Source organism: Heptranchias perlo, chromosome 38 (assembly GCF_035084215.1).
Source record: "Heptranchias perlo isolate sHepPer1 chromosome 38, sHepPer1.hap1, whole genome shotgun sequence".
Taxonomy (NCBI): domain Eukaryota; kingdom Metazoa; phylum Chordata; class Chondrichthyes; order Hexanchiformes; family Hexanchidae; genus Heptranchias; species Heptranchias perlo.
Window position 1 is genome coordinate 16,450,912 of NC_090362.1, and position 270,662 is coordinate 16,721,573.

At 43.1% G+C, this 270,662-nt stretch overlaps 7 protein-coding genes across 16 annotated transcripts; 2 read left to right on the forward strand and 5 right to left on the reverse strand.

Annotated features, from left to right (window-relative positions):
• Nucleotides 1-488: 488 nt before the first annotated feature.
• Nucleotides 489-62,780, forward strand: LOC137304816 (sorbitol dehydrogenase-like). 5 transcript variants are annotated; one of them, XM_067973547.1, is made up of 10 exons: nucleotides 489-557; nucleotides 41,882-41,915; nucleotides 43,255-43,324; nucleotides 45,154-45,318; nucleotides 46,658-46,817; nucleotides 49,485-49,603; nucleotides 49,782-49,847; nucleotides 53,781-53,956; nucleotides 55,187-55,308; nucleotides 62,464-62,780. In XM_067973547.1, exons 4-10 carry the CDS (start codon nucleotides 45,168-45,170, stop codon nucleotides 62,618-62,620), a joined length of 951 nt encoding a protein of 316 aa, XP_067829648.1. In that variant the 5' UTR covers nucleotides 489-557; nucleotides 41,882-41,915; nucleotides 43,255-43,324; nucleotides 45,154-45,167; the 3' UTR covers nucleotides 62,621-62,780. The 5 variants fall into 5 exon arrangements, with proteins under 5 accessions (XP_067829648.1, XP_067829646.1, XP_067829647.1 ...); XM_067973545.1 differs by lacking the exon at nucleotides 43,255-43,324; XM_067973546.1 differs by lacking the exons at nucleotides 489-557; nucleotides 43,255-43,324 and adding an exon at nucleotides 29,010-29,126.
• Nucleotides 62,781-64,320: 1,540 nt separating this feature from the next.
• Nucleotides 64,321-116,152, reverse strand: duox (dual oxidase). The gene is made up of 34 exons (XM_067973543.1): nucleotides 116,122-116,152; nucleotides 113,117-113,259; nucleotides 112,723-112,806; nucleotides 110,986-111,150; nucleotides 108,889-109,076; nucleotides 107,924-108,125; nucleotides 106,839-107,005; nucleotides 105,153-105,213; nucleotides 104,941-105,037; nucleotides 103,912-104,002; nucleotides 103,145-103,247; nucleotides 102,361-102,530; nucleotides 101,505-101,677; nucleotides 99,502-99,620; nucleotides 98,140-98,277; nucleotides 95,656-95,775; nucleotides 93,536-93,729; nucleotides 92,619-92,804; nucleotides 91,624-91,849; nucleotides 90,487-90,580; nucleotides 88,479-88,654; nucleotides 87,217-87,289; nucleotides 84,686-84,754; nucleotides 83,528-83,706; nucleotides 81,625-81,855; nucleotides 78,630-78,729; nucleotides 76,835-76,884; nucleotides 75,968-76,095; nucleotides 74,469-74,622; nucleotides 73,276-73,508; nucleotides 70,641-70,799; nucleotides 70,324-70,479; nucleotides 69,120-69,248; nucleotides 64,321-67,093 (listed from the first exon to the last, which is right to left on the reverse strand). Exons 2-34 carry the CDS (start codon nucleotides 113,184-113,186, stop codon nucleotides 66,971-66,973), a joined length of 4,608 nt encoding a protein of 1,535 aa, XP_067829644.1. The 5' UTR covers nucleotides 113,187-113,259; nucleotides 116,122-116,152; the 3' UTR covers nucleotides 64,321-66,970.
• On the forward strand, nucleotides 115,843-129,436 carry duox2 (dual oxidase 2). Of its 2 annotated transcripts, none has more exons than XM_067973550.1 (9): nucleotides 115,843-115,928; nucleotides 117,140-117,318; nucleotides 117,822-117,879; nucleotides 119,290-119,424; nucleotides 120,616-120,829; nucleotides 123,207-123,421; nucleotides 125,446-125,615; nucleotides 126,984-127,057; nucleotides 128,090-129,436. In XM_067973550.1, the coding sequence occupies exons 2-8, from the start codon at nucleotides 117,172-117,174 to the stop codon at nucleotides 127,029-127,031; spliced, it is 987 nt and encodes a 328-aa protein (XP_067829651.1). In that variant the 5' UTR covers nucleotides 115,843-115,928; nucleotides 117,140-117,171; the 3' UTR covers nucleotides 127,032-127,057; nucleotides 128,090-129,436. The 2 variants fall into 2 exon arrangements, with proteins under 2 accessions (XP_067829651.1, XP_067829650.1); XM_067973549.1 differs by lacking the exon at nucleotides 115,843-115,928 and adding an exon at nucleotides 116,410-116,502.
• Nucleotides 129,437-138,071: 8,635 nt separating this feature from the next.
• LOC137304640 (sorbitol dehydrogenase-like) lies at nucleotides 138,072-162,464 on the reverse strand. The gene is made up of 9 exons (XM_067973283.1): nucleotides 162,411-162,464; nucleotides 160,598-160,631; nucleotides 156,599-156,763; nucleotides 155,167-155,326; nucleotides 154,241-154,359; nucleotides 152,036-152,101; nucleotides 145,544-145,722; nucleotides 144,513-144,634; nucleotides 138,072-138,312 (listed from the first exon to the last, which is right to left on the reverse strand). The coding sequence occupies exons 1-9, from the start codon at nucleotides 162,462-162,464 to the stop codon at nucleotides 138,072-138,074; spliced, it is 1,140 nt and encodes a 379-aa protein (XP_067829384.1).
• A 14,193-nt stretch (nucleotides 162,465-176,657) lies between these two features.
• LOC137304641 (sorbitol dehydrogenase-like) lies at nucleotides 176,658-197,081 on the reverse strand. 3 transcript variants are annotated; one of them, XM_067973285.1, is made up of 12 exons: nucleotides 196,950-197,081; nucleotides 195,399-195,481; nucleotides 195,217-195,288; nucleotides 191,261-191,294; nucleotides 190,224-190,388; nucleotides 188,893-189,052; nucleotides 187,182-187,300; nucleotides 185,721-185,786; nucleotides 183,710-183,885; nucleotides 182,560-182,681; nucleotides 177,756-177,924; nucleotides 176,658-176,819 (listed from the first exon to the last, which is right to left on the reverse strand). In XM_067973285.1, the coding sequence occupies exons 3-11, from the start codon at nucleotides 195,271-195,273 to the stop codon at nucleotides 177,759-177,761; spliced, it is 1,065 nt and encodes a 354-aa protein (XP_067829386.1). In that variant the 5' UTR covers nucleotides 195,274-195,288; nucleotides 195,399-195,481; nucleotides 196,950-197,081; the 3' UTR covers nucleotides 176,658-176,819; nucleotides 177,756-177,758. The 3 variants fall into 3 exon arrangements, with proteins under 3 accessions (XP_067829386.1, XP_067829385.1, XP_067829387.1); XM_067973284.1 differs by lacking the exons at nucleotides 195,399-195,481; nucleotides 196,950-197,081 and having other exon boundaries at nucleotides 195,217-195,351; XM_067973286.1 differs by lacking the exons at nucleotides 176,658-176,819; nucleotides 195,399-195,481; nucleotides 196,950-197,081 and adding an exon at nucleotides 177,462-177,476 and having other exon boundaries at nucleotides 195,217-195,352.
• Nucleotides 197,082-200,196: 3,115 nt separating this feature from the next.
• LOC137304819 (sorbitol dehydrogenase-like) lies at nucleotides 200,197-222,340 on the reverse strand. 3 transcript variants are annotated; one of them, XM_067973553.1, is made up of 11 exons: nucleotides 222,256-222,340; nucleotides 220,355-220,480; nucleotides 216,440-216,626; nucleotides 213,666-213,699; nucleotides 211,612-211,776; nucleotides 210,455-210,614; nucleotides 207,624-207,742; nucleotides 207,064-207,129; nucleotides 205,314-205,495; nucleotides 202,617-202,738; nucleotides 200,197-201,001 (listed from the first exon to the last, which is right to left on the reverse strand). In XM_067973553.1, the coding sequence occupies exons 3-11, from the start codon at nucleotides 216,494-216,496 to the stop codon at nucleotides 200,836-200,838; spliced, it is 1,071 nt and encodes a 356-aa protein (XP_067829654.1). In that variant the 5' UTR covers nucleotides 216,497-216,626; nucleotides 220,355-220,480; nucleotides 222,256-222,340; the 3' UTR covers nucleotides 200,197-200,835. The 3 variants fall into 3 exon arrangements, with proteins under 3 accessions (XP_067829654.1, XP_067829652.1, XP_067829653.1); XM_067973551.1 differs by having other exon boundaries at nucleotides 216,440-216,629; XM_067973552.1 differs by lacking the exon at nucleotides 222,256-222,340 and adding an exon at nucleotides 221,552-221,570 and having other exon boundaries at nucleotides 216,440-216,629.
• Nucleotides 222,341-226,537: 4,197 nt separating this feature from the next.
• Nucleotides 226,538-244,303, reverse strand: LOC137304643 (sorbitol dehydrogenase-like). Its single transcript, XM_067973287.1, has 9 exons — nucleotides 244,112-244,303; nucleotides 240,556-240,589; nucleotides 238,050-238,214; nucleotides 236,797-236,956; nucleotides 234,178-234,296; nucleotides 233,147-233,212; nucleotides 231,103-231,281; nucleotides 228,909-229,030; nucleotides 226,538-226,907 (listed from the first exon to the last, which is right to left on the reverse strand). The coding sequence occupies exons 1-9, from the start codon at nucleotides 244,166-244,168 to the stop codon at nucleotides 226,637-226,639; spliced, it is 1,173 nt and encodes a 390-aa protein (XP_067829388.1). The 5' UTR covers nucleotides 244,169-244,303; the 3' UTR covers nucleotides 226,538-226,636.
• Between the last annotated feature and the right edge of the window lie 26,359 nt (nucleotides 244,304-270,662).

The following is a 270,662-nucleotide window of genomic DNA, read 5'->3' on the forward strand; positions in this document are numbered from 1 at the left end:
ATAACTTTGGCTTATGGCAGGATTTAGATTGCGTAACAACCTAACTATCTTTGAATGGCTCCATCAATAGTCCTGACTCAGAGACACAGAATAGCATTGTTTCAAAGCTGGCCTAAAAGACAAAGGGCCAATCACAACCGTTTAATGAAAAGACACAGTGGGGGGATATATAAAATAACACTCCTGTAGTTCCTATCAAGTTCCAAAACACAGAGACTTTGTCTGTTTAAGAAAGGTTAACAGTTCACCAAAAGTATAATGACTGAAAATGATCTATGGACTCTGCGTTCAAAACTGACTGTATAGTACAATGTAACCAAGAGAAATCAATCTTAATAAAGTTGCTGCACTTGGTACTAAAGATCATTAATGTACTAACTGTATATTTCCGGCTTTTATTCATGAAATTGTTAATGTACTCGGCTGAAATGCTTAGCTTGAAACTTAATTCAACTGTTCAACTTTCAGACCAGAGCTGATGACGGAGAACTGTTTAATGAAACGCTGACCTTATGTGAATACACTATGTGCATCAGAACTACTGGAGCAGAACAAAGGTCAGATGTAAAGATCTCACCTGATTGATATCCCTGATCCCTGCGTCTCCTCTGTGCCCCTCACTAAAATAATTTATTAATGACCAGGGTATTGGAAATTTAAATATGTATCTCTTAAACTGAGAGCTGGCAAACAGATGTTAAAAACAAACCCCACAAGATGCTGATATTTAAATTGGGTGATTTGACCCCCATCTTGGGTACCTCGCCAAACATAACATCTAGATTCTGTCACTATTAGATTAAAACGATCTGGCTTTTAAAACTCCATATGTACTGTGACAGAAAGAAGCCAATGCTGTGATAAAAATATTTCATTTATCTTACAATCTCATTTGCAGGGCAGCACCTTTCACAGTGTGGCACTCCCTCAGTGCTGCATTGGCGTGCCTAGATTGTGTGCTCAAGTCCCGACATTGTATGTTCTCGTCAACTTGTCAGTAACCTTATTTGCCTCAAACTGATCTCAGAAAATGGAAATCACAAAGTTATTCCAGAAGCAAATTGGTTCCAAAACACAGAGACTTTGTCCGTTTAAGAAAGTGCACAATAACAAATGGGTTGAACTGTTGTTACAAAGCTGAGACAAAATTGCTCACTCTGATAACATAAACCACAGGAAACAAAGCTTATCTGCAGACAAGAGTTGTGTTACTGCTCCAACTGTACAGTGTCTGTCCTGGACCAGGCAAGGAGGACCAGGCAGGTTGTGCAAGACTCCCCTCAGGGCATCTCACTCTCTAACCAGTATTCAGTTCTGAAGCCCTCCCCCCTGCACCATCTCTCCAGCCACGCATCCATCTGCTCTATCCTCCTATTTCTATACTCGCTAGCGCGTGGCACCGGGAGTAATTCGGAGATTACTACCTTTGAGGTCCTGCTTGTTAATCTCTTTCCTAACTCCTTAAACTCTGCCTGCAGGACCTCATCAGTTCTGAATACTGGTGGGGGGAGAAGGTCCCTCTGTGGAATGCAGCCAGAGCCAAGATCATAGCACCGTGGGTGGCTCAGCTATACAGGGGAGGGGGGTGAGGAGAAAGGTTAGGAGAGCAATAATGATAGGAGATTCCATAGCTAAGGGAGTAGAAAGGCGTTTCTGCGGCCGCAGACGTGATCCCAGGATGGTATGTTGCCTCCCTGGTGCTAGGGTCAAGGATGTCACTGAGCGGCTGCAGTACATTCTGGAGGGAGAGGGTGAACAGCCAGAGGTCGTGGTCCATATTTGTACCAACGACATAGGTAGGAAGAGGGATGAGGTCCTGCAGGCAGAGTTTAAGGAGTTAGGAAAGAGATTAACAAGCAGGACCTCAAAGGTAGTAATCTCCGAATTACTCCCGGTGCCACGCGCTAGCGAGTATAGAAATAGGAGGATAGAGCAGATGAATGCGTGGCTGGAGAGATGGTGCAGGGGGGAGGGCTTCAGATTCCTGGGGCATTGGGACCAGTTCTGGGGGAGGCGGGACCTGTACTGGCCGGACGGGTTGCACCTCAACGGAGCTGGGACCAATGTTCTCGCGGGGAGTTTCGATAGTACTGTGGGAGGGGCTGGGGTTAAACTAATTTGGCAGGGGGATGTAGCATCGGAAAGGGGAAACAAGGGGCACAAAGGATCAGGAGAGAAGGATAACCCTAGAGTAAGAAATAGTAAGGTATTAGGTGGGGTCAGACCAAGAGAGAGTACAAGGAAGTCTAAGGTGGGTTTGCGGTACATGTGTGTGAATGCACGAAGCATAGTAAAAAAGGTTGGTGAGCTGCAGGCGCAAATAGCCACATGGGAATACAATGTTGTGGTGATAACGGAGACCTGGCTCAAAAAAGGGCAGAATTGGGTACTAAATATTCCTGGATACAAGGTGTTCAGGAAAGATAGGGAAGGAAAGAAGGTGGGGGCTGGGGGGGCGGGTGGCAGTATTGATTAAGGAGAATATTGCAGTGCTGGAGAGAGAGGACAAATGTAAGGAATCTTACAGCACCAGGTTATAGTCCAACAGTTTTATTTGAAAATCACAAGCTTTCGGAGATTATCTCCTTCGTCAGGTGAGTGAGTGAATGAGAGGTTCTCAAATCGCATATCTTATATTAGGCTGGGACACCATCACACCAATCAAAGGTGTCGTTGGTGTTCAGACAGGTTAGCCACGGAAAACAGTAGGTCCCAGTATACTGAGTACACAATGGGTCAAATTACACAGACAAAGAAAGAAAGAGACCCGAAAGGCAGAGCGAGAGAGAGAGAGAATATCCAATTGTATTACAACTGGACATTCTCTCTCTCTCTCTCTCTCTCTCTCTGCCTTTCGGGTCTCTTTCTTTCTTTGTCTGTGTGATTTGACCCATTGTGTACTCAGTATACTGGGACCTACTGTTTTCCGTGGCTAACCTGTCTGAACACCAACGACACCTTTGATTGGTGTGATGGTGTCCCAGCCTAATATAAGATATGCGATTTGAGAACCTCTCATTCACTCACTCACCTGACGAAGGAGATAATCTCCGAAAGCTTGTGATTTTCAAATAAAACTGTTGGACTATAACCTGGTGTTGTAAGATTCCTTACATATGTCCACCCCAGTCCATCACTGGCATCTCCACATCACGGAGAGAAAGGATGTCCTGGAGGGGTCAAGGACAGAATCTATTTGGTTAGAGTTAAGGAACAATAGAGTTGCCATTTCACTACTGGGTGTATTCTATAGGCCACCAGCTAGTGGGAAGGATATAGAGGAGCAAATTTGCAGGAAAATTACAGAGAGGTGCAAAAGTCATAGAGTCGTGATAATGGGGAATTTCAACTATTCTAAAATAGGCTGGGATAACAATAATATAAAGGGCAAAGAAGGGGAGGAATTTTTAAAATGTGTTCAGGATAACTTTCTCGACCAGTACGTTTCCGGCCCAACGAGGAAGGAGGCATCGCTGGACTTGGTTCTAGAGAATGAGACGGGCCAAGTGGAGCAAGTGTCAGTGGGGGAACATTTTGGGAGCAGCGATCATAGTATCATAAGGTTTAGAATAGCTATGGAAAAGGACTCTGACCACTCTAAAGTAAAAATACTCAATTGGATGAGGGCCAATTTCAGTGGGATGAGAACCGATGAGGCCTGGGTAAATTGGAATCAAAGATTGGCAGGCAAAACTATAATTGAACGGTGGGTGGTCTTTAAAGAGGAGATGATTCGGGTACAGAGAAGGTACATTCCAAAGAGGGAGAAAGGTACGGCAATTAAAGCCAGAGCTCCCTGGATGACAAAGGAGATAGAGAGTAAGATGAAGTGGAAAAAAGTGGCATATGTCAGGTGTCAGGTTGATAACACAAATGCCAACCAAAGAGAATATAGGAAGTTCAGCGGGGCAAAGAGAGAGTATGAGAATAGACTAGCGGACAACATAAAAGGGAATCCAAAAGTCTTCTTCAGACATGTTAACAGTAAACGGTTAGTAAGAGGAGGGGTGGGGGCCGATTAGGGACCATAATGGAGACCTACTCATGGAGGCGGTGGGCATGGCCAAGGTACTAAATGAGCACTTTGCATCGGTCTTTACCAAGGAAGAAGATGCTGCCAGAGTCTCAGTAAAGGAAGATATAGTTAAGATATTGGATGGGCTAAAAATTGAGAAAGAAGAGGTACTAGAAAGGCTAGCTGTACTTAAAATAGATAAGTCACCTGGTCTGGATGGGATGCATCCTAGGTTGCTGAGGGAAGTAAGGGTGGAAATTGCGGAGGTACTGGCCATAATCTTCCAGTCATCCTGAGATACAGGGGTGGTGCCAGAGGACTGGAGAATTGCAAATGTTCAAAAAAGGGTGTAAGGATAAACCCAGCAACTACAGGCCAGTCAGTTTAACCTCAGTGGTGGGGAAACTTTTGGAAACGATAATCCGGGACAGAATTAACAGTCACTTGGACGAGTGTGGATTGATTAGGGAAAGCCAGCACAGATTTGTTAAAGGCAAATCGTGCTTAACCAATTTGATAGAGTTTTTTGATGAAGTAACAGAGAAGATATACAAGGGCAATGCAGTTGATGTGGTGTATATGGATTTTCAAAAAGTGTTTGATGAAGTGCCACATGGTAGGCTTGCTATCAAGATTGCAGCCCATGGAATAAAGGGAGCAACAGCAACATGGATACAAAATTGGCTAAGTAACAGGAAGCAGAGAGTAGTGGTGAATGGTTGTTTATCGGACTGGAGGGAGGTGAACGGAAGTGTTTCCCAGGGGTCGGTACTAGAACCGCTGCTTTTCTTGATATATATTGGACGTGGGTGTACAGGGCACAATTTGCAGATGACACAAAACTTGGAAGTGTAGTGAACAGTGAGGAGGATAGTGATAGACTTCAAGAGGATATAGACAGGTTGGTGAAATGGATGGACACGTGGCAGATGAAATTTAACACAGATACATTTTGGTAGGAAGAACGAGGAGAGGCAATATAAACTAGAGGGCACAGTTCTAAAAGGGGTACAGGAACAGAGAGATCTGGGGGTATATGTGCACAAATTGTTGAAAGTGGCAGGGCAGGTTGAGAAAGTGGTTCAAAAAGCATATGGGATCCTGGGCTTTATAAATAGAGGGCATAGGGTACAAAAGCAAGGAAGTTATGATGAACCTTTATAAAACACTGGTTCGGCCACAACTGGGGTATTGTGTCCAATTCTGGGCACCGCACCTTAGGAAGGATGGGAAGGCCTTAGAGAGGGTGCAGAAAATATTTACTAGAATGGCTCCAGGGATGAAGGACTTCAGTAACATGAATAAACTGGAGAAGCTGGGGTTTTTCTCTTTAGAGCAGAGAAGGTTGAGAGGAGATATGATAGAGGTGTTCAAAATCATGAGGGGTCTAGACAGAGTGGATAGAGAGAAACTGTTCCCAATGGCGGAAGGGTCAAGAACCAGAGGACACAGAGTTGAGGTAATTGGTAAAAAAAAACAAAGGCGACATGAGGAAAAACTTTTTTATTCAGCAAGTGGTTATGATCTGGCATGCACTGCCTGAGGGGGTGGTGGAGGCAGATTCAATCGGCTTTCGAAAGGGAACTGGGATAAGTCCTTGAAAGGAAAAAAAATTGCAGGGCTACGGGACTAGCTGCATTGTTCTTGCATAGACTCGATGGGCCAAATGGCCTCCTTCTGTACCCTTTCTATGATAAATATTGGCCAGGAAGCACTCCCCTGCTCTTTTTCAAGCTAGTATCATGGGATCTTTTCCACCCACCTGAGAGGGCAGACAGGGCCTCAGTTAACATCTCATCCACAAGACAGCGCAGCACTCCCTCAGTACTGCACTGAAGTGTCAGCCTAGATTATGTGCTCAAGTTTCTGGAGTGGGACTTGAACCCACAACCTTCTGACTCAGAGGCAAGTGTGCTACCCACTGAGCCACGGCTGACACGAAGTAAAGATAGAAATAAAATTGAAGTAAAGCTGCAGAAAGTTATTTTGTCTTTTCTTAGAATGTCCTATAGTTCTTTTGCCATTTATTTTAAATCTATGACCTCTAGTTTCCGATCCACTTGCCAGAGAAAACAGTTAACTCCCTATTTGCTCTATCAAAACCTCTCATTATTTTGAATACTTCTATCAGGTCTCCCCTTAACCTTCTCTGCTCTAAGGAGAACAACCCCAACTTCTCCAATCTCTCTACATAACTAAAGTCCCTCATCCCTGCTATCACCCTAGTAAACCTCCTCTGTACCCTCTCCAAGGCCTTGACATCCTTGCTAAAATGTGGTGTTCAGAATTGTAAACAATATCCCAGCTGAGGCCTAACCAATGATTTGTAAAAGTTTAGCATTACTTCCTTTTTTTTGTATTAAATGCCAATTATCCTGTACGCTTTCTTAACCGCCTTATCAACTTGCCCTGCCACCTTCAAAGATTTGTGAATATGCACTCCTAGGTCCTTCTGCCTCTTGTACCCCCCTCAAAATAGTACCTCCCAAATTGTTCCTCTCAAAATGCATCACTTCACACTTATTTGCATTAAATTGCACCTGCCATGTGTCTGCCCATTTCACCAGTCTGTCTATGTCTCCTGAAGTCTGCTACTATCCTCACTATTTACGTGATATATCATTGCTCTAATTATTTTAAAATAATGTGCAGATTGTATTAGTTCGGGCAATAAACTTTTAGCTGCTACAGAGAGCTTGGAATAAACGGAGTCAGATTGGAATCATTGGGCTGACTGCAATTCCCGTGGCCGTTTTGTTGATTGGTTGTGAAATTACTGTGACTAATTGTGACATTGACTAATAGAGTGTGGCACAAGATTGTGCAAATTCTAAATTAAGAAAAATTCCAAGCACAGTTAGGTAATAACAGGTTATAAACACTCAGATTAGACAGTTTGTTAATGTTAAAAAAGAATCCAGAGAGGAAGGTTACACGCATCAGTAGAGTATGATTTGCAATAAAATGTAGATTTCCATTCCCTAGTTTTTCTCTCTGTTAACCATGAGAGTGGTTTACCAGTTACCGCTGCTAACAGCATTTTCCCTCCAGTTCTAAATAAGAAAGAAATTCTTTATATAGCGCCTTTCATGACTCAGGATGTCCCAAATTGCTTCACAGACAATTAATTACTTTTGAAGTGTAGGCACTGTTGTAATTTAGGAAACACGGCAGCCACTTTGTGCACAGCAAGGTCCCACAAACAGTAATGAGATAACTGATCAGAAAATTTAGTGATGAATGGCTGAGGCATAAATATTGGCCAGGACACCGGGAGGGACTCCCCACCTTGCTGGCATCGCCACGGCCCTCAGGTAAATCCCGGGGGTTGGAGCGGGCTCGGGGGGTATGGTGAGGGCGATCGTGACGAGGGAGAACTCTGGCTCTTCCTGGCTCCACAGGAAGGGCTTTGTTTTTCAATTAATAAGGACATAAGAAATAGGAGCCGGAGCAGGCCATACGGCCCCTCGAGCCTGCTCCGCCATTCAATAAGATCATGGCTGATCTTCAACCTCAACTCCACTTTCCCACCTGATCCCCATATCCCTTGATTCCCTTAGTGTACAAATATTCATCGATCTCAGTCTTGAATATACTCAACAACTGGGCATCCACAGCCCTCTGGGATAGAGAATTCCAAAGATTCACAACCCTCTGAGTGAAGAAATTTTTTCTCAACTCTGTCCTAAATGTCTGACCCCTTGAGACTATGACCTCTAGTTCTAGACTCTCCAGCCAGGGGAAACAGCTGCTCAGCATCTACGCGGTCAAGCCCTTTAAGAATTTTATACGTTTCAACTGGATAAGTACTTGAAGGGAAAAAGTTTGCAGGGCTACGGGGAAAGGACGGTGAAGTGAGATTAGCTGGATTGCTCTTGCAGAGAGCTGGCATGAGCTCGACAGGCCGAATGGCCTCCTTCTGTGCTGTAACCATCCTAAAATGCTGGCCTTGCCAGCAACACCACATCCCAAGAATGAAGTATAAACAAACATGGCCACAGTTTGTCTAAACGGCAGTGAATCAGTGCCTAACCATTTTACCCAGTGTACTTGTTAGCCAAGCTACAGTTACTCACAATACCTTATAGCAACTACATGGGCAACGTATGCATGCCATAAAGGGTTTCCTCCAATCTGACTACCTTACAATCCTTCGAATGCCTGTCCATTCTCGTAAGGAGGCAGCAACGGGTGCCTCGATGGGCCCTTCGGAGGATGTCAAGGGAGGCCCAGAGGGAAGTTTATCTAAGAGGGAGTCAAGCCCGGTGACAGGAGAGTAGGAAGGTCGAGGAGTGCTGAAGGGTTGGGCTAGGGATTTGGAGCGGCAGAGTACCCGGGAGGGGAGAAATGAAAGGATGACAGGAGAGAAGGGTCCAGGAGGGGTAAAGAGAAAAGGGGAAATAGAAGCAATGGGCTCGAGTCTGGAGCAGCCGCCAAAACACGCACGCAAATGGACAGAGGGAAACTCAAGTTACGTAGGTGTGGTTACAGAGCAAGATTGGGATAGAAATGTCCCTGTAATAAACAGGGAATAGAGAGGAGACAATAGGAGGGAGTCCATGGTTAAAGTCAGGGGTCCCATGGTGGGATAAAGTTGTTGTAGATTGAGTGGGGTCAGCTTGGAGCATCGACGAACTGATGTCCAGGTTTGGAGACAGGCGCGGAGGGCCAAATGAGTCCAGAAGCTATTTGAAGCGTAGAGTATTGGAGGACGCATTGCAGGAGGTATTCCCATGGGAATGAGGAGCCAGGGGGTGTGCAGAATCGATCACAGGGCAGAAAAACAGTGGCAAAGCTGGAGGTCGCTGTAAGATCCAGAAGCGATGGAGAAAAGGACTACGGCCCCAGCGGAGTGAATTTCTGTCCAGGAACAACACTGAAGCAAAATAAAGCTGAGAAACCAGAAGGACAGTCATAAGCTCAGCAGGTAACAGCAGCGGTGGGGGATGGGCTGCAGGCTAGACAAAGTTGCCTTCTATGTTGTCAAAGCCTCGTTTACAGCATTGATAAGGTCAAAGAAGTGAGGTTCAAAATCACTTATTCAAATTACCTGACAATTTACTGTTTTTAGCATTAAATTAATATGTTGCTGCGCTATTTACGTTATTGGATAATCCAATGCTTTGCTGGCTGGCAACCCTCGTCCATCCTCCGCAATCTTCAGCTCATCCAAAAGTCTGCTGCCTCCATCCTATTCCACACCAAGTCCCGCTCAGCATCACCCCGGTCCTCGCTGACCTACAATAGCCCCCACTGCCGCAAAGCCTCCAATTTAAAATTCTCATCCTTGTGTTTAAATGTCTTCATGGCCTCGAACCTCCTTGTTTCTGGAGGGAGGTTACAGAGATAGGGAGGAGGCGAGGCCATGGAGGGATTTGAACACAAGGATGAGAATTTTAAAATCGAGACTTTGCCGGACTGGGAGCCAATATAGGTCAGAGAGCACGGGGGTGATGGGTGAACGGGAGTTGGTGTGAGTTAGGATACAGGCAGCAGAGTTTTGCATGAGCTCAAGTTTATGGACTTTACATTTTAAAAAAGAAAATAGACAATTACATTAAGAATGCAATTTGGATAAATCTCTCAGAACTTTTCTGATGGCTGTTGGATCTTTGACAAGTGGCAAATACGTGCAGTCTGCGGGGGGGTGGGGGGAGAGGGAGGGGGCTGGGGAACAGCCCGAGAGTGGCAGTGCTTAGTTAAATGATGTGTCATTTCTGTTTACTTTAACACAGACTCTTTGACCTGGCACCTGAAGTCATTAGCCTAAATTTCCCAGTCAGTTTTGCCTGAAAACTGGACATTAAATTGGGCAAAATCGTTTGAAAATTGGAGTACAGATGATCTGGTCATTTCACAGAATCATGGAAAGTTACGGCACAGAAGGAGGCCATTCAGCCATTTATCTCATTGCTGTTTGTGGGATCTTGCTGTCCCCAAATTGGCTGCTGTGTTTCCTAAGTTACAACAGTGACTACACTTCAAAAGTACTTCATTGGCTGTAAAGTGCTTTGCGACCTTCTGAGGATGTGAAAGGCGCTATAGAAATGCAAGTCCTTTCTTTCCTTCTTTCTTTCTTCTGGTGTCCTGCCAACATTCCATCCCTCAGGTATCCACTTCTTGAGAATATTGAAGGGACGAAAAAAATTGTTCTTTTAGCTTCAGATTAGAATTAATCTACTTTCCTATTTTTATTTCAGATTTCCGGCAGTGACATTTTTTTCCCTCTCTTTATCAGCACTCCATATAAGTTGTTATTTACCCTTCCAACAGAAACGTACCATTTCAGACCTCAAGAAGGACTGACAGTGCAAGACTCCAGCTGAAATCTTGCAGGAGGGTTGTACACGTGCCACTCCTGGACACCTAAACCAGCAGAGTCGGATAGTGCTGTCTAGCCGGCCAGGATTAAACTTTGCCATTGCAGAAAGCTGCCAGTTAAGATCCAGGATGAACATAGATGATAGTCTGTAGGATGGCCGCTCCAAGAAGTCTTAATATCAGTGTGTAGACTGAAATAAATTAAATTTTGATACCTCCCATCAGATTGGAGATTTTGTAATTTTTTGCAGTTCCCCAACATGCTAGATTTTACCAGTGTGTGTTTAACTAATGGTGATTACCTAAATCCAGCAGCTTTCTGAAATCTCAATATCAAAGGAATGCAGTGTACACTGTAAGGATCGACTAATTGTAAGCGCATTCTTCCTCATTCTTTTAAGGCCATAGCTACAGGTACAATAGCATGACTGTTTCATGGAATCATAGAATCATAGAAGTTTACAACATGGAAACAGGCCCTTCGGCCCAACATGTCCATGTCGCCCAGTTTATACCACTAAGCTAGTACCAATTGCCTGCACTTGGCCCATATCCCTCTATACCCATCTTACCCATGTAACTATCCAAATGCTTTTTAAAAGACAAAATTGTACCCGCCTCTACTACTGCCTCTGGCAGCTCGTTCCAGACACTCACCACCCTTTGAGTGAAAAAATTGCCCCTCTGGACCCTTTTTTATCTCTCCCCTCTCACCTTAAATCTATGCCCCCTCGTTATAGACTCCCCTACCTTTGGGAAAAGATTTTGACTATCTACCTTATCTATGCCCCTCATTATTTTATTGACTTCTATAAGATCACCCCTAAACCTCCTACTCTCCAGGGAAAAAAGTCTCAGTCTATCCAACCTCTCCCTATAAGTCAAACCATCAAGTCCCGGTAGCATCCTAGTAAATCTTTTCTGCACTTTTTCTAGTTTAATAATATCCTTTCGATAATAGGGTGACCAGAACTGTACACAGTATTCCAAGTGTGGCCTTACTAATGTTTGATGCATAACTCTGGCGGAATTCACACGGTAACAATTTAAAACTTGCAGTGGAACATAGGAACAGGAGTTGGCAATTCAGCCTGTTCCACCATTCAATTATATCATGGCTGATCTGTATCTTAACTCCATCTACAGGCCTTGGTTCCGTATTCTTTGTAATTGTATCTTTACCTCGCTGTCAAACCAATCCTGGAATTTGAAGCCAGGCATTACTACCCTGAAAATAAGCTTAATGCTTAGACTCCCAGTTTCATGACAATGAGTTGGCAGATGTGAGCTCACCACCCATGGGGTGGATTACATTGAACATAAATATAACAAAGGTCATATGCAGTGTATCTTTTGGAATGTTTTATGGTACCAGCAACCAGATATTTTACTGCCTCAGTTATTAATCAATAACTAAATCGATTGAAAGGGAACAGATCCATCATTAGCTGAGACTTTGTAGTAACTATATTTTAAGTTAGTCTATAAATGGGCAACAAAGATAAAAATGTTTGTATCTCTCTTGCAGCAGTTGACGTGACGCTCATGAAGAGTATATATATATATATATATATATATATATATATTTTCAACTTTATTTCTGATTTGCAAACTGAGGTTGGTTACACGCATAAAGCAAATATTTTTCTTTCTAATGCCATGGATCTATATATCAGTTATTGATCATGGATCTATAAATCTACAATTGACCAGTCTATCAAAATTTAACATGGCCACATCCATGAATCTGAAAGTGCAAGTTCACTGCTCTGAATTTCCAGCTTTCCAGAGCAGGATTAATGCCCTTGCGTTATTACTTCTCTATTTAATTAGCTCTCATTGCACTTGAGAGGTGCCAAATGAGTATTTTTGCAGGGATATCCTTGATTGACTAGGTGTCTGCCAGCAGGGCTAACAGAATCCTGTACAACTAATTCACCAAGTGGAAAACTGAAATAATTGGCATTTCTGTTCATTGCTGTTAAAATAAAGAAAAAGATGGTGAGAGTAACCTTTTAGGCTTCGAAGAGTGAAAAACCCAAAGAAGTTATTTTACATGGTTCCTCCCTCGGCTATAAGTGATGTGTGCAATGTCAGATCTTACTGTGAGGGATCCACTAGATGTGAAGAGTAGGAGCATAGAACCAGAGCAATTGGAAGTAATTTATGGCTGAGCCTGTTGCTCGCTATTGCTAAGTGTGATTCTGGTGTCTTAAGCTCCACAGTTAAAAGAAGGACTTCTCCTGCCCGATAAGAGATGTTTCAAAATAATTTTGAGAGGCCCCAGCATGCAGAGTAATATTCTCCATTAATTCTTTGTCAATTCAATGAGATTATATCATCTCCTTTACTAAATTCTATAGAATTTCTGGATGCTTGATCTAACATCTGTCAAGTGCCCTTTCACACCTGTGTTTATATCATAGAAATTTACGGCACAGAAGGAGGCCATTCAGCCCATCGTGTCTGTGCCAGCCGAAAAAGCGCTATCCAGCCTAATCCCACTTTCCAGCTTTTGGTCCGTAGCCCTGTAGGTGCGGCACATCCAAGTTCACATCCAAGTGTGCTTTAAATGTGATGAGGGTTTCTGCCTCTATCACCCTCTCAGGCAGTGAGTTCCAGACCCCCACCACCCTCTGGGTGAAAATATTTCTCCTCAGCTCCCCTCTAATCCTTCTTCCAATCACTTTAAATCTATGCCCCCTGGTCATTGACCTCTCTGCTAAGGGAAATAGGTCCTTCCTATCCACTCTATCTAGGCACCTCATAATTTAATACACCTCAATTAAATCTCCCCTCAGCCTCCTCTGTTCCAAAGAAAACAACCCCAGTCTACCCAATCTTTCCTCATAGTAAAATTGTTCAGTCCTGGCAACATGCTCATAAATCTCCTCTGCACTCTCTCTCTAGTGCAATCACATCTTTCCTATAATGTGGTGACCAGAACTGTATGCAATACTCTAGCTGTAGCCTAACTAGTGTTTTATATAGTTCAAGCATAACCTCCCTGCTCTTATATTCTAAGCCACGGCTAATAAAGGAAAGTATCCTGTATGCCTTCTTTACCACCTTATCTACCTGTCCTGCTACCTTCAGGGATCTGTGGACATGCACTCCAAGGTCCCTCTGTTCCTCTACACTTCTCGGTATCTCCCATTTATTATGTACTCCCTTGCTTTGTTTGCCCTCCCCAAATGCATTACCTCACACTTCTCCGGATTAAATTCCATCTGCTATTTTTCTGCCCACCTGACCAGTCCGTTGACATCTTCCTGCAGACTACAGCTTCCTTCCTCACTATCCAATTTTTGTATCATCTGCAAACTTCTTAATCATGCCCCCTACATTTAAGTATAAATCGTTAATATATACCACAAAAAGCAAAGGAACTAGTACTGAGCCTGTGGAACCCCAATGGAAACAGCCTTCCAGTCACAAAAAAACCCGTCGACCATTACCCTTTGCTTCCTGCCACTGAGCCAATTTTGGATCCAACTAGCCACTTTTCCTTGGATCCCATGGGCTTTTACTTTTCTGATCAGTCTGCCATATGGAACCTTCTCAAAAGCCTTGATTAACCCGTGCCTTTCTAAATGACAATTTATGCTGTCCCTCAGAATCAATTCCAATAATATGCCCACCACCGAGGTTAGACTAACTGGCCTATCCTGGCATGGATTAATCAAGTACAGTCAGCATGGATTTGTCAAGGGAAGGTCGTGTCTGACTAACTTGATTGAATTTTTTGAGGAGGTAACAAGGAGGGTTGATGAGGGTAGTGCATTTGATGTAGTCTACATGGTCTCTCTTTGTCCTTTTATCTTGTAATTTGCTTGTGAATTATCTATTGATCATTGATCAAAGGCCATTGAACATAATGTTCTGCCAAAGGCTCAAGGATCATACACCTTACTTCCTTAATCCTTTCTTCCTTAATCTCCCCCAGATCGAAAATATCCAATTCGTACCACAGCTAATCTAGTCATCCATTCAATCTACTCAGAAACATCAAAAATTGATATTTTATACTCAAGTTAAGGGGAAGCTAGATAAACACATGAGGGAGAAAGGAATAGAAGGATATGCTGATAGGGTTAGATGAAGTAGGAGGGGAGGAGGCTTGTGTGGAGCATAAACACCAGCATAGACCATTTGGGCTGAATGGCCTGTTTCTGTGTGGTAAATTCTATGTGACAAACAAGAAACAAGATTTTGCAATGTATGGTCCAGGAAGTGCATTCTTCAACATTATGGCAAGACATATCTTGTAAAATCTTATTTGTGAAACCCTTATAACATTAATCGTTTAGCGTTTCCAAAGTGTGTGGTAATATTCATTTTGATGGTGAAATCTCTTTTTATTATAAGCAGGCATTATACACATTTACATTCTTGTGTTTTCCTGCCTGAACGGCACTGACCCATTTAAAATAAATAACTAGCAAGTGTAGGTTCTGTGCTATATATCAGTAGATTGATAAGGCAGCTTTACAGTACCGTGCAACAACTGGTATAAGTCAACAAGAAATGAGGGCATAACAAATTCAGCAACAGAGAGAGAAATACTCCCATTATTGGTATTTTTGTTGGAGGTTTTTTTTTTGCAATTAATACTCCGACAGGTGCTCTTTGTCAGCTGCTTGACAGGTCATTGCATAATTTTGAATGGAAAATATGCTAAATGGGCTAGAAATATGTGCACTCATTCACTGTTTAGATCTGCTCATGTTTCTCCTCTTCCTCTGCTGGCTTTTATTACCAGGCAACCATTCGCCCTGTGGTACCTCAATGAAGTGACCATTCTCACATCGAGTTACATCAAGTCTGCAGCACAGAAACAGGCCATTCAGCCCAACTGATCTTTGCTGGCGTTTATGCTCCACACGAGCCTCGTGTGTTTATCTAGCTTCCCCTTAAATGCATCTATGCTATTTGCCTCACCTACTCCTTTTTATAGCAAGTTCCACATTCTTACCACTTCCTGGGTAAAGAAGTTTCTCTTGAATTCCCTATTGAATTTATAAGTGTCTATCTTATATTTATGACCTCTAGTTTCATCTTCTCTATGTCTACCCTATCAAACCTTTACATTTTCTTAAAGACCTCTGTCAGGTCACTCTCAGCCTTCTCTTTTCTAAAGAAAAGAGCCCCTGCCTGTTCAGCCTTTCCTGATAATCATATCTTCGATGTAAGTCTAGGCAATGAGGCTGAGAGATTCCACCTTCAATGTTCCTGGGTGTGTGCAATTTCCCAATGTGCACACCGCGTGGCCCCTGCAGCACTAAAGCAAAACAACCTAGGCCTGAGGGTCATTAGGCTATCAAATGTGGTGTGGGTGGCGAGGGGGTGGGAGGGTGATCAGTGCAGCTGAGACCAATCCTTACCTCATCTGACATCCACACATTGTCAACGTTATCTTGGCTCGCATATGAATAGTGGCCATGGGGTTAAGAGGGAGCATGGTGGAAGGGTCTTGAAGTTTTTGAAAGCAGATTTTGAAGGGGGAGTTCCAGAGGGTACAAGGGAGGTGCTCCTGATATTGGAGCAGAGTGAGCAGAGGAGGACAATTGGGCTGGTATTGGGTGGACCAGAGGGGCTGTGACAGGAGGAGGTCACAGAGGTAGGGAGGGGCAATGCCATGACGAGATTTGAAGTTGAGGAAGAGATTCTTAGTTGGTTCCGTAGGAAGCAGGATGAGTGGGGGGAGGGGGGAGCAAATTGCCAATAAAGATTCACAGAGAGGAAGGAAGTCCCTAGCAGCATCAGTGCGTTAAGGACCGTCTTTCGCTCATCATTAGCCTATAACGTGCACCCCCCAGAGCCCTGCCCCCTGTCTCTATGGGGAAGTGGGCCTGGAACCACAGCGTCACACCTTGCCTGTTTCCCACCTGTCGCTTTCAAAGTCACATTTTGCTGAGAGTTTCACTTCAAAAGACTGGATCACTAACAGCAATGTGAGCAATGAAGCAATAACCCAGCGGAGATTTACCAGAAAGGGAAACTACATTCCTTTACGAGGAGGCACAGAATTTCCCAATCCCGGAGTTTCTATTCTGATAATAGCTCCTTTATATGAGAGTTCACTCCCTCACTTGACATCTTCATCAAAACAAACCCTGGAGGTTAATTGTCAGCTACTGATATTGTTTATTCAGGCAAGGAACAAGTGAACAGTGGAGACCAGTATCACCAGATTTCTGTCCAAACCGTGCAGAGCTTAATCTGCCTTCCAATTGCCCTAAAGCGCCTTTGCATATTCTGTGCAACATCCATTTAACTTGCAAATTGAAGGCAACTGCATTTAAATTAGATTCTGCATGATTCTCTCGTGGGAAATGCACTATGCTCAGCCCGTCTACACGAAAGAGGCAAAAACCCCACCAGTCATGTCTGCCTTTTAAAGAAAAACCTTGCCTTTAAACAATGCCTTTCATGACCTCAGGATGTCCCAAAGCGCTTTACAGCCAATGAAATACTTTTGAAGTGCAGTTACTGTTGTAATGTAGGAAATGTGGCAGCCAATTTGAGCATAGCAAGATCCCACAAACAGTACTGTGATAATAACCAGATAATCTGCTTTAGTGATGTTGGTTGAGGGATAAATATTGGCCAGGAACCTCCAAGAAAATGTCAAAAAGAACTTAATTACCTATTATACACAATGCATTAACTCCAAACACTTATTTTCAGACAAGTAAGAATTTATTACCAAGAAGCTTGTATACAAGGGAAGTCCACCTCAATCAAAGGTTGAGGCTACGACTTCGAAAGACAAAGGATTTAGCTTTCTTTTTATACACTTAATTCAGTAATGTTAGTCTATCATTGAATATAGGCGTACATGTACAATCTCATTGGTTCAAGTGTTTTAGTCAATCAAAAATAGGGACCCAACCCCCAGGCCCCCATCCCCCTCGGTGGCCTCTCACAGGATCTGGGAAAGGTACATTGCTCTAGCAACACAGCTCCCTTATCAGTGGAGACTGTCTTGGTCTCAAGGTTATGAGGTCATTAATTTCTGTTAGTTAGACAGTTATCTCATAAGCAAAGACAATAGCCCTTCTGTGTGTCTTTGCTGGGAAAGTGTACACTCCAAGCTTCTCATTAAATTCAGCTGGTTAGCTAACATGGTCAACTTATTCCATCATGCTTTGCTTCTATAATGGTTCAATATTTCTACATTAATATGGTCAGCTTTATGGTTTAGTGTATTAGAAAGTCAATTTAGTAAGGCAAAGCTTATAGTTTTCCACACTGCCTATTTTCTCCCGTGTTTCTCCAGAGCACCCGTTCCACATTCCAATGTTATCTTTACCTTGATTGATTAACCCCACTGTGTCAAGTTAAAAGACGGTGCTGCACTGTTAGAGGTGCCGTCTTTCACGTGAGACGTTTACCGAAGCCCCTCAGGTGGACGTAAAAGATCCCATGGCACTATTTCGAACAAGACTTGAGCCATGGGGTAACAGGTTGAGAGGGAACCCTGTAGCATGCTTACTTTGCCCATCTGCATTCAGTGGGGAAATGCTGGGCAGTCTTACATTAGCAGATTTTCTGAAGTTGGCAAACTTCTTTGTTTGAGTCCAGCTCCTCTGAATGTGGCACACCAGGTTGACACTTTATGCTGTGTTCTCTAATGCAGTCTGGACAGCTACCCTGTGGGGAGGGTAACCTTTCTTTGGCCCGTTTCTGAAGGAGTGCCACCATCATTTAGTGGTGGCATCCTTTGTTGGCACTGCACCATTGTCTCCCAGTGATTTATTGCCTGTGATCCACTTGCTGTGTTCGATGCTCCTGCTGCCAATGAAACGAGCTGCCCTTTTCGCGGCGGGTGCAGACCCCTTTAAGAGCTGCGACTGAGGCCGGTTTACGACCGGTCGGGAAGTCGGTAAGCGGCTTGCAAGTAAGGCTGCGGGGCCGTTAAAAGCAGCTGAGATTGCCCGCTGGCGCTCACGGATGCGCATAGCGCTCGCTCTGCCCCGTTCCTGCCCAGGGGGTAAAACTTGAAGCCGTTGTACACGTGTAATCAACCCCTGGGTTCTGCACATGTCTCGGAGTCGCAGAACAGCTTTCAATTAAAGGGTGCATCCGGGCAGTATAGCTCCATTCCAAATGCAGGTGCCAGTGTTCAACTAGCACTTTAGCACAACTGAAGTCCTGACCTCGAAGACAGAAAGAAATCGTTATTTCGAGTCCAGACATTTCTGTTGGTAATAATAGTGGATGAATGCCCAACTGGTTTAGGCGACATTCCAAAGACTTTAAACCATTTAAAATAGACAAACAAATGACATTTGAGTTCATCCACTAATATTGCTAACTTGTTGCTAAGCTTAAAAAAGACTTACATTTATACTGCGCCTTTCACAACCTCGTGACGTCACAAAGAGCTTTACGACCGGTGAAGTACTTATAATGTGTAGTCATTGTTGTAATGTAGGAAACACGACCATCGATTTGCGCACAGCGAAGTCCCACAAACAGCAATGTGATAGTGACCAGATAATCTGTTTTTGTTTAGGTGTTAGTTAGGGGATAAATGTTGACCAGGACACCGGGGAGAACTCCCCTGCTCCTCTTCGAAATAGTACCATGGGATCTTTTACGTCCACCTGAGAGGGCAGGCGGGCCCTCGGTTTAACGTCTCATCCGACAGACGGCACCTGCGACAGTGCAGCACTCCCTCAGTACTGGAGTGGCGGCCTACATTGGTATCTAAACTTTTGGTGTTGTACGGCCTAGTATCAGTATTGGTGTAATTTTATTCCCATTGCTAAGTACAGGTCCCCGATGATTCCCCCTGACCTGGAAATATTTTGTATGATTGACAGCTGCATGTAGTATGGCTGTTTTCTCTAGTTTGTTACCGACTGAACTTAACAACAAATGCTGGAGCATAGCTGAGACTCCCCCGATTGTTCCTTAGCTAGACTAAGGAGCTGCATGGCATGAAATTAAGGTTTTCTCTCGCTGTCGTAAGAGCCACAAGGAATGTGAATGTGTTGTCTGACATCTGTTCATGCACATGGGCAATATTTATTCATTAATTTATTTATACATACATACTCATTCTCTTGATATGGGCGTTGCTAGCAGGGTCAACATTTGTTGCCCATCTCCAGTCACCACCGCCTTGAGATGGTGGTGATGAGCCGCCTTCTTGAACCGCTGCAGTCTGTGCGGTGAAGGTGCTCCCACGGTGCCGGTAGGCCGGGAGATCCAGGATTTTGACCCAGCGACGATGAAGGAACGGCCGATATACGTCCATGTCAGGACGATGTGTAACTTGGAGGTGATGGTGTTCCCATGCACCTGCTGCCCTTGAATATCTAAGAAGTGAAGGTCACAGCTTTGGGAGGTGCTGTCGAAGATGCCTTGGTGTGTTGCTACATTAGAAAATATGCATTTATATTACCTTTTATAGAGCAATAAATTCATTTGAGGAAACTAAATGATATGCGTGACGGGAAAAATATACATAAGCACCAGCTAGACACGCTACAATGATCAATGCTCCTTTGAGCTTTTCTCTGTTGCCCCTCCCAAACTTCAAACAGATTGTCTTACAAGCTTTTCTTTTTTTGGAGAAGGTCAATCCAACAGTCCCGAGTGTCAGAAGAGTACGTGCCGACTGCCGCAGAAGGTGTGCTGAAACTGGGAGATTAGGCCGTGCTTCAGATTCCGCCGTGTCACCAACTCAGCACGGTTCTATTTTTTAGCGAGCTGAAGTGCTTATGCCTATTTCATGGGCAAGCCTCACTATTGGCTCCAAATTTGATGCAAAAATATTCAAATGTTAGTAATAGTGGAATTTACAGCAGATTTGCTCTTTTTTCCCTTTCAACGCCCATTTGGAATTGGAGCTAGTTGATGAAGGAACTCTTAAATGGTGTTTATTTTTTTAGGGATGTTTCAGTACCTTTCCAGCGCACTATTTTTGTTAGCTACTTTTTTTCCATATTTCTGAATCATTTATTCATTTATTTCCCAAATTTTATTTTCCTTGGGGGCTTTTCTTTTAACATCCTGAAGATAATTTTTGTTATTAAAAATGCCACAAGTATCCTATATTGTTTTTTTTTTGGGTTGAGGTGGTACAAGATGAAAGAAGGAATATTGTGGAGATCGGCAAGATCTAGATCAAATCGGCAGGACTTGGCACATTTGCCCTGCCCGTGTCCCAGGATGACCACTTGGCATGGTCCAGGTCAGCATGGCAGAGCTTTGCCATCTGCTACATAGGGATGGCACTGCCATTGGGTGGCAAAGTTGATACGTTCAGTTGTTCTGCTCTTGTCTCATTGTTGGCTATTTTAACAACTTGCATTTATATAGTGCCTTTAACATAGTAAAACCTCCCAAGGCATTTTACAGGAGAATTATCAGACAGAAATTTGATGCCGAGCCACATAAAGCTTGATCAAAGAGGAAGGTTTTAAGGAGCGACTTAAAGGATGAGAGAAAGAGGGAATTCCAGAGCTTAGGGCCCAGGCAGCTGAAGGCACGGCCGCCAATGGTGCAGCGAAGGAAATCGGGGATGCGCAAGAGGCCAGAATTGGAGGAGCGCAGAGATCTCGGAGGGTTGTAGGGCTGGAGGAGGTCACAGAGATAGGGAAGGGGCGAGGCCATGGAGGGATTTGAACACACGGATGAGAATTTTAAAATCGAGGCATTGCCGGTATTACTGCAACATCAGGCAATGTGCTGCACTCAAATGGACCAAACGGTTGACTGTTATGTTGGTCAGCATGGTCTCATGACACGGCTGCTCAACGTCACAACACTGTCACAATACCCAAGATACAGGGGGCGGGGGGGTCACTGATATCTCTTTTGGGGCTCTTTTCTCTAGAGAAGAGAAGAGAAGTTTGAGGGGTGACCAGCGAACCCACTTGAAGAAGAAAAGGACGAGGATCTGCTGTTTCACTAAATGTTGCCGAATGGCTTTGGTTGCCTGCTGTTCATTGAAGTAGCAAGCATTTTGAGCTTGACAACTATTAACACCTGTGACGTATTTGTATATTTGTTATATTTAATGTAAGATGTTTGATCATTCCAAAGCCTGAGGTCTTTAAGATAATGAAAGGGTTTGATAGGGTAGACATAGAGAAATGTTTCCACTTGTGGGGGAGTCCAAAACTAGAGGTCACAAATATAAAATAGTCACTAATAAATCCAATAAGGAAATCAGGAGAAACTTCTTTACCCCAAGAGTGGTAAGAATGTGGAACACGCTACCACAAGGAGTAGTTGAGGCAAATAGCACAGATGCATATAAGGGGAAGCTAGATAAGCACATGAGGGAGAAAGGAATAGAAGGGTATGCTGATAGGGTGAGATGAAGTCGGGAGGGAGGAGGCTCGTGTGGAGCACAAACGCCGGCATAGACCAGTTGGGACGAATGGCCTGTTTCTGTGCTGTAGTTTCGATGTAACTCAATGTGACTGTCACGTGCTACGTGAATGTCTATCCTAGGTGTCAGAAGGTAACGGTTCGTGTTGCAATGGTTTGATGTGTGGAACTCCATGGAAGATGCTCATACGGCAACACCTTAAATTGCACTTTGCACCTTGATGGTTTTCCTTGCTGAGGAACGGGTATGGATCAGATGCGATGAAAGAAACTTGTGCATGTGCGAGATCTTTGAGCGGGGCGGTTGAACGGGTTGTGCCCTGTGCCCATCTACCCGATGTGGAGATGCCGGTGATGGACTGGGGTGGACAAATGTAAGGAATCTTACAACACCAGGTTATAGTCCAACGGTTTTATTTGAAAATCACAAGCTTTCGGAGCTTACCTCCTTCGTCAGGTGAGTGAGTGAAGATTTCTAAAATCTCATAGCATATATTAGCCTGGGAGACGATCATAGCAATCAAAGGTGTCGTTGGTGTTCAGACAGGTTAGCCATGGAAAACATTACATCCCAGTATACTGAATACACAATGGGTCAGATTACAAAGCCAGAGAGAGAAAGAGACCCGAAAGGCAGAGAGAGAGAGAATGTCCAGTTGTATTAAAAACAGATAACTTTTTTTTCCGCTGGTGGGGTTACGTGTAGCGTGACATGAACCCAAGATCCCGGTTGAGGCCGTCCTCATGGGTGCGGAACTTGGCTATCAATTTCTGCTCAACGATTTTGCGTTGTCCATCTACCTGGTGCACAGTACTGTCGGTTAGCCTCACTTTGCCAGACTCATTAAAGTGTCTCAACTTCTTCTGCATCTGTTGCTGGTTCACGAAGGCATTGTAGACAGGGTTCAAGGGTAGCTGTTACCTCCTCTTAGGAATGGGGAAGGGTTTCCTTGGAATATCAGATAGGACAGCCCCTCCTTGCATGCATCTCAAGGCAACAGAATATCCACTTTGCCAGCCGTGAAAGAGATGGAGGCAGCTTGCCTCTGCCATTTGCCCACAGATTTCATTCCTTTTGAACTCTGTGTTCTCTGGATGTGAATCTGGCAAAAACATCTTGCCCTGAGGCGGGGACTACGCAACTAAGTGCTCCCTTTCCAACAAAGCTGAGCATTTTCAATCATTCAATTGTGTTCTGTGAAGCATGTCCGCAGGGAGATTTTAACACAACTTGAGAATAAAACCCTAGTGGCAGCAATACTTAATCTTTTTTTCCCTGAGATTGAGTGTCCCATTTGTTGTTGACTTACACATTTTGCTCAATGGGCTGGGTGCCCTGCTTTCTGACTAATACGAGGATGAACCTGTAGTAGTATGTTTCAAGTTATAAAATCCAGGTGAGAGTCCAAAGCCGGGTAGTGCACGACATGGCCAGGTTTGAAAAGAGTAGGAGTAGAATGCCAATCGAGAATTAGCATTGTGTCCGAAATCAGGATTGTGTTAGTGACATTGAGTAGCTGACACTCCAGGGGCCGAGGAGAGGCAATTCGGGTGGGGGTGGGGAGGGTATAAATTTGTGGCAGAATGTGGGTCCAATGAGTTACCGCCCCATTTGCCCTACAAAGGATATCCTGGTGCTTTCCCTCCACCTCCTCACATCCCAGCAACAGTTTGGGGGGGGGCCGCGTCTGCGAGGTGTTTCCCAGCCTATCCCGGGGGATTTCCGTCCAGCTCGCCTCCCCCCCCCCTCCCCCGCCCCCGCCCCGTTAGGCCCAGCGGGATCACATGCCTATCGAGAGCGGGAGTGGATTTGCGTGCGGGCCTCCCACTGGGCCCTGAAGAAGTTAAGGGACAAAGATGGGTTGCCTTCTGAGTGCTGCACCTGCGGAAAATGGAGTTTTATTGTCCGAGTCCGATCTTCGGCCCCATAAGGACATCAGGCTCCAAACTTTGGATCAACAAGGTACCTGAGGCATGGCACGCCAGGGTTGCCAACCCTCCAGGTTTGTCCTGGAGTCTCCAGGAATTGAAGATTAATCTGCAGGACACTGCTGTGAGCAAAACCCAGGACAAACATCATAGGGGCAATAAATAAATTTGTAGGGTTTTTTTTCATTTTCTTTAAATACTTTTGTTTATCAGTTGTTAAAATGTAGGAAATAGAGGGGAAGAAAGGCCGTCTTAGTGACAGTCAAGAGCCATCCAGTTGGTTAACAAAGAGTCTGTTTCACTTTCCAATTAGAGTGGGAAGGCGTGCCTGTGAGGATTGATTGACATGTCAGGTGGCCAATGACAGGAACGTGGGGGCGGGAGGCCATATGATGAAATCTCCAGGAATACTGCCAACCAGAGTTGGTAACCCAGTTGGGCCTGCCCTGAGTATCTAAACCACCCCATCCCCATGATTTGGAACCAGGTCAGCAGCAGGGCAAAGCGGCAGGAGAAGGTCCCACCCCGCTACAGTCCTGCCTCCTTAAAAGGGGTCTGCCGAATCTCAGGGCCTCAATGTCTATGCTCTAAGTGGCCACCTGGTTGAGATACCAGAGGGCAAAGGGCCTATGAAAGTAGACACCAGAAAAGAGGCAACATCTTGGTGTTGTTCTCCTTAGAGCAGAGAAGGTTAAGGTGTTCAAAATCATGAAGGGTTATGATAGATTGAATAAGGAGAAACTGTTTCCAGTGGCAAAAGGTTTGGTAACCAAAGGACACAGATTTAAGATGATCGACAAAAGAGCCAGAGGCGACACGAGGAAACGTTTGTTTACGCAGCGAGTTATGATCTGAAATGCACTGCCTGAAAAGGCAGTGGAAGCAGATTCAATAGTAACGTTCAAAGGGGAATTGGATAAATACTTGAAGGGAAAAAAATTACAGGGCTATGGGGAAAGAGCGGGGGAATGGGGCTAATTGGATAGCTCTTTCAAAGAGCCAGCACAGGCATGACGGGCCGAATGGCCTCCATCTATGCTGTACCTACTATGATATTCAGTAGAGGAGGAAGGGAAGTAGGGAAAAGTTAAAGAGACACTCCATACCCTTGCAAAAGGAGTAAAGTTTCCCAACTAACATTGTCTGCAATAAGTTTACAAATACTACAGTTTAGCCAACAACCTGACAACTAAATATAAATTTGAAGCATTTCTGATCTCGTCCCTTGTTTCACACATAGGGGCGGAGGAGATGCAAGGGTACATTGGTGCTCACTTGGGACTATCTCATTGCTGCCCCTGGATTTGTAACAGATATGATAAGCTCTCTGTTGCATCTGTCAGACTAACTAGGTCATCTGTTAGCGACTGAGGAGTGAACGGGGCCATGAACTAACGTTTCACTTTAGCACACTTGGCTTGATTCCAAAGCAAAGGTATGTCAGTTGGTTAAATGGGCCATAAAAGTTTACGAAGCAATTTAAGTCTTACAATGAGCCACACCATAGGAATTTAACCAAAATACACGAGGAGGGCCATCTGAGTCATCCTTTCAGAAAGACCTACAGTTCCCCCTCATCATTGCATCTAATTGTTTCTTAAGTAATTCCAGGGTTTTTTTTTGCCTCTACTACACTCCACTAAGAAGTCCATTCCATGCATTAGACACTCTTCCAGACCAGCCCTGATTTGTCCTTTTACTGGTTTGAACCTGTGTACCCTTACCTCATGGTCCTCATTTTCTGCATCTGCCTTTTCCACAGTGTTTACTGCCTACTCTCAAGTTGTTCCTGAGAACTCAGTTCTCTGATGGTAGGAATCAGCCTCATGGCTCTTGTCTGAACTATTTCCGTGGGATTTGAATGCCTTGGTGACCAGAAGTGGACACAGTGCTCATGGTGTGCGGCCTGATCAGAGCATTCTATAACTTACCTACAATAAGAAATAAAAACTTGCTTTTAATTAGCACCTTTCATGACCTCGGGACGTCCCAAAGCGCATTATAGCCAATGAATTACTTTTGAAGTGTAGACACTGTTGTAATGTAGGAAACGCGACAGCCAAATTGGGCACAGCAAGATCCCACAAACAGCAATGTGATAATGACCAGATCATCTGTTTTAGTGATGTTGGTCGAGGAATAAATATTGGCCAGGACACCGGGGAGAACTCCTCTGCTCTTCTTCCAAATAGTGCCATTGGATTTTTTTATGTCCACCTCAGAGGGCAGACAGGGCCTCTGTTTAATGTCTCATCTGAAAGACAGCACCTCCGACAGAGCAGCACTCCCTCAGTACTGCAGTGGAGTGTCAGCCTAGATTTTGTGCTCAGTAATTCCTGACGTTTTCACCTTTAGCCATTTTGTTTGTTATCATTTACTAAAGCAAGCACCAGTAGACCCCCCCACATCCATTGCATTGATCACGGATAATCTGGGACCCGGCGTGCAGTTTCTCATGTATATTGTGTTCTTGCTGCAGCCTAAAGGTAACAGATTTGTTTAGTGCTGTTAAACAATAAATGCACTGAAGCAATCTATATCACATGACGGACCCCAGGTAAACATGTCACAAACATCCCGGAAAGATATAAGGCTGGATTTTCCTGGTCCTGCACCTGGGGGGGATCGGATTGCCTGGGTGCAGCGAATACCAGAGAATCAGGTGGGAAGGTATGCATGTCCATAAGGGAACAAGCTCCATTGTTCTGTACATTCATTTAAATGCACAGAAAATCAGGTAGAGTCACTTACGAGCAGCAATCCCCTACCTGTTTTTTCTGCATTCACTCTGCCCAGGTAATCCAATACGTCCACAAAAATCTGCCCCTAGGCCATCCGAATGTGATATACTGTTCACTTTGCACGTTGTAAAGCTAGCTTAAGATGCAAGTAACTTTGTTTGTTGGGTAAGGGATAAATATTGGCCAGGACACTGGGGAGAACTCCCCTGCTCCTCTTCAAATAGTGCTGTGGGATCTTTTATGTCCACCTGAGAGGGCAGACAGGACCTCGGTTTAGCACCTCATCCGTAAGACGGCACCTACCGACAGTGCAGCGCTCCCTCAGTACTGGCACTGGAGTGTCAGCCTAGATTATGGGCTCATGTCTCTGGAGTCAGGACTTGAACCCACAACCTTCTGACTCAGAGGGGAGAGTGCTACCCACAGAGCCATGCCTGGTACTCTGTGCCAGCAAAACTGGCACACTCATGTAAGAAAAACTTCCCGCAGGCACTTCTCCAGTTAAGTGATTCCTTTTATGGGTAGGTTTAGTCATTTACTTTTCAGAATCATCTAACTGTTATGCATTTCTTATGTTTTAATTGTTATTTATAGCTACTTGTAATGAGGGGTGATAATCTTGTATCATTTAAAAATTGCACAAGATCCTGGAGTGGTTGAGTTGTGCCAGATGTGGAAGTGATACACACAGACCAGCACAATCCTCACGTTTGATCCCTGAATTAGGTGGGTAGAAATAGGAATAGGTATAAATGCAAGAATAGAAAACCAAAAAGGTTTAAAAAAACCTCACCAAACCTACAATAGACCTCGAGCTAGAGAGGAGAAGAAAATCAGCCAGGTTTCCTTTTCCTGAATCAAAATGCTGGAAATTTGAAATAAAAACAGAAAATGCCGGAGAAGCTCAGCAAGTGAGGGCAGCATCTGTGGAGAGAGAAACAGAGTTAACGTTTCAGGTCGGTGACCTTACGTCAGAACTGATGTGACTCAGTGGGTAGCACTCTCCCCTCTGAGTCAGAAGGTTGTGGGTTCAAGCCCTGACTCCAGAGATGTGAGCCCATAATCTAGGCTGAAACGTTAACTCTGTTTCTTTCTCCGCAGATGCTTGCTGAGTATCTCCAGCACTCTCTGTTCTTATTTCCTTTTCCTGAATGCTGGCTGTGGTCAGGCTCGGCCTTGGCCCGTCCTAGAACTTGGCGACGCTCACAACTGAGTAATGGATATGTGGGCGAGTTATCATTAGATGTCAAGTGGGAACATATTGAAGAAGGAGCTCACACCTTCAAGGAAGGAGTGAAAAGGCAGAAAATTGGCAGAGAAACGTTGGCCAGGAAAGATGAAAGAAAACCACATAGTTGGCTGACACTCACTGGGTTGACCGCACCCTAAAGGGAGCGTAGCACAGATTCACTAGAATGATACTGGGGCTGAAAGGGTTACATTAATAGGACAAGTTGCATAGACTAGGCTTGTATTCCTTGTGTATAGAATATTAAGGGGAGAACTAATTGAGTTGTTTAATATGATTAAAGGATTTGATAGGGTAGATAGGGAGAAACTATTTCCTCTGGTGGGAGAATCCAGAACAAGGGGACATAACTTTAAAATTAGAGCTAGGCCGTTCAGGGGTGATGTCAGGAAGCACTTCTTCACACAAAGGGGAGTGGAAATCTGGAATTCTCTTCCCCCAAAATGCTGTTGGGGCTGGGGGTCAATTGAAAATTTCAAAACTGAGATTGACAGATTTTTGTTAGTTAAGGGTATTAAGGGTTACGGAACCAAGGCGGATAGATGGAGTTAAGCTACAGATCAGCCATAATCTAATTCAATGGCGGAGCAGGCTCGAGGGGCTGAATGGCCTCCTCCTGTTCCTTTGTCACAGGCCATGGGGCACTGGATAGGTACCTCGAGAGAAATCAGCACCTTCCAAACTGGAGGGGAAAAATATAAAATCTTTCCATCACCAGGAAGCAACAATTGCCTCGCCTTCATGCAGTATATTCTGGGGAGGATTATATTACTGTAGCTAACTGATACTTCAAGTTTACAAAATATCATACATTAGCCTATCTCTCATACCGCTCAATCCCCCTTTACGAACCTGCAAAATTGACAGGCAGGAAAAGACCAGCTGGTTGATCAAGCCTACCCCGCCCCATGATGGCTGGAGCATCCTGACTAAACACTTCTTCCCTACCCCCACCCCCCCTTCATAGCCATGTAATCTCCTGGGAGAGGCAAAAAAAAAAGCTGTCAAATATTGAATTTGCCAGCACTCTCCACTTCTGCTGCTGAGCAGTGTTTGTTTTAGCAAAGCTTGTTTTTCTCCTTTCAAATATTTATTCACTGTTCTCCGACTGATTTCGCCCCTTCCACAACCCAGGGTTACTGAAGCCAATTGTAGTCCCTGATTGACACCAGCTAATGCAGCGCGGACCAGGGTCAAATCTGGATCTGCTGCTGTAATTTTTTTTTATTGTATTCCACTCATGTCTGTGTCGTGCCTCTTCTTTTCCAGTAGATGATGTAATCGTGCCAGCACGATTGCAGCTTAATACTTTCCAAATCTGGGTAAACATTGACCTACACAGCACGTAAAAAGTTAGGCAACACTGAGTTGTTTTCATCTATCAACAATCCCAGGCCTCCCACACTTACTTTAAGTTCCTCACTCGCATTAGATTTTTGGTTCCCTACTATTTCCGATTATTACAGCCGTACTTCCAAATTTACATCGGCGCAAAGTGGTTTTGGCTGCTCATCTCCAGGTAAAGTCACGGTGCAACTCGGGTATAAAAAGCCCCAGTGGGTCTGGTGAAGCCAAGCGAAGTGAGAATCCCCCCAAGGCAGTAATCATTGACAGTCAGCCAATGTAACTGGGTTCTTACGGCGTGAAAAACCTGCCTTCAGTTATTCGGGAAAAATAAATGCGCGCTGTGAAATATCCCTGAAGAATTCCACTATTAACTCTTTGGCTGTGGTTTTGCTGCACCTAATAGCCTGACTCTGGTATCTGACATCTGCAATTGAGTCTGACCAGTGTCCTGTCTATAGTGACAACTCACTTGCACCCAGCACTATTCTTCTCTGAGCAAGTTTTTAATATTAACAGAACATGGATAGGAAGGCCTCTTCTCTCACAAGTTTTCAGAGCTTCCTTATGCGGCCCGACAGACTGCCTGGGTGTTTTGAAACGCAGGCTGGAGTTTCCACTGCAGATGGTGTGAAACTCAAGCAGTGGCCTCTTGGAGAGATTCTCACACTGATTGGCTTCACCAAGGGTTTTAAAAGAGGTGGCTGCAGAGATAGTGGATGCATTTGTTTTGATCTTCCAGAATTCCCTAGATTCTAAAACGGTCCCCATGGATTGGAAGGTAGCAAATGTAACCCCGCTATTCAAGAAGGAGGGAGAGGGAAAACAGGGAACTATAGGCCAGTTAGGCTGACATCAGTTGTCGGGAAAATGCTAGAATCTATTATTCAGGACGTTGTAACAGGGCACTTAGAAAATCATAATATGATTCGGCGGAGTCAATACGGTTTTATGAAAGAAAAATTGTGTTTGACAAATCTATTAGAGTTTTTTGAGGGTGTAACTAGCAGGGTAGATAAGGGGGAACCAGTGGGTATAGTATACATGGATTTTCAAAAGGCATTCGATAAAGTGCCACACAAAAGGTTGTTACATAAGATTGGTGCTCATGGGATTGGTTGAGGACAGAAAACAGAGAGTAGGAATAAATGAGTCATTTTCAGGTCGGCAGGCTGTAACTAGTGGAGTGCTGCAAGGATCAGTGCTTGGGCCTCAGCTATTTACAATCTATATCAATAACTTACATGAGGGGACCTAGTGTAATATATCCAAGTTTGCTGACGCTACAAAGCTAGGTAGGAAAGTAAGTTGTGAGGAGGATGCAAAGAAGCTGCAAAGGAATATCGACCAGTTAAGTGATTGGGCAAGAAGGTGGCAGATGGAGTATAATGTGGGGAAATGTGAAATTATCCACTTTGGTAGGAAGAATAGAAAAGCAGAATATTTTTTAAAAGGTGAGAGACTAGTAAATGTTGGTATTCAGAGGGATTCGGGTGTCCTTGTACACGAATCACAGCAATTAGGAAAGCAAATGGTATGTTAGCCTTTATTGCAAGGGGGTTAGAGTATATAAGAGTAAGGAAGTTTTGCTGCAATTATATAGGGCTTTGGTGAGACCACACCTGGAGTACTGTGTACAGTTTTAGTCTCCTTATCTAAGGAAGGATATACTTGCCTTAGGTTCACTAGATTGATTCCTGGGATGAGGGGGTTGACCTTTCGGAGAGATTGAGTAGAATGGGCCTATGTTCTCTGGAGTTTAGAAGAATGAGAGGTGATCTCATTGAAACATATAAAATTCTTAGAGGGCTTGACAGGGTAGATGCTGAGAGGCTTTTTTCCCTGGCTGGAGAGTCTAGAACTAGGGGTCATAGTCTCAGGATAAGGAATCGGCCATTAAGGACCAAGATGAGGAAAGATTTCTTCACTCAGAGGGTTGTGAATCTTTGGAATTCTCTACTGTGGATGCTTAGTTGTTGGGTATATTCAAAACTGAGATCGATTCTAAGGGAATCAAGGGATATAGGGATAGTGGGGGAAAGTGGAGTTGAGGTAGAAAGTCAGCCATGATCTGATTGAATGGCAGAACAGGCTCGAGGGGCCGTATGGCCTGCTCCTGCTCCTATTTCTTATGTTCTTTTGTGATCCAATAAGGAATTCAGGAGAAACTTCTTTACCCAAAGAGTGGTCAGAATGTGGAACTCGCTACCACAAGGAGTACTTGAGGTGAATAGCATAGAAGCATTTAAGGGGAAGCTAGATAAGTACATGAGGGAGAAAGGAATAGGAGGATATGCTGATTGGGTTAGATGAAGCGGGGTTGGAGGAGGCTCGTGTGTAGCATAAACACTGGCATAGACCAGTTGGGCCGAATGGCCTGTTTCTGTGCTGTAGAGTCTATGTAATTCTATGTACAGTTAGACTGGAAGGAAAGTCATGCATTTATATAATACCTTCCTACATTGGTACAGTGACTACACTTCAAAATAGCACTTCATTGGCTGTAACAATCTTTGGGACGTCCTGAGGTTGTGAAAGGCGCTATGTAAATGCAAGTCTTTATTGAAAAAGGCGTGGGCTTTACTGAGGGACCCTTTGCGCCCGTCTCCCCTTCATCTTGTGCCTGGTTTCCATGTGACGACTGCTGCCTGTGGCGTGATTGAAATCAGGAGCTCGCTGTAGAGTCAATTACAGGTACAGACCCATTCCCCCTCACTCCACGTTGCAGAGTATTGTAATATTTCTGAGCAACCTTCCACAAGTCCTCAGTGAGCAACTTGGGGTTCTGGTGATCCCAAATCAGCCAACTTTTGGGAATAGAATTGGGAATATGACAGAGCATTGATCGAATGAAGCAGACTGTATTTGTCCATGGTAGACTTTGTTCAACAGGGGGGAGGGGAGGATGGGGGAAAATGCAACTCAGCTTTACATCAATAGAGAGATAAAAAAAACAGGTCTTTGAACTCATCCAGGATTGAACTTTAAAAGATGCCACTGATCACTCCCCGGCTGAGAGACTAGAGATGGCTGAGCAAGAGAACTTGGCGGTGGTGGTCTGCTCTCCTGGAGATCTACGACTGGTAATCAGTTATCTCGTTTGCTTCAATCTATACCTAGGTGGTCAGATTATGGGAATTATTTTTGTTAACCAGAGGTATTAAGGGCATGACGTTAGATCACAGATCAGTCATGATCTCACTGAATGGCAGAACAGGCTCTAGGAGCTAAACGGCCTCCTCCTGCTTCTACGTCCCTGCACAAGCTGCACTGCGAGGGAAAAGTGTTACTAAAACATACACAAATCCCTATCGGCGCACTTGCTGTTTCAAAGTGTACGGGCAAATGGATAAGCTGGACTCAGTTTGGAATCATGCTTAATTAGTCCCTTCATTCTGTTTTTGTAATGATGGGGACTTTTCCACACTTCACCTTGTTGACAGTGTGAAAAGAAAGCATTTGCATTTGTATAATGGGCTAGACATTCGATGCTGCCCAAAGCCGGGCACGCACCGCACCCGCCTGTTAACATTGTTCCACAAAACACGTATTATTCGTGGTGCCTGCTCATTATCGTGACTCAAGTGTAAAGCCAGTGCTACCCACACTATTCATTGGCTGTTTGGGGGCTGCCGGATATCGGGCGTCAGAAGGCTCCTGAGCTTCCACAGAGGACTCTCCAGACAGCAGTGGAGGGTGGACTCGAGCGGCTCTGGGTCCAGAGGGCCCGGCTGCAGACTGCATCCATCTCACCATGGGACTGGGACAGTCAGGCCCAGTTGGCTGTGTGGCAATGAAAAGGGTACTGGCGGAGTGCTGGCGGGAGAGCAGGCAATGCTGTCGTCCTGAGAGAGGACAGTGGGTACCTCTCCCACGGAGCCTTAGCGAGAACTGAATGCAGGAGTGGTGTGACGCTCCCACCCAGGGCCAAGGTAGCAGCAGTATGAAGCTGCCGTGGAAGCTGGCAGCAGAGGCTCCATCACGGTGGGCCCCACCGCCATGTTCATGGAGCTGATCACTTGCTCCACGTTGGACAGAACGCTCTCCCTGGGCTGCGTGAAGCCCCGGCACAAGTGGGAGCTGGACCCCCTCCATGCTCTCGGCCATTGTACGCAAGCTCGCTGGCAGGCTACCCAGTGCACCCAGCATTTCCTGGTGTATGCTCATCTGCCTTCTTCGGTAGTCTGTATCCCTCGAAGCCCTCCGCAGCACAGCTAGTATGTGAGCTGGCCCCTGTGTTGTCCTATCTCCCTGCCCTAGCTCCTGCATATCTGTGGCCGGTGATTCACCAGGTGTAGATACTTCCTCTAAACTACCCTCATAAGTACATATGGTGCCAGTAACCAAGCTGGCGCTTGCTGGGGTCACATCGAGTGACGCTGCACCTTCAGTTAGGCTGCCCTCCTCTTCCTGAAATGATGTAAGGAGTCTTACAACACCAGGTTATAGTCCAATAGCTTTATTTAAAATCACAAGCTTTCGGAGGCTTCCTCCTTCGTCACCTGACGAAGGAGATAATCTCCGAAAGCTTGTGATTTTAAATAAAGCTGTTGGACTATAACCTGGTGTTGTAAGACTCCTTACATTTGTCCACCCCAGTCCATCACCGGCATCTCCACATCATTCCTGAAATGACACAGGGGCCTCCAACGTTTTCAGCACCTGAAGTGACAGAGAGGAGGCTTCGAGGAGTTCCTGACATTTACCTGAGGAAGGAGGAAGCCTCCGAAAGCTTGTAAATTTCAAATAAAATCGTTGGACTATAACTTGGTGTTGTAAAATTGTTTACAATTGACAGAGAGGGACAAGGGTCAGCTTTTAGTGGGCAATAAGAGCAAAGAGGGATGAGTAGCTGCTGTTAGTCAGGCAGAGTGTGTGGCGGGTGAGAATGAAGTAAGGGAGAAAGAGGGTGAGGTGTGAAGAGACCCTCCAGCTTTGGCACTTGCCATGGCCATGACTCTCCCCCTGCCCGTGCTGGCCAGCAAGTCTCCCTCGAGTCTCGGCCTCCTCCGGTCACCTATTGTATGCTACCTTCTCCTGCAAGAAAGAAGAACGTGTGTTAGTGACAGCCTTCTAAGCTGTGTTGAGAATGTGCCTGTCATGGTCGAACAGCACTAATGTTGTGTGGAAGATGTGAGGTGTGGGGCAGTGAGGGTTGCAATAATGGGTGAGAGTCGGACGTGCAGTGTGCGTGGGATGTGCCCTGTGCACACGCCGCCCAGTACCGTCCGAAAGAGGCAATGGCGGTCCTGCGTACATCGTCGCACCCCAATTTGCCTATGAGAAGGGTCTATCGCTTGACTCCGGCGGGCGCTCAGCGGTAGGCATCGGGGAACAATAGAGACGGCCACACCATTGGCGGGAACGGAGCATTAAGTCATTCCGCCATCCCATTTTCCCTCAAGCGGGAGGCCTCAAAACCTCTCCCTCGAGACTGTGTTTCCAAGTGATCTTTAACTGGAGCAGTTTTAGCAGTAAAGATATCTGTAAGGCTCAACGAGCATGATTAGGGATGTGGTGATGCCTTCATCTACAGATTAAGTCACCGTGTAATGTAAGGAGGCCATCGCCTTTGTAAACCTTTGGGGTCAATTTGAGGTCATGACAAAAACCGCTACGAAAAGCCAACTTCTAAAGACTAGCCGAAGGGCTTTGAGTTCATTATTCCTCTGAGTTTCTGGTGTGTGCAGGTATTTTTTGGGTTTGTTTGCAGTGTCACTCCCACAGGGCTGCCTTTAATACACATGACAATCAGCTTTAATCTGCCAGGTGAAAGAAGCAATGGTGTTAAGAGTTGAAGGAAGATTACGTTGCTAAGAGGTAGTGCAGGGTGTTTGTATTCTCAACAACTATGACTTGGAATGGTGGTTGAATTGAAAGTTTACCCCCACATGGTGTGGTGCCTGGGGTAGAATTTCTGCAGCGGTTCCCCAATGTCCCACCATAACTTTGGCGGACGACGACGGCAACAACAACAACAACAACTTGCATTTATATAGCGCCTTTAACAGAGTAAAACATCCCAAGGCGCTTCACAGAAGCGTTATCAAACACAATTTGACACCAAGCCATATAAGGAGATATTAGGACTGGTGACCAAAAGCTTGGTCAAAGAGTAGGTTTTAAAGTAAAGGAGAGAGGGGCAGAGAGGCGGAGAGGTTTAGGGAGGGAATTCCAGAGCTTAGGTCCTTAGGCAGATGAAGGCACGGCCGCCAATGGTGGAGCGATGAAAATCGGGGATGCGCAAGAGGCGCAGAATTGGAGGAGCGCAGAGATCTCGGAGGGTTGTAGGGCTGGAGGAAGTCACAGAGATGGGGAGGGGCGAGACCGTGGAGGGATTTGAAAACAAGGATTTGATTAGCAACAGGAAGCCACAATTTAGGGGTTTTTACAAGGTGCTATAAACTGTACTCATTTGGTGGTCTGTGCTCCATTACATAACACCGTATTCGATAGGCTACAATTCTGGGATGGTGTGTCCAAAGTCCAGTCGTGGCTCAGTGGGTAGCCTTTGAGTCTGAAGGTTGTGGGCTTAAGTCCCACTCCGAAGACTTGAGCATATAATCCAGGCTGACACTTCAGTGCAGTACTGAGGGAGTGCTGCACTGTCGGAGATGCCGTCTTTCGGATGAGACGTTAAACTGAGGCTCTATCAGCCCTCTCAGGTGGACGTAAAAGATCCTGTGGCACTATCCCGAAGAAGAGCAGGGGAGTTCTTCAGGTGTTCTGGCCAATATTTATCCCTCAACCAACATCATTAAAAACAGGTTATCTGGTCACTATTTCATTGCTGTTTGTGGGACCTTGCTGTGCGCAAATTGGCTGTCGTGTTCTCCAAGTTACAACAGTGACTACACTTCAAAAGTACTTCATTAGTTGTAAAGCACTTTGGGACATTCTGAGGTTGTGAAAGACGCTAGTTAAATGCAAATCTTCCTTTTTTTCTTTTACTGGAGCCAGATTTGGTCCAGCATTTCAGTGACAACTGTGACTGTCACTCTCGAAACATAGAAACATAGAAAATAGGAGCAGGAGTAGGCCATTCGGCCCTTTGAGCCTGCTCCACCATTCAATATGATCATGGCTGATCCTCTATCTCAATTCCATATTGCTGCTCCCTCCCCATATCTACATACGAACATACAAAACTGACAGGCAGAAAAGGACCAGCTGGTCCATCAAGCCTGCCCCACACCATGATGGCTGGACCATCATGACTAAACACTTCCTCCCTCCTTCCCCCAAGCCCCCCTCGCAGCCATGTAATCTCCTGGGAGAGGCAAAAAAAAACAGAGAGAAAACCCAGAGCCAATAAGGGAAAAACTACTCTGAAAAATTTCTCTCCTCTCCCCTCAGGCATTCGAAACCAGTCCAAGAGATCACATGGACCGAGTGTTGTCTGTAAAGTCACTTCCCTTCACCACTGGCGCACTGTGGCTGCAGTGTGTACCATCCACAGGATGCACTGCAGCAACTCGCCAAGGCTTCTTCGACAGCACCTCCCAAACCTGTGACCTCTACCACCTAGAAGGACAAGAGCAGCAGGTACATGGGAACAACACCACCTGCACATTCCCCTCCAAGTCACACACCATCCCGACTTGGAAATATGTCACCGTTCCTTCACCGTCACTGGGTCAAAATCCTGGAACTCCCTTCCGAACAGCACTGTGGGAGAACCGTCACCACACGGACTGCAGCGGTTCAAGAAGGTGGCTCACCACCACCTTCTCAAGGGCAATTAGGGATGGGCAATAAATGCTGGCCTCGCCAGCGACGCCCACATCCCATGAACGAATAAATTTTAAAAAATAAAAGATGCGATCTCTGCCCCAGTCAAGAACCTGTCCAGTTCCCTCTTGAAGGCGAGCAGAGAGTCAGCACCCACCATACCAGCCGGCAATGTATTCCCGCGGCGAATCCACATTCCTACAGGTCTTTGAGAAAGGTGAAACACACCTCGTTTCTGGGGCATCACAGGTTTAAAATCCTGGCTGATGATGGATATTCTGCAAACCATGTCAGATCCTCACTGCGATCTACCACGGCATCCAAGATGCTGAAACTAAGCCCCTGATACTTGAGTGGTCCCAGTGCACGAGGTGAAAATGTGTAATCTATCTGTCTCAATGCTACATGTTACGCCAACATCACAATCCAGAGAGCAGGAGCCCTGATGTTTGTGAAGATAGGGGACATGTACTGTCTGGAGAGGAGGAATTTCACCAGCCTGTACTTGGAGGCGATGCACCAGGCAGTGACAGGGACACCAGGGAGGATTTGATATCAGAACAATTTACTTTGAAACTTAAATCCCCATAAAAGGAGGAAAATTGCAAAATATCTAAAGGTTGAAAAACAACAGATGCACCTTCCGTATTGGGCATCAGATCCAAAAAAAAGCTGCACCCTCACATCAGCCTAAACATCCAAACCAGCTCAAAAAGCAGCCAGGATTACATCAGCGAAACTGCCTTAAATCTTATCAGCTTACATAACAGGCAAGCACGTTTGATTAGTAATAAGCAAATCTGTGTTTATTTGATCATAAAATGTCATGGAAAACATCACCTGGTATAGAACAATGTATCAGAAAAATGAATCCAGAGTTTGGCTGTGATGAGCCATCTTACGTAAACCAGCTCAAAGGAATAAAGGTTCAACCACAGTTTGGCCATCAGTAGGTTGGCCGTACGGCATTGGTGAAGTACACTTCCTAAAGTTGTTTTATATGCCTTTTAATGAGCAATTACTTTGTTATATATCCCTGAGGTCACTTTGCAGAATCAATGGTGGCTACACCAATGTCAAGAGTGACCATATGGGTACGGTAGTGTATCGATTATCGTACTGGACTAGCAACCCGGATGTTGTGAGTTCATAATCTTATCAAAACAACTTGTCAACTTTTGACCGTGAAAGCTGCTGGACGGCCATTAAAACCCAACTGGTTCACTCGTGCCCTTCAGGGAAGGGAAACTCAGTCTGGGTTACACGTGACTCCAGTCCCACACTATGCGGTTGACTCCCAATGCCCTCTGAAGTGGTCTAGCAAGGCACTCAGTTGCACAAAAATGACCATAAAAGCCTAGCACCATCATCTGGACAATTAAGGATGACCCACACCCTGAGAAACAGGAGTTTTTCTCGCTTATATTGAACTATTGCTATATTTATCTGAATACCTCTCTGGTGACTGAAAAGAACCTGGTACAACCATGTTTTTACAACCATGCAGGCATTTATATCCTTGCTAATGAGCTTTCTTTTTGGAAATTGATGCAATAGAAGATAGAGCATACCATGATATGGCAGAGAGTAATTGATTTTTTTCAGAGCGGTTTAAACTCATCCCCTTCTCCAATGTGAACCACAGACACTAAGATGGGTTTTCAACCTGCCCCAGAAAACTTGCTTACAAATAGTATTGACTTACAAATAGGTGTAGCCTAACCTTCTCTCCGCTCTCTTCCAACTTGTTCCCATTTTCCTTCCATTCCCCTCCCCCTCAGCTTTAAGACTCTCTCTCCACCCAATATTCATGCAATTTGTCCAGGCAACAGTAATTCCTCATCTTCTATGCCTCAGTGCATAAGTGTTGTAGTTGGATTTTAATCGTTGATTATCTCGGTAATTAAAGTAGCAGTTTCAAATATATGGCACATTAATGTCACATTCATTGCCTTCAGTGTAAACATTGAGTTAGCTGCAGTTTGGTCGTGGACCAGTTTACTTAGTGACCTAGGGAAAATCAACCATGTCACTGGGAGCTTCCAGATGAATTCAACCTTGTCTGGCAATATGTTTCTTTTTGTTTAAACAAATTACTTGGTGATTTTTAAAGGAGTGGTAGGATTATAGAAACAGCCCTCGAGCCTGTTTTGCCATTCAATTAGATCATGGCTGATCTGTATCTTAACTCCATTTACTCACCTTGGTTCCGTAATCCTTAATACCCGTGCCTGACAAAAATCTGTCAATCTCAGTTTTGAAATTTTCAATTGACCCCCAGCCCCAACAGCTTTTTGAGGGAGAGAGTTCCAGATTTCCACTCCCCTTTGTGTGAAGAAGTGCTTCCTGACATCACCCCTGAATGGCCTAGCTCTAATTTTAAGGTTATGCCCCCTTGTTCTGGACTCCCCCCACCAGAGGAAATAGTTTCTCCCCATCTACCCTATCAATCCTTTAATCATCTTAAACACCTCAATTAGATCACCCCTTAATCTTTTGCACACGAGGGAATACAAGCCGAGTCTATGCAACCTACTCCTCATAATTTAACCCTTTTAGCCCCGGAATCAGTCTGGTGAATCTGTGCTGCACCCCCTCCAAGGCCGATATATCTTTCCAGAACTGAACAATGTGCTCTAAACGGGGTATCGGTAAGCAGAAATGTGCAGGAACCAGAAAGATCACTGAGATCCACAGGTCAGTCCCAAATTCCAAAATATACTACACTGTATTTGAGGGGGTAATTTTTCAGGGCCTCCACCGCCAGATTGAGGCCTTGCTAGTCGGGAACATGAGAGCTAGGGCTGTCGCAACAGAGTCGGTTCTGCACCCTGAGCTTCCATCGAACGAGGCACTTCACCAGAATCCCTCTTCTCATGTCTCTCAATCACCTCTTTCATCAAGAAAATCATCAGCTTCCATTTGAATTTGCCCTCTTTGACCCTGCTTCAATTATCTCCCTGGGCAGTTTGTTCCATACATTCACCACCCTCTATATGAAACAGATAAATCTAAACTGTTCACCTTCTCTCTACTGAGCTCCAATATATGCTGCCTGTTTGCAGAGTTTCTGATTATGGCAAGCAATTGATTACGGTTCGGTTTATCTTTTGACCTCAAAATGTTGAAAGCTTAAGATAGATGACATAGAATTACATAGAATTTACAGCTCAGAAACAGGCCATTCGGCCCAACTGGTTTGTGCCAGTGTTTATGCTCCACACGAAGCCTCCTCCCACCATACTTTATCTAACCCTATCTGCATATCATTCCAGTTCTTTCTCCCTCATGTATTTATCTAGCTTCCCCTTAAATGTATCTTTGCTATTCACCTCAACCACTCCATGTGGTAGCAAATTCCACATTCTCACCACTCTTTGGATAAAGAAGTTTCTCCTGAATTCCTTATTGTATTTATTAGTGACTATCTTATATCTATGTCCTCTAGTTTTGGACTCTCCCACAAGTGGAAACATCATCTCTACGTCTACCCTATCATAATTTTAAAGACTGCTATTAGGTCAGCCCTCAGACTTCTCTTTTCATCCTTGTTCAATCTTTCATATTGCTTTGCTTTACTTTTTCTATTTAAAATGAGAGTATGTTGAATGCTGATTTAAATAAAAATATGAAAACGGTTCGCCCATGGTGCCCAAAGGCAAACTTCTGATTGAAACTAGCCTGTCGGGAGAGGTAATAAGTAGGGAACAAGTTGTCTCTCACAAGGAGGAAAACAAATTCAGTGGGGGTGATTTTGACTTTGGGCAGCTGCCCGTTCTGGCCATCCTAGGAGGAATATATTGATTTTTCAGTATGGGACTTCCCTGAAGTGCCCATTCCAATCAGGCACTGAGTGTATGGGGTACCAATCAAGTGCTCCAGCTACAGTATGGGAAGGACCCAAAATATGCATTAAAGTCAGGGCCATAGTGAGTCAGACGCTGGCTCTGAGCACTACGGACGCTTAAAGGTGTTAGGCGAACAGGGAGCTGAACAGGCCTCCGGCTTCAACACCCCATAATTTCAAGAGCTGGCACCCAGTGTACATCGGTGCTACAGAAAGACTTGTATTTATATAGTGCCTTTCACGACGTCCCAAAGTGCTTTACAGCCATTAAGTGTAGTCACTGTTGTAATGTAGGAAATGCGACTGCCAATTTGTGCACAGCAATGTGATAATGACCAGATAATCTGTTTTTGTGATGTTGGTTGAGTTATAAATATTGACCGGGGAGAACTCCCTTGCTCTTCTTCAAAATAATGCCACGGGATCTTTTAAGTCCATCTGAGAGAGCAGTCAAAGCCTCGGTTTAACGTCTCATCCAAAAGACGGCACCTCCAACAGTGCAGCACTCCCGCTGGAGTGTCAGCCAAGATTATGTGCTCAAGTCTCGGGCGTGAGGCTTGAACCCACGACCTTCTGACTCGGGAGGTAAGAGGGCCACCCACTGAGCCACGGCTGACACCGAGACCAAGTGTCACATTGTCTGCCCTTTGGTTTGTTTGGAGGCGGCTCTGATCCCAATGCCGAAGTGTCTGAACAGAGATACTACAACATCGTAGCAAGGAGGATGGATCTCCTCCATTGAATATGCAGTTTAACAGGCCTGTTAAAGGAGGATGTCCCTGTAATCTTTTGTTTGTAGTTCCATTTTATTTGTAAAAAGCGCCTGTTCACGATCTCAGGACTTTCCAAAGCGCTTTACAGCCAATGAAGTACTTTTGAAGTGTAGTCACTGTTATAATGTAGGAAACGCGACAGCCAAATTGCGCACAGCAAGATCCCACAAACAGCAATGTGATCTGTTTCTCAGTGATTTTAGTTGAGGGATATTGGCCGGGACACCGGGTCAATTCCCCTGCTCTTCTTCAAAATAGTGCCATGGGATCTTTTAGTCCACCTGAGAGGGCAGATTGGACCTCAGTTTAATGTCTTACCTGAAAAGCGACATACTCCGACAGTGCAGCACTCCTTCAGTACTGCACTGGAGTGTCAGCCTAGATTTTGTGCTCAAGTCTCTAGAGTGGGACTTGAACCCACAATCATTTTAACTCCGAGGCGAGAGTGCTGCCCACTGAGCCACAGCCGACACCTTTGTAGTTACAGTAGTCGTGGTAGAATTACGATGTCTGTGATTTCTGGCACAACGATGAATGATCAGGCCATTCACAAGTACATTTCCGATCCTCTCTACACAGGAAAAACGTTCAATCCCTGAACCAGGCCCTAATGGTAAGTCTTTTTGTTCTTTCCTACCTGAGGTCCTCCTAAGTTTTTTATTGTGTTACTTAATTATTTCTGAATTTCACCATCGATTAATGCATTAATCTTTAGGTAGCAAAATAATTCAGGATTTAAAGAATCAATCCCTTTATTAGTCTTCACAATGTACACAACTATCATAAATAAAAATGATATGTGTAATTCATAATTCGTTATTTCATGGAATTGTACAGCACAGAAGGCAGCCTTTCGGCCCATCGTGCCTGTGCTGGCTCTTCGAAAGAGCCATGCAATTAGTCCCACTCCGCTGCCCTTTGGCCACAGCCTTGCAATTTATTTCCCCTTCAAGTATTTATCCAATTCCCTTTTGAAAGTTATTATTGAATCTGCTTCCACCGCCCTTTCAGGCAGCGCATTCCAGATCACAACAACTCGCTGCGTAAAAAAAAAAATTCTCCTCATCTCCCCTCTGGTTCTTTTGCCAATTACGTTAAATCTGTGTCTCCTGGTTACCGACCCTCCTGCCAGTGGAAACAGTTTCTCCCTATTTACTCCATCAAAACCTTTCATAGTTTAAAAGTAAAACAGTGATGTGGTTAGTTGGAGTGAAATAGCTTTGTTAACAATGAACACTGGGGATTTGTAGCAGTGTTTGAAATTCTCTCTGTCAATATTTGAAGAATGGAGTACAGAGCTATAACACTCCTGTTACTGTAACACAAACTAAGGTATTATTTCCTGAAACTAGGGCTAGAGATTTGGAGCATTGTACCGGTGATTGGTATATGTAAATATTGACAAGTGTGGAAACCTCAGTTTAAAAAATTACTTGCAGGTGATGAATCCTCCCACAAGTCATTTACCAATTCCATTCAGGCAGAGAAAAGGCCATTGTTCTCTTTAAGAGCATACGAACAATGATGTTCAGAAAAACATTTGCCTGAGGAAGGAGAAAATCTCCGAAAGCTTGTGAATTTAAAATAAAATTGCTGGACTATAACTTGGTGTTGTAAAATTGTTTACAATTGTCAACCCCAGTCCATCACCGGCATCTCCACATCTCCACTTCAGGAAAAGGTCCTCTAGTCCATCCAGCCTGTCTCACACAATTGTGATACCTTGTGTGTGACAATATATACTCTCCCTACCCCACCCAAAAGCCATGTGAGGGCACTAATTTGCTGATTTAACTACGCAGGACAAACCCATCGTTGCAGGGCCAGCCCTGGTAGAATTTGATGGGCAGGTTGCAGGACTTGCAACTTTGTCCAAAAAAAAGTCTGTCATTCCTTCAACATTCAGAGCTGGGTTGTGTGCTCTCTCTCTCTCTCTCTCTCTCACTCTCCAGGAAATCCAGGAAAGGTTTCTGAGGTTTGGAACTCTGTTGTTTAAGAGACATATCTGGAAAGTATAGACAAGTAAGTTTACCATTGGTTACAGTGTAAATCGTCTAAATGATTTTGAGAGACCCCAGTGGGGGCACACTTGGGGAAATATAACTTGTTAAAGCCAGGCCATTGGAATGGACAGAATAAATGTGCTCAAGAGGCAGTTGGATACGATACTGGAATGAGAAGGGACTGAGGGATATGGTGAGAATCATATCAAGATGTCAGCGTGGGATCAAGAAATGTTCAACTAATCTACTGGCGTTTCCTACAGATATTACTGACGTAGTGGACAAGGTTAATGCAGTATCCAAGGGTTGATTTTTCATCGTTTTAATATAGTTTAATTACTTGGACAGTGTTCTTTTTGCCTCTCCCAGAGATTACGTGGCTCTGGGTGGGTGGGCAGTGTATGTATTGTGTGTGGGACAGGCTGAATGGACCAGTAGATCTTCTCCTGTCCATTGTTTTTGTAAGTTCATGTACAAAAACAATGATTACACAGAAAATTACTCAAGATTGTGCTTATACCAAAATAGGAGGCAGATCAGATAGTAAGAAACAATATAACTAAATACAAAGGGGCTTGGACTTTTTAGGTAACTGGGCCAGTCAGTGGCAGATGAAGTTCAATATGGATGAATGGATAGTAATTAGCATGGAGCAAGGAACCAAAAGAAGGACCATGTGTTAAAAGGAACAATAAAATACAGTGTACCGATTAGAAAAGATACCAAGAAGTTCTTGTGGATTAATTTATGAATCCACTGCTTGATTGCAATTTTTAAAAATGGCTAATCAGGTTGCTTTAGCCAAGAGAGAGAGACAAATGAAAGCAAGTTATATTGTTGATGTAGAAGACATCAATTAGACTCCATCTGGAGTGCTGTTCCTGATCACATAGGAACGATATTGCCCTTGAGAGGTACAGAGGCAAGCAATGGAGATGGTGCCAAATATCAAGGATAGCGCATAAGTAATAAATAACATTTTATTTATAAGATAAACTTATCTTATAAATAAGATTATCTTATAAACCAAACTTAAGTTTTTACAATTATGAACAGAATTGACAAAGCTGATCCAGGTAAATTATTCGCCAAGGTGAAGGGTTCAAATATCAGGAGATACAGATTAAAAAATGAGGCATTTAGGAATGAGAAGAGACATCACAATGGGGAATACACATCTGAAATTCTGCGTTCCTCCAATTCTAGCCTCTTGTGCATCCCCGATTTCCTTCGCTCCACCATTGGCGGCCATGCCTTCAGCTGTCTAGGCCCCAAGCTCTGGAATTCCGTCCCTGAACCTCTCTACTTCTCTCTCCTCTTTTAAGACGCTCCTTAAAGCTACCTCTTTAACCAAGCTTATGGTCACCTGTCCTAATATCCCCTTATGTGGCTCGGTGTCAAATTGTACTTGATAACGCTCCTGTGAAGCGACTTGGGATGTTTTACTATGTTAAAGGCACTTGCTATATAAATGCAAATTGCTGTTTTTGTCGTGATAAACTCCCTGGAAAAGTCATTGAAATGGATTTATGAGACAACTAAATGTGTTTCCAGAGAGAAAGAGAGAGAGAGAGAGAAGGGCATGAGGGATATGGTGGAAGGTGGAAAGTGACAGGCTTGTTAGGCCTAATCGCCCTTTCTTATTATATATTTATGTTTTAACTGATTTGCAGACAGTTTCTCATCAGCTTGTAAAGTAATCTGTGATGACAGAAGTAGCACCAGATAAATCGATTATCGGATGCTAATATTCCTCAACATTAAGGTATCACACTAAGTAAAAAGAAACATTAGTTCCAAAAAGTTTGTTTGCAAGTCCCTAATTTTCCTTCTGTGCTGTACTTTCAGAGGTTCTGCTGCAGATGAACGCTGTGGGGATCTGCGGCTCAGATGTCCACTACTGGCAACATGGAAAATTAGGAGACTTTCTTATGAAAAAACCAATGGTGCTTGGGCACGAAGGCTCGGGGACTGTGGTTAAAGTGGGATCAGGTGTGCAACACCTCAAAGCAGGTCAGTGCACCTGAAACTGTGACAGAAATTCCAAGAGCTTTCTTAACCTTTAGCTGTAAGTGCAAATAACTGTGGTCCATGTCCAAATCTATAATTTTCTTATAAAGTATGAGGGGGGGGAGTGGGGGTGGGGGCGGTGGGAATGAATTTGATGATCATTAACTTACACCGAAGTTACTGTGAGTTTTGATGGAGTAGATACAGAGTAGCTCTTTCCTCTGGTGGGGGAGTCCAGAACAAGAGGGCCACAATTGTAAAATTAGAGCTTGGCCATTCAGGAGTGAAATCAGGAAGCACTTTTCCACACAAAGGGTGGTGGAAACCTGGAACTACTAACATACGATCATAAGAAATAGGAGCAGGAGTAGGCCATACGGCCCCTCGAGCCTGCTCCGCCATTCAATACAATTATGGCTGATCTTTTGTTTTTCTTCATTCATGGGATGTGGGCATCGCTGGCAAGGCCAGCATTTATTGCCCATCCCGAATTGCCCTTGAGAAGGTGGTGGTGAGCCACCTTCTTGAATGGCTGCAGTCCGTGTGGTGAAGGTTCTCCCACAGTGCTGTTAGGTAGGGAGTTCCAGGAAGGAACGGCGATATATTTCCAAGTGTGTGACTTGGAGGGGAGCGTGCAGGTGGTGTTGTTCCCATGTGCCTGCTGCCCTTGTCCTTCTAGGTGGTAGAGGTCGCGGGTTTGGGAGGTGCTGTCGAAGAAGCCTTGGTGAGTTGCTGCAGTGCATCCTGTGGATGGTACACACTGCAGCCACAGTGCGCCGGTGGTGAAGGGAGTGAATGTTTAGGGTGGTGGATGGGGTGCCAATCAAGCGGGCTGCTTTGTCCTGGATGGTGTCGAGCTTCTTGAGTGTTGTTGGAGTTTCATTTATCCAGGCAAGTGGCGAGTATTCCATCACACTCCTGACTTGTGCCTTGTAGATGGTGGAAAGGCTTTGGGGAGTCAGGAGGTGAGTCACTCGCCCCAGAATACCCAGCCTCTGACCTGCTCTTGTAGCCACAGTATTTACGTGGCTGGTCCAGTTAAGTTTCTGGTCAATGGTGATCCCCAGGATGTTGTAGGTGGGGGATGCGGTGATGGTAATGCCGTTGAAGGTCAAGGGGAGGCAGTCTTCTACCTCAACTCCACTTTCCTCTCTTCCCCCAAAAGGCTGTGGATGCTGGGGGTCAGTTGGAGCTTTCAAGACAGATTTTTATCAGTTAAGGGTATCAAGGGATACGGAGCATGTGACCCACCTGCAGGGTAGGTACTTGCCACCCACAGTGATCACACTTACACCAGTGCCCTCATTAAAGAATTGTACACTGACTATTTTCTTTCTTACAGGTGACAGAGTTGCCATCGAGCCTGCTTACCCCCTACAGAACGATGACTTCTGTAAATCTGGACGTTACAACCTATCTCCAAAAATGTTCTGCTGTGCTACTCCTCCCTACGATGGGCACCTGTGCCGATACTATGCCCACAACGCCAGCTACTGTTTCAAGTGAGTTCTGTGGGGCACCAGTTTTAATGATGCCAGATCACTGTCATCTGTTGGAAAGTTTCTTTTTCTTTTTTTTTATTCATTCATGGGATGTGGGCGTCGCTGGCGAGGCCGGCATTTATTGCCCATCTCTAATTGCCCTTGAGAAGGTGGTGGTGAGCCGCCTTCTTGAACCGCTGCAGTTCGTGTGGTGACGGTTCTCCCACTGTGCTGTTAGGAAGGGAGTTCCAGGATTTTGGGCGGTCATAAAATGGAGTCTTACATGAGTTCACTAATAGTACAGCAATGAACTCTTCATTCTCTCTAAAGCCGAAGTCTACCCAAGACTTGAATACTGGTCCGTGTCTGAGGTGCTACTTTAACCACTCTAACTTGTGATGAATTTTTGTTGGTTGACTTACTGAGTGAGGCCACCCATTGGGTATTATCCATCTTGACCCATGAGGCAGTGCATCTTCTCCTGGCTGAGTATAGATTGGAGGTTTCCATGTTGTTCTTTATTTCTGTTTCAATAGCTTTCATTGTGGTCTGAGTACATTACATTCAGGGTTCACAACTTGACCATTTCTGTCTTTCAAGGCACTGTTGCAAGATCATGACACTTATAGCAACCAAGTCTATCTGAAAGCTTTAATGATAAAAGTCCTTTTGAGTTTTTGGGAAAAGCACCTCTAAGGCCAAACAAATTGGTCACTATATTCCTCGATCAATGGTTAAGAACTCCCATTAGAATCAGGGAAGAAGACAACTTTGGAAAGTACCCTGTTATTCCTTATTGCACAGGCATAATCATTTTACTCCTATAAACCCAATAATCCACATTTGTGAAAATGATGATTGTCATGTGGGACAATTTAATGTTGTGAATTTACAGTAAAGGTATGCTTTAAAGTTCTACCAGGAACTGCCTAGCTAAAAACAGAGAACATCTCAGCTGGCAGTGAGCTCCAGGTGTTTTGTTCACTCGTGCCAAAGTCATAATGAGAAAGTTGAAAGAATTGTGGTAACTTATTGTCACTGGTGAGATATCCTAAACCTTCCTCGAAGTGTTTAAGACAGAACTGGTTACATTCCACATGGCAGTAACCTAAATATCTGTTGGTGTTCCAGCTTAAACAGCTCTTTGTGAGATTCTGTGAGTCACCCACACTTAAACTAAATGGAATGCAACTGTACTATTGGCAAATTTATAACGCTATTGCCAGTAATTGAAGGGTGAAATGTAATGACAGAGAGTTTCTGCGAAGCATCCATTTTATATATTAAATGACATGGAATGTACAGCACAGAAATAGGCCATTCGGCCCAACTGGTCTATGCCGGTGTTTATGCTCCACACAAGCCACCTCCCTACCTCATTTAACTCTATCACCAGATCCTTCTATTCCTTTCTCCCTCATGTGTTTATCTAGCTTCCCCTTAAATGCATCTAAGCTATTCGCCTCAACTACTTCTTGTGGCAGCTTTTCAACCACTCTTTGGGTAAAGAAGCTTCTCCTGAATTCGTTATTGTGTTTATTAGTGACTATCTTATATTTATGAGCCCTAGTTTTGCCCATGAAAGGGCTGACTAGTTCCTGGCAGAGTCTTGGGAGGTCTTTTGCCATTTTTATTTTGCCATTTTTATGGGCGAATGAAGGCAAGGAGAAATGAGCTGGAATGCAAAATCTTCTGCGTAGATGTGGAATTTTTGTGCACAGGTCAGTCTTTGTGGGTTTTTTCCATGATACATTTTTCCTGGCTTCACCTTCCCGCTGACACTAAATAGGACAGTGTGATAGTTAAATGACCTTCTTGCTTTCAGGTAAATGTAAAGAATTTCCAACTCAGCCAATAGTGTCGGTTTCAAATGAAGAAGCCACTTTTATTAGGCACTGTTTAAATAGTATTTTGCTTTTGTTTCTAAAGTCGGCATATTACCTGGAATTTCAGACTGTGTAGTTTGGGCCTGAGTGCTCAACTGGCATTGTTTCTACTCCTCTGGGGTTTAAATCAGGTGCTCGTTGAATTCATACTGCACTGTTTCTATGCCAGGCCACAGCTTGTGCTCTGTTATAACCTCTATACTGACACCCACCTCACCTTCTGCATTGCAGCCTAGCCCATTAATGGGCCAGAGAACGCTATGAAATAATCACTAAGGTAATCGCACTTTAACAAGGTGTGAACCGCTGATTGAAACTGCTTGAAGACCTGACTTTGGTTGAAAACTTATATAGAATTATATAGAAAGTTACAGCACGGAAACAGGCCATTTGGCCTAACCAATCCGTGTTGGTGTTTACCCTCTACACAAGCAGTAGCCCTAATCCCTTGTTCCCATATCCCTTTCTTTCAATCACCTATCTAACCGATTCTTAAATGTTGACATGGTCTCTACTTCAATCACTAACTCCAACAGTACATTTCACAGCCTCAACCAAACTTAATGGGTAAGTACAGGGTAAGTACTTATTGAACTGCCCAAAACAGTCGGCGGGTTTAATACGTTATAAGCAGCGCCTTGAAATCCACTCCTATGGTAATGGCAAATGGTTGGCACTATTTGCCCGATATAGGTGGCTGCCCCTGGTAAGTGCGGAAGGTGTAAGTGGTGGGGACTCTACTGACATTTACTTATATAGGGAAAACGTTATGTTTGTGATTAAAATTGATCCTTTGTTTCAGGCTTCCTGAGTGTGTGAACTCTGAAGAAGGTGCATTCATTGAGCCTCTTTCTGTTGCGATTCATGCATGTCGCAGAGGGCGAGTGAAACTGGGCAGCAAAATCCTGATCTTTGGAGCAGGTGAGCAGCCCAATGATCTAGATCAGTTGCTACTGACATCATCAGCCACGAGATAGGTTTTATGATAATGAGTTATCCTGCACCGAATGTGTTAAGTTACTCTTAGTTAGCGCACAAACAACGTAACTCTGTTTTCTACCTGCCACATCATAACTGACATCCTTACTTATTTATTAAGGGCCAATTGGACTTCTGAATCTGTTGGTTGCGAAGGCAATGGGGGCAGCCCAGGTTGTGATTTGTGGTAAGCCTCAGTTTTTTTCTCTCTCTTGGTTTCCCTGCCAATACTTTGCAGTTGAAAGTTTCTCGGTCCCATTGTTTTACTCAGTCTGATCCTAGAAAAGGAACCTTCTTGGCCTTACTCCCGGTCATCGACTCGTTCCTCCTTGACGAAGAAAGTGACGAGCTCCTAATTTTAGAACAAAGACTCTTTAAAAAGGAGCAGGTTATTTATCACAACGAGGAGTTGGGAGTGGAAGCCTGGCCCACTCCTGGTGGGTCACAGAGCAAACACTCCAACTCCATCCACCTGTTGACTCTCTGGTCTTTACTTAAACCTGATTTCTACTCATTTCAAAACTTCAAACCTTTGATTGTCTGCTGGAGTTGTGAGGGGACCAAGTTATCTGCCTGTGCGTTCCTGGGTCGCAATTCCTGCAGGGAGAGCTTTATTTCAACCTGCACATTAACCGTTGGCGATATTCCTATGATAGTCCTTGGTCCACTGTCTTGAGGCGGGTGTTATGTCAAACAGCCAAACATCTCAGTTAGACAAAGAAATGCTATAGATAATGAGTCTGTCATTCAACCCTTAGCATTGCCTACAGTCATTGTCTCAAAACGAATCACTGATAATATGATAGTACGGCATAAAAATAGCTCTTCATTGCAGCAATCGCCCATATCACTTTGACTTTGTGGACCTGCATTTCCTCCGTATTTGCCCCCAAGAAAGGCGTAACTGGGGTGCAAATCAGTCATGCGGCCCAGAAGATCACAGAATTTTGGGTGTAAGTGAGTGACGCACGCAAGTACAACACACCCAAATTTCCCCGCAGCTTTAGGCCTGACTATCCATCCCTGAACGCACCTCTGCCAATAATAAGGGCCGCGCCCCCAAGTTACAGAGCCTCATAAAATGAATTTCTTGCAAGTGCGTTTGTGCAGAGGCTCTCTTCAAATTACCACCTGATTTTTTAGGTGCAGCAGGAAACAAAGTCATTTTTCCGATGTTCTATTGCAATTATTGGAGCATTGTAAAACAAATTTATCCTCACTGAGACCGACGATGTATTTTCTGTTTCTTTTAATGCATTTTTACGGCATAAGTCACTTTAAAAATTGAAAAGCTTCCCTGATTGCAGGTTCTTAAACATGTCGTGTCTGATGTGCATGAAAGATGGTTGATTGAGTTGAATCTTTAATTTTCATACTAAAAGAAGGATTATAATGGTGTCAGTTTTCCACTTCCCTTAGGCCCCGATTGTTTACATTGATTTACGCCCATTTTATGTTTGGACGTATTCTTAATGAGATTCGCTTGAAATTTGAGTGTAACTGGACATCGGCAGAATGAGTGGAGGAATGGGCACAGTTTCAGGTCTAACTTCCAAGCCTTAGTGTTTTGGCTCTTAAAGCCAGGACCTTAGCCTCTAAAAATAAAAAGTGGACATACTCCTGCATCTCTGACAGCCTCTACCTCATTCCCCCCCCCCAACCTTTGTCTCTCGCTGTGCACCTCCCTCACACTGTTTTTCTCTCTCTCTGCCTCTCTGTCCTCTTTCTTTCTCTGTTTCTCTCGATCTTTGTTCCTCTCTCTCTCTCTCTCTCTCTCTCCCCTCTTTGTCTCACTCTCTCCTCTTTCTCTCCCTTCTTCTCTTTCTCTGCCTCTCTGATTCTCTCTCTTGCACACATTCTCTCTCTTCCGTGTCACTGAATTAGCCAATTCAGAATGGAATGCTCCAACTGACCTTTAAAGAAAATGACGGTCCCAGGCACCACGATCAAAATACCTTTAATGTAGCAAAACGCTCCAAAGTGTGCCAACAGCCCGCGGGCTAGGGAGTAGAGATGTACAGACACTGAGCAGGAGTTAGGCAAAGTATTAGGTATAATGCCAAAGGCATTGCAGTGACAGATTTCCTACCTCAACACAAAGCAATAACATTGATTTATTGCAATCTAAGTATCTAATACCGGTTATACAGAGAATTTATTGTCCCAGGTTTGTACCAATGCAAAATTAAGACTGTAGGGGCAATTTTCCAATATGTGCACTCGGTTGGACCAGGCTTCAATCAGAACCTGTGACCTTCACCACTTAGAAGGACAAGGGCAACAGGCGCATGGAGAGAACCTCCATCTCCAAGTTCCTCTCCGAGTCACACGCCATCCCGACTTGGACATATATCGTCGTTCCTTCATCGTCGCTGGGTCAAAACCCTGGAACTCCCAACCTAACAGCACTGTGGAAGCATCTCCACCACATGGACTTCAGCGGTTCAAGAAGAAGGCCCACCACCACCTTCTCAAAGGCAACTAGAGATAGACACATCCAGTGATGCCCACATCCCCAGAATTAATTTTAAAAAAGAATCTCTTCCTTTATATTCTTTTATAAGTTTATACTACCACTTTTACCACTGCTTACCTCCATTGGTCTCACCTTTACTTACGAGCTTTATACTCCATTGGTCTCCATTTTGTGTACTGTTTACTTTTTTTTCTAATTTCCAGCTTTAAAAAAAACATGTTGGTTTGCTTCAAAAAATCAGTGTCACACTGTTCCTTGCATTTTGTTTCAGGTAGGAGGGGGCAAGAAGTGTCCCTTGTGGGAGTGCAAACAGGCAAGGTTCAATAATGGAGATGAGAGGGGCAGATAGACAGTTTGGAGTTCCTGCTTGGGAACCAAGGAGTATTAATGCAGAACTTTGCCTCAGCAGGTTAAACAGATGGGGCAGAGAGAGCCCATGATAGGGTCAGTTGTATTTAGTGCGCAGAAGCTAATGGACTTCATTCCGAAATTCACAAGCCTCGAGCAAAGCTAAAGATCAGAAATAAAAAAAATTCCCACAGAATAGTGATCATGTACAACAGACTACCAGGGAAGAGAGTATTATCGGCGTCAATGGAAACCTTTCAAAGGGAGTTGGGTTGAGATCTGTTGAGAAGGGGACCTGAGGGTTTGTAGGTTTCATGACACTACGTGGGTGGTTGAAGAAGGAACTTGGGGTTTAAATTCTGATTGCGGGTGCATGTGGGGAGTGCATTTAATGAAAGCGCATGCCCCCAGCATGTAATGTTCCGTCCATTAATTTTAATGGATGGAAAATCATGGGGTTTGCAATTTTTACCCTTTAATATTTCTGAAAGTAGGGGATCAATGGATGATGGAGGCAGATCATGCAAGCTTCCTAGATGGAGTGAAAAGGCCTTTTCTTGAATTTCTTATGCAAAAACATTGTATTGTAATGTTATGATACATCAGAGTGTCACTGAACAAACAATTTTGGGTAGATCTTGACTCTGTGCAATAGTGTGAAATGGGTGATAGCAAGTTGGCAGCCTGGTTTACATCTCTTCCCGATATTTATTTCCATTGATGTCAAGATCTGCCTCTACGAGCAGACGAAAAGACAAGACCAGCTCGTCCATCGAGCCTGTCCCAGACAGTCAAGTTGCAATTAAGCATCGCAATCCCAAATGTTCCCACCCACTATCAGCCACGTAATCTCCTGGAAGAGGCAAAAAAAAAAAACCACTGTAAATTCAGGGGAAAAGAATTCTGCGAAATTCCTCTCCAACACCCCCCTTCCAAAGGTGATCAAAAACGAGTTCCAGGAGACTGCAGTAACCATGAGGTGTGACCTCCAATATCTCACCTACCGTTTGTACACAGTGATATCAGCTACAGAGAGCAACTGGTCCAGCTCCCTTTTGAAAACTCACAGTGAATCCACACTGATTGCGCAAGATGATAACTTCTTCCAGAGGTCGATGACCCTCAGCGAAAGGCGAAAACCTCCTGACATCTGACCTCGTCCTGCGCTTAATTTACCAACTCGCCTTCGATTAAGCATCTGTGATAAAGTACGGCCATTTTCATTTCCTATTAATCCAGGTGAAATGTCGGGAGTTTTGTTGTATCGGTGAAATGGAGATGGATTTGTTTTCTTAGATTTATCAAGCGAACGACTGGAGAAGGCGAAGGAGGTGGGGGCTGATTTTACCATAACCGTAGGGAAGGGGACACCCCAGGACCTGGCCCAGAAAGTGGAGGAAGCTCTTGGGTCAATGCCAGATACGACCATCGAATGCACCGGGGCAGAATTCTGTGTCCAGGCTGGCGTCTATGTAAGTACTGAATTACATAGAATTTACAACACAGACACAGGCCGTTCGGCCCAACTGGTCTATGCCGGTGTTTATGCTCCACAAGAGCCTCCTCCCACCCCACTTCATCTAACCCTATCAACGTAACCTTCTATTCCTTTCTCCCTCATCTACTTACCGAATTTCCATTAAGCTGCACAGTCGAGATCTCTGTGAAGAGTTTTACCATCAGTTACCTCCTGTGTTTCTTGACAAAGAAATGAGGCCAAGCTAAAGATCGGAACTTGTAAGCCACCAGAACATAATCCTGATATGAATGTGACTTGTTGCGGACAATGAATTACAATATTTCCACAGCTTAGTGAAGTATTGATGTCAACTTACAATGGTATCAACACATCGATGGATGACATAATAATGTCAAAGGAAGAGATTAAAGAGCATTTACAGATGCTCCTTACTTCATTAAGTGTCAATGTTACATTAAGTTTGAGTGTGTAATATAGACATTTGTGCGGATTTTCAGTTTGCCGCCTGGGCGTAAACCTAGCATTGGGAATCGGCCCGTTATAGAAACCCGCCCAATTTTATTATCCATTCCCTTCACAATCAGTCTCTGATAATCTATCAATTAGCCAAAAAGTTTAAAGTAGACTACTCCATCCACAGCACTGGATGATGGTGCTCTGCTAGCTGGAGCTGATGTAGCCTGGAGTTAGCATTACCAGGGGTGGTCCATGAGGTTGTGCCTGCTTCTGGGTAGGCTATACATTGGTGGCCCAGAGGAGCCTTTATCACCTTTCATTCCCCACACATGGACGTTGGTTTTAAACCCTAATAATATTGTTTATTTTAATTCGATCTTGGATTATAAAGAATCCTGAAACAAGTTCAAAATATGAACTTTATTAACCCTGGTTGACTATTCCCTTTTCCTTAGGCCAAGTACGGTGATGTCAATTATAGCTGTTGGCTGAGACCAGTCAATCCAGCATGGACTGGGGATAAAAACTGGGGCCTTCTTGGCTATACAAGTCAGTGCCACTCCACCTGGTCCATTTACCAATGACCCATTAGTTTAGCTCAGCATATCTTATTTTTGTTAGGACATTTTGGCGATAATGGTTCACTGTCAATATTTTTGAGGCGTTTCATCTCTCTGAAATTCCATGTCCTTACGAAACGTAGTTTAGGATTGAGCTGCACTGCTGATCCCTGCCTCTTACCTCATGTATGTGATATTTTTCTTAGTCTACTCACTCCGGAGGGACTGTGCTTCTGGTTGGCCACGGACCAGCTTTGGTGACCGTCCCTTTACTAAACGCAGCAATCCGTGAGGTGGATATACGGGGGATGTTCAGATACTGTAACACGTAAGTACTGACACTTTCTTGGTTCCAACAATAAATTTACTTCTTTAATCTCGGCATTTACGTAGATTACATAGAGTGTACAGCACAGAAACAGGCCATTCGGCCCAACAGGTCAATGCCGGTGTTTATACTCCACACGAGCCTCCTCCCACTCATGTTCATCTAACCTCATCAACATATCCTCTATTCCTAGCTCCCTCATGTGTTTATCTACCCCCATTTGAATGGTCTGTTGTACCACGGTGCTGTGGTCAGTTTGCTCATCCTCTCTGCAGTCTTTGATCTCATCCATACAGGTAGCAAGCGCCTCATACCCATTGGATAAGGTCAAAGGCCGAGGTTGCTCCATCACTGCATTCTGGGGTCCCCATACCTGCCTGACTCGCAGTCACATCCTCCTGTCCCTGACCACTGACCAAATCAAAACCACTATCTAACCTAAGGGGTGTGACTGCCTCCTGGATCAAAGTGTCCAGGTAACTCTCCCCCTCCCTGATGCATTGCATTGTCTGCAGCTCGAACTCCAGCTCAACAACTCTGAGCCGAAGTTCCTGGAGCTGCCTTGGATCTCGCTGGTTTTCACCATCTCCCACATGCTGCAGTTACGACACACCACCTGCCCTGCCATCCCTATCTAACCTTGTTTTATATATTTAATTAATCAAAGCTTTTATGCAATTAATTGACTTGGTTTACTTTTAGATTTTTTTAAAAACTAAATTATCTATCTACTTTAAACTGGTCTCCTCGCTCTTTTTATCTAGTTTTTAGGCTTTTTAACTAACACTAACAGACTAAACACTAAAAACACTAACCACCACTAAAGACTCTAACCGCTAAACACAATAACCACTAAAATAACGCTTACCAATAAACTAAACACTGACTGACCCTCAGCGCTCCTCTGTGACCTCACTTTATGCCCTTACCTTGATTTTTTTGATTTCACCTCTCGGGTCCGCTCTCTCCGCGCCTTTTATTGATCCTATAGAAACATAGAAAATAGGAGCAAGAGTAGGCCATTCGGCCCTTCAGGCCTGCTCCGCCATTCAAAATGATCATGGCTGATCGTCTAACTCAGTGCCATGTTCCCACTTTTTCCCCATATCCCTTGATCCCTTTAGCATTAAGAAATATATCTATCTCCTTCTTGAATACATCTAATGACTTGACCTCCACTGCCTTCTGTGGTAGAGAATTCCACAGGTTCACCACCCTCTGAGTGAAGACATTTCTCCTCATCTCGGTTCTAAATGGCATACCCCGTATCCTGAGACTGTGACCCCTGGTTCTGGACTCCCCAGCCATCGGGAACATCTAGTCTGTCTAGTCCTGTTAGAATTTTATATGTTTCGATGAGAATTGAATATTTTATATGTTTCGATGAGGATTGAATATTTAATCCTTTTCTGCAAACAAACCCTTTAGGCTTTATTTATTTAAAGCGTCTTGAAAATGTGAGCAGTATTTAATCTCTCCTACCATCTTGTCTTGTCCACAGTGATGGGACACTATTGTGTCGCTGGATCACTAAGAATGATGAGTTTCAGGGACAAGTCAATGTCATTTTTATTCATATTTTCTATCTTTATTTTTCTTCCTTTCCTAATGCTTAGCACAACAGAAAGCCCTTGGGGTAAATTTTAACCCCACGAACAGGTGGGAAGATAAAAATTGTAAAAATGTAAAACCCGCCTCCAATCCACCCACTTCCGGTTTTAGCGAAGGCTGCGGGCCTCCATTTTGACAGGCTTTTTATTTTTTAACCCCTGGGGGGCCGGGATTCCCGGGCCTTCTGCTTCACGTCACATAAGAGGAGGCAGGAAGGGCTGGATCAGCAGGTAAGTGCATTTATTGCACTGCTTGTGGGCCAGGAGGAGCAGGAGTGTTTCCTCCAGGCCCAACAAGCTCACCTTCAGTGATCCTTCACGAGCAATTGACCGACCCCCTCCCCCACGATCTCCGCCCCACCCACGATCTCCGCCCCACCCACGATCTCCATCCCCCCTCCATGAGCTCTGCCCCCCATGATCGATCTCCACCCCGTACCTACGATCTCCGACCTCCCCCATGATCTACAACCCCCCCTACGATCTCCGATTTCCCCCCCCACGATCTCCGATCCCCCCCACGATCTCCGCCTCCCCCCAACGTTCTGCAACCCCCATGAATGAGCCCCTGATGATCCCTCCAAGGACCACCGACCCCGATGACGCCCCCCGATGACCGACTCCCCAATGACTAACCCCCACAATGACCCCGACCTCTGCGATGACCCTCGACCCCCAACTGACCCCCCCCCCCCCCCCGATTACCAACCCCTCCCCAATGACTAACCTCCCCCCCACCTCCCCCCTGATATAAGACTTACATGCCGGCATCCGCTCCCTGGCTGTTCTCCTGTCCGACTGACAGCCAGCCTGTCAAAATCTTAAGGACATCCGGGAAACCTGTACTTCCGAGTTTCCTGTCAGGAATTCCCCCCCCTTTCTTTCGGCTCCCCGTTAATCCCTCCATTACAACAGTGACTACACTTCAAAAATTGGCTGTAAAGCACTTAGGGATGTCCTGAGGTCATGAAAGGCGCTATATAAATGCAAGTCTTTCTTTTAAATAAAATGCCTTATCACATCAGTGTTATTAGAGATGCACCAAGGGAATGCTGTGGATATTTGGGTTTAAAGGACCAAAGATCTTCTCCTGTCTGAAGCTGTTACTATGTTACTGTAGACGTCCCAAGTGCTTTACAACCAATGGACTACTTTTGAAGTGCAGCCAATCTGCACACAGCAAGGGCCCGCAAGTAGTAAATGAATGAATAACCTGCTAATCTGTTCTTTGTGATGTGGCTCGAAGGGGAAATGTTGTCCATTTGAACAGAATATCTTGGGGAGCACGCCTGCAATTTCCTAATATGCACTCGTGGTTTTTTTTTGACAAACCAATCTTTAATATTACAGGAACAAAGTTACCCAACTGTCAGAAGTCACTTTATTGCTGTAATAATACCCCTGAAACCAAATTGTAAAATTATATTTTAAATGAAAATCAAAAATGTAAAATACCACTTCTGCTTCCCGGGAGATCTGATGGATCGCCCGAGTACTTTTTAAAGCTGGATTCGCAGTCTTGTTTTGGATACGGTGTCAAGTCCACAGGGAGAGGAACATCTCCCAAAGGACATCTCTCGCCCCCAAAAAGCTGCTGATCCTGGGGGGTCAATTGAAAATGTCAAAACTGAGATTGATAGATTTTTGTTGGGCAAGGGTATTAAGGGTGACAGAACCAAGGCGGGTAGATGGAGTTAAGATACAGATCAGCCATGATCTGATCGAATGGTGGAACAGGCTCGAGGGGCTGAATGGACTCCTCCTGTTCCTATCGGAAGCTTTGGGGGGGAAGGGTATTCCCAACTGGTCTGTGCCGGCGTTTATGCTCTACATGAGCCTCCTCCCACCCCTCTTCATCTCACCCTATCAGCATATCCTTCTATTCCTTTGTCCCTCATGTGTTTATCTAGCTTCCCCATAAATGCATCTATGCTATTCGCCTCAACTACTCCTTGTGGTAGCGAGTTCCACATTCTTACCACTCTGGGTAGAGAAGTTTCTCCTGAATTCCTTATTGGATTTATGAGTGACTATCTTATATTTATGGCCCCTAGTTTTGGTCTCCCCCCCTACAAATGGAAACATCTTCTCTACGTCTACCCTATCAAACCCCTTGATAATTTTAAAGACTGCTATTAGGTTACCCCGTCAGCCTTCGCTTTTCTAGAGAAAAGAGCCCCAGTCTGTTCAGCCCTTCCTGATAAGTTATAACCTCTCAGTTCTGGTATCATTCTTGTGAAAGATAGGAGCAGAGCACTTAGGCGGGGCAGAATATTTTATTCTATCAAGTCTTGATTCTGCAATATAAGTACCATTAGAAACAAATCCCAAAATGAGGCCCAATCTATTTATCTGCCTTAAGCTTTAATACTCCCCAACATGTGATATCAACAAAATACACAAGAAATAATGATTTAATGGAAATAACCCAATGAATTAATATGCCTTATTTAATCACTTGCCTCTCAGTAATTATTTCCATGCATAACAATGTTCTTATTTTATCAATAAATCTCTGAGACTCTTGTAAATCCAAGAATCATCACTTCATGACACTGAGACAAGAACTTATCCTTGGGACAGTGCCATCTGATTTTCCAAAGAACAGACTGCAGGAATTTCTATAAAATAATCTTGTTGAGTAATGTGACATTTGGAGCCTGTGTTATGACCACATTCCTATCTGTTGTTGCTGCCCTTCCTGTGTAATCTCCTCGTAAATTAAGTACATTGAGCCGTGAGAAATCAGTGAACACAGAAAGTTCAAAAATATTTGTAGTGTGGGTCAAAATGGACAGGATAGTGTGTGCATGAATAGGGGTGTGTGGGGAGTAGGGAAGATTCTACAAAGTCTTTCCTTAAATTATAATAGAACTTCCATTGCCTGCCATAATGGATCATCAGTGGACAGTGGAAATTATGGATAACGAAAGTCCCCCCTATAATTAGTCTCATACAGAGAGTTTCTAACTTCTGATTGCTCCAGTCAGGTTATCCAGTCAGATGTTGGCTGTGACTCAGTGGGTCACCTGAAAGCTCATGAGTTGGTTAATAAGAGATGCTACGCGATTCAGTATAGTGTACTAAATATGCGTCCTTATTTTAGTAAACACCCGGTGATCAAAGACTACCCCCATATTCTGCAGTCAGTCACATCAACCAACCATTATTCATCCACAGTCGGGTCAGTACTGGACCAACGTGAGAAATGAGAGGATCGTTTTGACTTTGAGCGATAATGTAAGACTGACGATATCAGATCTGCTGCCCATTTTCCAAATTTTCTTGGATGATCCAGTATAGCCCGTTTTACACTATCACCCAAGGTCAAAATTACCCCAGTGGTTTCTTTCTTGGCCCATGTGTTAAAATCTGATGCTTCCCCTGCTTGGCCTCATGGATGCAGATAAATAGAGCACTGGGAGGCAGAGAGGTGTATCCAACACCTTGTGCGTTGAGAATTCCCTGGATGGTGATTTGCGGATTCACCCATCCTGAGTGGGTCAAAGAGGGAATATTGGAGGGGAACATGTGCTGGCAACCTTCTGGCAACCAGTCATAGTGTGGTAAAGATCTGTAGTTAGATTGCCTAGTTAACAAGGAATGTTTGTGCCATCACATGGCTATAAAGGAGAGGAAATAATAGATTAAGAACTGTTTTATTTTAAGAAAAAAATATTTCTGTGCTAAATCCATCCATCTGTTTTCATTTATTTCGAGTCTTTTCAAGGTATCGTAGGAAGTGTTTTTCGTTTCAATAGACCTTTTAAGAAAACTCCTGCAAGGTGGCGTCTACCTTTACGGTGCCATTTCTGTATTTAGGGTTTATTGAAGTCTGAGTAAAGCTGCAGCAACACTTATTGGTGTCGATTCAGTCTTGAGCAAGAAGGTGAAAGAGTTTGGGAAAACAAATGAGAAATAAGGACGTGGATTGTGTGAGGCAGGTTTTGGATTTCAGGAAGTATGAGGAACACTTAAGCCCATTTTTGCGTGAGTTCGGGCATCAGTTGTAAACAATATGGTTTTTAAATGAGTATGTTGTAACTAATCCAGGGCATTGTTCAACATTACTTTCTTTAAACTTCCTTCTTCCTGCTGGTATATTTGTTCAGTTGGTATAAATAAACTGGGGAAATTATGCATGTATAGTGTCCATAATCGATTTGATAGATTACTTATTTTAAAAGCCTTATCATGTGCCACATGTTTGAAAGGAATTACGTTGATAACTTTTGTTAAAATATTAAATCAAATAACCAAACTTGATGATATTACTCTGTGTAAATTTACCAAGGTCAATGGTATGAATGGAATATTGAAAAGTACATCAAGTGCTTCAAGGAAGCTTAATTAAAAAAATTACATTTTCTTCTTTGCAATATTGCTCGCAGACCTCTGCCCTCTTGAGTAATTCAAAAAGATGAAAACTAAAGCAATCCTCAGTGATTTTCCCATTCTTGTTGCTGCTCTGTTTCTGTTCATGCTTGTCCCACATTTTGATCACCAAATCCCCCAAGTAGTGTGGCTGAGCTAGGGAACTCGTTACACCAGGAATTCGAGAATTGGGCATCATATTGACACTTGTTGCCGATGTCATGAATCAGTACTTCACACACGAGCAGAGGCCAAATTATCACGGCCATGCTTGTGCAGGAGCCATGTGACAAAGTGACTTTCTGTGCCATCTAAAGGGCTTTTTAACATGACAGAGGGGTGAAATTGGTCTGTGCCAGTATCGCAGAAATGGGCAAAAGCAAATCGGCAGCCCGTTTTACACAGCTTCCCATTTTCTTTTCCGTTGACTTCAATCGGACGCTGTAAAACGGGCGATCAATTCGCGATCACGCGTTCCCATCCTAGGTGTTAGGTGTTCTGTTCGTGCAGCTTTACAAAAATGAGGGCATGATGAAGAGTGGTGGAGTGTCAGGAGGACGCAGCAAAAAAAAAAGGATAATTTTTGACAAGGCTCCGTGAGAAAAATTGATACAATTATTGGCCGGGAATTTCCTCGGAGTTGCTCCTGTTCCGCAGATGTAACTGTGGTGCAAGTGCGGCAGAATCTCCGGCTACGGCATTTCTGGCAGTGGAATGGAAGCAGCTGCTAGGAAATTCCTGACCTAAGTTTCTTTGTGTGATGGACACCGTTGGATATAGACTTTATATCGTTTTGTACAATTGTATCATTTGATCTATTTAGATTTATAAATATGCAGGTAGATATATATTTAGTGCCTTCAGCTGCCTGGGCCCTAAGCTCTGGAATTCTCTCCCTAAACCTCTCTACCTCTCTCTCCTCCTTTAAGACGCTCCTTAAAACCTACCTCTTTGACCAAGCTTTTGGTCACCTGCCCTAATATCTCCTTATGTGGCTCGGTGTCAAATTTTGTCTGATTACACTACTGTGATGCGCCTTGGGAGCTTTTACTACCTTAAAGGCGCTACATAAATGCAAGTTGTTGTTCTTGATATAGTTTTTAAAATGTTATTGAATTAGGTGCATGAAATATGGTCGACTGCCGTCCTTCCCTTTATATTTCCACGTCAGGTATCCCATGGCAATCGCTATGTTGGCTTCAAAGAAGGTGGATGTGAAGCCGCTGATCACACACCGCTTCCCGTTGGAGCAGGCCATTGAGGCATTTGAAACAACAAAGAAAAGGCTGGGAATTAAAGTGATGCTGAAGTGTGACCAGAACGCTTGAGATGGTTCTTAGATGTGTGTACTTGCACAAGTTGCTTCTCACGACAGACCTCAGACACCAGAGTAACGTGTTAACAATTGCAAATGGTTTTCCCGGATAATCGGGCAGGTCTATAATTAACTCTTTGCCACACGCCATTAAAAGAATTTCTTTTGTTAAAGCTGCATTCTCCCCTTTTTTCTTTCCTCTCCACCCGGAAGCCATTCTTTAGATTCAAAGCTAGCTGAAGATCTCAGTTGGAACATTACTTTTGGGCTTTATTCAATGTCATGAACCTCTTGAGTGAACAACAATCTCATTTCTCATGCCATCAAGAATTGTATTTCGTTGTACTTTATAGTGCCTTTCACGACCTCAGGACATCCCAGCCAATTAAGTACTTTTGAAGTGTAGTGAACTGTTGTGATGTAAGCAGCCAATTTGCACACAGCAAGGTCCCACAAACAGCAATGAGATAATGACCAGATAATCTGTTTTAGTGATGTTGGTTGAGAGATAAATATTGGCCCAGGACACTGGGGAGAACTCCCCTGCTCTCCTTCGAAATAGTGCCGTGGAGTCTTTTACGTCCACCTAAGAGAGCAGACGGAGCCTCGGTTTGACGTCTAATCCGAAGGACGACCCCTCCGACAGTGCAGCACTCCCTCAGTACTGCACTGGGAGTGTCAGCCTAGATTATAGAAACTTAAGAAAAATGTGCCGAGCCTGCATGGCGCAGTGGAGTTGGAAAAGTGTCCTTTCACCTGTGAATTTTGCATTCAAATTCAGGTCATGCTGACTACGGTAAGGTGTCCTCAGTGAGAGGATCTTGTGTTGTCTCAAAAGTTGAACAACCCTCGCCCCATCCACAGAAGGGAGAGACAAAACGGGCCCCAACGAGCTCCAACAACATGGCCGGGGCCATTGGCTTATAGCGACTGAATAAATCAAATTCCATTTTCATTGCATGGAAGTTTCCCAGGATGTTTACCAGGAATTGGGGGATTGAATTCTGCAACACCATGAGCACTGCAAATGACCCTTCCATGCTTTTAAAAATTAATTCTTGGGATATGGGTGTCGCTGGCAAGGCCAGTATTTATTGCCCATCCCAAGATGCCCCTTGAAAAGGAGGTGGTGAGCCGCCTTCTTGTCGAACCGCTGCAGTCCGTGCGTTGAAGGTGCTCCCACAGTGCTGTTAGGAAGGGAGTTCCAGGATTTAGACCCAGCGACGATGAAGGAATGGCCGATATATGTCCAAGTCGGGATGGTGTGTGACTTGGAGGGGAACCTGGAGGTGATGGTGTTCCCATGCGCCTGCTGCCCTTGTCCTAAGTGGTGGAGGACACGGGTTCGAGAGGTGCTGGTGAATAAGCGACTCGAGTCCCACCCAGGGCAACTCAGGAAATGAAAAACTGATCTTATGACCTCAAACAGTCACTTAGCGCCTCACCTTAAGGATTGTAGTTATGTAGATTTTACCTTCCAGCCGAATGTGACTGAGTTACATTGACCAAAAAGTCCTGCGTCGATCCCCTGTCTGCACTGTTGACAGCGAGGGAGCTACAATTGGGCTGATTTTTCCTGGGCCAGAGAGAGTAAAATCAGCCAGGGTTCCCACTGCTGACTGCTGTCAGTGGTCGGAAAATCCAGGTCAATTGTTGTTCAACGTTTAGAGAATTCTAGAAACTGATGAAGCACCCAGCCAAGAGAAGACAAAGTTCCACAGTGTACTCTTTATTCTTCTGTGTAAAATTTCCCAACTAGTTTTGTATGCAAAGTGTTTGACCAGGTGCATTTGGAATGCAGTACGGTAAATAATACAATACGTTAATTGATTTGATTGATCACATTGTCTGCAGAATGCGTTTTCTTACACAATGGTTCCGGTTTCTTCATGAAGTCAATGCCAAAGAAAGCCATGGAAGTGTTAGTTCAAAACTTAAAATAGTTGCACAGTGTGTTACACTAAGGATTTAACAAGCCCATTATTTGTTCCTCTGGTATGAATTACTTTTGGTTTGAGCCCGTGGGTTTTTGACTGATACAATAATCCAGGGATAAATTTGGAATGTGCTCCAATTCCTGATCTCTGCTCCCAGTGTGTGAAGCTCTGAACTAGGAGTGCTACAGACAAAAATTTACCCTCCTTATCAAATCATTACAAGGTGTGGATTCTAATATAAACTAATGTAGTTTAAGGACTCACAAAACCAACCATCTCCCAGTGTGAATATGAAACAGTAAGTTTACAACCCTGTATACTGTACCTTAAATAAAGGTGAATTTAAGGATTGTAGTTATGTAATTTTACCTTCCAGCCGAATGTGACTGAGTTACATTGACCAAAAAGTCCCGCTTTGATCCCCTGCCTGCGCTGTTGACAGCGAGGGAGCTACAATTGGTCTGATTGTTCCTGGGCCAGAGAGAGTAAAATCAGCCAGGGTTCCCACTGCTGACTGCTGTCAGTGGTCGGAAAATTGTGTGTAGTGCAAGCTCCCCACTGGTAATGTGAACATAGGAATAGGAGGAGGCCATTCAGCCCCTCGAGCCTGTTCCGCCATTCAATTAGATCAGGGCTGATCTGTAGCTTAACTCCATCTAGCCACCTTGGTTCCGTAACCCTTAATACTCTTGCCTAACAAAAATCTATCAATCTCAGTTTTGAAATTTTCAATCGAGCCTCAGAAGGTTTTTGGGGGAGAGAGTTCCAGATTGCCACTCCCCTTTGTGTGAAGAAGTGCTTCCTGACATCACCCCTGAATGGCCTAGCTCTAATTTTAAGGTTATGCCCCCTCGGTCTGTACTTCCCCACTAGAGGAAATAGTTTCTATCTACCCTATCAACTCTTTTAATCATCTTAAACAGATTAACCATCTCAGTTAGATATCCCTTATCTTCTATACTCAAGATTATACAAACCTAGTCTATGCAACCTGTCCTCGAAATTTAACCCTTTTAGCCCCGGTATCATTCTGGTGAATCTACACTGAACCCCAGTAAGGCCAATGTGTCCTTCCTGAGGTGCGGTGCCCAGAACTGAACACAACACTCTAAATGGGGTCTAACCAGAAAATGAATTAACAAATGAAGTTGGAGAATTAGAGAGGGGACATGAGGAAAAACTTTTTCACCCAGAGGGCGGTGGGTGTGTGGAATTTGTTGCCCGAATTGGTGGTAGAGGTAGGGACCCTCAACTCTTTTCAAAAAAGAGTTGGACCTGCACCTAAAGTGCTGGAAGCTGCAGGGCTACGGACCGGGTGCTGGAAGGTGGGATTAGAATGGGCACCTGGTTGTTCTTCGAGCCGGCACGGACACGATGGGCTGAATGGCCCCCTTCTGTGCTGTATCTTTTCTATGGTTCTAATTACCCCTAATATCCCAACCCAATAACTAAATTGGATTAATGCCTTTGAACTCACAGCAGTATCAAGTATCCTCTATATAAACCCCAGGAAACATCATCACATGGTACAGCATTGAGGCAGATGTGAAGTATTTTAGCGTAACAGCCCACTGGGATCAGATCCTGGTTAGATCTAGGTTCAAAGGGTAGAATCAGCAGTGACAGTAACAAACCCTTTATTTGGTCCGAGCACATCAATCACTCTTTGTCTTTATATACTGTGTAACTGTGTGACAGATCTACTAACCTTTCCCCTCCAATGGTTCACCCACACTCATATTCCAGTGACCAAACAGTAGTTTAAGACTGGGAATTGCCCTGTGGGAAGTACATTCTGTTACAAATAGCAACAACAATGACGTGTGTAGTAAGATGTGTGGCCCAAGGTGCTTCACAGGAGCGATTATGAAACAAAATTTGACACGGAGCCACATAAGGAGATATTAGCACAGGTGGCCAAAAGCTTGGTCAAAGAGGTAGGTTTTAACGGGCTTGTTCCTTCCACAGACGATGTACGATCCACATGGCCATTGACTCTCCCCAACCAATTTAATTTCCTGAGAAAAACTTCTAAGTTTTTTCTCTCTTCTGCAACAGCTAAATCAAGCAAATCTCTAGAACATCTATATATACATACACTCTTAAAATAACAAGACCCCCCCCCCAACTCAGGCGATCTCGGCTTGGACTAAAAATATTTCTTCTGTGGCCTCTCCAATCCCAACAACCTTAAATCTCAACAACTGCACCATCTTGTGGTGGAGGGCAAGTAATCACCTCCAACGCCAGAGGCTCAGGTTTGGACTGCTTTTTAAAGTAGTCTTGTGGCCGGAGAGAAAACGTATGGCTGAGAGACGAGGAGGAGAGAAAGCCCGACATGCAGTGTGGGAAATAGCTACTAAAACTCAGTGAGATAAATTGCTGTCCTTCTTCATATCTTTTCCTTCGGGCAGAGAGCTCTTGGCTCAGAAGTTCTCGTAGTGATGCATGAAGTGAGCCTGGTCTCGCTTGTTGATTTGTTGACAAGCTTTCTCTACGTTTTTGGTCAGTCCTGGTGGTCCGCAGCTGAAGACTCCAATTTTGCCCACCTGTTAAGAAAGGTTAAACAAAGTGACTTTGTAGGACATTCACCCAATGACCGACTCTAACCCAACCCGCCCCCTTCTAGGGCTGATAAGCCTCCAGGATTGCCCTGGAGTCTCCACGAATTGAAGATTAATCTCCTGGACACTGCTGCGAGCAAAACTCGGGAGGAAAAAAATAACAGGGGCATAAAAAAGTGTTTTTTTTTTTCATTTTCTTTGAACACTTTGGTTTATTAGTTGTAAAAGTATAGGAGTTGGGGGAAGAAAAGGCCGTTTGACTGACATTCAGAAATCATCCAATTCAGTCATGAAGTGTCTGTTCACTTTCCAATTGGCCGTGGGAAGACGGTGTGTCACGAAGATAGACGTGTTGGGCAACCAATGGTGGGAGCGTGGGGGGCGGGGCAGTGGGAGGTGGGATGTCATGTGATGAAATCTCCATTAATACATCCAATCAGAATTGGCAACCCCACCCCCCCCCTCAACCAGGCAACCTCCAGGGAGAGGCAAAAAGCCAGAGGGAGAAAAAAATGTTTGGCTAATTTGGGAAAAGCTTTGGGAAATTCCCCCCGACTCTCTGAGGCGCTAGGAGACCCATGATTGTCCATGAGTCACCATAACCACAACTAACTAGCAGCTTACCCTTTATTACTGGAAATGTACTCTTCTTTCAGAGACATATCAAGTTCCCTTTAAAAAGACTGATCAGTACCCATAGTGAAAATGCTCATATTCCCACCATAACTCTTTGACCAAGCTTTTGGTCACCTGTCCTAATATCTCCTTATGTGGCTCGGTGTCAAATTTTATTTGATAATCGCTCCTGTGAAGCGCCTTGGGACATTTTACTACGTTAAAAGGTACTATATAAATACAAGTTATTGTTTTTTTTTAATTCGTTTATGGGATGTGGGCATCGCTGGCGAGGCCAGCATTTATTGCCCATCCCTAATTGCCCTTGAGAAGGTGGTGGTGAGCCGCCGTCTTGAACCGCTGCAGTCCGTGTGGTGAAGGTTCTCCCACAGTGCTGTTAGGAAGGGAGTTCCAGGATTTTGACCCAGCGACGATGAAGGAACGGCGATATATTTCCAAGTCGGGATGGTGTGTGACTTGGAGGGGAACGTGCAGGTGGTGTTGTTCCCATGTGCCTGCTGCCCTTGTCCTTCTAGGTGGTAGGGGTCGTGGGTTTGGGAGGTGCTGTCGAAGAAGCCTTGGCGAGTTGCTGCAGTGCATCCTGTGGATGGTACACACTGCAGCCACGCTGCGCCGGTGGTGAAGGGAGTGAATGTTTAGGGTGGTGGATGGGTGTTGTTGTTATATCCCTTATTCCTTGTGGAATCTTGATAGACTTCAGTAAATTCTACTCCAATCAACTTTTAAATTTATATTTCATTGGCTACTTTTTGGGTTCAAACACACTGGTTTTTCCCAGGACCTTGCTCTGAAACCAGCCTTGTATCGGCCAGGTAGAAGCAAAATGAGTTTTGGCCAGTCTCACCTGCCTCAGAAAGGACCACCGATCTACAAAGCTACTCAGAATTTGGTCCTGAACTGTCAGTCTTGCCCAATCACTGATCTTGCCTCTAATATGCAATGGAGCTGCTATTCCTGGATAGTTTTGGAAATGAAAATGGAAAATGGAAATGTCAGAATTATATGCAGTGCCCACCACTTAAAACGTCCACAGGGGGGCAGTCGCTTATATCTGCTGTAGCTGACCTGAGCTAGAGAGCATTCAAACCTGATACTCGGGACCAAAGGTGGAGCATAGTTTACTCGCAGCAGTGATGTGTGAGATGTATCTGTAGATCATTGGGTCCACCTCATCTCCCAATTATTCATTGCAAGTATGAAACCCCTATTGAAGGTGGTCTAATCGGGGAGTTCAAAATTCTTGTGTCTCTATTCGTAATGAAGCAAAGGCAACACACAATTGGAGCCCTGACCTCTTGTTTGGCCGTTTAAAAGTGAAACCCCACTTTCCTGGGTTAAGGTGCTGTAGTTGCACCAATGCAGATGTTGCACTCACCTCTGGGTGAACCTCCTGCAGCGAATTGAAGAAAGGAACAAACTGGGGTCTCCCAAAATGAGTGATGGAGCGAAGTCCTGTGAACAGGCTGCGGTTTGATACTTTCTGAAAGTGACGTTCGCAGATGTACTAAAGGAGAGGGGAATCATCAGAAATGTGTTAATAAAATAACACCTGAAAATCAACAATATCGACCAACTGATTGAAAGTAGGGATTCTACACGTTTCATTTGGGCGCATCATTGTTCTACACGTACGATTAGTGAATGAAATGGTTAGCAGTTAATCATGGTACTAACTGGTCCTGGAATGTGCTGGTATCTTCTGGTTGACCAGTACAATTTGAGCCCTGCAATAACTTGTTATATTATTTAACATTAAACGGTAAAGCTGTGCCTTGAAACTGGCAGCCAGTTGGTTCATTAATATTTGGTGCTTCCAGTTTCTTGGCATTCGCACTTTGTGCATTGCTGATGTTTGCTGACATTGGCATTGTGCCCCTGGTGGCACCTCAATAGATGTAATGAGTTTGGACACCTCATGAGCTGGTACGCTGCAACACAGGCTGGTATTTGTGACCTGGTACATAGTGAGCTGGTACACCAGTGAATGGTACACCAGAGTTTAGTACATCAGGGGCTGCTACACCAGAGAGTTAGTACACCAGGGGCTGGTGCATTGGGCTGGTACACTGTGAGCTGGTACATAGTGGGCTGGTACATTGTGAGCTGGTGCACTGTGAACTGGTACATGGTGGGCTGGTGCACCATAGGCTGGTACACCGTGGGCTGGTACACCAGGGGCTAATACATCATGAGCTGGTACACCAGGGGCTAATACACCATGAACTGGTACACCAGGGGCTAATACATCATGAGCTGGTACACCAGGGGCTAATACATCATGAGCTGGTACACCAGGGGCTGGTACACCAGGGGCTGGTACACCAGGGGCTGGTACACCAGGGGCTGGTACAGTGCAACACCAGATTACAGTCTAGAAGTAACTTGTGTTTAGCTGACATTCCTCTGCCCACTATTTTAATGCAGATATTATCTCCTCTTTCTGCTAAAAAGGCTGAGAAAAGAATGGCCTACAACCACTTAAAGCATTTTCTGGCTCACATCATCAACAGTACTTTCTAAACCATCCGCTAACAATTCACAACAACATTCACACCGGAGGGGAGGGCGCAGTAACTCACAAGCATGGTAGTGCGTAGGTCGAATTTCTCTGCCAGCTGGGTAATGTAGATGTGAACCGAGACCAGGTCATTTTTATCATTCTCCTCAACTTCGCGAATGATGTCTGCCATCCACTCAAACTGACGCTGTGTCCGAGTCACCCAGATAAAGTACACCTGGTGGAGAAAAGGGTTAATACACTTAATACACACGGAGGATATAAATGATTCTTTTGGATATAACAAAATCCCAAGTGAGGGATGACTGCCATTCTAAACCCCAACCCCCCCCAACAGGATCGTAAAACAAGCTTCACTTCTCTCTCTCTTTCAGTTACCTTTTTGCAGGATATCTTGCTGAAGACAGATGACTTGAAGACCAGATCTTTGAGGATTGATGAAAATGGTGTTACGCCTATGCCTCCCCCGACCAGGACAGACACCTCAAATTGGTTCCATTCTTGGTGCCCCTCGCCAAAAGGCCCGTCCAGATATATCTGTAGGAAAATGAAAGGTTTCGTGTCGGTCAGATGGGGCATTTAGGACATATTTATTTCCAATTTGAAAAGAATATATTTTTTCTTCTAGATAAAGCCTGAATGAAACAGTAATGAACAAATTTGATTGGATGCACTTCTAACGTAAATTAGTTCAAATCTAAAAACAAAGCTCACATTTATTTAGCCGCTTTAGGGAATCCTTCAGGTAAAAGGATTTTTTTTTTGCCTGCACGAGAGCTAACGTCTTCCAATAGGACTTTCTATCTGATCCTCCTCTTCTTTGGCCCCCAGTGACCATTTAATGAAAGGGCCTGCTGTACTCCAATCCACTTACCACGTGAATACAATGGCAGCTCTACACAGGCTGCCAGCGGCCCTTTCATTGCTGCTGGTACCGAGGGGTTGCCAACCCTCCAGAATTGCCCTGGAGTCTCCGGGAATTAAAGATTAATCTCTAGGACACTGCTGCGAGCAAACCCAGAAGAAAAATCATAGGAGCCTTAAAAAATTTTTTTTCATTTGCTTTGTACACTTTTGTTTATTAGTTATAAAAAAGTATTGGAGATGGGAATAAAGACTGATTTGACTGGACGGGGCGGTTGGAGGTGGGAGGTCATGTGATGAAACCTCCTGGAATAAGTTCAACGGGAGTTGGTAACCCTACTGGTACCTGACGTTCCAGCTCCAAACTCTGTGGCACTGCTTGCATTGAGTGTTATAGGAACATAGAAACATAGGGACAGGAGGAGGCCATTCAGCCACTTGAGCCTGTTCCACCATTCAATTAGATCATGGCTGATCTGTATCTTAACTCCATCTACCCACCTTGGTTCCGTAACCCTTGCTACCCTTGCTTAACCAAAATCTATCAATCTCAGTTTTGACATTTTCATTTGACACCCTCCCCACTCCCCAGCCTCAACATCTTTTGGGGGGAAGAGAGTTCCAGATTTCAGGAGTGTGACTGAAATATTTAAATGAGCTAACCTGGCATTTGGGCTCAACCGCACCAGAGTAGCAACATTCTCATGAGCACTGGATCAATGTCATGGTTTCACATTGAGTACGTCAGGAGCTGCTTTGCCTCTAACGTTTACAAGCTTTGGTTTCATTTCCTTGGACCTGAGGACTCCTGTCTTCCTGTCTTAATCATTTGATTTCAAAACCTTAACCTCTGCCGGGATACTGTATGGTTTCAGTAATGGGCGTGTAAGGGTGTGGGAACATATTACATTGCTACAATACCTGGTGTAATATAATGTGAACAGGAGCTCATTAAAATTGCATCAGTAGTAAAGTCCCAGTAAAGGTATTGGAGGCGTTTTAAAATAAGAACTGAAAATGCCAGAACTAAAAAAGCAAGCCTGTCAGCATCTGTAACTAGGGCAGAGAAGTTATGACCCTTGATCAGAGCTATGATGAAGGATCTGCACCTTTACAGATGCTGTATATTTCCAGAATTTGCACTTTATTTCTTAACTTGATCACCTCCCAGTTCAATAGGAGCTTAAAGCTTTTGTATTAAACTCTAGTGATCCCATAAACCCAACAATAGGGTTAGGTACACATTACTAAACCGCACGTTGGATTTCAGTTAAGTGTGTTATGGAAATGTTGAAGTTTCCTGAATTTTTCAATTTCCATTTCTCAAGTGACTGCAGTCATAAAACTTAAAGTTTAGATGAAGTGAGGAGGCCTTCCTGCTCATTATCACATTGCTGTTTGTGGGATCTTGCTGTGTGCAAATTGGCTGCTGCGTTTCCTACATTACAACAGTGACTCCACTTCAAAAAAATGTACTTTGTTGGCTGTTAAGCGCTTTGGGACATCCTGAGGCCATGAAAGGCGCAATATAAATACAAGTCTTTATTTCTTGGGTGAGTTAACCTCAACTTAATTGGCACAGAGCTGCTACAAATTGGCTTCATTGCTCCGAACTAGAAAGAGGAAATATCAGCCAGAGGTCCTGCATCTGACAAATATCTCGTAACCTCTCCTAGGAATTATGCGGATGTGACCGTGAGGGCAGGATTTGGACTTGGCTGTTCGCCCAGATAGCCTGTTGAAATTCACTGGCGAGATTTAGGGTTTATTCCTTATAATACAAAGTCATTTTTTGCACTAAAAAAACAAAATCAAATGATTCAATAATTCGAATCGAGCGACTTGGGAGTCCATTGCTTAAACAAAATTAAATTCTCAGCGAATTTGAATTGTGACTTTGCATTAAGAGAAGTAGACTGTACAGTATAAAGACTGACTATTCGAGTGAGGTACCGAGGGCAGCCAGCAACCATGGGTCTGTATTGCAGCAAGAGCCAACACCTTCAGCAGATTAGCCGAGAAAATGGAGGTTTAAAAAAAAACATTTCCTAAGTTTGCCAAATTTATTCTTTGGAGTGAGATACATCTATGAACAACCTCACTGTGTGTCCACTGTGTTGATTTGAGTGTCACTGCAATTTGGTATTACCTTTGGGTTGCCACCTAGCTTTCCGACATTCTCTGGCGAATACGTTTCTCGTAACTTTGTCGTCCAAGGTCCCACTGCTCTAATGTGGAGACTGAGGGTGTCCTCATTCGGTGCTGATGTCAAGGTGAAGGGATGGTACTCATCAGTTCCCAGCGATAGACACGCGATGCGTACCCATTGACCAGACTTGTACTCAAAGTCTTGGGGACGTTTAAATTCGAGATAAGTAACACCTACAACCAAGAAAAACAGGAAACAGTGGATGCCAATGGTACCTGAGGGCACCGGTCTCAATGTAACGTTTCCTACATTACAACAGTGACAACACTTCAAAAAGTACTGAGGTTGTGAAAGGTGCTATATAAATGCAAGTTCTTTCTTTGATCTGTGCGAGACAGCATCATAATTCCCAACTACAAATTTGATTTTAAACTTGCATTAAATATATAATTTATTTCTCAATAACTGTAATGCATGCCACGCAGCGCCATATATACTATCCAGTGGCACACATTCCATGCAATGCCATATATATAAGGGGATGTAAATGCTGGGACTTGTGCACATGCCTTGAAGTCAATTTTTGTAATTAATCACACAATTTGTTTGTGCTGTGTGAAATTAGTAATTAACATGTTAACACCATTTGGGTTGATGTCTTTACTAAAATAGGGGATAAAGGCTTTCCATGAAAATGTATTAAGAGTGCTCAGAACTAATTACTCAGTTAAAAGATGCTGAAAAGGACTTGGAACAAGTTCATGTGGTTTCACTGCAACAGTTCAAAAAGAGCTGGACAAGTTCCTCGCTAATATCACTTGTATATATCATTCAGCCCCTCGAGCCTGTTCCGCCGTTCAATTAGATCATGGCTGATCTGTATCTTAACTCCATTTTCCCGACTTTGCTCCATATCCCTTAATACCCTTATCGAACAAAAATCTATCGATCTCAGTTTTGAAAAGCCCTTTGTGTGAAGAAGTGCTTCCCTGAACAGCCGAGCTCCAATTTTAAGATTTTGCCTCCTTGTTCTGGACACCTCCACCAGAGGAAATAGTTTCTCTCTCTCTACCCTATCAACTCCTTTAAATATCTCAAATGGATCACCCCTTAATCTTCTATACTCAAGGGAACACAAGCCTAGTCTGTGCAACCTGTCCTCATAATTTACTTCACAACCAGCAGCAATGTACCTGAGGGCAGGAGCTCAGCCTTGACGACTGTGACATCCTTCTTCTTTCTGCTGAGACTGACAAGTTTGTCTCCCAGGTAGATGAGTCCAGGCACAATGAAGTACAAGTAGAAACTCTGTTGCTGAATCAGATTCGAACTCCCGTGGAGGAGAACCTGTAGGGCGGGGAACAAAGTGGGGGAGGGGGGGGGGGATAAGAACATAAGAACATAAGAAATAGGAGCAGGAGTAGGCCATCCGGCCCCTCGAGCCTGCTCCGCCATTCAACAAGATCATGGCTGATCTTCTACCTCAACGCCATTTTCCTGCACGATCCCCATATCCCTTGATGCCTTTAATATCTAGAAATCTATCGATCTCTGTTTTGAATGTACTCAATGACTGAGCCTCCACAGCCCTCTGGGGTAGAGAATTCCAAAGATTCACCACCCTCTGAGTGAAGACATTTCTCCTCATCTCAGTCCTAGTGGTCTACCCCTTATTCTGAGACTGTGACCCCTGGTTCTAGATTCCCCAGCCAGGGGAAACATCATCCCTGCATCTACCCTGTCGAGCCCTGTAAGAATTTTATATGTTTCAATGAGATCACCTCTCATTCTTCTAAACTCTAGAGAATGCAGGCCTAGTCCACTCAATCTCTCCTCATTCGACAATCCCGCCATCCCAGGAATCCATCTGGTAAATCTTCCCTCTATGGGCAAGTATATCCTTTCTTAGGTAAGGAGACCAAAATTGTACACAGTAAAAATGAAATCTGAAATAAACCATAACATGCTGGAAATGCACGACAGGTTAGTCAGCATCTGAAAGAGAAACCCTTTCATCAAGAAAAAAATGCATGGACCCTCTCCAAGGCCTTGACAACCAGTGTGGTGCCCAGAATTGGACACAATACTCTAGCTGAGGCTTAACCAGCAGTTTACAAAGGTTTAGTATAACTTCCTTGCTTCTGTACTCTATTCCTCTATTTATAAGGCCCAGGATCCCATATGCTTTTTTAACAGTTTTGTCAACTTGCCCTGTCACCTTCAATTGAGATAAATCAACTCATCGCAGTCAAGGGAATCAAATTAATGAGATTTCAAATTAACATTTATATCTTTGTGCTGGAGTACTGAGAAAAGAGTAGTACACAGAATATCCACCACCTAGAAGGACAAGGGCAGCAGGTGCATGGGAACAACACCACCTCCAAGTTCCCCTCCAGGTCACACACCATCCTGACTTGGACATATAATTGGCCGTTCCTTCATGGTTGCTGGAACTCTGGAACTCCAGACCTAACAGCACTATGGGAGCATGTTCACCGCACGGACTGCAGCGGTTCAAGAAGAAGGCCCGCCACCACCTTCTCAAGGGGCAACTAGAGATGGGCAATAAATGCCGGCCTTGCCAGCGACGCCCGCATCCCGAAAATGAATTTTAAGAAACAACGGGGGAGGGGACGGGCAGAATCAAATTTGGAAACAAAACAGAACTGAAGCATTATGGTGTAATTACCAGAATGTACAGGACCACGTAGAGGTGATGAGTCACCCAGAAGGCACGGAAGCTCATTCGACGGAATTGGTGGGAGGCAAAGACGTACAAAATGGCCATGACAACCAGGAGCAGAACTCCAGTCATTCCTAGAGTTGAAAACATGGCAACAATTACCACAATATTACAATTTCCCCCATTCACCCTTAGTTCTTACACAACGTCTACAATAATTACCTTCCCTATCGATGTGCATTCTCTAGATCACTTCTCCTAAAAGACTACATATAGTGACACCACAAGTCTCAGCCAGAATGGAGATGATTGGGTAATTTCCCCGTCAATCACGCCTGGAGACCGCACTGCTGCAAGTGACTGGGGTTGATTTTACGCACATAGTTTGCAATATCCTTCACTCAATGCATTTTTCTGGACAAATAATCGTGCTGTAGTCGGGAGCCTCTGTTTGCTGTAGTTTTGGTTATGAGTTCAGAGACTCCTGTAAATTAAAACCACAAGTCTCGCCCCCGCCTCCAACTCATTGGCTGACACTGTAGTGTCAATATTCACTCCATAAAATAGAAAGGCCCTGAAATCATGCAGTGGGATATTAATGTGTTTTCCCGGGACTCCTCTCTCCACTATTTTATCTGAAGTGTTAACCCGTTTATGTTAAAAGAGTTAACCCCTCCAAAACAATGGGGATAATTTCAAAGTCTTTAATGGGCAGAGAATTACAAGGAGCTAGAGAGATTGTAAACTCCGAATAAATTGTGCAATTTAAATGGTTCAAAACCATCCACATATTAGGTCAAGTAAGGTCATCAATGAAATACTATTTATTTGTCTTGATATTGTAATCACCCAGAATAAGCAATGATAAATTACCTGGAATCGTCTCAAAGAACCACCAGTAATATTTCTGGGGAAGCTCTGATCTACAAGCCAAGAACAATAATGATCAATTTACTGGGTCCAACTTGAAACATCAGATCACTAGGAATGTGCCTCTTGTATAACGCATTGCCACATATGCATTTATTTCATGAATTTCTGCAGAAGCTTTGGAGTGACAAGATGACACTGGGAAAGGCTTAGAGGAACAAAAACAACTGTGAGATGGAGAAATGGGAAAGAAAGAAAGAACGAAAGAAAGAAAGAACGAACTTGCATTTAAATATCGCCTTTCATAACCTCAGGATGTCCCAAAGCACCTTACAACCAACAAAGTACTTTTGGAGTGTAGGCACTGTTGTAGGAAACATGGCAGCTAATTTGCGCACAGCAAGGTCCCACAAACAGTAATGAGATGATGACCAGATAATCTGTTCTAATGATGCTGGTTGAGGGATAAATATTGACTAGGATACCGGGGAGAACTCCCCTACTTTTCTTCAAAAAGTGCCATGAAATCTTTTATATCCACCTGAGTGTGCAGACAGGACCTCAGTTTAACGTCTCATCCAAAAGTCAGTGCAGCACCCCCTCAGTTGAAATTATAACATGGAAACTGGCCCAACCAATCCATGTTGGTGTTTATTCACCACATGAGCAGTAGCCTTAAAACCATGTTCCCAAATCCCTTTATTCCGTGTAATTTCTGGTTGCATTTGGATTCTATGCTAATACGCTTCTGTACTGCAACATGTTAAAGAAGCTTGATCAATGAATTGGGCCGTAGCTTCCAATATTGGCAGATTGAATCCATCCCAAAAATCATTACTTCAGAATCAGAGATCTGTATTTTTTTAAACAAAGCTGTTTGTTTTGACTTGAAGAAAAATTAAAGATTTAAGACCTACTTCTCTCCTAACACTGGGTAATAATGGATCATTTTTGTTGGCAGAAAAGCCAGTTTGTGCCAATAGGCTGATAATTATTCTTTAGGGCTCTTTAGGTACCACCTCACAATCTAGTTATTAAGGCTGGAGCTATACGACCCTTGATGCAATCTCAGTCCGGTTCGAGATGGCCTCCGTAAGAGGAAAGGTGGAGTCTCACACCAGGGTAAAGGACAGTTTCTTGAGGTGCACTGGCACTTTTTGCATTAATGTGGACGCAAAACCATTTTGCATCAATGCAGAAGTGGCAGTATAACTGTGCCCTCAGAACGACGGAGGACATGGTTGCCAGCGCTGGCAGTGTTCGGTGTAATAAGAGATAAGTTAGCGTCAGCAACTGATACGAATTGGAACCCAATCTGGCTTGCACAACTGAAATGAGATTTTCACATTCAATTGTCATATGCAGTCCATGCAGATCAAGTGCGATATTGTCTATGAAAAAGAAAACCAAGAATAATGTCATTGTTAATTATAAAGACCTAGATTGAGAATGCCCTAGATTTAAGTGATGTGTAATTAAGGCCGGCATAGGTCAGTAACAATGAACTGATAGGTACTGCAAACAGCAGCCATTCAATGAGAAGCCCCGGACTATAAAGCCTCCTCTGATCTTTAATCCACCTCTCGATAATAGCAGCATTGTCTCGCGTGTCCACACACTACTGCCACCCTGTACTTTGCGTGCTGGGCCTCCCTTTTACCTGCCTGTCCTTTTCTACTCGGTTGGCCAGTTATAAACACTGGGCCATTGACTGAAACCCAAGGCAGCTGATCAAATGCTTTCTGAGGTAAAAGTGCGCGGCTGCCTGGCAACGATCAAGACGCAGTTTGGAACTCACCCATCATTGATGAACACGCTGGGGAATAGGCAGGAAAGGCTGCTGAGAGAACTAACACAAAACGTGTAGACATTGACACCATGTCCAGCACTGTGAAAAACTGTGGAAATCAAGAGAAATGTTGCTGCAGTTACTGATGGTTTTTTTAATATTTACATATTTGCACAATAAGATAAATGATAGAATAGATACTGCTCCCTGTAACATACTGCAGAATATATTTTCAGCATGGACAAGCTAAATGGAGTGTCTTTACCTTCAGTATCAGCCAAGACACTCACAGCTTAAAAGGCTCCAACTACACAGGCCAGCAACATCCCAGTTTCCATTTCTGGCCGATGTTGAGATTGTTTGTCTCAATTGTAGCTAACCCGATTTTAATTGCTCCACCATTGCCAGCCTTGCCTAGGCCCTAAACTCTGGAATTCCATCCCTAAACCTCTCCGCCTCTCCACCTCTCTCTCCTCATTTTAAGCAGCTCCTAAAAACCTACCTCTCTGACCAAGCTTTTGGTCACCTGTCTAGAATCTCCTTATGTGGCCCAGTGTCAAATTTTGTTTCATAACGCTCCTGTGAAGCGCCTTGGGACGTTTTACCATGTTAAAAGGTGCTATATAAATGCAAGTAGTTGTTGTTGTAGAAGGATAGGTCGATAGAGTTAGATGAGGTAGGGTGGGAGGTGGTTGGTGTGGAGCATAAACACCAGCATAGACCAGTTGGGCCGAATGGCCTGTGTCTGTGCTGTAAATTCTATGTAATTCTATGTTGGGTGACAGCAGCGGGCACTGCCATTGACACCTATATCAGATCTCCTTTTAACTTTCATGGTAAACACTTCCTAATTTCTAAAGCCTCTCATCTCTCATCACCCTATTTGGCATAAATGAGGCAGACCCAATGTACTACATTGCCTATCGATTCAGTTGTGATTTGTTGCTGTTTTATGAACGTGATATGAATTATGAATTCCCATTAGCAATACAACTGGGCTCAGAAGCCCAACAGAGTAGGGTTAAATCTTGCCTCTAGTGTAGATCATAAAACTTATTTTTTGCTTTTTCTTTCTGTCTCTTTTTTCTCTCTCTCTCTTAATCCAATCTTTCTCTCTCTTTATTTCTCTTTCTGTACCTGATTTGACAATGAATTTTCACTTCCTTCCCACTCCTCGTGCTGTTAATTTCACAACCCCTCAATCTGATTGGTTAAGGAGATACCCAGCTGCTTGCCCTGTTCACTCAGGTCCCAGATGCCCGGTTTCTCTCACTGCGACGTTATCAGCTCGCACTTTTGCCACGCAAAAAATTTTAAAATTTTATCATTTTAAATGTGACATTTTTAAAATCTCCCCCACTTAAAACCTGAAGGAATGAGACTCCACACTTGTAATAGTTATTTCAGTGCCAGAGAGGTTGATTGGCAGTAATTAACAATTATCACATTGTTAAATTCTGGCCCAGTTGCTTTCTTCTGATCTGGAACCAGAGATTAATAAGTGTAAACCTATTATCTTTAATCTTCCCTCAGCAACAACAATTAGACTGTAATTGACCACAGGATGAGTCACTTAGCCATCACTTAAAGACATCACAGTCTTAAAGGAACAGCAAAAGAACATATATTGTGTTACATGATAATAACACTCCTGTTGAAAGAAAATGGTACATCTCCCAACTCTGTCTGAGAAACACCACAGGAGATCTGACTCTGTTACTACCAAAGACAGCAGCGTTTCATATGAACACATTCGCAAATTTGTTAATCTTATCACACAGCACAATTTCACAGGAACAGGAGGGGCCCTTTCAGCATCTTGAGCCTGTTCTGCCATTCAATGAGATCATGGCTGATCTGTATCTTAACTCCATCTACCCGCCTTGGTTCCATAACCCTTAATACCCTTGCCTAACAAAAATCGATCAATCTCAGTTTTGAAATTTTCAATTGACCCCCAGCCGACAGCTTTTTTTTGGGGGTGGTGGGGTGGAAGAGTTCCAGATTTCCACTCCCCTTTGTGTGAAGAAGTGCTTCCTGACATCACTCCTGAATGGCCTTGCTCTAATTTTAAGGTTATGCCCCCTTGTTCTGGACTCCCCCACCAGAGGAAATAGTTTCTCTCTATCTACCCTAACAAATCCTTTAATCATCTTAAACACCTCAATTTTTTTTATTCGTTCATGGGACATGGGCATCGCTGGCGAGGCCAGTATTTATTGCCCATCCCTAATTGCCCTTGAGAAGGTGGTGGTGAGCCGCCTTCTTGAACCGCTGCAGTCCGTGTGGTGACGGTTCTCCCACAGTGCTGTTAGGAAGGGAGTTCCAGGATTTTGACCTAGCGATGATGAAGGAACGGCGATATATTTCCAAGTCGGGATGGTGTGTGACTTGGAGGGGAATGTGCAGGTGATGTTGTTCCCATGTGCCTGCTGCTTTTGTCCTTCTAGGTGGTAGAGGTCGCGGGTTTGGGAGGTGCTGTCGAAGAAGCCTTGGCGAGTTGCTGCAGTGCGTTCCGTGGATGGTACACACTGCAGCCACTGTGTGCCAGTGGTGAAGGGAGTGAATGTTTAGGGTGGTGGATGGGGTGCCAATCAAGCAGGCTGCTTTGTCCTGGATGGTGTCGAGCTTCTTGAGTGTCGAATTAGATCACCCCTTAATCTTCTTTACTCAAGGGAATACAAGCCTACTCTGTGCAACCTAGCCTTGTAATTTAACCCTTTTAGCCCCGGTATCATTCTGGTGAATCGGTGCTGTACCCCCTCCAAGACCGATATATCCTTCCTGAGGTGCGGTGCCCAGAACCGAATGAGGTGCTCTAAATGGGGTCTAAACAGAGCTTTATATAACTGTATCATAACTTCTACCCCTTTGTATTCCAGCCCCCTTTCAATCCATGTATTAAGGATTAAAACATTCTTGTACATGTCACATAATAATGCACTCTTGCTACAAAGGTAGAACGAGCCTATCGTATGGTATCCAGTAATGAAAGTGAACTAACTTGCGAGTGCAGCAGCTGACATTGCAACCAAACGATGGAAATCTACAGCTGCATCGAAGGGAATGTAATGGTTGAGGAAGGTTTCCCGCAGGAACGTGATGAGGTTACGACACATGGTCAGGAGGATGTAGGCGTACATGAAGGAGACGCTGGCCGCTGATCCACGAGACACGATAATGCCGACGTACGTAGTTTGGGGGATCCCGGATGTCTCCGCACTGATGGCATAGTCTGGGTAAAAGATAAACGCAAACCTTAATAAGGTGATTAAGGGTACAGGTTGTTTTTCTGTAGACAGCTTGCTTCAACTAAATAGGTTAGAGAGGACCAATTTTAAGTTGTATAAGGCCAGATCCAGGTTACATTTCAGGAGGTGGTTCTTTTCCCAGAGAACAGCGGACCTCTGGAACAGGCTGCCAGCTCATGCGGTGGACGTCGGTTCACTGAATCCCTTCAAGCGAGAGATGGACCTGTCTCTGGCTGGGTTGGAGATCACCTCGTTTAAAAGGTAAGTACTGCACGACATTATTCAGGACCAAAGATGTTTCTTGGACTAGCTTTGATTGCCTAAGAGGATCAGGGAGGAATTTCCCCAGATTTTTGTTCCTCAAATTGGCCTTGGATTTTTACCTGGGTTTTCGCCTCTCCCAGAACGTCACATGGTTTTCAGGTGGGGTGTATATATCGTGATGCACAAGGCATGACAGTTGTGTGGGACACGCTGGGTGGACCAGAGGGTATTTTCCTGTCTGTTATTGTTCGTGTGTTTGGAAGATTATTAGAGAAACAGCATTCAATTTTACTGCACCGGGAGTGCTATGTTTGCTCATCTTACAAAGATACAGCCAAGAATAGTGAAGTATAAAATTTAATATATCCATTCTTCCTGTCCAGCACAACTCACACACCCCACGCTGTCTGATACAAATGTCTATGTCGCACTTAAGAAAATATTAACAATCAACTGCAATTTGCAATCTACAGAAAACTCTTCAAGAACTGATAGGAAACTGGTGCCAAAATATCTGCAAGCTCGTCACCGACCTTCCCATCAACAAAGCCAAAATTCTGATCTCCAATGTCAACAACAATTAACCTTTGAATGAATTCACCCAGTGTTTACTTAACACCAATTAGACGTTATAGCCTTAAGGGGACACACCTATATTTTAGCAGGAAAATAATACATTCTGTTTCACACGGTACACTATTTCTAGCCTTATAAATCAGCGTGACTTACCGTGAGCAGTATTTATAGCACATCGGTCAGAATCTGATGTCACATTTCAAAACGTCAAAAATATAAGAAAGACAGTCATTTTCTGCTGTTTTTTCTAACTTTGACAACCTAGCTTCTCCTGAAGGGGTAGGATCTGGAAATGTATAAGCATCCGCCAATCTACAGAAACTTCCCCAGCAATTAGCTTCTAGTTGACCTCAGGATATACCTATTTAGACTACCTCCCCCACCCCACAGGGTATATTTGACCTTAAAGATGCAGGCCAGGTTAAACAGAGCTCCATCTCAGCATCTAAACATCACCACTGTGCTACAGACCCCCAGAGAATCCATGAACAATACCACAGGTGATCAGCTTGCACTAATACAAGAGTTGGAACACAGAATATGGGGAAACTATGATCAAGATTCAAATATTACCTAGAATTTTACAGCACAGAAACAGGCCATTCGGCCCACCCGGTCTATGCCGGTGTTTCTGCTCCGCACGAGCCACCTCCCACTCTACTTCATCTCACCCTATCAACATATCCTTCTATTCCTTTCTCCCTCATGCACTTATCTAGGTTTCCCCTTAACTGCATCGACGCTATTCGCCTTAACGTGGTAGTGAGTTCCAAGCCATTGGAACAAGCCATTGGAACAGGCTCCCACGATACTTACGATAGGCTCTTTCCACAAATACGCCAGCTGCTATACCGTAAAAGATCAAAACACAAACTATGTGCCGCCGATAGTTCTCAATGAAGCGTTTGAACTGTTGAACCTTCTGTTGCACTTTGTTCCGGTTGTACTTTTCACGTTTCGCTTCTGTGTAGGGCCTAGGGCGAAGGTGAGGAGATCTACAAGGAGATGTGAAACACCATTTTATCATTAACGCTCGTTCTTTTGATTCATGTTGTTTGTTTACACCTCTCCCCACCCGCCCCCCCCATTTTTCCCCCTCTTCTCCTCATAGATGGAGAGATTTGACTTAGTGGACAGGCAGATGACTCATCTGCTTCTTCCAGTCAGAATTTAGAGCAGAGATGGGTTGGAGACTCTGACCACAATACAATACAAGAAGACCATCATCTCGGGAAAGCTTAGAATTTATAGGTGTGTTGTACAAGTGAAACAAGCCCAATAGGAGAGGCAACCTTACAGCCAATGGATTTATGTAAAATCTTCCCATAGATGTATGGCAAAAGAAGGTGATGCAAAAGAGGGAGGATTTTGGGGAGGGAATTCCAGAGCTCAGGTCCCAGACAGCTGCTGCACCAACATCCAGTTGAAATACAAATTACATTTTTTTCTCAGGATGAGGGTGAACCTGGGCTGGATATTTTGCCCTGCTCAGCCCTCATGGTTTTAGGTTTGTACAACTGACTGCCTTGCTAGGCCACTATTAGAGTCACAGGAAGACCAGACCAGGTAGGAGAGACAAGTTCCCTTCCTAGAAGGGATATTAGTGAACTGGTTGGGTTTTTTACAACAATCCAACCACCTTTCATGGTCATTTTCTGGTGCCAACCCACAAATGATTAGATTTGTTGAATTCAATTAACACAGATGTATGTGGTGGGGTTTGAACTCACAACCTCTAGGGATACTAATCCAATACCATAACCACCACACTATCATAACCAGATCAACCATCACAGGAGGCAAAATGCTAAAATTGTTCCTCAGTAGCAATTTATATTGCGTTTGATGTTTGATGCCAGAAACGGTGCTAAAGATCTGCATTGCTGAGGACACTGGACTTCTTTCTATTTATTGTAAACACACATAAATGTACACGGGCCACACAATTAAACAGCACGGAATGTAAGACCTTACTTCTTGTTCAGTCTGTCTCTGTTTCGGAATTCCTGTCCAATCTGTTCCACGGCAGATTCCTGTATGTTCCTTTTGGTACGTGGAGAACAAGAATATTATTCTTGAGGCACAAGGGAGTCATTCACAAATAAAATGTCAGCACTGTCATTCAGAGATAACGGCACGTGTACAAAATTCAAGACTGAGCTCGGAAGACTAGGTGAATCATGAGCTCATTTATGGATTTATCAGGTCAATTTTCCGAGATTGGAGAATTTTTTTTATATAATTGGCCGGACATGGGGCATCCCCGACAAACTCCTCTTCTAAAATAAAGGGTGGCCGTCAAAGATCCGTTGACCTTAATCAGACACTCCGTCGCAGCATAGAGAAGTCAGAGCCAGGCGACAAAATTCGTCCCGAGCTCAAGTGCCCGCAGAGTCCCGAATAAGTATTCGTGATCCAGGGAAAGGAAGACGCCCGACAGACCGGCCCTCTGGGCATGGTGGATCAGGTCCCGGCCCAGTTGGATGTTGCCATGGGTCGAGTGGCTCGGGACCCTGTAGGACTGGTCAGGGTGGATCATGTGGGCCAGCATGGTACCAAGGGGCTTGCCTAACATGCTCCTGATTTTCTGGTCATTAAAATTAATCATTGGAAAATCGGGAGCGATAGGAATAGTGCGCATTGATCTCCGTACTCCCATCGAGTAAGAATCCACACCAGTATTGCAGCCTTATTTCCCCTAATCTAACCTGGAGAATATAAAATGGAATCCTGGCATATGCAAAGGAAGTCTCACCCGAATAAAAGTGTTGCTTATTACCAGAGTTGGGTTGGTTATACTGGTGAGCAATAAGGATGTGGGAGAAAAAATAGCCTGTCTTCAGTTGGGATTTGCTCCATCTGACTTGTGTACAAGGAGGCTTCTCTTAAACCAACAAAAAGCTCGCTACTCGATGAACCAATAGATGAGCGACAACATTTTACATAGATTACATAGAATTACACCACAGAAACAGGCCATTCGGCCCAACTGGTCTAGGCCGAAGTTTATGCTCCACATTAGCCTCCTCCCACCCTACTTCATCAAACCCTATCAGCATAACCTTCTAATTGTTCCACCCAGACATCTTTCTGTCCGCAATCCTCTCTTGATTTCCTTACATTTAATGGCAAACAAGTTTGTCTTCTGCAGTGTTTCGCATTATTATTGCTGAGGTTTAGTGGTTCCTGAACTGCAATATTACACGCTGTGGTACTGGGCCATTCAGACCAGGAGGCTCTCAGGTTTCATCCCTCAGGGTTGCAGTGAACGTACTACAAATAGCCTCAGAGCTGTGAGACTAGAGAGAGAAAAACGAGTGGGGTTTCCTGATCTTGGCTGTTATCGAGTGATCACATGGATCGTTCCCATGTGGATGCCAGGGTTGGATTCAGCTGTTATCTCCAACGTTCAAATTGCCGGACACTCACAGGTCAGGCCCGCACATGAAGAATGGTCACTTGGACAAAGAACTGGAGGGGCTCACAGTCACCTGTGGAACTGTACCCCAGCAAGAATCATCCAACCTCAGGTGAGAGTCAATAATGGGAATAAACAGAGCAGGGAAACAATAAATAAAAACCAGGGAGAAAAAAAATCAAACAATAGTAAAATTCATGGGGAAGTATGTCGAATTATGATATTCTTTTTCCATTTTTGATATTCCCTTTGATGAGTTAAGAACAACTGCAGTAAATGGATTTTCAATACCTCAGGGCACCCCTTCTGACCACTGTTTTTTTAACACAGATATGTTCAACTTCCATTTGAGGGACATTTACGATGACTTATCTTTGTGATGACCAGTAGAATGTAATGCCCAAGGGCACTCAGTGGTACTGGAAGCAACAGTGTCAAGTGGGAGATATATTAGTGCCACTCCTAACTTTGTTATTTGAAAACTAGATGTCACAATAGGTTAGCATACTGCTCTTTGATCTCCAACATCTAGGATTCAATCCATCTCAGACCAATATAATGAAAGCCTCCTCTTGCTGTAAAGTCAATATCCTGGAATTCCTGACCTAACACCATTGTGGGAGCACCACCCCGACAAAGACCTCAGCGGTTCAAGGAGAAGGCCCACCACCACCTCAGGCCAACTAGGGATCAGCCATGAATGAGGAGGGAGGGAGGAAATGTTTAGTCACGATGCTCCAAACACTATGGTGTGGGGAAGGCTTGATGGACCAGCTGGTCCTTTCCTGCCCGCCAATTTTGGATGTTCGTAAAGTACAAGCTAATTTGTTATGTTTAACTTGCAGTTGTGTACATTAGCATTGAAGCTGCCAAGTTAATGGAAGATCTCAGCCTGCTATTTCGTCTTTTATTTGAGACGCTGTAACTCAATAACAACCAACATTTGCTTACATACCAACCCAGTGATTCCACTTCAAAAGTAATCGATTGAGAATTCCTCAGGACATAAAGGCAATATGAAAATGGCAAGGTCTTTTATTCAAACTGATGCCCTGCTGGGCCCAATAGCACTGAAGTATCTACTCACTTGTATGGGTTTGCTTTGAGGAAAGAGACTCTGTGGTAGTTGTTAGATTTATTTGGATCTCGGATGTCCATACCTGAAACAGCAGAAGACAACATTAAATAAAGCGTTTGATTTAATGACTAAGTTACAAGGAAAGGAAAGAGGCTTGGCCTTTACAACCTTGGAAGCAGGCAACTACAAGAAGGCCTCATAAAAGTAAATAAAATAGTAAACAGTATAGGAGCGATATGTCTGGAACACTACTTCAAATTAATTAGTGACATTTGGACATGGGTTACAAATTAGCAAGAGGGAAATTTGGATTGACATCAGTAAATTCTTCTTCACACAAAGAATGACCAACATTGGAATGGACTTCTGGGTCAGGTAATGGGGACAAATTGTTGGAATCATTTAAAAGTCTGTGATGGGGGAAGTATAGATTCTTTTTGGATGGATGAGATAGGGCTACAATGGTAGGGCTACAACATTTGGTCACCAGGCAGAACATTTAAGTTGCTGTCAGACAAGTGTGGTCTAATTTTCTGAAGGGTTCCCATTTTTCTAACAGTATTTCCAAACATCTCTGACCCTTCTTTGCTCCTTCGTTGTTTAGACACAATTACCAAGTCAAGGAACTCAAGTATTTATTTATAAAGAGGGATTGGCACCATATGGATTAGAGAGGAGTGAGCAACGAGGTCAGCACTTTTGTTCTTCATTATATGATGAGGGCAATGTACAACAACAACTACTTGCATTTACATAGCCCCTTTAACGTAGTAAAACGTCCCAAGGTGCTTCACAGGAGCGTAATCAGAATATAAGTTTGACACTGAGCTATATCTGGCGATAATAGGACAGGTGACCAAAAGCTTGGTCAAAGAGATAGGTATTAAGGTGCACCTTAAAGGAGGAGAGAGAGGTGGAGAGGCAGAAAGGCATAGGGAGGGAATTCCAGAGCTTAGGGCCTAGGCAGCTGAAGGACGGCCGCCAATGGTGGAGCGATGGAAATCTGGGATGTGCAAGGGGCCAGAATTACCTCTTTATGTTGCTCTGGTCTTGCTGCCTCACACACCAACTGTGACCGAGTTGGCAGATGGGTAATTTGCTCCGGAGTCCTCACCAGAAAGGTCCAGCAAGCAAACACCCAACCACCTGCAAGAAGACACCAGGCTTATGCCTAGGCACCTTTCCGTGCAGCAAGACTGAGATCAGGAACTCATAAGCTGTTGGCTAGATTGCTCATTTATTTTTCTACTTCTTTTAAACGGGCTGCTGACCTTTCACATTGAGCTGAGCAAACTGCAACTCGTCGCCATGATCTCGGAACAGGTAGTGAAAATCTTCCCAGGTTAAATCTTCTTTGTCCTGGAATCCTGCTTCCTTGAACAGTGAATTCATGACCTCCTCTGCCTGCGTTTTTGATAAGCAGTTATTGGAGATCTCAATGAAGGACCTAGAGGGACAAAGTGTAAATGCTGTCTACATCCAGTAAAGTAAAATCAGGTGTACTATCGAGGCACCCACTGGCAGAAAAAAAGTAAATCATAAGTGAAAACATTTCAGGATAATCTTGCAACGGAAAATACGCCTTTTTTTCAGGGAAGATTTATATTGCCATTGTTTTATTGCCTTCGGCTATAAATATGGACAAATGGGGGTGAATTTCTGCAGGAACTCTACTGCTCACTTGTCGTAACTTAGGCATGAGACGAGCCATAGAAAAACGGCGTACGTAGCATTTATGTTGTCTTTCCAGGGATTCTGGAATTCTTGCATCAAAGTTACGATGGACAAGCGGGAGAAATCCCAAGGAATCTGACCCCAATGTGCTTAACCTATACATAATCTAAGCTGACACTTCAGTGCTGTACTGAGGGAGTGCTACGTTTTTGGAGGTGCTGTCTTTCAGAGGAGACATTAAATGCAAGGCCCTGCATGGCTGTTGGGGTGGACATGTTTTATGTATCCAGGATGAGAAGAGGCCATCAGGGCCATATATGCTCACCTCATCCTTCAGTTCACTCCATCTCCATGTACCAACCCTCCTTTCCTCCCCCCAAAAAATCCCATGGCACTATTCAAAGAGCACGGAGTTCGCCTGGTCTCCTGGTCAACAATCCTCTCTCAACCAACATCACCAAAAACAGATTAACTAGGCGTTTGTCTTGCTGTTTGTGGGACCCTTTCATATGCAAAGTGACCACGTACATAACGAGTGCGTTTTAAAAGCATGTGGAACTGTTTGGGATGTCCTGAGGACATGATAAGGTGCGTTATAAATGTAAGCAGCTACAGGCCATACAAAATATAACAACATTTCTGGGAGTTTCCAGCCTTTCCTTATTTTGGCCCAGAAATTGCTGGAAAAACAATGGCGAATTAACGACGCCCACCATTATTAGTTCGCTCTGTTTCTTTCTCTATCCTTAAATTTTATTGGTTAAGGAGATAAACCATTGGGCACGATGTTTAGGAGGTTCCAGATATGAGGTGGACATCGCCGTGCTATTATCAATTCATATTTCCAGCAACTGGCGGTGAAAATATAGTGCGATCTGCAGGATAAAAGTCCAATTCACCTCGAGATGTGCCATTCCAGTAATTTCTGGGCCTTTGTTGACATTATTTTTGCTCGTCGGAACTTTCCTCTCTTATTCTCCTAAGGTCCCAATATGCTGTTTTACAAGCATGTTCCTTCCATCCTCATTTTGTTGATATCAAGTTTCATTACATTGCCTTATACTCCAACTGACTCTGTCCCCGAAAGTCAGAACTGTGGAACTCTTTACTCCCTCAGTCATCCCTTCCTCCTACAATCTACCGGCTTTTAAAACCCAAACTTGGTATCACATAGCATGGCTTCCAGGTTCATATATGCATTTTTTTCCAACCTTGGGGGTGTCCTGAACTTTGGGCTTTCAGCATTTCCTACACTTGCAAGTCCCACAATTGGTAGAAGATTACTTTTAATGCTAGAATTCTCACAGGAAATGTCCACGTGTGAATCAGAAGCCAAATGTTGGCCTTCTTGGACTCTAGCCCTCACTTAGGTTTCACAATTTAGAAAAAAATACAGAGGAGTATTACTGAATACAGAAGGAACACAACTGGAAAGTTAACTGAAGAGGAGGCTGAATGATCCAGAGGGCTATCATTTTTTGTGCTTTGAACTTGAATTTTGAAAATGATATTCAATCATTTTCTAACATTGTTTTATGGGATTTAGGACAAGCCACTTTACCAAACCAAAAAGGTCTTCAGGTTGTCTGAAAGGTGCACGTTTACCTCAACAATATAGAAAATTCCTCTTTCGACAGGAATCCATTTCCATCCACATCGTACATCTGGAACATGAGTTTGGATTTCTCTTCAGGCGACCCTGCAAACAAAACAGATTAAAAATTATTTTTTAATTATATATTTTTACAAAATATTAGCAAAGAACAAGCACTACGTGCAGGCGTAATCCAAATCATTACAGCACAAGTTAATCTTTAGTTAAGCAAAGTAAAGGTGATTGCTTTGGTTTCCAAATTCAGATTGCAACTCTTCCCTATTGGAGGTGGGAGTGGATTATATTTCAACAGCTAGGGGTAATTTTGTGAGTGTACCACAGGTATACTTAAACCCTCCTCCTCAGTTAAGGGCTGAATTTTCCAATTATCTTCCCTTTGTATTGAATAGTACCCCTCAGGTGTTACATAGTTGTACTGAGAAACGCAGGGCTAAATGCCAACACTCGGAAGTTTTTTTGTATGCTTTCGGTTCATGTGACATTGAAACATAGGTTTCTACATGTTTATGGGTCCTGTGAGAAAGCTAAACCTAAACCAGTGACAACCCAAATTGGAAATACATTGCGTATTGCTCCCCAAAATCTTATCCCTCTAATGCAAATTTACTCCTATTCAGTTTGATTCTTTATCAGCCAGCCTAGTCATGTATTGGTGACCCTATGTTAGGACGCAAGAACATAAGAGAGCTTGGAACAAGGAGAGGCCACTTAGCCCACCAAATGCACTCCTTCCACATTCCTCAATCATGGATTCTCTGTACCCCATGATCTCTTTCTAACTTCATGTGAATCAATCAAAGTGATTAATATCTATAACCCTCAATCCTCTTCACTAACAGGTATTGAACTAGTTCTTTTTTAAAGCTTTCAGCTGACCCTGAATTAACTACATTTTCTGGCAGTCTGTTCTACACTTGATGCAATGTATATTGTGTCAAAACAGCTCTCGTTCAGCAATCCATGCAAGTTCATTTTGGAAAAGGGATTTTAGAATATAATATTATACATATTTTATAAGGGCACAATGGTTTCTTAATGTACGTTTGACAAGTTCATTGCAGCAAATCTCTACGGGATCCAATAAATTGAAAACGAAATGGGATTTTACTGTCAGATTTCTCTTTTACCTTTCATGAATATGATTAAAATATCAATGAACTCTCGGAAGGACAGGTAACCATTCCCATCTTTGTCAGCTAGCGAAAACATCTGCTCCACAAACATGGAATCATCCTTTAATCCCAGCGCATCGGCAAACTCCACACGAGTCAGCTCACAGTTCAGAGACTCTTTTGCCTTCCGTGAGATCTCAGTGTTGAAATCTCCAGCATCTGACCTGTCAATCTCCAGAACCTAAGAGAAGGTTAAAAAAAAGAAAAGAACTTACATTTCTATAGTGCCTATCACGATCTCAGGACGTCCCAAAGCGCTTTACAGCCAATGAAGTATTTTTGAAGTGTAGTCACTGTTGTAATGTAGGAAACTCGGCAGCCAATTTGCGCACAGCAAGATCCCACAATGACCAGATAATCTGTTTTAGTGATGTTGGTTGAGGGATAAATAATGGCCAGGACACCGGGGAGAACTCACCTGATCTTCTTCGATATAGTGGCCATGGGATCTTTTACGTCCATCTGAGAGGGCAAACGGGGTCTCGGTTTAACATCTCATCCGAAAGTCAGCACCTCCGACAGTGCAGCACTCCCTCAGTACTGCACTGGAGTGACAGCCTGAATTATGTACTCAAGGCTCTGGAGTGGGACTAAGGGTAAGAGGTGGTACAATTTGGTCTCAGAGGGTTTGCACTAAGAAGGAGGGTGGGGAAATCAGCCAGAGCTTTCGATACTGGTCCTTATCCACTGATTCCTCCTTTAAAGCCCATGTATGTGGATATTAAGTGAGGATGGGATGAACCTTGCCTGTAATCATGCCCCCCACAATCAAACTGCTTGTTGACCCTCACTGTCCAGTCTCACAAATGAAGACTAGCCATTTGAGCATGGGACTTGAGGGCTCCTTGTGCTTGCAAAAGCCTACTCCATGTCTTCAGGGGAGGAGAGATAGCAAAGGGGAGAGATCTAAAGGAAAAGCAACGTTTCATATTCTGCAATTTCCTTCATACCTGTGCGAACACACGCCGGAAAAACGTATCCAGAATCTGGCTTCGTTGTTGTTTAGTGACAGCCTCTTTGAAGATTGTTTTCTGATTCATTTCCATCAAGTTCAGACGTGCCTCATTGTCTTCGATGTGTCCTCTCAGCTGTTCAATGAAATCGTGACGATCTTCTTCTGTATCAAAGAACAACACCTAGCAAAAGCCAAAAAAAAAGAAATAATAATATAGCCGCTGATAAGATTACTGTGCCAGACTTTCACTGTCTCCTATCATTAGTCACCTTTCCCTGTGGAAAGATGAATTTTCATAAAAGCATAAAAGATTGGGGTGCACCTTGATAATTATAGTGGAGAGGGAGATGAGGGGAGGGAGGAAGTGTTTGGATATGATGCTCCGGCCATCATGGTGTGGGGCAGGCTTGATGGGCCAGCAGGTCTTTTCCTGCCTGTCAATTTTGTATGTTTGTACGTTTACAGTGGAGTAATGCTGTGTGCAATCGGAATTTGTGGCCAAAAAGATTACTCGTAACAAGCTAATTGTGCAACTGGCATGCCTGTCTGATCAGTTCCGAGAAGGAAAACCTACAACAGGAATGATTCATTCTTCAAATACATCCAGGGTTCTCTCTTCGATGAGTATGATGCACATCCAACAGAATAGATAAAGGAGAGTCCAAAATAGAAGTTGTTTGGCTGGAAATCAGCTAAGTTCAGTGGAATGAAAGGGAGCCACCTCTGATTAATTGCTTGGTAAATTAATGAAACTATCAAACATTTTCATAATCAGATCACCCCTCAACCCAGTTGGGCCGAACGGCCAGTTCCTGTGTGGCAAATTCGATGTAATTCTTTGTAGGGAAACTTTGGGTAAAATACGTTCAATGCAGCAACTCCATGGCATGGAGCGGCAGAGGGTCCACTTACCAGATCATACTCCTTGGGAACCTTAAGCAGCAGGACTCTCTGGTCATTGTTTGATTTGATAATGTCCATGTCGTTAGTGAGATTAATGATACGGATCAGGGACCGTTTGCTATCCAGGACTTTAATGTATTTTTTGGCATCAAGATGAAGATCGACTGGTCGGAGTGGTTCGTTGGGTCCTTGCCATTCGGAGGCTAGGGATTGAAACAAAAGGCAGGATAAGCGGACTGTGTGCCGGTGACTTCGTCCTGGGACTTAACTTTAAGAAACTGGTATAAAAAGAGAAAAACGCTAGAAACACTCAGCAGGTTAGGCAGCATCTGTGAGGAAAGAGGAACAGAGCTAACGTTTCAGGTCGATGATAGACCTGAAACATTAACTCTGTTTCTCTCTCTCTCCGCAGATGCTGCCTGACCTGCTGAGTGTTTCCTGCATTTTCGATTTTTATTTCAGATTTCCAGCATCCGCGGTATTTCGCTTTTAAGAAACTGGGATTTGAAACAACATCTAAAAGATTCGTGTCCCCGCCTCCCCCCAACCACGTTTTATTATAAACCTGTTTATAAAGTCAGTTCGTTTTGTGCCCAATTTGGATATAAATAAAAGGGCATAAAAGTTACCAAAAAGCTATGCCATCTGTGCCCTGCATCAAGACAGTTCCACTTTAGCTTGGGATTTTGTGCCCCTCCCACATTGTAGACCAATACAATGGTGTGCTGGGGTACCTCTCGCTGTTACTGTGCTTAGGCCCATTGGGTGGCCAGGGTGCAGCTTATAGAGGAACATCAGGCGGGCTCCATTAACAGTGTGCCATCCTCCCTGCCCAATTTAATTCTATACGCTGTGCCCAGATAATCCAATACACCCAAGTGCAGTAACAGGGAAATCTGCTCCATATATCACCTACTGGGACTAGGGTTGCCAACTCTGGTTACAGGAATTCCAGGAGGTTTCGTCACATGACTTCCCACCTCCAAATCTCCGCCCCCACGTTCCTGTCATTGGTCACCTGACACATCCAGCATTTGGGGCGCAGCTCCTTCCCACACCAATTGGAAAAAGAACATACTCCTCGTTACCCCGATTGGACGATTCTTGACTGTTAGTCAAAGAGTCTCTTTTCTTCCCCTTTTCCAATATTTTTATGATTAATAAATGAAAGTGTTCAAAGAAAATGTAAAAAACACACAATTGTTTTTGATGCCCCCGATGGTTTTTCTCCTGGGTTTGCTCGCAGCAGTGTCTGGGAGATTAATCTTTAATTCCTGGAGACTCAAGGACAATACTGCAAACCAATTATTGTTACAATGCCATTGGGTCCTGGCCAGAACAGGCAATCGGCAGCTTGGGTCTGAACAGGAGATGTTGCACTACACTTTCCAAAATTAGATATCTGCCACAATTGGAGCCTTTCCAGTTTCAAAAGTGGTGGAATAAACAGGGCAATAGAAAAAAGTGTCATCCTGTCTAGGCTGGATTGGATTGGAACCAAGAGGTGAAAGGACAGTAGGGCAAATTCACTGACCCTACACTCCCAGCAGGTTCCCCACTCTTGAACATAGGGTTACGACACTCCCCAATTCTCTGACCCATGTTCTTTTCAAGTGTGGCTCCCCATTGGAACCAGCTGTCCCATTCGCTCTGCAAACAATGGAGCTTTCTTCCCACGACGAGGAATAACACACATGTTGTGCAACACTCTCCAATTTCCTTATTCTCTAATTGAATTTAAAGACCCATTACATTCCAATACTTATTGCCACCTTGATTCGCTCTTTTATCTCCTGTTCCAAAGGTTTGCACGGGATATATAATGAGGTTGGTAATGCAATGATAGACCAACGGGAACTTTTGCAATTATTTCAATGCATTCTTCATTTTATTTTCCTGTCAGAGATTTAAAAGTTGTCACAGTCACCTACTCATGAAAAATTCTACGTCCAAATGAGCTCAGAGAGGGCACAGGACTGGCTAAATTGCCATTGATTTTGCCTAACTTTAGTTTAACAAGGAGATCATGAGAAAAAAAGGACACAGCTCCCTTATTCTAGGTGCTTAGAAATTGAGGCAGACATTAGTGCCTTAAAACAAAACAGAAATGGAAGTCAGCATCGTGTTACCTTTGATTCCTGCTCCAAATTCAGTCTTCTTTATTACAGACTCTCGCCTATTCCTTTTTTGCAGTTTCTTGAACTGTGCTTTACGGTAAAAAGCTACAGCGTACGCAGGGATCAGGCACACTGAAAAAAAAATGATTTTAATCTCTTCATAAATCAGTCAATTCTTGTTTAGTAAATAATCAGTTGACCCAAAATTTTTTTTTACTCAGCAGGGATTCAGAGTGAAAGACTGGTAAAAGTGTCAAGTACTTCATTAAGAAAGAAAAGAGAAAACTTGCATTTATATAGCACCTTTTGTGTCCTCTAGAAATCTTGTCTTACAGCCAATGAATTCCTTTGCAAGTGAAGTCACTGTTGTAATGTGGACAAACGTGACAACCAATTGGTGCACAGCAAGGTCCCACAAACAGCAATGGCCAGATAATCTGTTTTAGTGATGATGGTTGAGGGATAAATGTTGGCCAGGACACCGGGGAGAACTCCCTGCAATTCTCTAAATAATGCAATGGAATCTTTTACATCCATCTGAACAGATAGATGTGCCCTTGGTTCAATGATTCATCCGAAAGACAGGACCTCCAACACTGCAGCACTCCCTCAACACTGCACTGGAGTGTCAGCCTAGATTATGTGCTCAAGTCTCTGGAGTGGGGCTATGAACCCATGACCTTCTACCTCAGAGATGAGAGCCACGCTAATTGTAAGAATCACCAAAACAATACTCTTATTGTGTTTTAGTCCATTTTAGAAAACGAATGATTTGCATTTCTATAGCACTTTTCACGACCTCAAGACGTCCCAAAGCGCATTTCAGCCAATGAAGTACTTTTGAAGTGTAGTCACTGTTGTAATGTAGGAAACGCGGCAGCCAATTTGCGCACAGCAAGATCCCGCAAACAGTAATGTGATAATGACCAGGAAATTTGTTTTTTAGTGATGTTAGTTGAGGGATAACCCCCCTGCTCCTCTTCGAAATAGTGCCATGGGATCTTTTACGTCCACCTGAGAGGGCAGACTGAGCCTCGTCCGAAAAACGGCACCTCCAATAGTGCGGCACTCCCTCAGTACGGCACTGGGTTATAAGAGAAGCACGTAGAAAGGGACTGTGTGCGATCTAGGCTGTAAACATGGTACAAAAGGGTAGGTTTTCCAAGTGCTCACCTGTAGCGAGGTACCTTGCGTGCTGCCAGCCCGCACTGCAACAATCGCGGCCCTGCTACCCACGTTATTCCATTACCCTAATTTTTCCCTCTCCACTTTTATCTAAAAAGGCTGATTTTCCAAGTCGCAGGATGTATTTGGATATCCTGCCTTATTGTGCACGAATGCGAACGTGGCAATGGGCAATTAGCTTTGTCATCGGAGAAGCTGAAATGATAGCGTAGCGTTGCATTTGTCTCTGGAGCCTCCCTGTTTACAATGTTCAAAGATGTTTTTGCAACCTGAGAGGGGTGAGGAGAGCCATGCATCACTGGTATAACGAGGACACCATTTACAAGTGACACAATGATGGATTTCAACGTCATTCATTAATGGTACTGCTTCACTCATCGGTAAATAAAATTGACAGCACTATTCAAGGAAGCCCTTTGGACATCTATTGACAAAAAAGCAAGGTACTTAAATCTCTGAATACACTTCATTTAAAAGCATTAAAAACTGACCCACCCAGTATTAAAAGCAAACATAGCAATTAATGCACCTTTCCTCCCTTGACTACTACCAGAGAGATACTTGCTACACAGGATCACTGATTTATGCGACTGAATAAGTCAAGTTCTGTTTTTAATTACATGGGATTCTGGAAGTTCACCAGTGCTCAGGGGATTGTAGTTCCCCCATTTCATGCATTGTTTTATTTTTGCGTGAGAACAGAAAACCAGTGGCCTTGGCTATTTGTTAATAATTCAAGGGCTCCCAACCCTTGAAAGTCGACCACATAGTGTGAGATTGGAGTCACATGTAGGCCAGACCGGGCAAGGGTTACATTCGTGAAACAGTTGGGTCTTCACAGCGATCTGATCATTTTTTTGTTGGGTGTCCGCAAATCACCAATTTCACAACTTGCCCAGGCTAGGATTTGAACCCACAATCTCTGGGTTCCTAGCCCAGTCCCATAAGAACTACACTACCACAATCAAAATTAGAACTTCCTGTCTGAATGTTCTTTATCGGCTTTAGGACTTTTTCTTTGCACGGAATCAATCAATCTAAGACTAACAGCATGTTGCAAACATGTTTTCTGTGGATTGGAGTGACTTTTGCTATAAACTGAATAGCCAAGTGGTGACGGATGGAATACTAGAGCCTGGTCTTCAGTTGCTTCCAAGCCTCTATTCACAGAGATCCACATTACCTCCACCACACCCTAGATCAGCTCTCTTATGAATGGAAAGGAGAGTTCCCATTTGATACTCACCACCTGAATACAATTAACACTAATTGATATAAATCACATGGATACAATTAACAATTTTCACCAACCTAGTGGTAAACAGCAGAGTAGCACGATGATAATCCCAAAGGGAGCTCCACTGCCTTCAAAATAGTTTAAACTGGTAGCGCCAGTGCAGGGCTCCAGGTCATCTACAGTCAACTGCTTGGGCTGTGGGCAAGGGTCCCCTGTAGGAGAACAATAAACAAACAAACAGAATTAAAATTATGGATAGAGAAGATTTTTCTAAAGATAAGGAATGGTTTATAGGGGGAAATTTCGTGCTACCAGCAGGGACTCATAGTCAATAAGAGATCGCAAAATCGCAGGGGTATTGCACCCCCGCCCCCCCACCACCCCGATTTCCGGCCTATTGAAATCAAAAAAGAAAGATGTGAATTTATATAGTGCCTTTCATGACCTCAGGGCATTCCCAAAGCGCTTTTCAGCCAATGCGGTATTTTTGAAGTGTAGTCACTGTTGTAATGAAGGAGAATCAATGAATTGATTCATTTTGTAACCCGAGACTCTCGCAAAATGTACCCGACAATGTCAAAATAGACTGAAAGCCTTTCCTGGGACCGTGCGGGTGGGCATTATTGGTGCCCAAATGCTTAACAGACGAGTGTGAAACGCCTTTGTGCTTTCTTGTAACAGAAGCGTTAAGCTGTTTACTTAATGGGTTAAAACCACCATTGGAATAGCAGGCAAAGAAATTCATATGGATGTTTGTGGATTAATAGCCCACATTACAGTTTCAACCACAACAGCTAGCATTTTTTGATACCTGTAACGTCCCAAGGCACTTCACAGGAGTGTAATCAAACCAAATTTGACACCAAACCACATAAGGAAATATTAAGGCAGGTGACCAAAAGCTTGGTCAAAGAGGTAGGTTCTAAGGAACACCTTAAAGGAGGAGAGATGGGGAGGCGGAAAGGTTTAGGGAGAGAATTCCAGAGGTTAGGGTTTAGACAGCTGAAGGCACGGCCGCCAATGGTGGGATGAAGGAAATTCGGGATGCACAAGAGGCCAAGATTGGAGGAGCGCAGAGATCTCAGAGGGTTGCAGGGCTGGAGGTGGCTACAGAGATAGGTAGATGTGAGGCCAGGGAGGGATTTGAACACAAGAATGAGAATTTTTAAATTGACCCATTTGGTGGACTGGGACTCAATGTAGGTCGGTGAGCACATGGGTGATGGGTGAACGGGACACTAGTAACAGTAACTCCTGGGGAGAAGGAAAAAAGAAACAGAGATGAGAAGCTGTTGGTAATTTCAGGAAAAACTCTGAGAAATTCCTCTAAAGCAATTGAGCAAATCCAAGAGCGAATGGTACCTATACCAGGCGTACTTAAATTAACCCCTCCCCCTTTCTATCCCAAACTCTTCATCCTTATCAAACGAGCTCACCAGCATTCCAGACGAACACATCCTTTTGAATTTCATCTTCTGTTGTTTTTAGGGCGTGCACCAGGACATCAAAAAAAGTAGTATTTCGAATCATATTGATTTCCTCAGCTGTGAATAATCTAACCCAAAAAGAACAAAAAAAAAGATTGCCGGTGAATTTACCGTAACCGTTTCTTTACAAACCTAGAACTATCCCACGGCAACACAGATTAAAATCTTTTCCGATTTGAAAGTAAACTTCAAAGTAGATTCAGGAAAGTGCACCAAGTGAGAAAGGGACGTGTGTTTATTCAGCACCTCACTCGGTGGGTGAAATGGGTCACGGGCGATATCAAATCACCAGCCCGTTTTATGCTGCGCCCGTTTTTCTTTCCGTTGACGGTTCAATAATCGGGCGCGGTGTAAAACGGGCTGGTGATTCATCCCCCACATCTCTCAGATACATCTCAAAATCCTTCACATAAAATGAAAGGCTTTCATGCGCAATTACTGATGTTGTGTAAAATAAAGAACTTGCACCTTTCACCACCTCAGGACGTCCCAAAGTGCTTTACAGCCAATGAAGCCCTTTTTGAGGTGTAGTCACTGTTGCAATGTATGAAACGCGGCAGCCAATTTGCGCACAGCAAGATCCCACAAACAGCAATGTGATAATGGCCGATAATCTGTTTTAGTTTTAACATTTCACTTTCACATCTTCCATTCCTGAGGAAAGGTCTTTGACCTGAAACGTTGACTCTGTTTCTTTCTCCACAGATGCTGCCTCACTTGCTGAGCTTCTCCGGTATTTTCTGCTTTTATTATTAATCTGTTTTAGTGTTGTTTCAATGATAAATGTTGGCCAGGACACCGGGAAGAACTCTCCTGCTCTTCTTCAAATAGATCAGTGGGATCTTTTACCTAAGAGGGCAGACAGGGACTCAGTTTAACGTCTCATCCGAAAGACGGCAGCTCCGACAGTGCAGCACTCCCTCAGTACTGCACGGGCACCCAGCTTTCAAGGTATGCAACATTAAGTGTCATATTTCATTGGGGTTATGACGATCTCAAGTCATGGTGTTGGAAAAAGTCTAAAGCAAAGCAGGAAGTACTTGTTAGCAGAAAAAATAATGACTTACCCATTGGGGGGGTCGAGTCAGAAACATTCATATCGTGACTCTCACTAATCTTCCATTGCAACTAACTATGGGAGAGATCATGGGGGGGTGAAATTGGACCTGGGCAGGGAGGCAAAACAGGGGGAATCACATTTTCCGCCAGTTATACGCCACGCCCAACGCTCAGTTCTACTGAAATCAGTGGAGCTGTGAATATCGAGTGGGGAAATCGATGCGATTCCACCCGTTATTTGTCTCCGCACTTGCACAATTTCACCTCCCCATATCTGACGACACTCGTTAAGACCGCAATAGAAGGCTGAATGGCAACACCAGATCTGCGATCTTTGGAGCCACAAGTTATGAATGAATGGATTGCAAACACCTGGGATGAGTTAACGGGACGACACAGCCCAAGAATTAACTGCGGTCTATTGGCTTCTCGCAGAAAGTTACGGTTACCAATCATTACCTTCATTTGTAAACTGGATCCTTTCCCGGTCCCCCTCTCTCGTCCCCCTCGAGCAGCCCTTACAATATCTGTCAAGTTGCCAAAAGGCATTTTAAAGTACTCAGGCTGGTCTTTAAAGTACTTTCAATGGTCACCATGCAAGGACGTCTATCTAAGTTTGACACTTTGTTTTTTCTTTCCTTCAAGAGTCTGCCTTAGAAACACGTCATGGTCTGCTCCGCAGCTTTTATCGCAGAAACCCAGGTCTCACTCTTAATTTTCAGAGACCAGCACACAAGAGAAACAAACTTTGGGCTTTCTAAACTTCAGGGATTATTTTTCCTGCATAAACTCTAAGCGATGTTGCATAGCAAAATTTCTGGCCATGTACTGTGTTTTACAGCTAGCACGTAAGATGCTCGCATTTAAAAGAAGGTTCTACTGGGAACTCATACCCATTCTGCTGATTTTCAAACCAGTATCTGTCTCCATCTCGTATCCGCTCGAACTGCTCAATCATGATTTTAGTAAAAAGCTCTCCTGGTCCACCATTGCTCTCCAGGAGGCCTCCAGGCCATAGCTCTAGTTTGGATATGTCTCCATATTGCTTAGTCAAATTACCAAAGAGCTGTGATAAAATGAAAAATGAAGTCCATTCAAATCGTCAGAAATCCAAGTATTTCAGTCATTTAAATAATAAACCTTTGCCAATGAAAGTGTTACAGAGCATAAATTCCATTTGCTTAATTATTGCCTAAACCATTCTAACCTGAGTGTTAATATGGGCCCTGTACACAACAACAACAACAACTTGCATTTATATAGCGTCTTTAATGTAGTAAAACGTCCCAAGGCGCTTCACAGCAGCGATTATCAAACAAAATTTGACACCGAGCCGCACAAGGAGATATTAGGACAGGTGAAAAGAGGTAGGTTTTAAGGAGTGTCTTAAAGGATTAGAGAGAGGTGGAGAGGTTTAAGGACGGAATTCCAAAGCTTAGGGCCTAGACAGCTGAAGGTACGGCCGCCAATGGAGGGGGCGAAGGAAACCGGGGATGTGCAAGAGGCCAGAATTGGAGGAGCGCAGAGTTCCCACAAATATCGACCGACCCTCAGAATATGAACTTGTTTTGGTGATTATATTAAAATAGCCTGGGGTTAGACTGTAACAAAGTTCTGAAGACTAATGTGTAGGAAGAACTTCTTTATTCGAAGAACAGCAATCACTTGGAGTAGATTTTTGGCAGGGGTGGAATCACACAGTTAAAAGTCTACAGTTAGTTTGAGAAAATTGAGGCGACAGTAACTGACCTGTTGTTCATTCGCAAGGTTGGGGTTAATTTCCTCCCACTGGCGAATCGGTGGAAGCTGAAAGGCTTGTCTTGCAGCATTAAATGTTGGAAGACCATTATCCCGGCCGTAATGGATGGTGAGAGCCATCAGGTCAGATCGAGAAAACTTCAAAGGCCCATACATGTAGTCTGAATACAGTAGCACAAATTGTCAATAAACCAGGTTAAATAAGTACTGCTGTTTCAGTAAATTACTTAACATTGTATCTTTTGAGTGTGTGTTTGTGCCTGGAAAGTTTGGGTGCAGTTACCTTGCACTTCGATGCAAAGTGGAGGTTCATTTGGATGGGGTTCAAAAGGATATAGGTCCCAATCTGACTCTGGAATGGGACATACTCCAGAAGGAGCAAGACTTGAGTTTGGCACCACATGCGGTGTAATTCCAGTGCAGTGTGAAGCCAAGTTTAGAAAGTGCTCAGGCCACTCCTGGGTACTTTATAGAACTTTTCAACATTTTGATATTAGAAGAAAGTCAGTGCTCTCACTTGCTCTCCCTCAACGTTACAAAATAGTCCCAGTGGGGAAAGGGGTGCACACAAGGACGGAGCTACTTCCTGGTGTGCACAGCCAGGTGCAATATTGCTCAGGCATTTGCAACTTTGCTTCCCACTCCAAAGCTACCAATCTCATGCCGCTAGTATAACTGCAGTCTTACTGTGCAGAGCACAGCACAAATGAACCAGCGTCTGACCACTTTGTAGAAACAGACCGCTTACGTCCCTTAATAAAATAACACAGAATACCTCTCAGATCTTCCACAATGATGTTGTCTTCTTTCTCAGCGATTTGAGATGCCATCCCAAAAATAAGCTCGTCAACATCAGCTGAGGTCTGAAGGTTCGGCTTCTGAAAAATCAATTATCTCTGCTGATAAACAACTGTCTGCTTGATTTACAACATAACAAAAAACAACTTCTGAAAATGTTCATGTCGTAAAGCAATACAGAATTAAAATTAGTATTATTTCATTCTTTTTAACAAACTGTTTCGCATTGGACTAGTTCATCGATGAATTATCCTGTTTAAACAAGTTGTCTCAAATTGTGCTAAACGGTTGGAGACAGTGTTTCTTAAATATTTAGGAGAGTGAGGACACTCTTCCATCTCTGAGTTTTGGCCTTGGCTCCAACTCAGAAGAACAAGTCACAGTTCACAGGTCTTTAGTCTTACATATTTATTGGGTTTCAATTTGAAGACATTGCACCAGAAAAGACCAAAGAATTCCCACCAATCCAAAAGCAGGGCAGCAAAAGACCATCAGGCCCATCAAGGCCACCCCAATGCGGATACGGTTCAACCACCTGCAGCACTGATCTACTTGCTAGCCACGCAATCTCATGGTGAAGTGGGAACTACAGCGATCAGCCGGGAGGGCGCTGAAATAATGGTTCATCGCTAGCTAAATTGGGAATCTCACATCAACAAAGAGAAATGGAATGGACAGAGAATCGCAACCTCCCTGCCCACCGCAGGAAATAATTTTAGGACAGCGGCCGCTTGAATTCTTTACCCGTCTGCTCCAGAAGTTGTTGCACATCCGAATCGCTGGAGACTCCGTGTGGTAAACGTTGGTGACATTTCGGAACGCGCAAGTCCTGTTTCTGGTTTGAGCCAAAAGAAAAAGAAAATTTAACTTCAGACGTCAGCAAAAACACCGACGTGTTCCATGCTGAAACCATGGGGCAATTTTAACCTAACCTGACCGGTGGTCAGATCAACCGCCCGTTTCACACCCAGACCAATTTTACATTCCATTGAACAGATAGATCTGTTGTTTTCTTGTGCTTCTTTTAACGTGTGTAAACTCTGCTTTGAAGAAGGACTTAATGACGATGGAACATATAAATTATTCGATCCCATTTGACTGCTTATGATAAATATAAAGCATAGCATCCTCCACAGATATTAAATAAGAGTGTAAGCATTTCTAAAGAAAGAAAGAACTTGCATTTATATATCGCCTTTCATGACCTCAGGACATCCCAAAGCGCTTTACAGCCAATGAAGTGTAGTCACTGTTGTAATGTAGGAAACACGGCAGCCAATTTGCACACAGCAAGCTCCCACAAACAGCAACGTAATAATGACCAGATAATTTGTTTTAGTGATGTTGGTTGAGGGATAAATATTGGCCAGGAAGAACTCCCTGAAATTCTTTGGATAATGCCATGAAATCTTTTACATCCATCTGAACAGATAGGTAGGCCCTCAGTTTAACACCTCATCCATAAGACAGGACCAGTCTAATGGTGTAGCACTCCCAAAGAACTGTACTGTCAGCCTAGATTACATGCTCACAGCTCTGAGAGAGGGACTTGAACCAACAACCTTCTAAGGTCAGAGGCAAGAGTGCTACCCACTGAGCCACGGTTGATATCTATCGGGAAAGGCAAAAGAACATTGTGCCAAATAAGTACATTGCATGTTGATAAATTTTCAGCTAACTTGGGCGTTTAAGAAACCGGAACTGATCAATACCTCATCAGAAGATAAAGAAAACAAATAATAGTTAACCAATAACATATAGATTCCTTGTTACCTCATGTAAACTCCTGGTGGTACCATGGTAGCACCAAATCTCATGGCAGCAGCCTGAAACTCAGGTGAGATTCCAGGATCAACAAACTTCTTGTACCCTGTAAAACCCAGGAGATAATTTACAGATCTGGTAAGAAAAACTAAAATAGCATGCAAGGTTTTCTTTTTTTTTAAAATTGCAATTGAGATGTTTTCTCTCTCTCTGTATCTTACCAGTATAGTTAGATAAGTTTCTTCCCAGGTATTTAGGTAACCACTCGTAAAGCACAATGTTCTGCAGAGACGAAGGTAATGATTAGTGGAGAGGTGAAGGCATGATTGATGCTGCGGAGGGAAGTGATTTAACACCAGCTATGAACAACAACAACAATGCTTTCAACATAGTAAAACGTCCCAAGGCGCTTCACAGGAGCGATTATCAAACAAAATTTGACACTGAGACACATAAGGAGATATTAGGACAGGTGACCAATAGCTTGGTCAAAGAGGTAGGTTTTAAGGAGCGTCTTCAAAGGATGAGAAGGGAGGTAGAGAGGAGGAGAGGTTTAGGGAGGGAATTCCAGAGCTTAGGGTCTGGGCAGCTGAAGGCATGGCCGCCAATGGTGGAGCGATTAAAATAGGGGTGTGCAAGAGGCAAGAACGAGAGGAGCCCAGAGATCTGGGAGGGTTGTAGGGCGGGAGGAGGTTTCAAAGGTATGGTGGGGAGGGGCCAAGGAGGGATTTGAAAACAAGGAGCAGGACAGGGAGCCAATGTAGGTAAGTGAGCACATAGGTGATGGGAAAATGGGAACATGTCATCTTTGATCCCTTAATAGATCAGTAGGTGAAGTGGTGCTGTGTCATACAGATGAGATCCGAGTTTTGATCCTTGGCCTGTGGTAAATTAGCTAGCGTGTCAGTGGAGTGTTATAGTTAGCCTCAGCACCCTGGGCTAGGGAGAGAGGAATAAATAATGGGGGATAGGGCACTGAGATTAAAGAGAGACAGTGCTGTCAGAGTGGTGGATGATTTTCACAGTCATCTATAAAATGATGCTACTCTGTTAGGTCAACATCAGAACAGCTCAGGCCTGTGTCAGATACACATTTGAAATACAGAGTAGAATCCCAATTGCATGTAATTGAGTTGTGTAGAACAGGGATAGCTAAACACTAAAGGAACAGAAACATTGGCAAGTCATCCCTACCACAAGGACTTGATATATTAGCTTTCCCCATCGGTGGGCTTTGGTATAATTAAATAAAATGGAGGCGTTGATGCAAAGACTGCTGGCTAGAGTAGATTTTGCCATAAAACCCATCCCAGAAGCCATCAGGGTGGTGTTTGAGGCACAGGCTATTCCAGGAACCCAACTTGTCAGCGAAACACCCCAACATTTCAACACTGCCCTTCTAATGCATGTGTCTACAGGCAATGGCTTCAATTATTTTGAGGTCTCCTGTTCTACAAGAGAATCCCCATTTTTCAAACCCAGAAGCAGAAAGTTGAACAAAGACCGCTTTTAAAATTGAAGCAATATTTGAGTGAGAAGCTTCAATACAGATTAATGAGTGCTTCGCAGCCATTCAGGTTACATCATCTGATCTAGCCGTTAGTTGTTATTAATGCAACTGCTTCCTTTAACCCTCACACCAGCTATATCACCAAAATTACTGACAGAGGAATTTGATCCTTACTGCAATACTGCGGGGCAAATCCAACACGCTGTAGAGTATATCAGTGTAAAGTTAATTCTTTTACTAAAGTGGGTTTATAATGACGGTTTAGTAACAGATTTTCCTTCTATGCACAAAGAGCAAAATATACCTCCACATCATTTAAGGTTATTTGTGCAAACAGACATGTGCTATAAAATTGCAATTACCTCTGTGTCGCACTGAGTACAGACTGGCAAATTACCTGGAATGCAGCAATCACCCACTTTCTGGCATGTTGGAATATGTCTTCATCTGACCATGAGGAGTTCTGAGCTGCACATTGAGAAGCCAAGTAATTGTGATAACGGAACCAGATGATGCTCTCTGCCATGATAAATGGGTTTTCATTGGCTGCTGTATTTCCAAAATCTGTAACAGAATTTTATCTTTGGTAAACAGCTGCTCCTTGCCGGAGGCTAATAGGAATGTGCTGCCTTGCAGAGAACGTGTACCAGAATGCAATCTTACCGCATCAATCACTCTCTGTAATACATTTGGTCAAATAAAGCCAACCAATTCCTTGTCCTCCCTCTCTTCCTCCCCGAAATACAAAATCTGTACATGTTTATTGAGCAGTTATGAGTCCAATTAGAGCATTGTGGGGCTGACTAACTTAGAGGTGCTACAGAAAATACAAAACAATTGATTATATTCCTAGGTTTTACAACCATAACCTGAATCTTAACTAAAGACTATGGATTTTGCTAAACTCAAAACTAGATAAAGATTGTTGACTATTTTTGGTCTTCATATATATCTAAGCTACTAAATGGCTATTAGCATTGCCCAAGGGACTCACAAGGGCTGTGGGCTCCATTGGGACAGGTATCTAACTAGATCTGTGGGTGCAGAAAATTGTACCTATTCTCCTCCTGCTCGTGATCTTCTAAGGCCATTAAACAACTGTGGGTAAGATGGCAAGTGAGTAAGCTGTTCCTGAGCCTCCACCAATGCTGCTATTAAGTTATATCTAGGGGATGGGCGTGACTGGAATGGGAACAACTCTCCTGCCAATTTTACCTATGGATTAAAGTACTTGGCCTCCAAGTTGTGCCATCCAACAATGGTGGGCTGAAGTCAAGAGCTCAGTGGAAAGCGAAATTGGACCCATGTCCTACTCCAAAATAATGTCGACTGATGCCTCAACTTGCTGTACCATTGAACCATCACATTTTCCAGTATTACTTAAGAAGAATTGTTTCTAAATCAAAATCTAATCAGTTTAGTTACATTGTGAAAAGTTACTCATTGTTAAATTGAAACAAGCTCAAAATGTTACATATTCACCGTAAAATCCTTGGCGCCCAGTCTGACCAGTGGATGGATCAGGATGATTCCACATAGGCAACTTTCCGGTACTTAGTTTTGGAAGCAGTGGGTCAGAATCAGAAGCAAGTCGGCCACCAGAGAAACTTCTCAACTCATCACACCAAGAATGAGAAGATCCATAAATGGAGCTTCCATCAATCCATGCAGTAACGTCATTGACCTGATGAAAATCAATGGAAATAAGTTAAAATGATTCAAAAAGGTCCTCAATAGAAAGAAAATGTTACAAGGTCCACCTCATCTGGTTCATCTCTTCACTCATCTGTCTTTCCCTGATATATCCTGTTCCCTTCCTTCTTTGTCTTCCTATCATGAACTATGTTTGCTAGTTCTTTTCTCCCTTTGCCTCTCCATTCTAGCCTCTATAAGTCTATAGTAGTGTTAATGGGCTAAGTGGACACTGATCGAGGTGCCAATGTTCCACTGACTTCTGATTAAGGTACTAAACTCTCTGTTCTTCTACCTCCACACAAAAATGAGTGTCACATAAATAAGCCAGGACTTTCATATCTAAAAACTGAAGCAAGCTTGACGTGTAGCGTGAAACAAAATAAACATTGGAATAATAAAGAATTAATGGAAATAAATAATTTGCAACAAGGCTTATATATCTAACCCTACTTCAAAAGAATGAAAGAAAGGATAAAAGGGAAAGAGAAGAAAGCCTTGCATTTCCATAGCACCTTTCACAGCTCTCAAAAATATCTCAAAGTGCTTTACATAGAATTATTTACTTTCGCGTGCAGTGACTGTTATTATGTGGGCAAATGTGCAGCAAGAAAGAAGCAATAATTTAATGCATTAGCACTTAGTGAACATATATTGTCAATGTCCTTGCTGTATGGAAAGTGTACATTAATATATAATTTGTACAATGTTCTAATTATGTTTCTTCCCCTCCCTCTCCACACATCCCCTATTACCTGTATCCTTGGGTTGTTAGGGCTCTGCCCTGAGTGACTGTCCCAACCATTTCGTTGATACAGTAGCCTCACATTTCCTGTTTCATTGGGGTCAAATACTGAGTCACCAGCAGGAATTGGAACATCAAGGAATTCAGGGGGACAAGCAGGGTGCCGTGTATCAAAAATCTCAAACATTACGTGGTATCCTGTAGAAGTTTGGAACGGGAGAAAGAAATGGTTACTTATCATATAATCTCTCATTTGAAAACAACTGTAAATTGGTAATGTTTGTTTAAGGGACTTATCTCCAAACTGAGTGCCAAATCTCAAGATTTCTTTATGTGCAATACAGCTTTGAGGAAGCTGAAACATTCACATTGATATTAATCCCCATTATATGGCCTGAATACTTTCACTCACTCACTAGCCTGAAACAGGTCATTTTCCAGCTCTATTAAGTTGAAAAACAAACAGCTTGCCAATTTGCAAGTGATATTAGTGTCCTAATAATCCCCCTGCTCCAATCGTTCCTTTCTTCTGCTTAGTTCCTATATCTGATCATTTGGCGCCTCTCCCTCACTGACTTAGCTCCTTGTCTATATCCAAGGTGCATATCATTCCATTTTAGGATTAATTTCCTCTGGTTAAAACTCAAGCAGTTTTTTTATGCCACAAAAAAGAGTTAGTTTATGTTAATTCAAGTAAGTTGCAAGTGGTGAAGAATTTTTAATGAAAACAAAATGCCAGTCCTGTCTAACACCGAGGGTACAGAAAAAAACCCACACTCAGTTAGGTTTATTAATTAATTAATTGTTAATGTATAAAATTACTGAGCCTACGAATTACCATCCCATATGATATAATGTATGAACACTAATCCTGCACACAGTAATTTCTCCCATTTTAACACAGGTTCTTGCCCATGTAATTGGTTAGCATCTAGCTAAAATAGAAATAGAATTGACATACAAACCCATTTGGCATTTGTGCGCTAATGTCACACAGCAATTGCTGGGCTCTGCATCGCTCACACATTGTTCATTAGTAATATTAAAATTTAACACACATTTCCAATAGGATCATTGTATGGAATTGTTACAGGAGTTACACACTCAGGGATTTCAACTTTGTACCAAAGCAAACTATGTGGTGTAATTAAGGGCTAAAGTCCATCGCTGTCCATTTATTCAAGTAGGGTTACAGCACATCTACTGCTTGAGCTTTACTGAGTTACTGCAGTGATGGCTATAGCCCAGTCTGAAGCCAAGCCTATAAGGGACCCGAACTGGAATCTTTTCAAACTTGATTTTTAATAGCTCTCCCATCCATTTTCTCCTCACGTTGGTGCTGGGGAGTGGAGCCAGGTATTGTCCCTGGTTAGAAGGCCGATATACAACATGTATAATTTAAGCAAACTATGAGAGCTAGAAAGGCAGATGAGATAGACAAGCAGATAAACTGAAAATTGACAAACATATTGTGGAAATTGACTAGTGAGATAGAAATGAGAGATAGGTAGACTAGACAGTAGGCAGACACATAGATGAACTACAGACATAGTCTAGACAGTCAGAAAATATAAAGAATAGATAGACAGACAGATATAGAGATAGACAGATAGTAAAAACAGATATGGAGATAAACTAGACAGATTATTGGTGCTGCTTTCTTAGATAGATAAATTTATCAATGCACTGTGCATAGTAGCATCCTAACTGTGTTCTTTTTGCTGTATATAGAAACCAGGGCATTCCTTCTCCCATATGCCTCATAAAAGAGCTCCTAAATATCCAAACATATACTTTCAAATCATCCAACAACTACCTTACTTACACTGTACATTTCTTTCATGCCACTACTTAGATAGAAAATGGGACAGACAGACCAGGGAAACAGTTAGAAGGAATGAATTCAGGATATAGGGAAAGATTTCCTCTGGTCACCATGTGTAGGAACATCATAAATGCGCTTGTGAAGATTTAGTCTCTTCAGTATTTGTAGCAAAACTGTAAGCACAAAGACACTTATGATGTTGACACATAACCAGGGAAATTCTCCTTCCTTTGTTCCTGAAATGATGGAGTTGTGTGTATTCTCACTGCCCAGAGCCCTTACCGAAGAATACACTCAGCACAGTGTTATTCTTGACAGACCGCAGTCCTGATGATCCATTTGATATTATATCACTGATGATTCGTGCGTTTGGTACGTCTGGCTCCTTCAAAGCCTGATAAACTCCATCAGCATATCTAGCAGGCAACAAACGCATAAAAGGAGCACCTGCAAATAAAACACATATCACAGAAAAGGCAATATATTATTTTGATTGACTAGTCTTGCACTGCATTAGGGTTAGGATTAGGGTTATAATAATTACAACTGTGCACAACCTGTTTCCCTACAATTAGTCAGATACATGTTTAAGTGAATATACCATTTGCAAACAAATTTATTCAGTTATCCAGGCTATTCAGTTAAATGGGGTCCACTGTATTATACAGAAGTGTGGAAATGTAGGAATTATTGAAATAATGTAAGTAATTCTGTTTTAAGATAAAGCCAATAGATGAGTTGGACTCTCAAGATTAAATTGCAGCCGTTTACCTCAGTGCTACTGGTCAGCACAGAGAAATCCCATCACAATTGGGACTTGTGAGCTACAGGGAGTGGGAGTTGAAAACACCACAGTGATTCAATCTCAGAAATGCAGCAGATTAGCAGTGTGGGGCCCAGAGGATGTGTTGGGCTGGAGTGAAACAGGTGCCAGTGAGAGGCACGACCATCATTTGATCTCAGTGTTACCATTTTCCCTTTATTTGCTGTTCATCTTCCTTCTCCACTCTGTCTCACTCCATCCTGAAATGCAATAGTTGGACTTCTCTTGTTTCTGTAAACGTGTTTACATTTGCCACTTGCTTAGTTTGCACTGCGAGTGAATGAGAACAGTTCCAACTTTACGTTGCTAAAACCAGCTCCCTTATTCCAATAGCAGATTCACTGATGATCAAAGGGAGCCAGTTTTATCAATGTGAACTAGTTTGAATTTGTGCTCCTTTGTCCTACTGTAACAATTTAATTTGAAGTAGTGTCCTGAGTTTTATCTTTCCTGCTCTGTGAACTATCTTATATATATCACTAAGGTTCCCTGTCAGTTACTTCTCCTCAAGGCACTTAATAACTAATGTAAGTCTCTAATTTTTAAGGGGTAATTTTAACCTAACTTGCCGGGCGGGACACCCATGGGATTGGGTGAAATACTGGTTTTACACCCCGCCCAATTTCCGTCAATTGAAGTCATTGGAGAGTAATATCAGACTAGAGCAATCCAGAGCAACATCTGGAGCCCAGTGCCCCGTTAAAACCAACCTCTGGAAACACACAGGCTGGATCTCAGGCTGGGCTCACCTCACCCACCTTCAATTTTAGTCATTGGAGAGTAATATTGGGCGGGTATAAAACCAGCGTTGCACCCGTCAGTTTCCCGACGGGCGGATTAGGATAAAATTGCCCCCATAGTCTCTATTCAAAATAACAGTAAATGGAATGGGAAAGAGGTTCTCAAATAATTGATGGAACTTCATGAAGCGAGCTTTTAGAATGCAACTTTTAATAAGACAATGTACATCGGGGGCATTTTATGGGAAGTCACTCCCACTCAGTAATGAGAGATGCAAACATATCCAGTTCAAGATCAAGTTCGACCTCTGCAGATTCCATAATGATTATCTCTGATATTAATGTCTAACCTAAATGTTAAGAAGTACCTTAAGCTGAAAACATGTAGCGCAATCGTTTATTTATTTTTTGCTGGTGAATTTAAAATAGGAAAATATTAAAGAGATCATTTCTTACCGGCTGACCCTCGGTTATGATATGCGAGGTTGTTGTACCAGCCATCGTATCTCTGCACCTCCCAGTTGATATTATTTTGAGCAGCTTGGGGAGAAAATGGGTATTCAATTAATCGAGGGAAAAGTTTTTAAATCAATAATTTGAATCAAGTACATGGCACATGAAAAGATTAAATGTTGACAAATAAAATGTACTCATGAGGCAAGAACTGGTTGATAAGGAAATCAACATTATCAAGAGAATAAAAAACATATTTCCCTTTCCCATCTGTTTTATAATTTATTAAAGAGTAACTGCCAATTGGATGACTTTACACTTTTTGAAAAAGTTGAATATATTTGCAATCGAATTAAGTCTAAGATCCCCGCCTTCGAAAATGGGAAGTGTTACTTACAGGTGAATGTTAGTTGGGAGAGGTGAACGCAGCCTGTGATCAGCAGTTTCCAGAGGTTGGTTTGTGCCATTTTTTTTTGTAGAAGTCCACTTTTGACGGGGCACTGGGCTCCAGGTGTTGCTCCGGATTGCTCAACTCCGATTCTAAAATCAGTGCAAACACGCTGTGATCCGAAAGTAACCCGCTGAGGAAACACTTTACAGCCAGTTTAAAAAGGCAACGCCAGAAACCTGGGAATCTCCTTGTCACCACATGGCTATTGATAAAAGTATCTTTCTACCGAGAACTTGAAACTGAGAATTCTCAATGGGAACTACTTTAAAGTCCGTTTCAAATTGGAAATGGACGAGATTCAGCTCTCGTGAGCTGCAGTAACATTTTCCTCACGACATCCTAACAAGTATATAAGAAATCATGATCGCAAATAAAAAGACGCCACGGTCCTTGAATGGAAAAAAATTGGAAGCAAATTAACTGTCGCTACGAAATTAAACTTTGGGTTGAAATTAAGTCAAAGGCATAGTTTCTTAATTTAAAAAAAATCCCACATGGATGAAAACTGGATTTTGAAAGTTGAAAGTTTAGGAACAACGAAAAAGTTGATTATTTTATTAATTTTTTATGGACAAAGAGGCTAGAAATTACTAATTGTAGGAAGCAACATTGGTGTGATTTCCCTATTTTACAAAAGCGCTACTTGGTCGGTGTTACGATGCATTCACACGACAAATGCAGGGTCCCTGCCAAGTGCTGTCCTTTTACAGGGACGCTGCAAGTGTAAATGCACTGAATCTGGAGTCAGGGAGCCTAACACTGGGACCAGGAGCAGTGAGACACGGTGGAGTCTGAGTCTCACTCCGCTTCCAACGCAACCCTTTCGGTCCCACGCTACACTATCATTGTAAATGCACAGTTAGATGTTTTAACACCTCCATTAAACTATCATACCGGTCTCCTATTATCACTAACAGTCATTTCTAGGATTACATGCGTGTAAAAACTATAAGTAACAGGATCTTTTAGACATGAGACCCTTCCGGACTTAATTTTAAAGAATTTTGTTTGTGAATGCATAATTAGGTTTGATGTGACTGAATAAATTTCATATTTATTACATCGGATCCCGGATTTTAGGGTGTTTTTACGGTCACATTCTCTTATTCTATGAAAACCAGTGGTCCTGCTTATAAATATTTCCGTTATTAATTCACTCGTTTGTTTAAACAGCTATTAATGGGCTGATTCCATATATTTCATCGGCCGTTGCGGTTTTTTTACCACAGCAAATCTGGTGAGTTTCTAACATAAATGTTTCTTTTGATCAAATCGTGACTTTTTTTTTTGCATGTTACAATATATGATTCGGCGGGACCTGCAACAGAATTTAGATTCTAGAAAAATCGAATAATTCACTGAGCGCAAAACATAAAATAAAAACGTACGAATCCACAAAATCGCAGATGGGGAAAAATACATTCCAGTGTAGAGAGGGTGGGTGCGGCCTTTTTAAGATGGAACAAGAAACCGGTTGTTAACCTGAGTTAACGCGGACAAGCTACTTGAAGTTTTCTATTGAGACTTTGCAAACCGTAGGGGGGAACTCGGCTCAGGGAACGGGCTGATTCTAGACGTATCTTTTAAAAGATTAACAGCCAGTTTAAGAAGTAGGAAAGGACAGAAAAAGTTCATTTTCTTATTGAAGATGTTTAGCGCAACTGGTTTAAATTCGATGGACTTACAGTAACTTCAATCTGTGGCTCTTGATTTGAACCGTAATATTAAAACTTCCAATTCTCCAACTTTTCCTTTTTAATCTTTAACACACATTTTCAAAAAGTACAGTTCGCGCCACGTCATTGGAAATTCCACTTTATATATATTTTAAATGAAAAATTATGGGCTTTGGCGAATAATCTATTTATTGCCCCAAGCAATATCTACCACCCTGCCCTGGTTTCCAGTTACTTGATGTAAGGAATCGTGCCCAGGGTCACAGCATATACAATGAACATGCTGTATTGTACTTAACTGGCCCCTAGCCGTTTCAGACACTGCAATCTGGGTGTGAGATCTAAGCCGGCCCCCTTGCCTTGATCTACGGTTTGGTTAGCTGAGAATGTGATATCTGATTGAGAGCGGGCACTGTGGCTGGTGTGTGTAACCTGCGCCGAGCGAATTGGCCAGGGTTGCATCCTGAGTTGCATTCGCCCAGCGCTGTAGAAAATGCAAATTGTGATGGTGTGCCAGCTTAGCCTGTGTTCGTTGCCAAACCGATGCGGTTTGGCAACGAACACAGGCTAAGCTGGCACACCATCACAATTTGCATTTTCTTTAACGTAGGAAAAACGTCCTACGGAGTCGCAATTTGAAAAGAAAAACACACATGATACGTTTTCTTCACCGAGCGTCAGAGAGGCGCAATTAATACAACGATAAACAGTCTGCAATACAACTGACTCCCGTCACCAGCTGTAGCAATAGAATTGGATGCAGGGTCCATGCTACCTGGTGGGATCTGACGTTCTCACATTGTAACAGTAAACACACTTTAGCAAATTAGAATATAACTGTAAAGTCACGTTTGACCCTTTTTTAATTGATGCAACAGTAATATTCCTGCTCCCTACTCTCTGGAAGCCCCACGTTTCCAATGGCTGTCGATGTCGGCAGGAATTTGAGTTTGATTGGGACTTTTACGCATGGACCGGATGAATGGGCTACTCATCACACAAGCGGGCCATGAGGGAGAGGAATCTGTTTAAACACAAATGGGTCCGGCGTGTTCCGAGCTGAGATTTCCCCCCTAGAACTGGTATGTACATCCTATCATTCAGACAATAACTCTCTGTGTTAATCTCATGTATTTTGTGTACAAAGAAAGTTTTGGCTGGGATAGGGAACCACTACCTCGCTAATCTCAGCTCACGACTTCCTCACCTAGACCCAGAAAACCTTCCGGCCATTTAAGAAACTATCAAAGATTCCTTCACAACTCACGAGCTTACCTGCAAGTGCTGAGTGTCCGCGGCGTGAACGCGTGCACAGAATCTGCTATGTCCAATTAACCGAGATGGGGAAAGCCTTAATCAAGGTGGGGAGGGTCGGTATTACGTAGGGAGAGGGCGTGGGTGAATTTGCATCGCTACCAGGAAGGTGATGCGGAAGAAAGTCCCATCTATTGTTACTTATCATTGACCTGACGCAAACACCTGGACTTGAGCCTAGACGAGATAAAAAGCAAGAGTATAAATAAGATGGGATTGGGGCTAGAGACATCAACAACTTGTAATATTCCGTTTGAAGGAGCGGATTGGTTCGAGATTTACCTTCACAACAAGAAAAAAGAACCAAAACCCATAATCTCTCCAAATTATATCCGCGATAAGGTGAGTTGAGTACTGGAACTTTTAATATATATTATTATGTTTTCTTTCATAGATTTTTTTTCCTTTTGATTTGTACAAAGCAAACTCTTGGATTAAAATTAAAAAGAGCAGCACAAAGTTTGGTGATGTTTTCAAATGATGGGGGGAAAAATACAACGATCAATGTCTGAGTTAACTTTAGAATCTGTTGGTCTTTTTTAAAAATCGGACATTCGTTAAATAAGTCTTAACTTCTTAAAGGGAAAATCGCTAAAGGTCAAAGTTGTTCACTCTGTGGAGGGAGACACCGCGAGGGTTGTGGAGATCCAGGTGGAAAGCAAAGAATAGTCTTTCAACTTGAAAAGGAAACATTTGCAGGGCAAGGGGGAATGGGACTAATTGGATAGCTCTATCAAAGAGCTGGCACAGGCACGATGGGCCGAATGGCCTCCTTCTGCGCCGTAAGATTCTATGATTCTAATGTGCTACCTTTTTTTAAGTGAAATACCAGAACATGAATTGTTTGATCGAGTTTAGCTGGTTTTAACATGAAAGAAAACATGCTTTTATTCTGATTTATGCCGGGTGCGCTGCACTCACCGCCTGTCACCTGTACAAGTCTTGCCCAGTAACTTTCTCTCTCTGTCTCTCTCTCTAGTTGTTCTGTAGTATCGCTCGCAGTCACCAGTCATGACGCTCTTCAACGGAATCACCCCCTTCTACGGCCAAAACAGAACCTCGGTCACTTTCGCCATCGCTTTACTCGTAGTTATCCTTGTGTTTTTGGTCTTTGCGGTGACGTTTCTCGTCATTCTACCCGGCATCAGAGGGAAAGGGGTAAGTAAGAGAGAATATTCTCCCTTTTAGCCCTCTTAACGCAAGCCAGCATCTTATTGGCTGCTATTGAAGGTTTCAGATAACTTCAGGTCATTCTCATCTGAAACACCCAGAGACTTCTTTATTTTACATTTCAGACATAAGTTCCCCCCTAACTGCCCCATGTTATACAGAATATGCCGATAGGGTTAGTTGAAATAGGTTGGGAAGAGACACGTGTGGGGCACAAATTCTATGTAATAGTCAGGTCGACTTTTCGCTCAAGTTTTATGATCTTCTAATTTTAACTCCACGATTCTCCCAATTTTAAAACGAATTCGTTTTATCTGTTAAAAGAGGTTGACAAATCCACCAAATTTAGGTTGTCTCCCGTTGAGTAAAATGAAATCCGGAATATTAAAAGATCCATTAATTCGATCAATGGAACTTTCTTTGTTTTAAGTAAATAAAATGTGTTTTCGTTTGTTTTTGAAATCCAAATTTTGCTTGTTCTATTTTTGCAGCGGCTCTTTTCGTTCTGCAGGGTTGTTATAAGTCTCTTCGTTGGAGTGATCATTGTGGGTGTGTATTACATGTTTCTTTTAAAATTAAAATGAATATTGCATCGGATGTACTGCACAGTTCTAGCCCTGCGTTGCAAAGTCCACAACAGAACTATCGATACTATGCAATTTGCTATTCGTAATGTTCTGTGGTTTTCAAGAGTTCTGCAAAGATCTAATCTCATTTCCCTGCCCTGAGGGAGACCGTTTTCTGAAACAGTGCTCTCCTATAACTCAGGAGGGTCAGACTAACGAGTCCCAGACTCACTCCAGCTTCACCCGGTGCAGTCCCGGATTAGGGCTCTGTGGTCTCGGTGGACGGCGTGTGCTGGAGGCGTCCTCCGACTGGGTGGGGTTTATTTCGCGAATGCTTACACTCCTGTGAAGTGCCTTGGGACGTTTTTACTATGTTAAAGGTGCTATATAAATGCACGTTATTGTTGTACTAGCAGCATACTAAATGGGGGAAGGTTTCCCATGCTTTGCCAACATCCCAAACATAGCAGGAAGGTTCCCCATATTCGCTGTATTTAGCAAAATGGTAAACCCCGGGTTTATGAAGTCGCTAAGGCAGAGCAACAGAGAAGATCTACTCTCCCCTCAAACAGCTTTTTTTCAAAATATTTATACCATTTCATTTTAGAGAAATACACAGGTAAAAACCTGGGCCATACCAATTTTTGAGCTGTTGTGAATGTAAAAGGAGGGTTTAACAGATGTGTCCAGAGTTGTGTCCATTGGGTTTAAGGGCTACCACAAGGTCCAATGCACATGTAATGCAAATAATGATGTTTGTGGCTGCATGAGCTGGGTTTTAATCCCACTCTACTTGACTAGGCAAGGTCTCTGCATTGTGTTTGTTTACATCACTGAAGCATTGATTGTACAGGATTATCAATATACCACTGTTGACAATCAGTACCATAGAGCGGCCTGAGATAGATAGCATGGAGAATGGGAAGGTTTCCACAGAGACAGAGGGCCAACATCCTGTAAAAGAAGCTCCCATGGAACCGGAATTATTAGTGGGCTTGGCAGCTGACTGAATGAAAACCATAAAAAAATATCAATTTGCCAATGATGAGGAATCATGTCAGCCCCATAAGAACGCACAGGCCAATAAAATTTGCTCAGGCTGAACTGGAATCATAAGCTTTTTGCAGAGACCCAGTTATTCATTTTAATGACACATATCTCCATGAATTTCTCACACATTATACATGAGGGCTATACTACTTCTTGGTTTTAAATTTAAGGCTTATTAATAGTATGGATTAATTCTGAAGGTCTAGAAATTATTTGTCAAAGCATGAGTTTAATCCAAGGTGGTTTGTTGTGGCTTTCTAAACAAGAGAGGACTTTATATTTATTTAAGGAAATCAGACACATGTCAATGAAGATAACTAACTAATCATTATTCATTTTGTAGTGGTGAACTTTACCAGTGACTGGGAAGCAGGATATGTCACAGTGAACACAACCTACAAGGCTTTCAGCAATGAAATAATCACTGCCAGAGTGGGGCTCCAAATTGGGCTGGCAGGAATCAACGTGACTCTTAAAGGTAAAGCATCTCCCAACTGTAGTGACGGGCTTTTATTGATGGTAAATTGGCAACAATTCTTGGATACGTAAATGGACTAGAATGGCAGGTGTTGTTAAGAGTTGTGTTGTTACCTGTTAAAGACATTGCGTTGACAGAAAGGCACAGGAACAGATCCTTTAAACAACAACTGGCATTTTCGTAGCACCTTTAACATAATAAAAGTCCCAAGATGCTCCTCAGGAGCGATTATCAAACAAAATTTGGCACCGAGCCACATATTAGAGCAGGTGGCCAAAGATTTGATCAAAGAGGTAGGCTTTAAGAAGTGTCTGAATGTAGGAGAGAGAGGCGGAGAGGTTTACAGAGGGAAAGCACAGTTGGTGCATTGTTTAAGGCACCGCCAATTTGCTATAGGACAGAGAAGTTATGGATTAAACAGTCTATAATTTGAATGAAGTGATTTTGAATTAAGAATGGACTAAATTGTCACAACTCAATGGATAAAAATCAGCTGATGTTACATTGTGATTTGCAATGGGGATACACTGATAAGGAACAAAATTAAGTCAATCAGAAATAATCGATATTGTTTACGGGTTCCATTATTCATCACTCGTTGGCAACAATGTGGGCAACTCTGGTCACTATGTATTGGCACAGTGGGCGCAATTTTAACCTAACCCAGCCGTCGGGAAACTGACGGGATCGGGGGCAATGCCAGTTTTACACCCGGTATGATTTTACTTTCTATTGAAGTCACTGGAGACTAATATTGGGCGGCTTGTAAAACCAGCGTTTTATCCGATCCCATAGGATTCCCACCCAGCAAGTTAGGTTAAAATTGCCCTCGGTAAGTGTGTTTGTGAAAAGTCCCCCCCGCCGCCCCCCCCCCCCTGAAACTAATCTGGGTGACCAATCCCACTCAACAGAAGCAGCAGTGCTCTAGTGAAATAGTAAATGCTCATAACATCACTGTCAAATAGAGGAGACCTTCACAAATACACTTATAAAGGATGGCACAACACAGATTTAGCTAATGCATTTCAGAATGATTCACCAATACTTTTTATGTAAAGGGATTGGATTTTCATCAATTACAATGTGTTATTTTCTATCCTGATGATTTCGTTATAAATATTGTTGCTTTTGTCGTCTGCAATCTGTAACCTGGATTAACATGTGAGCACACTTCATGCTATGTGCTTGCAGGACTCCCTGTGAACCAGCTCAATGAAACCATAGACTACAATGAGAACTTCCAGTGGAGATTTGACGTAGATTACAAAGAGGATTATTACAAAGGACTACAACGAGGGCTTCCAAATCCAATTTTGTACATCGCAGAAAAGTTTAATCACAACGCCCCCTGCCTTGTTCACGCACAGTACAGATTTTCTGGGCACTATGCAACAGCCATGATGTGGTAAGTAAGATGCAATATTGCATTTTACCTAGGATTTGTGATCTATTTGAAGATCAAGGGGTTTTGTTAATTCAAGAACAACCATTTATAGGGAAGCTAGATAAGCACATCAGGAAGAAAGGAATAGAAGGTTTTGTTGATAGGGTTAGATGAAGAGGGGTGGGAGGAGGCTCGTGTGGAGCATAAATGCCGGCATAGACCAGTTGGGCAGAATGGCCTGTTTCTGTGCTATGGATTCTATGTTAATCTATGTAATCCAGTGCTTCCTATGTATTTGGATTCAGAACCAAGGCCAGTGACCACCACTAAACAAACAAATGGATTAGGGGTACAGTAGTGTAGCAACTAAGATGTCATGAGTTCAAATCCCATCATAGCAAAAAGTGAAACTGAATTCTATACATCTGGTCAGTTGTGAGCTAGCACCAGAAAACTACCATGAAAGCAGCCAGATTTGCCATTAAAACCCAACTGTTTCACCACTGTCCTTCAGGGAAGGGAACACACCGCCTCTACCCTATCTGGCCCACACTCTTAATGCCCTGCAATGTGGCACAAGGGACAGTCAGTAAATGTAGCTTGCTGGCGTTGCCCACATCCCGAGAATAAATGTAAAAAAAAACTTTGGAATGGAAAATAAAAGCAGTGGAGGAATATTTGTTCAGGTCACACTGTGTAGCAACATTGTAAATGAGTTGTGGAGATTTCCGCTTTTGCCTTTTCTTGTGAAATAGTAGACATGTTTACAATTCCATTAGATACTGAGCAGAGCAAATCTTCACAGACACATTGTGATGTACAGTAGTGTAATGGATAAATTATTAGACTCATAATCCAGAGTTCAAACCCCACCATGGCAGATAAAAAAAACCTGGAGGAATAAAAAGCTATGTGACCACCAAGCTGTCGGATTGGTTCACAATTGTCCTTTTAGGGAAGGAAACCTGCCATCCTTCCCCATTTAACTCCAATCCCACACCAATGTGGATGACTCTTAACTGTTCTATTTAAAGTGCCCTATAACAAGCCACTCAGCTGTATCAAAGTGCTTTGGTTCAAGCCCCACCCCCACCATTACAGTGCAATTAGGGAGGGGCAATAAATACCGGCTTTGCCAGAAATGCCCACACTCTGAGAATCCATCAAAGAAAAACAATAAACTACAGAATCCAGTGATGTATTTTCCAAATGATATCAAGTTGAAATATACTTGTTCCAGCTTCCACAAAGGCAGTATCATTGATAGTTGTGATCACTGCACTGTAAAAAGATAAAGAGCATTGTAAAGTATCCAGAACACGACAATACAATCATTGAGCTATAAAGAGAGGTTAGGAATTAAAATATATACTCATTGAACAGGAGTGTGAGAAGTATATGACATCAGCTTTTAAAAAATAAAGGAAATGATTATGGTTGATGATTAAAGATATTTGGTGCTAAGCCAGGATAAGAGAAAGCAAGAACAGGTTTGTAAGTTGTAGACTCACCTAGGGCACTACTCACTGGAGCAGAGACAGGCTAAGGGGACCTCAAGAGCAAAATCCTTAAGTGTTTGCGAGGCTAAATAGTGAAAGATTATTTCCACTGGCCAATGAATGAGTAACGGTAGGGCATGAACTTAAGGTTGGTATTAGAAGCCTAAGGAGGAGGTTAGAAGAAGGTGTTTTTTTCCACACAAAGGGTTATTAGGATATGGAATACATTAACATAAGTGGCCAATGAAGCTGAATAAATTACAGCATTTAAGAGGGTGTTGTTCAAACACTTGAAGAAAACAAATATTAAAGGGTCTAAGGAAAATGGGATTAAATAGTTAGAATGTGGAGCTAAAACCAACATAGGCACAATGAACTGAATGGCTTTATTCTGTACTGAAATTTCTACCATCCTATGATCCTAATTAGGAGCTAAACTTAAGGAATAGTTTTTTGAGTTTTATGCTATTTGAATTGTGGAATAGACTACCATTAGGTCACATGACTTTTTATTACTCCAATCCATTCAGAAAACAAAATTTTCTCATCTCCCAGGACATTTATGCCAAATTGGGCAGCAAATTACACAACATGTAGAAATTCGCTGGATATGTCATGAGATATTTCATTGTGAAAAATCACTTGCCTTAACTATCCCTACGCAGAGTGGACAACTGGCTCATCTTGAAGCATCTAAAAGGAAATCTCAACAGTGGGAAGCTGGTTTCAGGATAGGAGAGGGGCAGGTTCAGGAAGGAGATCTAGAGTTCTGGAAGAGCTGAATGTTTGTTTGGTACATTCCTATCTTATTGAACAAAGGAAAGTAACATTGAGTGAAGTGTTTAGAAGTAGTAGATTCATTGTAGATTTAAGTTTGTGTTTTGTTCTTTCCGGTTTAGGGTGGCGTTTTGTGCCTGGGTCATCACTAATATTCTCTTCTCCATGTCAACTATTGTGTATGGAGGGTACATGGCTTTGGTCACATCCGCATTCATGGTCTTTGGAGTCATCTCATTTGCCACTACACTGAATGTACGTCAATGCATTATTCAGTTTGGTCCAACAACGCTGAAGACTAGCTTGGGTGTTTCTTTCTGGCTGACATTAGCAACTGGTAAGTACTGGGACTTTGTATTCTCAAACAAAGAATGCATACAATGAGCTGATCTAAAGAAAGACAGACTTGCATTCGTATCAGGATAACTTTTCCGCTTTAGAGCTCCTGGTGTGAAGCTCCCCTGCTGGGAGTGTGTATCAGGAAATCACGCAAGCAAAGCCCCTGATTTTTTGACCACTAAAATGAATGGATGAAAAAATCAGGGGCGCCTCACATAATTTCCTGATTTGTTGCTGTATCCTCAGTGTCAATCGGACTGAAGTCAGACTGCAGTATAACTCCAGTCTGCTGACTGCACATCATTGGTCTCAGGTTGGTAGCTGCAGTACAACTCCAGCCTAAACATGACATTGTCAGTGAGCTTAGCAGAGCTTTTTGCAATGCGGACGAGAAAAACGGATGGTTCAGCCCTTGAAACCCATCCCCCTCGAACTCTAAATCCCACAGACTAACATCCAACTGTGTTTTGAACTCCTCTCAAGTATGCAAATCTACTCCCCTGCCTGGCTGAGTCTTCCAGCCCGCAAATCACCAGATTTATTGAATTCATAAATCTGGTAATTTGTGGGCTGGCGCTAGAAACAAAAAGTGACCATGAAAGCTGCCAATTTTTGTAAAAGCCCAAATGGTTCTTAAGGAGAGGGAACCTGCCTCCCCGACCTGGTCTAGCCTACACATTGAGAGGTGATTAAGGGGTGATCTAATTGAGGTGTATAAGATGATTAATGGATTTGATAGGTTGATAGAGAGAAACTATTTCCTCTGGTGGTGCTGTCCAGAACAAGGGGGAAGTGACCTTAAAATTAGAGGTAGGCCAGTCAGGGGTGATATCAGGAAGCATTTCTTCACACAAAGGGTAGTGGAAATCTGGAACTCTCTCCCTCAAAAAGCTGTTGAGGCTGGGGGTCAATTGAAAATGTTAGAACTGAGATTGATAGATTCTTGTTAGGCAAGGGTATTAAGAGTTACTAAGGCGGGCAAATGGAGTTAAGATACAGAACAGCCATGATCTAACTGAATGGCGGAACAGGCTTGAGGGGCTGAATGGCCAACTCCTGTTCCTAGCTTCCTTTGTCCCACATGCTCTAATTCCACACAATGTGGTGAACAATTACTGCCCTCTGACGGGGCCCAGTAAGTCATTCAGTTCTTTCATATTTGCAGCACAAACATGGTTTTAGTTTTTGCTTAAATAGATGTGGTGTTAAATAAACTGTTAGTTTTGCTTTTGAATGAATGAAAATCCAAAGAGCAATTGCAAAAGAGCAGAATCGGCTTAAGGAAAGTTAGAAGCAGAGTCACCTTTACTACAGTTTAGGATTTTTTAGATTCTCTTCTCCTACTTGCACCACACACATTTCCCTTAGCTGAGTAGGTAGGTCCGAACTACTGCCAGGCCTCTCAGTGACACTCTGAAACTGACTTTCCCTTCAATCTCCCTCAATTTGGGGAATGGCTAGGTTCTGCCAACTCTCTTGACACAATGGCTGGGATTGGGATCTTCCAATTATCGTATTGTTAGAAAAAGTAGATCATGGTGCCCTAACTTGTGTTACTGAGCACCAAGGTATGGGTTCAGTCCCAGGATTCCTCGCACATTGGCCTCAATATTAATGGGGGGGGGGGGGGGAGCGGGCGATGAACCTGGCAAAAGCCGGGGCTGTGGAAGCTCTGCCTCTTTTAGATAAAACTCTGCAGACTCCTGCCCGACACCCGGCCAGATTGACTGCCTGGCCGGTGGGTGGGAGTGGAAATTTAGGGGCAGGAGGCCGCAGCCAGGGACCCGTGGGGATGGACTTCGGCAGTCAGTTAAATAGCTGGGAAGGTGGTGGGTTGGAGCTGGGAGGTAGAATTTTTCAATTTTAACCACTCCCACGCACCATTCCGGCTGTGTGTGGGGGGGGGGGGGGGGGAGGAGTAAGGGGAGGAGGTTAAAATCGGGGCCATTAAGTTCCCAATCCCAGCCAACTGCAGATTTGGAAAGTGCACCAAATAACAGATTCCTTTTTTCTTTAACATAGCATTACTGTGCTTCATTCTCGGAATAATTATAATAGTTATGGATCACTGCATCCCAGAAAAACTAAGAACATTCTTTATGCTGAACGGAGAGGATGGTGATGATGAAATGGGTGATGGATTAATTAACCCCAGCTTTACTTATGATTATGGAGACGGTCTATATTTAACGGTGAGTAAAAATAGAGCTCACGAAGAATACACTGTTTATCTTAATTACATATTTTCTCTACTTCTCTCGTAATTACCACCTTCCTCAAAAGCCACTCACTCCATCTTAATTACCCTTCAAGCATGGGTATGAAGTGCATTCTGCTCAATGGCTGCTGCTCACTGTAAGCTGAAAGGAGCAGAGTGTTAGGACTTTGTCAACAGATAAGAATGGATAAAATATTGTACAGGTGATAATGTGTTCTATAAAGGCAGTAAGATATCTTGAAGACATTAGTGGTTAGTGTGATTAAAAACAACATCCGAGGACTAGATTTGCTTTGTACACTATCTATAGTGAGACAACACTTTATAAATGCATTTACAATTTCCTTATGTACTGAATACAGAGGAAACCCCCACCATAGCGAGGAATAATGGAATATCCAGGTTATTCCACAAGGGAGTAAGCATTGAAAGCTCTTGAATGACATAGAAATTCAACATTTGAATTGAGATTAGTGCTGCTCCCTGTGTTGTGACACAATCACAATGTGGCCATATCTGGAAAATGTCCTTAAATCAGGTCAAACGGGATTAAAATAACATGGAAAGGAATTTTGCATGAACACACTGAACAGTGAGCTACTGGAGGAAATTAAACCTCCAATTACATTAATTCTACTTATTCTCTTTTGTCTGGGGGTGGGAAGAAGCTAAAACTATTTCTAAACCTGGTCTGGGGTGATAGTTAAGCAATATTGGGCAATATTCCTCCTCCCCTTTGCCCGACCATTGGCGGTCATGCCTTCAGCCATCTAGGTCCAACTCTAACTTCTGTCTCTGCCTTTAAGACGTTGCTGAAAACCCACCTCTTTGACCAAGCTTTTGGTCACCCCCTCCTCTAATATCTCCTTCTTCAGCTCCGTGTCCATTTCTCATCCTCTGGGAAGCACCTGGGATGTTTTTCCACATTTTATGGTGCTATAAAAGGGAACTGGATAAGTACTTGAAAGGAAAAAAAATTTGCAGGGCTACAGGGATAGGGCCGGGGAGTGGGACTAGCTGGATTGCTCTTGCACAGAGCTGACACAGGCTCGATGGGCCGAATGGCCTCTTTCCGTGCTGTAACCTTTCTATGATTCTAGAAGAGTGCAAGTAGTTGTCATTATTTCTGACCTCCATCATTTCTGTTTTGCATTTCACTGCTGTGTAATATCACTTCAAGGGACTGTAAAAGAGATTAATTTTACTAAACATGCCAGAACCTGTGTAGCTACAGGATGTACTAACAATGAATCGCCGTGTTCATCTAATTTACTCAACTACACTTCCATTGCTCTTTCAGTTTTTTATGTGTATTAATTATTTCCAAACCTTTTCATTCCAGAAAAGGAAAAATAATTTTGAAAACAAAGACTTTGTTGTTTATACCTAAAGCTGAGGAAACCACTGAACTACAAGGTAATTGTATCTGCTCTAAAAATAATAATTTGAAGCCAATTTTATGGATCACAGTAGTTTTTAGTTAACACGATGCAAAGGTTTACTGTACCAGGGTGAAAGAATGCAGATTTGCATCTGTGATTTTTACATAGACAACCAAGTCTTGTGCTCTCAGACAGGTATGAGCAGAAAAAAGACTTGCATTTATATAGATCCTTTCATCCCAAAGCACTTTGCAGCCAATGAAGCACTTTCGAAGTGTAGTCACTGTTGTAATGTAGGAAACACAGCAGCCAATTTGCGCACAGCAAGATCCCACAAACAGCCATGAGATAATGACCAGATAATCTGTTTTATGATATTGGTTGAGGGCTAAATATTGGCCAGGGTAGAACTCCACTGTTCTTCTATGAAATAGTATCCTTTTACACCCACCTGAGAGGGCTGACGGGGCCTCAGTTTAACGTCTCATCCGAAAGACGGCACCTCTGACAGTGCAGCACTCCCTCAGTACTAGATTTTGTGCGTTCTCGAGAGGAACCCACAACCTTCTGACTCAGAAGCAAGAGAGCTACCAATGAGCCACGGCTGACAAGTGTATGAGGCGGGTGGGAAAGAGGGGAGTGGGAGGGAGAGAGAGAGCGAGATGAATGGGTACATGTCACAGATGCCACACACATACTGGAAAGCCATCACCTACTGTGGCTATACTCTAGTAATCGTGAGGTGAAATAATCCTCTGTTGCTATGTGTGGTGACCTCTTAAATGTTTGTGGAGATCTCCCGCTTCAGTCTTTCTAGATAAATTACCATATTTTAGAGCAGAGGAAATTTTCACAAACATATTCATGAGACGACAACACTTAGCGATCAGAGGAATTCCTAACTCACGGTCTTCTGTGCTTATTCAGGAGGGAAAGGGGGAAAAAGAGACAAAGGAAAGCGATTGAGTATTGTAATATGTTACATGATGCTAAATGGGTGTGTGCAATTCATTTAGCAGAACTATCCAGTGCTTGTGAACGAATGCTCTTCTCTCTTCGTTTATAGGATTAACATGCAACACCCAGCTCAGTCAATAGTGCAACAGCCTCAGTGTGCAACTCGTGAAGGATGTCAAAATTCAACTGTTGTGCGTGATAAAATAAAGGACTGTTTCTAGATTCTTTTGTGAATTGGCAGCTCAGTGCCATTGGTCAAAAGGTGCCAACACTACGCCATTGAAAGTGAGCACAGGTCTTGCATACCTTGTGTAAGATTTGATAATACATCAATTGAAATCAACAGTCGCAGCTTTTTGCTGCATCTTGTGCCGGAGTGCCTGAGGGTGCCAGATTCGGGGATTAACTGGGAGAATGCAGACTGTGCCAAAAGGAACGAATCATGCATATCAGATGTCATTCACTGTAATACAGTTAAACTGTGGCGACGTTTTAAATGTTTTATTACTATGTGTAAAATACGGCAAAAAATCACACTGAGCTGAAGGATACAAGACAAATGCACTTTAATTGATTAGCGTTAGGATTCCTAATGACCAGTTTGCAGTGGGAGCTTTCAAATCAGGAGCAGACAGACTGTAAGGCGGTTTTTCTTTTGATTTTAGGATTAAGCATCAGATCTAGTCTATACATTATGTATTTAAATTATTGATACTCCGGACATTAACAACCTGGAAAGTGCAGTTGGTGATTTGGCAGATGATGTTTTAACACGTTTGTACGACTTTTCTCTGCTCGCTATTTAGCGTGGAGGTTAACCCATCGCCAACGGTAACGTCTCGACTCATATCTGTGATATGAACTATTAGGGATCGTGTCTCAATTGGGTCCTCCCGGCGAGGAGTTGCCGACGGTCCTTGATTTTCCATTTCATTGGTAGCACCTGATCGATAAATCAGCCCTAATATCCGTTGATGGGTTGAAACATGCAGCCTGCCTCCTGTATGTTGTTGATAAGACTGGACGCACACGACAGTGTTAGATATTTTAAAGGAGTAATAATGATGGGGACAGAATTCCTCTGCTCACTAAGTGTAGCGGCTTTGTACACATGTTTATGGAAATTTCCTCTGCCAGTATTCCCAGCAAAATCATAAACATAGAAAATAGGAGCAAGAGTAGGCCATTCGGCCCTTCGGGCCTGCTCCGCCATTCAAAATGATCATGGCTGATTGACTAACTCAGTACCCTGTTCCCGCTTTCTCTCCATATCCCTTGATCCCTTTAGCATTAAGAAATATATCTATCTCCTGGGAATATGTCCATTAACATGTCGCTATGCATAGCGAGCAAAGATATGTCCCACTAATTATAAATATGGTTGGCAAAATATCTCCATTTATATTGTTTGCAAATTGCTCTTAATTTCATATTTATTAATAAAAAATGAATAAGAGATGTTTGTTTGTTTCTTTACGCATTATCTTCAGATGTTTGCGCAGGAGAATATATGGAAAATTGAATTTAGGGAAAACTTTGTCATGGACTACAACAACAACTTGCATTTAGGAGTAGGGGGCACAGGCTAAAAATTAGAGCCAGACCTTTCAGGAGTGAGATTAGAAAACATTTCTACACACAAAGGGTGGTAGAAGTTTGGAAAACTCTTCCGCAAACGGCAATTGATGCTAGCTCAATTGCTAAATTTAAATCTGAGATAGATAGCTTTTTGGCAACCAAAGGTATTAAGGGATGTGGGCCAAAGGCAGGTATATGGAGTTAGATCACAGATCAGCCATGATCTTATCAAATGGCGGTGCAGGCACGAGGAGCTGAATGGCCTACTCATGTTCCTATGTTGTGCTCAAATCCCTCCATGGCCTCGCCCCTCCCTATCTCTATAACCTCCTCCAGCCCTACAACCCTCCGAGATCTCTGTGCTCCTCCAATTCTGGCCTTTAGAGCGTCCTCAATTTTCTTTGCTCCACCATTGGCGGCCGTGCCTTTAGCTGCCTAGGCTCTAAGTTCTGGAATTCCCTCCCTAAACCTCTCTACCTCTCTCCTCCATTCAGATGCTCCTTAAAACCTACCTCTTTGACCAAGCTTTTGGTCACCTGTCCTAATATCTCCTTATATGGCTCGGTGTCAAATTTTGTTTGATAAAGCTCCTGTTAAAGGCGCTATATAAATGCAAGTTCGTGTTGTTGTTCCAAAGATTGATGCTGGGACCTCCATTGTATCTATATGAATAAAAATGGTTTGGACATAGGCACAAGAGGCTTGGTATTGAAGTTTGGTGATGATGCCAAATTAGGGAGCATGGCAAACTGAGGAAGAGCGTAGGAGGTTACAGGAGGATATAGCCAGGTTAGTAGAGTAGCCAGTTAGGTGGCAAAGGAAACTTAATGCAGAGAACTAAGAAGCAACACATTCTGGTAAAAAGAACAGTGAAAGAAAGTCCACCTTAAATGGTGAGATTCTTAATAGAGTGGAGGAACAAAGAAAACTAGAAGTGGTTATAAAAGGCCATAAAAACATAAGGTTTTATATATATATACACACACACAGGGGAAGATACCACAGTCAGGTCAGAATAGCACTTATTGGCTCGGAATGTCCTGAGAATCTATGGCGTACGCCATTATTATAGAGCGGAAGTTCCAGGAAATGTTGTCGTAAGTGACTTACACCCTTGCTTACACCACTTGATAATCTCCTGGAAATTTTGCACCACTCCACCCCGACCCTGTCCAAAAAACTGTGAGAAATCAATTAGCATAACTTTGCAGTAGCAACGGCAGGGCAATACATGGTGACCCTTAGCAAATCTAACCCCCCCCCACCCTGGCTTCCCACCGCCCACTCCAAAGAATCGATACTGTTGTAATGAAACAAGTAAGTATTGTCAGTGTATTGGAGCACTCATTGCTAAATGTAACATTTATTGATAATTTTATAGGTATAGTGTCTTCAGTTTGATACAATTTTAACACAGCCTCAACAGTTTTGGTTCTGCAATGTCCCGTTAATGATAAAAGTTAAAAGTAAATTCTTCCTCTACAATTAGTGCCTTCTCAGTCTAGACCTTGTGGTCCATGCCATGTAGCGAGGGCAATTTAAATGTGGTGACCAGAAAAACACCCCAGAGATTGCACAGCAATTGAAACAATAAAGATCGATGTTTCACCAAAGCGGCCCTGACAGCCTGTGAGCACTATCGCTGTTCAGTGGCCATTGGCTGCATCGTTGCGGCAAATCCTAATCAGTTCTCCAGCAAATTTTGGCGTAAATTTGCCGCTGGAGGATTGGGGCACACGACAATCTAATTTATCACGTTCGTCCCCAATTTCACCATTCCAGGAAATCTGGATTTTTTTTTTCTGCTTTACAATAGCATGGCCTGGTTGCACAGTAGAGATACCACATTACTTTGTTTAAAAAAAAACTAGTATCCTTTAAAAAACAGTGAAAGCAATGAGACCTCCTAGTTTCTGAGGGTAACTTTTAAAATGAAGGTCATCAATGTTAAGGAATGGATCATTTCTCACTCTGCAACTACTGTCAGTATGAAGTACTCTTAAAGTGAGATCAAGGACAAAGCTCCTTGTCTCAACAAATAGAACTTAACCCAGCTCCAGATGAGCTTTCCCTTGCCTATCCACGCCACTGAACCATTGCTGTGGCTTCTCCGGGTGATTAACGCAATTAACTTTCACCAGGTTTGAATGTATTGTCCCTTTTCCACTATGGCGGCTGAAGGGAGATGAATTGGAAAGTGATCTCACGGAAAGGTTGATAAAGTACGTCACAAAATCCCAAGACAATTAATTTAAATCATTTCCTCACAGCTAAAAATCTACAAATAGAATATTGCAAGCCAGTCACTGCACTGAACAAATATTTACACTTGGGACGCAGACCATAACCCACTCAAGATTTCAACGCTCTTGAATGAATAAGCTTAGTCCTCCTCTGCCTCGAAAAGGCTAGGGAACAAATGGAATATTTGAAGAAGTTCAGTGCATGTGCAAAGCCGTCAAGAGACTTTGGGACACCCTCGGGTCGTGAAAGGCGCTATATAAATTCAAATCCTTTTAGTCCTTTAAGATGAGGGAACTGTTAGGAGTGGGATGTATGATCAAAAGGAATGAGAGAGACATGACAAAACCCGCTTAAGCACATGGAGCTGGGCATATTTTTAAGAGCGAGATGCATTAAATCGGCTATATTTTTCCAACCAAAATTAATGAGAGTTTTGCAGGTGTATACCTCAAGAAAACAACAACCTGCTTTACAAGGCTGAGAGGTGAGCAACAAGCAGGAGATGGGAAAAAGCAAGGTGGAAAAGGATAAATGTACGGTCGGAGAGATAGGGTTTTTAAGAGCAGGGAGGCAGCAAACAAAGTGATTATGGGAGAGTTCCAAAAGCAAGGGTGTAGTGACTGAAATATTGGCCTCTGCTAGTGGAAAATGATTGCCATGTTTACCTACTGTCACTGCGTTCCAAAGTAATTCATTGCATGCAAAGTATTTAGGATGTTTCCAGAGTCAAGTTAAAGTGCTATATAAACGCAAGCCTGTCTTTCTGTTTCCTTGGGATATGAAGCATGGGCGGTGACAGGCTGCTGTGTATCTGTCAAAGGCCCCAGAGACATTTAGCCATGGCTTCGATCGCTGTGAGCGGGGACGAGCTGTGGGGTTAGTCTTTCACATGTGCAGCTGTTGGATGGGGGACAGATCAAGGAAGCAGATGAGTTGTCATCCAGAGACACAAGTGATGCCTTCCATGCCCATTCCACACCTGTTCCACCTATTGGGTAGATCAAATGAGATTACAGAAGCCCCTATTAATACCTTCCTTAATTCAATCTCCTAGCCTGTCTAAAGAACAATCCAAGATCTGCATGACAATAGTATGACCATACCTGAGAGATGATATTACAATGTCTGTCACAGAGAGAGAGGAGGGGCTACACTGCAGGTAGCCCTGGACTTGCAACATGCTCCTTGGCAGCTTCCAACGTTTCTAACATCAGAACACCACACTGACAGGTTGCATAATGCTCCACACTAGCTGCCTTTGGATGAGACGTTAAACCAAGGCCCCGTCTGCCCTCCCAGGTGGACGTAAAAGATCCCATGGCACTTTTTCAAAGAAGAGCAGGGGAGTTATCCCCGACGTCCCGGCCAATATCCCTCAACCAACAGCACTAAAACAGATTATCTGGTCATTATCTCATTGCTGTTTGTGGGATCTTGCTGTGTGCAAATTGGCTGCCGCATTTCCTACGTTACAACAGTGACTACACTTCAAAGTATTTCATTGGCTGTAAAGCTCTTTGGGATGTCCTGAGGTCGTGAAAGGTGCTATAGAAATGCAAGTCTTTCTTTCTATGCTGAAAGCTGCTAAGCACGCTCTCCAATTCCTGTAGCAATTCTAAATGCTCAGAAAGCATCCTTCTATCAAAAGCTGGGCTCTCAAAGTGTGTGTGCAAATCATCATTAAAAAGAATGGCCACAAGCTGACCCTCTGAATACCTGATTCCTGTTTCTCCGGGGCCAATGTCACTTGGTCCTACTCGTCTGTGCTCTGTGTACCACCCGCTGCACTGTTTCCAAATTTGTTCCAAAGTCCTACAGGGTCGATGTTCCTAAGCTGGTGCTTTGCAGGATTAGAGTGAGTAACGGTACCTGTTCAGAGGTGCTTTCTTCTGGCCCCCAACTCCACTTCGTGTGCCATGCCTAGAGTTAGAAAAGAACAACAAAGAGTTAAGGTGCAGCCTCGGTGGCAACTCAGTCAGTATGCTTTCTGCAGATAGACGGACCAGGAGGTGAGCAGCATCTGCTTTGAGTGAGTGAGTGAACAAATGGAAATAAAGAATGGAAAGAGTTGGGCACATACTCTGAGCTGGGACCATGTCTTCTGTTTCACCATCCCCTACTTTCTCCATATTGTCCATATTGTCCATGCCCTGAATGTCTTGGGCTGCCTCCTCAAAAGGTGTAATGGAACTGTGGCTGGGGTTGGCGCAGTGGGGGATGGCTCCTTAAGCTGTGTGGCTTCTCTCCCTCTGGTTATGTGCAGTCTTCTCCTGCAAAAGAAGCAGAAGGGGCTGAATAGGTTGGCATACTTACCCGCGTATTGGCCTGCTGCCCAGGTCGGACATGGTTGCAAGATTTCCTCTCCGAACAAGACGTCAATTAGTCTGAACCCGGAAGCTCGTTGGGCTCAGCAGTCATGGACTCAGGCAGATGTCATGCCCGTCATGCCCACCTTCCTCCAGTAACAACACCTTAAATAAAAATTCCAACCTCCAACCATCTGCCCACTTACTGTCCTCCTGGTTTCCAAATGGTAGAAGTGCTTCCAACTCTTTGCTTTTACTGATAGCCAGCTGAAGTGTTGAACTGTACCATTTTGTGGGACAATAACCTCATTCCCATTGTGAAGCATTTCCATCATGTTGTCAGCGAGCTGTCTTCAAATATTTTTTTTCCTGTTGTTTTTGTGAAATTATTAGGTTAATTTTGTTGATTTTCATGAAAGTGTACCAAAAAAATTGGTATTTAAATTTTCTTCCGTTTAGTTACTTCCTTTTGTTTTCCATTTTGTTCCTCGAATCGATCTTCCTGTCTTTAATGTTTGTTTGAATCGTACTTTTATATTCAATTTAATTTTGACTTCTTTTACAACACACACTGCAACCACCTATCTGAACTTACTGTGAGGCAAAGTTGTCCGCAAGATATCACCTGATCGTACAAGCCGCTAACATCAATCTTGATTAAAAGCATTAAAAAATGAAGTATTTTAATCTAAGATTTAACTTTGTACTGGCTTCTTTAATTTAAAATAAAATTCATTCTCAGGATTATGGGCATCGCTGGCAAGGCCGGCCTTTATTGCCTATCACGAGTCACCCTTGAGACGGTGGTGATGGGCCTTCTTCTTGAACTGCTGCAGTCCGTGTGGTGAAGGTACTTCCACAATGCAGTTAGGTATGGAGTTCCAGAATTTTGACCCAGTGACGACAAAGAAAAGGCAATATATGTCCAAGTCGGGATGTTGTGTGACTTGGAGGGGAACTTGGAGGTGATGGTGAACCCGTGCGCCTGCAATAATCCATGTCCTTCTCGGTGGTGGATATTCTGCGAGCTACTCTTTTCTCAGGAATCCAGCACAAAGATATAAATATTAAATGCTAATTTAAAGATGGTGTTCCTATACACCCACTGCCCTTGCTTCAGGGTTAGAAACCAAATTCACTGCCAGAAATCGAGTTAACTTGCTGCAACATTTAGAAAAACGTTAATTGCTTTTTATATAAAAAATACTAAGCAGTCAAATGCTCACCTCCAGGCTGTTCCAGCGATCGAAAGGGAAAAATTCTGGAGAAGCCCCATTGATTGCTGTGTCAGCAGACCAATCTTGGAGCCAATCCAGAAATCATGCTGGATATGTAGATGGGGAGAGGAAGGGAAATGGAGTGAGTTTGGGATTGAGCTGAACAGGGATTGAAGCATATCCAGTCAGCAGCTTGCTATTCTGGAGGGTGGAAGACTTTGGATTAACTTCCAGATCGGCCAAGCTTGTGACCCTCTGCACCAACCCCCGCGCCCCCCCCCAACCTCCGCCATAACAATCAAACAACAGCTCTGAAATGCATCAGACAGCTTCCCATCAGTGACATCACCAGAGTAGCCTAGCAACAATTAGATCTGACGCGAAAGGTCTCCTTATGGGTTAGACATCAGGGTTTAGCTTCTACTGGTAGTGCACTAGTTAATGCATTCACATAAAACTCTCTTCGACACTCCTAGTACTCACCCGAAATCCAATGTGCACTACTACTGTGCAAAGCTCTGCGCCTGAAGCTCGAGAAACAAAATGTTAACCCATTCTTTTAGAACCAAGTATTATGTTTTATGTACTCTGGACACTTGCCAGATGAAAAGCTACTAATTATAAAGATCTAACTTTGCTTGATAAAAGTGCAACATTATTTCTATACCTGTGTTAGACTCGAATTTTTGGAGTGAAACCAGACGGAGACGGAACTGCTGACCAAGTTAAAGTTTATTAGAAAGCTTTGTGCACAAAGGGAGAGTGGTAAGCTTCCTCAAGCTCGCACCTAACTCTCAGAGGAACATCAGCACTACAAGCATGTTTATACCTTTCAACAAGCAACACCCACCTGACGTGAAAGGTGAGGGTACATGTTTACATAACTACAGTGGGTTTCATTGGGTGGTATAGTCTGCCACTCACTTGTCAGGGGCTACCTTGGGTCATCCCATGACATTAAACATCTCACATTCCTGAGGAGGACCCTTATCAGTAAACACATAAGTCCCAGACATTGAGACTGCACGGGGGTCTTCACAAAGTCCTGATCAGCTCATCCCTTACTCCCTTTTGTGCTGGGGTGACCTTGGAGGAGGAGCAGTGGATATCTCCAAGGTCACCCCAGCACAAAAGGGAGTAAGGGATGAGCTGATCAGGACTTTGTGAAGACCCCGGTGCAGTCTCAATGTCTGGGACTTATGTGTTTACTGATAAGGGTCCTCCTCAGGAATGTGAGATGTTTAATGTCATGGGATGACCCAAGGTAGCCCCTGACAAGTGAGTGGCAGACTATACCACCCAATGAAACCCACTGTAGTTATGTAAACATGTACCCTCACCTTTCACGTCAGGTGGGTGTTGCTTATTGAAAGGTATAAACATGCTTGTAGTGCTGATGTTCCTCTGAGAGTTAGGTGCGAGCTTGAGGAAGCTTACCACTCTCCCTTTGTGCACAAAGCTTTCTAATAAACTTTAACTTGGTCAGCAGTTCTGTCTCCATCTGGATTTGCTCCAAAAATTCGAGTCTAACACCTGCAATAGATAAGCAATAAGAGTATTTAATCTTTATCCATTAGCAATGCCACAGGAAATCCATTTAATTATATTTTTGCATTGTTACATGGCCATTTGTTCCCATGGATCAATTACACTATTTTACTTAAATCTTTTTGCCAATTATTTTTGTCTTTACAAAATTTATTTTCTGCAACCATTTGGGAATCTGTATTTAGGTTTTTTTAAAAAAAGACACCCAACCGAAGGGAAGAGTAAGAGACTTGTGGAAAGGAGGAGATCGACAAGAGAGAGGAGGAGAAGCACAACAGCATAATTTGGAGTGAAGTAGATAGGCACGCAGAAAGAGAGTGTGTGAAACACAACAGAAAAGCAAGTGAAAGACATGGGGGAGCCATACTATAGCAGGGAAAGAGAAAGTGTGAGTGGAACACAAACAGGAGGATAAAAAGTGACAGAAGAAATGAGAGTAGGTAATAAGTAGATAGTTCCAAGAAAAGATAATTGGTAATAGAACCAGAGGCAACACAGGGGAAAAGTTTATGATCTGGAATGCACAGCCTGAAAGGGTGATGGAAGCAGATGCAATAGTAACTTCTAAAGTGAATTGGATAAATACTTGAAGGGGAAAAATTTGCAGGGCTATGGGGAAAGAACAGAGGAATGGGACAATTTGGATAGCTCTTTCAAAGAGCTGGCACAGGCACAATGGGCCGAATGGCCTCCTTCTGTGCTGTATCATTCTATGATTTTAAGAAAAGAAATTGTCTGTGAGCAATGCCACAATGAGTGGATTAGGAAAAGGTAAAATACCGTAAGTTAATGAAAGGGAGAGACATATAACATCAATAAATAGTTTGAGTTACACTTTCATGGTTTTTCATATCATCTGGACCTTTGATTACATTACTGCTTATCACTCAATTCTGCACTTACAATTTACTGCAATAATATACTTACAGAAGGGGCTATGATTCATTGTGCACAAACACATAGATCTCTGAATTTATTTACTTTGCATCTGTGGAAATGCCGGAAATGCAGTGAAAAGAAAGAGAACATGAACCAAGGGATAGCACAATTTAAACAAACGAAAATCTCGCAATGCAGTTATACACAGTGTTTATTGCAGAAGGACAGTTGTCTGGGAGAAGTACATCACAGTGTTTGAGGCCTGTTCTGAGGGGACACTTATACAATGGTCAAGAATGTTAACGCGCAAAAAAAAAAATCAGAAGAAGCTGTGCTGGGGGCACTGTCTTGTTTGGCATTGTGACTGTGGTTGTGAGCATTGTGATTGCGGGCACAGTGATGGGCACTGCTGTGCTTCACAATTCACAAGCACTTTGATTCCTGCACCTTTCTTTACCACATCAAATGCTTCCAGGGCCTGCTCTAGAGGGAAACGATGTGAGATCAGAGGCTTTACATCCACCTTCTTTGAAGCTATCAGAGCGATTGCAGTGGGCCACCTAAAACAACAAGAATAGGAAGAGGTAACAAACAATAAGTTCATCATCATAGTGCTGCACTCTACACTTCCATCAAGTGCTAGCCTTGGCTCAGTGGCTATCACTCTTGCCTCTGAGTCCGAAGGTTGTGCATTCAAAGTCCCACTCTAGAGACTTAAAGACAAAATCTAGGCTGACACTCCAATGCAGTACTGAGGGAGCACTGCACTGTCGGAGTGTGCCGTCATTTAGATGAGACGTTAAACCGAGACCCTGTCAGGTGGACGTAAAAGATCCCATATCACTATTTCTAAGAAGAGCAGCAGACTTCTCCCCAGTGTCCTGGTCAATATTTATCACTAAAACAGATTATCTGGTCATTATCACATTGCTGTTTGTGGGACCTTCCTCTGCACAAATTAGCTGCTACATTAAAGCAGTGATTACATGTCCAAAAAAAAAGTACTTTATTTGCTGTAAAGTGCTTTGGGACGTTGTGAAAGGTGCTATAGAAATGCAAATCTTTCTTTCTATTTTTTATCGATAAAAGTTAAGCACACTTCTATTCATTATTTGCCTCCTGTTATTTATTTATTTTTAAAAACATTTTCACCTTTAATGGCTTCATAGCAGTTCCACTGAGTAACCCTCATGTCCCAACATCTGAAAGCTGTTTTGTTGTCTAAATGGAAGTCCTTATGTTATGAAGTCTGCTCTTCCAGTGGATCCATGGTCCTCCGATGATCAACAATAACCCTGATTTGCAGTAATCTGCAAACCAGCTTAAATGTGAACTCCTTTTCTACCATTCCCTCCGATGTTGGACATCAAAATGCCCGATTTTCGAGCTACAATAACTAATGTATTTGTTTACAATTTAGAGAACACAACAAGCCACTGGTGTTGGGCCATACCAGGATATCCAAAAATCAACCATAAATCTCCTCAGATATATCCACAAGGAGTTAAGTATCTCTTTTGAATCATCTGATCAAGTGAAGGTGAAGACCATTTTGCTGTACATACTTTCTTGATGAACCTCCACAAATGAAGCCTTTTTATCCATTATCAGGCCAGCACAATCAGTCTCCATGTTAAATTGTCCCTACCACAAACCAGCAGGGACTGCTGAAGGAGAAAACCTTCTGAAAACCTCCCAGAAGAGCAAGAGTATCAGTGAAGTTGTAGTGAACATAAAGGCAAATAACAAGGGCTTTCCCTCAGCACGTGGGTAAAAGAATTCTTGAAGTACATGTGAGGCCATCTTGTACTTGAGCATAAATAATTAGTTGTAAAAGAAACAATTGCAAGGGCGTTCTGGAATCTGAATCCAGGCAGGCTATCTCTTGCACCTAACGGGGCAAGTCGATGTATCTTCCTTTCAAGTCTCAGCTCGTGATCTGAAACCTGCCGTGGAATATTGCACTTTGGTGGTTCTGGTTTAGCACATAGCATTAAGAGAGATCCAGGCACCGGTCGTCAATCAAGCTTAGCTAATCTCACAGTTCGGCGAATGGATCTCCAATTTCCTCTTGTAGGTGGCAAGCCATTTTGAAGAAATAGTTGATCTCTCTTCCTTCTATCTGTCACCTCACATATTAGAATAGCAACAGTGGTTCTACTCTTTTAAATTGAACGATAAGGAGACACTGGATTGCCCCCGTGTCATCAAACAAAAGTGCCCACTTTTAAAGGGGCACAATAGAAAACAAAATCATTAAATACAAAGGAAACTTTTACACCATCCATTACGCACTCCAGTCCCTGCGGTGTCCACCGGTCGCGGAAGGCCTCAAGCATACTGGCAGACAACCGTGTGCTCCTTCTCCAGGGCCACCCGGATACGGAGAAAGCCGCGGAAGAGAGGCAGACAGTCAGAGCGACCGCCCCCACCTGCTGTGTCCTACCTGGGCCTGTAGATGGCCACCTTGGCCAGGCCCAGGAGCAGACCCACGAGGCGGTCCTCTGACTTGCCCGCCGCCCACCCCCCCCACCCCCCCAATGCCCACAAATCAGGAACGTGAAACTGAAGTGGAACCAGAAGTTGAGGAGCAACCCCTTTAAATTATGGAACAGGGGACTGTAACCTCTCAGACTCCATATACACGTGGAAGATGGTACGGTAGCATACGGTTATGTTACTGGACTAATAATCCAGAATCATGAGTTCAAACCCTACCAGGGCAGCTGGGGAATTTAAATTCAATTAATTAAATAAAATCTGGAATTTAAAAAAAACTAGTATCAGTAATGGTGGCCATAAAACTACTGGATTGTCATAAAAACCCATCTGGTTCACTAATCCCCTTTAGGGAAGGACACCTACCGTCCTTACCTGGTCTGGCCTATATATGACTCCGGACCCACAGGATTGTGGTTGATTCTTAATGGCCTAGCAAGTCACTCAGTTGTACAATCTTGCTACAAAAAGTCATCCAGGTCCTAAAAGTTAGAGGTAGCCTGGGAGTCCATGAAGTGACTTAAAAGTCTATTTGATGGAACGACTCCGTGCAACACTCTCCACCCCATATCCCCAATGGTGCAGGGGCGGACTCCCACGTAGACAGGATCAGTGGTTCTACTGTGTACATGCCTGTAGGGTTCTGATATGGGCCTAATCTGTCTGTCAGTCATGCCAGATAATTCCAAGATATTTGCCCAAGTGGCTTGTAACATGTTGCCCTTTCAGAATATCTTTTTAGCAGTAAACCCACAGGATTAGTGAAAGGTCATTCCAGCCATCTCACAGCTGCTTCAAGGAGGTCTCTCAAGCAGATGTTCATTAACAGCACCTGCAAACCAGCTCCCTGCAGTGATCCCTATACCTTTACTGAACCTTACTGTTTGGATTTAGAAGCTGGATAAGCACATGAGAGAGAAAGGAATAGAAGGATATGCTGGTAGGGTTAGATGACGAGGGGTGGGAGGAGGCTCATGTGGAGCATAAACGCCGGCATAGACCAGTTGGGCCGAATGGCCTGTTTCTGCTGTAGACTCTATGAGTGCGAAATTGGGCCGTGTGGTGCCCATTCTTTCAGCGCTACGTGGCCTCTCGAACATCCAAGATGGCGTCTTGGCTGTGCTAGCCCGTTTCCAGAGTGACGTGCGCCGGACACCATCTTGGTATAAGAGTTAGCACAGGCGCAAATACCGAATGCTGGAAGCATGTAAAGTAAGGAGAAAATGGATACAATCAGTGAGCAACGCTGATTTAAAGTGATAGATACCACTTTGGGACTTAACGCTCAACTCAACGCACAGTCTTAACCACGACCATCTGAATGTGTCAGAGTGCCTGGAGGACCCTCACCAGCGCTATTTAAAGTGACCGTGCAGGATTAACAGGTTAGTGGCTGGATTATTGCTTCTGGCTGCCAATATATTTGTAACTGTTTTTGGAGGTCTCCTATACTTGAATATTAGGACTAGGGGACATAGCCTAACATTTAGAGCCAGGATGTGCAGGAGTGAAGTTAGGAAATGGTTCTACACGCAAAGGGTGGCAGATGTTTGGAATGCTCTTCTGCAAATGGCAGTTAATGCTAGCTCAATTGTGAATTCTAAATCTGAGATTGATAGATTTCTGTGAACCGAGGGTATTAAGGGATATGGGGCTAAGGCGGGCATATGGAGTTAGGTCACAGATCCAGCATGATCTCATTGAATGGCGGAACAGGCTCTAGGGGCTAAATGCCACTGCCACTTGCTGCTTCCTGTTATGCGCCACCTTCTCCTGCAAGAAAGCAGGATGTGTGTCTGGGTGATATGCCTGTCATGGTGAATAGCTGCCAGTGTGTGTGACCTGAGGGTTGTGGGTGGGCGGCTTGCAACAGTGGTAATGTGTAAGGGTGAGAGGAAGCATCTGATTGGAAAAATTGAGGACTGATGGAAAGAGTTTGTTGGTATGTGGGAGATGGGGGTGTAGTGCGTGTAGTTGGTAGGAGACGCCACTTGACAGTTGACCTCACTCACCTTGACCACTCGTGTCAAAGCATTGAACTTCTTCCTGCACTGCATCAATGTTCGTGGTGCTGTGCGCCTGGCATTGATTCGTCCCCCGCTGCCTCCCCTTGCCTTTTGGCCATATGTCTGGAGGGCCCCTTGCCCCCCCTCCCCGGGATATAGGATGTCCCTCCTTCTGTCCACCTCTTGCACCAAGGCCTGTAGTGGATTAGCAGAGAACTTTCATGCATGCACTCTCGCAGGCCTGGTACCAACTCAGATCGGCAGATTGGTGAGGTCTGGCACGCAGATTGGAGGATGTGAGATTTAGTAGTGTGTAACCTTTATTCAATGTCTTAACATAACTCATCAGTGTGTAAACATAGGGATGGGAGCTGCATCTGTGTTTTACATGTGCGATGTCTGATCTACGTTCAGACAGCAGACTGTTATTTTTAGCAAATAACAGGTGTCAGCTACCTTTAAGAGATAACCTCCCTTTAAGAGATTGCGGCTCCTCCTGCTGGTGGAAAGTGCGAATTGCGTGGAATCGATGTGCAAGGCCTGGATTTGAACACAGCTTGCAGGTGAGTACTGAGGCCGGATGAAATTCTCGTCCTGCCTGCGCAGGGGTCATTGGGCGCAGGTTGATAGCGGATCACGCTACCTACGCCCAATAATAGGCCCTATCGAATTTTTCTCCCTATGTAATTCTATGTAACGATTTACCAGCTGCAGGTGATGCCTCATTTCCTTCTGTTCGTGCATCAATACGCCGTACGCCCAGGCTGTCCAATATAAACTCTTGCAAATGATTGTCACGTTATAAAATAAACCCTATTGTGACACCCGCTCTCAAATCTAACACGACACAATTAACAGTGGTGGGCTAAAAAAGTACAAGTAGCTTGTCTTGGGATATGGCACAAACAAACATTCATGGTTAACATAATTGCATCACACCTCAATGGTTTTAGATTCCAGTTCCAATGCAGCAGAACACACGAATCTATCAGCCACCAAACTAACGTAAGGAATCTTACAACACCAGGTTATAGTCCAACAGTTTTATTTGAAAATCACAAGCTTTCGGAGGCTTTCTCCTTCGTCAGGTGAGTGACAAGGAGTGACACTCACCTGATGAAGGAGAAAGCCTCTGAAAGCTTGTGATTTTCAAATAAAACTGTTGGACTATAACCTGGTGTTGTAAGATTCCTTACATTTGTACACCCCAGTCCATCACCGGCATCTCCACATCATGGCCACCAAACTAACTGAAGCATTAGCGGTTGTTTCTCATTTGGAAGTTTCTCAGCCAAGCACTGGGGATAGTTGAATCATAGAATCATAGAAAGGTGACAGCACGGAAGGAGGCCATTCGGCCCATCGAGTCCGCGCCGGCTCTATGCAAGAGCAATCCAGTTAGTCCCCAAGCTGAAAGACTGTTTAGCTCTCCTTGTTAACAGTTGGAGTTTTGAACCAAGCTTGGCTCAGTTGGTAGCACTCTTGCCTCTGAGCCAGCAGATTGTGGGTTCAAGCCCCAGTCCAGACACTTGAGCAGATCATCTAGGCTGGGACTTCAAGTGCAGTGTTGAGGGAGTGCTGCACTGTCAGAGGTGCCATCGTCAAATGAGACGTTGAATTACAGTCTTGTCTGCTGGTTCAGGTGGAAATTAAGGGGCACGTTTGATGATTTGGTGTTCCTGTCCACAGACTTTCACGTTCAAATTCCTGTTGTGCAAAATTGTAAAAATTTACCCCTGAAAATCCCATGGCATGTTCAAAGGAAAAGCCTCCTGGTGTCCTGGCCAACATTCTTCCCTCACTGAAAACAGATTAATTAGTTCCAATGCAGCAGAACACCCCAACCTCTCTTAATTAGTTATTTCTCTCATTGCTGCTTGCAGGGTCTCGCTGCGTTGTGAAATGGCGGCTGCATTCACCTAAACAACAACGTGACTGCACTTCAAAAGTGATTCGCTTTGGGACATTTCTGAGATGTGATAGATCTAATGCAAATCTTTCTTACAAGCAACTTAGGAGGGGGGTGGGGGGAATGTGGAAAAGAACTTCTAGTTGAACTGTCAAAACATACAATGAAATAAACAAATTGAAGAATGTTTTAAGTGTTCAAAATGAGTTTGCTGCTGTTGCAGTGTCTAATTCTAAGGCATTCTGCACTTTTGTTTTACTAGCCCCTCAAGCAGGTCAGGTCAAAGAAGTTCATTTAATTGAGGAATAAGTAAAATATAGACTATAAATGGAAGTCAAGTACTTACGTGTTAGTGCATTTAAAGCTCCCCCGGATATCCACCTCTCGGATTGTCGCATATAATACAGGGATATTTGATGTATTCACTCCCATGCCAACCAATACCACAATCCCGCCAGGCTTGACAGCCTGTTAATAAAAAAACGCAATGAGATATGGGGCTTTCATTGCCTTTTATGAGGACATAGAGCTTTTGATTTAAATATACAAGAATAGAAATTACTGTTAGTGATTTCAGCGAAAGATGAATGTGTGGGCATGGCATTGTGTATTAACATGTTCATTTTATATAGGTTAAAGCCTCTGTTAAAAGTAAGAGAGGGTAAGTCACTTAGACCCATTAAATATTTGCTCGCTATTACTATTCTTTAGTTATATTTGCACAGCCAAACCGTCTAAAATGTTTGTTGAAAAGTACAAGGTTTTCCTAACATACAGACTCTCCTTAAAGAAGGTATGAATGGTATCGATCTCAATCTGGTCCTGGTTGATAGCATAAGGAAGGATGCCACATGAAGCAATCCTCATACATCTACTGAACACTAATATTTAATTTTAACTGCAGCAACAACAGTGATTTATAAATCACTAGTCAGGCCTCAGCTGCATTCAGTGGGTTCTGCTGTATTTCTCATATGCATACGTGTTATATAACCAATTGATGCTTTATTGGGATAGTCTGTGTTTATGAGCATGGAAAGTTAATTCAATACTGTGTGTTGCCCACAGTAATAATGTAATTTTTCACAGTAGCAAAAATCATTGCAAATAGTCCATTTTTGGAAATTTGCATTTGGAGTTTCTTTTCTCCATTCTCCATAAGGAAATATTTTTCACTTCCACTCTCCAGGTGAGGAATTTCCCCCTCCAGGAGCACCTATTAGGGAACTGCGGAACCACAGCCTGTGATTTCCTGCTCATCAAAGCGGAAAATCTCCCTCAGTAATCTCTAGTTTTATGCCGTGTCTTTGTCTAGCATTGCGCAGGTTAACAGATTGCAAAAATCCAAGGACCTCTGCTGTAAAGCCGAATACTTACATAGACACTAGCCTGGATACATGTATCAGCCCCAGTACAGTCAATGCACACGTCTGGCATTGCGCAAAGAGAGGTCTTCACTTTCTGGGCCAATTCCATAGGACACGTGCACTTATCGACTTTCAAGACAACGGTGGCCCCCAAGCATTTTGCCTTCTCCAATCGGTCCTGGCACAAATCTGAAACGGTGCAATGGGATTAAAAAATAAATCTCTCTGCTTCTCTGCAGCACAACAGGTTTCCAAGAATTCTGCGTTCCTCCAATTCTGGCCTCTCGTGCATCCCCCATTTCCTTCCCCCCACCATTGGCGGCCGTGCCTTCAGCTGTCTAGGCCCTAAGCTCTGGAATTCCCTCCCTTAAACCCCTCCATCTCTCTCCTCCTTTAAGATGCTTCTTAAAACCTACCTCTTTGACCAAGCTTTTGGTTACCTGCCCGAATATCTCCTTATGTGGCTCGGTGTCAAATTTTGTTCCAATAACGCCCCTATGAAGAGCCTTGGGATATTTTACTATGTTAACGGCACTATATAAATGCAAGCTGTTGCTGTTAAAGGGATAAAGAGCCAACTTTCATTGTTACCGATGTGAAATTCTGACGTGTATTATAAAGTTTCAGCCAAATAGCGCCTCTCTCATCTACTGTGGTGACATCGTAGTTAAGATTCCAGAGGCAAACGAGTGTAGTTTTTTTCTCTATCTGGGTGACAGTTCAGTGCACTATTAGGGGAGCGCTGTATTGTATTAGGGGAGTGCCGTCCTTTGAATGAGATGTTAAACCTGTCTGCTTGTGCAGGTAGGCATTAAAGACTCCATGGTACTAGGCCAAGAAAAGCAGAGGATTCTGTCCATAGTCCTGGCCAACATTCCTCCCTCAAACAACACCACCAAAAACACATTAACTGTCAGCCGTGGTTCAGTGAGTAGCACCCTTGCCTCTGAGTCATAAAGGTTGTAGGTTCATAGTCCCACCCAAGAGACTTGAGCATAAAAAACTAGGCTGACACCTTAGTGCCGTACTGGGGGAGTGCTGCACTATCGGAGGTGCCGTCTTTGGGTATGAGATGTTAAACTGAGGCCCTATCAGCACGCTATGACACCATTTCAAAGAGGAGCAGAGGAGTTCTCCTCAATGCCCTGGCCAATATTTATCACTAAAACAGATTATCTGGTGATTATCTCATTGCTGTTTGTGGGACCTTGCTGTGTGCAATATTGGCTATCATGTTTCCTACATTACAACAGTGACAGTCCTTCATTGGCTTTGGGTAAGGTGCTTTGGGATGTCCTGAGGGTGTGAAACGCACTATATAAATGCAAGTCCTTCTTTACCTCATTTGCTGTTTGTGGGACCTGTTGTGTGCAAATTGGCTGCTGCATTTATCTACATAATAGCAGTGACTGCACATCAAAAGTATTTCATTAGCTGTGAGGTGTTTTGAGACGTCTGGAGGTCGTGAAGGGTGCTATATAAATGAAAGTTCTTCTTTTTTAAAAAAAATACTGTTCTTGAAAAGCACACAGTGAGTAGATTAAAAGATGGATAACAGTAAAACCAAGAATAGAAACTGGAGTGTCAGCCTAGATTTTATACTCCCGTCTCAGGAGTCGGATTCTGAGCCCACAACCATCTGACTCTAAGGCAAGAAGGCTTCCCACTGAGCCATGGCTGACACTCTCCCAAAACAGGATTACAAAGTATAAAAGTGTCTTTTAACTAATTCCTGCCAACATTGTTCTGGCTCCACTCGTGATAACGTCATTATGCAAATAACTAATACACCCAAAGCAATGTTAAGTTAAAAAAAAATCTTAATCTTGTTTTAAATTTTTTGCAGTCTGGAAATACACAGCAGGTCAGTCAGCATCTGCATTGAGAAAAGACAGATTCTAACATTTCAGGGTACATACCCAAAATATCATAACCTGTCTGATCTCTTACATTCTGTTTTTAAGATAGAAAGATACCAGTAGATTCAGAACAGAGGCTAATCTGTAAGCCTAGAAGAGCAATTAAAGAAAAAACTACCTTTAGCAGGCTGCAAAAAACTGTAAAACGAGATTAAGAATTTTTTAAAACTTAACATTCCTTTGGGTGTATTAGTTCATATGTGGTAATCAAAGTTATTTGCATAATGACGTTATCATGGCTGGAGCCAGAACAATGTCGGCAGGAATTAATTAAAAGATACCTTTATACTTTGTAATCCTGTTTTGGGAGAGGGTTAGCCATGGCTCAGTGGGTAGCCTTCTTGCCTTTGAGTCAGAAAGTTTGTGGGTTCAAGTCCTACCCCTAAGACAGGAGCACCATATCCAGGCTGACACTCTAATACTGAGGGAGTGCTGCACTGTTGGAGGTCCCGTCTTTCGGATGAGATGTTAAACCGGGGCCTCGCCTGCCCTCACAGGTAGACATAAAAACTCCTGCTGCACTATTCGAAGGATAGTAGAGGAGTTCTCCCTGGTGTCCTAGCCAATATTTATCCCTCAACAAACATCTCTACAACATGTGGTCATTCTTAAAACAAATGCTGTTTGTGGGTCCTTGCTGTACACAAATTGGCTGCTGCATTCCCTACATTACAACAGTGGCTACACTTCAAAAACACTTCATTGGCTGTAAAGTGCTTTGGGACGTCCTGAGGTTGTGAAAAGGTGCTATATAAATGCAAGTCTTTCTTTCTTTAGTGGCTTCAATGTGACAGGTGGTGAGGGCTCTTCCTGCTAATCCTCTATAGTTGTAGGAGATTGTTACCCAGAGGTTAGAATCCGTAATGTCCTCTACTAACAACCACATAAGCTTGCCTAGCTATCAGGTGTCCAGACACATAGGCACTTCTCTGTCCCAACCTTTCCAATCGGTCCCACACCTGCGGAGACCGTCATACAGATCATGCTACTCCGGCAGGCGACCGATAGTCGGGATCTAACCAAACAGCAGAGAAGGAGGACACGCTGATGAGGTACCATGTGACCCGACATTAAGGATGCTTTCAATTCCAGTGCGGCTTGGAATGTCGGTGTGCCAACTCCAGGAGGCTCTGGAATCAGAGATGATGTGATGAATCACTCAGAATGGATCCTGAGCCTTGCCTACTTCCCAGTGAGATGAAACCTGACATTTTCTGGATGGATAGTGGTGTGTGGAGAACGCAATCTGGAGAAAAAAGGTTCCCTACCTCGTGGGGTGTTTTTCATTACTCAAATGGAATACATGCCTCACCTTCCACCTCATTGTTCCCTTAGGTGTTGCAGGGAGCCCAAATAATCATCACTACCCCTTTTTCAAGAACTGCCTTTGGGAGGCAAAACGAATTCCTGCTCCAGGACATAAGAAACATAAGAAATAGGAGCAGGAGTAGGCCATACGGCCCCTCGAGCCTGCACTCAACCACTGACCATCCACAGCCCTCTTGGGTAGAGAATTCCAAAGATTCACAACTCTCTGAGTGAAGAAATTCCTCCTCATCTCAGTCCTAAATGTCCCACCCCTTATCCTGAGACTATGTCTCCTAGTTCTAGACAGCCAGGGAAACAGCCTCTCAACATCTACCCTGTCAAGCCCTCTTAGAATCTTCTATGTTTCAATGAGATCACCTCTCATTCCTCTAAACTCCATTCTACTCAATCTCTCCTCATAGAACAACCCTCTCATCCCAGGAATCAATCTAGTGAACCTTCGTTGCATTGCCTCAAAGGCAAGTATTTCCTTCCTTAGGTAAGGAGACCAAAACGGCCCACTAGTTACAACCTCCCGAAAATGACCCATTTATTCCTACTCTTTGTTTTCTGTCCGTTAACCAATCCTCAATCCATGCTAATACATTACCCCTAATCCCATGAGCCCTAATCTTGTGTAACAACCTCTTATGTGGCACCTTATTGAAAATCCAAATATATCACATCCACTGGTTCCCCTTTATCTACCCTGCTGGATACACCCTCAAAAAATTCTAGTAGATTTGTCAAACACGATTTCCCTTTCATAAAACCGTGTTGACTCCACCTAATCATATTATGATTTTCCAAGTGCTCTATTACTACATCCTTAATAATAGCTTCTAGCATTTTCCACTACTACTGATGTCAGGCTAACTGGCCTAAAGTTCCTTGTTTTCTCTCCCCCGCCTTTCTTGAATAGCGGGGTTACATTTGCTACCTTCCAATCCACGGGGACCATTCTAGAATCTAGGGAATTCTGGAAGATCAAAACCAATGCATCCGCTATCTCTGTAGCCACCTCTTTTAAAACTCTAGGATGTAGGCCATCAGGTCCTGGGGATTTGTTGGTTTTTAGTCCCATTAATTTTTCTAAATTTTTCACAATATTTATTAACGACTTAGATGAAGGCATAGAAAGTCTCATATCTAAGTTTGCCGATGACACAAAGATTGGCGGCATTGTAAGCAGTGTAGATGAAAACATAAAATTACAAAGCGATATTGATAAATTAGGTGAATGGGCAAAACTGTGGCAAATGGAATTCAATGTAGACAAATGTGAGGTCATCCATTTTGGATCAAAAAAGGATAGAACAGGGTACTTTCTAAATGGTAAAAAGTTAAAAACAGTGGATGTCCAAAGGGACTTAGGGGTACAGGTACATAGATCATTGAAGTGTCATGAACAGGTGCAGAAAATAATCAAGAAGGCTAATGGAATGCTGGCCTTTATATTTAGAGGACTAGAGTACAAGGGGGCAGAAGTAATGCTGCAGCTATACAAAACCCTGGTTAGACCGCACCTGGAGTACTGTGAGCAGTTCTGGGCACCGCACCTTCAGAAGGACATATTGGCCTTGGAGGGAGTGCAGCGTAGGTTTACTAGAATGATACGGGGACTTCAAGGGTTAAGTTACGAGGAGAGATTACACAAATTGGGGTTGTATTCTCGAGAGTTTAGAAGGTTAAGAGGTGATCTGATTGAAGTTTATAAGATATTAAGGGGAACAGATAGGGTAGATGGAGAGAATCTATTTCCACTGGTTGGGGATTTTAGGAGTAGGGGGCACAGTCTAAAAATTAGAGCCAGACCTTTCAGGAGTGAGATTGGAAAACATTTCTACACACAAAGGGTGGTAGAAGTTTGGAACTCTCTTCTGCAAACGGCAATTGATTCTAGCTCAATTGCTAAATTTAAATCTGAGATAGATAGCTTTTTAGTAACCAAAGGTATTAAGGGATATGGGCCAAAGGCAGGTTATTGGAGTTAGAACACAGATCAGCCATGACCTTATCAAATGGCGGAGCAGGCACGAGGGGCTGAATGGCCCACTCCTGTTCCTATATTCCTATGTTCCTAAAACTTTTTCTTTACTAATCTTAATTACTTTAAGTTCCTCCCTCTCATTACACCCTTGGTTCCCCACTATTTACGGTATGTTTTTTGTGTCTTCTACTATAAGATATAAAATATTTGTTTAAAATCTCTGCCATTTCCTTATTCCCCATTATAATGTCTCCTGTCTCTGCCTCTAAGGGACCCACATTTGCTTTTGCTAATCTCTTCCTTTTTATTTACTTGTAGAAACTCTGTTTTTATATTTTTTGCTAGTTAACTCTCATATTCAATTTTCTCCCTCTTTATCAATTTCTTGGTTATCCTTTATTGATTTCTAAAACCCTCCCAATCCTCAGGCTTACTACTCTTTTTGGCAACATTGTAAGCCTCTTCTTTTAATCTAATACTATCCTTAACTTCTCTAGTTAGCCACAGTTGGATCACTTTTCCTGTAGAGTTTTTATTTCTCAAGGGTATGTATATTAGGAACATAGGAACATATTCTTTGGGAATTATGAATTATTTCTTTAAATGTTTGCCATTGCTTATCTACCGTCATATCTTTTAATCTAATTTCCCAATCTACCTTAGTCAACTCGCCCCTCATACTTACATAATTGCCCTTGTTTAAATTTAAGACCCTAGTTTCGGACTTAACTACATCACTCTCAAACTCAATATGAAATTCTATCACATTGTGATCGCTCTTCCCCAGAGGATCCTTTATTATAAGATTACTAATTAATCTTGTCTCGTTACACAATACTAGATCTAAAATAGCCTGTTCCTTATTTTGTTCCTCAACATATTGTTCTAGAAAACTGTCTTGGATGCATTCCAGGAACTCGTCCTCTAAACTACTTTTGCCAATTTGGTTTGCCCCGTCTATATGAAGATTAAAGCCCCCATGATTATTGCATTACCTTGTTACAAGCTCCTCTAATTTCCTTATTTATGCTCTGTCCAACACTATAACTACAGTTCGGGCGCCTATAATCTACTCCCACCAGTGTTTTCTGCCCCTTGTTATTTCTTAGCTCCACCCAGACTGATTCTACATCCTGATTTTCTGAGCTAAGATCTTTTCTCACTACTGTCTTTATCTCGTTCTTTATTATTGGGGCTACTGCACAAATATCGCCAGGGAAAAGCAGAAAAATTACTTTAATATCCAGGCTAGGACTACTTTACAACGGTACGCATGAAAACTTACCGCAAACTACGATTAGGGTCACTCCTATGGCCTTGCAAACAAGTAGATTCATAAGTCCAATTGGCCCTTAATAGATAAAAAGTCACCTATTAGAAAATCATGCAGAGATAAATCTACTGGATACATTTGCCAGAGCTACTCAACACAATGGGCCCAATATACATACAGAGCCTCGTGTTACCAATAATCTTGTAATAATTGTAATGGTGACTGTAAACATCTTCTGTTTGTGATTCCATACAAGGACGAATAGCTATTTCATGCAGTTTCTTTTGATTAAATATGTTTGGTAGTTCTATTTCCCTTGTCTTCTCTTGTTGTTCCATAATGTGGATCAACTCTGGTCAAAAGGGCAGACAGGCACTTTGCCTCAGCCAATCCCAATCATACAAGTGAAATAAATGAGGTATAATAAAAGCACTTCCAAGGAGGATTCTCCTTCTGAGTACCTGGCCTTTTCAGTGCTTCTCCTCAAAAGCGTGGCCGACAGCAGAAGTAGCCTAGTGAGGGGCCGTAGTTCCTGCTCATCACATTTTGTCTTGGAGCCTCATTTTTTTTTATTTTGACCCAGACTGGGACAGATTCCACAGCTGGGTAATGATTGCAATGTAAGTACACCCCAATATGTAACATCTGCAAGCTGATGTTGGAACGCTCTATGTTTCATTTTTGAAGAATCCAGAATCACTGCGGTATACATGCCAAGTGTGAGAGACTTGGGAGCCCATCTTGTGAAGTTATGGAACCAGGATACTTGCTTTGAAGAAAACAGTCACTTACAGGAAGACTAGAAAACAAGAATCTTGTAAAAAGGGCTGTAATTCCTAAATGGGCAATTTTCAGACAGATTAATCTGTTAGGAACGGTAGTCCCAGATTCTGCAATGTTGGTCACTACAATAAATACCTTATCTCCTGTACTGTAAACTGCCACACTGCATTTATTTTTTCTTTCAATACTGCATGTCCCCTGGCATTGCCCATGGTGTAAGATAGATCTGCTAAACCCCTATAGAAACCATTCACCAGCTCCCAGCTGAGTCAGAGACATGTCAACCCCTCACAGCAGAGTTTTCTTCCCCCCTCTATCTCCTTTGCAAAACCGCCCTCCCCTAAAACAGCATCTGTGTATGGAGAGAGTCAGAGAGAGAAAGAGAGAAACAAAGATAGAGAGACAGAGAGAGACAGAGACAGAGAGAAACAGAGACAGAGAGAAACAGAGACAGAGACAGAAAGAGACGAGCTACATCATTAGTTACATTTAAGAGTGGGGCAATTATATCAGATCGGCTGTGTTCCAATCATGAAGTTTATGGTTGGGGGGAGGGGGAATGAGATGTACCCAGAGTCCAAGCGGAGACCTATGCTGTTTGCTGAAGGGATGGGAATTGTTCAAATCAAGTTCAAGGATAATTTTGTGATTTTGCTTTTTTGATAAATAAGCATAGGTCAGAGATCAAACCTGAAACACAGCAAGCCAGCAGGGGAATTTCAGTGCGTGCACAGACAGGAAACTATACTGCATGTACCCTTCTCCTCAGCTCTACACCTACCCAGGTTTCATATCCATACAACAAGATGGGGAAAGAGCAGGGAAGTGGGACTAATTGGATAGTTCTTTCACCATGGACCGAATGGCCTCCTTCTGTGCTGTAAGATTGTATAAAAGCTCAATGGCTGTGGCCTAACCTCAATGTCTAGTCGGCTGAAATGCCAATTCAAATTGGACAGAAATCAAATCAATTCATATGGAGTGGCTGCACTGCACCTGTGATGTTGAAGTTAAAAGAATCACAGGTGCGCTGTACATCAAACACAGTATGTACTTTCAGACCAAGCTGGCCTGACCTGTGTGGACCCCAGCCCCTCAAATTATCGGGAACAATTAATCTGAGGAATAGAAGTGGAGTCTGCAATACCCACTCCCAAATTCTGGGTGAGTACAGGTTTAATTTCTTGGCAAAGGGAGAATGACAACTCCAAGGAATGTGAGCTAAGATCGACAATCAAACTTGGTAGGGGAGAGGAAGGGGTGGTGGGGGAATTGAATTTTACCTGCAAGTCCAATTTCTCTTGTTTTTGGCTAGTCAATTGTCTGCTGTTCAACATAGACTTGAACATGTACAGGATTCAGCATCCTTTTGGGGGAAGGAGGGAGTAACTATTGATGCAACATTTCAGGTGAAATACACAAGCAACTACTTACCGGCTCCACAGATGAAAACTTTTTGGCCCACTTTCACCCGTCCTCTGTGACAGGCATGAAGCGCGATAGAGAGAGGCTCTACCAAAGCACCTTCTTCTAAACTGACACATTCAGGAAGCCTGAAACGGAGACAATACAAACATTAACCGCAGTAATGTACTTAAATACATTAAGCCAACCACCACAATGCGTTACATGTGAATCTTTTCAGAGTAGAGGAGGTTGTTTCTGGCATCCACTGACAGTGTAGCCAGGCAAAGGAAGTTCTTGTAGGAGGTTTAAGGTATCCCAGGTGAGGCGTATTCATTGTGTGGTTTACTATTGACTAGGGTGTTGATGATGAAGAACGTCAATGTGCGGAACTGGGAGAATTAACTGGCAGAATGAAGCATTGAGGTGTGGTTGGTAGCTTGCCTGCAATGAGTAATGACGCACAGTCGGGGTGAATTTCACTGATTTCAATGCAGGTTTCTGTTAGTCCAATTAATGGAAATGAATTAATGGAAATAGACCAGACCCCCACACTGAATCTGAGCAGGTGGTCTGAGGAGCAAAAGGTTCTCCGGCCAATATTTTCTAAAACGATATCTCCTCAACTGCTGCTGGTGACAGATGCTCACTGTTTGGGCAGACGGGCCCATTTACAGGATGAATGAGCTTAGAGCAGGAAAGTCCTTCAGGTAAATGAACAGAGTCGATTATGAGCGGATTATTTAGCCCCGACGTGCTTTCATATTCTGGATGCCTTAGCCAGCTGGACAATCACAGACTGTCTAAACTCCAACCCCTATAGTTGGTGAACCAAGCAGACCATCAGTATGGCCAGATTAAAGAGGGCTTGATTTTATGAATCCCCAGATAGATCAAATAACTTTTTAAACAGGCAATAATAATAATATCCTTAAAACTGGTGCCGAGGAACTAACTTGAAGCAGTAGTTGGCTTTGTGGACATAATATCTGCACATAGCCCCATCATCGGGAGGAATACCGGTTGTGAAGCTTGTTGGGGACAGGTTGTAACGTCCAATTCTAACAAAATCATCGTTCTCCCTGGGGACACTGGGTTCAATGCTAACCTTGTCACCTGTAGCAAAGGAAAAACTTGGACACTTAGTGCACAATGTTTTTAACAGTGAACATCAGTGCAGGGCTAAGTACTGCTAGTGGGAACTACTTACTCTTAGATGAATCACAGACAAATCTTTACTGGAAAACTTATTTCCTACTCATACCCTCCACGTACAACTTGTGTTTCAGCTGCTAAAAGATCGTGGGGGGAATTTTAACCTAACTTGCTGAGCGGAAAACTCACGGGATCGGGTGGAATGCCGGTTTTACACTCCGCCCAATATTACTCTCTGTTGACTTCAATGGAGAGGCTGAGTGTAAAAACCAACATTTCACCCGATCTCGCCAGTTTCCAGACGGGCAGGTTAGTTTAAAATGACCCCCTATAATCAGTACTTTTTGATAATTAGTTCAATAGCCAGTAGAGTACTTTGATTGTACAGTTAATGTATTTTTGGAGTCATAATGGAACGTGTCAATGCTGGGGGCATAAAACACCTTTTTGTATGTTGGGCTGCCAGGGTCAGCATCACACACTTCCAGTGTGGACAAATGCAGAGATAGGTCCCCTTTTTTTCTACCCAAATATCATGCCATATTATCCCCAGAAGAGCTAGCTCCCTCTATTGCATCAGTGTATGTTTCCATTTCCTACACCAGCCATCTTTGAAAGCTCTGTGTGCGAGTTGATGAAACCATCTCCAATTTGCCCCAAATGAGCTGTTTTCTGCAATGGGCTTGGGCCCCACTAGGAACTAAGGGGTAAATATTCTAACATGTCACCCCTTGGCAGGTGCCAGGAGCGCATATCATAAAATAGCTCATTCCTAGCCCACGAGTTTCTATCCATTAACTTTAACTGATGGACGATTGCAGGCTGGGAGTGCACAGTTTTATCCCATCAAGGGCTGGTGCATTGATATTTCTACCCCGGTGTTGACATAGCCCAAACCTGTTTCAAGATGGAGAATTACAGCCAGCAGAGTAAGGACACTTCCATCTGGTTTTATGCCCAGGCCTCAGAAGTGAAAGCATCATGTGCCAACCTAATACACCATCCAGTTCCCCCAAATTATTTTAGGTGAAGCAGCACATGTGCACCCACCTGGTACAGTGACAGAGGTGAGAACTTCGATATCGGGGTGGGAGGGAATGTGGGCTTCACTTTCCCACTCCCAACCTGTGGGAAAATTGTGCTTATTTTGTGGACCCAAATCACATTTACACTTGCAGCTAATAAAAGATTCTCCCACTGTCCCTTGCAATACAGAACTGCATGCAGACTGACCTGCTTTGAGATGGGTCACTCCACAGGACACTTTAGCTATGGTCCCTGAAACTTCGTGCCCAAGAATCATGGGTTTCTTGACGACAATGTCTCCAATTTTTCCGTCTAACCAGAGATGGATGTCTGTACCACAGATCCCAACAAAACTGACCTTCACCAGAACATCTAAAAGTACAGCACAGCAAGAAAGCTGAAACATTGGACATACTACATTCTGAACCAGATAGACAGTGTTTCTTTTACATTGTGGAATGTCAGAGAAATTTTATGACTTTAAAAAGGTGATAGCATGCTCTTGGATTTATGTTGATTTTGATAGAAAAAGAACGGTACGATCTGATATTTTAATTAATTAATACTGCCAGTCAAGAATTACTAAATGTACTAATATCAACCTATCTGAAGGACTCGTGCTTGCTTGTTGGAACACAAATGATAAAAAAGTTTAGAAATGTTCGAACAACCTACTGGGGGTTTTCTATTTGAAGGATACAAATAGTTCAACTCAAGATAGGGAAAGAGAATAAGGTATTAAGCTCCCAGAAAATGGAAATTATCTATAGCCTGCAGTCAGGGCTAAGAAGTCAATTAGAAATCTACTTTGTCAATGGTAACATGTCTGAGAACAGTGGGTTTGTTTTATCCCTGAACTCTCCACGCAATGCCACAGTAATTAATTCTGGGAGAAGTGACTATGGAAGAGGATTATCTTTGAAAGGGTTGTCCTCAAGAGTTCGATTGGCAACTTGAAGGACCATTGCAAGTATCACTGGACTGGAGTTTGAAAAAGATTTTCTTTCCCTGCTTTCAAGAAATCATGTTATGTTATCCTCTTGGTTATAATTGGTCCTAGTGGTTTTAGTTGCTTGGGTTTTTTGTCTTACTTTTCCATGGTGTTCCAGGCACTTCTAAGGCTGCTGTTTCTGCTTTCCACATTGCTTTCAGTCTTTTTTCATGCTTCTCATTCCATCCTGCTGAGTGGAATTTTCATGGCCTTTTGCCCAGCTCTCTCAGAGCAAACCTTGAACCCATATCCTTTATTAAGTTTACAGTGCTGTACGCAGTTGGATTAAATGAAATCCTTTGGTTATCAATTCATGCAATGGATGTAGTCTACAGGCCAAGTTGGAAGCAGCCTGATAATGCAAATTGAGCCGGCTCTACACAGCAGAGTAAAAACATTTGAATGACATAAATGTGTGTTGGGTGGGAGAGGGCATTATTCCAAGGCTTTGTAGTGCTGAGAGATACAGATAAGAACATAAGAACATAAGAAATAGGTGCAGGAGTAGGCCAATCGGCCCTTCGAGCCTGCTCCGCCATTCAATAAGATCATGGCTGATCTGATCCTAACTTCAAATCTAAATTCATGTCCAATTTCCTGCCCGCTCCCCGTAACCCCTATTGACGCAAGCATGAGTAGGTTACTTGTCTTAAACTGTGAACATAAAATTAGAGAACTCAGGTTTAAAACTACAACCTCAAACAAGATTAGAAAACATGTAGTGGTGAATGGGTGGAGTAAATTCCCAGCTACAGCTGTTGATGATGTGCTCATTAACACTTTGGAAAACAGTTGAATAAACATTTGGTTAGATACGTAACATTAGTATCTGTTTGGGAATGGAACTGGCTATAGCGATAAGTATGGAGTAAGATCATCAAATCTTCACCAAAACGCTGGGTAGAAGATGTTGGAGCCAAGCATGGCTCAGTTATGGAATAATAATGGATGTTTGAATATTCTGCAGTTCTGAGTACTCATTTTTTACCTTTTCCTCAGGAGATTAAATGAATGGAATACTGTTCAGGACAGGATAGATTGTACATGGTCTAAACAAATAGTGGCTTTGTGGAGGGACCTGGTGCCAATCTGGATCACAATTGCATGAGGTGAATTATATATGTTAGATCAAAACTGAATTTCTGAAGTTGTACGGAAAAACATTGCTGAAGAGCGAGAGGCGAGAGAAAGAAAAAAAGGACTAAACCTAGAAATTACCAACACTTAATCCCTTTGTATGACATTATTTTCTCCCTATTTTAGCAGAGGCATTAACTTATTTAAACAGGTAAAAATGCCTGTATTAAAATAGTGGACTAAAGAATTTTGAAACACCTCAAAATAAAGGCTCAAAAGATCAAGGGAGCTTTTTCAAATGCCAGATTTTTACTACCTGTTCTCAGGGCATGGGAAATGCAGGCAAGACAACATTTATTATCCACCCCATTACCCTGAGAAAGTGGTGGTGAACCTTCTCCTTGAACCGTTGCAGTCCTTAAGCTGATGGCGCTCCCCCGATGGTGTTGAGTAGGGAATTCAAGTTGATGTGCCACAAGTAGCCACACTACTAGGACAACCCCATAGTTTAGTCAACAAATTTCCAGTCCAAAAGAGAATGCTGTCCAGACTGCCAATCTGGAATGAACTGTAAGCGCCTAAGCCTAACTCTGCTCCAACTGATGGCAGCTGTCATATCTGAAAAATGTGTGTAGGAATGGGTGAAATGCTAGCTAGACTGAAAAAAAATCAAAGCAACCTTTTCTTTAATAATTTACACAGCTAACATGAGTGAACTAAACTAGACGTGCAGTAGCACAGTTTAATGTAGATTGAGGCATCCAACAGGTTGTTGCCAACCTGTAAAGCAAAGGGTATAATGGTTTGAAAATTGATTTGATCGAGCCCACAACTTTCTATAAGAAAACTTAAACAGGAATAGAGAATGAGTAGTTCAACAGAATGTACAGGCATCAGATACATCAGTACATTTTTCATGACAGCATAACTTTATTGCACTAGAGGGCTGCTTCCTTGATTGAATACTCCCGGAGAGGAGCAGCACTCACAGGGAGCACCGATCGGGACATCTTGGGCTTGTAGTGCCCGAATTCCCATCCATCCATTTAAATTAACGGGCAGAATATCGAGCTGATGATTTCTTGATCAGATCTACGCCTGTGTACACCTCTCCTCAGCAAGAGCATCCAATCTAACAATCAGCCCTATAACGCTGGCTTTGTTCCCTCCCTCTCCCACAATGAGGAGGGGGGGGGGGGGACAAAGAAACTAATGTTGCTTATTAAAGATTTATTTTTCTACAATGACAAAAAGAGAGAACACAGCTTGTAATAGCAAAGTTCTACTGTATTGACAGTACTAAAGGAGGAAGAAGTAAAGTTGTCCATTTGAATCATTTCTGCCAGGCAGCAACAATTTGGGATTATTTCAGGATGCACATACACTTGGCAGAAATGCTAAAGTTATACTGTATAAATTAGGAGTTAGGACATGACCTGACTACGGAGTAAAGGTTTGAAGACAATCAAAGGTTTAAAGCGTGGAGCTCATAGAATATCTGTTAAAGCTTGAATCGTTTATCACCTAAAGATTAATAGTATTATAGTATATTTATACAGATTGACAGAACTCTGATGTCCTTGATCCCCTTAAGAGTGCGTGGACCCCAGTTTGAAAACCTATGGGGTGGAGGAGTTTACAGAGTTTAAAGTTCGCCTTCACCTGTGAACAATATTCCAATCTCAACCATATTGTAAATACAAATGGTATGTTTTACTTTGTTAGTGATGGGTAGGGGAAACCAGATCAAAAAACTTTCGGTCTTTATGATGCATTTATATCCTTTGTCAAATAATGTTCAAAGCAACAATCTGCTCAGCTGGGCACAAGGAAGAAAAAACTTGGGATTATTTCAAGATGCATTTACACTTGGCAGCGATGCTAAAGTTATATTGTATAAACTAGGAGTTAAAACCTGACCCAACTGCGGAGTAAAGGTTTACGCGGTCTGAAGACAGTCAAGGGTTTGAACCGTGGAGCTCAAAGAATAATCCTTTAAAGCTTAAATCATTTATCATTTAAAAGAGTAATAGTATTTATATATATTTATCTGATATATGATGCAGTGCCTGAAAATAACAAAAGTAAAGCAGAGAACAACATTCAAGGATTTTAGCCAGGAAAAAAAATAGGCTTACCACCAGGGCACAGCTCTGGAACTGGACGTTTTTCCTGTGGAGAGGAAATGTACCTTTTTAAAATAGGTCAGGTCCTTCAGAGATCATTTACTCGTGATAGAAATAGCAGGTATAATGATTTCTGCTGCTAATTACAAGTAAACTGGAATTACACAAAAAACTACCTCTTTCATCAGGCCAATTAAATTAGGTACTCACTTGGAGTCACCCTTGCTTTTCAGCCAATTAGCCTGGATACTAAAAGGGGAATGGCTCCTTGTATCTCCCCAGTAATCACAAGATAAATGAGGGCGGTCATTTGGCCCTCTTAGCTTATCAAACCAGGAAAAATCTTACAGTCCCTTGTCATTTCCACTATCTGGGTCATGAACGTATCTAAAACACTTGCCTTCGCTATCCTATCCTGAAGACCTTCACATGTAGAAGTTCTTCCTGACATGGCTCCTAAGTTGATCTTTCACTAGCTTCAGCCTATGTTCCCCCCCCCCCCCCCCCCATTCTACGTCTTAGCTTACCTTGAAGTATTGCTCCATAATTACTGAATCCAAATCATTTTATATCTTATATACCCTCTATACAAAGTCCCCTCTCGGTCACTTCCTTCCAAGGCTAAAGAGCCCTAATTTTTCTAGTCTTTCCTCATAACTCAATCCTCTCATGTTAGGAATCAGCTTTGTGACTCTTTGCACTGCTGCTATGGCATGAACATTTAGTCTCCAGGTTAATGGGTTTATTCAGCATCACTTCCCTCAAACTGGACAGCCACAGGAAGGAGTCAACCTAGATCCTAGCCATTAGCTCATTATAATGCCCACTTCATGTTTGCCTGCCTGTTTTACCTCGTTGCCAAATACAGGCTTGTGATTCCACAAATGGTGATCAGCAATTGGCAGAAACTGAGAGTATTCGGACCAAATGCAACTGTGTGGGAACTAGTTTTAACAGAAATCAATGCTCAATTTGAATTCACTAGGAAGGACTAAAAAGCTATTGAATTTCCCAGAGTAATCTCTATCCAGGACTGCTTCTGGGCCTAATGATACCCATAATATTCCACGACCGGAAATCTTATTAATAGTTAGACATCTTCTAAAGTGATTGACACTGCACCCAGATTAACAATATCCCCTCGCCACATGCACTTTTCCACCAAGTATATTTTTAACATCTGGCATAAATAATTGAAATGCCTCTTCTATTCATGGTTTTATGGGTAGGGGAGATATTTATAAAACAGCTTTAAAAAAAAACGTACTGTCGCTCTGATTCGATGAAATGTCAACTCCCAGCCAGACCCCACGGTAACTAAAGCGAACCACTCAGGCGGAGTAGGATTTTAAGAAGAGGTTGGTTTTAAATGCATGGGGATGAGGGCTTGTTGAACAAGCGGCAGCAACTGTGCAACACAGTGAACATATAACAATGCGATGCCGACGTGACATACACCACCCTGTCACGCGTTGACAACAATAGGGGAAAGAGTTGCCAAAAAAAAAACCCTTTGCAAGTCTTGATGGCTGATCGCTAACCACACAAACATCTTTCAAAGAAGCATGAGTAATGATCCAGACTGAACACACGATGGACCAACACAACAGTTGCACCAAGACCACCAAAGCATTTAACCCTGCGCCTCTGACTGCTTCCCCCTAAGAGTGGTCAAGAAGTCAATTTATTAATGGTTTTTTTCTCTCTCTGTGCATTGATATCTAGATTCCTCTCTATAAGAAGCTGAGCTTTCATCCTGGAGATTTCGACTTTCTCATTTTATATAAAGATGATATATAGTAGAAAAAAGAGGGAATTGGATTACCAGTTTCAATTCTCCACAGGCTAACACCAAAGCCAAGTTATCTTGCTGCGACATCTTTAGTCTAAAATTGGTTTCCTTCTTACTTCTGGATCAAGGGCTAGCTTCCTTTGTGGAATTTATTGGCTGGGATCTTGGGTTGGAAGTTCAGTTGCAGTATTTGTGGCTCTAATTTAAGCAAACCTTCTCCCTTTTCAGTTTTTTTTGCCCCTTTCCCCCGAGCTGGTTGAGATGCCCACCCTTACTGCACCAGCAAAACTGTATAACTTATTTTGCTGACCCTTGCATGGGGTTTAATATGCTCCTGTCATAGACGATATCCATGGCAACCTTTGAGGCGTAGATAGGCGTCAACGGTTCCCATGGTTACGTCTGTGAGGGGTACGTCACTCTTTACTCTTCAGGACCATGATTGGTCGAGATACCTTTCTTTGAGCATGTTGTTATCCAATCAAAAGCCATTTTTCCCAATGTAGGTCCCTCCCACCAACATCATAGGAGCTGGGAGGTTCAGGCAGTAAATTATTTTTGATGGGGTTGGAGGGTACTTTCTGTACAGAGCATCAATCCCACCTGTCTCTTCCAACACCTTTGGAAGATTAAATAAATTTCCCACAGCATTTTTAGTACTATTAGAATTTTTAGGAACAAGGAAAGGACATAAGGTCTCATCTGAAGACCATCTCCACTAAAGCACTCATTGGTCTTGAATTTCCTCAGAGACAGACGTAACCGGGGTGCAAATCAGTAACGCAGCTGAACGATTGCGGAAATTTGGGCGTAAGTGAGTGATGCGTACGAGTACAATCTGCCCAAATCTCCTCGATCCTTTACACCCGTCTATCCATCCCTCCGCCCATACTAATGGCTCCGCCCCAAGTTCCACATCGTTCACCTGAGGAAGGAGGTAGCCTCCGAAAGCTTGTGAATTTAAAATAAAATTGCTGGACTATAACTTGGTGTTGTAAAATTGTTTACAAGAGCCTTATACATGAGTATCCTGCAATTACGTTTGCTCGGAGGCTCTCTTCAAATTACCACCTGATTCTTAGGCGCAGCAGGAAACAAAATCATTTTTTTCTGGTGTTTTATTGCAATTATTTGAGCGGTATTTTAAAATTTTATCCTCACTGAGACCTGCAGCTGTTTCTTTTAATGCGTCTTTACAGCACAAGTCACCTTAAAAATTGAAAAGTTTCAACAATTGCAGGTTGTTAAGCATGCAGTACCATGAAAGATGGTTGAATGAGTTGAAACTTTCATTTCCTACTTAAAAGAAGAAATATATTGGTGTGAGTTTGCTGCTTCCCTTGGGCCCTGATTGTTTACACTGATTTACCACGTTACGTTCGGGCGTATACTTTTTGGGATTCACCGGAAATTTAAGGTTAGCTGGACATTGGCAGAATGAGTGCAGGAATGGGCACATTTTCGGGTCTAATCTTCCGGGTTGTGCCCATGGAGGAAATTCCAGGCCATTGATTTTAACAAGAACTGGTGCTTCCAACCACCCTGCAATTGGCCGAAACACCAGATCCTAGAAAGTGAGCATGCAGCAGTAACTAGATGAGTGTATTTTTCTGGAATTGGTGATTCCAGTTGACTCCCAGCTTAGCCAGAAAGCACTACTACAACAAACAACAACAACTTGCATTTATATAGTGCCTTTAATACAGTAAAACATCCCAAGGCGCTTCACAGGAGTGATTATCAAACAAAATTTTTCATCGAGCCACATAAGCAGGTATTAGGACAGATGACCAAACACTTGGTCAAAGAGGTAGGTTTTAAGGAAGGTCTTAAAGGAGGAGAGAGAGGTAGAGAGATGGAGAGGTTGGAGGGAATTCCAGAGCTTAGGGCCTAGGCAGCTGAAGACACGGCCGCCAATGGTGGAGCGATTAAAATCGGGGATGCGCAAGAGGCAAGAACTGGAGGCGCGCAGAGATCTCGGAGGGTTGTCGGCCTGGAGGAGGTTACAGAGATAGGGAGGGGCGAGGCCACGGAGGGATTTGAAAACAAGGATGAGAACTTTAAAATCGAGCTAGCTTCCATTAATAGAACCTCTCCAGGATACTCCTGAAATATCAGTCTCCATGAATGCATTTACAATACAGTACTACGGTTATAGTGTACCTGCAGCCTCAATGCAGTGTCAGGGCTCAATCTGACACTGAAACAAAGCAGAGTGATATTCCCTGGCAGAGAGAGTCACACTCTACTTTGGAGTCAGTGGAAATCTTTACACCTCATTTACATTACCATAGAAACATAAGTAGCTCTTTGAGCCTGTTCTGACAGTCAATTAGATCATGGCTGTTCTTCATCGTAGATGTGCAAGAATTTTGCCCACTCAATTAATCTATCAATGTCCCTTTGCAACTTTCTGCTCCCATCTACACTACTTACTGTGCCCAACTGTACTTAATGTCGTCAGCAAACTTGGATATATGGCTCTCTATTCCTTCATCTAAGTCATTGATAAATATAATGAAAAGCTGAGGCCCCAGTACAGATCCCTGGGGGATACCACTAGTCACATCCTGCCAATTGGAGTACAATTAGCACAGTACAAAGCCCAAATTGGTTTCTTCAACCCTAAACTTGTAGTGCGACTGCACTGTAGAATAACTTAAAACGGAGTTTGCCATTGCTTATTAGTCATATTCCACTAAATTTTCTGGATTTTCTTCCTTCACTTTTCAACTTCACTTAGAATTTATATTATGTTTACAGTTCCTGCATCAAAGACAAAATAATTTGCCTTTCAATAGTGAGGTGTCTGAGTATTTAAAAATCTATTAAATGCTCACATCTTAGCTTGTGCCCACCTGTACTTAAGCACTTTGGGCTTAGGTAAGTGGGGTTGCGTCCCTACAGAAAGAGATAGACTATCGTTTCCAATGTGGGACCCACCTCCAAAATGGACAGTGAGATTAAGGAGGCAGAAGAAATAACACAAGTAAACATATTTAAAGGATTTTTCTGGAGAAAAAAAAGGTGGTAGGAATTTTAACATAGATTTTATTAAAATAATGGAGTAAAAGTAAAATAAAATAAAAAAATATATGAGAGTGAACAAAGGAGAGAATTGGGGAAGGAATGCCAGGCAAGCAGAAATGCTTTCTCAAATATTTGTTTCTGTCGCGTAGAATTAACCCTTGCTGTTGGCTTGTTGGGATGCAAGCTCACTGTCTGGGCCGCCAACAAGATGCACCAATGGTACTCTGACATGAGAAAGTCACGTCAACGATCAATGTGTTCACTTCATAACATGACCAGGTCAATCTTCACACCTCGAGGCGTCAACTGTTTCAGGATGGTGGCCAGAATCAGGGACCAATATTCTGCTATGGTGCTCTCACCTGCAAAAATGCATAGTGGAGATATGGGCCTGTTTGCAGTCCTCCTGGGGGAGGTGGGTTGATGTTCTTGCTGTAGACCCTTTGTCAGAACTCTGGCAGTGTAGGGGGAGGATAGCTGCATCCCTGACGTCGATTCTTTAATGTGAACCTGCCTGAGATAATCTTTTATGTCATCTAACAATCTCCTGCTTTTCTTTTAAGCTATGTCGCAGGTCATTCAACCCCTTAACTTCCTGTGATTGGAGTATCTGTTTATTTTCTCAACTCCTCCTCCACTTTATTCGAATTCTAATACGCCCGTTCATCTTTCATTTTCCAGTTGTGTCCAAAATGTTAACGTTTTCTCTCATTATAAATGCTGTCTGACATGCTGTGTATTTCCAGCATTTTTTGTGTCAGAATATCCAGCATTTGCAGTTAAATGGTTGTATTTAATACACCTCAAAAATTAATTGCTTTGTGATGTCGCTTTAGCATTGTGATGTCATACGATTTAAAATATCTTTTATTTTCTTGGGATTTTTTTCCTTCACAAAACTATGGGAAATGTTCCTAATGAAAACAAGGAGCTGACTACCGATTTTGAAATTATAATGATGCTTAATAGGTAAAAGAACCAGGGGCTGAGATGAGGAGAATTTTTTTAAAATGCGGCGAGTTATGATGATCTGGAATGCACTCCCTAAAAGGGTGTTGGAAGCAGATTCAATCTTAACTTTCAGCAGGGAATTGGATATATACTTGAAAGGGAAAGAGCAGGGGGAGTGGGACTAATTGGATAGCTCTTTCAAAGAGCGGGCAAAGGCACGATGGGCCAAATGGCCTCCTTCTGTGCTGTAAGATTCTATGAATGTGATACATTAGTGGATGAATGCTTAGCTTGTTCATTTGACATCACTCTGTCTGCTGTTTTAATGGAGACGTAAACTCCTTTAAAATGAACAGGTTAATGTCTCTGTTAAAATAGCAGACAGAAGAATGTCAAATGAAACCAACAGGCCCTGGTCTGCTGATATCACCAGCTGTCATCTTCAGGGCATTGTTTTGACACAGTGACAGGACTATTTACTTAGTGGGAGGAAAAGGCAAATATATCCACTTCATAGCAACTAAAAAATAAAGTAACTTCACATATGGTTCAGGATTCTGTGTGTAGGGAGGGAGAAGAGGGTATATGGCAGAGGAGACAATAGACATTGTCTTCCTTCTGCTCAAATCATCTTAGCTTTTGACATTGCTCAGGACAATTGATACATTGGCCCCGATATTACCAGGGAGGCGGGATGGCAGCAGGAGGAGGCGACTGGGTGCGTGGGTAACCCGGCCAGTAATATCTGTCCATTTGCCACACAATCGCAGGTAAATTGAAGCCACTTAACGCGGCTTCCGGGTTTCCTGTTGTCAACCTGCGCAGCGGTGGACTGTGCACCCACATCACAGGCTGTCAGCTGGAGGATACCAATTTAAAGGGGCAGTCTTCCAATAGCTGCTCCTGCAGCAAACAACCACACAGCACCATACAGCAGCCCAGGGGAAAGGCTGCCCCAGGTTTAATGATGCCTCACTCCAGGTCCTACTGGTTGGGGTGAGGAGGAGAGGGAGATCTTCTACCTGGCGGACGGGAGGAAGTGACCTGCCTCTGCCACCAAGAAGGCGTGCCTCTCGGTGGCAGAGGCCAGCAGCAACGTCTCCCGCACCTGGATACAGTGCAGAAAGCGCTTCAATGTCCTAACTAGGTCAGCCAAAGTGAGCACACCTACTCATTCTCCTACACTCCGTGTTCCACATCACCGCCCCCACCCCACAACTCCTTCTGCACTGCCAACACTACTCTATCACATCACTCCTCACACCCACTCAAAGCTCATCCTCAACTTACCTGCAATTCCTCACCTCCCCAGTACTCATCCCACCACTACCACTCAACCCAATCCTCATACAATGTCATGGCTCTGTCTCATACTCATCATGGTCAGCCTCACTCAAACCAATGCATTCAGCGGTTGGCCACGTCACCATCCCTCACTCACACCTCTCTACTTTCTCCCCTTATAGGAGGAGAGCCCAGAATGCATGGGAGAGGGCGAAGACCGAAGCGGGGCCGCAGCATCAGGTCGACCTCACTGACGCGGAGCAGGAGGCTCTTGAAGCGAGTCGCACCCTCGAGTACCTGTCCATCGGGGACCCCGAGACTGCCACCCGACAAACGGCTGGTGACGGAACTTTAACATTCAGCACTCTCAATAGCAAATGATGTTAACATGCCTTGCCATCTTCAGCACCTCAACATATGTCATCATGCTTAATATTGCCTTCTGTTCTCTTACAGGGCCTTCAGTGACTACTGTGACAGCAGAGGACGATTCCTCAGAGGATCTGCCGGCCTCTGAGGGGGCACCGTCACATCTGAGCCAGCCATCCACCAGCGCAGATACACACACCTCGGTGGGTCCCCGTCCTCAGTTAGTTGGGGTTGCACATGGTGAGTCACCACACGTGAGCACGAGCAGACACTGGTGGCAGGGGCAGCCGTGGAGAGCCGGGGCCATGGGAGCACTCTTTTCCAGGCTCTGCTCAGCTGAACACAGATGCTGAATCCTTGGGGCCATCCTTTGAAAGGAGAATGATCGAGGGGCAGCAGCACATTTGCGAGGTGCTGGAACAGGTGCCACGCGCACTCTCCACAATCGCGCAGAGGATGGAGGAGTCCAACTCCTGCATGAGTGGAATGGTGGCACAGGTACAGGAGGGGATCTCTGAGATACTGTCACAGGGACGTGAGGGCATCTCTGAGATAGTGTCGCGGGTAAGTGCGGGAATGTCTGCGATGGAGGGAAGGCTAGCCTCCATCGAGCTTCAAGCGCAGCTCACCAATGAGTCCATTGAGGCCCTGACAACGGCCCTTCAGAATCAGGGTGAGCAACTTTCTGCCACCTTAAACAGGTAGGCAGATACACCAGCACTGGCCTTACAAGGCTTCACACATGTCCTCCAAACTGTCGTCCAGCAGGGTGGTAGGAGTGATGTGGACCTGGCCCAGGAGAGCGATGATGGCGAAAGGGGACTCAAAGTGCTCCCACGTCTCACCTGTTGCCCCCCTCTCAAACAGTACCCGCAATGCTGCCTCCTCTCCAGGTGGTCGAGTCTGCCCCTGCACAGGTGCAGGTGGAGCAGTCCTTGGAGGGGCCCTCACAGGCACCGAAACCCAGAGGGCATAGGCCTAAAGCATCTAATTGGTCAGGGCATGAACAAGAGCAACCTGCCACTCTGCTGCAGCCACAGAGGAAGCACCACGTAGGAGTAGTCAGAAGCGTAAGGCAAAGGTTTTGTGAGCACAAAGGGGATGCACCAGGGTGTTTGACGGTTTCTCATGTTTTTTTTATTTATATTTGATTTTTGTTCAACTCACATTAAATATTATTATTGTCACCACTACTGCCACGACTTGGCCATTCTTGACTGGCTTGTGTAATAAGTCCCTTTCATGAGGTTCACCATGAACACCCATACTTGATGCCACCCAGTGGGTGTATGTGTAGTTGCACGACTATTTTGTGCAGGGGGCGGTGGAGGGGGCTGGTGTGGCTGCTCCTCTGTCCAGGTGGTGAGGACTGGACTCCTCACACTGTCTGATGTTAGGAGAACCGTTCACATATCAGTGACTCCCTGGCCTCACGAGCAGCCAGGTGAGCCGCTGTTCTGCCCGTGGGTTGCTCCTCCTCCTCAATATGAGTGGCAGATGTGGATGGGGCCTCCTCCAGCGGCACCCCTCTCTGTAGTGCCATGTTGTGCAGGGCACAACAGACGACTATAATGCGTCCCACTCTGTCTGGTGCATATTGATCAAGGCACCTGAAGCGCATCTTGAGCAGCCCTATACCATGCTAAATTGTAGACCTGGTAGCGATGTAGCTGTCGTTATATCGATGCTGTTGCTCGGTGGTGGGGTTCCTCAGAGGTGTCATGAGCCACGTGTGCAGGGGGTATCCCTTGACCCGAGGAGCCAGTCCTTGCGGGTGTTTGGTGCATGGAAGAGGGGCGGGATGTTGGACTCCCGGAGGATGAAGGAATCTTGGCAACTGCCAGGGAGTCTGGCGCACACGTGAAGGAATCTCTTGTGGTGGTCACAGATGAGCTGAGTGTTGATGGAGTGATAGCCCTTCCTGTTGGTGAACAGTCCTGGCTAATGTGAAGGTGCTCGTATTGCTATATGGGTGCAGTCGATTACACCCTGCACCCGTGGGAAGCCAGCTGCAGCATGGAATCCCACTGCCCCTCCGTCTGGCTGAGGTCATCCATGGGGAAGTTGATATCGTGCGAGGCCCTGCGAAACAAGCCGTTGGTGACCTGCCTTATGCACTTGTGTGCAGACGACTGAGAGATCTTGGCAATGTCCCCGGTGGCACCCTCGAACGATCTGGAGGTGAAGAAGTTGAGGGCAGTGGTGACTTTAACAGCGGCAGGTAAGAAGGAGGCTACAGATGTCTGCGACTACCTGGCGACTGACTCCGAGCCTCCATATGCACTGCTCCTCAGAGAGGTCCAGGAAGCTGAGCCTCGGTCTTTATAGAATCATAGAAGTTTACAACATGGAAACAGGCCCTTCGGCCCAACATGTCCATGTCGCCCAGTTTATACCACTAAGCTAGTCCCAATTGCCTGCACTTGGCCCATATCCCTCTATACCCATCTTACCCATGTAACTGTCCAAATGCTTTTTAAAAGACAAAATTGTACCCGCCTCTACTACTGCCTCTGGCAGCTCGTTCCAGACACTCACCACCCTTTGAGTGAAAAAATTGCCCCTCTGGACCCTTTTGTATCTCTCCCCTCTCACCTTAAATCTATGTCCCCTCGTTATAGACTCCCCTACCTTTGGGAAAAGATTTCGACTATCTACCTTATCTATACCCCTCATTATTTTATAGACTTCTATAAGATCACCCCTTAACCTCCTACTCTCCAGGGAAAAAAGTCCCAGTCTATCTAACCTCTCCCTATAAGTCAAACCATCAAGTCCCGGTAGCATCCTAGTAAATCTTTTCTGCACTCTTTCTAGTTTAATAATATCCTTTCTATAATAGGGTGACCAGAACTGTCCCTATGGCGAGGGTAGTGCCTCCTGCGACGCCGTTCTGTTGTTGCCCTCCGTGCTGTTGTGCAGGTGCCTGTGGCGCAGCACTTGTTGTGGAGCTCCAGGTGGCGGAGGTGGACGTCGTGCCTGGCAAGGCTGATGATGTTGCTCCTCCTCGGCTGAAGTGATGAATGCAGCCATGGTGCCCCCCAATCCTGACGGTGTGAGTTTGAGGGGGTCTGCAAAGTAGGTAAATGAGTTTGCACAGCAGAGTTTAGGGTATAAATTAAGAATTTTGAGTGGAAAGACAAAGATGTTGCAGCCAAAACTTTGTCTGAAGTGACAATAAATGAGGTATTCCCCCCAACTGTCAAATAATCCTTTGCATCTCCCACTAGCTGCTGGCTGAAACACGTCTGCTCCAAAAGGGAGTGTTTCCCACAGCACGGGAAACACGCTGAGGATCCTTCAAAATTGCATCCCTGCCAAAATCTCCAGTCAATGAGGTCTGTCAAGTACCTCAACTACCAAAATAACTATCTAAATTATCACCCCGCCGGCTTTAATTGCCGGTGGGAGTCCCGCATGCAGGAGCTGCGCGCGCACCCAAATGGGTCATTGGGGAGCCCGGAAGTGAGCGGGTTGGAGCCGGGCTCCGAACCCGCTCTGGGATTCCACTATTTTCGGAGCCCCGCCCCCACCCGGCCATCCGAAAATCAGCCCCATAGAAATTACAAAATGGGAACAAGCCATTCAGTGTTTATCCTCCACACAAGCAAATAATCTCAATCACGTTTACTCACCCTGTTCCCTTATCCTTTCATCACCTTTTCCTTCACCATCCAATCCAATCTTGAATGTTGACATAGTTTCTGCCTCAAACGCTAACCCTGGCAAGTAAATTCCACAGCCTCCCAATTCGCTGAGTGAGGAAGTTTCTCCTGCCCTCTGTTCTAAATCTCTTACATTTAATCGTGTATCTGTGGCCCCCTCGTTCCAGACCCCTCAACTACAGGAAACAGTTTGCTTCTATCATATCGCCCCATAGACTGCTATGTTCTAACGAAAAAGGCCCCCATTTTCCGTCTTTCTTTGTATTTGTATTTCCTCATACCAGGCAGAATCTTAGTGATATTTCCTATCCTGCTGAATGTTTTCAACATTTTCTGTTTTTGATGATGTATTACTGTATTCTGAGGTTACTTTTCCATTTTTTTCCTCTCCCATCAGCACTTACCTGCTCAATAGTCTTCATGCTATGTGTTGTCAGGTCAGAATTCACAAGAGAAAGACTCATGTGCCCTCTCAGCTGCATATAAGGTGGAGTACACATCTGCTGGATGTGACAGAGGCGCTTTGCATGCAAACATTTTGAATCACCAGGGAAGCAGAGAGCTGTGCCATCTACTGGAAGGGCACCATAGGGCTGACCAGGCCAGTGCCAGTAATGGTCAGCTGTGCCAGACCTGCTGTCCGATGGGGATGGTGCTCTTGAGTGACAAACAGGGCTGCTCCCCTCGCTATCACCTCACTCAGCACCGTTTCTCAGATGTGACGATAAACTGAGGTCCCATTTGCCCTCTCTTGTGGACGTAAAAGATCCCATGGCACTATTTCGAAGAAGGGTAGGGGAGTTAACCCCGGTGACCTGGCCAATATTTATCCCTGAACCAACACCTAAAAACAGATTATCCAGTCATTATCACATTGCTGTTTGTGGGAGCTTGCTGTGCGCAAATTGGCTGCCGCATTTCCTACATTACCACAGTGACTACACTTCAAAAGTACTTCATTGGCTGTAAAGCGCTTTGGGACGTCCTGAGCTCATGAAAGGCAAGTCTTTCCTTTTTCTTTCTCTGACTTCACCAACTATTAATTATGAGGCTCGAGTGTTGCCCCACTCCATTGCTTGACTAACAACTCTGGTATCCTGCCTCCACGTTTATTGCGCCAGATACTGGGTCTTGCCAGCCATTTTTATTCATCAAACAGCCTTTGCAAATATTAGAAGCCTTTGTAAAAGCTACCAATATTTTTGTCCCCATGTGCATCCCCACCCATTTAATTTTACCCATCACCTCTTGTATGTAGCTCTTTAAGGGCTGCTTATACAAAATTTCCCACCCTATTCTGGCGCATTCCCAATGCTAGGCTCAAAATCTGCCAGGAGCTCAGCCACACTATGTAACTGAAGCTGACATCACAAAGACAGCCGGCTAGAATCTGTGAAACCACATCCCAGCAGCAGCCCATGCCTTCAGGGGAGGAGAGAAGGGGAGAAGGTTAGCTTTTTGGAGAAGGACGAAGAGGAGGATCAAGGGAGGGATGCCAGGCAGCTCAAGCTTCACCAGAGGTGTTCTGTGCTGTGAATGTCTAACGAACCATAATGCTGAATAATTCCTCAGAAGCAACCTGATCACAGAATGTCGCACTTTCAGCAAAATCTGATTGACTGCTCTCCCCGAGATTATCTGACAGTGGTGAGAATGTGGATCTTTACTCAGAGAGTGGTGGGAATGTGGAACTCGCTACCACATGGAGTGGTTGAGGCGAATAACCATAGATTATTTAAGAGGAAGCTAGATGAGTACATGAGGGAGAATGGAACAGAAGGATATGTTGATAGCATGAGATGATATGCCCGTCTTTGCACCTCACTACCGCAAGCCCATGGACAACCTCACGATGCTCCACTTTTCCAGCTTCCACCCCAACCATGTCAAAGAGGCCATCCCCTATGGACAGGCCCTGCGAATACACAGGGTCTGCTCAGACGAGGAGGAACGCGATGGACACCTACAGACGCTGAAAGACGCCCTAGTAAGAACGGGATATGACGCTCGACTCATCGATCGACAGTTCCGACGGGCCACAGCGAAAAATCGCATAGACCTCCTCAGGAGACTAACACGGGACGCAACCAACAGAGTACCCTTTGTCGTCCAGTACTTCCCCGGAGCGGAGAAACTACGCCATGTTCTCCACAGCCTTCAACATGTCATCAATGACGACGAACACCTCGCTATGGCCATCCCCACACCTCCACTACTCGCCTTTAAACAGCCACCCAACCTCAAACAGACCATCGTTCGCAGCAAATTACCTAGCTTTCAAGAGAACAGAGTCCACAACACCACACAACCCTGCCACGGTAACCTCTGCAAGACATGCCAGATCATCGACACAGATACCACCATCACACGAGAGGACACCACCCACCAGGTGCATGGTTCATACTCCTGTGACTCGGCCAACGTTGTCTACCTCATACGTTGCAGGAAAGGATGCCCCAGAGCATGGTACATTGGCGAGACCATGCAGACGCTGCGACAACGGATGAACGGACACCGCGCAACAATCACCAAACAGGAGGGTTCCCTCCCAGTCGGGGAACACTTCAGCAGTCAAGGTCATTCAGCCACCGACCTTCGGGTAAGCGTACTCCAAGGCGGCCTTCGAGACACACGACAACGCAAAATCGTCGAGCAGAAATTGATAGCCAAGTTCCGCACCTGTGAGGACGGCCTCAACCGGGATCTTGGGTTCATGTCACGCTACACGTTACCCCACCAGCGAACAAATGTTATCTGTTTTTAATATAACGGGTCAGTTGCTGTCTTTTCTATGTTTCTACCTCTCTATCTCTGTTTTTTTTGTTGTTTTTTTTGGGTGATTTGTATATTCAGAGACCTTGCAGGTAACACCTGTCTGTCTGCACACTGATTGCCTTGGCAACGGGCAGTTGAAAAAACTGTCTGTAATCACCAAGCATTGTTCTGTGATTTATAAATGCGATTTCATTTCGAGGATTTCATTTCCAACAACGTTCACCTGAGGAAGGAGGAAGCCTCCGAAAGCTTGTGAATTTAAAATAAAATTGCTGGACTATAACTTGGTGTTGTAAAATTGTTTACAATTGTCAACCCCAGTCCATCACCGGCATCTCCACAGCATGAGATGAAGTAAGGTGGGAGGAGGCTGGTATGGAGCATAAACACCGGCATAGACCAGTTGGGCCGAATGGCCTGTTTCTGTGCTGTAAAATTCTATGTAATTTTATGAGATACCAGCATAGAATCATAGACTATATGTGCAGGCATTATCACATCTACCTGACAACAACCACGAGGCACTGTCTTCATACGGGCCAGGTGTTCAGAGAGATTGATGCAGAGCTGCGCCATGTGGTCTTAAGACAGTAGCAGTTATCATGCAGCATAAAGATAGCGCAGCCACTGACAGTACTGGCCAGTTGCAGCCTCAAGGCTACGTCCAACTCCTTCTGGGTGTGCTGCAATGCATGGGGTGGTAAACAAGGCCACTCTCTTTGCAACCGCCTCATGCTGCACTTCAGCAGCCATGAAACAGGGGGTGGGGGGTGCCAGGCAACTCGTGCAGATTGCATTTCTTTTTATCTTCATTTTTGCCGGGTCACCTCTTGGTCCCCTCCCCTTTAGCCTTGACAAAGGTTGCCAATAGGTTGTGATGCCTTTCTATTAAAAAAAAATGGCCCTCCATTTTACCACTTCTCTTTAGCTGCCCATGTCCCTTTAAATTCCATCTTCACACAATTTTCCATCCCCACCATTGGTGTGCTCACTTCACCCATCCATATCAGAACCCGGAGCTGTGAATAATGAGACAATTATGGTTGACCCACCAAAGGTGAGTGCTATTTAGCACATTACAATTCTGGTGAGACTTGCACCACTTCTGAGTCATCTAGAGTTGACTTACACCAGTGCATGAAAATTGGCCCCATGTTCTCAAAAAGATAAAACTGTTGAAAGTAATGCTTAAATTACATCTACTTAAGGCTGTGATAGTTTAATGATATGATTATTACTGACAGGAGTGTTATAGTAAGGTTGTAGTGCTATTGAGACCATACTATTTATTGTAATATATACGGAGGTGTAATATTCCTTATAATTTGTCTTCAAAACTCAAATATAAATCCCTTATTATACCTGCCAGTGAAATATATGACATTGTTATTCTGTAATTTATAAGAACAAACCATATTATTTAACCAATGCAATTCTATCCCAACGACACACAACTGACTATTAACAATTCAGTGCAGCTATTACGGACTTAGATCGAATTTCTCAATACTGCCAAATACTATTCACAATAAGTAACAATTGGTGTATAAAATGTGAGATATGAAATTACTGCAATTTGATCTTGTGGCCCAAGTGAAGTTAGAGCTTTATGCTCGCAATTTCTGTTGTCATCTGGACCTACCTATTAAATTACTGCCTGGTCACTCAATCTGACCTGTCACTGTGATTCCACTAGTCTGTGAGTGACTGCTACATAATGATTCACATTCAAGATATTCCATCACCGATGAATGGTCCATGTGTGAGAGAGTTTTCCCCAGATAAACTGAGCTGGAGATAAAATAATTAAGTCACTGCTCAAACTGTAAAAGTTCACTGCTTAATATGACAAAAAGCACAAATACAAGGCTTATACTAACAACTTGGTAAAGCTCCTACACTGTAATAAGGAGAATTTCACTAGGACAAAACAGAAGATATTCAGGTTAAGCTAGAACACTGGTGTTTTCAGTAAATCAATCACAAAATCGCATGTCACTATAGTAATGTCCATAACAGACCAACTAACTGTTCCAATCATCTACTTGGATAGTGTACAATTATACCGTGGTACTAGTATAGTACTTAATGAGTGTCATGGCTCCTATCTGCATCTTAAGTGGTTTACTTTAAATATATGAAACAGACAGTGTATTAAACAAAAGAAAATCTTACAGCTAAATAATACGCAGGGTTAATTACACACTTGCACAATTATCTGGGATCACCTTTATTATTAACACATTATCGCAGTATCCGAGGACTGTTATTCAATGCCACTTGGTGATCACGACTGTAGGTACAGCCACAAAAAACCTTCTCAGTGATAAAAGCAGAAAATGCTGGGAACACTCAGGTCAGGCAGCATCTGTTGAGAAAGGAATAAGGTTGGGTTAATGTCTCAGGTCTATGACCCTCCGTCAGAACCGATAGATGTTACCGATGAACAGCTTATGAGGATGAAAGCAGCAAGGGAAAAGGGGGCGGGGAAGAAGGACGACCACAGACACAAGAAAAGAAAAAGAATGATCTGTGAAGTAATTAGGTGGAGAACAGGAGATGGTTAAATGACAGAAGTGCTAATAGCATAAGAGAAATAAAAGATATATACGAGACCCAGAGAATGTGTGAATGGTTAAAGCAGAATAGCAGATTGGGAAAGGAACATGGAACAACGGGCTCCAGTGGCCCAGGAGTATAGTGGAAGAAAAAGATACTAGATGTGCAGACCACTCTGCCGACCCTGTACCCAATAGGGGATCCCCATCCCAAGCACTGACCCACAATCTCACCCATCCCCAGAAGTGCTGGTATACCCGTTCAGCACCTGCTGTTAAAGAGGAAACAGGAGCTGTGGTTAGGGTTTGAAGTTGTTAAAAGTCAATGTGAAGGCCAGGGAGCTGCAAAGTGTCAAGTAGGAAGATGAGGTGCTGTTCCTCGAGCTTTGTTGGAATAATAGCAAAACAGCTGGAAATCGGAAATAAAAACAGAAAATGCTGGAAACACTCAGCAGGTCAGGCAGCATCTGTGGAGAGAGAAACAGAAAGGTTGATGACCTTTCATCAGAATTCAATTGGAACAATGTCCACCTTACCACCTGAAAGGAAGAAAAAGGTTTTGTTAAAGCACTGAATGAGATCAAGGATGAAATGGAACTAGGGAAGAGGACAGCTGTGAAATAAGTGAGCGGGTGCTGTTGAAGAGATAGGTCCAGAAGATGCATGCGGTGGCACATGGCAGAGATAGTGGATCTTATGAACCTCCATAGCAGTGGTTAAAGTAACACTGAATATCATGGAGATACCTTCTATTGATTCTTGTTTTTCGGATCACACTTCAGCATCACTTTGATTCCCACGCCTTTCTTTGTTGTTTCAAATGCTTCGAGAGCCGCTTCCAGGGGAAAGCGGTGTGTGACCAAAGGCTTCACATCAATCCTCTTCGAAGCCAACATGGCAATTGCCACAGGCCACCTAAGAAGAGCAAAGATAGTTGGTAATGAAACCAATCTTCATGGTACTGTACTCTTCACTTCTCAAAACACTAGGGATATTGTTTGTTAATTAAAATAAAGTATCATTATATTCATTCATTTAATAATTTTTTTTGTCTCTCAACAGTTTTCCATTTTAACTTACAATATATTTTTTCACCCACACATTTCACTGTTATACAGCATTTAAAATAGGAGTTACAGTAATATTCAGAATTCTGAGGCCCATGTTTTCTCTCACATGGAGTCCCATCGGGTCATCCTTGCCAAACTTCATTGGTCCTCACTCATTACCATATCAATTTCCTGGTCCACATCATTACTTAAAAATCCCTGTATGCTCACTCTACTTTACCCAAGTGACCTTCTCCAGTCCCAACCTCCGCTCTTCTAACTCTGGATTACTGCTGATCCCCCACTTCTTTGTTCAACCATCAGAGGCTGGTCTTTAAGCCCTCGCCCCTGCTCTGAGGAACTCTCTCCCAAAGCCACTTTACCTTGCTACCACTCCATTCTTCAAAAGCCTCCTTGTATCCCACCTTTTCAACTGTGCCTTTGGCTTCCTCTTTATTTAATTCCTTCCTGTCACCTGCTTAATTCCTTCTCTTCCCCTTGTGCATTGTTGTTTTACCAGTGTTGTCCAGTTATTGCACCAAGGTAAATAAAATAGAACCTCATACTTTTTTTCAAAATGGGGAAGGGGGGTATTTTGTGCTTTCTCCCTCCCTCACAATGTTCAGCTTTCTTTGTGTCACACATTCTTCCTCTGCTCTCAGGCTGAGAGGGTTAGTGTGACAAAGGGGTCCTCCTGGACCCTGTGTCATACATGCCAACCTAATAAACTAGCAAAAGCTGACCAATGCATTCAAAAAAGTAGAGTCAGCACTGAAGCTAGGCCTATGACATGTGAAAACAATCAATTACACTGAAAGTGTAGTGTGACAGAAGCTTGTTACAATTTAAGCTACAGGTATACTGAACATTTCATCATTTGTTTTGCAAAAGCAGAAGTACAAAGAATGGGAAAAGAATCCCAGATTTATTTTCTAGGGCGATCTAGTTGAATGTCCTCCCAAAACATTGAGATTTGGGGCACTTCATTTGGTGCGTGTCCAGCATTTTGGAATGTACGGTAAATGTGCCTCTTTGGTCAAAATAATTTTTCCAGGAAGGGCTACAGATATAGTACAACACTGACATAAGCCAAAGACATAACCATATATAAACAGTTGTGGGTGGAGGGAAACATCAAGGATGATTGTGGGGTTTGGAGAGAGGGAACACAACTCGGACCAAAAAAAGTTGGGGAGCCCCTTATCTCGCCAGTGTTCGAACCTCTGACATAAACTGAAATAACTCTGTGTGCTATTTTTAATGTTTCTCCCCCATTCTGTGTGTCCTATTTCTAACTTTAATTTAACTTCATCTATTTTTTCCTAGGAAAACTAAATTTTAAAATCTCCTATTTCCCTCCTTTATCCTTCCGCCCATTTCTTACTGTCCATTTTGGAAATGACAGCAATTCCTTTTTGAAAACCACAATTGAATCTGCTTTCACCACCCTTTCAGGCAGCGCATTCCAGATCATAACTACTTGCTGCGTAAAAAAGTTTTTCCTCATGTCGCCTTTGGTTCTTTTGCCAAACACCCTAAATCTGTGTCCTCTGGTTCTCAACCCTTCTGCCAATGGGAACAGTTTCTCTTTATTTACTTTATCTAAACCCTTCATGATTTTGAATACTTCTATTAAATCTCCTCTTAACCTTCTCTGCTCTAAGGAGAATAACCCCAACTTCTCCTGACTATCCACTTAACTGAAGTCCCTCATCCCTGGAACCATTCTAGTAAATCTTTTCTGCACCCTTTCTAAGGCCTTCACATCCTTCCTAAAAAGTGCGGTGCCCAGAATTGGTCACAATACTCCAGTCATGGCTGAACCAGTGTTTTATAAAGATTCAACACAACTTATTTGCTTTTGTACTCTATGCCTCTATTTATAAAGCCCGTATGCTTTTTTAAACCGCTTTCTCAACCTGTCCTGCCACCTTCAAAGATTTGTGCACATATACCCCCAGTTATCTCTGTTACTGCACCCCCTTTAAAATTGTATCATTTAGTTTATATTGCCTCTCCTTGTTCTTCCTGCCAAAATGTATCACTTTGCACTTCTCTGCATTAAATTTCATCTGCCACATGTCGGCCCATTCCACCTGCCTGTCTATGTCCTCATGAAGTCTATACTATCCCCCTCACTGTTCACTACACTTCCAAGCTTTGTGTCATCTGCAGATTTTGAAATTGTGCCCTGTACACCAAAGTCCATGTCGTTAATATGTATCAAAAAAAGCATCGGTCCTATTACCGACCCCTGGGGAACACCACTCTACACCTTCCTCCAGTCCGAAAAACAACCGTTCACCACTACTCTCTGTTTCCTGTCATTTAGCCAATTTCATATCCATGCTACCCCTTTTATTCCATGGACTTCAATTTTGCTGACAAGCCTATTATGTGGCACTTTATCAAATGCCTTTTGAAAGTCCATATACACAATATCAACTACAATGCCCTCATCAACCCTCTCTGTTACCTCATCAAAAAACTCAATCAAGTTAGTTAAATACGATTTGCCTTTAACAAATCAGTGCTGGTTTTCCTTTATTAATCCACACTTGTCCAAATGACTGTTAATTTTGTCCCGGATTATCATTTCTAAAAGTTTCCCCACCGCCGAGGTTAAACTGACTGGCCTGTAGTTGCTGGGTTTATCCTTATCGTTTTTGAAGACGGGTGTAACATTTGCAATTCTCCAGTCCTCTGGCACCACCCCAATCCGGCCCAGTCCGAGGATTGGAAAATTATGGCCAGCATCTCTGCAATTTCCACCCTTACTTCCCTCAGCAACCTAAGGACGTATCCCATCCGGACCGGGTGACTTGTCTTCTTTAATTACAGCCAGCCTTTCTAGTACCTCCTCTTTATCAATTTTTAGTCCATCCAGTTTGTCAACTACTTCCTCTTTTACTGTGACTTTGTCAGCATCTTCTTCCTTGGTAAATCTGTGATTTTGTGTGTTGAGATCAACGCCTTTCCGTGCTAGCAATGGATATTAAATAAATAGAAGACAAAGGTAATGGCGCAACTTTACCGCATTCCAACTCAACACAATTGTATTTTTGGACCTTGCTGACCCAAAATTTCTCACTGTAACATTTTGCGGTTACACCAAGTAGGAACGCTGCAGGCATTGTGCAATTTGACTTCTGTTACAATGCTTAGACATTCTAATTGCAGATTAAAAGGGTATTGCCATGGTTTCGGTGTGCTTTGTGGAAGGGCTTGGTTTTTGAAACATTGGAGACTCCACTTAAGCATGCCATATTAGACCTTTGAAAAATTGCATCTATGGCACCACAAGCTGTTGCAACACAGTGTTCATGCTTTAATAATTAAAATGCTTAAAAAAGTTATGAGTCAGCCATGGCTCAGTGGTAGCCGTCTTTTGGATGAGACGTTAAACTGCCCTCTCAAGTGGCACTATTTCGACGAAGAGCAAGGGAGTTTCTCCTGATGTCCTGGCCAATATTTGTTCCTCAACCAACATCACTAAAGAAAAGATTATCTGATCATTATCACACTACTGTTTGTGGAATCTTGCTGTACGCAAATTGACTGCTGTGTTTCCCTATATTACAACAGTGACTGCACTTCAAAAGTACTTCATTGGCTGTAAAGCACTTCGGGACATCCTGAGGTAATGAAAGGCGCTATATAAATGCAAGTTCAATCTTTGTTTTGTGCCAAATGTGTTATGAAACTCTTAGCGAGCACACAAACTGTCTTGCACCTGCCATATTATCTTCTAACTAACATCCTATTTACCTATTTATTAAGGGACAAGAGACAAGTTCTTTCTTTTCTTTTTCAAGTGCAAAACCTTTTGGCAGCAGACACAATCAGTAATATCTTTACCAAGCCAACTGTGCATTGAAGTCCTGCCTGAGTTGTGCTGTCACTTTTTATTTGTCTTTCTCCCTCTGCCCCGTGACTCCTGCGTGTGGGAGCCAAGTGAACATGGCAACATGCGCAGTGATAGATGGAAAGGCTCCTCTGAGGCAGGAACCAGGGAAGTTACGATAGGGACAACTTAGTTGCAGACTCGGACAGAGAGGGTACTCTGGCCAAACACTGACTGTCTGTGAAAAACACAGATGGTTGTCATGTTGGTATCATCTGGGGGTTTATAAGGGTAGACTGTGCAAGAAAGTTGCCAGGGAGCCCCCAGTCTCTATTCCCAGCCAATGGTTTTGCTGGGAGACCAGAGACCAGGCCACCATTCCTTGGATTTGGGCCACCAGCAATGGTGCTCGGCATTTGGGAGGCAAAGTCGCCCTTCTTGTCTGGTGTATCTGCGGCCTAGGAGAAGCTGGGAGATGTGACTGCCCAGGTCTTGGAGCAGTTGAGCTGGGACCTTGGCAGGTAGCATTAGAAGAGTGTGAAGCATTTAAGCACAAGATGTTGTTTAAGCTTGTTTTCTGATCGTTTTAATTAATATTAAAAGCCCAAATCAAAGGAGTTAATTTATTGGAGGAGCAAAGAAAATATGAATACTTACGTGTTAGAATATTTAAAACTCCCCCGAATATCCACCTCTCGAACTGTTGCATTTAATATCGGAATATTCACTGAAGCTGGACCAAGACCAACCAGAATCAAAACCCCTCCAGAGCGAGTGGCCTAAGAAACAATATTTTATACGTATCAGATATTCATGGTGTGCAAACATATCCAAAAACTTACCAGCAGATACTTTTTTCAAACTGCCCGATGGCTTAGTGGGGAAATGCAGTGCTCGGTGCAGTACTGAGCTATATAGAGCAGGGTGGTCCTTGGCTTGTTGCCTGGTTTGTGTTGAGTTAGCTGGGCTGAGCTAGGGTGGCAACTCTGCTGCCCGTATCCTAACTCACACCAAGTCCCTTTCACCCATCACCCTGTACGAACGTTACTTGCCACTTATCAGCCCAAGTCTGGACGTTGTCCCAGGTCTTGCTGTGTGTGGGCACGGACTGCTTCATTATCTGAGAAATTACGAATGGAGCTGAACACTGTGCACTTATCAGCGAACATCCCCACTTCTGACCTTAAGATGGAGGGATGGTCATTGATGTCGCAGCTGAAGATAGTTGGGCCTAGTTGGACGCTGACCTTGAATTATTTTACTGAAGTCTCCAGGTTTTTAATAAGCAAAATACTGAATGGCTACCATTGTGTGCATGAGCTACTGCAGGGATTCCTGGGTATATTAGATTCCCCACACTTTGACCTGAGTCAGGTACTGAATCTACACTACTGCATTAGACAATATTTCCAGGTTTTAGCTCTCATTTTGTTCATGGTTAGCAGCTTAACAATGGCCTCAGCAGCATTACTGCTGCGTTATTATTAGCCACACAGTTGGAAATTATTACAATGGGACACAGAGTAAAGTTGCAAGATTTTTCACAACCCAACAAAATACAGATAGCAGGCTACTAGAAATACTCCAGTGAGCTGGGCATGTAATTGGCTGCAGTCGAAGTTGTTTCTCAACTTTGTGGTCTCTCCGACCTTCCTTGCCACTTTGCCAACTTGCAGTTTTGAAGGGTTTTTATGTTGGCTCTCCAGTTGAATCTCTTGCATTGTGTAGTTTCTTTGCCCAGGAACGCACAGGAAACTGATGGCAAACTCATCTCAGAGTATCTTGATTGTGCAGGTTCAGTACTTACATAGACGCCGGCCTGGACACAGAACTCCGCCCCACTGCACTCGATGGTCGTATCTGGCATGGAACCAAGAGCTTCCTCCACTTTCTGGGCCAGGTCCTGGGGTGTCCCCTTCCCTACCGTTATGGTAAAATCAGCCCCCACCTCCTTCGCCTTTTCCAGTCGCTTGCTTGACAAATCTTAAAAAAAAAAACTCCTTTTGTTTCTAATAGAACAGATTTCTGGGATTTAATCTGGATCAACAGGAAATGAGAATCTTTCTTTATCACTCATGCTTGCTGAAGGACAAGTCACAACTACTGTTTGATTAGTGATATTCTAACATATGCTTTAAAATTACAGCACAGCGCTGCCTCTCTCATTAATGATAGAGTTAACAAGTTATGATAAGAAAGAATGGAATAAGGAAAAGCCATTGAGCCCCTCACCCACCCCCCCTCCCCCAAAGCCCATCGCTTCCACAGACTACGTCCATCTACCGTATCATTGTTTCTACCTCACCTGTTGAACCTGAGGGAAAGTTACCCCCAATCCCAAATAGAATCAATCAGAATGTCTATCCATCTTCACTTCTTAGCTCTTAAACCCTGGTTGGCTGCCCACCACAGCATGGACTCCTCCCGTTCCTGTGTCTAAGGCTGCTTGTGTTTTTTCATATTAATTCTCAAATAATAACTTAAAAATGTACATATTTAAGAAATGATCAGATCTAAGGTAATCAGCTTCCTCACCGCCGAGGTTGTCATGCTAAGAAATGTTTGTACATGACTGCGTCACCCCATAGTGCCAGAAGGGAGAAATGACAAGCCTGATTGCTGCCCTTTCTTGGCACAAAAATCACTGGCACAAATAGCATTAATTTATCTTACTTTTTCTTTTTTTAGGGACGGTGAGAGGCACATGAGTGAAATGAATACTCATTGAGGTGAGGGATGGAGTTGATGAAGAACAGAATGCTTTTCTCATTTCTGTGCACCCAGGCTAGTTACACCAACAGTGTGCGTCAACACCAATCTTAGGAGTGCACCAGTGTGACATTTCCATTTCCTGCACACTAATGGCCCTTCTGAGTGAGGTTACAATTTGAAGGCAAATTTTCCAGTCCCAGCGTGAAGCCTCGCCAACGGGACCACGTATCGGGAAATCACACAGGTGAAGTCCCCGATTTTATTTTTATCCAGTAAAAATGAACAGACAAAAAAAAATCCAGGTGTTTAAAAGGCATGAATTCCCAATATATATTCCCAGCAGGAGAGGCTTGGAGTGCAAAAGTTGAAAATTATACCTTTAGTGCCAAACTATTGTCCTGTGGGTTTAAGCCCATTCAGAAATGAGCTGAAAATGCCCAAACATGAGACCCTATGGGGTAGAAATTGTTCTTGGAGGTAGTGCAAAATGGATGGTACCATATCGCTCGCCTGGTATACTCCCCGCCTAATATTCTATTCCACTGACTTCAATAGAAGTTGAAATTCATTTGCACTTCTGTGAATTTCTGCCCCTAAAGCTGGCAGAGGAAGCAAACTTTCAACCCATCAATCCGGACTGAATTCAAACCTAAGTTCCTGTGTTGAAAGAACAGATCCCTCGGGATCAGAACATTTGTGGAAAAGGATGTAAAAAGTTAATTATAAACTGGAGATTTGAGTTGGATAGGAACTGGGCTTTAATGAAGATTCAAAGGAGTTAGCAGATAACTGGAATATTTTTGACTTGTAATCTATCTGGGAATGGGCCAACTCTCACCACCACAAATCCTTGTTTCAATAAACAGGCCGCTCCTTTTTAAAACGCCTTTCTCAAAGCCAGGACTTGAGGAAACATAGGCCGATAACCAGGATTATAGTAAAGGCTTTCTTTTCTAGGATCAGGAAGGGTAAAACTTTCAACTTGCAAAAATATTACCAGGAAAATGAAGAGAAAGAATCACCGATGTATCAGCTGTTAGTAGTCTAAAAAGGAAGTTTTATACACACACACACACAAACACACACACACACACACAGTGCCTTACCACAAATCACAACCTGAGCTGCCCCCATCGTCTTGGCAACCTGCAGGCTCACAAGTCCAATTGTCCCTAAATAAATAGATAAATAGCATGTCAGTTAGACGATAATGTTGCAGGTACAAGACAGTTTTTGCACTAGCTAAGAGTTATGTAACATATTTGCCACAAAAGAAGGATTTGCATTTATATAGCACGTTTCGTGACCTCGGGACATCCCAACGTGCTTCACAGCCAATGAAAAGTACATTTGAAATAAAAACAGAAAATGTCAGAGAAGCTCAGCAAGTCAGGCAGCACCCGTGGAGAAAGAAACAGAGTTAACGTTTCAGATCAAAGACCTTTCATCAGAACTGGAAGATGTTAAAAGAGTTAAAATTTTTGAGCAAGTACAGAGCCACGGGAAAGGGAGGGGAGGGGAGGTAAGAACAAAAGGGAAGGTCTGTGATAGGGTAGAGAGCAGGAATGATTAAATGACAAAAGGGGCAAGGCAAGGAGGGTGGTAATGGGACAGGTTAAGAAACAAAAGATTGATCAGGAGTAGCTGTAAATGGCATCAGCAGAACCATTACCAGCACTTGCTGACCGAAAAAATGGGAGCAGTGGTTATGGTCTAAAGTTATTGAAATCAGTGTTGAGTCCAGCCCCGACCTACAGCTTCCTCCTCCCCCACCCCCCACAACTCCCGATCGCGGCCCGGAGTTGACGGTCCCTTCCGAGAGCCGGGGACCGTCCCCACAGGTCACCGGCTGCGGCCTCCTGATGCTAGTCTTCCGTCCTGCCCGTCGGCCAGGCTGTCAATTTGGCCGGCTGCTGGATGGGAACCAGCCCAGCAGTGTTCTAATGAGGCCCTGCCGTTAAGATTGGCAGGTTCTCTATGACCCTGGCCTTGCCGTGTTCTTCACTGCACCCTGCAGGCTTCCCTGACCCCCCCCCCCCCACAACCCCCCCCACCACCGATTCCCCATTAATATCAAGGCCTTAATCTCTGTCCAGTGTAGTCCCCTAACTTTAACCTCTGCAAGATTCGGCTTCTTTCTTGGGGCAGGGAGGAAGTAACTTTCAAATATTAAGAAAAACAAAGACAGCATTAGTCCATGGGGGCTTTGAAAAAGACAGATGTTTATGGACATTCAGAAGTACCAGAGATGGCACGGTAACAATGCATGGTTCTCCTCCAATTTGATGTGCCATGAATGGGTACAATTCAGGTTGGCATCTATAATTCTATACATGGTGATTTTTTGATGCCAGCCATGTCACCAGATGTAGGCACTGAAACAATAAGTTTATGAGCCATTCTCCACACCTCCTAATGCCTGAGTCGAGGCAGTACGGGGAGCCGTTCACTTGAATGGTCACATATTGAAAACGGTGATAAATTAAGTTAAAATGGGTGGGAAATCCCTGAAAGAAAGAATTGATTACGGATGATTTGGTAACTGCTCTACGTAAGCAACTCTTTACCTGCTCCACAGATGAAGACCTTGCTGCCAATTGTCACTCCTGCTCTGCGACAGGCATGAATCGCAACAGAAAGAGGCTCAACCATTGCCCCTTCTTCATAGCTCATGCAATCGGGGAGTCTGAAACAAAGGAGACGCCACAGACATGAAACAACACCATTTTACTTGCATAAATTACTATCTGCAATTCAGAATTCATGATATGTAAAGCAGATTCAACAGAATGATACCAGGGCTTGAAGGGTTAGGCCTCAGTTGGAATATTGTGTTCAATTCTGGGCACCACATGTTAGCAAGGATGTCAAGGCCTTAGAGACAGTGCAGAAGAGATTTACTGGAATGGTTCCAAGGATGAGGGACTTCAGTTATGTGGAGACTGGAGAAGCCTTAGAACAGAGAAGGTTCGAGGGAAATTTGATAGAGGCATTCAAAATCATGAACATTTTGATAGAGTAAGTGGAGAGAAACTGATTTCAGTGGCAGAATGGTCGGTAACCAGAGGACACAGATTTAAGGTGATCAGCAAAAGAGCTAGAGGCGACATGAGGAAACATTTTTTTATGCAGCGAGTTATAATGATCTGGAATGGGTGTTGGAAGCAGATACAATAGGAACTTTCAAAAGGGAATAGGATAAATAATTTAAGGGAAAAAAATTATAGGGCTATGGGGAGAGAGCAGAGGAGTGGGGACTAATTGGATAGCTCTTTCAAAGAGCCAGCCAGACACGATGGGCCGAATGCCTCCTCCTGCGCTGTACCTACTATGATACTATGATAAATTAGGAGGACAAGTTGCATAAACTTGGCTTGTATTCCCTTGAGTAAAGTAGGTTGAGGGATGATGTTTAAAATGATGAAAGGATTCAATAGGGTAAATACAGAGAAATTATTTCCTCTGGTGGGGGAATCCAGAACAAGGGGGTACAATCTTAAAATTAGAGCTAGGCCATTTAGGAGGGAAATCAGGAAGCACTTTTTCACACCAAGGGTAAAATCTGAAATTCTCACCCCCAAAAGGCTGTGGATGCTGGGGCACAGTTGGAGCTTTCAAGACTGAGATCAATAGGTTTTTGTTAGGTAAGGGTATCAAGAGATATGGATCAAAGGCAGATAAACTGAGTTGAGATACAGATCAGCCATGACTGAATAGCGGAACAGGCTCATGGGATTGGATGGCCGACTCCTGTTCCTATGTTCCTGCAGCTAGACTATCGTGTAGATGGATATAGGAAGACTTATATCATAAACCTTGCCTCCCCTGCAGATGTGCAGTCGACTAAACCACCTTAATATAGATAGTGAGCACAAGGGAGCCTCAGCCAACAGGCCAGGCCAAGAACTGACAGAAACGCATCACACATTTTGATTAAAAATAAAACAAAATACCGCAAATGCTGGAAATCTGAAACAAAAACAAAATAATGGTGGAAACAATCAGCAGGTCCGGCAGCATTTGTGGAAAGAACAGACAAGATACCTCAGGTGTGGAGCACTTGTTGGAGTTCTAAAGAAGGTCCCATATTCAAAACACATTTTCTCTTCTCTCCGCAGATGCTGCCTGACCTGCTGTTTCACACATGTAAGCAGTGGAATGAAGTGTAACTGCCCTACTCTCATTTAACTCAAACAAACTCTAATATTATGAATTCCTAGACAAAAATGTTTTGACAGCAGCCGTAATTTTATCATAATTTCAACTTAAGGAACTAACTTGTAGCAGTAGCTGGCACTGTGGGCATAGTATCGGCACATAGCCCCGTCATCAGGAGGAAGACCACTTGAGAAGCTCGTTGGCGACAGGTTGTAACGTCCAGTTCTAACATACTCATCGTTCTCTCTGGGGACACCAGGCTCAATGGCAACTCTGTCACCTGCAGCAAAGGAAAGACATGGAACACACGTTAAGTTAAATTTCTCTCTGTTTCTTGCTTTTGAACAAACCGGCCGGGTCCGCGCCGTGCGTTCTCCGAAACCGGCAGGGTCCGCGCCGTGCGTTCTCCGAAACCGGCAGGGTCCGCGCCGTGCGTTCTCCGAAACCGGCAGGGTGCCCGCCGAGCATTGTCTGAACTCGGGAGTGTCCGCACCGTGCATTGTCTGAACTCGGGAGTGTTAGTGCTGTGTGTTCTCTGAACCCGAGTGTTTTCAGTGTAATACTTTGCACACATTGGGGTTATTGTGTAGGATTTACTATCTGCGTATTCTACAGTGTCATCCATCCAACATAAGGCATACCACCTTTCTCACTGTGCCCAAGAATTCAAGACTCATTCCAGCAGGCATACAACAGGCTGCTTTGGGATTGTTTTGCTGCTCTGGATTAATTTTTAAAGAAAGTTAAATGGACTCCATTCCTGATCAGTGAGGGGGCTTAGCTCATTCCAGTGCCTGTGATCACACTGCACAACCTTTAGGAAAACTGAGATAAGTGGCACATTCAATCTCACTACTTCTGTGAGCATTTCCTCCATTTAAAACCCACAATAACGTGAGTGGAAGTGTTGCTTCATCACACAAGCATAGATTTAAAATAGTTATTCCCTTCCCACACTCAAGAGGAACAGCTGTACATTTGCCTATGGGCCCATTTTGACTTGTAGCTGAAGATTTAAAACAATTAAATCCTCTCACTTGCTCTGATCATAGAATCATATAGTACAGAAGGAGGCCATTCGGCCCATCTCGCCAGCTCTTTGAAAGAGTTATCCAATTGGTCCCACTCGCTCGTTCCCCATAGCCTGCAAATTTTTCCTTTTCAAGTATATATCCAATTCCCTTTTTGGAAGTTATTACTGATTCTGCTTCTACCATCTTTTGAGGCAGTGCATTCCAGATCATGACAATTCACTGCTTAAAAAAATTTCTCCTCATCTCCCCTCTGGTTCTTTTACCAATTACCTTAAATCTGTGTCCTCTGATTACTGACCTTCCTGCCAGTAGAAACAGTTTCTCCTTATTTACTCTATCAAAACCCTTCATCATTTTGAAGACCTCTATTAAATCTGCCCTTAAATTCTGATGATATGGAACGTTTTGTGGACTGACCTGCTTTGAGGTGTTGAACGCCAGACCCCACTCTAACTACAGTGCCCGAGAATTCGTGCCCCAGAACCAATGGCTTTGGGAGGACGAAACCTCCCACTCCCCCATCCAGCCAGAAATGGATGTCCGTACCGCAGATGCCGACAGAATTGATCTTCAGCAGAACCTCTGAAAGTACAGAAAGTGTAATCAATAGCTGAGGGATACCGCATTTTAGAGCAGACAGACATTGGCCCAGAATTTGCTGAAGTGGGGCATCTTGTGGCATACCCCGCGAGTTGGATTTTTTACACCGTAATTCGCTGGAAGTGTGAGCTGTTAATGGCTCGCCGAGGGCAATGGGGCATCTGGGAGTTTAAGTGAATGAGGGGACCAACAGTCTATCTCCTTAAACAATGAAATTTAAGGATAGAGAAAGAAACAAGAATGACGGAGAAGGAAATAGGGTGAATTAGAGTCAAATGAGATACAGAAAGAGAAAGAACGGGAAGGAAAGATTAGATTAAGAGAGAAAAAAAGAGACAGAATGGAAAAAGAAAAAAAATTAGAAAAAAGTTTCTTAAGAACAATTTACTACCTGCAGGAGTGAGGCTCCGCAGTTTCAATTGTTCCCTTTCTGGGCCTCCGAGGTTGAGTGGCAGGAACATAAATCACCCCATTAACAGGGTCTTTATGCCATGAAGTACCAGCCCTAACTTTCTGCGGTGCATTTAATTCGTATTTATGGCGCAAATCTAGCAATTTCTCACGGGGAGGTTGAGGTCCCGTTTTCGCGAGGCTAATGGCAGAGCGGCGAAAATTGTCCAGCAACTTGTGGATATTCGCAATTCACAGCATATCTCTTCCTCGCCACAAATCGCTGGGGTTTTTCCTCGGGTTGTATGCGAGATAAACAGCAGCGATCCAATTTGTCAAACTAAAAACTTACTGCAGGAACTGCCTTTCTATATTTTTAAAATTTTTTAAAAGCACGTTTGAAATACGTTGCCCTGACTGAAAAATAAATAATTGTTACGGCAAGAAAGAATAAAAAGACTTGCCATTAGGTCCTGGTTCTGGAACTGGTCGATTCTCCTGTGGAGAGACGATTGGAAGAGTACTTGTGAGAGAACTGCTCCTTCATAGATGCGATAAAATAACAAACACACTGGGGTAGAAATTGGTCTCAGGCAGAAGCACTGAATGGGCAGTGCCACACTGGCAGCCCATTATATTCCCCGCTCGATACTGACTTCAATAGAACAGAATATCAAAGCATGTCAGACTATCTATTACTACTGTAACTACAAATAAAATGAAACTATGAACAAAACACTACAGGAACTTCCTCCTTTATCCTGTCTGCTAAACTGTATAGTCTGTGGAACAAAAACAGAGAATGCAGGAAATACTCAGCATCTGTGGAGAGAGAGAAACAGAGTTAACGTTTCAGGTGGATGACCTTTCATCGGAACTGGAAGAAGTTAGAGATTGAACAGGTCATAAGCAAGTACAGAGCCAGGGAAAAGGAGGGGAGGGGAGGGGAGGGGAGGAAAGAACAAAAGGGAAGGTCTATGATAGGGCAGAGGGTAGAAGTGATTAAATCAAAAGCCAAATACTGCGGCTGCTGGAAATCTGAAATAAAAACAGAAAATGCTGGAGAAGCTCAGCAAGTCAGGCAGCATCTGTGGAGAAAGAAACAGAGTTAACGTTTCAGGTCGAAGATCTTTCATCAGAACTGGAAGATGTTAAAAGAGTTAAAGTTTTTGAGCAAGTACAGAGCCAGGGAAAGGGGGGAGGGGAGGAAAGAACAATAGGGAAGATCTGCGATAGGGTGGAAGGCACGAGTGATTAAATGACAAAAGGGATGATGGTGCAAGGCAGGGAAGGTAATAATGGGACAGGTTAAGAAACAAAAGATTGATCAAGAGTAACTGTAAATGGCAGCAGCAGAACGATTACCAGCACTTGCTGTCCGAAAAAATGGGAGCAGTGGTTATGATCTAAAGTCACTGAAATCAATGTTGAGTCCGGATGGATTGTAAAGTGCCAAACGAAAGATGAGGTGCTGTTCCTCGAGCTTATGTTGAGCTTCATTGGAACAGTGTAAGAGGCCGTGGACAGAGAGGTCAGAGTAGGAGTGGGAAGGGGAATTAAAGTGGCAAACGACTGGCAGGTCAGGGTCACGCTTGCAGACAGAGCGGAGGTGTTCAGCAAAGTGATCACCCAGTCTGAGTTTGGTCTCCCCAATGTAGAGACCTCATTGTGTGCAGCGGATACAGTATACTAAATTGAAAAAAGTACATGTAAACTGCTGTTTCACCTGGAAGAAGTGTTTGGGACCCTGGACGATGGGAAGGGAGGAGATGAAGGGGCAGGTGTGCATCTCCTGCGCTCGCACAGGAAGGTGCCGTGGGGAGGAGAGAGGATGTTGAGGGTGATGGAAGAGTGGACTAGGGTGTCGCAGAGGGAGCGGTCCCTTCAGAATGCTGAAAGAGGAGGGGAGAGGAAGATGTGTTTGGTGGTGGGATCGCGCTGGAGGTGGCAGAAATGGCAGAGAATGATACGTTGAATTTGCAGGCTGGTGGGGTGAAAGGTGAGGACATAGGGACCCTATCATGGTTCTGGGAGGGAAGGGGTGGGGTGAGGGCAGAAGTGCGGGAAATAGGATGAACACGGTTGAGAGCCCTGTCAACTACAGTGGAAGGGAATTCTCCGTTGAGAAAAAAGGAAGACACATCGGAAGCACTGGTGCGGAAGGCGATATCGTCAGAACAAATGCGACGGAGACGGAGAAACTGGGAGAAGGGAATAGAGTCCTTACAGGAAGCAGGGTGGGAGGAAGTGTAATCAAGGTAACTGTGGGAGTCGGTGGGCTTATAATAAATTAAATATCTGTGGAGGAGCTCCAAGGACTCATCCTCCTTCTTCGGGTCCGTTAACATGAATACTTAGGTGATGCAAGGAGTTCCTCCTTTGTTAAACTGGGTATTAACTGTGGAGATAATGGGAAAGATTAATGTTTCGGTCAAGATATCTGTGATGTGGTTCGCTGTGTTATGGAGTCTCATTAAATTGACCTCGTTCTCACTGGAGATAAGAGGACCAAGTGGAGTCATGATCCAGATACTTAAAATTCTGAGGGATAGATGTAATCACATTATCTCTTCATCTTCACTCAGTGCACCCAAGGCCTCATTAGTATGGCGCTCCTTACTTTGTTCCGTCTTCCCGTCTTACAATAAAACACAAGTTTGTTGTCACCTAGATGCTACCTCTTGATTTCTCTGCTCTCCTGCTCTTTTCCCTCTCTGGACTGATATTGCCCTCTGGGCCTCTGCCCTTCACTTAGGTTTTTCAATATAAAAAAATACTATTTGATTTGGACTGTGTACCAGAGTTTACAGGTTTAAAATTAACATGCCTTGACCAAGATTAGGGGTTAGTAGAAATATTTTCCCTCCACAGAGCAGCAGATAGATGGAACAGACGCTCAGCTGAGAATGAATGATTAATTCTTTCACCAAAAACTTCATACAAGTCAGCGTTTTCCTCCTCCATTCCTTGCTTTGAATTTTGTAGAGGTGTACAGCTTTAAACACCCCCTAAAGCCTTATTAATTGAAACTTCAACTGCCAACCAGCCACACAAAACATCATTGCTATGTTTTTGTCACACTACGTGTTGACAGAGAATAAAGGACATGCTAAGAATTTTTCAATCATAACAACGTCCCTTTAAACATGCAAGTAGAATTTTTCTTTGAAAAACACATTTGTAAAGTGACAACTTGTGTACAAAATGTACAGAAAGTTTCAGTAACAAGAATAGAACTGAAACTCCAAATTATAATCAATTCCACTGTCTCAATGCCAGCTGGCTCAGTTGGTAGCAACTCTTGCCCTAGTTACATAGAATTTACAGCACAGAAATAGGCCATTCGGCCCAACTGATCTATGCCAGTGTTTATGCTCCACACAAGCCTCCTCCCACCCTACTTCATCTCACCCTTTCAACATATCCTTCTATTCCTTTCGCCCTAGTGTACTTATCTAGCTTCCTCTTAAATGCATCTATGCTATTTGCCTTAATTACTCCTTGTGGTAGCAAGTGCTACATTCTAACCACTCTTTGGGTAAAGAAGTTTCTCCTGAATTCCTTATTGGGTTTATTGGTGACTGTCTTATATTTATGACCTCTAGTTTTGGACTCCCCCCACAAGTGGAAACATCTTCTTTATGGCTACCCTATAATTGAGCACAAAATTTAGTGTGAGGGATAGAAATTCATCTCTGGCAGTAACCCAAAATGGGTGGTAGTGAATCAGCAGCCCACTCCACCCGATGTTCTTTTCCGATTGATCGCAGTCGCTGGTTTTGCACTACCGCCCCTAGACAAATTTCTACCCGAGTCTCAGTACCAAGGGCGTGTTGGCATTACCAACTCAATGGGACGTTAAACTGAGGCCTGTCCTTCTGTTCCGGTGGTTCAGGCGGACGTTATTTGACTAAGAGCAGGGAAGTCGCTGGTGCCAACATTCCTCTTTCTTTCCTCAACCAATGCCACCAAAAACAAATAAACTGCTCATTGCTGTTTGTGGGATCTTGCTGCCTGCAAAATGTTGGCTATGTTTGCCTGCAGAACAACAATGGAACACTCAAAATAATTCATTGTTTCTAAGAGATGTGATAAAGCACTCTATCTTTCTTTCTCTTTCCTTAACCATTCCTCCTAAGAGTTAAAGAAAAAATGTCCATTTATGCAAAACATTTAGTGTTGATAGAATCATGTTGTCTCTGGCTCTTTTGCCAATCACCTTAAATCTGTGCCCTCTAGTTCCCCATCCTTCTGTCACTGGAAACAGTTTCTCCTTTTTACTCAATCAAAACTGTTCATGATTTTGAACACCTCTATCAATCTCCTCTTAACCGTCTCTGCTCTAAGGAGAACAACCACAATACCTCCCCACAAATACAGTGTAAGGTACAAAAACGAGGCTAAAAAGATAACTGGTTACCAATCTCAGATCTCCTGCTGCATGGATCACCACCGACAGGTTCTCTTGCTGTGCCATCTTCAGTTTCTTAGCCTAGAATGGATGGTAATCTTTTAAAGTTGCTGCTCACTTCTGAAAAGTGCTTCTCAAAAGTAATTTTTGAGTCAATAATACTGGACAAACTTTGTCATCATTTAGAGTACCTGGTGTTCTATTCAATCGATGCTTTTATTTACTATCCACAACGTCATAGGTCCAGATCCTTTTTGTCACTTTAATATTAACTCTGTGGACAAGATAATTGGTCTAGATGTAATGGGTCGTCAACGCCTTAAAATACATCAAATGTCTCTGTTGTGATCATATTTACATTGAAAAACTAGCTTTTGGAGAGGGTTTTCAGCCAATTTCTCTAGATCTACAATGGCTGGCGGGTCTCAGAGCCAGATTAAGTAATATAAGCATAGTATTTGAAGGTTTGTTTTTAAGAGAAAGAAGTGTTCCAATCACTAAATCCCATTAATTATGCAATTATTTTGCCCTGACAATATTTGAAAATCAAATCCTAGTAAACCTGACCGATGACACACAAATTTACTTGCCAGTATTCCATTTGCGGACTCCCCTCATATCAAGTCTAGCATGCTTGGGAGGAACAGGTGACTTTGGACCTATGGTTCCCAAAGCTCTCCACCACTGGGGGGTTTCCTCATGTCATGTCTGGGTCTATTGTAGACTAATTGATAGAGATTGATTGCTATGATTAGTCAACAACTCCATTATTGTTGTATCATGCGATTACCAGGATGTTAGAAGGCAAACTAGATGGACCTTGGTCTATTTTCGTTTAGCAATTCCTATGTTCTATGTGTGTGGTACCTGGCCACGGAGACCTGGAAGCTGCCGATCTCAGTTGGGCAGTGGCGGGGCACTACAATTGGTCTCACTGTTGCTGGGCCATTTAAATAGGTTTGGGATGACCAGGGAACATAAGTGTAAGTTACAAAAGCATAGAACTAGGTTAGATGTTAGGAGATACTTCTTTTTGCAGAGCTATCAACCTCTGGAATAAATTGCTGGCATGTGCACACACTGCAAGCATTTAAAAGGGAGCTGGACAAGTTCCTGAGAGTGGCAAACATCTCTACTTATAGGTGAGTAGGTTTTAGGGGATTGTGTCACTCACTGTGGTCTCCTGAAACTTGATTGCCTTTGGGAGTCAGAGACAAATTTCCCATAGTTTTCTTTTCCTAAATTGGCCCAAGTTTTTTCTTTCTCTTGTTTGTTGCCTCTTCCAGAAGATTGCATGACTATGTGAGGGGTTGGGGAGATGATGTGCGAAAATTATACTTTGACATTGCCTGTAGTGAAGGTCGGATGAAGTTCAGTTTCCAGAACTCTGTCACTGCCAAGAGTAGAGCTCAGCCTGCAAAGGCAATGTGCCTCAGACATGTCAAGGTAGGCGAGCCCTGCCTATAGATATGGGTCTGTGGTTAACACAGGGTATGGGCAGTCCATTCCAAGTAATATCTCACCTGTCTTATATCCTTCCTTCCCTTCTCCTCCTCCAAATAGCAGAACAATAATGGAATGCCCATTTTGAAAACTATAATTGCAGCTACTAAAAACATATCAGCCAGAAGTCTTCGGCCCAATGGTTACTAAAATAACCTGGCAAAAAGAACGATGATAACAACCTGTATAATAAATTTACCCTTAAGCTGCAGTATCAATGTATTGAGATTCAAACTCACCAGTTTCCTCTAAATGCAGAATTAGCCTCCCCACAAAGTTTATAGCGTTGCTGTGACTATCGCCAGAGATTGAGTACTTCCTCTTTCAATGATGCACATGGGCGGGACGGCGAACAACACTGCCATTCACTAAAAGCGCGAATTTTATATCAATTAATGGATATGTTTGTTTTTTGATGGATCAGTTATTCTGGCATTGTTTGCCATCTTAATCACTGAATATCTTAAAGTAGATTCATCTTTTTGGCATGCGGATATATTGGCTCATATAATTTCTGTTCATATTTATGGCCTGACAATTTTTCTTAGCTTAAACATATTTTCCCACATCTGCCAATCTTTGACTTTTTTTTTTATTCGTTCACGGGATGTGGGCGTCGCTGGCGAGGCCAGCATTTATTGCCCATCCCTAATTGCCCTCGAGAAGGTGGTGGTGAGCCGCCTTCTTGAACCGCTGCAGTCCGTGTGGTGACGGTTCTCCCACAGTGCTGTTAGGAAGGGAGTTCCAGGATTTTGACCCAGCGACAATGAAGGAACGGCGATATATTTCCAAGTCGGGATGGTGTGTGACTTGGAGGGGAACGTGCAGGTGGTGGTGTTCCCATGTGCCTGCTGCTCTTGTCCTTCTAGGTGGTAGAGGTTGCGGGTTTGGGAGGTGCTGTCGAAGAAGCCTTGGCGAGTTGCTGCAGTGCATCCTGTGGATGGTACACACTGCAGCCACAGTGCGCCGGTGGTGAAGGGAGTGAATGTTTAGTGTGGTGGATGGGGTGCCAATCAAGCAGGCTGCTTTATCTTGGATGGTATCGAGCTTCTTGAGTGCTGTTGGAGCTGCACTCATCCAAGCAAGTGGAGAGTATTCCATCACACTCCTGACTTGTGCCTTGTAGATGGTGGAAAGGCTTTGGGGAGTCAGGAGGTGAGTCACTCGCCGCAGAATACCCAGCCTCTGACCTGCTCTCGTAGCCACAGTATTTATATGGCTGGTCCAGTTAAGTTTCTGGTCAATGGTGACCCCCAGGATGTTGATGGTGGGGGATTCTGTGATGGTAATGCCGTTGAATGTCAGGGGGAGGTGGTTAGACTCTCTCTTGTTGGAGATGGTCATTGCCTGGCACTTATCTGGCGCGAATGTTACTTGCCACTTATGAGCCCAAGCCTGGATGTTGTCCAGGTCTTGCTGCATGCGGGCTCGGACTGCTTCATTATTTGAGGGGTTGCGAATGGAACTGAACACTTGCTGGCTGCTGTACCATTCAACCTCTCTGACACTAATCTAAAGTCTCCTCATTTTAAAGGCATCACCATAATTATCATTCACCACGTCTTAAACCTCAGACTATTTGATGTCTGGAGGAGGGTTTCTTGACAATTAAAGATTTCACAATGCACCCAACTCACAACAGGAGTGATTTTTTTCCTGGTACCTAGAAGGTTACATCTAGATATCCAAACTATATAAGGTCAACAATCTTATTCAAACATGTTCATCTGACTCTGTCCAGATAACCTCACAGAGGGTCATCTTGTCGCTACATTAATTCTAGAAATTATTTGGTCATTATCACATTGCTGTTTGTGCGATCTTGCTGTGTGCAAATTGGCTGTCACGTTTCCTACATTACAATAGTCACTACATTACACTTCAAAAGTACTTGGTTGGTTGCAAAGCACTTTGGAATGTCTTGAGATTGTGACGGGCGCTATATAAATGCAAGTCTTTGTTTATCTTAAGGTCTTCCTAGATACCCATAGTGCCTGGCGTCAGTCTTCTGCTTTGTATTAAGGCTGCGCTCAGAAGGAAATTATTTTATTTGCTTCAAGAAAAATGAAGAAATCGCTTGCCTTCATAACAAGCTGAGATATGACATAAAATCAGTAGATGCCTGCCTGCCAACAGAGGTTAACAGAGAGTTGGGGTTGTTCCTAACTATTACACATTGAGCTCTAGGCTCACTTTCTGGATACCAGGTGATCTCCTGCTCCACTGTCTTATTTAGTCACAGGAGATTAACCATATTGCACCAACTTGACATTTCCATTTCCCACATGTCATTGTGTGGCCTCTCTGCAAGAGACTGACAATTTGGGTTTCCACCCACTAGGGACTGGGTTGAAATGGCAGAACGCCTTTTACTTAGGACCCTTAAAGCAGCAGAGAAATGGTCAGATTGCTGGTGCACATCGGATTTGAATCTGGATCTGGATCTCAGACAGTGTTCTGACCCATTGCAGCACCCACTCCCTTCACATTCTTTTCTGCAATTTAACCTTATCTATATTTCTTTTATATTTTACAAATATAGTGCTAGATAGTAGTGGATGAGAAATTAGACCGTCATTTCGGCAGAAAAGTGGCAAATGGAGTTCGATCCGGAGAAGTGTGAGGTAATGCATTTGGGGAGAGCAAACATGACAAGGGAATACACAATAAATGGAAGGATACTGAGATGTGTAGAGGAAGTGAGGGACCTTGGAGTGCATGTCCACAGATCCCTGAAGGTAGCAGGTCAAGTAGATAAAGTGGTCAAGAAGGCATATGGAATGCTTTCCTTTATTAGCCGAGGCATAGAATATAAAAGCAGGGATGTTATGCTGGAACTGTATGAAACACTAGTTAGGCCACAGCTTGAGTACTGCGCACAGTTCTGGTCACCACATTACAGGAAGGATGTAATTGCACTAGAGAGGGTGCAGAGGAGATTTACAAGGATGTTGCCAGGACTGGAGAATTTTAGCTGTAATGACAAATTGGGTAGGCTGGGGTTGTTTTCCTTGGAACAGAGGCGGCTAAGGGGAGATTTGATTGAGGTGTGCAAAATTATGAGGGGCCGAGATAGAGTGGATAGGAAGGACCTAGTTCGCTTAGTGGAGGGGTCAATAACCAGGGGGCATAGATTTAAAGTGATTGGTAGAAGGATTAGAGCAGAAATGAGGAAAAATGTTTTCACCCAGAGGGTGGTGGGGGTCTGGAACTCACTGCCCAAGAGTGTGGTAGAGGCAGAAACCCTCAACTCATTAAAAAAGTACCTGGACGTGCACCTGAAGAGCCATGACCTGCAGGGCTACGGACCAAATGCGGGAAAGTGGGATTAGGCTGGGTAGCTCATTTCTCAGCTGGCACAGACAAAATGGGCCGAATGGCCTCCTTCTATGCCGTAAATTTTCTACGATTCTATGATTTACTCAAGCAGTTCAGAAAATGTTGTGATTGGGAAGTAAAGTCATAGGAATAGAAGAGTCCAGATAATTTATCACAATAGGTCATCTTTAATTCTCTTATTTTACCCTCCAATGAATTACCTAACATTGTTATTCTGTAATTTGTATGTCATAAGGAGCAGCCACAATATTTACCCAATCAAAGGCTCCCCTCATGTAACACAGTGCAACAATTCAATACAGCAAATAGCCTTTGCATCAAATTTCTGAATATTGAAATACCTGAGGTTAACATTAGGGATCAATTAATGCAAGGATTAGAACAAAAATATGAAGAAAAACTTCAAGTTAATCTTGGGGCCATGTGACATTAGTAAACACGTTGAACTTCATTCTCATTGTTTTTGATGTCACTTGGACCCCCCGACCCATGAAATGACTGCCTCGTCACTCAATCTGAGCTGTCACTCATTGTAGTAACAGTACACAATTTAATGAATGCCAAGACTTGTATCTGCATCTAAAGTGAGTTCTTTGATTTACTTTCTATGAAGCTGACATGATATTAAACAAAAAAAACCTTACAGCTAGATAATACGCACGGTTAATTACACACACATAATTATCTGGGAAGATCACCGTTGCTAACATATTATCCAGTGTCCGAGGACTGCTATTGAATGCCATTAATGATCACGACTGTAGGTAGACACACAAAAAAACCTTCTCAGGGATTCTGGTTGTTTGGATCACACTTCAGCATCACTTTGATTCCCACACCTTCCTTTGTTTTTTTAAACGCCTCGAGAGCCTCTTCCAGGGGAAAGCGGTGTGTGACCAAAGGCTTCACATCAATCCTCTTTGAAGCCAACATGGCAATTGCCTCGGGCCACCTAAATTGACAAGAACAAAGGGGAGAGGAGAAAAACAGTACAATAAAATAAAGTATAATTGTATTTATTCATGTAATGATTTGCATGCCTTGATAATCTTCCATTTTCACTTACCATATTTTTGACTGCAGTTCACTTTTACAATGAAATAATAACTCAAGGATATATAGTGTCTTTAATGCAAAAAAAGTTCCAAAGCATTTCGCAGATTGTCTTAAGAAAATGGGCACTGAGCAAAGGGAGAGATTAAGATGGATGACTGAAAGCTTGCTCCAGGAAATGGGCTTTGAGCCTTTTAGCGATATTTAGCAATCTTGTCCTTTTATTGCATCAAGGTGGGTAAGATAGAACTTTACAAATATCATTTTTTTTTAAATAACTGGGGAAATTCTTGTATTTTCTCCTTCCTCCATTTCTTTCAGGTCTCCCAGCACACCTTCTGGGCTGAAAGGAGAAATGAGCTGCTCCTTGACGTAGGTCAGTAACATTCCATAATTGGCCACTAGGTGTAAGTTAATAGATGATGGCTTTGAACTGAACATAATTTACCTGAATTTTCAGAGGGTGTTTGATCAAGTTCCTCATGTGAGGCTTTTAAAGCTATTAAGACTCAGAAAGAAATGGTAAATTAGTTGGCAGAATTGAAACTGGTCTATATGGACAGGGAGATTCCTGGAAATATGATAACGTTTGCTCATAACCCAAATTATGTGGTCAAGTGACTAGTGTAAAGGAGACCGACAGCATTCAAAGAATTTGGTCCAACTAACTCAGATGAGACGTTAACCCAAGGCCGTCTACCCTCTCAAGTGGAAGTAAAAGATCCCATAGCACAATTCTAAAAAGAGCAAGGGAGTTCAACAGATGTCCTGTTAACATCCTAACCAAGACCATGAAAAACAGATTATTTACCTCATTGCTATTTGTGGAATTTGTGGTTATTAGTGGGAGCTTGTTGTGTGCAAATTGGCTGCTGCGTTTCCCTACACTGCAACAGTGACAACACTTCAAAAGTGCTTCATTGGATATGAAGCACTTTGGGATGTTCTGACGACATGAAAGGTGCTATATAATTACAAATACTTTCTTTCTGAAGTGGATAGGTTAAGGAATGGCAAATGGAATTTAATGTGGACAAATGGAAAGTAATACATATTGAAACAGGAGGCAGCAGTACTCATTCAATTTCAACTGGGTTTCTCTCCTACAGAAAGACAAAGCACTATACTGAGCAAAGGAAAACAAAATGTCACTGGGTCAATATCCTGGAATTCTATGGGCCAGAGAGAGGGCAGACTGAGAGAGAGATGGCAGAGAGAGAGAGAGAGAGAGAATCATAGAATCATAGAAGTTACAACATGGAAACAGGCCCTTCGGCCCAACATGTCCATGTCGCCCAGTTTATACCACTAAGCTAGTCCCAATTGCCTGCACTTGGCCCATATCCCTCGATACCCATCTTCCCCATGTAACTGTCCAAATGCTTTTTAAAAGACAAAATTGTACCCGCCTCTACTACTGCCTCTGGCAGCTCGTTCCAGACACTCACCACCCTTTGAGTGAGAATTTATTGTAAATGGGGTTCAAATTGTATATTTCATTGTACAGTACTCACGTGTTACAATATCTGAAAACCCCCCGAATATCCACCTCTCGGATTGCCACATCTAATACGGGGATGTTTGCTGAAGGTTTACCCATACCAACCAGAACCAAAACCCCTCCAGACTTGGTCGCCTACAAAAAAATATAAAGTATATACAATAAAAAACATTATTCATTCGAAATTTTGGTAGGATATTGAAATTTATCTGTCCCAAAGATTTTCACAGTGTGAAATCAAAGCCAAGGTTTTTCCTTTAACAGAGGACCCCTCTTAATCAACGAGCCATCACCATCAACTTTCCTTAATAAAAGCAGTTACAAATTCTGCTTTTTTATATTTAATAGTTTCTTTCATTCAAGATACAGAAATATTACAAGAATATGCAACTATTTTCTCGAACTGAATGAATAATATATCAGATTACACGGGGATACATCAAGTAAGATACAGAACCTAGATACAGAGAATACGCTTAAGTACCATAAGAAGGCTCACCATGTCTGGGTGTGTTTTCATGTCTGGAACCCAGGACATTCAGTTCAGAAACAGGAACTCATCTTATTTCAGAAAACTGGGTAGAGGGCACTCCTGAAGTAGGCTTAGTAAGTCACTGAGTTATAAAACAATTGCTACTGAAGAAGGTAGGTACCTTCTCAGGGCAACTGGGATGGGCAGTAAATGCAGCTTTGCCAGCATCACCCGCATCTTGAGAACTAATAAGTATTAAAAAAAGACTTGGAGTTTCGATGCTCTTCATATTCTAGATGATCATAGTAACCATGTGCCATCTGTGTAATCCAAATCAGAGCAAATTGAAGGCCTTTATTGCAAGGGGATTAGAGTATATAAGAGTAAGGAAGCCTTGCTGCAATTATATAGGGCTCTGGTGAGACCACACCTGGAGTACTGTGTACAGTTTTGGTCTCCTTACCTAAGGAAGGATATTATTGCCTTAGAGGCAGTGCAACGAAGGTTCATTAGATTGATTCCTGGGATGAGAGGGTTGTTCTATGAGGAGAGATTGAGTAGACTGGGCCTACATTCTCTGGAGTTTAGAAGAATGAGATCTCATTGAAACGTATAAAATTCTAAGAGAGTTTGACAGGGTAGATGCTGAGAGGCTGTTTCCCCTGGCTGGAGAGTCTAGCTAGAACTAGGGGGCATAGCCTCAAGAATAAAGGTCAGCTATTTAGGACCGAGATGAAGAACAATTTCTTCACTCAGAGGGTTGTGAAGCTTTGGAATTCTCTACACCAGAGGGTTGTGGATGCTCAGTCTTCAATATATTTAAGACTGAGATCGATGGATATTTGGACACTAAGGGAATCAAGGGATATAGGGATAGGGTGGGAAAGTGGAGTTGAGGTAGATCAGCCATGATCTTACTGAATGACGGATCAGGCTCGTGGGCCCGTAAGGCCTACTCCTGCTCCTATTTCTTATGTTCTTATGCAAGACTTAAAATACCCAAATGCTCAGACCCATTCTTGAGGGCAACAGACTCATGAGAGCTGCATCATTGTATATAACCAATTGTTGAGAAACAATTGCCTCAACTGTAACACCCTTAATCTGCATAACCTTACATATGAATGATTAATGGAATTAATAATGGGCTAATTGTTCCTTATTGTCCTTAACTGATTAACTGTATAGGGTCCTGAGGATGACTCCACGACTGGACTGCTGCTCAACACTCACTAGCACTTCAAACAGTCGAGCAGTGCTCCACTCGGAATTCAGGTTTTGGGCTGAGAGTAAACAATGGAACAAAATAATAGCACTAACATTCTGGGCAGCACACTGGGGGTCGAGGCTGAGCAGCCAGTTAATCAACCGTTTAAAGTGTTATTACGTGTTGAGCAGCACTGCTCACTAGACATCACTGATGTGGAGATGCCGGTGATGGACTGGGGTTGACAATTGTAAACAATTTTACAACACCAAGTTATAGTCCAACGACATCACTGATCATGGGATCAGTAGTACACATCAAGGATTGCTACCTTCTGATATATTGATCAGTCAGTTACAGTGATCATTTAGGCTACTGCTTAAATTGATCACCATGACACGATTCCACTGTATTAAGTTTTTTTCCACAACCCAAAAAAGTAACTAAAGATTCTGCAGGCTACTAAAAATACTTCAACATCTCAGTTTCTTCTTTATTTTCCTTTGCCTCAAAGCACTGACTCCTTCCTGGGGCACGCTTTCACGGATGATGTGTGCCCAAGTGGCTATTGTTCATTTGCGAGCCTTGACGGTGAACGTCAGCAGACTATTTTATCATTGGGGATCACAGCCGAGCTCAGTCCTGTCCTCACCTGATGATCATATATGTTCAGTAGCAGCTAGGGTTGCTGCAGAGCAATCCAGTATGAGACAGTTGAATTTTCCTCTCCCTAGCCCAGGGACGCTGAGGCCAGTTGTAAAGTCCACGCCTGAGCTCCGGCTGAGATCAGCAACTCAGCGTAGAGTAGAGTTAGGACTGTGACCTTCTTAGTCTGTATGGCTCAGCTGCTGAGCTGGCTAAACTCACGGAGCACAATGTCCGTTTTCTTTTTCCAACTTGCGTTGCAGGATTTTATTTTGTCTGCTTACCAATTTAATGGTAACTTGATTTCAATTACTTTGTTTAAAATTACATAGGTACCTGACTATAAAACTTCACACAGATATGAGCTGTGCAGCTTCCATACTTACATAAATACCCGCCTGCATACATAACTCCGCCCCAGTGCATTCGATGGATATATCGGGCATAGCTCCCCCAAGAGCATCCTTCACTTTCTGGCCCAGTTCCTTAGGGTTTGTGCTTTTCTCTACTGCAATGGTGAAACTGGCTCCCATCTGCTTTGCCTTCTCCAATCGATTCAGTGACAAATCTGAAATGGTGTATTGGCATTGTTACACCTATGGTAAATCTTGAGGTTTTATTTACATTAATGGTAAATAAAGATGATCAGCCCTTAAAGGACAAATACAAAACGTTTCAGGCTGTCAAAAATATGGCTATCTATCCTTTTTGTCCCTTTTCCTTCCTCGTTGAAAGTGTTGATTCCTTGCTCGTGAATGGTTCCAATAACACTAGTTACCTGCCATTACCTTGCCCAAGTGGCCATTGTTCTAAGTCCAAACCCAGTCAGTTGAGTATTCAACCACAGGGGCATCACAGTCTAGCCCCCTTTTTTGTTAGCGATGTAACATTCTGGTATGATTATAAAGTTATAGCAAAAGATGCCTCTTCCTCTCAATCATACTGTCTGAAACACGATGCCAGCACAAGCAGGACAAGTGATTGTGAATTATTTATTTTAAGTACGTATTCATTTGAGGTCATATGAAGGTCGCAGGTCCTAACTCTGCTGTACTGAGTTCATTTTTAAAACCAAAAACTGTAAAAGTAAATGGTTTAAAGATGCATTTTAAAATGATAAATAATGCAATTGCATGGGGAAAGGGCAGAGACATGAGACTAATTTGGTAGCTTTTTCAGACAGCCAGCACAGGCATGATGGGCTGAGTGGCCTCCTTCTATGCTGTAAGATTCTATGGTAGAGAGGCCCAAGAGTAATAAAGATTATTCCGTACATGAAGCTGAGGCAGTAAATAAAGAACTAGAGCTAAGCAGCAGGAAAAGATATAAAATTATTATATATTTTTAAATCGTAACTTTAATTTTCTCCTGTGTGTAGGCACAGACTTTTTAAAAGTTTAATCAATTATACAGACTTAATTTTTGATATCAGTGACAGATTTAGCTTTAAGTAAAGGTAATAGGGACACAGGTAGATGGAGCTGGAATATAGCACCACTGGGGCAGAGTTTTGTACAAACCAGAAAATTAAGGAAGCCCAGTTTGCCCTTCACTGAATTTAATGCACACAATATCATGGCAAGCAGCACGCGATTTTCTGATATGTACTCTGAGTGCACACAGTTCTGCACCAGGATCATTAAAGTCAAGAATTTACTGCAATTATATATTCAAAATATAATCCTGGTCTCTGGTCTATTCTTTTCAAATCCAGAGTTCGATAAAATAAAATCAGCTAGTATTGTAAAAAAAAGGGGGAAAACGAAGACATGTTGATTAGAAACAGTCTAAAAATAAGTATGAAATTTACAAGACTCAAGCAAAGTTAGAGATCAGGAAAAACTTTTGAGGTCAATTGACACCTTTAAAATGGAGCAGGATCGACATTCGTTGAGAAGGGGGCGGGTTGAGGTTTATAGACATAAATGCAGTGCTTGATTTTTTTTCACGGTAGGTACGGGAAGGAACTCAATGTTCCTTAAAGGGATCAACAGATGGTGGTAGCTGGGGGATGGGAAGTCCACTATAGAGTTAGAATGGATAGATTCTGGATGGAGTGGACTTGATCGGGTAAGTGGCATTTTCTTGCACCAGACTTTCTTATGTATTTAAAATTAAGACACACAAACAACTTACCACAGATTACAATCTGAGATGCTCCCATTGCCTTGGAAACAAGCAGATTCACAAGCCCAATTGGCCCTTAATGTATAAAAAAGGTGTCAGTTAGAAAATCACATGGCAAGTACAGCACAGAACTACATGGTAAATTTTCCTGGTGCAGGAACTCATTGACTCAGATGTGAAAGTGCTACGGACTGAGGAATGCTGACACATCTTTGATGAAAGGGAGGGATAACTGTTGTGCAAATTTTAGTCTGAGAGAGTATTGAAAAAAAGAGAGGTTTATGACCATTAAATACACTGTGCCACATACAATGAAAAATCATGCATGATTCCCTCTACAGCAACTTACTGATGGTCAGCCAGAGAGAGAAAGGCAACAAATATTCAGAGAATCAGACACCTGGAAACGTTTGTCAATGCCAGATAAATGGCAGTTCATTTGCCCACCTTTTCAGTGTGCATGGGAGTTAAAAAGGAAAGGAAAAATATATTCAAAACAGGGCAAAAAGAATTCAAATAAATGTTTAGTAGCTGCTAATAGTTACTGAATTACACAAGTAATTGCTTACCTGCCCCTAAAATGAAAACTTTGCTGCCAATCGTCACTCCTCCTCTGCGACAGGCATGAATTGCAACAGAAAGAGGCTCAATCATTGCGCCTTCCTCAAAGCTCACTGATTCAGGGAGCCTGCAGCAAGGAAATCCCACAAACATTAAACTTCACTGACCTAAATTAATGTCTGTGTGACAGAAACATAAGGCTAGATCTTATGAATTTCGTGCTCACAGCAGAGCTTCACTCAGCAGGCGTACATCAGAAATTTGGGCACAGATGCCACCCATTATGGATGGAAAATGGTACACTGATCTCTACAACCAAACTCCTACTAGGCATTCCTGTTGTATGAAGCTCTGCGTGATGGGAGCACAATTTCAAAAATACTAGCCAGAGCTCCATCAAGCAAAAGTTCTCATATTCTTTTAAAATTAAATTGGTTTTAAAACCGATGTGAGACAGTTGTACTTTTTGAAAAAGAATTCTTTGGCCTTTTTTATTACTAAAAAATAAAAAAGATTATCAGGTCATTAACACATTGCTGTTTGTAGGAGCTTGCTGTGCGCAAATTGGCTGCCGCGTTTCCTGCATTACAACAACGACTACACTTCAAAAGTACTTCATTGGCTACGAAGCACTTTGGGATGTCCGGAGGTCATGAAAGGCGCTATATAAATGCAAGTCTTTCTTTCTTTATTTTTGTGGGGAAAAGACAAAACACAAATACTGCCTAAGCTCTTCTACATTTGTATGGAAGTCTATCTAGCCCAACCATTTCCCAGAGAAAAGGAAATTAATTTACTCCCCTGCTAATGTGAACCTAACAGCATTGGGGGAGGAAGGGGGAAAAGTATGAAAGCTTTCTCATCCCATATCTGGGGCTGGTGATTTGTCACAGCAAAACATGTTGAGAATCAAGGAGCAGTTGTGGGGAAAATCAAGCAGATATTTAATTGCCACAATTAATCATATTTAAAACTGCATTTACAAAAATTCCGAACTGATGGATTAGGTATAAATCGCATTTCTCTAAAAATAAATCTCTGTGTGCATCAATAACTGACAAATACAATCGGAGAATTGATCTCTTGCAAATAAATAAATATCCAATCATAATGGAGATAGCAATAATCTATTTCTATTAATTCAAAGTAATTTTGCCCAAAATGTTAATTGTCCAGAAATTCAAATTAAGCAATTGCATTAAAATGGTGCGGGAAGCTTTTTCAGTAGTTTCAATTGAAATTAAGTGACTTAGAATATACAAGAGTGGACTATACCACAAACATTTTAAATCCCATCTATTTATCTTATAAAATCAATATGAGACAATGCTTCTTATAGAATGGCATGTTCTGTGCTTTGGACTCAGCCAGATGAACTGCAATGGGCTTTTCTTGAAAATGTATACATTTCAACTTGGAATGTAACCAGATTAGTGTGTCTGACTTTATGTTTGAGAGGAACTCTGTCCGACATATTCTTCTGTCTTACGTGGCATCTTTAGAACCCCTCACTTCACAAGAGTCTGGATGCCTTTTTGAACAGATATCTAGCACTGCCTGATATTCTTGGATCAAATCCCATTTTTAAAAAAAGATCTTAAATGACTCTATTGAATAAATCTGTTTGATAGTATACTCTTATGGAACTCTCCAACGTGACTGATATTCATCATTGAGGTGACAGGGGCGTGCAGTGGAAAACCTACATGCAATCCAGAAAATGATAAATAGATCTATTGTTCACTCAGGGCACGCCATCTCAGATTGCTTCAGCTGATAGGCATTGCCTACAGGAGCTTAAATTTCATGACGGGCACAATAAAAAGTATTTAGTGAAGCCTGAGTTGCCATTTCACAAGTGCTTAATGGGGAAAATAGAACTTGCACCAGATTAAAGTTTGGACAATTACAAGAAAAGGACTTCAGCATTTTCCATACACGTGAACAGTCAAACGTTCTGTTGGCCAGGTGTCTGCAGAAAACTACGGAGCTTAATTCGAATTGCTAACAAAGACACTGACTTTTGAACTGAGGTGACCTGGAGTTCAGTCACTGGTCTGAACTGGCCAGAACCGGTTTGAATTCGTTCCGCTTCTTAGAGGGACAAAGGAGCTTTGATGAGACACCAGGCCTTATTTAGAAAAGGAGTATTGAGGTGATGCTACCTAGCCCTTTGCAACAGAGCCAATCAGGGGATGACATTGACCACTCCAGCAACTTTGAGCCAACCGGAGAAGACAGCATCATTTGAAAAGACAGACTTGGGAATAAAACTGAAGAATTGCAGGCTTGGTGCTAGAGAGAGAGTGTTTGTTTGTGAGGGAGACTGACCATCGTGGAAGTAGGGACCCTACGTCAGGGACGTAGAGACGACGTCGAGAGTGAGAGAGCGAATTGCCTGGCCAGCAGTATCTCTCCTTTCCGGGTAATATAATATCCTTTCTATTCTGTGACCACTCAGGGAGTGTTCGTCAGAGAAACCTAGTGGGTGTGCGTTTAAATCCTAATACTCAGGGAATGTTAGTCAGGGAAACCTAGTGGGTGTGCGTTTAAATCCTAGTTTGAGTATAAAACTGTATAACCTGCTGTAAACTGCATGCCTATATCTAACTAGACGTATAAGCAGTATGTACATGATCTAATAACGTTAATAAAGCAAATTGAGAATTAAGAGAGAGTTTACTCTTCTCTGTGTACTAAGCCAAAACCGTTAACCGCTAACTTCCGGTCAACAGTTCCATTGTCATAAATTCATAATGTTACCCACCCACAATGTGCTGCCTCAAACAAACCACCAGAGTCATTTCTCCCCATATAACCGATGCTCCGAGGAACTCACTTGTAACAGTAGTTGGCATTGTGGGAGTTGTAGCGGCAAAGATTCCCATCATCGGGAGGGGTAGCAGAGAAAAAAATCGTTGGGGACAGGTTGTAACGTCCAGTTCTGCAATACTCATCATTTTCTCTGGGGACTCCAGGCTCAATGGCAACTCTGTCACCTGTAGCAGAGGAAACACTTGGACACTCAGTGCACAATCCTTTATTGACGATCAGTGTAGGGGTAAACACTGTGGGTGTTACACTTGGACGAGTCACCTTTATGTCCACACAGGAGGTATGACCTTGGTATGATATTTATGTGTGACTTCAACTTATTAATTGCTGGCCATCAAAGTGAGTGCCTCGGCTCAGGGAAAGGGCTCCCACATAAGGCACTTTCTTCTTCTTTGCAGATGTGTCCAAACAGACAAGTGCAGAAAAGACACATTTGAGCACTAGCCCAGCTTCGAGTCTCCCTGCTCGATTGGGAAAACCATCTGATGGTTCAAAGGTAAAGTCTGAGCTGTGACCAGTAAGGCCCCAGATTCAGTCCCTGCTTGACATAGCTGATTCCAGCTGGGGCAGCAGTATTGGGACTGAAATTGAGCACAGTGCCCCAAGTTTGCGAAGGGAAAATCAGCTGGTGTTCCCGCCTTGGACCCCTATTGGAGGGCGCATGCACGAATGCTAGACAGAGACAGAATCACACTTGGCTGCGATGGTCTCCATACTTGAACAGCCTGCCCACACTCACTGACCAAAGGTTGTTTGAACCAGGCACCCAAGGGTGATCACTGCCCATGGGACCACGTTCCAGTGAGGGGTTGAAAGCCTGCAGAAGGGGATCGCAGGGAAGAAAATGGGAGAGAAAAAGAATGCTGATCAGGCAGGTGACAGCTCATTCCAGAACCTCTGGCCACATGAAACATTTCTGGAAAAATGGGACAAATGGCACCTATCATACCATTACAGCCTGTGTGTACATTTCTCTTCCATAACCCGTGGGCATATGGGTGCAGATGAGCTCTCAGCAAATTAACATATATAATTAGTAATTACATAATTCCCCTCCCCAACATTGTGAGTACATTTTAGTTTTGCACATGGATCCATGTCACATACATTGGCACCTGCAACTGCTGAGGTAAATAAACTTTCTCTGTTTTGTGGACTGACCTGCTTTAAGATGTTGTACACCAGACCCCACTTTAAACACAGTCCCAGAGGCCTCGTGCCCCAGAACCATTGGTTTCTTTACAACAAAATCTCCAATTCCTCCATTTTGCCAGTAATGGACATCAGAGCCACAGATGCCAACTGAATGCATCTTCAGCAGAACCTCTGAAAGTACAACACAGCAAGAAAATTAAAACTTTGGGAATGCTGCATTTTAGAATTGGTGCCTGTCACATTTCGGAATCTTTTAACCACTCCACAGAAAGGATTTGGCAAAAGAAATACCTTTAATGTTGGGTCTTTAAGAGCATAGTATATCATACAAGTTAAAAAAGGCTTGGAGACAATAGATAGTTAAAATACTAATGAGCTTATGTTGATGTTGTCTCCCCATAGCTTGTAAATAATAAACAATTCATTAGACCAACCAAGCCATTGAAAAGGACCTCACACCCGTTGTGTTGAAAAGTCTTGATCCTTCCTCTGGCTGTAAATAGCAAGAGACAAAACAAACAGACACAGGCAGTCGGGGGTGGGGGGTAGACAGTGGGGTTTGAACCTGTGAAGCAATGAGCAACGGCTTTGAAAAGACTAGAGAATAATTAGAAATTACCTTTTTCAAGTCAAGTAAGACGACCCTGATATGGGGAAGCATGATATATTCTTATCTTTGCTTAACAATACAAAATAAAGTTGTACTGTTTGAATTAAGTGAGTCTAATTATCGCTGCCGGTCTGTATGTTCATCTCACTCTGAAATAAATCACTTATCGTATCAGTCTTCATCGCACCAAGTATTTGCTTGGACTGTCTTTGCAGAGATTGAAATAGTAAACCTGTGCAAAAGACAAACATCTAGTTCACATCACAAGGGGCTATTATACCACCCCCTGGTTACACTACTGTGCAAGTAAATACATGGTACTATTAGTCAACTGCCATAAAAGTAAGATGCTCAGTGTTAATTGTATGATTTATATCAATTAGTGTTAATTGTATTCAGGGTACCAACTGGGGACTCTCTTGTATCCTTTTTATAGGAAAGCTTATCTGGGGTGTGGTGTGTGTGTAAGGGGAATCGCTGTGAATAAAGTCTTGGAAGCAATTAAAGACCAGGCTCTAGTATTCCATCCTTCACCACATGGCTATCCAATTTTAACACTCAGATCACTTATGGGAGTGACTGACACACTGAACCAGAGAAGGTATCCATGGCAGGTCTAACTTTGTAACAGCGCCATTTTTTGTGTAGCAAATTCCTTGGGGAAAAAGTCCATTTTAAAATTTTGAGAAATAGGCACTGAAAATGATAACATGGTCAGTTTTATTTTTCAGGAAGTTAGGACTGGGAGTATTTGGTTGTGTTCCTGCTACTCATGAAATACTGTGCGGACTGGTGAGAGAGACAGCACAGCTCCAGCTCTAAGTCTAGAAAAAGAGGGAGGATTTTCAAACATCAGTCTAATTATACAAAGTTGCTGTCCTGCAAGTTTGTATTCAAATTCTACCAGGACAGCCCTTCCAATGATGGCTTTACCTATCATAGCTGAGGCAATGAATTAAGATTTTCCAAGGAATATTGGACAGTTACAGAATTCAATCTGCCCCAAAGGAGGTAAAATTCTCAGAATTCCATGTAACAAAAATAAAATTTGACTTAAAAACAGAAAATGCTAGAAACACTCAGCAGGTCAGGCAGCATCTGTGGAGAGAGAAACAGAGTTAACGTTTCAGGTTGATGGCCTTTCATCAGAACTGAAAGATATTAGAGATGAATAGCTTTTAAGCAGTGCAGAGTCAGGGCTCATCGACCTTAAACTCTGTTTCTCTCTCCACAGATGCTGTCTGACCTGCTGAGTGTTTCCAGCACTTCCTGTTTTTATTTCAGATTTCCAGCAACCGCAGTGTTTTGCTTTTGTTTTAGAATTGGACTTATTCGTTAATCATAAACCAAGGACCCTTATTTCCAACATCTTCTGTTTATTTATTTTAAGTTACAGTGCTGTGCCTGAAAATCATTAAGAATTAAGGTAGGAAAGAATAAAAAGACTTACCATTATGGCCTGGTTCTGGGATTGGACGTTTTTCCTGTGGAGGATGGGAAATGTATTTTAGAAAGGTCTGATCCTTCATCGTTGTAACAGAAATCACAACATTGAGATTCTACCTCTACTGTAATTACAAATAAAATGGAACTACGAATAAGAGATTTACTAGAATGGTACCAGGTATGTGGGACTTCAGTTATGTGGAGAGATTGGAGAAGCTGGGGTTGTTCTCCTTAGAATAAAGAAGGTTAAGAGGAGATTTGATAGTGTCCAAAATCATGAACAGTTTTGATAGCGTAATTAAGGAGAAACTGTTTCCAGTGGCAGAAGGGTCGGTTCCAGAGGATACAGATTTAAGGTGATTGGCAAAAGAGCCAGAGGCAACATGAGGAAAAAAATTTTAAGCAGCGAGTTTTGTGATCTGGAATGCACTGCCTGAAAGGGTGGTGGAAGCAGTTTCATTAGTAACTTTCAAAAGGGAATTGGATAAATACTTGAAGGGAAGAAATTTACAGAGCTATGGGGAAAGAGCAGGGGAGTGGGACTAATTGGATAGTTCTTTCAAAGAGCCGGCATAGGCGTGATGGGCCAAATAGCCTCCTTCTGTGTTAAGATTCAATGATTCTAAGAGCTACAGGGCATCCTTCTTAATCAGATCTAAACCTTAAAGTCACTCAAAAACCAGTTGGGTGTTGTGATGGGGATAATGTAGGTGGTTCTTTTGGCATATAAGCTAAGTTGGACTGAATGTCCTACATCTGTATTTATCCAGTGATCTTGCAATTAGGCCCATTAACCTGGACACTTACTGGAAGAGATTGAAGCAGTCATCCTCCTTTATTAAGTCTGTGAACCTTGATGCTCACTTAAGCAATACAAGGAGTTATCCTTTTGTAATCAGGCATGATAATCTAGATTCTCGCTATGGAAGATACTTGGAAAAACGAGTGGCTTATCTGGGAATCTAGAAATAAAAGAATGAATTGGGTGTCCAACTGTGGCATTGTGTGCTGAAGCGGCAAGTGATTATGACAGAGTGGCTGAAAATGGGTCTATGCTCACTCTATTAAAGCTCTTACTGAGTTCACCACTTGGAACTACACAACAGTGGTCTGTGGTGATTTGCTCCTCCTATAAGGAAGTTGAATCATAGAACTTTACAACACAGAAGTCTTTCTATTGCATCTGTGTGAGCTCTTTGAAAGAGCTATCCAATTAGTCTCATTTTCCCATACTCCTTTTTTCCCAAATATTTATCGACTTCCACTTTAAAAGCGACACGGATTCTGCTTTCACCACTGTTTCTGGTAGGCATTCCAAGTCCTAACAACCCCCTATGCAAAAAGTTTTTCCTAACTTCTTCCTTTGATCTTTTAGTGATGACTAAAAGAATGTATGAATGTATGTCCTCCAGTTACTGATTCACCAATCAGTGGAAATTGTTTTTCCTGATTTACCTCGTCAAAACCCTTCAGAAATTTTAACCTTCTCTGTTCTAATGAAAAGTGTCATTTGGAACATGTCAGGACCATGTGGGGATTCATGAGTGAATCTTTGCTCTACCATTCCATGCCACAATGGTTTGGAATGGCAGCATCCAGAACCCACCTTTTGCATGCAACTTGAATTCAACTGTGGAACTCCACACTGCAGAAGAAGATGCAGCACTTTAAAGGAAATTTTACAAATTTGCTCCCCCAGCACTGAGCTTCACCACCTAGGAACACTTATTGGGAATTCCAATAACAAGTGCACAACCATATCGACAAGCTTACATGTGCCAACATAATCTCTTGTATGTACCATGTGACCAAACTGTACAAAATACATGTGTGTACTAGTAAATAATCCTTGGCACTGTAAATTGACAAATATGACAGGTAAAATTTGTCTTCACTTCACAAACTTATTCCACAGAACTCCTAGTGGCCAGGTCCTGCCAGTACTTTGTGATAGTTGATGGCAAAATTGAACCGGAAATGTTGATATAGAAATTTACAGTGGTAAATCTTGACAGAAAAGTGTGGCCAACAATAATGACAACAGGAAATAAGGTTTGTGGACAGGAGGTGCATGCCCTAACAAGATTTTGATAGTCTTTCCTTAAAGATTTTTTTAAAAATCAAGACAACAAAAAAAATCTCCTTTTTGTGCTGGTATTGTCATCCACTTTTACTGTCATGGACGCAGTTTGCAAAGTTAATATGTAATTGTGCAATTGTGCTGACAACATGCTTATGCAACCATCACTACATCATTGATCAAGCTTGTTGAACGTTACAAACATTTGTAGTGGAAGTTTTTACTGCTAAAACTCCTCGGTTAAAAATCACAGCGTCTCTGCGAATGCAGAGTACAGACTCCCTCCCGGGCCACCCTTGCCCTCAAACTCCACCACCTGTCAAGTCTGTCCAATATCCAAGACACATCCATTCCTGAATGTTTAATATTAAACCAAGCTAAGCAGGTTTTCTTCCACACCATGTTTTTTAAAAATCTTGCAGGGTAACAACCTGAGATAAATGTGAAAGTTCCAGTAATTACAGCAGAATTAACATAAATCCCCTAACATTTACCCAGGAATTCACAATGCTCCTAAGATTCACAGGCTATTCTACGTTTCGACTGCTCCCCTAATTGCCTTTATTAAGAAAATACACTGATGTGTTGGCTCTGCATTTGTTTGTTTCCTCTGTAAGATCTGCAACTTTCATCCTGACCATCTCACTTCCTGCAAGAACAAGGTATAAAATTAGACAAAAAAGAGATAAATTGGTTACCAGTCTCAGATCGTTTCTTTCATAGAGCACCACGGACAGGTTCTCTTGCTGTTCCATCTTCAATCTCTCAGATTAAAAAAAAGTGTGGCGCTCGCTAGTTTCTACCAGTTCTAAATGAGTCCAAAGGCCCTTTTATCACTGACCGAGTCCTTGAGCTGAAGCCTGAATTGCAAGCTTTTAAAATTGTCTACTGAAAAACATAACAAACAGAAGCCTCTGAACACAATTTATAGGATAACAATCTGCATTCATGATGAATAATAGCAATTTGTGAATATTCCAACCATTACAGAAATCAATCCCTACAATTTACAAACTACAGACCGAGGCCTTGAGCTGACCCCTGAATGGAATTTAAAATGTTATCATTATTGAATGAACGCAGGGCTCCTTTCAATCCTCTCTTCTGCCTACAAGTTTGCTGGTTGGAATTTTTTTGAAGTTGCTTTAACCCTTTCTTTGTCGTGGACAAACGTTAAAATGTGTCAACGGTTGGCAGTCATGAATATGATAAAATCATACCAATCCTTACAATTCTGGCACTACATTGGTTCAAAATCCAGGTGTCAGCCATGGCTCAATGTGAAATACCACCCAGGCAGTTGGGTTATCTCAAACTAGCTCTAGCCAGTACTATGGTTTCCTCTCGTCTGCCTTTGCTTTGTTTGCGTCTCTTATCTCATCTTACTCAAGCATCTCTACAGACAGTATCTCCAAAGGTATCATCAGGAGGCCCAGCTACTGAGCTGACGACTGCTTAGTTGCAACTGCAGGAGACAATGGGGATCAATTTTCCGATGGCCGAGCGGATGCGTTCGTGGTGGGGGGCTCCTAAAATTGCGGATTCCCAGAGTGGGTCCAGAGCCTGGCTCCAATCCGCCCACTTCCGGGTTCCCCAATGACGCGAATCGGTGCGCGTGCAGCCCCTGCATGCGGAACTCCCACCGGCAATCAAAGTTGGCGGGATCCCACTTAAGATCATTATCTAGGTACTTGAGGTCGTTTACAGACCTCATTAGTTGGAGATTTTAGGAGGATTCGGATTTTGGACTACCCAGAGCGTGTTTCCCATGCTGGGGGAAACACTCCCTGTTTAAACAGATGTGTTGCAGCCAGCAGCCAGTGGTAGCTGCAAAGGTCCATTTAACAGGTGCGGGGTAAACCCTCATTCATTGCAGCAAGGCACTGTGTCACCTCAGACAAAGTTTTGCCTGCCACACCGTTGTCTCCACACTCCAAATTATTAAATCATACCCTAAACTCTGCTGTCCAAACACATTTACCTACTTTGTGGACTCCCTCACGCTCACACCGTCAGGACAGGGGGGGGGGTTCCATTACTGCATTCATCACTCCATTGGAGGACGAGCAACACCACCAGCCTCGCCAGGCATGCCGTCCACCTCCGCCACGTGGAGCTACACAACACAGCGCTGCGCAACAGGCACCTGCACAAAGTAGTCGTGCAACTACATATACACCCACTGTAGGGTGACCCAATGGGTGGCATCAAGGATGTTCACAGAGAACCTCATGAAAGAGCATTATTGCACAAGCCAGTCAAGAATGGCCAAGACGTGGCAGTAGTGGTGACAATATGTAATGTGAGTTGATCAGAAATCAAATATAAGTAAAAACCATGACAAACCCTCAAACACCCTTGTGTATCCCCTTCATGCTCACGACACGTTTGCCTTATGATTCCTACTACACATACGTGATGCATGCCCTGTGGCTGCAGCACAGGTAGTGGCAGCTTGGGTAAGGCTGACCGTGAAAGAGGTGCATCAGAGGGTGAGTATGAGATAGAGCCATGAGATTGAGCCATGAGATTGTGAGGATTGGGTTGAGTGGTAGTGGTGGGATGAGTACTGGCGAGGTGAGTAAGTGCAGGTAAGATGAGGATGAGCTTTGAGTGGGTGTGAGAAGTGATGTGATAGAGTAGTATTGGCAGTGCAAAAGGAGATGTGCGGTGGGGGCGGTGATGTGGCAGACGGAGTGCAGGGGAATGAGTAACTGTACTCACTTCGGCTGACCTACTTAGGTCATTGAAGCGCCTCCTGCACTGTATGCAGGTGTGTGATATGTTGGTGGCACTGGTGACCTCCTCTGCCACCTCGAGCCAGGCCTTCATGGTGGCAGAGGCAGGCCGTTTCCACCCGTCCGCTGGGGAGAAGATCTCTGTCCTCCCCCTCCTCCTCACCCCATCCAGTAGGACCTGGAGTGAGGCATTATTAAACCTGGGAGCAACCTTCCCCCTGGGCTGCTCCATGCTGTAGTTTTGGCTCCTTTCAGCAGCATCAGTCAGTGGAGGACTGCCCCTTTAAATAGGGCTCCTCCAGCTGACAGCCTATGATGCGGGTGCACAGTCCACCCGCTGCGCAGCTGTCCAGCGCAAAACCCGGAAGCCAAGGTAAGTGGCTTCAATTTACTTACGATCGCGTGGGGAACCTACCGATTTTACTGGGCGGTTTACCCACGCACCCAGTCGACCCCCACTGGCAACCCGCCTCCCTCCTAATATTGGGCCCAATGTCACGTATGTGGTCACCTACTTCTGCAACTTGAGCCATTTTTAAGCTATTTGCTTACTTGTTTTGCACAGAGATACACTGGGGCTCGGCAGTCTGACAAGCTGAATGTAAAGCATGCTGGGATACTTGACCAAATTCATTCCTTCGCCTTCCCATAATGCCTGTGTTAGCCATTTTCTACTAATGTCTCTAAAACCTACATACAGCATTAAGTAATAGTGAGGATTTTGTCCTTTTGGAAATAGCACTTTGTCCACATGGTGTTTACTTTATCCCAGTTGTGTTGTTTTTGGCTGTACTCAAAATGTTAAACATGCCCTTATTAACCTCAGCCATTCACTAGTACAAGTTGAAATTCAGGTTTGTACAAATTGCACTCCTGGTAATAAATGTATATTTTGCTCAAACAAATGACCTACCCCGAGGACATTTGGCAAATGCAGTACACCCACAAGCCAGGTGAAGCTCAGTAGGATTTTTTTTTTAAATATTATAAACTAGCATGTGATTAACAGGACAGAGTGCAGCAAACATTATTTCACTGAGGCCTTGTGCAGAATCATCTTGAGCACTCCAGACGCTTGGGCACAAAATCTAGGCTGACATGTCAGTGTGTTACTGATGGAGTGCTGCACTGTTGGAGATGCCATCATTCGGATGAGCAATTGAACCAAAACTCCCATCTGTCATGGCACTATTCGAGGAAGAACAAGGGATTTCTCCATCTCCTGGCCAACATTTATCCCTCAAACAGATCATTAAAACCAATATACTGCTCACTTATCGCATCGCTTTTTCTGAGACCTTTTTGTGCGCAAATTACACTACATTACATTACAACAGTGACTACAATTCAAAAGCACTTTATTGGCTGTGAAATGCCTTGTGACATCCTGAGTTGTGGAAGGCACTATATAAATGTAAGATTTTTCTTTACTCTGGAAAGGCTGTAGTCCACAACCTCGGGAAAGCCTAGATGGTACATGAAACAACATAGGTGCAAGAGATAAGTTAGGAAAGATAACACAATAAGTACTGCTCTACCATATATATTCACCTAGATAAGACCCCTGACCCTCACTTTCTAGTCAAAAAAAACACAAAACAAGAAATCTATGACCCACATTTAAGATGAGGGTTGCTATTACCACTGTACTACTGGCCCTATCCCTAGCCGCCTTACCTTCATACAGTAGCAAGATGACTGAACTTCAAATAGTTGACCATTTTCTCACCCTCAATCCACATGTGCCATATCAGAGGTGCCAAACTCATTTCATATGGTGGGCCTGATCTAATATCCTAGCTCTTGGCATGGGCCACATTCAGCAAAACTTATTAAAATAGAAACAGATAAAAGATAATCCATATTGGTACTTACATTTAGGTTTTATTCACTGCTACTCGCTGATACCTGGGGACCAGCCTCTTCTCTGCACTACCTTCAGCACTTGAACATCTCAGGTTTCTTGGCGACCAGAAGTGGATTCAGGATTCAAGATGCAGTCTGAATGGAACACCATGAAGTTTGATCATTACCTCCTCTGACTTGCATTCTACCATTTTGGCTATGCAATTTGACGTCCTATTGGCTTTGATGATTGCTGTGCTGCATTGGTTGATCATGTTCAGTGTCAGGTTTATCAAGGCTCCTAGATCTCTTTTAATGTCCTCCTTAGCTATTTCCACACCATTCATGGCGTAGTGCGTCATCTATTTTTCCTTCTTATATGCAGCACTTTACACTTGTCTGCATTAAATTTCATCCGCCATTGTCCTGTTACACTTACATTCTTGTCTAACTCCTTCTGCAATTTCTGATCTGCCTCCTCTGATTCCACTGTCTCTCCTTGTTTGGTATCATCTGCAAATTTGACCACTTTGCTTTGAATCAAGGTGGTTTATATAAATCAGAAACAACAGGGGTCCCAGTACTGAGCCCTGAAGCCAACTCATTAGCTCCCCCAACTTTGATGTGTCTCCTTTAACACGTACTCATTGTTTCCTGCGCAGTTCCTTATCCGTTCATAGGGTTTACTCTGAATCCCCGCAGCTATGAGCTTAATAGCTTTTCCTTGAGGAAAATAGGAACAGGCAGCTCCTCGAACCACTCAATTAGATCATGGCTGATCTGTACCTCAACTCCATTCACCCACCTTTGATCTACACCCCTATTAAAAATTTGTCAAGCTCAAGTCTTGAAATTTTCAATTGACCCAGCGTCCACAGCCTTTTGGTGAAGAGAATTCTACATTTCCACTACACTTTGTGTGAAAAAGTGTGTCCCGATTTATTGAATGGCCAAGCTCTAATTTTTAGATTGTGGAACTATCCACCCTCTGGAATCCTTTTGTCATTTTAAACACCTTGATTACATCAGCCTTCAATCTTCTATGCCCAAGGGAATACAATCCAAGTTTATGCAACCTGTCCTCATAATTGAGCCTTTTGTCAAAGGCCTTTTGAAAGTCGAGGTACACGGTGTCATTAAGTTTACTGCAATTCACTTGGGTTGTCACTTCCCCAAAGAAATCAAAGAGCAAAATGCAATGTCATTGTCTGGATTTCTGATGCTTACCTGTTCCATATTTTATTATATCACCAACACCAGAATGGCGTGTACTAACTTAAACTAAGTAATATACATAATTATGGGGCACAGCTCAAAACTACATTTAAGTGAATCCAGGGAGCAAAAAAAAAACAGGAAAATCGTGGATAGGCAAATCTCAGGATATTTCTATGTGGGAGTCCGTCATTGGGGATCTGGGGTGGAGAATTTTCAACGGAGCAGTGGCTTGCAGTAAGTTAAAAAATAACACTTCACAGATGCCCAGGCCGCTTGTAACCGGGATCGAACCGTTTTGCAACTCAATGTAGTGTGAGTGGTTGCAGCCCCTATTTTAGACTCCTCCCGACCCGCACCAAGCGCAGTCCGGGAGACTCCTCCCGACCCGCACCGGCCGCAGTCCGGGAGACTCCTCCCGACCCGCACCGGCCGCAGTCCGGGAGACTCCTCCCGACCCGCACCGGCCGCAGTCCGGGAGACTCCTCCCGACCCGCACCGGCCGCAGTCCGGGAGACTCCTCCCGACCCGCACCGGCCGCAGTCCGGGAGACTCCTCCCCTCTGCCCGTGGCGAACAAGGAGACCGGAACCCCGAGCTGAGAAATTAACATCGGAGGGCAAATAAAAAGGGGCAATCCGCCCAACTAAAGCAGCTACGTGAGGAGAAACGCAGCGTCCATTTGCCGCCCCGATGCCTCTGACGCGGGACACCTACCTCAGCGGCAGGTTCACCGCCTGGAGCCCGGGGGGGGGGGGCGCCGCAGCCCGCCCCTCCTCGGCGCTGATTGGCCACATTCCTCCACCTGCCGCTCACTATACGCTACTAGGACAGCGCTGTGAATGTCTCATTGGTCCGTTGCACTGTCAATCAAGGAGCGTCCCGTCCCACCCCCTCCACCACCTGAGAGACGGTTGGTGGAGGCGCGAGGAGTAACGGCTCATTGCGTCGCGCGCCCGACAGTTACTGGGCGGGGCTAGGGGGGAGAGGTTAGGGTTCGGCCAGAGAGGGTCAGGTTGTGGGGACTTGGGAATTTGGGGGTGGGGGAGAATTGATTGGGAATTTGGGGTATGATTGAGACTAGGGGGAATTGATTGGGAATTTGGGGTATGATTGAGACTAGGGGGAATTGATTGGGATGGGGGTTAGGATGGTGGGGGGATTGGGAATTTTGGGGATGATTGGGATGGGGGGTTGGGATGGTGGGATGATTGGGATGGGGGAATTGATTGGGATGGGGGTTAGGATGGTGGGGGGATTGGGAATTTTGGGGATGATTGGGACTGGGGAGGAATTGATTCGGATATGGGGTTGGGATGGTGGGATGATTGGGACGGGGGGGGGGGGGGGGGAATTGATTGGGATGGTGGGATTGGGATGGGGGGAATTGATTGGGATGGGGGATTGGGATGGTGGGATGATTGGGACAGGGGGAATTGATTGGGATGGGGGATTGGGATGATTGGGACTGGGGGGGGGAATTGATTGGGATGGTGGGGGGATTGGGAATTTGAGGGATGTGGAGGGGGGTAGGGATTGTGGGGTGGAGTGAGATGGAGGGCAAGTGGACTTGTTACGGGGTGGGGGGGGGGAGAGATGTCTGATTTGTATTAGATCATGGTAGGCAGATGTGGATTACAGGCAGAAACATGATGCCAACTATTTAAAGTTATGAGTGCAATGTTCTATGTAATTATTTTAAGTTGTAATACCATACTCCCCACAGTTTGCTTTGGTTTTCGAGTATGAGAAAATCAATTCCATATTGTAGGACCATAGAATCATGGAATCATAGAAAGGTTACAGCATGGAAGGAGGGCCATTTGGCCCATCGAGTCCACGCCGGCGCTATGCAAGAGCAATCCAGCTAGTCCCTTTCCCCATAGCGCTGCACATTTTTTTCCTTTCAAGTACTTATCCAGTTACCTTTTGAAGGCCATGATTGAATCCACCACCTCCTCGGGCAGTGCATTTCAGATCCTAACCACTCGCTGTGTAAAAAATGTTTCCTCATATCACCTTTGGTTATTTTGCCAATTACCTTAAATCTATGCCCTCTGGTTCTTGACCCTTGCACCAATGGGAACAGTTTCTCTCTATCTACTCTGTCTAGACCCTTCATGATTTTGAATATCTTTATCAAATCTCCTCACAACCGTCTCTGTTCCAAGGAGAACAACCCCAGCTTCTCCAGTCTATCCATGTAATGAAAGTCCCTCATCCCTGGCCTTCACATCTATCTTGAAGTGCGGTGCCCTGAAATGGACATAATGCTCCAGTTGTGGCCGAATCAGTGTTTTATAAAGGTTCATCATGACTTCCATACTTTTGTACTCTATGCCTCTAGCCCAGGATCCCATATGCTTTTCTCAACCTGGTCTGCCACCATCAAAGCTTGTGCCAAGGAGGGAAATTATTTTACCTACTTTCAGGAAAATGAACGCAACATAAAAATTACACCAACAGAGGTCAGCAGAGAGCTGGAGCCTTCTCTATAGATGCCATGTAGAGATGTCTCTTTATTGTACCAAATCACAGGCATTAACCGTGAAGGGTAACCATACTATACTAACGTGACATTTCCATTTTTCACAGCAACCAGCCTTGTGGGTTTTCTGAATGAGATTCTCCATTTCTGCTGAATGTTTGCACCCGCTAGGAACTGAGTCAAGAAAATCCTTTCACTTAGGACCCTCAGAGCAGAGAGAGGACAAACTGAGTGACGGGGGGAACGGGCAGACAAAAAAGTGATGAAGACAGAGACACTTTTAATGTTTTAGGTCCATGGCTGCTTACCATTTTTATTACCTGGACATACTTCCTGAATGATCTAATGACCATCTTGAACTTTGTTGGAGGCCAATCATCTCAGCCCCAGGAAATTGCTTCAGGAGTTCCTCAGGGCAGTGTCCTCGGCCCAACCATCTTCAGCTGCTTCATCAATGACCTTCCCTCCATCATAAGGTCAGAAATGGGGATGTTCGCTGATGATTGCACAGTGTTCAGTTCCATTCGCAACCCCTCAGATAATGAAGCAGTCCGTGCCCGCATGCAGCAAGACCTGGACAACATCCAGGCTTGGGCTGATAAGTGGCAAGTAACATTCACGCCAGACAAGTGCCAGGCAATGACTATCTCCAACAAGAGAGTGTCTAACCACCTCCCCATGACATTCAACGGCATTACCATCGCCGAATCCCCCACCATCAACATCCTGGGGGTCACCATTGACCAGAAACTTAACTGGACCAGCCATATAAATACTCTGGCTACAAGAGCAGGTCAGAGGCTGGGTATTCTGTGGAGAGTGACTCACCTCCTGACTCCCCAAAGCCTTTCCACCATTTACAAGGCACAAGTCAGGAGTGTGATGGAATACTCTCCACTTGCCTGGATGAGTGCAGCTCCAACAACACTCAAGAAGCTCAACACCATCCAGGACAAAGCAGCCCGCTTGATTGGCACCCCATCCACTACCCTAAATATTCACTCCCTTCACCACCGGCGCACAGTGGCTGCAGTGTGTACCATCCACAGGATGCACTGCAGCAACTCGCCAAGGCTTCTTCGACAGCACCTCCCAAACCCGCGACCTCTACCACCTAGAAGGACAAGGGCAGCAGGCACTTGGGAACAACACCACCTGCACTTTCCCCTCCAAGTCACATACCATCCCGACTTGGAAATATATCGCCGTTCCTTCATCGTCGCTGAGTCAAAATCCTATCAGCACTGTGGGAGAACAGTCACCACATGGACTGCAGCGGTTCAAGAAGGCGGCTCACCACCACCTTCTCAAGGGCAATTAGGGATGGGCAATAAATGCTGGACTCGCCAGCGACGCCTACATCCCATGAACGGATAAAAAAAAAAGTTTACCTGCTTGAGGAACAACTGGTTTTGAATTCTGAGTATATTTACTTGGTAAGTACACAACATCTGGAAAAGAAGCTAATTCTTTCCACTGAGTTGAGAAAATAATCCTATTGCCAATCTAAGGGTTGATTTATAATCTTGACATCACTCCCTAGCAGCCATTACATATTTTTTATATTATAGCCTCAACAAAAAACTAAACAGCAATTGAAAGCAGTGCTGAAATTGCATCAATTGGACAAGATGCTTTTCCAATATAATTGGTACTGATTCATTAAGAGTATAATGAGGGGATTATAGCTTAGAAATTACACTGCAATATTAGTACAAAATTATCAGCCTCATACATAATAACTTTGTCCACTAATAATTTCAAGACTGTTGAGCCTACAATCTTTATTACTTCATAATTTTTCTTTAGAATTGAAAAATAATTCTATTACACTCGACAGTGAAAAATGTGGCACCCTTATTCAGGAGGCTGCATGGTATAAAGACCAGTCACAGTATTTTGCCCAATGGAATGCTACCCTTATGTAAAATAGATGACAGTTTAATAATTTACTGCAAGTACTGCCAAATATTAGGAATTAAGTTAGAACCAATTAGTGTACAAATGATAAAAAGTGTAAGAAAAATACTGTGTTAATTCTGGAGGCGGGGGAGGGGAAGAATAGGAAATGACATCAGCAACTTGGGCCACATTCTCATGATTCTTGATACAGGTCCAACATCTTACATTAAATATAACAAATATACATCACAAGTGATAATAGACAGACATTAAATTACTGTCTTGTTGTTTCATCTCAGCCCTAATTTTTTTTTAACTGGAGTAAATCACTCATCCTAATGTCTCCTTCTTTGGCTCGGTGTCAATTTTTGTCTGATGTGCTCCTGCCTGTGAAGCGCCTTGGGATGATTTACCATGTAAAAAGTGCTATATAAATGCAACTTGTTGTAACGTAGTTCTTAAGAGTTGCAATCTAATTACACAGAGATCCTTAGCTTATTTGGCATCTACAGAACGGACTGGAGACAGGGGAGGGTGGGTGGGGAAATTAAGGAAAATCATAGCTTTACCAAACAAAAATCTTACAAATGTATTCATTCAGAGTGTTTATTACAGACTTGGGACAGTTATTTGGGGAAGAAACACAGTGTCTGAGGCCTGTGCTGAAAATGTCGCAGCCTGTGGCCAAAACGAGGAGCGCCAATAAGCTCAGGAACGGCCACCCCCTCCACACTGGTCTTGCTGCTTCTGCAGCTGTTGACACTGCTGCTGACACTGTTGCAGCAGCTGTTGACACTGCTGCTGACATTGGTCTTGCGACTTCCCCTGTTCCTGCTCGCACAGCACAATCACCTTGAGTGCTGCACCTTTCTTCACCAGTTCAAATGCTTCAATGGCCTTTTCCAGGGGGAAGTGATGTGTGATCAAAGGCTTCACGTCCACCTTCTTTGAAGCCAGCATGTTAATCGCAGTGGGCCACCTAAAGTAGCAGGAAAAAAAGGCAAGCAATGATACTATTTCTCACCGCACTGTACCCTACACTTTGAGGCAACGGGGACTTTTTTAATGCATACACCAAGTACCATTTAATTCATTCATAAAAGAATGATATTTTCCCCATGTTTACAATCCTACATTAACTTACCAGAGCCCAGAAATTACTACTGACGATATCAGCAGACAAATATCTAATGTGTTTATATGACAGTTTGTCTGCTATTTCAATGCAGGCATTGACCAGTTTGTATTAATTGGACGAACACCAGCACTAAAAACGCAGAGAAAGGCGTATCATCTGAACAGTTTAAGTCTACGTCCATCAATGCCGTAAAAGTAATTTTCAGGCTAACACTTTCTTATGATACAGGTTCTACTTTTCTAATCAAGTAAAGGATTAGAGTTGTAACTGAGTCAGAAGGTTGTGGGTTCAAGTCCCACTCAGACTTGAGCACATAACCTAGGCTGACACTTCAGTGCAGTACTGAGGGAGTGCTGCACTGTCAGAAGTGCCGTTTATCGGATGAGATGTTAAACCGAGGCCCCGGCTGCCCTCTCAGGTGGACGTAAAAGATCTCACAGCCGCTATTTCGAAGAAGAGCGGGGGAGTTCTCCCCGGTGTCCTGGCCAATATTTATCCCTTAACCAACACCACTAAAAACAGATTCTCTGGTCATTATCACATTGCTGTTTGTGGGATCTTGCTGTGTGCAAATTGGCTGCCACGTTTCCTACATTACAACAGTGACTACACTTCAAAGTGTTTAATTGGCTGTATGGCGCTTTGGGTTGTCTTGCACGTTCTTGATCTTTAACTTTAGAGGGGGAAATCATTTTGTATCTTCAACCTTTTATTTTTGCATCTCCTTGCATCCACAACTGCTTCTATGCTGAAAGGACAGCTTACCTGCTCCCATGTTTTAAAATCTATAGAGGGGAGGGGGTAGATTTTTATTCGTCCAGCCTGAGCACAACCTGCATAGAGTACAAAGAGGAAAATTGGGAGGGGACGATTGCATGTCCATAACTAATCCCATTCAATTCTCCTTCTATTTAAATTCATGTAATTAAAATCAGGCAGGCTGCACTAGGGGGTGCCACCTACCTTGCCAGATTTTTCTCTCTGCCCTCTGTCCAGGTGGCACTTTACAACCTAGGCGGTACTGACAAAAGTATAGCACCTGGATCATGCGGATATTACTAAGTTTGTTAACTTAAGCAAGTGTAGAACTGCAAAACAAGCTAATAAATCTTCTGTAGAATAGACACTTCTTTTGAATTGGTAAAATCAGATTATGAGGTTATGGCAAATTAAAATATTATTGTAAAAGGCCCCATATAATGGCTTTGTTTTCCATTATTATTAGGGACGTAAACTCCTCATTTAAAAGAGAATTCTATGTGACAAGAAGATATAAAATTCACAGTATCGTCCCTCTTTGTGTTCAATAATGATGTTTTATTGTTGAGCCAGAGCTCTTGGCTAATTGCTTTTGTTAGTACATCGATGCAGTGAACCCCACACACTGCCCAGTATAAACTCAATGATTATCGTACCATAACATAAATCTTACTGTAACATTCTGCTTGAATTCCCAAGTTAAATAGGTTACACAGTTTAGACTGTTTCCACTTGTGGGGAGTCTAAAACTAGGGGCCATAAATATAAGATAGTCCAATAAATCCAATAAGGAATTCAGAAGAAACTTCTTTACTCAGAGAGTGGTTAGAGTGTGGAACTCGCTACCACGTGGAGTGATTAAAGCGAATCGCATAGATACATTTAAGGGGAAGCCAGATAAGTACATGAGGGCGATAGGAATAGAAGGATATGTTGATAGGGCGAGATCAAGTACATAGAGTGGGAGGAAGCTCGTGTGGAGCATAAACACCGGCATAGAGTAACTGAACAGGCTAGCAGGCAAAACGTGAGGAACTAGTAATTCTTTTGTTGTAAACGGCCTACGTTCCCCTTGGTGCTTACGTGTTACAGTATCTGAAAACCCCTCGGATATCCAGCTCTCGGGTTATTGCATTTAGTAGGGGGGCATTCATAGTCGGTGTGCCCATACCAATCAGAACCAAAACCCCTCCAGACTTGGTACACTAAAAAGAGGAGACAAGAAGTAGGAATAAGCAACATTTCGTAATTGCCTTCTGTAAGGAAGTACAACTTTATCAGCCTACTCTTGATAATTCAAAGTTGTTTCTGTGCTAAAAGAAATCAAGTATCTAATAATTTGAATTAAGCATCATAAATAACATAGCAAAATTGGAAGTTAGTGCTTAGTTGTATTGGCAAAAACAAGGTTTTCCTACAACACAAGTTCCTCCTTAAAGAGCAAGCATGTCACCAGCTTGCCTTTATAAAAGTCATGAGTCTAGAGAGTTTCAGCCATCACACTTCAAAGCATCAAAATTACCATTTCTTCTGGCCTGGAGCTAAATACCCGCCTATCTGCACGTCCTCTATTTACAACAATTAACCTCTAGCTGGCCTGACCGGGTTTTTCTCTTTGCACCTTTACACCTAGGTGGTACTGAGAAAAATATACTCATATAGATATGTGTAAGTTAGTTAACTGCCCCAAAGCAGAACAACATATCCTACATTACATAGTATATCACCCCTGTTGATATAAAACTACAACAGTACTAGTTAGTTTTGTTAAATTTAACATTACTCAATACTAGTTTACACCCTAAGAAACACATCAAGCAAGATACATAACCCTATTGAGTTCATATCTTCCAGGTGAGTACCTCCAAATTACGCAGAATGCTGGTTTGTTTGATATCTGCTTTCCCTTTACTCGAAGATTCCCCTGGAAGATGGGCATCCGTCCCATCTTCAAGTGCTAGAGATAAAAGTTCACAAGTTCATCTCCTTTAGGGTACAACCTCACCCAGGTTTCATTCAACGAGGTTTACATTCCATTTCACTGTGTGCTGTATAACCTGGCAAACCAGATATCAAACCACCGCACTTTGTGTTAAGAGTAGAAGGCCTCATCTGGATCCAGTATGACATCTTAGTTCGTTCTATGTTGAATAAAATAGCCACTGCAGAAATTGCACTCGCCCTGACTATCAATAGGCAATCCAAAACTTCCGTGGCCTAACTTATCTGGCCTAACTTATCTGGCCTAAATAAATCAATTAACCTTTCAGTCTCTAATTCACCAGCAATTTTAGATAAGATCCTAGATTCTGTGTTTAAGACCGAGATAAACCTATAACTTGCATATTAAAATGGTATTATTCCCTTCCATCAGTAGAGTGTTGATTAGGACCCTTTTAGCATCTCAGGGAGATCATTTATTTTTCATAAGATCCTCTTTTGCCACCAACACCTAGAAGCAACATGGTGTTTTTGCAATTCTAAATGTTTCAAAGTGACATTTTTCACTGGAGTTATCATTAGAGGATATTCAAATAAAGGGCTATGAAAACATTCCTTTAAGATTGGCTTATTGGCACTACAATGGTTATGAGAGAGATCTCTCCACAACCCTCATGGAATGAATTATCCATTGTTGAGCATTGAAAAAAACCTAAATTTTACTTCAGGGAGACCAAAGCTAAATTTAAGCTGAGAGATTGATAACTGCAGATCTTAAAGAATTCCTGTACCAATTGACATACACATGTCAAGAAACTAAATCTTTAGGAGGCTGAATAAAAAGTATAAATCAAATGGGATAGACCCTACAGGATTGTAGTGCCCAATCGGGCAAATTTAATTGAAAATGTTGGGGTACAGTAGTCAAGTGGTTATGGCACTAGACTAGTAACCCAGTTCAATTCCCATCATAGCAAGTTATGAAACTGAATTCAATAAATTTGGTATCTTGTGGGCAGGCACCAGAAAAATGATCATGAAAGCTGCCAGATTGTCATAAAAACAAAACTGGTTCACTAAGCCTCTTCAGAGAAGGGAACCTACCTTCCCCTACCCGGTCTGGCTTAAATGTGAGTCCAGTCCCACATTACATGGTTGACTCTTAATTCACTTAAGACAACTAGGTTGTGGACAGCAAACATGGCCTTGCCAGCGTCACCCACCTCCCAAGAGTAAAACAAAGTGTGTAGAGATCCATGACTGGCTAATCGTGCAAACGTACCTGACTGCAAAAACTTCTGACCAAATATATCAACTCTACAGCTTCAATACTTACACATATACCAGCCTGGACACATTGCTCTGCCCCAGAGCATTCGATAGTTATGTCTGGCATTCCACAAAGAGCAGCCTTCACCTTCTGTGACAATTCTCGAGGGCATGTACATTTATCCAGTTTGAAGATGTTGCCAGCACCCAAGCACTTTGCCATGTCCAATCGCTCTTGCACCATATCTGAAATGATTCAATGAGGCGGTGAGATCGCTAATGCTTAGAAATAAATCTCCAACAGGAGGTTCTACGATTTTAAGCAAAATAAGAAGTATTTGCTATTCTCACGGACACATTTATAATAACAAGTGAAATTCTGCCACACACTATAAAGTGTCCCCTTCCTGACTCCAATGAGATACTGACACAGCCACTAAAAATGAATGATTTTTTCCTTTAAACTAAACCACATAAATAATTTATAAAGAAAGAAAGACCAGATGGTAATAAATGTAATTCTGTACACGAGGTTAAGCAGATTTAAAAAAAATTAGAATCCTAAGTAGCTTGTAGGAGTGACGAGCCATCTGACACATTGTACCTAGACTTCTAGAAAGCATTTGATAAAAGTTCCAAATGAAAAGATATTAAGCTCAAAGCTGTGGGAATACAAGGTACGGAAAAGAAATTGGCTGAAGGGCAGAAAGCAACAGGAGTTATTCAGGGGTGTGGAGGGGGCGGGGGAAGACACAGTAAGAATCAGTGTTGGAATCATTAGTGTTTCTAATTTACACAAATTCAGAATTTCAATGTAAATTAGTCATATTTGCAAATAATGTTATGCTGGGAGACAGTCCAAAAATTACAGAATAAGCTAGACAAAATATTTATACGAGCAAAATAATGGCAAATGAAATTTAATAGGTAAAGTACAGCACCTCAGAAGGAAAACTGGACAACAAATGTGCTCCATGAATGGTGTTGAAATGAGTGAGGATGAAATGAATAACTAGGAGTCTTAGAAAACTCAACGCACAACCTTTTCAACCAATTAGGAGTAGTGATCAACAGACCGAATAGAACATTGAACTACATAGCCAAAACAGTAGAATGCAAATCAGAGGAAGACATAATCAAACAGTACGACACTGTGGTCAGACCACTTCTTAAGTACTGTGTCCAGTTCTGGTCACCAAGACACAAGGGAGACATTCAAGCATTGGAGGCAGTGCAGAGGAGCCACACAAGGCTGATTCCTAGTGTTAGAGTTTGAGCTATGAGGAAAGACTTGGAAAAATTACTTGAAATTAAACTGCGGAAAAAAAAGATTACAGGTTCAACCTAGTAAAAGGCAAATTTAAGACTGATATCAGGAAGTTCTTTTCACACATAGAATGATCAAGACATCATGGACTCCAAGATAGAATAATTGAGGCGAAAACCCTGGATTAATTCACCTGCAATCTTGTGAAAGTCACAAAGCCCCATTGCTGTAAACAACCTGAGGTCAAATAGTCATTTAAAAAAAAAATGCAAATTTTACAGACATTCTTTGGGGTCAATGCCAATCAGACTTTTGGGGATAAACAGTGAGTGAATAGGTAGATAAAGCTGAAAATTAGCATTTTTGCCCCATTATCTGTGGGACAATGGGCCAGGTTTTATTCTCTAATTCCTAACTTTGGTGCAGCAGTGTCCAAGATTTTCATCTTCGTGGGAGTCTTGGGTGCACCTCATGGAGTCTCATCGGCCACATATAAAGTTTTGCATTCTTTTGATTTAGGGCTTATTCATCAATGAGACAAGATCAAAGAGCAGCCCTTCCCAAACCTCCAGACAGAAACAAAATTAAAACAGGACAATCTGAGTGGAAAATAAATACACAGATAGAACTGAACTGCTTGTGCTTTGAGCAGCATGAGGCCCAAAAGCAACCCTACCTTAAGTAAAAAAAAACGCTGCTCTTTTCAACACTTACAAGGCTAAGACTTCATTGTTTTGCTAGAAAACAGCAATATTATAATCAAAGCCAAGAGACAGAAAATTCAGACATTTTAACTAGAAATAGATTAAAAAGAAAATTTAAAAACACACACAAATGACCTTACCACAAATCGCAATTGGACCTCCTCCCATAGACTTGGCAACAAGCAGATTCATAAGTCCGATTGGCCCTAAATGAAAGGCTGGCAGTTAGATCACGTGCAAAGTACTGGGACAGAGCTGTGTTATTTATGCATAAACGTAATTGTTATTCAAAAAATTTGGCACAAATGTGTCTGCAGGAGATATCTAACATCAATATCAGCTTATTTTGCTTTTTTAATAAACATATTTATTTGTTTTCTTCCATTTCCCTTTATTAGTCTCCCACAAAATGCATCACCCCACAGGCAAAGCCTGGGTAGATACCTTCCTCCTAGACAACAGCAGGTACTTGACCAGCATGAGAAGAGTTCTCAGTTGAAACTCTTCCTGTTTTACTTTGAGTCAAAGCAGTGTAACCATAAAGTCAGAGACACTCGGGAATTCACTCGATGATGAGCATTGCAGAATCTTGGAGACTGCTTGTGTGATAAAGTGACTCACTTCAGAAGGGCTGGTAGAATGGGTGTGATTACTATTTCAGTTGTCTAAAATCTGGAGTGTAACACTGCAGCATTGGTTGCCGGAGTTAATTTAGACTTTTTCCAGCAGATTTCCTGATACGTGCTCCCAGCAGGTGGGGCTCCCCACCAGAAGCACGTTTGTAAAATCAATCCTGCATTATGAACATCTTCACTGAACCAACTGAATCTAGATTCACAAACAAACATGTTACATAGCAAGAAATCCATTTAAAGCAGAAAGAGTCATTTAGTCCATATCGTGAATCATCCATTATTGCCTTCGACATCTCTAAAGTCCTTGCACTTCTATACAAATTGCTGACATTTGTCTTCCATCCAAAGCTATGTTCATCACTATCTAGTGGCTTCTGAAATTGCTCTACTTTTGTTGATATCTCATTCCAAATTCTTTTTCAGTTGACTCCGTCTGTTCTGTCACTCTGTTCCTTCTTGATCTTGAAACAATTTCTGAGAAACCCATCTAGTTTGCTGATATCAGTGACAAGTGATCGACATAAGCTACTGCTTACCTGCCCCAAAGATGAGGACCTTGCTGCCCATTCCCACCCCACCTCTGCGACAGGCATGAATCCCAACAGAAAGAGGCTCAATCAATGCACCTTCCTCAAAGCTCACGCACTCAGGAAGTCTGAAATAAGACGACACAACAAACATTAAACTTTCCTTACATAAACAAATGCCTGCACTACATAATTCATTATATATGAAGCTTTTCACATCATTCCTTATGTTTGGCATCTATTGACATCATCTGGGAGTATCAGATGGTGGCCCACTTTGAAACAGAATGGGCCAGAATTTGCTGTCAAAATAACGGTGAGGCTCATGGCACACTCACTGTCATTTATGTGCAAACGGTACAGCGACATCAGGCAAGGGGCAGATGCGCGGTTAAGCCCAGAAATCCAAAAAGTTGCTGTCCGAGTTGCGCTGCTCCGCTGTTAGCTTCGCGAAAACGGCATCTCGCTGTCTGCCTCGCCACCGAAATGCATTGAGCAGAGTGAGGCTGCTGTATTTGCACGGGAGATACGAACTAAGACTTGTCCATTTCAGTCTAAGTACGCTTTTAACGATGTGATAAGTTTTAATTGCTGCCAATCAAACTCTCTGGGACTGAAGATTAACTACAGGTTTTAAATGTTGGAGATTTTAAAAATGTAAAATTTAGGAAAACTAAAAAAAAATCATTTTAATTTTTTACATTTTCAAAATTATTTCTTTCTTTCCCTCTCTTTATTTCTCTTTCTGTACCTGGTTTGACACTGAATTCACCCACTGTAATTTCCTTCTCAGTCCTTTATTGTTAATTTCACAATCCCTCAATCTGATTGGTTAAGGAGATGCCCGGTTGCTTGCCCTGTTCACTCAGGTCCCAGATGGCCTGTTTCCCTCGCTGTGCCGTTATCAGGTCGCACTTTCAGCAACTTGCTACGCAAAAAAAACGAAAAACCTAAACGTGCAGGGGCAAGTCTAACTAACGGCAGACACCTTCAGATGCCCTGCCACAGCAAATTATGGCTCAATATCGACAACATTCAGAGAAGTGTTGAGAGTATCCTATTACCTAACTCGATCCCTGGCTATCTCCGCTTACCCACATTCAAGGCATGGCTCTACCTGGACAAACTATTTACAGATAACTAGTCAACGAATCTGAAGGAATATGATACTGCAGAACTGTGGCAGGAGAGGAGGTAGAACATTTTTAGAATCTTGATACAAAACCATTGTCTTTAACATATTGATGTTGTGCTTTACATATATATATGACCATTAAAATATCAATTTAAGGAGCATAGCATATCCATCAAAATAAGAATAAGATGTCCTCCCCACAAACTCCACTGGTTGGGGTTTGTTTCAAGGGCATGCAATCTCAAGTTGATAAACTGCTCAGGCTTCTCTTTTGAGATTTATGCTCTCACCTCAAACCTTTGTTGTTTCATTGTCTCGTCACCCTAATGAAAAAATACATGTGCTGTAGTGTGTGGGGACTGTACGCGCACATCACTGTAATCTTGCCCTTGGAAAATTTAATATTTGGGGAAAAATTTGCAGAACTATGGGGAAAGAGCAGGGGATAGCTCAATAGCTTAATAGCTCTTTCAAAAAGCCGGCACAGGCACGATCAGCTGAATGGCCTACTTTTGTGTTGTAAGATTCTATGATTCTATGAACATTGCTAATCTTATAAAGGCCATTCTAACCACTGAGGTTCAATTTACCAGTGATGTGGACAGTTTTCCAAGTATTTCCCTTGCATTTTGAAGTCCAGTTTATCTAATTGATGTTTTTCACTTTTCACAATCTAGTGTCCATTTCCGACAGTCCTATTGTGACATATATGCAGGAGATTGAAGCTAGAAGGGAGCATTTGATATATTTTAAAATCCACTGAGGGAGCGCAGTTTGCATTCTATTGCTGGTCATTTTGGCAATGTACAAATCATTTTACAATTGAGACAGAATGTGAGTGCAAGAGCGAGACTGTGTGATGAAGCAGCTATTGGCAAAAGTTAATTTGGTTTGGTCTTATTGCTATGTTGCAATGAGAGTTAAGTACCCATTACAATTTGAGGTCTTAAAGTACTGCAACTTTCTTTTATATGGTTACACTGCATTTCCCATGAGTAATTCTCAGTCCCCATAATTAGCTGTCTTACTTAAATCTGCCTTTATAGATGGCATGTTCCCCAAATGCAGTCATCTATCTACTTCATGTAGGCTTGTGATACATTTTAAATTCCAATTTTTTCCAGTTTTAATTAGCTAGTGTATTTATTTGCATCTTAAAAAACACAAAGTAGTATGAATAGATAATGACTGAGGATGCAGTCATCACACGTAGACAACAATATTCTTAAAGGGTCAAATTCACCCTCTTGATCTCACAAGTGAGCAAGACAGTGAGAGTTGTTCCCACTCAATGTTCACAGCTAACCTTGATCCTTTCCTCATCCAATATCCATGCATTCAAACTTTCAACCGTAGTCCCTGGAAAGAGATCAGGAGCAGGAGGAATCCTGGCTACATTCCTATTCCCAAACCCAAACCCAGTGATGCTGAGGTAAAGTGTAGCAACCCCCTAGCACCAGCGACAAGCAAGTAAATATACATGAGGAACTCACTTGTAACAGTAGTTGGCATTGTGGACATAGTACCGACAAAGAATCCCATCATCGGGAGGAGTAGCACAGAAGAAAATCGTCGGGGACAGGTTGTAACGTCCAGTTCTAACAAACTCATCATTTTCTCTTGGGACACCAGGCTCAATAGCAACTCTGTCACCTGTAGCAGAGGAAACACTTGAGATGCATACTTACTTGTTTTTCTTTTCCGCCATTAGTTTTTTGAGAAAATAGTGACCAAGTTATTAGTGGCATGGAATTGAACAGTCCCACTCCCAGATGCAAGGTAAGGCTTCCTTTATTCAGGCCCAGCAATGCCACCTCAAAAGAGCACCAGTGTGACATTTCCATTTCCATCCTATTAGACATTCTTACTGTTCTTTCGAAGTGAAATCATCAACTTAGAGTCAAACTGTCAGCAGTTTTATGCCGGGGGTGCAGGTCTTCTAGACTGCCCCAACCCATTTCATGTAGGACCTTTACAAGCAGCAGAGAGAAGAACCATCAACAATAACAACTTGCCTTTATATAGTGCCTTTAACATAGCAAAACGTCCCAAGGCGCTTTACAGGAGCGTTATCAGACAAAATTTGACACTGAGCCACATAAGGAGATATTAGGGCAGGTGACCAAAAGCTTGGTCAAAGAGGTAGGTTTTAAAGAGTGTCTTAAAGGAGGAGAGAGCGTGGAGAGGGTTAGGGAGGGAATTCCAGAGCTTAGGGCCTAGGCAACTGAAGGCACGGCCGCCAATTGTGGAGAGTTAAAATCGGTGATGCGCAAGAGGCCAGAATTGGAGGACCGCAGAGATCTCGGAGGATTGTAGGGCTGGAGGAGCAAGCAGAGATAGGGAGGGGCGAGGCCATAGAGGGATTTGAAAACAAGGATGAGAATTTTAAAATCGAGGTGTTGCCAGAATGGGAGCCAAGGTAGGTCAGCAAGCACAGGGTTGTGGGTTCAAGTCCCATGGATGTAAAAGATCCCATGGCGCTATTTGAAGAAGAGCAGGCGAGTTCTCCCCAGTGTCCTGGCCAATATTTATCTCTCAACCAACATCACTAAAACAGATTATCTGGTTGTTATCTCATAGCTCTTTGTGGGACCTTGTGTGCAAATTGTCTGCCACGTTTCCTACATTACAACAGTGACTACACGTCACAAGTATTTCATTGGCTGCAAAGCGCTTTGGAACATCCTGAGGTCATGAAAGCGCTTTATAAATAAATTTTTTAATAATGTGTTTTTTGTGGACTGACCTACTTTAAGGTTTTGCACTCCAGACCCCAATTTAAACACAGTCCCAGCGCCCTCGTGCCCCAGAATCATTGGTTTCTTTACAACAAAATCTCCAATTTTTCCATGTTGCCAGTAATGGACATCGGAGCCGCAGATCCCGACCGAATGCATCTTCAGCAGGACCTCTGAAAATACAGCATAGCAAGAAAATTAAAACAACTCTCAGCAGAAGAAAATTAAAACCTTGGATGTAAGTACTTTGGAATATGTGGGCCATTTAAAAAAAAAGACATGCCTTAGAAAAGAGGTAAATTTAGTTTCTGGGAAGAGAACCGGTATGAGTTGATGTTATTTCTATTAACCGTGTCTGATGCTGTGCAGACTGATGAGAAACTATCTAGAAAAGAGAGCGCACAAATCAGCTCGGCGTCTTCCAAAAGGAGGTCTTTCAAACCAATTCCACCACGTTTGCTGCCCTCCAAGTTGGCAATCGAACTGTTGGCCTAAAAGTACAGAGCATTGATCTGTAAACTACAGCAGCACAGGTCGCAGAGAGTGGCTATTTCTAAAAACTGTGTGTAGGAACAGGTGAAAGAAGGTTGCCGGATCTAAAACAAATAATGAGCGCCAGGACCATACACAATCATTCCGCTTATAATTTGTACAAGACTAAATCAACAAGAAAAATTGCTGTGCAGTAGCGCACCAACAGTTTAATCAAGGGTGCAGCTGTAAAGAACTAGTTGCAGAGCTCTTTCGTATAAGGCAGCACAATATAATGAGGCAGGCGGATATAACGAGGCAGGAGGATATAACGAGGCATTGACTTGCAGTTGGTTTCCCAGAGTTTGCAGAATTTTTCACTGGGGACATGCAAAGGGCAGGTGGAGTGGGACTAATTGGACAGCTCTTTCAAACAGCCAGCGCAGACACAATGGGCTGAATGGCCGCCTGTGTTGTATCATTCTATAATCCTTTGAATCTCACTTGCTACTGAGCAACTACAAAACAGATCTAGGCAGATCATTTGAGAAATCAATTTATCAAGTCATCCCCCTGCATCAGTTTGGATGGAACCACATTCCCATTATTTCCATCTATCAGCCAGCAGTATATTGCTTCAAGCATCTTGACCAAGTTTTAGGGAAAACTTACCCTAATATAAACATTTAGATTCTTTACAGGAAATAGGAGTGTTATAACTGCAAGTCATTCTTCAAGGACCATTATAGAAGGTTGCAAACCCTATTGCAAGCATCTAGTGCCTGGTAATGACATAAGAACATAAGAAATAGGAGCAGGAGTTGGCCATACGGCCCCTCGAGCCTGCTCCGCCATTCAATAAGATCATGGCTGATCTTTGACCTCAACTCCACTTTCCCACCCGATCCCCATATCCCTTGATTCCCCTAGAGTCCAAAAATCTATCTCAGCCTTGAATATACTCAATGACTCAGCATCCACAGCTCTTTGGGGCATCTTTTCCACTCCAGCTATTACCTGATCTTTCGCCTTAAGCATCTCCTTCAATATTTGAGAATGGACTATGGTGGAATTACAATCAAGGGTTTGAAAATCCTGCAACCTATGGTATAAGTAGCATTAAAGTCTGAACTGTTTTACCGCCCAATAGGTTAGTACATTAACGTGTGTTTTTATAGAATCATAGAAGTTACAACATGGAAACAGGCCCTTCGGCCCAACATGTCCATGTCGCCCAGTTTATACCACTAAGCTAGTCCCAATTGCCTGCACTTGGCCCATATCCCTCTATACCCATCTTACCCATGTAACTGTCCAAATGCTTTTTAAAAGACAAAATTGTACCCGCCTCTACTACTGCCTCTGGCAGCTCGTTCCAGACACTCACCACCCTTTGAGTGAAAAAATTGCCCCTCTGGACCCTTTTGTATCTCTCCCCTCTCACCTTAAATCTATGCCCCCTCGTTATAGACTCCCCTACCTTTGGGAAAAGATTTTGACTCTCGACCTTATCTATGCCCCTCATTATTTTATAGACTTCTATAAGATCACCCCTTAACCTCCTACTCTCCAGGGAAAAAAGTCCCAGTCTGTCTAACCTCTCCCTGTAAGTCAAACCATCAAGTCCCGGTAGCATCCTAGTAAATCTTTTCTGCACTCTTTCTAGTTTAATAATATCCTTTCTATAATAGGGTGACCAGAACTGTACACAGTACTCCAAGTGTGGCCTCACCAATGCCCTGTACAACTTCAACAAGACATCCCAACTCCTGCATTCAATGTTCTGACCAATGAAACCAAGCATGCCGAATGCCTTCTTCACCACCCTATCCACCTGTGACTCCACTTTCAAGGAGCTATGAATCTGTACTCCTAGATCTCTTTGTTCTATAACTCTCCCCAACGCCCTACCATTAACGGAGTAGGTTTGTGGTACGATCAACGTTTCTAAGATATGGTGCGGTGCCTGAAAAAGAAAAATAAGCAAATCAAAAGAACAGAGGAAGGCTTCACTTGAGAAAATCTTTTTAAGAATATGCTTACCGCCAGCACCTGGTTCCCCAACTGGACGTTTGTCCTGTGGAGAGAAGAAATGTATTTTTTAAAGAGAAGTCCTATGCTTTTGTAGGTCACTTGTGATCGAAATAAACAGAGATTTTACTACAACTACCGGTAATAAAGGAGACGGCATGTACTCCATCAGCAGACGTACTAGCCTGAACGGTGATCAGTGTGTTATTGTGTGGTTCTACCTCCTCCCTAACCCCTCTTTCACTCCTCCCTCCCCCACTCCCCTTCAACAAAGGCTCAAGTGCAAACAAAACTTTTAAATGCAACAGGATCGTGAATACTTTGGCTGTAATCCTACATAGGCAGTGGCTGGCTGGAATTAGAGAATGGGTGCTTGAATCCATAAGACCATAAGAGATAGGAGCAGGAGTAGGCCATTCGGCCCCTCGAGCCTGCTCCGCCATTCAATGAGATCGTGGCTGATCTGATTTTTACCTCAACTCCACTTTCCTGCCTTTTCCCCATATCCTTTGACTCCCTTGCTGATCAAAAATTTGTCTAACTCAGCCTTGAATGTATTCAATGACTCGGCCTCCACAGCTTTTTGGGGTAAAGAATTCCAAAGATTCACGACCCTCTGGGAAAAGAAATTCCTCCTCATTTCCGTCTTAAACAGGCGACCCCTTATTCTGAGACTACGCCCCCTAGTTTTAGATTCCCCCATGAGGGGTAACATCCTCTCAGCATCTACCCTATCAAGTCCCCTCAGAATCTTGTATGTTTCAATAAGATCTCCTCTCATTCTTCTAAACTCCAATGAGTATAGACCCAACCTGTTCAATCTTTGGCTGTATCTATATACGACTTTATGTACTTTTTAAGAACACACAGTTAAACCAAAAAAAAGCAGTCTCCGTTTAAATCATTATGAAAGTCTTGGTAAGTGGAGGAATAAAATGTTATTCCAGTCACCCACTAGTTGCCTTTATTGCTGTCACATTCTGTGACTGTTTAAGTGAGCAATCTATCAGTAGCCCAAGATCTTACCAAAAAAACTCCCACCAGACACAAGTCTGTCAAATAATCAAGCATTACATCCAGATTAGATTTTTGTTCCTCCCACAACATATGCATTCTTCCACATATTATATTTCTATGGAACAGCTGCATAAAATATTCACATAGACCATCTTCAGCCCTCCTGTTTTAGACGACTGTAGCCTTTAAAAAAACAGCAAAAATAGAATTCATCTTTGAGAAGCCCAAATGCAGGATGACAAAGTGAGTACACGATATGCAAGATCACGATGGGAGTACACGATATGCAAGATCACGATGTGAATACACGATATGCAAGATCACGATGTGAGTACACAATATGCAAGATCACATTGTGAGTACACGATATGCAAGATCACGATGGGAGTACACAATATGCAAGATCACGATGTGAGTACATGATATAGGGATAAGGGACAAAGAAGAAAATCTTCCTGTGGAGGTAGAGAGCATGACTGAAGTGCTGAATGAGTACTTTGCATCTGTCTTCAAAAAGAAGAGGATGAAGTTAATGTCGCAGTAGAGGAGGCGAGAGTAGAGATATTGGATAGGATAAAAATAGATAGGTTGGCATCGCTCAAAGTTAACAAGTCACCCAGTCTAGGTGGAATGCATCCTAGGTTGCTGAGAGAAGCAAAGGTGGAGATAGCAGAAGCTCTGACCACAATCTTCCAATCCTCCTTGGATATGGGAGTGATGCCAATGGACTGGAGGACTGCAAATGTTACACCCCTGTTCAAAAAAGTGAGGGATAAACCTGGTAACTACAGGCCAATCAGTCTAACATCAGTGGTAGGAAAACTACTAGAGACCATTGTCAAGGACAAAATTAATTCTCACTTGGCGATGCATGGGTTAATATGGGACAACTAGCATGAATTTGTTAAAGGCAAATGGTGTCTGTCTAACCTGACTGAGCTCTTTGATGAAGTACCAGAGAGGGTTGATGAAGGTAGTGCAGTGGATGTATATATGGACTTTCAAAACGCATTTGATAAAGTACTGCATAACAGACTTATTCGGAAAATAGAAGCACATGGGATTAAAGGGACAGTGGTAACTTCGGTTCGTAATTAGCTAATGGATAAGAGGCAGAGAGTAGTGGTGAACAGATGTTTCTCTGACTGGAGAGAAAGGGCCCCCAGGGATGGGTATTGAGACCATTGCTTTTCTTGTTATACATAAATGACCTGGACTGGGGTATATAGGGAGTACAATTTTGAAGTTTGCAGATGATACAAAACTTGGCAATGTAATAAATAGTGAGGAGGATAGCAGCAGACTTCTGGAGGACGTAGACTGGTGAAATGGGCAGACGCATGGCAGATGCAATTTAATGTGGGTAACTGTGAAGTGATGCATTTTGGGAGGAACAACATGGAGAGGCAGTATAAACTAAATGATACTATTTTGAGGGGATGCAACAGCAAATGGACCTGGGGGTGCATAATTCACAAATTATTGAAGGTGGCAGGGCGAGTTGATAAGGCGGTTAAGAAAGCGTACAGGATAATTGGCTTTGTAAATAGGGGCATTGAATACAAAAACAAAGAAGTTATGCTAAACCTTTACAAATCACTGGTTAGGCCTCAGCTGATTCTGGGCACCACACTTTAGGGAGGATGTCAAAAACTTGGAGAGGTTACAGAAGAAGTTTACCAGGATGAGGGACATTGGAGAAGCTGGGACTGTTCTCCTTAGAGCAGAGAAGGTTAAGGGGAGACCTGATAGAGGTATTCAAAATAATGAGAGGTTCATATATTTCACTATTTTTATAAATTATTGTATTTTCTGGTTGGCTGGTTCGAATGAAGCAGATACCCTTGATGTTAGCAGCCAGTTCCGCTGCCCACTCAGTTGACACAGCATCACTTAGATAGAACATTTGCTGTGGGACTGTTTCCTCTGGCAAGTGGGTCAGTAGCCAGAGGTCATAGATTTAAAATAATTGGCAGAAGAACTAGAGGGGAAATTAGGAGAATTTTTTCACACAGAGGGTTGTTAAGATCTGGAACTCACTACCTGAAAGGGTGGTGGAAGCAGATTCCATAGGAACTTTCAAAACGCAATTGGACATGTACTGGAAGAGGATTAGTTTGCAGGGTTAGGGGGGAAAAGCTGGGGTGTGGGACTAAATTGGACAGCTCTTTCAAAGAGCCGGCACAGGCATGATGGGCCGAATGGCCTCCTGCGTTGTAGGATTCTATGATTCTATATACAAGATCACAATTTGAGTACTTTATACAAGATCACAATCTCAGTATACCATATAAGATCACAATGTGAGTACATGATATACAAGATCACAATGTGAGTACGTGATATACAAGATCAAGATCTCAGTACACGATATGTGTCAATGTCCCAATGTCAGTACACGATGTGCAAGATCCCATTGTGAGTACATGATATACAAGATCCCAATGTGAGTACATGATATACAAGATCCCATTGTGAGTACATGATATACAAGATCCCAATATGAGTACACGATATAAAAATTCTTCAGCTTTCAAGGCAAATAAATTACCAGTTTCATATCGCCTGGTCCATGGACCACTAAAGCTAAGTTCTCCGGTTGCGACATCTTCAATCTTTTTTTCCTTGTAACTGGTGGCTTCTCGATGAGTTCAAAGGCAATTGGAGTTGGACGTTCAGCTGCAGCTTTCCTTTCCTATTGAAACAGAGTTATCATTGGCCAGTGTTCCACTAGTCCTACTATTCCCCCCTTTCTTCCGTCCAAGCTGGTCTGGCAAACACTCTCACTGCACTGTTTTGACCGTATAACTCGCCCAGCCCAGCGCCCGGATGTTTTAACACAATTTGCGTCACAAAAACTAACAGGGTAACCTTTCAGGCGTCGGATGTTTGCGCCTGTGACATCTCCCCTCGTCAATATTTACAAATATGGGCCTTGATTAGCTGAAACCCGTCCCTTTACAGCCAATCAGTGACCAAAATGTTCAATGCCGGGGCATATAAGTTAACCTAGCCGTCTTTAAAGGAGCAAAATCTGGGAATTACACAAACTATTTCCCCACTTGAGTCCTGGGCAGCAAGGACCATGTTAGTATTTGCAAGAGACTTCCTGGGAATGTCTTAATATTTGAAGGGGATTGCCCATTCAGAAAAGTTTTTTTAAAAAACATTGTCTTACAAAATATAAAAGTATTTTTTTAGACAATAACATCCACTTTTGAAGTAACTCTCATGGAGACCAATGCTTTCGCTTTCCACTTCCCTTCAGAACCACTCCAATGACAAAGGTCACAGGACATGACATGTCTGGATAAGATGATCACGTATCTGGTTTGGAACTGGACAATCCAATTTCAGGTGTGGTCGCCAGCTAATATGAAGAAATGGAAACCAGACATAAAACTACTTTTTAAGACTTAAAAAACCCCAAATCGACCTTGCGTGTACAAAACAGTTCAATTCCATCGTGTACATACATAACCCAGATCCTTTTTTTACTTGTATACAACCTCTTACAAATACCCTCCCTTTGTTTAGTGTTGGGCTGGTAATAAGATGTTAATTCCTGACTACAGGAAGACATGGATACGTTAGCAGAGTGAACAGATAGGTGGTAAAGGGAAAGGTGAATAAATATATTTTGGGAAAAAGTAATAGAAATACATTCTACAGTCAGACTCCTAACAGAGAGGAGGGACAGAGCTCTAGATTTTTTTTAAAAGATGGAACTGCGAGTGGAAAGGGCCAAATTGAAGGATGGTAACATGGGCAAAGCATTGGAAGGCTTCATGGAACTATGTACCCCAACTTATCACTGTCTACAGGCAAAGTTGGAAGGAAAGGAGATACAACTGTAAAATAGTATTGACGTTAGAGTCTGCATTGATCTAACTATTTACACCAGGCTACATAAAGCTGCGGTCCAAAAAACAATCACTGAAGGAACTGAGGACTTTATAAACTATAGCTCCATGTCATCCTTTGCTAATTGGTTCCATTCTTTAGCTTCAAGACTTTAATGCAAGAGAATTCAATCAATGAGTCGCGAATCCACTCCCACTCGCATTATTTACTTGAGAAAATGGTCCACAGCTCTGAGCTTAAATTCTTCATATGGGGCAAAAAAAACAACGCGATCACATTTGGAAGAATAGTTACGAGTAACCGGTCCTGTTGCATGGAGATGAGGATTAATCATTTACATCCTGCACTCATCTCAAAGCCTACAAGTGTCTGGAGTATTAACCGGTGAAACATGGTAAGTATCCCTAACGCTCTCAAGAGTTCACTCGTGAGTTGATGGTCGGGCGGACGGGAATTCATTAGTGCAGAGGTATCAATGTCAGGGAACTGGCATTTATGATCAAAAAGAACGGGGCAGATTGTAAACGCAGTTAAACACGAGAGGCTGTGTTTGTTTTTAAGAGTAAGATATATCAAATAGGCCACATTGAGTGTAAGTCCGCAGATAAGTATACCATGGTGCGATTTTCACCAGAAAGACATGAAACTTATATTTATATAGCAGCCCCGAGATGGGGAAATGTCTCGGAGCGCTTTACAGTAAAAAAAATAAGAGGGTGCCCGTAAGTCGGGTTTTAAGAGGCTTTTGAAAGAAGGTAGGGTATATAGCAAGGCCAAATGGCTTCAGGAGAGAGTTCCAAAAGTGACTGAAACATTGCCCTCCAAGGGGGAGCGGAGGGAGCAGGGGTCGAATGGTAATCCAGTCCAATGGAGCGAATATAAATTTCACGAGGGTGTCAGCACACCCACTACTGGAACTATCTGTTTATTGGAGAATTTATTTAAAGAGAACAGGCAAAACATGAACACTGCAGACCCCGCAGCAAAAGTTCCTCCCCTCGGCATCCAGCTGCACTGAAACAGATATGGTAACATGTGCATTAATGTCTAATATAGGCGACGTATAGGATGCATTATGATGCAAATACTTTATCTTGTACTCGTGATGCTGACCGCGAGTCGGTTGAGATTTTTGTTGATCGTGGTTTTCAGCTCGGCCCAGTCACGATATAACAACAACTTGCATTTATATAGGGGCCTTATCATAGACTGAAAGAATGGTGCAGCACAGGAGGAGGCCCTTCGGCCCGTCGTGCCTGTGCCGGCTCTTTGAAAGAGCTATCCAATCAGTCCCACTCCCCTGCTCTTTCCCCATAGTCCTGCAAATTCTTCCCCTTCAAGTATGTATCCAATTCTCTTTTGAAAGTTATTATTGAATCTGCTTCCATCGCCCTTTCAGGCAGCCCATTCCAGATCATATCAACTTGCTGCGTAATTTTTTTCCCCTCATTTCGCCTCTGGCTCTTTTGCCAATCTGTGTCCTCTGGTTACCGACCCTTCTGCCACTGGAAACAGTTTCTCCTTATTTACTCTATCAAATCCTTCATGATTTTGAACACCTCTATTAAATCTCCCCTTAACCTTCTCTGCTCTACAGGAGAACAATTCCAGCTTCTCTACTTTCTCCACGTAACTGAAGTCTTTCATCCCTGGTACCATTCGAGTAAATCTCCTCTGCACCCTCTTGAAGGCCTTGACATCCTTCCTAAAATGTAGTGCCCAGAATTGGACTCAATACACACTGGACACGCTGGGGCGTAACCAGTGTTTCAGAAAGGTTTTGCATAACTTCCTTGCTTTTGTACTCTATGCTTCTATTTATAAAGCCAAGGAACCCGTATGTCTTTTTAACTGCCTGTCCTGCCAACTTCAAAGACGTGTACACATACCTTTATATCGCTTGGGCGTGTGGGCATCATGTGGAGCAGCATCACCTGACGTCAGAATATGCTCAAATGTTGGCTCAACTCCAGTGCTATTGTAAAATGCGTCTTCAAAGAATGAAGACCCTTCAAGGAAGGAGAATTTTCTTTCCGCGGGTCATGATAATCGATCCCCTCTTTAAAAACACTGTAGTAAAAGGTGAAGTGATAAACAGGATCAATCATTTCTTAGAATTAATCTAATTTTCTTTGGTAGTCTGCAATTATGTTTTGTAACCATTGAAACAAAAATCAATGCGACACAAATAAATGTAAATGGGATTGGGAAAAATTAGCCAGTATTTAGATATTCTGTGACTAGATTCTATTACATCTCTTTCGAGAATAAACTTATTTGAAATATGACTTACATTAGAAGTTAGGAGACTGTCATGCAAGCCGCCTGCTGTTTTCAAAATGTCAGATGTGACTACAGCTGGTGATAGGGAAACATAAAAATGTACAAGGCTGGAAAAAAAATGTTTGACTGGTGCCAGTCTACAAAATATTATATCCTACTATCTCTCTTAAACCTCTCTACCAATTTTTTCTCCATGTACTTATCCAACTCTCACAAATTTGCTGACATGATCAGGCCCCACCGCCTCCCCATTCTGTAGATCCACTCACCCTCATTACTTTCACTGACACTCTGTTGGTGAGTTCACAGCATCATCGTGTGGGGCAATGACCTCTTTCCAACTGTGAAACATTTCTATCATTATTGTCAGTGAGCGGTTTTCTCATGACGGTTTTCATTAAAAACAAAGCACTTGCATCTATATAGTGCCTTTCACAACCTCAGGACGTCCAGAGCGCTTTACAGCAAATGAAGTTAATTAGTCAATTTTGTTGCATTACTTTTCCAAAAAGAAGAAAACTGATACCTTTTCTTTGTTTTTGCACTTTGCGTTTGTTCCCCTTTCCAGTCTTTTCATTGCAAATCCAATTTTTAACTTTTTAAATTGAAATGCAATTTAAATGTCAATTGTAGGAACATTCCTTCATTTTTGCGAGTTGTGTTTCTAAGCCGCACTACAGAAATGGGGTTCATGTAAAACTCTCACTGACCAATACACTGCGTAGCACTGCAGAAATGCCAGTACAACTTGAGTCCGATTCCAATCTGTTGTCTTCCATTTAATTTGTAATCGTTTTTTTAAAAACAGATAAATTAACCAACATGCAATAAATTGAGACAAAGTAAGGATAAATTTTATAAATAAATACTTGTGGCTCTTACAGGGCTTTGTCTACAGAAGGTCAGAATGAAGCAAATTTCCCACAGTGCATTTATTGGTGATGGTACAGGTATGGGGATCTGCAGCTTCTGAGGCATGTGGAGCTCCATATAGTGGTAGAAATGTGCAGTTGCAGGCACAGAGTAGTGATGCCTAAGTAAGGGGTGTGGAACATACATAGCAAATTTAATATAGATGTATGAAGGTAAACCTGTGTTGACAGGTTGTCAAAATATTAAACTAGCCACTAAATTTAAAATGTTTGAAGCCTTCTTGGTAGGTTGATGTTATCATTGTTATTGTCACAAATGTGTAACTTAAGCAACAAAAATTCATGAGGTTATTTTATGGCAAAATACTCTGCGCTACGTCTTTAAAAGTGCCTTAAATATGTCCTCAAAATGGAGCTGGGTTGAACTCAGGAAAGGAGCTAATGAGTTTATCATGGATGCTGAAATGAAACAAAGGACTTTCACAGAATTGGTAGACCTTAGGCTGTCAAGGTCACAGCGTGTTTGGAGAATGAAAAAAAAATGCCTCTTTATCTGGAGTTGTTTAGTTGCGTTGTTATTGAAGCTGAGGAGTCAGGGGAGTGAACCAACCGCCTGACATGTCTGGGGTCTTTTGCTCCATTGTTAACATTTGGGTCATTGCAATTACTTGGCCTATCTGTTTAATGTGATTGATACATAAGCAGGTGAAACTTTGCAGTATATGTGTCACTCAGATTGTTTAACAATTAAACTGAGATTTATTTGAGAATCAAAGATGTAAAAGTTGGTGTTTTGATAATAAGCAAGTGAAAAGAAGAGCAGGAACTGGAAAACCACAGAGAAGTCAGGCTGAGATGCCAGATGTACAGAGAGAGAGAAAAGATAGAGAGAGAAGCGAGAGAGAGAAAGTTGAAAGAGAGTTGGATGTAGGGACTATGTTTTTTTCTGAGTAAATAAGCCAAGGTTGAGCAAATGCCCCTCCCCACCCATATTTATCCTCAAAGACTTTCCATGTGAATCAGGCTTTGCAGCTCATAGAACCAGATTAATTATTGGGTATAAACACATTACAAAGATAATTACTGTGTACTTTCTTCCTTAAAAACTAAATTTAACAGAATTGCAAGGAGCGGTAGTTATTTTTGGTGGAATTGTTTGACGGTATCAAGGGATTGCAATGCTGTGATATGATTCTGACACGGTGACTAACTCCCCCCAATTTCCAGTGGTCTCCTGCACTTTGATTTTTCAAAGTGAAAAGGTTTTTATTTTATTATAAGTGGCATATGACAGAGGTAGCAACAAATAGCTGCAGCATATTTCACAGCTTGTAAAATGGTGTCGTAGCTGCCAGGTTCCATCACTAACACCTACGAATAACCATAGGTTTCAGATAGTAATTAACATTTTTCTAAATGACTATTCATGAGTTCATCTGGCGGTCACTCATGTAATGGAGACTTAAATGAATGGGTCTGAAGAAACAATGCTGAAATAGCAAAGCAGTTCTGATTGGATTGTGGGAATATTCAGCCTCTTTAAATGCATAAGCAAAAATAACACCTGGCAAACTGCTATACAAATAAATCAGTCATGTGTCAATGATTCCCGATTTGTTCTTTGAATAGTCCTTTTCATGTTTAATTATTTGTAGTGTTAGAATCAAATCAGGTACAGGTTATGTTTCTGCAGCTTTCCTGGGCAATTTACTGTGGTACAATCTTGGACAGCAGTGCTACATTCCAGTAAAGCGGATCATTTACTTGGCCTTACACAGATTTCATTCATCGTGCATATTCAGGTGTTGTAAAATGATTCTGCAATGGTTTCAGTTCAGGTATGTTTCTCAGAGCTATCCTATTCTTGTGGGATCATATTTATGCCTTATTTATATTTTCTCCCTGTTCTCCCACTCCTGCGTAGTCTTTTTTTGGTTTATCTCTGACCAGTTTGGTTTGTTCTGTGAATGTACTGCTTCCTGTGGTCTATGTCATTCTTCCAATTGTTTGCTCCTTACAGCAGTCTAAGGAGTAGAGGGGATATTGAAAAGATCATACAGGGGTCTAGATGGAGGGATTTTTCTCTGCCTGGGCTAATGTCCAGAGAAGTTGCATCAGCCTTTTACCCTAGGTGGGAGACAGGTTGTTCAGAGAGCTGGTGCAAGAAATATATCTGTAGGCTGCAAACGAAAGGTTACTTACTGGGCCCACTACCACCTCTGGTAAGAGATCAACTGGATGGTATTATTGATGACATCTAGTATTCTTTCTTTGTACTTTGCACGTTCAAGCAGTACCAAAATACATAGTTACTCGAGCTTCTTTTATACTGGCGCCCATGTAGGCTGGATTCCAAGAGATCTATCCCTACACTACTAATCCCAACTCCCTTATCCCAGCAGACTACTAGGCTTATGGAAATTGGGTCTACGGTTCTGCTGGGGCCTCTAGTTTCCAGCCCTGGAGGTGGGCAGGAAGATGTACAGCACAGCACCTTAATTTGGCCGTACCACAAATGGAGGAATTGTTTGATTCTTCCCATATTGTCCAAGCATCAGTTTGTTCCCTCTGTCCCTTTCTTACCTCTCCTGTGTCTGTAAGTCCTCCTCCCCCTTCCTCAAGTCTGAAACAGCAAATCATTTACGGAATATTTAACCTTAATGCTAAATGCGACCAAGGTTTTATTATCGGCAGTAGTAATTGCAGGTTTAAGCTTCCAAATGGATAACTTTGAAGTTATGGGCATATTGCACTGCCATTGACCCTCCTAATTAATGCATTCATGGTTTCATTAAAAAAAACACTGTGCTAAAGAGGAAAAAGAGGTTACAAAATCCAACACGGTACAAAGCACACTTGCTGTTAGTAAAAGTGAAAATTAAATGAAGATAGTGACCATTGGGTTTGCTTTAGATTGTGATTAAAAGAAATCACAACATGAGCTTGCACACTGAACTACAATGGTGGAATTCCAAAACAAAAAGGAAAAGAGAAATTTATTTTGGAAGCCTTTACCTCTGCATTAAATTAATCTGCAAAATGAACTGAGGCTATTTACTGTAGGAGATTTTCTATAGCTCCAGAGTTTGAATATTACTACTTAAAGCAAAAATCTCATGTGAACAATAAATATTAAGGGATTCAACCCATCTGCCAACTAATTAAATTCTGCACATTTAGGATAGGATGGTTTTTGAGAAAATTATGAAAAACAAGCAAGTTTGAAACAAGTAATGGCACTCTACTGCATTCAACAACAACTTGCATTTATATAGCGCCTTTAATGTAGTAAAATGTCCCAAGGCTCTGGGTAAAGAAGTTTCTCTTGAATTCCCTATTGGATTTATCAGCGACGATCTTATATTTATATGACAACTAACACGAAAGGGGGAGGGTTTAAACTAATTTGGCATGGGGATGGGCACCAGGATGTAACATTGGTAAGGAAAAACAAGGTGCACAAAGGATTGGGACAGACAGATAGCACTAGAGTAAGAAATAGTAAGGTATTAGGTGGGATCAGACTAAGAGTGAATACAAGAAGGTCTAAGATAGGTTTACGGTGCACGTGTGTAAACGCACAAAGCGCGGTAAACAAGGTTGGTGAGCTGCAGGCGCAAATAGCCACATGGGAATATGATGTCGTGGCGATAATGGAGACCTGGCTCAAAAAAGGGCAGGATTGGGTACTAAATATTCCTGGATACAGGATGTTCAGGAAAGATAGAGAAGGAAAGAAAGGAGTGGGGCGGGGTGGGGGGAGGTGGTTGGTGGCAGTATTAATTAAGGAGAATATTGCAGTGCTGGAGAGAAAGGATGTCCTGGAGGGGTCAAGGACAGAATCTATTTGGTTAGAGTTAAGAAACAATAGAGGTGCCATTACACTACTGGGAGTATTCTATGGGCCACTAACTAGTGGGAAGGATATAGATGAACATATTTGCAGCGAAATTACAGAAATGTGCAAGAGCCATAGAGTAGTGATAAAGGGGGACTTCAATTATCCTAAGAAAGACTGGGATAGTAATAGTGTAAAGGGCAGAGAGGGGGAAGAATTTCTGAAGTGTGTTCAGGAGAACTTTCCTGACCAGTACATTTCCGACCCAATGAGGAAGGAGGCATTGCTGGATCTGGTTCTGGGGAATGAAGTGGGTCAAGTGGAGCAAGTGTCAGTGGGGGAACATTTAGGGAATAGTGATCATAGTATCATAAGGTTTAGATTAGCTATGGAAAAGGACAAGGAGCAATCTAGAGTAAAAATACATAATTGGAGGAGGGCCAATTTCAGTGGGTTGAAAACTGATCTGGCCCGGGTAAATTGGAATCAAAGATTGGCAGGCAAAACTGTAATCGAGCAATGGGCGGCCTTTAAAGAGGAGATCATTCGGGTGCAGTCTAGGTACATTCCTACAAGGGGGAAAGGTAAGGCAACCAAAGCCAGAGTTCCCTGGATGACGAAAGAGAAAAAGGGGGTGTATGATAGATGTCAGGTTGATAATACAAGTGAGAACCAGCTGAATATCGAAAGCTCAGAGGAGAAGTGAAAAAGGAAATAAGAGGGGCAAAGACAGAGTATGAGAATAGACTGGCAACTAACATAAAAGGGATATAAATAGTAAACGGGTAGTAAGAGGTGGGGCCAATTAGGGACCAAAATGGAGACCTACTCATGGAGGCAGAGGGCATGGCTGAGGTACTAAATGAGTACTTTGCATCTGTCTTTACCAGGGAAAAAGATGCTGTCAAAGTCACAGTAAAAGAGGAGTAGTTGAGATACTGGATGGGATAAAAATTGATAAAGAGGAGGAACTAGAAAGACTAACTGTACTTAAAGTAGATAAGTCACCCAGTCCAGATGGGATGCATCCTAGGTTGCTGAGGGAAGTAAGGGTGGAAATTGCGGAGGTACTGGCCATAATCTTCCAATCATCCTTAGATACGGGGGTGGTAGCATAGGACTGGAGAATTGCAAATGTTACACCCTTGTTCAAAAAAGGGTGTAAGGATAAACCCAGCAACTACAGGCCAGTCAGTTTAACCTCAGTGGTGGGGAAAGTTTTAGAAACAATAATCGGGGACAAAATTAACAGTCGCTTGGACAAGTGTGGATTAATTAAGGAAAGCCAGCATGGATTTCTTAAAGGCAAATCGTGTTTAACTAACCTAATTGAGTTTTTTGATGAGGTAACTGAAAGGGTTGATGAGGGCAATGCGGTTGATGAGGTATATATGGACTTCCAAAAGGCGTTTGATAAAGTGCCACATAATAGGCTTGTCAGCAAAGTTGAAGCCCATGGAATAAAAGGGGCAGTGACAGCATGGATATGAAATTGGCTAAGTGACAGGAAACAGAGAGTAGTGGTGAACGGTTGTTTCTCGGACTGGAGGGAAGTATACAGTGGTGTTCTCCAAGGGTCGGTACTAGGACCACTGCTTTTCTTGATATATATTAATGACTTGGACTTGGGTGTACAGGGCACAATTTCCAAATTTGCAGATGACACAAAACTTGGAAGTGTAGTGAACAGTGAGGAGGATAGTGCTAGACTTCAAGAGGACATAGACAGGCAGGTGGAATGGGCGGACACGTGGCAGATGAAATTTAACGCAAAGAAGTGCAAAGTGGTACATTTTAGAGGAGAGGCAATATAAACTAAATGGTACAATTCTAAAGAAAGCATAAGTGATCCTGGGCTTTATAAATGGAGGCATAGAGTACAAAAGCAAGGAGGTTATGATGAACCTTTATAAAACTTATCCACAACTGGAGTATTGTGTCCAATTCTGGGCACTGCACTTTAGGAAGGACGTGAAGGCCTTGGAGAGGGTGCAGAAAAGATTTACTAGAATGGTTCCAGGGATGAGGGACTTCAATTACATGGATAGACTGCAGAAGCTGGGATTGTTCTCCTTAGATCAGAGAAGGTTGAGAGGAGATTTGATAGAGGTGTTCAGAATCATGAGGGGTCTAGACAGAGTAGATAGAGAGAAACTGTTCCCATTGGCGGAAGGGTCGAGAACCAGAGGACACAGATTTAAGGTGATTGGCAAAAGAACCAAGGCGGCATGAGGAAAATCTTTTTTACACAGCGAGTGGTTATGTTCTGGAATGCACTGCCCGAGGGGGTGGTGGAGGCAGATTCAATCGTGACTTTCAAAAAGGAATTGGATAAGTACTTGAAAGAAAAAATTTGCAGGGTTACAGGGAAAGGGCGGGGGAGTGAGACTGGCTGGATTGCTCTTGCAGAGACCAGGCATGGACTCGATGGGCCGAATAGCCTCCTTCGGTGCTGTAACCATTCTACGATTCTATGGATTTATGGCCCCTAGTTTTGGACTCCTCCACAAGTTTACCCTATCAAACCCTTTCAAAATCTAAAAAGCCTTCTATCAGGTCACCCCTCAGCCTTCTCTTTTCTAAAGAAAAGAGCCCCAGCCTGTTCAATCTTTCCTGATAGGCATAACTTGGGCTATTTTATCAATCCTGAGAATCTGACTGACTGGCAGAGGCTCGTAATCAGCTCTGCATGTGTTGAATACACAGGCACAAAGCTCTGCCTTGTCCCACTCACCAGCAAATTAAAGATAGTCTATAGGTTAGTCATCATATAAAGTAGACAATTTAAAACACTACCACCCAGAATGTCAACAAAAAAAATCTATAATTTCCTTAAACAACAACTTGTATTTATATAGCGCCTTTACCCTCCCAAGGCGCTTCACAGGAGTGGTTTATCAAACAAAACTTGACACCGAGCCACATAAGGAGATATTAGGACAGGTGACCAAAAGCTTGGTCAAACCAGTAGGTTTTAAGGAGCGTCTTAAAGGAGGAGAGAGAGGTAGAGAAGCGGAGAGGTGTAGGGAGGGAATTCCAAAGTTTAGGGCCTAGGCTGCTGAAGGCACGGCCGCCAATGGTGGAGCGAAGAAGATCGGGGATGCGCAAGAGGCGAGGTTTGGAGGAACGCAGAGATCTCGGAGGGTTGTAGGGCTGGAGGAGGGTTACAGAGATAGGGAGGGGCGAGGCCGTGGAGGGATTTGAAAACAAGGATGAGAATTTTAAAAATCGAGGCGTTGCCAGACCGGGAGCCAATGTAGGTCAGCGAGCACAGGGGTGGTTACAATGGTGACTACACTTCAAAAGTACATAAATACAATTTCTTTCTTCCTTTTTTTCTCCATTTATGACTTGTCACTAGTATCACAGCTGAGATTAGGAAACTCATCAAAATTGGGGAGTATTAAACTCGGGCGTGGGTCTCCACTGTGAAGCTTGCCATGTGCTGCACCGCTACAGTATATAAATGCAAAAATACACAACAGAAAATGCTGGAAAACACTCAGCAGGTGGAGAGAGAAACAAGGGTTAACGTTTCAAAGCGAGTTTTGGCAGACTCCTGATCGAACAAGAGAAGGGAAACAGAAAGTAAGGAAGGTGAACGAAGTGAAAGAGACAAAGGGAAATTCTGACAGAGGGAAGAGCAGAACTCCTTCAAGGTGTAAACAATTTTACAACACCAAGTTATAGTCCAACAATTTTATTTTAAAATCCACAAGCTTTCGGAGGCTTCCTCCTTCCTCAGGTGAACATTCACCTGAGGAAGGAGGAAGCCTCCGAAAGCTTGTGGATTTTAAAATAAAATTGCTGGACTATAACTTGGTGTTGTAAAATTGTTTACAATTGTCAACCCCAGTCCATCACCGGCATCTCCACATCCTTCAAGGTGAGCATCCCAGGAAGAGAAGTGGCAGCAAATTAAACACAAAAGCAAAATACTGCCGATGCTGGAAATCTGGAATAAAAACGTTAACTCTGTTCCTCTCTCTCCACAAATGCTGCCTGACCTGCTGAGTGTTTCCAGCATTTTCTGCTTTTATTTCAGATTTTCCAGCATCTGCAGTATATAAATGCAATTCATTTCATTTTCCTTCTCTCTCTCTCTCTTTCTTACTTTCTAATACCTCACAATGATATTCTCCAAATACTGAGGGAACCACTGATCGAGTCCAAAATGTTTGGTATTAGGCCAAAGAGCTTACTTTTAAATCTCATTTTTGTTCCCAACTAAAACTTTGCTTTTCAAATAACCTTTATCTGGCATTTACAACCTCACATCAATATCAAAATAACTGCAGAGATAATTCCTGTAATTTAGAAGTAATTATGCATGATGTAATCAGGCTGGCTCTTCAAACACCCCCTACGACTTGGACTGGGAACTCCAAAGTTGTACATCTAGGCTTGTGAAGGTAATTGTGCAGGATAAGTAGCCTTCTAGGACAATGCCCCATCAAAAACATTGTAATGACATCTCATGCCCATAGCTATGGACATTACATAGAATTTACAGCACAGAAACAGGCCATTTGGCCCAAATGGTCTATGTTGGTGTTTATGCTCCACACGAGCCTCCTCTCACCCTACTTCATCTCACCCTATCAGCATATCCTTGCATTCCTTTCTCCCTCATGTACTTATCTAGCTTCCCCTTAAATGCATCTATGTGGCATTACTCCATGTGATAGCAATTCCACATTCTCACCAGTCTCTGGGTAAAGAAGTTTCTCCTGAATTCCTTATTGGATTTATTAGTGACTATCTTATATTTATGGCCCCTAGTTTTAGACTCCCTCACAAGTGGAAATATCTTCTCTATGTCTACCCTATCAAACCCCTTCATAATGTTAAAGATCGCTGTTAATGTTAAGCCTGACAAACAGTGGTCATGAGTAGGTAACTACAGTCAAAGTAAGTTTCACAAACGTTTGACTTTTTTTTTTGAGGGTCTGTTTTGACAATCTCTGAAAATATATTTTCACAAGTTCAGCATGAAGGATTGCCTATTATCAGTCCTAAACTTCCCTTTCCCTAGTTTGAACCTATTGTCCACTTGTCCTCTCATGGTTTAGTGTGAAGTAGTATTCGAGAGCTACACTTTCTTTACAGTTTCTCTAATATACCTCTAAAATCACTTTTCAGACACATCGTTTCAAGATTGAAATACCTACGTTTCTCTAATCTTTTTACATAACTTAACTCCCTTGATGCTAGAAATTAGTCTTGTGGCTTTTCTCTGAAGCATCTCCAGTATTTGAACCTTGTATTTCAGTGGCCAGAACTGGAGACAGTACTTACCAGAGCACAATACACTTTCAACATGACTACCTCAGACTGGTATTCTACTGTCCTGGCTATATAATGCAGTTTTCTATTGGCTTTGTTGATTACTGCTCTGTAATGATCAGATATGTTGAGTGTTGTGTTCATTAAAACCCCCAGATCTAAATTTAAAATTTCTCTTAACTATTTCCACACCATCCATCTAGTATATATGTCACAAATTTTTTCTCTATTTAGTACAGACACTTGCCTGTATTAAATTCCATTTTCTATTTGTGTCAGCGGGTCCTCTGGGTCAGAGGGCTGTGGGTTCAAGGCCCACTCCAGAGACTTGAGGCTGACACTTCAGTGCTGTACCGAGGGGGTGCAGCACAGTCAGCGGTGGCGTCTTTCGGATGAGACGTTAAAACAAGTCTGCCCTCTCAGGTGTTCGTAAAAGATCCCATGGTACTATTTCGAAGAAGAGCAGGGGTGGGGGAGTTCTCCCTGACGTCCTGGCATATCTTTATCCCTCAACCAACATCACTAAGAACAGATTATCTGGTCATTATCACATTGCTGTTTGTGGGATCTTGCTGTGCGCAAATTGGCTGCCGTGTTTCCTACATTACAACAGTGACTACACTTCAAAAGCATTTCATTGACTGTAAAGTGCTTTGGGATGTCTTGAGGTGCAATTTCTTTCTTTGTATATGTCACACATTTTTTTTCCATACTTAGTCGACATTTTTCTGCATTAAATTTCATTTTCTATATGTTTGGTTCTAAAAGTAACTAGAATTCAACAATTTTGGTGCATCATTTACTAATTAATAAAATTATAAAAATTCATGGATTCAATTTCCTTCGTGCAGCATTTTTAGCCGTGTACATTTCTCTCTGCTATGAAAATTAAGCCCAATGATCTTTGGCACTTGGTATCTTTTTCTTTTGCTATGGGTGAAGAGAATTATCTTGCTTAATAATCTCAAATTATTTTCTGGACCGTTGCAAGTTTCTATGAGGCTCAATATTCACAATTTATGCAGCGCGATGCAATAAGCTTTGCCCTCTCCCTGTCTCTGTGACCTCCTCCAGCTCTACATCCCTCCAGGATCTCTGCGCTCCTCCAATTCTTGCCTCTTGCGCATCCCCGATTGTAATCGCTCCACCATTGGCAGCCGTGACTTCAGCTGCCGAGGCCCTAAGCTCTGGAATTCTCTCCCTGACCCTCTCTGCCTCTCTCTCCTCCTTTAAGACGCTCCTTAAAACCTACCTCTTTGACCAAGCTTTTGGTCACCTGTCCTAATACCTCCTTACGTGGCTCGGTGTCAAATTTTGTTTGAAAGCGCTCCTGTGAAGCGCCTTGGGATGTTTTACTACGTTAAAGGCGCTACATAAATGCAAATTGTTGATGTTATAGAATTCACAGTTGTTCATCATTGTCCTGAATTTTCATTTTGCATTTGGAGTGAACGCCTTAGGGCATTGCACAGAAAAAAAATGGATACCAAGCATTCATAGATTTTGGGGAGTTAATTGAAAGCAATAGGGTTCAGGGCTTTTGATGATGGGGAGAGAAGTAGCAAAGTGAACAACAACTTGCATTTATATAGCACCTTTAACATAGTAAAACATCCCAAGGTGCTTCACAGCAGCGTAATCAGACAAAAACTGACACAAAGCCAAATAGGGAAATATTAGAACAGGTGACCAAAAGCTTGGTCAACGAGGCAGGTTTTAGGAAGCGTCTTAAAGGAGAGGTGGAGGGGCAAAGAGGTTTAGGAAGGGCATTCCAGAGATTAAGGCCTAGACAGCTGTAGGCACGGCCGTCAATGGTGGATCGAAAGAAGTGGGGGATGCACAAGAGGCCAGAGTTGGAGGAATGCAGAGCTCTCGGGAGGGTTGTAGGGCTGGAGGAGGTTACAGAGATAGGGAGAAGGGATGAGACAGCTGAGTGGAGACCAATGGTGGAGTGAAGGGAGATTGGGGTGCACAGGATGGGTACAAGCAAGGACAAAGGGCTGAAAGAAATCATAAACTATTAAAAAAATCCTGTGACAGCATGATCTCGCAAATATTTTAATTTGCCATTCTGCCCAACAATGTTAATAAAACTTTTTGACACCGATTTTCACCAATCATACTTTTTTTAAAACCTATTCTGCATCAATTTACATCGCTATCTGAAACTGTAAGCTCATACAGCAGAAAGGAGGACATTTTTCTCAGACAGGAAGTGCATGTTATTTTTATTTAAAAGGTGAAATTGAGCAGTTTAGCTTGAGCAATTAATGCAGTTTGGAATCAGCGCACGTGAGTCCCACTACTGCACCAGTCCAGGGAGATGCCTGGGGCGACCACGCCTGCCCCCCAAACCATCCACTGCCCCTCAGGAACACACCCAACAGGTTCCACAGCATTTCCCAAAATCTTTGCCACTGAAGCAACTTTTCATTCGCGCTGCAGAATCAACATAGTGTCTCAAAGAATGGGGATCAGTTTGAGATGTTCTCATCCTTTACCTCTGAACAAGCACGATAGTTACAAGAAATGTACTGTCAATGTAAAGAAGGCTTTTTTTTGGAAAATTTATTGATATAAATATGTACAGAGAGAGAGAGAGAGCGAAAGAGAGAGCGAGAGCGAGAGAGAGAGAAAGAGAGAAAGAGAGAGCGAGAGAGAGAGCGAGAGAGAGAGCGAGAGAGAGAGAGCGCAAGAGAGAGAGAGCGAGAGCGAGAGAGCGAGAGAGAGAGAGAGAGCGAGAGCGCGAGAGAGAGAGAGAGCGAGAGAGAGAGAGAGAGCGCGAGAGCGCGAGAGAGAGCGAGAGCGAGAGAGAACGAGAGAGAGAGAGAACGAGAGAGAGAGAGAACGAGAGAGCGAGCGAGAGAGAGAGAGAGAGAAAGAGAGCAAGAGAGAGCTAGAGAGAGAGAGAGAAAGAGAAAGAGAGTGAGAGAGAGAGAAAGTGAGCGAGAGAGAGAAAGAGAGAGAGAAAGAGAGCAAGAGAGAGGGAGAGCGAGCGAGGGGAAGAGCGAGAAAAGAGAGCACCGTATCACATTGCTGAAAGATTGCAAGATGTTTCACACTGGATTACATTTAGAGTGCAGCAACGGCAGTTATATAGACAAGTATGACAGCAGTTCAACACCAACAATATCCCACGTACAACTGTGAGATTAAGGACCTATTAAACTGGTTCTTTGATGGGGGGGGGGGAATGCTGTTGATCAAGGGATGAAGTAACAATTACATCAATTCAACAATGATATGAATAAGGAAGAAGTAAAATAAATCGTTCACAACAGTATTATAGTTTGTCACCTTATATTTCAGGATGTAAAGGTACAAAATAAAAGCAATTAATCATGCATGTTAGTTCAGTGTTGCTGACTTGTTTATTGACATTACAATCAGGTCAATGTAGTTGTTTCTCCTTCCACCTCCCACCCCCCAAGTTCCCCCACCTGGACAGGCCTCGTCACCACAGTTTGAGAACCACTGGGGCAAAGCACGATCTTGATGAAGAACTTGGCCATTGTGACCAGAAGGCCCCAGGTTGCATTCACAATCCCTGCTGTGATAGGCAGGGCTGCAGTTCTTGCACTAAAATTAGCTTCTTCGACATGGGTTCTGGGGGAGGAGAGGAAAAGAGAAAAAAAAATAACAAACCAAAAAAAAAAATCTGAAAATTCAATAGTAATTTTTGCTAAATAGTGAGTAGGCCTGTGTTCTGGAACGGGACTAAAGCTGTCTCAAACTCAATACATATGAAAGAAGAAAGAAAGAACTTGCATTTATATAGCGCCTTTCACAACCTCAGGATGTCCCAAAGCGCTTCGCAGCCAATTAATTACTTCTGAAGTGTAGTCACTGTTGTAATGTAGGGAAACGTGGCAGCCAATTTGCGCACAGCAAGATCCCACAAACAGCAATGTGATAATGACCAGGTCATCTGTTTTAGGTGTTGGTTATGGGATGCATTTTGGCTGAGAACTCCTCCGCTCTAAACAGTGCTGCGGGTTCTTTTACATCCACCCACATCACTAAAAACAGACGATCTGTCGTTATCACATTGCTGTTTGTGGGAGCTTGCTGTGCGCAAATTAACTGCCACGTTTCCTACATTACAACAGTGACTACATTTCAAAAGTACTCCATTGGCTGTAAAATGCCTTGCGAGGTCCTACGGTTGTGAAAGGCGCTATATAAATGCAAGTCTTAATTTCTTTTTCTTCTTTCAGGGGCCCACGTGCTTGTTTAGGTGGGATGTTAAAGATTCCAGAGCACGATTTGAAGAAGAGCAAAGAGTTCTCTCGGTCTCTCGGGTCTCCTGGTCACCTTTCCTTCCTCAACCAACACCACTGGTTGGTACATTACCAGTAATTCATGGTATGAAACATTTCAGCGATGAGATCAGATGAGATTCCATAGCCTAGAAACTGCTGTCGATGACATTAATGGATGAACATTAATCTGTTCGTATGACACTCCTCTGTTTGCTGTTTTAATACAGGTGTTAATCTGTTTATTCTAAATGGATTAATGTTCCACTAAAATGCAGACAGAGAAATGTCATATGAATGTTAGGCTTTCATCTGCTAATATTGCCAGCAGTCATTTCTAGCCTTGTATAAATGTAATACACATTTTTATTTCTTTGTGCACAGTGTAAAAATAATAGAAAGACTTGCATTTATACAGCGCCTTTCACGATCTCAGGACATCCCAAAGCGCTTTACAGCCAATGAAGTACTTTTTGAAGTGTAGTCACTGTTGTAATGTAGGAATCGCGGCAGCCAATTTTGAACTTGAGCGCAAAATCTAGCCTGACACTTCAGTGCAGTACTGAGGGAGTGCTGCACTGCTCAAGGTGCCGTCTTTCGGATAAGACGTTAAACCGAGGCCCCGCCTGCCCTCTCAGGTGAACATGAAAGATCCCACGGCTCTATTTCAAAGAAGTTCTCCCCGGTGTCCTGGGCCAATATTTATCCCTTAACCAACATCACTAAAACAGATTATCTGGTCATTATCACATTGCTGTTGTGAGATCTTGCTGTACGCAAATTGGCTGCCGCGTTCCCTACATTACAACAGTGACTGCACTTCAAAAGTATTTAATTGACTCTAAAATGCTTTGGGACGTCCTGAGGACTTGAAAGGCATTATATCAATGCAAGTTCTCTCTCTCTCTGGAACGCAGCCTTGGTATAACATAAATCTTGGCATATGGCTAGTTCCCAAAGACAGCAAGGTAGAGATACTACTTATCTACAACATAGAGAGGGTCTACTGTATATTTTGGAGGAAAAAAAAAGCAGATAAGTGCTTTTGCGAGTGTTCTTCAGCAATGATCCCAATTAACATTGGACCACCCCTTCAACCATCCTCATACATCCTTTTAAACAAATACTTCAGTCCATTTAATAATTGACCCTTCAGAAAGTAACCACAATTGTGATTAAAGTTAAATTACAGACAGCAACTAGTTAAAGTTAAATCATTCTTTCCACAGCTAACAGTAATCCATTATATGTCAAGCACGCTGGAAGAACCAGTTTCCAACATGTTTGTGCTGAAATTTCACATTTCAGATTTCCAGCATCCGCAGCATTTTGCTTTTGATTTTGTGCATTGAATGAAATGTCAGTGAGTTACAGCTTCCTGTTCCAGTACATTAGTTTGCTGGGGCAGGACTGTACTCATATGCAAATTCCTGCATTAGCCTGGCCCCCATCCAATTAAAGTTCCATGTCACCATCGTAAGATAGTTGATTTGAGGTGTAATCGTTTCGCCAAGATTTTGGAATAAATGAGCATGGGACACACAGGCCAACCAAATAATAAGGCAGTGGGGATCAGGACCTTCAACGAGGAGGACAGAACTCTCCATGTCTCTAATCTCATCCTGACACATAAGGGGACGATTTTAACCCTACCTGCCCGGTGGCTTATTCGCTGATTTCCCGTGATCTTGATTTTAAACTGCGCTTCCAAGGCAGAGTCTCTCTTTAAATATGCAGATCAGGGTCTGATGATGTCAATGGGCCCCGATTCCTGAGTACGGAAGTTTTCCCACCAGGTAAAGAGGATCCAGGACCAGAAAGGCCATTGAAGATAAATTTTTTTTTTACTTAACTTGTGCAGCTGGGAAGAGCAGGAGGGTTCCTCGCAGTATAAAAAAAACTATTGTCCCACAATTTGCTGGAGTGGGGCACCTCGCGGAACGCCCCATTATTTAGACTTTTCCCCTCACCCTTCAGCTTGAAAATATTTTGCGCTGCAAATTGCTGGAAGCTCGAGCTGATAACGGGGCATCTGGGATCTTAGTGAATGACGGGACCAACAGTCTATCTCCTTAACCAATTAGATTTAAGGACAGGGAAAGAAACAGGAATGACAGAAAAGCAGATAGAGTGAAATAGAGTCAAATTAGGTACAGAAAGAGAAATAGAGGGAAAGAAAGATTGGTTTAAGAGAGAGAGAGAAAAAAGAGACAGAAAGGAAAAGTAAGAAAAAAAATTTTAAATTTTAAATTTTAAAAATCTCTAAGAACAATTTACTATCTGCAGGAATATAACTCCATGGTTTCAATTGTTCTCTTTCTGGGCTGGAGAGGTTGAGTGGCATTGTGGGAACATAAATCTCATCATTAAATGGCTCCTTACGTCATTGAGTAGAGTAGAATAGGCCTATAATCTCGGGAGTTTAGAAGAATGAGAGGTGATCTCATTGAAGCATATAAGATTCTGAGAGGGCTTGACAGGGTAGATGCTGAGAGGCTGCTTCCCCTGGCTAGAGTGTCTAGAACTAGGGGGCATAGTCTCAGGATAAGGGGTCGGCCATTTAAGACTGAGATGAGGAGGAATTTCTTCGCTCAGAGGGTTGTGAATCTTTGGAATTCTCTATCCCTGAGGACTGTGGATGCTCAGTTGTTGAGTATATTCAAGGCTGAGATAGAGTTTTGGACTCTAGGGGAATCAAGGGATATGGGGATCGGGTGGGAAAGTGGAGTTGAGGTCGAAGATCAGCCATGATCTTATTGAATTGTGGAACAGGCTCGAGGGGCCATATAGAAACATAGAAACATAGAAAATAGGAGCAAGTGTAGGCCATTCGGCCCTTCAGGCCTGCTCCGCCATTCAAAACGATCATGGCTGATCGTCTAACTCAGTAGCCTGTTCCCACTTTTTCCCCACATCCCTTGATCCCTTTAGCATTAAGAAATATATCTATCTCCTTCTTGAATACATCTAATGACTTGGCCTCCACTGCCTTCTGTGGTAGAGAATTCCACAGGTTCACCACCCTCTGAGTGAAGAAATTTCTCCTCATCTCGGTGCTAAATGGCACACCCCGTATCCTGAGACTCTGACCCTTAGTTCTGGACTCCCCAGCCATCGGGAACATCCTCCCTGCTTCTAGTCTGTCCGTGGCCTACTCCCGCTCCTCTTTCTTATGTCATTAAGTGCCAGCCCTAACTTTCTGCGGCCATTCGTTTTAACTGCGCAAATGCAGCAATTTCATGAGACTCATGGGGAGATTGAGGGCAAGCCGCCGTCTTTGCGAGGCTAACGGTGGAGCGACGCAAATCATCCAGCGACTGGTGGCGATTCGCAACTCACGGCTTATCTCTTCATCGCCACGAGTTGTTGCGTGCGTTGTGAACTCGCGGTTATTGTCCCAGCAAACTCTGGGCCATTATTTCTGCCCTTGAGCCTACTTAGCAATCATTGCCAAGCCTCTCAACTTCCCTTTTCAAACTTGAAATGTTTATTGCTAACAGTGAGAACAGTGTTTAGAATTTGGAATTATTCCCATCAAAGCTGTTGTAATTCTATTCAGGGTTAATAGACTCGAAACTATCCTCCCTCCATTTCAGTCATTTTATTTTGGTTCCCACGCTCTAGTCTGTCCCTGTAAGGGTGTTTGGGGATGGCGGGGGTGGGTGGAACAATTAAAATTCATGTCATGCTTTAGTTTGAACAGAATTTGGAGGAAGGTGTGGGAGAAGACTTTCAGAATAGGAGATACAAAAGTACACAAAAGTTCAGAACAAAATAACACCGTATTACATCTCAAACATCCCAAAGCAGCTCGTGCTAACTTGCCATCACTTTAATATGTGGCTATTTTGTGCACAGCAAGGTCCCACAAATAGTCAATGAGAATGGCCAATTAATCTGTCTTTGGTTGAGATGTGGATGTTTATCAGGAAACCAGCAGAATTCCCCGCCTTTCTCAAATAATGCAATGGCATCTTTAATGCCCACCTGAATCACCAGATAGATGCTCAGTTTAAAGTCTCATCAAAAACACGACACGTTTAATACAGAGAGACTTAAAGACTGGCATCTATATAGCCCTGATCATGACCTCGGACGTCCCAAAACGCTTTCCAGCCAATGAAGTACTTTTTGAACTGTAGTCACTGTTGTAATGCAGGAAACACGGCAGCCAATTTGTGCACAGCAAGATCCCACAAACAGCTGACCAGATAATCTGTTTTTTTAGTGATATTCGTTGAGGGATAAATACTGGCCGGGACACTGGGGAGAACTCCCCCGCTCCTCTTCGAAATAGTGCCACGGGATCGTTTACGTCCACCTGAGAGGTCAGACGGGGCCTCAGTTTAATGTCTCATCGGAAAGATGACCCTCCGAGAGTGCAGAGCTGCCTCAGTACTGCACTGGGAGTGTCAGCCTGGATTATGTGCTCAAGTCTCTGGAGTGGGACTTGAACCCACGACCTTCTGACTCAGAGGGGAGTCAGGCTGACGATTCTTTCAGCTTTAAAGGGCACGGCTGGAAATTAAGCCATCCTTTTTAAAAAAAATTTCAAAATATACTTTATTTCATAAAATTTGAAGATACACACAGTTCACTGTAAAAAAAAAACCAAAATTCCAAGCAATACAGTTCAGACCAATACAACGCAGATCATACACACTGCGATCCCATTATTACAATTCAAAATGCAGTACACATCTGCCAATACATTCTGTACAATACAAGGTGGGATGGCCTTACACGGTGGCCTCTCTCCAGAGAGCCTTTGCCTAGGTCGCACCTCGTTTGAGAACGTCCCGCGGCATGTACTCCTGGACCTTGGAGAAATGAAGCCAAGCTGCAGAGCAGTTCTTTCCAAGCTGGGATCCAGGGACCTGGGACATGGGGCCATAGCGAGATATCTGGACCCTTGTCAGTGCACCTTTAAAGCTGAACGTAGTGTTTCCAATACCAAAAATAAACATTCGGGCTGGTTTACCAGCCACAGCAATGAAGCAGTGGGACCAGAAAGTATCCTGCTCGCAGATGTAGCATTGAGCTGAGCTAGCGGGAGTACTCCTGATGTATATTCACAGTAAGCTTCCAAACAGAAACTTAACTGGACCAGCCATATAAATACTCTGGCTACAAGAGCAGGTCAGAGGCTGGGTATTCTGCGGTGAGTGACTCACCTCCTGACTCCCCAAAGCCTTTCCACCGTCTACAAGGCACAAGTCAAGGGTGGGATGGAATACTCTCCACTTGCCTGGATGAGTGCAGCTCCAACAACACTCAAGAAGCTCGACACCATCCAGGGCAAAGCAGTCCACTTAATGGGCACCCCATCCACCAGCCTAAACATTCACTCCCTTCACCACCGGCGCACCGTGGCTGCAATGTGTACCATCCACAGGATGCACTGCAGCAACTCACCAAGGCTTCTTCGACAGCACCTCCCAAACCCACGACCTCTACCACCTAGAAGGACAAGGGCAGCAGGTAAACGGGAACAACACTACCTGCACGTTCCCCTCCAAGTCACACACCATCCCGACTTGGAAATATATCGCCGTTCCTTCATTGTCACTGGGTCAGAATCCTGGAATTCCCTACCTAACAGCACTGTGGGAGAACCTTCACCACACGGACTGCAGTGGTTCAAGAAGGCGGCTCACCACCACCTTCTCAAGGGCAATTTGGGATGGTCAATAAATGCTGGCCTCGCCAGCGATGTCCACATCCCATGAACGAATAAAAAAAAAATCATACCAGGATGTTTTTAGATTGAAAAGATACAGCAATAATGAGCCTGGATAGTACGGTGGGCTTGGTCACTGACCTTTCACCTCAGGCTGTTGGATTTGAATGGGGGAGAAATTTAACTCATGGCTGTTTGTTTTGCACATCAAACACGGGCAGCCTGCAAAGGGGGGCATCTATCACTCAGCTAGTTGTAGGGCCCAGATTGACAAATTCAGGTATAAATGGGCAGAACTGGTACCAAACATGTTCCTCCCACATGTAACAGATGTTGAGCAGTCTAACCAGTGGTCCTGGAGACTGTTAAAAAAAAAATGGCCCAGGAAATTTTGTGGTTTTTATTTTCGTGGACCCAAGAGAAGCAGGAATGCTCTTCCTGGACTCACAAAAAACCCCAGCCCGTTTGAGGCTGGGGGATCATTTCCCCCTCCTCTCCCAGACCCAATCTGCTACCAGCTCAGTGTGGAAGCTCCCCAATCCAACAACTTTGACCTCATGTGCAATTCCCCCCCACTGCCCCTTCCTCACCCCACCATTAACAGCTCTGTCTTTAGCCCCCCACTCTGGAATTCCCTCCGTACGCCTCTCCACCGCCCTCTCTTCCTCTAAGATCCTCCTTAAAACCCATCTCTTTAACGAAGCTTTTGATCACCCCTCTTATTATCTACTTCTTTGGATCGGCGTCCATTTTTGTCCGATTACGCCTCTGTGAAGCGCCTCGTGATGTTTTTAATTGTTAAAGGCCTTTGTTGGTATTGAACAGTCTCCTGCTGGACTGCACTGGAAACTTCAGCTCTATATTGCTCTCCAATCCATTCAGTTATATTGAAACTACAGCACAGAAACAGGCCATTCGGCCCAACTGGTCTATATTGGCATTTGTGCGCCACACGAGCCTCCTCCCTCCCTACTTCATCTAACCCTATCAGGATACCCTTCTATTCCTTTCCCCCTCATGTGTTTATCTAGTTTCCCCTTAAATCCATCAATGCCATTTACCTCAACTACTGCTTGTGGTAGTGCGTTCCACATTCTTACCACTCTTTGGGTAAAGAATTTTCTCCTGAATTCCCTATTGGATTTATTAGCGATTATTTTATATTTAAGACTTCTAGTTTTGGACTCCCCCCCACAAGTGGAAACATTTTCTCTACGTCTACCCTATCAAACCCTTTCATGATCTTACCAACCTCTATCAGGTCACCCCTCAGCCTTCTCTTTTCGAGAGAAAGGAGTCCCAGCCTGTTCAGTCTTTCCTGATAAGGATATCCTCTCAGTTCTGGTATTATCCTTGTGAATCTTTTTTGCACCCTCTCCAATGCCTCTCTATCCTTTCTATAATACGGAGACCAGAACTGTGCTCAATACTCCAAGTGTGGTCTAACCAAGGTTTTATAAATTCTATTCCTTTAGAAATGAACCCAAGTGCTTGATTTGCCTTTTTATGGTCTTATTAACCTGCGTCACTACTTTTAGTGATTTGTGTATCTGTACCTCTGGATCCCTTTGCTCCTCTATCCTGTTTAGAATATTATTATCCAAGCAGTATGTGGCCTCCTTATTTTTCCTATCAAAATACACCACCACACACTTATCAATATTGAAATTCATTTGCCAATTACACACCCATTCTGCAAGTTTATTAATGTCCTCTGGCATTTTGACACATTCTTCCTTTGTATTAACTACACCCCCCAATTTGGTGTCGTCCGCAAATTTTGAAATTGTACTTCTGATTCCCGAATCCAAATCGTTAATGTAAATTGTGAACAACAGTGGTCCCAGCACCGATCACTATGGAACACCACTTCCCACCTCTTGCCAGTCTGAGTAGCTACCCTTAATCCCTACTCTCTGTTTTCTGTTTTGTAGCCAGCTTGCTATCCATTCTGCTACTTGTCCCCTGACTCCACATGCTCTGACATTAGTCATGAGTCTACAATACAGTACTTTTTTGAAGGCCTTTTGAAAATAGAAATATATTACATCTACTACATTACCCTTGTCTACTCTTCCTGTTACTTCTTCAAAAAATTCAATAGGGTTGGTCAAACATGACTTTCCCTTCTGAAATCTGTGCTGACTACTCTTTATTATATTTTCGTTCACTAGATGTCTTTCCATTACATCTTTGAGTAAAGATTCCATTATATTTCCTACCACCGAGGTTAAGCTAACTGGTCTACAGTTTCCTGGATTTGTTCTCTCTCCCTTTTTAAATATAGGAATTACATTAGCTGTCCGCCAGTCCTCTGGCACTATTCCCTTTCCTAGTGAATTTATTTATTTATATATATATATATATATATATATAAAATAGTGTCCCTGCTACCTCTTCCCTAAGTTCTTTTAATATTCGCGGATGCAATCCAGGGGTCTTATTCTGGATTTGTTGGCATGGTATGTGAACATGCGTAATTTTAAACAATTGATGTCCCAGCGACAGCTAATCTGAATGCAGCATTTTTCCAAAGTCACACAGGAAGGAAGGAGGTAGGGCTATTGAGTCATGCAACAAGTGCATAAGAGCCAATGGTTAAAATGGGTTGGACACTGTAGAACAGAATCTTAAGCAAACGTGGCTTTGTAGACTACAAAGCTTTGCTTTAAAAATTGGAACTTTGATCTGGAGCATTCTGGTCAACTATAATGAACTATAATCACTGATGAATACCCCCAAACACTTGACTCTATCCAACCCCCTAAACTCTACAATTCCCTCCACGAACCCCTCCGCCTCTTTCTCTTCCTTTAAGATGCTGCCTAAAACCCACTTCTTTGCCCACGCACTTGGTCACCTGTCCCAATGTCCTTGGCGCGGTGTCAATTTTTGTCTGATAATCGCTCCCGTGAAGCAGCTTGCGACATTTTAATATGTTAAAGGCGCTATATAAATGCACGTTGTTGTTGTTGTTGTTGTTGTTGTTGTAGTACTTCCAAAGCAGAACAGTAAAGTCC

Bases quoted from the DNA above. Each gene is read 5' to 3' on its own strand.
- duox2 (XM_067973550.1), top strand. From the start codon at position 117,172: ATGACGCTCTTCAACGGAATCACCCCCTTCTACGGCCAAAACAGAACC. The intron at 123,422-125,445 runs GTAAGTACTGGG...TCTTTAACATAG, and splicing joins CTGGCTGACATTAGCAACTG to CATTACTGTGCTTCATTCTC. The intron at 125,616-126,983 runs GTGAGTAAAAAT...TTTTCATTCCAG, and splicing joins GAGACGGTCTATATTTAACG to AAAAGGAAAAATAATTTTGA.
- duox (XM_067973543.1), bottom strand. From the start codon at position 113,186: ATGGCACAAACCAACCTCTGGAAACTGCTGATCACAGGCTGCGTTCAC. The intron at 109,077-110,985 runs GTAAGGGCTCTG...AAACTTCTACAG, and splicing joins TGTGCTGAGTGTATTCTTCG to GATACCACGTAATGTTTGAG. The intron at 105,214-106,838 runs GTAATTTGCCAG...TCGTCTCTGCAG, and splicing joins GGGTGATTGCTGCATTCCAG to AACATTGTGCTTTACGAGTG.
- LOC137304819 (XM_067973553.1), bottom strand. From the start codon at position 216,496: ATGGAACAGCAAGAGAACCTGTCCGTGGTGCTCTATGAAAGAAACGAT. The intron at 210,615-211,611 runs GTCAGTCCACAA...CCTCTGCTACAG, and splicing joins TGTACAACATCTTAAAGCAG to GTGACAGAGTTGCCATTGAG. The intron at 202,739-205,313 runs GTAAGTATGGAA...ATTTTTTTGTAG, and splicing joins GTATGCAGGCGGGTATTTAT to GCGACCAAGTCTGGAGGGGT.
- LOC137304643 (XM_067973287.1), bottom strand. From the start codon at position 244,168: ATGTCGCAACCGGAGAACTTAGCTTTAGTGGTCCATGGACCAGGCGAT. The intron at 240,590-244,111 runs GTAATTTATTTG...TTCTCTCCACAG, and splicing joins GACCAGGCGATATGAAACTG to GACAAACGTCCAGTTGGGGA. The intron at 238,215-240,555 runs GTAAGCATATTC...CTGTATTTTCAG, and splicing joins TGGGGAACCAGGTGCTGGCG to AGGTCCTGCTGAAGATGCAT.
- LOC137304641 (XM_067973285.1), bottom strand. From the start codon at position 195,273: ATGGCACAGCAAGAGAACCTGTCGGTGGTGATCCATGCAGCAGGAGAT. The intron at 187,301-188,892 runs GTTAGTTCCTTA...CCTTTGTTTCAG, and splicing joins AGTGCCAGCTACTGCTACAA to ACTCCCCGATTGCATGAGCT. The intron at 177,925-182,559 runs GTAAGTATTCAT...TGCTCTTCTTAG, and splicing joins AGTTTTAAATATTCTAACAC to GTGGCCTGTGGCAATTGCCA.
- LOC137304816 (XM_067973544.1), top strand. From the start codon at position 31,978: ATGGCTGAGCAAGAGAACTTGGCGGTGGTGGTCTGCTCTCCTGGAGAT. The intron at 32,035-41,881 runs GTAATCAGTTAT...CTCTCTACACAG, and splicing joins CTCCTGGAGATCTACGACTG to GAAAAACGTTCAATCCCTGA. The intron at 53,957-55,186 runs GTAAGTACTGAA...TATTTTTCTTAG, and splicing joins GTGTCCAGGCTGGCGTCTAT to TCTACTCACTCCGGAGGGAC.
- LOC137304640 (XM_067973283.1), bottom strand. From the start codon at position 162,464: ATGTCGCAGCAAGATAACTTGGCTTTGGTGTTAGCCTGTGGAGAATTG. The intron at 155,327-156,598 runs GTCAGTCTGCAT...CCTTTGCTACAG, and splicing joins AGTGACCCATCTCAAAGCAG to GTGACAAGGTTAGCATTGAA. The intron at 145,723-152,035 runs GTAAGTTTTCAT...GCACCGTTTCAG, and splicing joins GACCCTAATCGTAGTTTGCG to ATTTGTGCCAGGACCGATTG.